Source organism: Lampetra planeri, chromosome 78 (genome assembly GCF_965212315.1).
Source record: "Lampetra planeri chromosome 78, kcLamPlan1.2.h2, whole genome shotgun sequence".
Taxonomy (NCBI): Eukaryota; Metazoa; Chordata; class Hyperoartia; order Petromyzontiformes; family Petromyzontidae; genus Lampetra; species Lampetra planeri.
Window position 1 is genome coordinate 2022785 of NC_136183.1, and position 288358 is coordinate 2311142.

At 48.5% G+C, this 288358-nt stretch overlaps 6 protein-coding genes, 2 long non-coding RNA genes, 2 other non-coding genes and 1 pseudogene across 17 annotated transcripts in view; 6 read left to right on the forward strand and 5 right to left on the reverse strand.

Moving 5' to 3' along the window:
* Window positions 1-10120: 10120 nt before the first annotated feature.
* Window positions 10121-10192, forward strand: TRNAA-UGC (transfer RNA alanine (anticodon UGC)). Its single transcript has one exon. It is a non-coding gene; the product is annotated as a tRNA-Ala (tRNA).
* Window positions 10193-12400: 2208 nt separating this feature from the next.
* On the forward strand, window positions 12401-12472 carry TRNAA-UGC (transfer RNA alanine (anticodon UGC)). The gene has a single exon. It is a non-coding gene; the product is annotated as a tRNA-Ala (tRNA).
* Window positions 12473-22707: 10235 nt separating this feature from the next.
* Window positions 22708-55136, reverse strand: LOC144738222 (uncharacterized). Its single transcript, XM_078621220.1, is given in 9 exon segments — window positions 22708-25445; window positions 25448-25952; window positions 25954-26773; window positions 26775-27394; window positions 44012-44133; window positions 44648-44696; window positions 46091-47756; window positions 47758-48664; window positions 55109-55136. Coding segments are annotated over 9 exon segments (5304 nt in total). The 3' UTR covers window positions 22708-24858.
* Window positions 55137-66814: 11678 nt separating this feature from the next.
* Window positions 66815-80641, forward strand: LOC144738161 (uncharacterized). 4 transcript variants are annotated; one of them, XM_078621133.1, is made up of 3 exons: window positions 66815-66876; window positions 69680-69763; window positions 74410-80641. In XM_078621133.1, the coding sequence occupies exon 3, from the start codon at window positions 74450-74452 to the stop codon at window positions 75752-75754; it is 1305 nt and encodes a 434-aa protein (XP_078477259.1). In that variant the 5' UTR covers window positions 66815-66876; window positions 69680-69763; window positions 74410-74449; the 3' UTR covers window positions 75755-80641. The 4 variants fall into 4 exon arrangements, with proteins under 4 accessions (XP_078477259.1, XP_078477258.1, XP_078477260.1 ...); XM_078621132.1 differs by having other exon boundaries at window positions 74440-80641; XM_078621134.1 differs by lacking the exon at window positions 69680-69763.
* A 30076-nt stretch (window positions 80642-110717) lies between these two features.
* On the reverse strand, window positions 110718-145711 carry LOC144738136 (uncharacterized). 3 transcript variants are annotated; one of them, XM_078621075.1, is made up of 2 exons: window positions 145629-145711; window positions 110718-115886 (listed from the first exon to the last, which is right to left on the reverse strand). In XM_078621075.1, exon 2 carries the CDS (start codon window positions 115844-115846, stop codon window positions 113768-113770), a length of 2079 nt encoding a protein of 692 aa, XP_078477201.1. In that variant the 5' UTR covers window positions 115847-115886; window positions 145629-145711; the 3' UTR covers window positions 110718-113767. The 3 variants fall into 3 exon arrangements, with proteins under 3 accessions (XP_078477201.1, XP_078477203.1, XP_078477202.1); XM_078621077.1 differs by having other exon boundaries at window positions 110718-115856; window positions 145629-145689; XM_078621076.1 differs by having other exon boundaries at window positions 110718-115859; window positions 145629-145683.
* A 1720-nt stretch (window positions 145712-147431) lies between these two features.
* On the forward strand, window positions 147432-171094 carry LOC144738175 (uncharacterized). The gene is made up of 2 exons (XM_078621168.1): window positions 147432-147518; window positions 165073-171094. Exon 2 carries the CDS (start codon window positions 165113-165115, stop codon window positions 166166-166168), a length of 1056 nt encoding a protein of 351 aa, XP_078477294.1. The 5' UTR covers window positions 147432-147518; window positions 165073-165112; the 3' UTR covers window positions 166169-171094.
* An 8874-nt stretch (window positions 171095-179968) lies between these two features.
* On the forward strand, window positions 179969-201002 carry LOC144738211 (uncharacterized). Its single transcript, XR_013589180.1, has 2 exons — window positions 179969-190459; window positions 199359-201002. It is a non-coding gene; the product is annotated as an uncharacterized LOC144738211 (long non-coding RNA).
* A 5313-nt stretch (window positions 201003-206315) lies between these two features.
* On the reverse strand, window positions 206316-230505 carry LOC144738158 (uncharacterized; annotated as a pseudogene). Its single transcript, XR_013589148.1, has 2 exons — window positions 230445-230505; window positions 206316-209511 (listed from the first exon to the last, which is right to left on the reverse strand). The product of XR_013589148.1 is annotated as an uncharacterized LOC144738158 (transcript).
* Window positions 230506-265533: 35028 nt separating this feature from the next.
* On the reverse strand, window positions 265534-270737 carry LOC144738135 (uncharacterized). Its single transcript, XM_078621073.1, has one exon. It carries the CDS (start codon window positions 270615-270617, stop codon window positions 268527-268529), a length of 2091 nt encoding a protein of 696 aa, XP_078477199.1. The 5' UTR covers window positions 270618-270737; the 3' UTR covers window positions 265534-268526.
* Window positions 270738-271396: 659 nt separating this feature from the next.
* On the reverse strand, window positions 271397-281974 carry LOC144738210 (uncharacterized). The gene is made up of 3 exons (XR_013589179.1): window positions 281897-281974; window positions 280666-280788; window positions 271397-271503 (listed from the first exon to the last, which is right to left on the reverse strand). It is a non-coding gene; the product is annotated as an uncharacterized LOC144738210 (long non-coding RNA).
* A 1142-nt stretch (window positions 281975-283116) lies between these two features.
* LOC144738163 (uncharacterized) overlaps window positions 283117-288358 on the forward strand; it is an 11471-nt gene continuing 6229 nt past the window's right edge. Inside the window, exons 1-2 of one of the 2 annotated variants that reach the window (XM_078621140.1) lie at window positions 283117-283179; window positions 284860-285029. The gene's annotated coding sequence lies outside the window, so the exon portion shown is untranslated. The other variant, XM_078621141.1, reaches the window with a different exon arrangement.

The window sequence follows — 288358 nt, forward strand, 5'->3', positions numbered from 1 at the left end:
ATAACACGGAATGCGGTCCAAATACGTGATGAACCACCCACAGTGATTGAGAGCGAGCAGCCCATACGCGCCACGCACGCTGAAGTTTTGTTAAACCCTGAGCTCAATGGGAAATACAAGCAGGCTGCAAGTGACAGGGCAGGCAAATACCACCACGACCGGGAAGCATCAAATGCATACGATGCGGTAAGAAACACGAGCAGTGCTCTTGTAAATGACGCGCGGATCGAATACAAGGACAGGGTTGCATTGAAGCGTGATCGGACAGTAGATAACAGACAGCAGAGACAGAGAGAGCACACAGGAAAAACAGTGCCACGCGTCGCAAAAGAGAGCGATAATGGTGCATGGAGAGGGAACACAGAGACCCACCCTGGGAAGTACAGGCGTGAGCCTCTGAATGGAAAATACCCAAATGAAACAAAAATTTACGTGGATCGGAGTGCTGAAATGGAGACGAATGTCCATGACGTATCGGGAATGGTGTTGAAATCCAACCCACTCGTACAAACCAAAAGGGCAACATTACGAGGCACGGAATTAAATCGACACGCTGACTCGGCAAATGTGCATGTAATCGCAGAGAGAGCGAATGCCATTGATAACGGAGTACAGAAGTTGGTTGTGTGCGCGAATTCTGATTATGTGCAGCACAATTTTACACCACACACTCCCACGACGCGAGAGAGTGAGAGGGGAAACTACAAAAACGAACCTGAAAACCGTGATCGAATTATCAAAGTGATAAGTGGTAAACCAGGCAACATGAGGAAGGTAACGCATAAATGCGTTCGAAACCGCTACCTAGCGTTTCCCAGGATTTAACAAAAAGAAAAAAATTAATATCCGCCGTAGTTATGATGGTTGAGAATCGATGTAACTTGTGGTGTTGATGTTTAACGTTTTGTTGTATTTTCCTTGCTTATTTCAAATGTAACCATGTTAAGATTGTGATACATATGCGCGCTTTGGAAGAAATGCGTTATGGATTAGTACCGATGTTTAACGTTGTGTTTTATTTCTTTGCTTATTTCAAAGGTAACCATGTTAAGATTGTAATACGCACGCGCGCGTTGTAAGAATAACCGCCGAGAGTGAGGGCGGCTTATGGATTCATAACACAAAAAAGGGCATTTACTTTGTTTGAAAATTCGCCAGTGGCCAAATCGACCTCTGATAATTTTCAAAAGGGCGGATTGTTGTGTATATACCCTTTTTTATTAAGACCAATTCTAAAAAAATGTTTATATATTTGTTTGTATATTATCTATATATCTTTTTTTTAATTAAACAATGAAAACAACTCACTTCTCCTCACAAGCACACCAGGAATCCATGAAACATGGAGGGCGGTTAAAATGATAAGAATTCGGTCACAGAGAGGTCATAGACATCCAGATGGACAAAAAGATGTATGGACTAGCCTCCCAAGACATCTGGAGATGTACAGATAAGGTGCAGAGTAAATAACGGTTGAAACTTCGCGTTTTCTTAACGTTTTCCTTACCGAAAAGTAGAAACTTAACAAAGATAATTAACCAACAAACAATAATATTTTTATTATTAGTATATGTTTCCTACCTACACGACCTTCCTAAAAACTAAAGAGTACGAATTCCAGAAAGCTTAAGTGGAAACATAGTTACGCTTAACCTCAGGACATTAAAATATAACTCAGAATAAAACACCAATCTCTGGAGAACTAAACTTGGCGAAGCCCCAAAATAATAATGTGATGAGGATCATTACGAATATTCATTAAACATAGACGAATGATAACCCCGATACTAAGACCGAAGGAACTCATAAAATATAATTCAATAATAAATGTAACACACAGGACCACATAAATGTATTGCAAACATCTCCTCAGCCACCTTTGTCTTCCAGCGGGGTCTGGCAAGCAAAGAGGGAGCAAAAAGGTCACAGGGGGGAATTGGTGCCTGACATTCCAAAGATATCTGTTTTTTTTATTCTGTTTGTTTTCTCTCGCAAGAGACGCGGAGAAAGGAGAGGGTGCTCGCGTTTTGGAGTTAAACACGGCCGCCTTTGTCTCCCCGCAGCACAATCAGACTACCTATGAATGCTTGGAGGGTTAGGAAAGATCGCGAGGAGGGGTTGCGGGGGTGTCTGCTTTTTCTCGCTCTGTTTGTGTTTTGTTGCCCGCTTGCAAGGAATGCGCAGAGAGAGGGGAGTCACGTTTTGAGTTAGGCACGGGCGCACACAGCGAACGAGCAGTCTGGGTTGAGTCGTGCTCAGTCTCGCAACTCGGCGTGCGACGCGGCGTTGCGACGGGGCTCGCAAGAGAGTTGGGGCAGATCGTGCCTCGAGGAGAGATGGGACGACGAGGGGTCAGAGAGTGACCGCCTGAGAGCAATCTGTCCAAGTCGCGCTCAGTCTCGCAACTCGGCTTGCGACGCAGCGTTGCGACGGGGGCTCGCAAGAGAGCTGGGGCGGTTGTGCCTCGAGAAGTGATGGAACGAGGAGGAGTCGTTCGAGTCGCAGAAGTCGGAGTTCAACCTGGGTCGGGGCTGGGTTTCAGCCGTGCTCCGGCTGGCGGAGCGTCGTGAGGAAACGAAACACCGATGCCGATAGCCGGTGTCGCTTCTCGAAGAACGAAGTTAAGTGCGAGTGAAGCTGGAAGCTGCACGAACAAGGGAAGCACGGAGCAGAGAGAGTGACGAGTGACGACAAGCAATCAACCTGTAAAAGGGCGGAGATCGCCAAGCGTCGACCAAGCGTGCAAAGCAGAGAGCGCGAAGCAGTGGAGAAAGCCTGGTCAAACGGCTGTGAGGAAGAGGACAGCGCCATCGAATGCGCCGTGTGTTTGAGGGCACACCTACCAGAGACCAGTGTAAACAGACAAGGCGTCACCGGGCGTCACCGAGCGTCGTGCCAACTCGTCATCCAGCAGTGGAGAGAGAGAGCGCAAGAGCAGCACGACTCGGACGTCACCGGGCGTCACCGAGCGTCGTGCCAACTCGTCATCCAGCAGTGGAGAGAGAGAGAGCGCACAAGCAGAGACACGCAAGAGAGAGGGAGCAGCCGGGGCTCGCGGCGGCCACGCCCAAACCAGAGAAAACTTCTGGCCGCTGTTTGTATCCTCCTACACCACACAAGCTCACGACACAATTAATATTACGAGGGGACAACGCACACACAGCACGCACACGAATAAGACTTTTTAAAAAAATTGTCTTTGCGTTTCAAAAAGGGTTGCCATTTCGAGGTGGTGCGTTCAATATCAACGGATCGTGCAAAGCAGTTGCTGCCGTCGAGTTACATGAATAAGAAATGTTTTAGTCATTCATTTTCGTTAACTGCATGATCTCGCCAATGAAGAAGTATTTTTAGTCATTCATTTTCGTTAATTGCATAATCTTGCCCATGAATTTATTGACGTATACTCGCTTTCGCATAAGAGAGCGTCATGTGCTTGTTTAGAATTAAAATTGCTTAACACCAACTGTTCGAGTGCTTCTTTCCAACTCCATGCAAAACTGTCTTATTCATAAGAGCTGTAGCCTGTGATGAGATCTGAAACTGGAGACCTAAAATAACATAAACACACTAAGATAATCGGCAAACGTTTAATCGATGATAATCGTGTTATCCTGATTGATATAACCCTGGATAAACGAAACCAAGCTGAATGATCACAACTGCACACATTAACATAATCGCAAGCATCCGTATAAATTACTACGATTATTTCCGCGGTTATCATAATTTATGCATATAATTACACACATTAACATAATTTATGCATATTAATACACACACTATCATAATTAATGCGATTTGCGCATTTTTCGGAAAATTAATAATTTTTATTATTTTTAATCAAAATTTCATAATCCCGACACATACAACATCGACCACATCAATTATATACACCCAGCCATCAGATTCACCATGGAAGTCGTAAAAGATGTCAAGCTACCCTTTTTGGATGTCCTAATTAAAAGGAGACCTGATGGTTCAATGAGTCACTCTGTCTACAGGAAAGCCACCCATACGGATGCTTACCTAAAACGGGATTTCCACCACCATCCATCCCAGAAGAATTCCCTCATCAAGACTCTACACCAGGGGTCCTCAAACTTTTTAAACAGGGGACCAGTTCACTGTCCCTCAGACCGTTGGAGGGCCGGACTATAGTTAAAAAAAAACTATGAACAAATTCCTATGCACACTGCATATATCTTATTTTGAAGTGAAGAAACAAAACGGGAACAAATACAATATTTAAAATGAAGAACAAGTAAAGTTAAATCAACAAACTTGCCAGTATTTCAATGGGAACTATGGGCCTGCTTTTGGATAATGAGATGGTCAATGTCCGGTTCCATATTTGTCACTGCTAGTCGTAACAAGTGATGCAAGTGTGCATCCGTTAGTCTAGATCTGGTTGGAGATTTCAAATGTTTCATTCTGGAAAAAGTCTGTTCACAGACATAAGTGCTGCCAAAGATGGTTGCCATTTTGAGTGCATGGTTCCTGAAATGAGGATATGTCTCAGAGGGGAGAGATGCATAGAAATTATGAAGGCTGCTTGACTTGAATGCGTCTTTCAGAGAGTCACAATTCTGCAGTTCAGCCAGTTCCATTTGGTAAATTGTATCCACATTTTCAATGTCAATAGAAAATGGGTTACGGAAAAGCTGTATGTCCTGTTCATGGAGATGAAGCTCTTTAAATCCAAATTGGAACTCCTTTTGCAATTTTTCCAGTGAATCCACACATGTTTTGTTTGGGAATGCAACCAATGGTTTTTCCGCTAACAGATTTTGAGTTGTGGGGAGATGGCAGAAGTTTTCCTCCTTCACTTGTTTGATGAGGAGGCCTAATTTTACTTCAAATGCTTTGACATGTGATTGCATATCACAGATGAGCTTCCCCTTTCCTTGAAGTTGCACATTGAAACTGTTGAGTAGCTCTGTTACATCTGTCAGAAAGGCAAGGTGCCATTTCCATTCTGCATCATTGAGCTCTGGTACTTCTTTGTTTTTTTAAAGCAGAAAAGCTGTAATCTGTGGAAGTAAGTCATAGAAACGTTTCAAAACTCTCCCTCGACTCAGCCAACGGACTTCTGTGTGATACAGAACATCTTCATAGTCAACATTTAGCTCAGACAGAAATTCCTGAAATTGTCTGTGGTTTAGTGCATGAGCTCTAATGAAGTTAACACAAGATAACACAAATTTCATAACAGAGTCCCACTTCAGTGATTTACTACACAGCGCTTGTTGGTGGATGAGGCAGTGTATGGCTATTGGATGAGAATGGTTATGTGTGTCCATCTCTTGGTTAATGCGAGCAATTACACCATGCTAGGAGCACCATCAGTTGTCACACTGGCTAGTTTAGCCCAGTTCAGCTCCAAACCATTCACAGTTTGGCAAACCTTTTCATAGATATCCTCTCTTCTTGGTTTTTTCGGTAAAGTCACGTAGAAGGGAAGTAATAAAATAATAAAAATAAAACATAATAAAATAATTCTCACGACGTTTCGGCCACAATGCAAGCAGCCGTCCTCAGGTGAAAACCAGGTCTGTCGGGTAGACAGCGTCTGAATGAAACAGCACACGAGCTTGGAGCATATATAAGCTGGGTTGGAAACGGGGGAAAGAGCGCCTTGACAAAAGAATTTGCATATCAAGAGGAATTTAGCATATTTATGGTAAATGCAGGAATGTTATTAGTACTTCATATGCAGCACGGGCATATGTAGTACTAATCACATTCCTGCATTTCCCATAAATATGCTAAATTCCTCTTGATATGCAAATTATTTTGTCAAGGCGCTCTTTCCCCCGCTTCCAACCCAGCTTATATATGCTCCAAGCTCGTGTGCTGTTTCATTCAGACGCTGTCTCCCCAACAGACCTGGTTTTCACCTGAGGACGGCTGCTTGCGTTGTGGCCGTAACGTCGTGAGAATTATTTTATTATGTTTTACTTTTATTATTTTATTACTTACCTACTACGTGACTTTACCGAAAGAACCAAGAAGATGAATACTGTTTACATTTAGGATCGTGTTTAATGGTTACATAAGCAATGATATAGTATACATGTTAACGGTGGAACATTGCCATTAGTGGCCGTCAGGTGTTGCCGTGCCTTTCTTTAATCAGTTTTTTTAACGCACTTTATTTTTTTAAGTAATTTAATACTCATATTAGGTTTTAGAAACGTTTACATTGTCAATTTAAAAACATGTAAAATGTCGGGCGTGACTGTAGCACTTGTTTTTAATTATTTTGCGTGTGATATAAATGGTCTTACCCTGACATTACTTTATTAATTTTACATGATGATGATAATGGCAGGTTTCTCTGCAAGCCCACTGTACATCCCAGATGCTGGCTGTACTAACACACGTTACATGTAGTGGTGTTTTTGATTGATCGTGCAGTGTATTTCGCCTGCATAGATTAGGCCCCACATTTGATGTGAAGTAATCAAAGACAAACTACACAATAATCAAATACAATAACAGCAGTAAGTGTTGCATGGCTGGACACGGCTTTGTAATATTTAATGTTACAACATGGACAAGTGAAGGTTCATTGAGATTCTTAATGAGCGGCCATCTTTAGTTTATTTGGGACAGGTTGAGAAGAAATGTATTACGATTAGGTCCATGGGACCAGTGTAGTTGAGCAAGGTACAATACATGAGGACGACAGAGGATCTGTTCGGGAAGTGTTTTTTCAGGTAATTGTCAGTTCTCTCCCTATGAAGGGTTCAAGATTCAACTGCGGCCGGCAGCTCTGGTTATTACTGCGGCTGGAGTTACCTTAAAAATATGCACCATCTGCTTCACAGTGGATGTTAAAGTGCCTCTGTCATTAAAAATAAATAAGCCATTCCATGCGAATGTAATTGTTAACATTTACCAAATTTTAACAAGTATCCAAAAGCTACCCACCTGAGATCAATCATCACCCCTTACTGGCAGAGGAACATCCACTTAGACCGCTACCGAGTCAACTCATGTGGCACAGGGACAGTTACACCATGGGAGTGGCCATCGACTGTTTGAGATGAGATTTGATACAAGCCACTGAGTTGCTGATGCAATTAAGCAAGCACCATATAAATACAAATATTACAGGTAGGAGCAATATTCCACACTGCCCACCAGGGATTTTTTGTCTGTCTGTCTGTCGTGCATAAATAAATATATAATGTATACAGCTCTTTGATTGGTGGAGACCTACTGCCGGGTACGAAGAGGGGAGGTGCCTAAGGGAGGAGGGTCAGGGGAGGGGCCTAAGGAAGGGGGGAGTCAGGAGTAGGGGTCGGCACGGTTTGAACCGACTCAAACTGGTTTCAAATTGAGCAAACCAAACCAAACCAGCGACGACTGAACCAAACCAAACCAAAACCAAACCAAACTAAGCTAAACCAAACCTCTTGAGTTGGCTTGAACCGAAAAGATGCGCGGCAAACAATATTCGCATTCAATACAAATATCAAGTGTATTAATCGCTAATTTCTACGCAGGCTTTCTTCATATTGAGATTCACTAGCAAGTACTGGACGACGATGTCGTCCACAGCCATCTCCTCAAGCTTTGCACGCCCAATGTCCTTGAACGCAGTGTGGTAGTTCAATGGCAGTGAAACCCCAACACTAGGCAACATCCGCGCCCACGAGCGCACACACATCTCGGCCTTGAACGTGCACTTGTGCAGGTTTGGTCGGTCGAGAAAGGAGCGCTTGGCGGCCGAGTTTGCTCTCTCGGAGGGCACGGACGACGCCGGGATAGGCAAATAGTCGAGGGCCACGCGTCGTAGGCGCGGGTACTTGCCGCCGTACAGCTTCCACCACTCGACGACGTCCATGCTCAGGTCCTGAGTCGGCTCAAGCAGGAAGCGGTCGACCTCGGAGGCGGCGCCGTCGTGAGCGTTGGGCGCGTAGACCATGTCAAAGAGGATGTTAATGCCGCCACGCGGCGCCGCCTTCGGCGCCGCGTCCGTCGTCAACGCTGGGTAGCGCTGGTTGAGAATGTCCGTCATCATGTCCTTGATATTGCTGTACTCGGTGCTCGAGGCCGCGGGCTTGGGGTGGCGCAGGTCGAGAAAGCGGGCGACGCGGCTTGGTTCGGACGAGAGAAGGTCGCTGTACTTGACCATGTAGTCGGAGATGGTCACGGCGGCCGAGCTCACGACCACATGAGGACTCGGGCGGTGGGTCATGCAGTGGCTCAAGAGAGCCTCCTGCGCCGTGATGGCGTTCGAGATGGTGCAGTACTCCTCGGCGCCCATGGCATCGGAGATGGCCGCCGGCTTCTCCAAGAACTGGCAGAGCAGCGCCGCCTGCTCCCACTGCTCGTCCGACAAGTCGGCCTGGCTCCGCGACCAGCCGGGCTCAAGGCAGATGGCGTCGATCACTTGGCGCTGCCTTAGCGACGCCGTGAGCATCACGTACGTGCTACCCCAACGTGTGACCACGTCGAGGCAAGGCGGCTGCAGCGGGCACTTGAGGTAGTGCCGCGCGAGCGACGTGTAGGCCGCCCTCTTCATCTTGCTCTTGCGGATAGCGCCGAGCGTCGCGCGGAGGCTGCGCAGCAGTGTCTTGAACGCGCCGAATGAGGCCTTGACGCCGAGGTTGACGCAGTGCGCGATGCACCGCAAGCAGCACGTCGAGCGCAGGTTGCTCCCCTCGAGGAGCGTGAGGGACTTGGCGGATGCGACGGCGTCAGAACCGCTGTCGGTGACGACGGCGAGCAGGCGCGGCCACACGCCAAAGTCGTCGAGCAGCTCGTGCAGGCGCTGCGCCATGCGCTTGCCCACGCCTTCGCCCGGGGCCACCCAAAAGAAGTCAATTATGCAGTTGCACATGGAGAACGACGCCGGGTCCATCCAGTGGAGGGTGACCGAGAAGAAGCCGGTCATGGCGTCGTTTGTCCAACCGTCGTAGGTCAAGGAGACGCAAGAGCCAAAAGTAGTAAAGTACTGTAGCACGAGTAGCTTGAGGACGACATACATCTCGAGCATGCGGCGCTTGACCGTGCGCTCAGACTTGGGCTCGTAACCCGGGGCAGCTCGTTGAAGAAGAGTCGTAAAGGGATCCGATGTTACGTGTTTATGGCCTAGACCACTCGTCGCGATGTACTCGGCGACAAAGCTGTCCATGGCCTTGCTCGCGTGCACTGACATGGGCGTGGCCATCTTGGACTGCACGAGCAAACCCTTCCCCGTCGGCGGCGACGTGACGACCGTGGGCGACTCGGGGTCGACGATCCCATGGGTCTTGAGATGCTTGATACGGGTGCCCGAGGAGGTGGAGCCCGCGTACTGGAGGGTGCAGATCTTGCAGGTCCGGCTCTGCATGTCGCCCGCGGCCTGGCTCGTCTCAAAGTACTCGTCGTGACACAGCGCTCGGGACACACGGGCCTTCTTGGGCTTGGGCTGCGTCGCGGTCTGCAGCGCTGCGGCGCCGAGGGTGCGCATGAGGCTCTGCCGCGTGTCGCCGCGCGTGGCGTCCGGGCTCTCACGTTCGCTCGCCATCGGCTCCTCGTCGCTACCGGCGTGTTTGGTCTCTTCCACGTCGTGGATGAGATACCTTGTGATGCTGGAGCCGCCGGGGATGGCGCCGTCTTGAGCCGCTCGAGCCATGGAGATGCAATTGCAAAGTGAATTCGCAGGCAAAGGCAACTACAGCATGTCCTTTCGTGTCGCCTTTACAACCAACCAAACTAGTTTGAGCCGGTTCCACCCTGTCCGAGCCAAACCGAGTCGGTTTTCGTAGCCCCAAACCAAACCGAACCAGTTCAAACAGAGCCAAACCAAACCGATTTGGTTCGGTTCAAACCGCGGTTTGGTGGTTTGAGCCAAACCGTGCCGACCCCTAGTCAGGAGAGGGGCCTCTAAGGGGGGGGGGGTCAGAGGAGGGGTCTTAGGAAGGTGGGGTCAGGGGAGAGCCCTAAGGATATGGGGGGGTGGTCAGGGGAGGGGCCTAAGGGAGGGGGGGAGGGGCCTAAGGGAATGGGGGTGGGGGGAGGGGCCTAAGGGAATGGGGGTGGGGGGAGGGGCCTAAGGGAGGGGGGGTAAGGGGAGGGGCCGATAGTTAAGGGGGTTGGCTACCTGCCTGGTTGCCAGCATGGTGGGGATGTGGCTCAGTGGGAGAGCGCACGCTTTGCATGTGTGAGGGCCTGGGTTCAATCCCCGGCATCTCCATGTTGGAAGCTTTTATTTAATTTATGTTTCCAACAAAGGTTGATTTCCAAAATTAATTGGCTGTGTCCATGTCCCTGTAATCGGGGTGCACGTGAACTCTCGTAAATATTACCCGATATGAACGATACCTTCGGATGAATTTGTCTTGATTTCCGGAACTTGCTGTTTGTATAACTACCGATGCACACAGTGATCAAATTGTTTACTTAAACATTTGGAAATGAAAACAAGTGCTCAGAAGTATCCAATACACTTTTTTATTTCCGAATAAAATTTTTCCAAGAATAAACAAATTGGGAAAGTATTTTTGTTATTTCTTTTTGTTTCAAAGAAATACATTTTGCTTGGACTCTGTGCAAACACGATGTGTACACGGCCCAGGGCCAACAGCAGAGTGAGTGGGGTGACAAGGGAGAGGAAGAAGCTGATGACGAAGTTTCACCCCGTACCGAGGTGGAACTGCACCCAGGTAGAACCAGAATGGGGATGTAGCTCAGTGGTAGAGTGCACGCTTCGCATGTGAGGCCCCCGTTTCAATCCCCGGCATCTCCACGAGGTGATGTTTTGTCAGTTGCCAATTTTACTCAAAGGAATATGCGTGGCCTGGACAAAAAACCCCTGCTTGTTTTCATTCGTTATGATTGCTGAGCACAGATCCAGAAGACCAACACGGTCAGCAATGAACAGCACTACAACCAAAGTTGTAGTCGATAACAGTTAACATATTTATGGAAATTATTATTTTATTACTTCCCTACTACGTGACTTTACTGAAAGAACCAAGAAGATGAATCCCTGCAGTCACGAAAGCTTTAAATCGAAATTTAGACTTGAAATCGTCGCATGGACTTCCAAATTCGAGCAGTGCGTGGAAGAAGCCGATAGAAAAGTGTTGTGACCTGCTGAGTGGTGGTCGAACGGAGTGGGTGAGAAGAAAATCAGTCTGGAGTCTTCATCGCTGAAGGAGAACTCAACGAGTGGAATTATATCAGGATACTTGGGAAATTTTCTTGAAAAGAGTCGAGGTAAATTATGCCTAGGTAATTGAATGGGAAATCAAATTGTGATTTGAAGAAGAAATATGATCGTTGAATTTTTAACAAAACACTAAAGACCCAGGTGGGACTCAAACCCACAATCCCCCAACTACCAGAAGCTGGTGACTTATCCATTAGGCCACTGGGCCATATTCATCTAGCCGTGTGTTTTTTGTGATGACCCCTAATGTGGATGAGATGTCACTTTCTGTTTGAAAGAACAAATTTGACCTAAGGTCTTCGCTCATTTACCAGCTTCACATTCCCTATTGCCATACAAATACTGGAGGAAGGGCCTTTGCTATTAATGCCCCCAGGGTCTGGAATGCTGTTGCCAATAAACTGCAACTTTAATCACTACCTATGAGATCTTCACTCAAAACTGCTCTAGAGGAGTTGTACACCCTTAGCTGCCACTGCAATTTAGTGGCCTAAAATACAATGTTTCGCTCCGGATGATCGTTGCAAAGTATGATCTGTGTTTTGATTTAGTGTGCTGATCTTAAAGGTGCATTGAAAAATGTTGATACTCCGACTGATGCTCCTACTGTTGTGGAGTGACTCATGCAGCCAGCTATGGCTGCAGAGTTTGGTAGTACATGTTGTTTGTCGTTTATTGTGAAAATTCTGTCACAGTTCCTATGACCACTGTTTCATTGCTTTTATGGCTTTATTTTGGTGATTTTCGAAAAGTTTTTTGGTTTGGTCATGTTTGTTTGTTGTAGTACAGAGTTAGACTGATGGCCTTAATCTAAGTTGTCTTGTGGTTGTTGTTGTTTGGCTTGCATCCCACTGGGATTTTTGCACAGTGTTGGTGTACAGTGCTTTTTCTGCAATATTTTGCTGTCTTTTCTTGGATTTTCTGTTTGCACATAGCCACTATAAGATGTATTCTTGTTCATGTTTTTGTTTTTTGTTTGTTGCGGTTGCACCCGATTCAAGAGTCGAATGGCTCACAGGGCTATACCTAATAAATTAACTTGCACTTGAACTTTCATGGTCCTCGGAAGTAGCCCAGGTAATGCTTGCTTCCAAGTGCCGCTATCACACAACCGTGAAAAGGAACAGATCTGCGAGATTTCCGAGTAGAGTCTTCAACTCAGGCCATGACCCCGATAGCCCCCTTACACAACGAGGTCACGTTACTGGGTTCAGACTGACCCAGTGTGGTGGAGATGTAGCTCAGTGGTAGAGTGCACGCTTTGCGTGTGTGAGGCCCTGGGTTCAATCCCTGGCATCTCCATGTTGGAACCTTTTAGTTAATTTGTTTCCAACAAAGGTTGATTTCCTAAATCAATTGTCTGTGTCAATGTCCCTGTAATAGGGGTGCACATTAACTTTCGTTAATATTACCCTAAATGAACGATACCTTCGGATGAATTTCTGTTGATTACAGGAACTTGCTATTTATATAACTAGCGATGAACACAGTTATTAAATAGTTTATTACAAAATTTGGAGATGAAAACAAGTGCTTAAAAGTATCCAAAACACTTTTTTTAATTTCCGAATTTAACACATTCCTGCGGAGGGAGCTGGTAGGAACGTTGGGTTGCTCGGTCAATGGCCAGGGTCAACGGCGGCGCGGTGTATTCCGCAAATATGGCCGACTGTGAGGGCGGGCACAAGCCGGCGTGAGTAGATTAAACGTTGAGTTTTATCAGGGCACCACGGGGTGACCGGCCCCTCCCCACCCGGCCCGGCCCCTCCACGCCCGGCCCGGCCCCTCCCCGCCCGGCCCGGCCCCTCCCCGCCCGGCCCGGCCCCTCCCCGCCCGGCCCGGCCCCTCCCAGCCCGGCCCGGCCCCTCCCCGCCCGGCCCGGCCCCTCCCCGCCCGGCCCGGCCTCTCCCCGCCCGGCCCGGCCCCTCCCCGCCCGGCCCGGCCCCTCCCCGCCCGGCCCCTCCCCGCCCGGCCCGGCCCGGCCCATCCCCGCCCGGCCCGGCCCCTCCCCGCCCGGCCCGGCCCCTCCCCGCCCGGCCCGGCCCCTCCCCACCCGGCCCGGCCCCTCCCCGCCCGGCCCGGCCCCTCCCCGCCCGGCCCGGCCCCTCCCCGCCCGGCCCGGCCCCTCCCCGCCCGGCCCGGCACCTCCCCGCCCGGCCCGGCCCCTCCCCGCCCGGCCCGGCCCCTCCCCGCCCAGCCCGGCCCCTCCCCGCCCGGCCCGGCCCATCCCCGCCCGGCCCAGCCCCTCCCCGCCCGGCCCGGCCCGGCCCCTCCCCGCCCGGCGCGGCCCCTCCCCGCCCGGCCCGGCCCGGACCGGCCCCTCCCCGCGCGGCCCGGCCCGGCCCGGCCCCTCCCCGCCCGGCCCGGCCCGGCCCGGACCCTCCCCGCCCGGCCCGGCCCGGCCCAGCCCCTCCCCGCCCGGCCCGGCCCGGCCCGGCCAGGCCCATCCCCGCCCGGCCCAGCCCCTCCCCGCCCGGCCCGGCCCCTCCCCGCCCGGCCCGGCCCCTCCCCGCCCGGCCCGGCCCGGCCCGGCCCGGCCCCTCCCCGCCCGGCCCAACCCGGCCCGGCCCCTCCCCGCCCGGCCCGGCCCGGCCCCTCCCCGCCCGGCCCGGCCCGGCCCCTCCCCGCCCGGCCCGGCCCGGCCCCTCCCCGCCCGGCCCGGCCCGGCCCCGCCCCGCCCGGCCCGGCCCCTCCCGGCCCGGCCCGGCCCGGCCCGGCCCCTCCCCGCCCGGCCCGGCCCGGCCCGGCCCCTCCCCGCCCGGCCCGGCCCCTCCCCGCCCGGCCCGGCCCCTCCCCGCCCGGCCCGGCCCGGCCCCTCCCCGCCCGGCCCGGCCCGGCCCCTCCCCGCCCGGCCCGGTCCGGCCCGGCCCCTCCCCGCCCGGCCCGGCCCGGCCCGGCCCCTCCCCGCCCGGCCCCTCCCCGCCCGGCCCGGCCCCTCCCCGCCCGGCCCGGCCCGGCCCGGCCCCTCCTTGCCCGGCCCGGCCCGGCCCGGCCCCTCCCCGCCCGGCCCGGCCCCTCCCCGCCTGGCCCGGCCCGGCCCGGCCCCTCCCTGCCCGGCCCGGCCCGGCCCCTCCCCGCCCAGCCCGGCCCGGCCCGGCCCCTCCCCGCCCGGCCCGGCCCGGCCCGGCCCCTCCCTGCCCGGCCCGGCCCGGCCCCTCCCCGCCCGGCCTGGCCCGGCCCCTCCCCGCCCGGCCCGGCCCGGCCCCGCCCGGCCCGGCCCGGCCCGGCCCCTCCCCGCCCGGCCCCTCCCCGCCCGGCCCGGCCCGGCCCCTCCCCGCCCGGCCCGGCCCGGCCCGGCCTCTCCTCGCCCGGCCCGGCCCGGCCCGGCCCCTCCCCGCCCGGCCCGGCCCGGCCCCTCCCCGCCCGGCCCGGCCCGGCCCGGCCCCTGCCCGCCCGGCCCGGCCCGGCCCGGCCCCTCCCCGCCCGGCCCGGCCCGGCCCGGCCCCTCCCCGCCCGGCCCGGCCCGGCCCGGCCCCTCCCCGCCCGGCCCGGCCCGGCCCCTCCCCGCCCGGCCCGGCCCCTCCCCGCCCGGCCCGGCCCCTCCCCGCCCGGCCCGGCCCCTCCCCGCCCGGCCCGGCCCCTCCCCGCCCGGCCCGGCCTCTCCCCGCCCGGCCCGGCCCCTCCCCGCCCGGCCCGGCCCCTCCCCGCCCGGCCCGGCCCCTCCCCGCCCGGCCCCTCCCCGCCCGGCCCGGCCCGGCCCATCCCCGCCCGGCCCGGCCCCTCCCCGCCCGGCCCGGCCCCTCCCCGCCCGGCCCGGCCCCTCCCCACCCGGCCCGGCCCCTCCCCGCCCGGCCCGGCCCCTCCCCGCCCGGCCCGGCCCCTCCCCGCCCGGCCCGGCCCCTCCCCGCCCGGCCCGGCACCTCCCCGCCCGGCCCGGCCCCTCCCCGCCCGGCCCGGCCCCTCCCCGCCCGGCCCGGCCCCTCCCCGCCCGGCCCGGCCCGGCCCCTCCCCGCCCGGCGCGGCCCCTCCCCCGCCCGGCCCGGCCCGGACCGGCCCCTCCCCGCGCGGCCCGGCCCGGCCCGGCCCCTCCTCGCCCGGCCCGGCCCGGCCCGGCCCCTCCCCGCCCGGCCCGGCCCGGCCCAGCCCCTCCCCGCCCGGCCCGGCCCGGCCCGGCCAGGCCCATCCCCGCCCGGCCCAGCCCCTCCCCGCCCGGCCCGGCCCGGCCCCTCCCCGCCCGGCCCGGCCCCTCCCCGCCCGGCCCGGCCCGGCCCGGCCCGGCCCGGCCCCTCCCCGCCCGGCCCGACCCGGCCCGGCCCCTCCCCGCCCGGCCCGGCCCGGCCCCTCCCCGCCCGGCCCGGCCCGGCCCGGCCCCTCCCCGCCCGGCCCGGCCCGGCCCGGCCCCTCCCCGCCCGGCCCGGCCCGGCCCCTCCCCGCCCGGCCCGGCCCGGCCCCTCCCCGCCCGGCCCAGCCCGGCCCCGCCCGGCCCGGCCCCTCCCGGCCCGGCCCGGCCCGGCCCCTCCCCGCCCGGCCCGGCCCGGCCCGGCCCCTCCCCGCCCGGCCCGGCCCCTCCCCGCCCGGCCCGGCCCCTCCCCGCCCGGCCCGGCCCGGCCCCTCCCCGCCCGGCCCGGCCCGGCCCCTCCCCGCCCGGCCCGGTCCGGCCCGGCCCCTCCCCGCCCGGCCCGGCCCGGCCCGGCCCCTCCCCGCCCGGCCCCTCCCCGCCCGGCCCGGCCCCTCCCCGCCCGGCCCGGCCCGGCCCCTCCTTGCCCGGCCCGGCCCGGCCCGGCCCCTCCCCGCCCGGCCCGGCCCCTCCCCGCCTGGCCCGGCCCGGCCCGGCCCCTCCCCGCCCGGCCCGGCCCGGCCCGGCCCGGCCCCTCCCCGCCCAGCCCGGCCCGGCCCGGCCCCTCCCCGCCCGGCCCGGCCCGGCCCGGCCCCTCCCCGCCCGGCCCGGCCCCTCCCCGCCCGGCCCGGCCCGGCCCCTCCCCGCCCGGCCCGGCCCGGCCCCGCCCGGCCCGGCCCGGCCCGGCCCCTCCCCGCCCGGCCCCTCCCCGCCCGGCCCGGCCCGGCCCCTCCCCGCCCGGCCCGGCCCGGCCCGGCCTCTCCTCGCCCGGCCCGGCCCGGCCCGGCCCCTCCCCGCCCGGCCCGGCCCGGCCCCTCCCCGCCCGGCCCGGCCCGGCCCGGCCCCTCCCCGCCCGGCCCGGCCCGGCCCGGCCCCTCCCCGCCCGGCCCGGCCCGGCCCGGCCCCTCCCCGCCCGGCCCGGCCCGGCCCCTCCCCGCCCGGCCCGGCCCGGCCCGGCCCCTCCCCGCCCGGCCCTGCCCGGCCCGGCCCGGCCCCTCCCCGCCCGGCCCGGCCCCTCCCTGCCCGGCCCGGCCCGGCCCCTCCCCGCCCGTCCCTGGCCCGGCCCGGCCCCTCCCCGCCCGGCCCGGCCCGGCCCGGCCCGGCCCCTCCCCGCCCGGCCCGGCCCGGCCCCTCCCTGCCCGGCCCCTCCCCGCCCGGCCCGGCCCGGCCCGGCCCCTCCCCGCCCGGCCCGGCCCGGCCCGGCCCCTCCCCGCCCGGCCCGGCCCAGCCCCTCCCCGCCCGGCCCGGCCCGGCCCGGCCCCTCCCCGCCCGGCCCTGCCCGGCCCGGCCCGGCCCCTCCCCGCCCGGCCCGGCCCCTCCCTGCCCGGCCCGGCCCGGCCCCTCCCCGCCCGTCCCTGGCCCGGCCCGGCCCCTCCCCGCCCGGCCCGGCCCGGCCCGGCCCGGCCCCTCCCCGCCCGGCCCGGCCCGGCCCCTCCCTGCCCGGCCCGGCCCGGCCCGGCCCCTCCCCGCCCTGCCCAGCCCGGCCCGGCCCCTCCCCGCCCGGCCCGGCCCGGCCCCTCCCCGCCCGGCCCGGCCCGGCCTGGCCCAGCCCCTCCCCGCCCGGCCCGGCCCGGCCCGGCCCCTCCCCGCCCGGCCCGGCCCGGCCCGGCCCCTCCCCGCCCGGCCCGGCCCGGCCCGGCCCCTCCCCGCCCGGCCCGGCCCGGCCCCTCCCCGCCCGGCCCGGCCCGGCCCGGCCCCTCCCCGCCCGGCCCGGCCCGGCCCGGCCCCGCCCGGCCCGGCCCGGCCCCTCCCCGCGGAACCCTTGAGGCCCGCAGCCCTTCCTACCCCGCCGCGGACACGATCGCGGGACGCCTCTGATGCTGCGCCTTCGAAAATAGGGGACCGGGACGTTGCCAGGCCTCCAATAGCGACAGACGAATTTCAGCCTGTCGCTCTTAAAACCCTGCCACGTTCCCGCTCGGCGGGAGGGCCACCGACCGTCCGGGACGGCCCGGCGACCCGCACCCGCTCGAAATCCCTCACATTTCGTTAATTATTGTGTTGTGTTCTTGTTCTTTCCGTATATTATCGTGTGTTCTGTGTCCTTTTTCGTATTCGGTCGTGTTCGCTCGCATTGCTTATTCGAGTTGTGTCAGCCGAGGTCGGCTGGATTTTCTCTACGGGGGAGGGTGGTGTAATGCGGGCGTAAACGACCTTCCGGAAGTGACGTCATGGGGGGAGGAGTTACGTCACGTGGGGGAGAGGGTAAGGGTCTATAAGGGGGGTAACCGGAAGCAGTCGGGAGTGATCGGGGACTGGGAAAAGTGAGAGGCCACGCAGGGCGAAGGGTGAGAGAGAGTGGCGAGGTCGCCACACACCCGAGCCACGAGGATCGGCACCGTCGGCCAACGGTGACCGACTCCGGGGCAGGAGGAGCAGCGAGGAGGCTGCAGAGAGCAGCGGGTCTGCAAGGGAGGAGTCGGCAGCAGGGGTCTGCACGACGTGACAGCGGCGGGGCTGCTAGGAGGAAGTTTGGGCTACGTGAGCGACAGCAGCCTGGGGCTGCAGAGTGGGGGCTACGTGAGCGACAACAGCCTGGGGCTAAAGAGTGGAGAGGTTATAGGGGAGTACCGTGAGGAAAAGAGATCGAACCCAAATAAAGGACACAGGACAGAGAGAAGCGTCCGAGTCTTTTATTACACAGTTACTAAAGAACAGTCACTACACTTTGACACAAAATAAAAAAAAATGCTTTATGCACACACACGTGGTTATCTGTACAAACATCTTGCCTCGTCTTCTCTTCGTATGTATCTCTACGTGCTGCAATTTGCTTCGTTTTTTGTTTACCGTAGTCTGTCTCCGTTTCGGTTTTTTCCCTGCGTTTCTGTTTTGTGCCCCTTTTCCCATGTGCTCCCTTAGTGTAGGTCTCCTATTGTTTTCCCACGTTTTGTTGTTTTCTCTTCGCCCCTTCCCCCCATCTCTGCAGCCTATATAATTCCCCGTATGTTATCTCTCCAGGCATCTTTCTACGTGTGTCTCCATGTGTGTGTCTCTTGGTGTGGTGTTATTCTGGTTGTCCCTCTGTGCTGCTCAAAACATATTTCCCTGTGTGTTCTTCTCTGTATATGTATCTCTGCTACCTTGTACCTCATATCTGTTCACTCTGTCTATGTTGGCATGTTCAACCCAGAAGATGAACCAGAAATTTAGCAGTTTTTTGAAATTCGTGGCCAACCAGGTTGGTGTCTGTGTTGTTGGCCGACTGGTTTTGCATCGCATTATGTTTCAAAGGTTTGTTGGGTTTCTCGTCTCCCATCTTCTTGTTGTATTTGCCTCAGCTTACCGTTCTCTATATGCAATGTGCGTGATGTCCCCCTATGTATTCCCTCGCTATGTGCTTTACCCCATTTCCACCTGATGATCGCTTGTGTTGCGTTCTAAACGTCGTGATTTATTTTAATTTAATTTTAGTTAGTTAAATTTTTATTTTATTTCTACATACGTTACTTTACCGAAAAAACAAATGAGTATACCAAGGTTTGACTGTAGCCTATTCCCACCGCGGGGCTTAGGGCGTGCTGGCTGGCAAAAAAGTTTTGATGTAAACCCCATCGTTTGTGAGCCAAATCCCTCGCAAGCGAGCGCACGGAGACTTTTATATATAAAGAACTAGCGGTCAGTACCCGGCGTTGCTTGGGCGAAAAAGGAAGATACACACATGGACTTACACACATACATTGACCCACACACATAGAAACACATCAACTTAGACGCACACACACACATATATGGTTAAATCCAGGAAAAGATCGTTAGCAGGCCAGCCTAAATGTTTCTAACTGGCGAAGATGTTCCATTAGGGGGGTGCATGTTTCGCAAGCGTAGAGAAGGGAGGGAATTACCGTGGCCGAGAAGACCTGGAGCTTCATGCGGAGCGAAAGACCAGGTAGCTTCCACACAGCATTACGCAACTGATGAAAAAATAATGCCGCTCCACTGATTTGGAGTGAGACCTCTGCTGTTTAACCGGAGCCGGTCATGAGCACACTGGGCAGGTATTGGAATCTCGGCAATCTCTCCACAACTGCCGCATCACCAATTGTGAGTTGTGGGGGTGGATTGTTCGATGGTACAAAATACGCAGGCAGGTGCTTAGTTTTGGTGGGGCTAATGGTAAGGCCCCACCTCTTATTGGCAAGCTCCAGGTTCAGCCGCAGTGAGCAGCAATCACCAGAGCATCGGCATACATAACATGGTTGAGCAGTAGGGAGGCATCCCTTGACCGCACCCGGGCATCGATCAACCTCCCATTGTATCTGTACCATATGGTAATTCCTCGGGAACAGCCATTGAAGTCTTCACGAACTACGTGGTAAAAAGATGTTAAATAATGTGGAGCCAGAGGACATTCCTTTCACACCCCAAGGTGTAGAGGGAATGGCTCTGACTGACGGCCACGTAGTTTGACGAGGGGCCGCTCACCAAAATGAAGGTCCTTAAGGATCGTGAGCAAAGTTTGAGGGACTCCGAAAGCATGAAGAACAACCCAGAGGCCAGGCCTACTGATGGTAGCATAGGCCTTGAGCAGGTCAAAAAGCACATACATTCACTTACATACACACATGGACCTACAGACACGCAAAGAAATGGACTTACACTGACTGACATGGAGCCATGCACACAAAGCGGCTAACACAGACGGCCATGGACTGACACACAGACATATCGACTCACACACACAAAGACATGGACTTACACATACACACATATGGACTCACACACGCATAGACATGCACTTCAGATACACACACATGGAGTTACAAACACATATATCGACGTACACACATACAATGACTCACACACATCGACTCACACACAGACATACGTGGACTCACAAACACATTGATGTAAACACACATGTACCCACACATATCGACTAAGACACACACACACATGGACTTACACACACTTACATAGACTGACACACACATTTCCCTACACACCCATAGACATATGGACTGTGACACACAGACATCTACTTTAGATACACACACATGGATTAACACACACACACATCGACGGACACACATAGACACACAAACGCACATTGACTTACACACTCAGATGGAGCCATGCACACACATCGACTCACACACACGCATTGACTTACACACACACCTCGAGTGAAACACATACGTATGGACTTACACACACGTGGACTAAAACACACACAGCGACAGATATGCACACAAATGGACTGACACACACACACAAACAATTGTACGTACACACACGGGGCGTTGTCCGATTGAAAAAGACACACACACATGGACTTACACACTGTCTGTCTGCTTGTATGTCTGTCTATAGTTTTCTAGTTAGATTTTTTGTTGCTATTTCTTTTATACCTGATGATGATTGCTTGTGTTGCAATCGAAACGTCGTAATATGTTATTTTAATTTATTATTTTATTTTATTTTTAGACGTGACTTAACCGAAAAGAACCAAAGAATAATTCCTGCAGTCACGAAAGCTCCTAAATTAAGATTGAACCACTTCTACGGGGAAGTTTTAAGCTTATCCTTTTTCTTTCTGACTATTTGTTCTCTCTGCCTGTGTCCTCTCTTCGGAATTTTCACACTTAAAATTCTAACTTAGCAAATTTTGAAACACGTAATCAACCAGGCTATGCGTTAATTGTGTGTTAACCGACTCTCTGTGTTGTATTACATCACATTTCGATATTTTGCTAGGTTATTAAATTTTCGTGTGCCTGTCTCCTAATTTTCAATTTTGCGTGCCCGTTCCACATTGTCATCTTACTTGCAACAGGAGTACGTGGCCGTACACTCATTGATATGCTAATTCTCTCTGCCCCCTCCCTCTCTCCGTCCCCGCCCCCCTCTCTATATTTAAGGGACCGTCACAGAAACGACCCCTCTCTTTGTGCCGATGTGTGTCATCTCGCTGTGTGCCGTTGTGATGTCTGTCTGCTTGTATGTCTGTCTATAGTTTTCTAGTTAGATTTTTTGTTGCTATTTCTTTTATACCTGATGATGATTGCTTGTGTTGCAATCGAAACGTCGTAATATGTTATTTTAATTTATTATTTTATTTTATTTTTAGACCTGACTTAACCGAAAAGAACCAAAGAATAATTCCTGCAGTCACGAAAGCTCCTAAATTAAGATTGAACCACTTATACGGGGAAGTTTTAAGCTTATCCTTTTTCTTTCTGACTATTTGTTCTCTCTGCCTGTGTCCTCTCTTCGGAATTTTCACACTTAAAATTCTAACTTAGCAAATTCTGAAACACGTAATCAACCAGGCTATGCGTTAATTGTGTGTTAACCGACTCTCTGTGTTGTATTACATCACATTTCGATATTTTGCTAGGTTATTAAATTTTCGTATGCCTGTCTCCTAATTTTCAATTTTGCGTGCCCGTTCCACATTGTCATCTTACTTGCAACAGGAGTACGTGGCCGTACACTCATTGATATGCTAATTCTCTCTGCCCCCTCCCTCTCTCCGTCCCCGCCCCCCCTCTCTATATTTAAGGGACCGTCACAGAAACGACCCCTCTCTTTGTGCCGATGTGTGTCATCTCGCTGTGTGCTGTTGTGATGTCTGTCTGCTTGTATGTCTGTCTATAGTTTTCTAGTTAGATTTTTTGTTGCTATTTCTTTTATACCTGATGATGATTGCTTGTGTTGCAATCGAAACGTCGTAATATGTCATTTTAATTTATTATTTTATTTTATTTTTAGACGTGACTTAACCGAAAAGAACCAAAGAATAATTCTTGCTAACTGTTGAGTTAGCGACTTCCGAGGTGCTGCGTTCCTTGTGTAGTAAGACCGAATTAGGTGCACACACACGCAGCTTGGAGGCAACACTATTTATTAAACGGTAAATAACATAACGCTGTACATGAGGTGGTGACCACCTTCCTCAACTCACTAACACTCTGGAACGCGACACAGACTGGACCAGGCAGGCAACGGCCTGCCTGGCCCAGGACGACGACTCGGGACTTGACGACCGATGATGTCTTCACTTCGGAGTACAGTACAACAGCCTCGCTCTGCGTTCACACCACGCTTATATCTGGTTTGGCGTGGCTGGCTCCGCCCCGGCGTGGCTGGCTCTCTTCAGGCCACGCCTCCCTTCCCAGGACACGCCTCTCTTCCCCCACCTCTGGGAAGGTCCGGATCCCTCCACCACGTGACCCCCCAGGCACCCCCTTGAGGCCCCCAGCCTTCGTACAGGCCGACACAGTAGTGACCATTCTATGTCACTACACTTGTACCGAAAATTCCTCAGGTCCCCAGCAGGGGCGCTGGGTCGGCGTGTGTGTGAACACGCGTTCTCGGCTGCTTCGTCAGTCTTTCTCCACCGCTGGGGTGGTTGCCCGAGTTGGCACGCTGGTCACGCTGTCGGCGATGCCCGTGCTGGCAGGGATGATGGGTCCGGCTACGTCTCCATAGATGTGCGCGATGATCCCGTCGCCAGACACCGCTTGCAGCTCGTCCGCTGGTTGACGCGCGTCACCCCCATTGGCACCAGACACTTTTGATCCTTGTAGACTGTGGAACGACTTGGAGAGACAGCGCCTGTCGTCTCCCCCCCCCCCCCCCCCCCCCTTTTCAAGAGTCCTCTTCCAGTTGTCTGTACGACTCGTGCTACACAGAGGACACGCTTCAGATCAAGTTATATCGTTCCGTGTCAGTCTCTGATCCGATCCTCAACTAAACTTCGTCTGTGGGTTGCGATTCAAAGGGGCACTCTCACGAATAGTGGTTGCACCAGCTTTCCCTCGAGGGGTTGACTTTGATCGGAGCACAATTGGAACAATTGTCACTATGATCGCATGTGTTAGCTGTACACAGCGACCTCACCACCGGGAATAGTAATGCTCTTCCCCACATTTGTATTATAATCCTGCGAGCACCAACCTTGGCTGGCAGCCTCTCTTAATGACGCAAAACAACTCTCCGTGATGCGTGGCTTCTGCTGATGCAGAGCTCCCTATCAACTTGCCAGTCCCGAGAGCAATCCCTGGAGCCTGCCACTCGCAGTACTTCTTATTATTTAGTATGGCATTGTGAAAAGAAATGAATGCAGAGGTTACTCATCCAGTCCAATTATGTGATTGACGCAGTGTGGATTTCAGCGATACCACCAGGATGTGCATGGATGGAGCATTCAACGGTGATGTGCTTGATGGTTCGGACTTCTCCACAGTCGCAGTTGGGCAATTATTTGAGCAGTACTGATTTCGGTTCTTGCGTTCTTGCTTATATCTGAATTTTTTCACCTCAGGCTCTTTCTTCTTATGAAGGGGCAGCTGTTTTCCTTTTGAAGTCGCTTGGGCTGTTTGTTGTCCAGATGTCTTTATTACCGCCATGTTTCTGTTCATGTTTTGGGCAGCATACCCCACGCTCCCATCACGGGTTGTGTTACATTTTTTTGCATGAGACTTGCAGTCTCTCAAAAAGGGGTGCTGTGGCCTTTGAAGTAGTGACCTATTGTGCACGGGTGTGCTTGCTGTCGCCATGTATTCCGTTCTCTCATCACGGGTTGGAAGCAAAACATTTTTTATTTTACACCTCTTATAGCTTGGAACCGTATCACTTTCCGCAGTTTTGACTCTGCAAGTGACTCCAAGTACGTTTTGAGCAGCGTTCACTGCACTCACATCGCTGTTTGGAATTCTTGCGTGGTATTTGATATATTAGGGGGAGGCGCCCCGCTGCATACATAATTTACTGCTACCATGTGCTGTTAGCTACTGGAAGCCAAAGGCGGTCGGTGAGGCTCTGATCCCGTGGAATACATATTATCTTGGTCGTGTGTGCTTGACCCATTCGCATTGTATCACCTCTGAATGACTATAGGTCTAATACTATCATAATTACTTGGTTATATATACAACTTGCTCTTCGAGTGAGAATGTTTTCCTCTTTTTTATGGCAACAAATCAGGTGTTGAGATGTTAAAACACCAAACTGAAACCTTTAAGAATGAATCATGGTCTGCATTAACCACAATACTTGGGGTCAGAATGCAAACAAAAAACACTGATAATATATGCATTGTCTTTGAAATTGATTGGTCCACACCAGAGACAGCTTTCTTTCGAGCCTAGTATCAAACCATTTTAGACAAGAGGACGCCAAAAGGCGTGCTCTTCGAGTGTTTGTGATGAGATATGATACGAAACTCCGAGTTGTTGAGGCGAATAAGCAAGCACCATATACATGTTAATATTATTATAACATAGTGAAAGCTTGGGAGCATATTGGCTCTGGCTCCTAGTTAGAAATCTACCCAACCCACAGATCCGCCAATACTGGTCGCTCTTACTCTGCAGGTTGAACTTAGGAATGGAGTGTTCAACTTCACGTTCTTTTCATTAAAGGCCTGTGACAAAGGTGAATCTATTGGAACCTCATTGTCTCAAGCTTACACATCTACAGGGTCTCCATTTGACTTTGTATTGTCTAAGAAGTCCACCCACACCTCCACTTCCACAAACTGCTGGGAGTTGCCTCGCTCTGCCTCACAGTCAGAATTCTCCTCCTGCTTCACGTTGCCTCCATTGATGTGAAGGTCTGCTTTTGGAGTTGAATGTTCATCTTCACATTTTACCATCAATTCTTCGCTCTTCATTAAATCTTCACATTTTACCTTCACTTCTTCACTCTTCACTGTCGCCTCTTCAAATTTCACCTTTAAACATTTCATAATGTCCAGGCCGGAATTCACTTCTGGTTCTTTTTTCAGGAGGGATGGGCTCATTGCAGCACTTTGACTTTCACAAGTCGATTTCAGACTACACTCCTTGGGGATCTTCTGATGCCTGTGTGTTCTCTGGTGTCGATGAAGAACTGATGACTGTGCAAATGCCTTCTCACACACACTGCACTTGAAGGGTTTCTCTCCTGTGTGTGTTCTCTGGTGGATCTGAAGACCTGATGACCATGCAAATGCCTTCTCACAGACAGTGCACTTGAAGGGTTTCTCTCCTGTGTGCATTCTCTGGTGTTTTTAAGATGTGATGAATCTGCAAAGTGCTTCTCGCACAGAGTGCACCTGAAGAGTTTCTCTCCTGTGTGTGTTCCTTGGTGTATTTTAAGAAATGATTCATCTGAAAATGCCTTCCCACAAACACTGCACTTGAAGGGTTTCTCTCCTGTGTGTGTTCTCTTGTGCCTTTGAAGATATGATGACCGTGTGAACGCCTTTGCGCACACAGTGCACTTGAAGGGTTTCTCTCCTGTGTGTGTTCTCTGGTGCCGTTTAAAATTAAATGAACCTGAAAATACGGTCCCACACAAACTGGACTTGAAACGTATCTCTCCCGTGTGTGTTCTCTGGTGGATCTGAAAACCTGATGCCCATGCAAATGCCTTTTCACAGACAGTGCACTTGAAGGGTTTCTCTCCTGTGTGTGTTCTCTGGTGGATCTGAAGACCTGTTGACCATGCAAATGCCTTCTCACAGACAGTGCACTTGAAGGGTTTCTCTCCTGTGTGCGTTCTCTGGTGTTTTTTTAAGATGTGATGAATCTGCAAAGGGCTTCCCGCACAAAGTGCACCTGAAGGGTTTCTCTCCTTTGTGTGTTCTTTGGTGTTTTTCAAGATCTGATGACTTTGCAAATGCTTTATCGCACAAAAGGCACCTGAAGGGTTTCTCTCCCATGTGTGTTCTCTGGTGCCGTTCATGAGGAGATGAACCTGAAAATACCTTCCCACGCAAACTGGACTTGCAACGTTTCTCTCCCATGTGTGTTCTCTGGTGGATCTGAAGACCTGATGACCATGCAAATGCCTTCTCACAGACAGTGCACTTGAAGGGTTTCTCTCCTGTGTGTGTTCTCTGGTGGATCTGAAGACCTGATGACCATGCAAATGCTTTCTCACAGACAGTGCACTTGAAGGGTTTCTCTCCTGTGTGTGTTCTCTGGTGGATCTGAAGATCTGATGACCATGCAAATGCCTTCTCACAGACAGTGCACTTAAAGGGTTTCTCTCCTGTGTGCATTCTCCTGTGTTTTTTAAGATGTGATGAATCTGCAAAGGGCTTCCCGCACAGAGTGCACCTGAAAGGTTTCTCTCCTGTGTGCGTTCTCTGGTGTTTTTTAAGATGTGATGAATCTGAAAAGGGCTTCCCGCACAGAGTGCACGTGAAGGGTTTCTCTCCTGTGTGTCTTATCTGGTGCCTTTTAAAACAAAATGAATTTGAAAATGTCTTCTCACACAAACTGCACTTAAAATGTTTCTCTCCCGTGTGTGCTCTCTGGTGGATCTGAAGACCTGATGACCATGCAAATGCCTTCTCACAGACAGTGCACTTGAAGGGTTTATCTCCTGTGTTTTTTCTGGTGCCTCTGAAGATTTGCTGATTGTGCAAATGCCTTCTCACACACAGTGCACTTGAAATGTTTCTCTCCTGTGTGTGTTCTATGGTGTGTTTTAAGATTCAATGACTGTGCAAATGCCTTCTCACACACACTGCACTTGAAGGGTTTCTCTCCTGTGTGTGTTCTCTGGTGGATCTGAAGAACTGATGACTCTGCAAATGCCTTCTCACAGACAGTGCACTTGAAAGGTTTCTCTCCCGTGTGTGTTCTCTGGTGTATTTTATGGGCGAATGAATCTGAAAATTCCTTCCCACACACACTACAACTGAAGGGTTTCTTCTCTCCCGTATGTGTTCTCTGGTGTTTTTTAAGAACAGATGAATATGAAAATGCCGTCCCACACACACTACACCTGAAGGGTTTCTCTCCCGTGTGTGTTCTCTGGTGTTTTTTAAGAACATATGGATCTGAAAATGCCTTCCCACACACACTACACCTGAAGGGTTTATCTCCTGTGTGTGTTCTCTGGTGTGTTTTAAGATTTGATGACACTGTAAATGCCTTCTCACACACAGTGCACTTGAAGGGTTTCTCTCCTGTGTGCGTTTTCTGGTGTTTTTTTAAGATATCTTGACACTGCAAATGCCTTCTCACACACAGTGCACTTGAAGGGTTTCTCTCCTGTGTGAGTTTTCTGGTGCTGTGTCAAATTTCCAGCACGATCTGTGCTGTATGCACACTGGTCGCATTGTTGCCTTTTTCTACCGAGCTGCGCCGAGTGCCTCTGCTCCATCAGACCAATTCTGCTGAGGAAGTGTCGGAAGAAGCGTCAGCTGCAGACAGAAAAAATATCCACACCATCTACGTCAGTATCGAGGCACAGAGGAATAAATAAATATATACATAGTCACACATAACTTACATGTCTATATTTATTCATATATTAAAGATATTCCCCAATCCATCACACGGGCTGTTAAGGCACACAATGAGAGGGCAAATGGTTATAAATATGCCTGGAGGCCCTAGTATCTTCAAAATAAATATTAACCCAAAACACCAAGCACAAAATTTCGGCTGCCTGGCGACAAAAGCAATATTTATAAAAGCACAATTCAGTTAACATAGCAACGGCTGTTGAAAATAATACTATTTGTATTCTGCAGAAATGCATAAATTAACGTCCAATCACAACTTAGAGGTGTGAAGCCAGGCTGATTTGCTTGAATGCTTGGATGAACAGATCTAACTTTAGCAGCATATATGCTGTGTTAATTTCCTGACTGATTCCATTCTTACAAAAAGTTCCAGAGGAAAACAAAAATAAGCTATTGTTTTGATTTAACCTCCGTGTTCAATAGTTAATATACTTTACTGTAAATACAAACTTGACACTGTCACACACTGGCATTATAAAAAGGTGGTGGTGTCCAGAACCATGCCTGGCCACCTTGATGTTCTCAGTATTAATGCTTCCTCACTTCACCATGTAATTAATTTAAGATCAATCAACATAGCAGAGGACCATAATAAGTCCAGCTTTCACTTATCAATTGTGTTTGCTGTCGGCGATAATCAAACTAATTGTTGAATTCATAATGCAGTGAAATAACTGCGCCACAGCTCCCCACAAAGACAAACTCTTAAATCCACATACATTTCACATGGATCATCATCTCTTACCTATACAATTATAATTTGTCTGTTTTTCTGTCCGTCTGTCTGTATACGAAACTTGTAGCAGATTTGACTCGCGAACCGTGGAGTTGACGTTTAAAAAAAGTACCCGGGTACCATGTGATAAGCCCCGTGGTGAGCCAGCGCTAATCGCATTTTGCATCCGTCAACTTTAAAGAAGTTAAATTAACAATTTAGTATAAGAATAGGTTTTCCCATTTTTTTCTGGCAACAAAACTGGTGTTAAGATGTTAAAACACCAAACTTAAACCTTTTTCAAGGAATCATTTCTGCATAAACACTATGTATATTTGTGGTCAAAATGCAAAAAAAACATGCTCTGATAGTATATGCATTGTCATAATAATAGGGTTGTTCCCCTTTTTTTCTGGAAACAAAACCAAAACCTTTTTACAATGAGTCATGTCTGCATTAACCACAATACTTGCAGTCAAAATGCAACAAAAAAACTCTGATAATATATGCATTGTCCGTGAAACTGATTGGTCCACACCAGAGACAGCTTTCTTTAGAGCCTCATCTCAATTGGTGCGAGACCAGATGACGCCAAAAGGCGTACAGCTCAAAGGCAATACACTATCAAAGTAATGAGGGCTCAGGGTAAACATCTACATCATTAGACCTCCTTTACCAGTGTAGGGGTGTTAGAGAGAGAGCCCGTTATGCATGGCAGCCTATGGTAAACAAACACAGTAGGCGGGGCTACATGTGTGCACGAGCAGGTGCCCTCTGCGACGTCCGCGCCAGACACCCTGGGGGGTCGATTCGGTCATTATGATCCCCCGGGGCCCCACCCCTCAGGGAGGGGTTGGGTATAAAAGGGGAATGTATCGAGGGGCTCGGGAGTGTTGTGTTAGCTAAGAAGAGGAGACGGAAGACGTCCTAGATAGAGCCCTGGTCTCCCCCTGGCACGCCGTCCTTATCAGGACCGCGCAGGCTCGAGCCAGTGGCGTGGTACCAGAGCCAGAGCCAGTGCTGGTCTGGACTCTGGGTACCGGGCCCGACTGACCAGTGTCGGGCCAAGATAGCCTCCCCTAGCCCATTAGAGGAGGACTCAGAGGCAGGCTAGGGTTAGCCTAGAGGTGTGTCCTCAGATAGACGGGTGAGGGGGCCGATACCCCCTCAGTGTGTATGTCACAACGTGTGGTGTTAAATAAACAAGTGTGCCTCCAACTCCGGTGTGAACGAGTCATAAGCGTTACTACATCTGGCGTCAGAAGTGAAACAAAGTACGAACATGGATACACGCCGGACGACTCGAGTCGGGGTACCAGAGGCAGAAGACACCACTGCAGTCGGAGGGCCCGAGACGGCTGAAGATGCCATCGACCAGCCGGGGCTGGGCGCATCCACGCCACAGCAGCTGGAGGAAGGGGAGCCGTCGATGGAGGGGCTGAGGGAGGCGCACGCGAAGCTGACCGAGCTGCTGTACGCCGCAGCCGCCATGCTCGACACCATCACGCAGCTGGGGGCTGCGGGACCGCCACGGGGCAACGGCAGCCGACGATCACAGCGCCTTCCCGCCATTTCCACGGAGCAACATTTTGAAACTCCCGCCATCGCCGCAGCTGCTGCTGAGGGCGTGGCCGCTCTAAGCATCGCGTCCAACGGCGGGAGTACAGTACCTGCCGCGTCACCACCAACGGGCGGAACGTCACCACGGGTGCGACCGGCGATGCCATCGCTGGTTCGTGCCGACGCTGACTTGAGTGAGGCGGACGAGGGAGTGCGTTCTTCCTCTGCAGCCGCTGCCTTACATCAGCGGCTACCTCCACTCAAGGAATTTGTGGGCGAGGATGGCGACTGGGGCGGCTTCCAGCGGCGCTTCCTCGTTTACCAGGAGATGGCACAGTGGACAGACGCCGAGGCTCTCCGCGCGCTGCCAGCACTTCTCGACAGCGACGCCCTCGCCACTCTAACATCGGCTTCGAAGGAGAGGCGCTCCACGCTGCGGAAGGCGATGCAGGTGCTGTCGGCGGTATATGGTCCACCATCGGACTGTCGCCAACTCTTTTACGATCGCCAGCGAGGGACGAAGGAGTCGCCCCTGGCGTACCGCACAAGCCTCCTGGCACTGGCGAAGGAGGCCTTTCCACGAATGGATGACGAGGGTGTCGACGCCATGGTGACAGAGAAGATACTTTTGCTGGCGGACGACTTAGACATCGTCATTGTCGCACAGGACGATGCAGAGATGTGCTCCCTCCAAGCGGCCCGTCTTCTCCACGCAAACCTGTCCTCTCAACGACGGAAGGCCAGCAAGGCGGCGAGCGGGCGTGCCGTCGCTGCAGCCACCCTCCCGGCGGAAGAGGTTTGCGCCATCGACCATCAACGGCAGCATGGAGCGGGAGTACGGGAGGACCGGGCCGGTTCAAGCCGTCTACAACATCCATCGTCGTCACCAGCGCTTCCACGCTGTTACAACTGCGGCATCCGGGGCCACGTCGCCTCGGGGTGCCGCTCTCCTGGGCAGCGCAGGACGACACCTCAACGGGACGCTGGCCCTCGTCACAAGCTCCACCATCATAATCCGGCGAGTCGCGGCACCCCTCATGCTTGGCCCACGCACACGCCCGTCACACACTCAAACACCGCAGCGAAGGGGGGGCCAATATCGCGTACCATGGCACCAACACGCACCGCTCTGGGTACTCAGATTGAACCCAGCCAGTGGTCCGTGTTGGCCCATCGGGTTGTAGCCGCGTCGTCAGGGTCGTCGGCCGTTGTGGGCCACATCGATGGGGTCGAGGTGCGCATCCTGGTCGATACAGGAGCATCGGCGACCATTATTTCGGAGTTGATTTATAACATTCTCCCTGCCCAAAGCCGTCCTTTGATGCCTGTTAACGTGCCATTCTTTGCTGCTAACGGGGGTTCACTTGGCATCATCGGACAAATTCGTGCCCAAATTTGTGTCGGGGATATTAAATTGTCTGGGCCGATTTTTGTTTCCTCCTCGCTGGCGGTTCCGTGCCTGCTGGGGACGGACTTCCTGGCCAAAATGCCGATTAGGATATTAATCGACCAGGGATGCATTGAGCTCCCATCGGGCCGACGCATGGCGTTTCTGCCATCCCCCGCTACGAGCCGGACGGCGTTCGCGACGGTGCCGGCGTTCGTAGATAGAACGGTGCGCGTTCCTCCGGGGGCGCAAATGTTGATTCCCTTGAAACTTCGGCGGCCCTTCGCTAAGGGCATTGGGGCTCAAGGGGTTCTGTTGGGACCGTCTAGGGCCGGGGTCAGTGGACCTGATTTACTCCCGGCCCAGACCATAGTGAGAGGGGAAGGAGAACCCTTCATCGCGGTCCTCAATGTGGGCTCGCAGACGGTGGTGGTCCCACAGGGGACCGTGCTTGCTCACGCAACGCCGGTGCCCTGTGAGGAACCCGTCGCGAGTCATGTCGGCGCTGTCCCTGCACCGCGACCACATTCGGACAGCGATGAAGGGTGGCTCGAGGCGCTTTGTGCGGGATCGACGGACCTGTCAAATTTAGAGCGTCAACGTCTTAAGACACTACTAAGGGAATTTTCCGACGTTTTCAGTCGGGATAAATACGATTTGGGCTGCACTAATCTGCTGCGTCACCATATTGATACGGGTGACAGCGCGCCAATACGCCAGAATCCTTTTCGGTTGAGTCCCGCCGAAAAGGACCATGTCAAATCGGCTGTTGATGACATGCTAGCCGCCGACATCATTTCTCCCTCCAACAGCCCTTGGGGAGCGCCGATCGTCCTGGTTAAGAAGCAGGACGGTTCGTTGCGGTTTTGCGTTGACTTTCGGCGCCTTAACAAAATTACGGTTGCCGACGCATACCCGCTCCCACGGATGGACGAATCGCTTGACGCCTTGGCGGGAGCGCGATTCTTCTCCACATTGGACTTACTTTCGGGATTCTGGCAGCTTCCTCTGGACGATGATTCAAAGCCTAAAACTGCTTTCCGTACTCCGCACGGCCTGTTTCAATTCAACCGGTTGCCGATGGGCTTACACTCAGCGCCGGCAACTTTCCAGCGGTTGATGGAATTGGTTTTGGCTGGATTGCAATGGGAGTCGTGCCTGATTTATTTGGATGACGTTATTGTCTTTGGCAAAACTTTTGATGAACATCTCCAGAGGTTGCGGGCGGTTTTCCTAAAGATGCGGGCTGCTAATTTGAAATTTAAGCCCCAAAAATGCCATTTGTTACGCGAGTCGGTGCGTTATTTGGGGCACATCGTGGGACGCTCAGGTATTTCTACCGATCCCGCCAAAACGCAGTGTGTAAGCTCCTGGCCGACTCCCACCTCAGTGGGAGAGGTTAGGAGTTTTATTGGGTTTGCGTCGTATTATAGACGCTTCGTCGCTAATTTTGCGACTATAGCAAAACCCCTACACGCTTTAACATCAAAAGGGGTTCGGTTCTGCTGGGGTCAGGAGGAGGAAGCTGCTTTTTGCTCCCTTCGGGACGCTTTGGTAAACGCTCCTCCCCTGATTTACCCTGATTTTTCAAAACCATTCTTGCTCGACACCGATGCGAGCAACACGGGTATTGGGGGCGTGCTCTCCCAGGTGGTTGACGGCGTGGAACGTGTGGTTGCGTACGGCAGTCGGGTGTTGTCTCCAGCGGAGCAACGATATTGTGTCACCCGTAGGGAACTGTTGGCAATTGTCCATTTCATCCAACAGTATCGCCCATATCTGTACGGTCGGCATTTCACCGTCCGCACAGATCATGCGGCACTGCAGTACGCCCTGAGGGTTCAACAGCCATCGGGACAATTGTCCCGATGGTTGGAGGTCCTCCAGGATTACGATTTCCAAACCACATACCGTAAGGGCGTTCGCCACACCAACGCGGACGCTCTGTCGCGCTTGCCAACCACCTCCGAGTGTGCATGCCTCCTGGGGTCTGGACGTTGCAGACCTCCAGGGGACACATCGGTTCCTGTCTTGGCGGCCGCCAACGACGACGATACAGTAGTTACTAATTCGATCGAACAACAGGGCAAAGATTCCCTGTTGGGGTTGCCCGTCATTGACTGGGGGCGCCTCCAGATGGAGGATGTGTCCCTCCTCGGGTGGCGACGTCGCGTTGGCGGTGCGGCGGGGGGAAAAAGAGGTGGTTCCGACGCATGGGAAATGTGCCAAGGCCTGCTGATGCATTGGGACGGGAAGTCGCGTCGACATCGGCTGGTGGTCCCTACTGGGTTGCGGGGCAGGGTGGTATGGGCCGCTCATGAGCGCCTCCTACACCTGGGGACCCAAAAGACTCTCGCCTTGCTGCAACTTGATTTTTATTGGCCTGGCATGACGAGGGATGTTGGGGATTTGTTGGGATCATGCCCTCGATGTGCACAACGCAAACCGCCGGCACGGGAGTCTAACCCGCCCTTGCAATCGATCAAAGTGTCCAGGATAAACGAGCTGGTCGCTCTGGACATTTTGGGACCATTCCCCGCCACCCCCAGGGGGAATAGATATTTGTTGACTGGTGTCGAGTATTTTACACGCTGGCCTATGGCCTGGCCTCTGGCCAACCAGTCGGCAGCAGCCATCGTGGAGGCCTTTGTTCAGGGTTATGTCCTGGACAAAGGTGCTCCGGAGAGGCTGCTGACCGACCAGGGCAGAAATTTTTCCGGTAAACTACTCAGACAAGTCTGTGATCTCCTGGGCACAAAGAAAATTCGCACCTCCCCATATCACCCACAAACTGACGGGATGGTCGAACGGTTGCATCGCACCATCACGTCCATGTTATCACAACAAGTTTCGGACTCGCAAACGGATTGGGACCTACAAATTCAGGGGGTCTTGGCGGCGTACCGGATGGCACCCCATGCAGCTACGGGGTTTTCTCCCTTTTACCTCATGTACGGCCGAGAACCAGACCCGCCTGTTCGTGCCCAGTTGCAGATCCCCGTGCCGCAGGGAAAAACTAATCTGGCTGACCACGTTAAATTTAATCTGGACAAATTGACCGAGGCACGGGATGCTGCAATGCAAAACTCTGACCTCCGTCAGAAGGCGAATGAGCGCCTCAGATTGAGTCGAGCGCACATGCTGCAGTGGAAGCCGGGGGACAAGGCATGGCTGCACTGCCCCCAGGTGCCACTGGCAACCTCCTCTAAACTGGTGCGGCCGTGGCGGGGCCCTGTGGAAGTGGTGGAGGTGTTACGACCGCAGTGCGTGCGCATCAAGTGGGGGAAGCGGCGATGGTTCGTGCACCCCTCTAGGTTAAAACCCTTCTCTGCGGTACACAATCACACTTCACACGCGCGTGGCCAAGCATGTGGGGGGTCGGCCGACTCGCTGGGTCCGTCTCCGTCGCTCTCACCTAATGCCTTGCCGGCTGTGCCACCTTCAGGTGCATCAGGAGTGACGGGCTCACGCCCAATCACCCCTCCTGCGGATACCGAGGGTCACGCGGAGTCGGATGAATGCTCACCCCAAGACGGACAATTGCCACCTGATGGTCCGCCACACGCGGTTACCCCGTGTGAGGGGCCCGCTGCAAGGACGCGCGCTAAAATGCGCAAACTGTTGTGAGGCCGGAAAATGTGTACATAGCTGTTGTGTTCATTGGATGTTGTGTGGGTGGTGTGTTCCCCACTCCTCGGATGTACATATGTTGGCTTCACCGTGTGTTGTGTGTGCGTGGTGGGTTCCCTGCTGATTGTATATAGGCTGTTTTTTTTACGGAATTCGTATTTATTCGGGGGGGGTGCGACGGGTTGTTTTCTCATCTTGCTGTTGCGTTCTTGTTCTGGTTCCTGTTATTGTTCAAAAATAGTGAGGCACACGCGCGGTCAGGGGGTGAAGGCACCTTTATTGTCAAATTTTTGTATGTTGGCAGCCGGGACGGCTGCATGCTATGCGGGGGGGAGTGATGTAGGGGTGTTAGAGAGAGAGCCCGTTATGCATGGCAGCCTATGGTAAACAAACACAGTAGGCGGGGCTACATGTGTGCACGAGCAGGTGCCCTCTGCGACGTCCGCGCCAGACACCCTGGGGGGTCGATTCGGTCATTATGATCCCCCGGGGCCCCACCCCTCAGGGAGGGGTTGGGTATAAAAGGGGAATGTATCGAGGGGCTCGGGAGTGTTGTGTTAGCTAAGAAGAGGAGACGGAAGACGTCCTAGATAGAGCCCTGGTCTCCCCCTGGCACGCCGTCCTTATCAGGACCGCGCAGGCTCGAGCCAGTGGCGTGGTACCAGAGCCAGAGCCAGTGCTGGTCTGGACTCTGGGTACCGGGCCCGACTGACCAGTGTCGGGCCAAGATAGCCTCCCCTAGCCCATTAGAGGAGGACTCAAAGGCAGGCTAGGGTTAGCCTAGAGGTGTGTCCTCAGATAGACGGGTGAGGGGGCCGATACCCCCTCAGTGTGTATGTCACAACGTGTGGTGTTAAATAAACAAGTGTGCCTCCAACTCCGGTGTGAACGAGTCATAAGCGTTACTACACCAGTACCAAACTATAATAGGTTTGATAATTGTTTATTTTACCCTTCTATCTGGCAACAAAACTGACACCTTTTTACAAGGAGTCATGTTTGCATAGACCACAATACCTGCAGTCATAATGCAAACAAAAAACAAAACTCTGATAATGTGCACTGTCCTTGAAGTTGATTGGTCCACACCCGAGACAGCTTTCCTTAGAGCCTAGTCTCACATGGGTTGGACCAGATGACGCCAAAAGGCGCACAACTCAAAGACAATGCACTATCAGAGTATGAGAGCTCGGGTGAAGCATTTACACCATTGGAACCTCATTTGCCAGTAAAAATATAATTAATTCTAGATTTGAAGCTTTCGTGACTGCAAGGATTCATATTCTTAGGTTTTTTCGGTAAAGTCACGTAGGTAAAACATCAAAATTAATGAAAATAAAATAAAATAAAACAAAAATCACGACGTTTCGGAGGCAACACAAGTCTCCGTCATCAGGTGGGACCGTCACAAGCCGAATTAGCTGCATCAAGTGAGGCAATGATTCAAGATGTAATCCCTTATAAGCAAGTTGAAGGGGGGAGGAGAGGGGGGGGGAGCTCATCAGAATGTGGTAGCCAATGAATGGAACGTATCGGGAGGGAGGGGGGGCGGGGCTCAAAGACAGCTCAAAGATAGCACTCCGTGCTGTCTTTGAGTCCCGCACCCCCTCCCTCCTGATACGTTCCATTCATTGGCTACCACATTCTGATGAGCTCCCCCCCCTCTCCTCCCCCCTTCAACTTGCTTATAAGGGATTACATCTTGAATCATTGCCTCACTTGATGCAGCTAATTCGGCTGTGACGGTCCCACCTGATGACGGAGACTTGTGTTGCCTCCGAAACGTCGTGATTTTTTTTTTTTTTTTATTTTCATTAATTTTGATGTTTTACCTACGTGACTTTACCGAAAAAACCTAAGAATATAAAACAATATAATTGTTTTTTTACCCTTCTATCTGGCAACAATGGTATGGTAGGTTTGTTCCCCTTTTTTTCTGGCAGCAAAACTGAAACCTTTTTACAAGGATTCATGTCTGCATTAACCACAATACTTGCAGTCAAAATGCAAAAAAAAAAAACCACACTGATAATATATGCATTGTCCTTGAAACTGATTGGTCTACACCAGAGACAGCTTTCTTTCGAGCCTAGTCTCAAACAGTGATAGACCAGAGGACGCCAAAAGGCGGAGGTCCCATGATATAACAATTTAGTACTATTAATTATTATATTACTATGCTGAGCGAGCGCCAAAGCACATATCTGCGCATACACGAGACCGGGGCCCCTGCATGGGACTAGGCCTTATCACAGCACTATTAAGTACTATATTCTTGGTTCTTTCGGTAAAGTCACATAGATAGAAAAATCTTAATAAAAAAAGTTAATTAAAATCGAAATAGTAAAAATAATAAAAAAAACACTAATATAGATAGGCCTGGTTCTTAATCGGAGTTAAGTGTACTGGCAGTCTATAATGTAGACTATGTTTAGGGCGAGCCTAGCTCTAATCTCAGAGAGAATAAGATTGCTCCGATTTTAACTTGATAAATTAGACAAGACTCTCTTACAATCACACTTTGCATTAACAGATCAAATGTCCACATCTGATTGGGACCATGTAGATAACATGACAGTTTCTTCAGCTACTTCAATGTCAACTAAACGTAAAGTTAACTTGATTGCTAAATTCAACCTCATGTCAAAAAAGAAGCCCAAGCCACATGTTAAAAAGTCAGATGTTAACAAGATTTTTATCAATCAGAGTAACAGCCCAATTTCCGACAGACTAAAATCGGTACTAGCTAAAGGGTTGAATTTCGCAAGTCTCCCCTAAACACATCCCAGTGTGTCATATCATTGCCCAGGTCGACATAGCCCTCAAAGGTTTGGGACACATCCCAGCAGACGTTGCAAGATTTGAAATCGCTGCTATCCTCAAAAACGCTAAGAAACCCGTTAGCAACATCAGCAAGGACGAGCGTTTTGAACTCGCTCAATTAAAAAAGAGAGATGGCATTGTCATCCTCTCAGCCGACAAAGGCAATGCCACTGTCATCCTGGATAAAACCACTTACAACAACAAAATTCAGGACCTTCTTAATGATGGCAGCTATACCAAAATCAATAAAGATCCCACCAACTGCCTAGCCACGAAAACCAACATCATCACTAATTCGACTTCTCTAATCGAACCGACCACGCAGCTCTCTCTAAAACCTTCGGCTGCGAGACCACCCAGATTTTATGGCCTTACAAAAATCCACAAAGTAGGTACCCTGCTCCGTCCTATCGTCTTCACCATTAACTCACCCACCTACAAACTGGCCCGATTTCTGTCTGAGACCCTGCTTGCTTTCACGGGCAAGAATACCTCAGCTGTACTTAATTCAGCTCACTTGGTTTCTCTAATCAAAGACATCTCACTGTCTCCCGATGATTTGCTTGTCAGTTTCAAAGTAGACTCCCTGTTCACCAAGGTACCTGTACCTGACACCATTGCAATCATTGAAGACTTGGTCCAACAGTGACTGAATCCAGATGTACCAACTTTGGAAAGGAACTGCCTTACCAACACTTACTTCACCTGGAATGGTACATTCTACAAACAAAATGAGGGTACCTCAATGGGTTCTACCTTACTACTACAGACAGGACACACTGCTTTAGAATTAGTATAGCGACTACTACAGCCAGTACACGCTGCTAAAAAGTATAGTAGCTATACAGTGAGGGAAAAAAGTATTTGATCCCCTGCTGATTTTGTACGTTTGCCCACTGTCAAAGAAATGATCAGTCTATAATTTTAATGGTAGGTTTATTTGAACAGTGAGAGACAGAATAACAACCAAAAAATCCAGAAAAACGCATGTCAAAAATGTTATAAATTGACTAGCGGTAAGTACCCGGCGTTGCTCGGGCGAAAAAGGAAGATACACACATGGACTTACACACATACATTGACCCACACACATAGAAACACATCAACTTAGACGCACACACACACATATATGGTTAAATCCACGAAAGGATCGTTAGCAGGCCTGCCTAAATGTTTCTAACTGGCGAAGATGTTCCATTAGGGGGGTGCATGTTTCGCAAGCGTAGAGAAGGGAGGGAATTACCGTGGCCGAGAAGACCTGGAGCTTCATGCGGAGCGAAAGACCAGGTAGCTTCCACACAGCATTACGCAACTGATGAAAAGATAATGCCGCTCCACTGATTTGGAGTGAGACCTCTGCTGTTAAACCGGAGCCGGTCATGAGCACACTGGGCAGGTATTGGAATCTCGGCAATCTCTCCACAACTGCCGCATCACCAATTGTGAGTTGTGGGGGTGGATTGTTCGATGGTACAAAATACGCAGGCAGGTGCTTAGTTTTGGTGGGGCTAATGGTAAGGCCCCACCTCTTAGTGGCATGCTCCAGGTTCAGCCGCAGTGAGCAGCAATCACCAGAGCATCGGCATACATAACATGGTTGAGCAATAGGGAGGCATCCCTTGACTGCACCCGGGCATCGATCAACCTCCCATTGCATCTGTACCATATGGTAATTCCTCGGGAACAGCCATTGAAGTCTTCACGAACTACGTGGTAAAAAGATATGTTAAATAATGTGGAGCCAGAGGACATTCCTGTCACACCCCAAGGTGTAGAGGGAATGGCTCTGACTGACGGCTACGTAGTTTGACGAGGGGCCGCTCACCAACATGAAGGTCCTTAAGGATCGTGAGCAAAATTTGAGGGACTCCGAAAGCATGAAGAACCCAGAGGCCAGGCCTACTGATGGTATCATAGGCCTTGAGCAGGTCAATAAAGCACATACATTCACTCACATACACACATGGACCTACAGACACGCAAAGAAATGGACTTACACTGAATGACATGGAGCCATGCACACAAAGCGACTAACACAGACGGCCATGGACTGACACACAGACATATCGACTCACACACACAAAGACATGGACTTACACACACACACATATGGACTCACACACGCATAGACATGCACTTTAGATACACACACATGGAGTTACAAACACATATATCGACGTACACACATACAGTGACTCACACACATCGACTCACACACAGACATACGTGGACTCACAAACACATTGATGTAAACACACATGTACTTCCACACACATATCGACTAAGACACACACACACACACATGGACTTACACACACTTACATAGACTGACACACACATTTCCCTACACACCCATAGACATATGGACTGTGACACACAGACATCTACTTTAGATACACACACATGGATTAACACACACACACATCGACTGACACACAGACACACAAACGCACATTGACTTACACACTCAGATGGAGCCAAGCACACACATCGACTCACACACACACATTGACTTACACACACAATCGAGTGAAACACACACGTATGGACTTACACACACGTGGACTAAAACACACACAGCGACAGATACGCACACAAATGGACTGACACACACACACAAACAATTGTACGTACACACACACACGGGGCGTTGTCCGTTTGAAAAAGACAGACACACACATGAACTTACACACAGACATGGACCCACACACGTAGAAACCCATCGACTTACACGCACACAAACACAAATGGACTCACACACACAGACATCGACTTTAGGCACACGCATGTAGATTCTGCACACGAACATTATAATAGTAATAGAGAATTAAGCAACTTATTAGTTTAATAATAGTAAAGAATGAAGCCGAGTTGTTATGTGTACACAAACATTATCATTGTAATATTTGTAAATGTATTTGTTTAATAATAGAAAGCAATAAACCTGAGTTCTTAGCGAAAGATTGAATAAAATAGTACTTTACATTGGCGTAGTAACGCCTCGTCCCGTGCAGAGCCCGCGGCCTCGCCAGATTGGCAAGCCAGAGGAGGTGAGATATTGCCAGGCTGCGGGCTGGGCCACTACCCTCGCCCCCCCCCCCCACCATCCCCCCGCCCTCGCCAGAATAATACTATGTAACCGCTTTAATAACATTAAATTAATATCTAAGGACTTTATATCAGTAACTGCACGCATTGGGGTGGCGGGGGGAAGAGGACATCACACTGTGAAGAGAAATCGGCAGCGTGATGTGTATATCTATTCCTTGTTAAACGCGTAAAATAAAATGTCCCCGTGAGCTCGAGTGAACGCGCACCACTTGACAGGGTCCCCCCCCCCCCCACGCAATTAGCGTCACTTGGTACGGTCGATGTGGCGCAATAAGTAAATAATGAATCATAGAAACGGCACAAATGTGTTAATTAAACTACTTTAAAGTTTACGGATTGGAAAACGAAATAGCCTATTCCCACCGCGGGGCTTAGGGCATGCCGCCTGTCAAATTTTTTTCTACGTTCAGCCCACCATCCGAGAGCCAAATCCCCCGCAAGCGCGAGCACGCGAAGACTTTTATATATAAGAAAGAAAAGATGAACTTAGGAAGGAGCCACTCAGACTCTTCTATGTTAAGCAACTTTAATATCTAAAAACACTCTTAATATGTGAACACACTTATGATCGGAATTGTCAACACCGTACTCCTGAAGATGTCCTACTCATTAATCTGTACCATTAACCCTCAATGGTTACGTTTGTTAAAATTGAGTAACAGAACAATCGGCTAACTCCTCCGAGTAGAGCAACCATACACAGCGATAGGAAAAATCCGTAAAAATTCACAATACTCATATGAAACGTGCTAAAGAAACATGTGCCCAACGGCAAAAGTAGACATCAATGAATTCATTGGTAAGATTATGTCATTAACGAAACGTCCTGAAACAATAGTGAGTGCTCGTGTGCCTGTTTGGCTAACAGATGCTTATAAATTGGCGAATGGGACATTAATGAATTCGCAGGCAAGATTCTGTGATCAAAAGAAAAATCTCAACACAATAGTATTCCTGTGTGTATGTTCGTAACATAGATGCTTATAAATGTTTAGTGTGTCATCAATGAATTGATAAAGTTATGCAATTAATGATAACATATGGCTAAAATACTTCTAAATGACCGTATTCATGTAACTCAAGGGACAGAACAATGCTTTTCACCTTCTTGGTTCTTTCGGTAAAGTCACGTAGAAGGGAATAAAATAATAAAAATAAAACATAATAAAATGAAATAATTCTCACGACGTTTCGGCTACAACGCAAGCAGCCGTCTTCAGGTGAAGAATGAGACACTACCAAGCTAGGAGCTTATATATAAACTGGGTTGGAGGTGGAAGAGCGCCTTAACAAAAAGAATGTGCATATGAAGAGGAATTTAGCATATTCATGGGAAATGCGTAGGAGGTGGGCGGGGGGGGGTTTCAAAGTCATATTATGCCCATGCATTATGCAGGATCAGCAGCACCAAGGGGGGGTGCAGGGAGTAGCATTAACAAAGGAAAGGAATGTTAATGATATGTAGCTGCAGTTACTAAACAACCACGTAGAAAACTAAAGTATAAACTACATAAAAAAAAACTAAAGTATAAGCTGCATAGCACCATCAGTATACTTACTATACTCTACAATAAGCTGAGTTACTAACAGCAAGTAATACATTACAATTCTACGTCGTAAAAATTATATAATATGCTTCCATCTAAACTTTATTCTCTTACATCACACGAGCATATACCGTACTATATACTGCCATAGATAAACCCAACGTTAAATTATATACTGTATTGCTATAAACCACCCTATACCTTATACATTTCAGCATAACACTATGTATTATTCTACCCACCCTAATGTGTATCGAAATGGTTTATTACGTCCTTCCAATGATTGCTAAGCCAGAATCCATCTTCTCGGTTAAAATTGTCTCTGTGTTTGTATATGTGGATCGCCTCATGAACGAATCTCTCATGATAGCCAGATGGCTTGCAGAGAACCTCTGTCTTGGAGAAGTCAATGTCATGTGAGCCCACTGAGTTGTAACAGTGATCTGCCACGGCTGAGGTGTTTGTCCTACCGTGTTTCAGGTCAGCTTTATGTTCACGGATGCGGTCCGAGACATGTCGTTTGGTTTCCCCAATGTAACTGCTACCACAGAGGCAACTTAGTTTGTAGACACCAGGGTACTCTATGTCTGGAACCACATCTTTTACAGACGGTACCAGATCACGGATTTTATGTACTGTGTTGAATCGGACCTGGATCTTGTGTTTAATCAGGATTTTGGAGATCTTTTTTGTGACCCCAGCAATGTAGGGTAAGGTGATGGTCTTGAAAGGCTCCTCAACAGGATCCTTCTTGATGGCTGGAGTGATGGCTTTGCGGATTGTGTAGTCGGAGTAACCATTAGCCTTAAGAGCTTGGCGTACGTGTTTCAGTTCACTGGAAATGTGTTCATGGTCGGAGATGCATTGGGCTCTATGATATAGAGTCTTGATGAGGGAATTCTTCTGGGATGGATGGTGGTGGGAATCCGGTTTTAGATAAGCATCCGTATGGGTGGCTTTCCTATAGACAGAGTGGCTCATTGAACCATCAGGTCTCCTTTTGATTAGGACATCCAAAAAGGGTAGCTTGCCATCATTTTCGACTTCCATGGTGAATCTGATGGCTGGGTGTATGGAATTGATGTGGTCGAGAAATTGGTCTAGAGCAGGCCGGCCATGTGGCCAGATGACAAAAGTGTCGTCTACGTACCTCTTCCATAAGGTCGGGCGTAGAGTGGCAGTCTTTTATTATGTTTAATTTTTATTATTTTATTACTTCCCTTCTACGTGACTTTACCGAAAGAACCAAGAAGATGAACCCCTGCAGTCACGAAAGCTTTAAATCGAAATGCTTTTCACATTCAACTAAGAGTTAACACACCACAAATATGTTTTTTGGAAGAATCTTATTAGTACCAATATGCGCGGATGTGTGTGGGTGTGTTGTCTTCTTGCTAACTGTTGAGTTAGCGACTTCCGAAGTGCTGCGTTCCTTGTACCGAAAATTCCTCAGGTCCGCAGCAGGGGCGCTGGGTCGGCGTGTGTGTGAACACGGCGTTCTCGGCTGCTTCGTCAGTCTTTCTCCACCGCTGGGGTGGTTGCCCGAGTTGGCACGCTGGTCACGCTGTCGGCGGTGCCCGTGCTGGCAGGGATGATGGGTCCGGCTACGTCTCCATAGGTGTGCGCGATGATCCCGTCGCCAGACACCGCTTGCAGCTCGTCCGCTGGTTGACGCGCGTCACCCCCATTGGCACCAGACACTTTTGATCCTTGTAGACTGTGGAACGACTTGGAGAGACAGCGCCTGTCGTCTCCCCCCACCCCCCCCCCCACTTTTCAAGAGTCCTCTTCCAGTTGTCTGTACGACTCGTGATACACAGAGGACACGCTTCAGATCAAGTTATATCGTTCCGTGTCAGTCTCTGATCCGATCCTCAACTAAACTTCGTCTGTGGGTTGCGATTCAAAGGGGCACTCTCACGAATAGTGGTTGCACCAGCTTTCCCTCGAAGGGTTGACTTTGATCGGAGCACAATTGGAACGATTGTCACTATGATCGCATGTGTTGGCTGTACACAGCGACCTCACCACCGGGAATAGTAATGCTACGGCACTCTTCCCCACATTTGTATTATAATCCTGCGAGCACCAACCTTGGCTGGCAGCCTCTCTCAATGACGCAAAAAAACTCTCCGTGATGCGTGGCTTCTGCTGATGCAGAGCTCCCTATCAACTTGCCAGTCCCGAGAGCAATCCCTGGAGCCTGCCACTCGCAGTACTTCTTATTCTTTAGTATGGCATTGTGAAAAGAAATTAATGCAGAGGTTACTCATCCAGTCCAATTATGTGATTGACGCAGTGTGGATTTCAGCGATACCACCAGGATGTGCATGGATGGAGCATTCAACGGTGATGTGCTTGATGGTTCGGACTTCTCCACAGTCGCAGTTGGGCAATTATTTGAGCAGTACTGATTTCGGTTCTTGCATTCTTGCTTATATCTGAATTTTTTCACCTCAGGCTCTTTCTTCTTATGAAGGGGCAGCTGTTTTCCTTTTGAAGTCGCTTAGGCTGTTTCTTGTCCAGATGTCTTTATTACCGCCATGTTTCTGTTCATGTTTTGGGCAGCATACCCCACGCTCCCATCACGGGTTGTGTTACATTTTTTTGCATGAGACTTGCAGTCTCTCAAAAAGGGGTGCTGTGGCCTTTGAAGTAGTGACCTATTGTGCACGGGTGTGCTTGCTGTCGCCATGTATTCCGTTCTCTCATCACGGGTTGGAAGCAAAACATTTTTTATTTTACACCTCTTATAGCTTGGAACCGTATCACTTTCCGCAGTTTTGACTCTGCAAGTGACTCCAAGTACGTTTTGAGCAGCGTTCACTGCACTCACATCGCTGTTTGGAATTCTTGCGTGGTATTTGATATATTAGGGGGAGGCGCCCCGCTGCATACATAATTTACTGCTACCATGTGCTGTTAGCTACTGGAAGCCAAAGGCGGTCGGTGAGGCTCTGATCCCGTGGAATACATATTATCTTGGTCGTGTGTGCTTGACCCATTCGCATTGTATCACGTCTGAATGACTATAGGTCTAATACTTTCATAATTACTTGGTTATATATACAACTTGCTCTTCGAGTGAGAATGTTTTCCTCTTTTTTATGGCAACAAATCAGGTGTTGAGATGTTAAAACACCAAACTGAAACCTTTAACAATGAATCATGGTCTGCATTAACCACAATACTTGGGGTCAGAATGCAAACAAAAAACACTGATAATATATGCATTGTCTTTGAAATTGATTGGTCCACACCAGAGACAGCTTTCTTTCGAGCCTAGAATCAAACCATTTTAGACAAGAGGACGCCAAAAGGCGTGCTCTTCGAGTGTTTGTGATGAGATATGATACGAAACTCCGAGTTGTTGAGGCGAATAAGCAAGCACCATATACATGTTAATATTATTATAACATAGTGAAAGCTTGGGAGCATATTGGCGCTGGCTCCTAGTTAGAGATCTACCCAACCCACAGATCCGCCAATACTGGCCGCTCTTACTCTGCAGGTTGAACTTAGGAATGGAGTGTTCAACTTCACGTTCTTTTCATTAAAGGCCTGTGACAAAGGTGAATCTATTGGAACCTCATTGTCTCAAGCTTACACATCTACAGGGTCTCCATTTGACTTTGTATTGTCTAAGAAGTCCACCCACACCTCCACTTCCACAAACTGCTGGGAGTTGCCTCGCTCTGCCTCACAGTCAGAATTCTCCTCCTGCTTCACGTTGCCTCCATTGATGTGAAGGTCTGATTTTGGAGTTGAATGTTCATCTTCACATTTTACCATCACTTCTTCGCTCTTCATCACATCTTCACATTTTACCTTCACTTCTTTGCTCTTCACTGTCGCCTCTTCAAATTTCACCTTTAAACATTTCATAATGTCCAGGCCGGAATTCACTTCTGGTTCTTTTTTCAGGAGGGATGGGCTCATTGGAGCACTTTGACTTTCACAAGTCGATTTCAGACTACACTCCTTGGGGATCTTCTGATGCCTGTGTGTTCTCTGGTGTCGATGAAGAACTGATGACTGTGCAAATGCCTTCTCACACACACTGCACTTGAAGGGTTTCTCTCCTGTGTGTGTTCTCTGGTGGATCTGAAGACCTGATGACCATGCAAATGCCTTCTCACAGACAGTGCACTTGAAGGGTTTCTCTCCTGTGTGCGTTCTCTGGTGTTTTTTAAGATGTGATGAATCTGCAAAGTGCTTCCCGCACAGAGTGCACCTGAAGAGTTTCTCTCCTGTGTGTGTTCCTTGGTGTATTTTAAGAAATGATTTATCTGAAAATGCCTTCCCACACACACTGCACTTGAAGGGTTTCTCTCCTGTGTGTGTTCTCTGGTGCCTTTGAAGATATGATGACCGTGTGAACGCCTTTCCGCACACACTGCACTTGAAGGGTTTCTCTCCTGTGTGTGTTCTCTGGTGCCTTTGAAGATATGATGACCGTGTGAACGCCTTTCCGCACACAGTGCACTTGAAGGGTTTCTCTCCTGTGTGTGTTCTCTGGTGCCGTTTAAGATTAAATGAACCTGAAAATACGGTCCCACACAAACTGGACTTGAAACGTATCTCTCCCGTGTGTGTTCTCTGGTGGATCTGAAAACCTGATGCCCATGCAAATGCCTTTTCACAGACAGTGCACTTGAAGGGTTTCTCTCCTGTGTGTGTTCTCTGGCAGATCTGAAGACCTGTTGACCATGCAAATGCCTTCTCACAGACAGTGCACTTGAAGGGTTTCTCTCCTGTGTGTGTTCTCTGGTGGATCTGAAGATCTGATGACCATGCAAATGCCTTCTCACACACAGTGCACTTAAAGGGTTTCTCTCCTGTGTGCGTTCTCTGGTGTTTTTTAAGATGTGATGAATCTGCAAAGGGCTTCCCACACAAAGTGCACCTGAAGGGTTTCTCTCCTTTGTGTGTTCTTTGGTGTTTTTCAAGATCTGATGACTTTGCAAATGCTTTATCGCACAAAAGGCACCTGAAGGGTTTCTCTCCCATGTGTGTTCTCTGGTGCAGTTCATGAGGAGATGAACCTGAAAATACCTTCCCACGCAAACTGGACTTGCAACGTTTCTCTCCCGTGTGTGTTCTCTGGTGGATCTGAAGACCTGATGACCATGCAAATGCCTTCTCACAGACAGTGCACTTGAAGGGTTTCTCTCCTGTGTGTGTTCTCTGGTGGATCTGAAGACCTGATGACCATGCAAATGCTTTCTCACAGACAGTGCACTTGAAGGGTTTCTCTCCTGTGTGCATTCTCCTGTTTTTTAAGATGTGATGAATCTGCAAAGGGCTTCCCGCACAGAGTGCACCTGAAAGGTTTCTCTCCTGTGTGCGTTCTCTGGTGTTTTTTAAGATGTGATGAATCTGAAAAGGGCTTCCCGCACAGAGTGCACGTGAAGGGTTTCTCTCCTGTGTGTCTTATCTGGTGCCTTTTAAAACAAAATGAACTTGAAAATGTCTTCTCACACAAACTGCACTTAAAATGTTTCTCTCCCGTGTGTGCTCTCTGGTGGATCTGAAGACCTGATGACCATGCAAATGCCTTCTCACAGACAGTGCACTTGAAGGGTTTATCTCCTGTGTGTTTTTTCTGGTGCCTCTGAAGATTTGATGATTGTGCAAATGCCTTCTCACACACAGTGCACTTGAAATGTTTCTCTCCTGTGTGTGTTCTATGGTGTGTTTTAAGATTCGATGACTGCGCAAATGCCTTCTCACACACACTGCACTTGAAGGGTTTCTCTCCTGTGTGTGTTCTCTGGTGGATCTGAAGAACTGATGACTCTGCAAATGCCTTCTCACAGACAGTGCACTTGAAAGGTTTCTCTCCCATGTGTGTTCTCTGGTGTATTTTAAGGGCGAATGAATCTGAAAATTCCTTCCCACACACACTACAACTGAAGGGTTTCTTCTCTCCCGTATGTGTTCTCTGGTGTTTTTTAAGAACAGATGAATATGAAAATGCCGTCCCACACACACTACACCTGAAGGGTTTCTCTCCCGTGTGTGTTCTCTGGTGTTTTTTAAGAACATATGGATCTGAAAATGCCTTCCCACACACACTACACCTGAAGGGTTTATCTCCTGTGTGTGTTCTCTGGTGTGTTTTAAGATTTGATGACACTGTAAATGCCTTCTCACACACAGTGCACTTGAAGGGTTTCTCTCCTGTGTGCGTTTCTGGTGTTTTTTAAGATATCTTGACACTGCAAATGCCTTCTCACACACAGTACACTTGAAGGGTTTCTCTCCTGTGTGAGTTTTCTGGTGCTGTGTCAAATTTCCAGCACGATCTGTGCTGTATGCACACTGGTCGCATTGTTGCCTTTTTCTACCGAGCTGCGCCGAGTGCCTCTGCTCCATCAGACCAATTCTGCTGAGGAAGCGTCGGAAGAAGCGTCAGCTGCAGACAGAAAAAATATCCACACCATCTACATCAGTATCGAGGCACATAGGAATAAATATATATACATAGTCACACATACCTTACATGTCTATATTTATTCATATATTAAAGATATTCCCCAATCCATCACACGGGCTGTTAAGGCACACAATGAGAGGGCAAATGGTTATAAATATGCCTGGAGGCCCTAGTATCTTCAAAATAAATATTAACCCAAAACACCAAGCACAAAATTTCGGCTGCCTGGCGACAAAAGCAATATTTATAAAAGCACAATTCAGTTAACATAGCAACGGCTGTTGAAAATAATACTATTTGTATTCTGCAGAAATGCATAAATTAACGTCCAATCACAACTTAGAGGTGTGAAGCCAGGCTGATTTGCTTGAATGCTTGGATGAACAGATCTAACTTCAGCAGCATATATGCTGTGTTAATTTCCTGACTGATTCCATTCTTACAAAAAGTTCCAGAGGAAAACAAAAATAAGCTATTGTTTTGATTTAACCTCCGTGTTCAATAGTTAATATACTTTACTGCAAATACAAACTTGACACTGTCACACACTGGCATTATAAAAAGGTGGGTGTCCAGAACCATGCCTGGCCACCTTGATCTTCTCAGAATTAATGCTTCCTCACTTCACCATGTAATTAATTTAAGATCAATCAACATAGCAGAGGACCATAATAAGTCCAGCTTTCACTTATCAATTGTTTGCTGTCGGCAATAATCAAACTAATTGTTGAATTCATAATGCAGTGAAATAACTGCGCCACAGCTCCCCACAAAGACAAACTCTTAAATCCACATACATTTCACATGGATCATCATCTCTTACCTATACAATTATTTTTTGTCTGTTTTTCTGTCCGTCTGTCTGTATACGAAACTTGTAGCAGATTTGACTCGCGAACCGTGGAGTTGACGTTTAAAAAAAGTACCCGGGTACCATGTGATAAGCCCCGTGGTGAGCCAGTGCTAATCGCATTTTGCATCCGTCAACTTTAAAGAAGTTAAATTAACAATTTAGTATAAGAATAGGTTTTCCCATTTTTTTCTGGCAACAAAACTGGTGTTAAGATGTTAAAACACCAAACTTAAACCTTTTTCAAGGAATCATTTCTGCATAAACACTATATATATTTGTGGTCAAAATGCAAAAAAAACATGCTCTGATAGTATATGCATTGTCATAATAATAGGGTTGTTCCACTTTTTCTCTGGAAACAAAACCAAAACCTTTTTACAAGGAGTCATGTCTGCATTAACCACAATACTTGCAGTCAAAATGCAACAAAAAAACTCTGATAATATATGCATTGTCCGTGAAACTGATTGGTCCACACCAGAGACAGCTTTATTTAGAGCCTCATCTCAATTGGTGCTAGACCAGATGACGCCAAAAGGCGTACAGCTCAAAGGCAATACACTATCAAAGTAATGAGGGCTCAGGGTAAACATCTACATCATTAGACCTCCTTTACCAGTACCAAAATATAATAGGTTTGATAATTGTTTATTTTACCCTTCTATCTGGCAACAAAACTGACACCTTTTTACAAGGAGTCATGTTTGCATAGACCACAATACCTGCAGTCATAATGCAAACAAAAAACATAACTCTGATAATGTGCACTGTCCTTGAAGTTGATTGGTCCACACCCGAGACAGCTTTCCTTAGAGCCTAGTCTCACATGGGTTGGACCAGATGACGCCAAAAGGCGCACAACTCAAAGACAATGCACCATCAGAGTATGAGAGCTCGGGTGAAGCATTTACACCATTGGAACCTCATTTGCCAGTAAAAATATAATTTCGATTTAAAGCTTTCGTGACTGCAGGGATTCATCTTCTTGGTTCTTTCGGTAAAGTCACGTAGAAGGGAAGTAAGAAAATAATAAAAATAAAACATAATAAAATGAAATAATTCTCACGACGTTTCGGCTACAACGCAAGCAGCCGTCTTCAGGTGAAGAATGAGACACTACCAAGCTAGGAGCTTATATATAAACTGGGTTGGAGGTGGAAGAGCGCCTTAACAAAAAGAATGTGCATATGAAGAGGAATTTAGCATATTCATGGAAAATGCGTAGGAGGTGGGCGGGGGGGTTTCAAAGTCATATTATGCCCATGCATTATGCAGGATCAGCAGCACCAAGGGGGGGTGCAGGGAGTAGCATTAACAAAGGAAAGGAATGTTAATGATATGTAGCTGCAGTTACTAAACAACCACGTAGAAAACTAAAGTATAAACTACATAAAAAACTAAAGTATAAACTGCATAGCACCATCAGTATACTTACTATACTCTACAATAAGCTGAGTTACTAACAGCAAGTAATACATTACAATTCTACGTCGTAAAAATTATATAATATGCTTCCATCTAAACTTTATTCTCTTACATCACACGAGCATATACCGTACTATATACTGCCATAGATAAACCCAACTTTAAATTATATACTGTATTGCTATAAACTACCTTATACATTTCAACATAACACTATGTATTATTCTACCCACCCTAATGTGTATCGAAATGGTTTATTACGTCCTTCCAATGATTGCTAAGCCAGAATCCATCTTCTCGGTTAAAATTATCTCTGTGTTTGTATATGTGGATCGCCTCATGAACGAATCTCTCATGATAGCCAGATGGCTTGCAGAGAACCTCTGTCTTGGAGAAGTCAATGTCATGTGAGCCCACTGATCACTGTCACAACTCAGTGGGCTCACATGACATTGACTTCTCCAAGACAGAGGTTCTCTGCAAGCCATCTGGCTATCATGAGAGATTCGTTCATGAGGCGATCCACATATACAAACACAGAGACAATTTTAACCGAGAAGATGGATTCTGGCTTAGCAATCATTGGAAGGACGTAATAAACCATTTCAATACACATTAGGGTGGGTAGAATAATACATAGTGTTATGTTGAAATGTATAAGGTATAGGGTGGTTTATAGCAATACAGTATATAATTTAAAGTTGGGTTTATCTATGGCAGTATATAGTACAGTATATGCTCGTGTGATGTAAGAGAATAAAGTTTAGATGGAAGCATATTATATAATTTTTACGACGTAGAATTGTAATGTATTACTTGCTGTTAGTAACTCAGCTTATTGTAGAGTATAGTAAGTATACTGATGGTGCTATGCAGTTTATACTTTAGTTTTTTATGTAGTTTATACTTTAGTTTTCTACGTGGTTGTTTAGTAACTGCAGCTACATATCATTAACATTCCTTTCGTTTGTTAATGCTACTCCCTGCACCCCCCCTTGGTGCTGCTGATCCTGCATAATGCATGGGCATAATATGACTTTGAAACCCCCCCGCCCACCTCCTACGCATTTTCCATGAATATGCAAAATTCCTCTTCATATGCACATTCTTTTTGTTAAGGCGCTCTTCCACCTCCAACCCAGTTTATATATAAGCTCCTAGCTTGGTAGTGTCTCATTCTTCACCTGAAGACGGCTGCTTGCGTTGTAGCCGAAACGTCATGAGAATTATTTCATTTTATTATGTTTTATTTTTATTATTTTCTTACTTCCCTTCTACGTGACTTTACCGAAAGAACCAAGAAGAAAAATATAATTGTTTTTTTACCTTTCTATCTGGCAACAATGGTATAGTAGGTTTGTTCCCCTTTTTTTCTGGCAGCAAAACTGAAACCTTTTTACAAGGATTCATGTCTGCATTAACCACAATACTTGCAGTCAAAATGCAAACAAAAAAACACACTGATAATATATGCATTGTCCTTGAAACTGATTGGTCTACACCAGAGACAGCTTTCTTTCGAGCCTAGTCTCAAACAGTGATAGACCAGAGGACGCCAAAAGGCGGAGGTCCCATGATATAACAATTTAGTACTATTAATTATTATATTACTATGCTGAGCGAGCGTCAAAGCACATATCTGCGCATGCACGAGACCGGGGCCCCTGCATGGGACTAGGCCTTATCACAGCACTGTTAAGTACTATATTCTTGGTTCTTTCAGTAAAGTCACATAGATAGAAAAATCTTAATAAAAAAAGTTAATTAAAATCGAAATAGTAAAAATAATAAAAAAAACACTAATATAGATAGGCCTGGTTCTTAATCGGAGTTAAGTGTACTGGCAGTCTATAATGTAGACTATGTTTAGGGCGAGCCTAGCTCTAATCTCAGAGAGAATAAGATTGCTCCGATTTTAACTTGATAAATTAGACAAGACTCTCTTACAATCACACTTAGCATTAACAGATCAAATGTCCACATCTGATTGGGACCATGTAGATAACATGACAGTTTCTTCAGCTACTTCAATGTCAACTAAACGTAAAGTTAACTTGATTGCTAAATTTCACCTCATGTCAAAAAAGAAGCCCAAGCCACATGTTAAAAAGTCAGATGTTAACAAGATTTTTATCAATCAGAGTAACAGCCCAATTTCCGACAAACTAAAATCGGTACTAGCTAAAGGGTTGAATTTCGCAGTCTCCCCTAAACACATCCCAGTGTGTCATATCATTGCCCAGGTCGACATAGCCCTCAAAGGTTTGGGACACATCCCAGCAGACGTTGCAAGATTTGAAATCGCTGCTATCCTCAAAAACGCTAAGAAACCCGTTAGCAACATCAGCAAGGACGAGCGTTTTGAACTCGCTCAATTAAAAAAGAGAGATGACATTGTCATCCTCTCAGCCGACAAAGGCAATGCCACTGTCATCCTGGATAAAACCACTTACAACAACAAAATTCAGGACCTTCTTAATGATGGCAGCTATACCAAAATCAAAAAAGATCCCACCAACTGCCTAGCCACGAAAACCAACAACATCATCACTAATTCGACTTCTCTAATCGAACCGACCACGCAGCTCTCTCTAAAACCTTCGGCTGCGAGACCACCCAGATTTTATGGCCTTACAAAAATCCACAAAGTAGGTTAACCTGCTCCGTCCTATCGTCTTCACCATTAACTCACCCACCTACAAACTGGCCCGATTTCTGTCTGAGACCCTGCTTGCTTTCACGGGCAAGAATACCTCAGCTGTACTTAATTCAGCTCACTTGGTTTCTCTAATCAAAGACATCTCACTGTCTCCCGATGATTTGCTTGTCAGTTTCAAAGTAGACTCCCTGTTCACCAAGGTACCTGTACCTGACACCATTGCAATCATTGAAGACTTGGTCCAACAGTGACTGAATCCAGATGTACCAACTTTGGAAAGGAACTGCCTTACCAACACTTACTTCACCTGGAATGGTACATTCTACAAACAAAATTAGGGTACCTCAATGGGTTCTACCTTACTACTACAGACAGGACACACTGCTTTAGAATTAGTATAGCGACTACTACAGCCAGTACACGCTGCTAAAAAGTATAGTAGCTATACAGTGAGGGAAAAAAGTATTTGATCCCCTGCTGATTTTGTACGTTTGCCCACTGACAAAGAAATGATCAGTCTATAATTTTAATGGTAGGTTTATTTGAACAGTGAGAGACAGAATAACAACCAAAAAATCCAGAAAAACGCATGTCAAAAATGTTATAAATTGACTAGCGGTAAGTACCCGGCGTTGCTCGGGCGAAAAAGGAAGATACACACATGGACTTACACACATACATTGACCCACACACATAGAAACACATTAACTTAAACGCACACACACACATATGGTTAAATCCAGGAAAGGATCGTTAGCAGGCCAGCCTAAATGTTTCTAACTGGCGAAGATGTTCCATCAGGGGGGTGCATGTTTCGCAAGCGTAGAGAAGGGAGGGAATTACCGTGGCCGAGAAGACCTGGAGCTTCATGTGGAGCGAAAGACCAGGTAGCTTCCACACAGCATTACGCAACTGATGAAAAGATAATGCCGCTCCACTGATTTGGAGTGAGACCTCTGCTGTTAAACCGGAGCCGGTCATGAGCACACTGGGCAGGTATTGGAATCTCGGCAATCTCTCCACAACTGCCGCATCACCAATTGTGAGTTGTGGGGGTGGATTGTTCGATGGTACAAAATACGCAGGCAGGTGCTTAGTTTTGGTGGGGCTAATGGTAAGGCCCCACCTCTTAGTGGCAAGCTCCAGGTTCAGCCGCAGTGAGCAGCAATCACCAGAGCATCGGCATACATAACATGGTTGAGCAATAGGGAGGCATCCCTTGACCGCACCCGGGCATCGATCAACCTCCCATTGTATCTGTACCATATGGTAATTCCTTGGGAACAGCCATTGAAGTCTTCACGAAGTACGTGGTAAAAAGATATGTTAAATAATGTGGAGCCAGAGGACATTCCTGTCACACCCCAAGGTGTAGAAGGAATGGCTCTGACTGACGGCCACGTAGTTTGACGCGGGGCTGCTCACCAACATGAAGGTCCTTAAGGATCGTGAGCAAAGTTTGAGGGACTCCGAAAGCATGAAGAACAACCCAGAGGCCAGGCCTACTGATGGTATCATAGGCCTTGAGCAGGTCAATAAAGCACATACATTCACTCACATACACACATGGATGTACAGACACGCAAAGAAATGGACCTACACTGACTGACATGGAGCCATGCACACAAAGCGACTAACACAGACGGCCATGGACTGACACACAGACATATCGACTCACACACACAAAGACATGGACTTACACACAAAGACATATGGACTCACACACGCATAGACATGCACTTTAGATACACACACATGGAGTTACAAACACATATATCGACGTACACACATAGTGACTCACACACATCGACTCACACACAGACATACGTGGACTCACAAACACATTGATGTAAACACACATGTACTTACACACACATATCGACTAAGACACACACACATGGACTTACACACACTTACATAGACTGACACACACATTTCCCTACACACCCATAGACATATGGACTGTGACACACAGACATCTACTTTAGATACACACACATGGATTAACACACACACACACATCGACTGACACACATAGACACACAAACGCACATTGACTTACACACTCAGATGGAGTCATGCACACACATCGACTCACACACGTATGGACTTACACACACGTGGACTAAAACACACACAGCGACAGATACGCACACAAATGGACTGACACACACACACACAAACAATTGTACGTACACACACACAGGGGCGTTGTCCGTTTGAAAAAGACAGACACACACATGGACTTACACACAGACATGGACCCACACACGTAGAAACCCATCGACTTACACGAACACAAACACAAATGGACTCACACACACAGACATCGACTTTAGGCACACGCATCTAGTTTCTGCACACGAACATTATAATAGTAATAGAGTATTAAGCAACTTATTAGTTTAATAATAGTAAAGAATGAAGCCGAGTTGTTATATGTACACAAACATTATCATTGTAATATTTGTAAATGTATTTGTTTAATAATAGAAAGCAATAAACCTGAGTACTTAGCGAAAGATTGAATAAAATAGTACTTTACATTGGCGTAGTAACGCCTCGTCCCGTGCAGAGCCCGCGGCCTCGCCAGATTGGCAAGCCAGAGGAGGTGAGATATTGCCAGGCTGCGGGCTGGGCCACTACCCTCGCCCCTCCCCACCATCCCCCCGCCCTCGCCAGAATAATACTATGTAACCGCTTTAATAACATTAAATTAATATCTAAGGACTTTATATCAGTAACTGCACGCATTGGAGTGGCGGGGGGAAGAGGACATCACACTGTGAAGAGAAATCGGCAGCGTGATGTGTATATCTATTCCTTGTTAAACGCGTAAAATAAAATGTCCCCGTGAGCTCGAGTGAACGCGCACCACTTGACAGGGTCCCCCCCCCCACGCAATTAGCGTCACTTGGTACGGTCGATGTGGCGCAATAAGTAAATAATGAATCATAGAAACGGCACAAATGTGTTAATTAAACTACTTTAAAGTTTACGGATTGGAAATCGGAATAGCCTATTCCCACCGCGGGGCTTAGGGCATGCCGCCTGTCAAATTTTTTTCTACGTTCAGCCCACCATTCGAGAGCCAAATCCCCCGCAAGCGCGAGCACGTGAAGACTTTTATATATAAGATGTGCATTTTAATGAGGGAAATAAGTATTTGACCCCCTCTCAATCAGAAAGATTTCTGGCTCCCAGGTGTCTTTTATACAGGTAACGAGCTGAGATTCGGAGCACACTCTTAAAGGGAGTGCTCCTAATCTCAGCTTGCTACCTGTATAAAAGACACCTGTTCACAGAAGCAATAAATCAATCAGATTCCAAACTCTCCACCATGGCCAAGACCAAAGAGCTCTCCAAGGATGTCAGGGACAAGACTGTAGACCTACACAAGGCTGGAATGGGCTTCAAGACCATCGCCAAGCAGCTTGGTGAGAAGGTGACAACAGTTGGTGCGATTATTCGCAAATGGAAGAAACACAAAAGAACTGTCAATCTGCCTCGGCCTGGGGCTCCATGCAAGATCTCACCTCGTGGAGTTGCAATGATCATGAGAACGGTGAGGAATCAGCCCAGAACTACACGGGAGGATCTTGTCAATGATCTCAAGGCAGCTGGGGCCATAATCACCAAGAAAACAGTTGGTAACACACTACGCCATGAAGGACTGAAATCCTGCAGCGCCCGCAAAGTCCCCCTGCTCAAGAAAGCACATATACATGCCCGTCTGAAGTTGCCAATGAACATCTGAATGATTCAGAGGACAAATGGGTGAAAGTGTTGTGGTCAGATGAGACTAAAATGGAGCTCTTTGGCATCAACTCAACTCGCCGTGTTTGGAGGAGGAGGAATGCTGCCTATGACCCCAAGAACACCATCCTCACCGTCAAACATGGAGGTGGAAACATTATGCTTTGGGGGTGTTTTTCTGCTAAGGGGACAGGACAACTTCACCGCATCAAAGGGACGATGGATGGGGCCATGTACCGTCAAATCTTGGGTGAGAACCTCCTTCCCTCAGCCAGGGCATTGAAAATGGGTCGTGGATGGGTATTCCAGCATGACAATGACCCAAAACACACAGCCCAGGCAACAAAGGAGTGGCTCAAGAAGAAGCACATTAAGGTCCTGGAGTGGCCTAGCCAGTCTCCAGACCTTAATCCCATAAATCTGTGGAGGGAGCTGAAGGTTCGAGTTGCCAAACTTCAGCCTCGAAACCGTAATGACTTGGAGAAGATCTGCAAAGAGGAGTGGGACAAAATCCCTCCTGAGATGTGTGCAAACCTGGTGGCCAACTACAAGAAACGTCTGACCTCTGTGATTGCCAACAAGGGTTTTGCCACCAAGTACTAAGTCATGTTTTGCAGAGGGGTCAAATACTTATTTCCCTCATTAAAATGCAAATCAATTTCTAACATTTTTGACATGCGGTTTTCTGGATTTTTTTGTTGTTATTCTCTCACTGTTCAAATAAACCTAGCATCAAAATTATAGACTGATCATTGCTTTGTCAGTGCGCAAACATACAAAATCAGCAGGGGATCAAATACTTTTTTCCCACACTGTACCTCACGGGCCTCCTCCACAGAGGCTCTTCTTGACACTCCTGGTACCAGTCATCTGCAGGTCCGATCACCTCAACATCCTCCAATCTCGTCTCTAGCTAATGCCATGCCTGTTCAGCCCCTAATATCTGGACAAAAAGCTGCTTGAGCATGCAGTGTCTGGGAATGCGGGATTCATGACCGAAACAATGCAGCCTCGCCTGCCAAAGAGGCTGAAGATTATATTCTATATATTGATATCTTAAGAATCTGTAAGTTCTAATTACAATATAGTCTGGTTGAATAGAGGATGAATCATAGGCAGGCCAGCCTTCATTGTATAAGCCAGCACAGATGGTCATTAAAATAATTTCACATTTTGCTTTCACAGAGTAATATCTGTGGCCAAGAAGAATCACAGCTTTGTTCGTTAGTTTCTAAAAACGCTTGTCCTGGTGAGGGTCGTGGTGGCAGCATGCTGAGTAGGATAGTCCAGGCCTCCCTTTCCCTGGCGACAGACTCTAGCTCATCCTGGGGAATTCCCAAGCGTTCCCAGGCCAGCAGAGTGACAGTACCACCAGCGTGTCCTTGGCCAGCCCAGGGGTCATCGCCCAGTGGTACAAGTCTAGTAGAGTTCCAGGGGCAGTCTATTCGGGGGCATACTTACATATATTCTATATTGATATTACCCCTAGAGCCAGGCCCAGCGGTTGTGTTCACCAACAAACGCCTCCTGGCCGTGTGACCCACGTATCTCAGTCGTGCAAGCTCGAAATGGCTAAGTGGTGCCATCCTGTGCACCCGCCATCTGCAGGATGAAGGGTGAGGGGCGGGTGCGATGCCAGTATGGCAGGGAGAGGGATGGTCTCAAGCCGGACTAGACCTTGGCGATGGACAAAGCTTTGTATGGAGCAAAAGTCCAGGCACCTTCCACACAGTGTTACACAGTCTAATGAAATAATGCTGCTCAACTAATTTGAAGTGAGACTTGGGCTGCCAAACCAGAGCCGGTAATGAACACATTAACCAGGTATGGAAGCGCCTCCAACACTTGTAGAACTGCCTTATTCATGAAGAGTTGAGGAGGTGCAGTGTTATGACATGACATTCCCAGGCAGGTGATATATTTTTGTGGAACATTTGCAAGGCCCCATTTCATGATGGAATTATCAAGGCACAGAACAAGATTCCCTAATTCCATCAAATTGAGTAGTGATTACTAAATCATCAGCAGATGTAACATGGTTGACCAGCAGGGAACGATCCTTTAACTATAACCAGGCATCGATTAGCGTATCATCATAACCGTAGCAAATGCAATGGCTTTGATATGACCATTGGAAGTTTCTCACACTACATAGTTATTTCTTGATTTAAAGCTTTCATGACTGCAGGAATTCATACTCTTTGGGTCTTTCGGTCAAGTCACGTAAATAGAAAATAGTAAATCTCGACGTTTCAATTGCAACACAAGCAATCGTCTTCAGGTGAGAGAGAAAAAGCTACTGAGGAAAGGTCTTATATAGGCCTGACATGGGTGCATCAAGGTAGGTGGGTGGAGCTAGATATGGTCCAACCACAGAGGCTGGGGCAGTGGCCTTTGTATTGAGAGATTAGCATGTCAATGGCTGAGGCAGTGGCCTTTGTATTGTGAGAGATTAGCCTGTCCTGAGATGGGTGCATCAAGGTAGGTGGGTGGCGCTAGAGATGGTCCAACCACAGAGGCTGGGACAGTGGACACCCAGTCTGTCAATACAAAGACATTCAACCTAGTAATGAAACTCAGAGTCAGTTAACATCGGTATAAAAGATGGAAACATCATAGCAAGTTAAGCCTTTACCTGGTTAATAACGTCCTTCCAATGATTACTCAATTTGTAACCATCTTCTCAGTTGAAGTTGTCTGTTTATATATCTGGATGGCTTCTAGAACAATCTTTGATGATATCTAGTGGGTTTCCAGATTACCTTCGTGTTGGAAAAATCAATATCATGTGAGCCCACAGCGTTAAAACAATGATCAGCCACGGCCGAGGTATTGGTCCTAACGTGTTGCAGTTCCGCCTTGTTTTCACGAACACGGTCCGAGACATGTCGTTTAGTTTCCCCAATGTAACTACTGCCGCAGACACAACTTAGTTTGTAGACACCGGGGAATTGCATGTCAGGAATCACATCCTTCACAGATGGGATCAGATCACAAATTTCTAGCAGCTTTCTCTCTCTCTCACCTGAAGACGATTGCTTGTGTTGCGATCGAAACGTCGTGATCGATTATTTTCTATCTATGTGACTTGACCGAAAGACCCAAATAGTACATAGTTATTGAAGATGCTATGTAATGTAATGCATGGGGCCAGAGTTAATTTCTGTCAGAAGCCAAGTTGAACAGGAAATGGCTCCGACTCCTGGTCATGCAGCTTTAGACCGTCCTGCCCAAAATCATACAAATCCTCAAATAATGTGAGCAGAGGCATAAATTTGAAAACAAACAACCCAAAGCCCCAAGCCTCTTTATGCAGAGATCTAGTTTCTGTTGAAAATCCGTACACCTCTGCTGTAGTCAATAGACATAAAATACAGCAAATCAAGAATATCGCGGAGGTTACGTTCTTGGAAATTGCCGCGCGAAAGCTAAAAGTATAATATTCAATACTTAAGCCTGATCTAAGTAATGGCGTTAGGTAAACGTCAACTAAAATTCACATCACAATTGAAGTACTGGACTGCATTCCAAATAAACAATTGAAATAAACACGGAGAAATCGTATAAAAAAATATTCCAAGACAAAAAATAGTATAAATCTATAAGTGATAAAAGGGGAAAACCTCTTCTTATAGTTTGATACTGGAAAAGGAGGTCCCATGAAGTAGTGAGCCAGATGAAGACAAATTAAACTTAAGCAGAGAATTAAAGCAAATGCAATCAGGCGAGGGTAGGAGGCAAGGCCCCGTATGGCTAGGCCCCGCGTTGTAATGTTCCAAGCTGGACATCGATTCCATACTCGCTGCTCCTCAATTGATATACCTACGAGAGACGGAGCGAGGCTCTACCTGGGTGAACAACAACAACAACCACCACAACAACAACAACCACGATGTGAACTTCTCACCACGGATCTCAGTGAGAGCGCGCGCAATGCAGCAGCTTCCAGATATATCGTGACGTCACGTGGCAGCAGGAGGTGACATGACGTCACTTGCGGGGTTCAACACAATCTCCTCCCCCGACGAGCGGGGGTGTAACTGAATAAATTATATTCTTGGTTCTTTCGCTAAAGATACGTAGAAGGGAAATAATACAACAATAATATATTATATAAAAATATTTTATTATATTATATAAATATATGATATTTTTTTTCCCTTCAACGTTACTTTACCGAAATAATCATGAATATGAATCCCTGCAGTCACAAAAGCTTTAAATCCAAAATCTAATAAATTATGTTAATGAGACGGGCTTATGTCTAGTGATGAGGCGTGGATGCTGAACCCGTCGCAATGAACTCGCGACGGTATTTATGAATAATTTTCTTAGGTTTTTTTCGGTAAAGTCACGTAGGTAAAAAATTAAAATTAATAAAAGTAAAATAAAATTAAAATAAAAAAATCACGACGTTTCGGAGGCAACACAAGCTTCCGTCTTCAGGTGGAACCGTCACAGCCACGACAGCTGTATCAAGTAAATGAGAGATTACAAGAGCTACCACTCCGTATATATAATGGTTGAGGGGGGAAGGGCCCGGAAAGGCACACTTTTTATTAATATGGTAAGGTGAGGCTTAAGACTAAAAATAGACTGCATAACAAAAGATTGAGCCTTTGTTATGGAGAGGTGCGGTTTGTGACTAACGCCTAGCCTACATAACAAAAGTGTGAAAAAAGAAAAAACTAAACCTGGTAAAACAAAACTGGCTGTCTATCTGTAACCTGTAATAGTTGTCTGTCAAATAAGATGGTCCAAATAAGTGTAGTTAAATCTTTTTTGCATGGTTAATCACATCTTTCCAATGATTACTCAGTTTGTAACCATCATCACGGTTTAAATTATGTCTGTGTTTGTATATTTGTATGGCTTCGTGTACAAACCTTTGATGATAGCCAGGAGGTTTGCAGAGCACCTTTGTCTCGGAAAAGACAATTTCATGAGAGCGCACAGAGTTGTAGCAATGATCGGCAACGGCCGAAGAATCAGTTCTACCGTGTTTCAGATCTGACGGCAGAACTGATTCTTCGGCCGTTGCCGATCATTGCTACAACTCTGTGGGCTCTCATGAAATTGTCTTTGCCGAGACCAAGGTGCTCTGCAGTCTATTCTTAGTCTTAAGCCTCACCTTACCATATTAATAAAAAGTGTGCCTTTCCGGGCCCTTCCCCCCTCAACCATTATATATACGGAGTGGTAGCTCTTGTAATCTATCATTTACTTGATACAGCTGTCGTGGCTGTGACGGTTCCACCTGAAGACGAAAGCTTGTGTTGCCTCCGAAACGTCATGATTTTTTTATTTTACTTTTATTAATTTTAATTTCAAATTTTTCCCTCTTTGACTTCACCGAAAAAACCTAAGAATATGAATCCTTGCAGTCACGAAAGCTTCAAATCTAGAATTTATGAATAAATTGTTTTCATGAACCGCCAGTGACTGGGCGTAGCTGTGCCCAAATAAGGATTTTTACTGGAACGGAAATCGACAGTGACCAACCAGACGTGACGTCACGCTAAAAAGCGCGGTGGAGAAGGGGGTTGGGAGAAGGGGTGAATACCTTGGTGACATGACGTCACTAGCGAGGTATACCTCCCTCAGGCGTCGATCACCGAATGAGGTAATGTGGAGTTGTGACGTCAGAGAGCAGGGGTTTCAGTTTTCAGTGTCAGTTTCATTTATTTGGTACGTATAGCCCTGTGAGCCATTCGGCTCTTGAATCGGGTGCAACCGCAAAAAAAACATGAACAAGAAAACATCTTAAAGTGACTATGCACAAATAGAAAAATCCAGGAAAAAACTGAAAAATCTTCGAGAAAAAGCACATTACACCAACGCTGTGTGCAAAAATCCTAGTGGGATGCAAGTCAAACAACAACAACCACAAGACAACTTAGATTAAAGCCATCAGTTTAACTCCGTACTACAACAATCAAACATGGCCAAACCAAAACACTTTTCGAAATCACCAAAATAAAGCCATAAAAGCAATGTAACAGTGTTCATAGGAATTGTGACCGAAATTTCACAATAAACGACATAAACAACATGTACCACCAAACCCTATAGCCATAGCTGGCTGCATGAGTCACTCCACAACAGCAGGAGCATCAGTATGACTATCAACATTTTTCAATGCACCTTTAAAGATCAGCACACTAAATAAAAACACAAGATCATACTTTGCAGCGGTCATCTGGAGCGAAACATTTGATTTTAGGTCACTGAATAGCAGTGGCAGCATGTGGTGTACAACTTCTCTAGAGCAGTTTTGAGTGAAGATCTCATAGGTAGTGATTCAAGTTGCAGTTTATTGGCAATAGCATTCCATACCCTGGGGGCATCAATAGCAAAGGCCCTTCCTCCAGTATTTGTACGGCAATAAGGAATGAGAAGCTGATAAATGAGTGAAGACCTTAGGTCAAATTTGTTCTTTGAAACAGAGAGGAGATCCAGCAGGTAGTCTGTCGATTTTTTTGTAAGTACGTTGTGAATAAATAAGATCTGATGCACAAGACGTCGAACATTAAGATATGTTAAGTTTGACCCAATGTCGAGATCACAGTGGTGGGTTCTATATGGGCAGTTCAATGCAAATCTTAAGGCCGAGTGATAGATTGGGTCAAGCTTCTTCAGTACAGTACTGTGGGGCTGATTTATATACGATGTCACAGTAATCAAATAGAGGCAGTATGGTAGCTTTTATCAATTCCAAACGGAACAGAGGGGAGAATCTGTGCTTGTTTGGATACATAAAACCAATTTTTTTGGTCTTTTTACCAATATGAATGAGAAGGTGTATAAATGAGTGAAGACCTTAGGTCAAATTTGTTCTTTGAAACAGAGAGGAGATCCAGCAGGTAGTCTGTCGATTTTTTTGTAAGTACGTTGTGAATAAATAAGATCTGATGCACAAGACGTCGAACATTAAGAGATGTTAAGTTTGACCCAATGTCGAGATCACAGTGGTGGGTTCTATATGGGCAGTTCAATGCAAATCTTAAGGCCGAGTGATAGATTGGGTCAAGCTTCTTCAGTACAGTACTGTGGGGCTGATTTATATACGATGTCACAGTAATCAAGTAGAGGCAGTATGGTAGCTTTTATCAATTCCAAACGGAACAGAGGGGAGAATCAGTGCTTGTTTCGATACATAAAACCAATTTTTTTGGTCTTTTTACCAATATGATCTTCAAAATTCAGTTTGGAATCAAGGATAACCTCAAGCTACTTATAGATCTTGACTTGCTCTATTTGATAAAAAAAATTTAAGGAATGTAATTGGGGGAAAATAACTTCCTGCTTTAGTCCTGGTGAAAAGCATAGCACCTTGGTTTTGGAGGTATTCAGGACTAGTTTAAGAGCAACTAGCTGATGTTGTAGTTTGTTGAAATCACCCTGGAGCTTAGCAATTACGTCATCCGGAGAGCGGCCAGCAGTAATCAGTATCGTGTCATCAGCAAAAAGATTTACCGTGGAATGAGTTTATTTTGAGTTTATTTATATTTATATTTCTTTTCCATTGCTCTCTCTCTTGAACAGAGACCCCGTGGGTGCGTGAGCTCAACAACCACGTGGACACTATTGTGTGTGTATACACATGGTATTCTATGGGTTTTTCGATAAAGCCAAGCATATGAAAAAAAAATCACGATGTTTCGATCGCTACACAAGCGATCGTCTTCAGGTGAAAAAATACAGCGAGAGAGCTTCTGAAGCAGGACGTTATATAGGCCTGAGATGGGTGCAGCCCAAGGGGCCGTCCATAAATGACGTCACGCACCTAGGGGGGGGGGTCAGACATTTGTGACAATGTGTGACGAGGGGGGGGGGGGGAAATGTGACGTCACATCAAAATGCGCAATTTTAAATAAATATAGAATTGTTATTACAACACTACTTGTGAAAACAACACTCCTACAAAATCAGAGTGCGGCCCCACATTAAATACGCACTACAATGACAATAGTTTAAAGCGATTTGAAGCATGATTTATTTTCAAAATGGAAATATGGTTTTGGGGGGGGGGGGGCAGAGCTTTGTGACGTCATATTTGAGGGGGGTTTGACTTTTTGTGACGCCATGTGACAAGGGGGGGGGGGGGGAGGATAAAAATTCGTCCAAATTCGCGTAACGTCATTTATGGACGGCCCCTAAGGGTAAGTGGCAGGGCTAGAGATGGTATTTGCATGGACAGTCATTCCTCGGTATACGACCGCTTTTGAATACGTCGAATTTGGTATACGTTGTGTTTTGACGAGAAAAAAATGTCTTGGGATACGACGTCTTGCTTGGGATACGACGTCTTGCTAGAACTTGTATGGGTCGGGATGAGTCACCGCGTACCCGCGTTTTCCCCGGAATGACTTCAGGAACATTCTTAGAAGAAGGCAAAAACAAACTTCAATGGACAGGTTTTTAGTAAAACTCAAACTTGGTGAGCCTCAACCAGGTCCAAGTCAAGAAAAAAGACTGAAAAGAGAATGAGAAAAAAACCCCAGAATGTCAGCTTCCTGAAGTTTTAATGGAAGGGGACTCTCCTCCAAAAAAATAACATCTCCTCCTCCTCCTTTTCCTCACCACCATCCTCGTAGGCTATCAACTCCTCTCAGCAAGGTAAAGTGATGTTACATTTTATTTTTATAACAATTTATTTTAATTTATTTATGTTTTTTTATTTATGTATGCATTTTAGTAATAAGTAGTGTCTAAATTATTGTATACAACCCCATTAATGTATACTATGCCATATAAAATATAATTTCTTATACTCTGGAATGGATTATTTCCTTTCCCTTTATTTCTTATGGGATAAATCGTTTGGTTTACGTCATTTTCGGTATAAGTCCTAACTTCTGGAACGAATTAACGACGGATACCGAGGTACCACTGTAAATGTAAGATCGGAGGGCGCCGTGAGGCCGTGGCTTTACCGAAAGACCCATAGAATGTATTCCTGCAGTCACGACAGCTTTATGTCAAGATTTAAATAAACTTAAACTCTAAACCCGCTCTCTGACATCACCAAGATGTTTTTTGTTCATGTTTTTGTTTTTTGTTTGTTGCGGTTGCACCCGATTCAAGAGCTGAATGGCTCACAGGGCTATACCTAATAAATGAACTTGAACTTGAACCACTGCATTGCGTAATCGGCGTCAGACGCGAGGGGTAGGTGTGCCCCGCTAGTGACGTCATGTCACTTGCTGCTGTCGCATGACGTCACGAGACACCAGGAAGCTGCTGCACCACGCGCGCTCTCACTGAGATCCGAGGTGAGAAGTTGACATCGTGGTGGTTGTTGTTGTTGTTTACCCGGGTAGAGCGTCGCACCTTCTCTCTCTCTCGTAGGGATATCAATTGAGTAGCAGCGAGTATGGAATCGATGTCCAGGTTGGAACATTACAACGCGGGGCCTTGCCATGCGGGGCCTTGCCTCCTGCCCTCGCCTGATTGCATTTGCTTTAATTCTCTGCTTAAGTTTAATTTGTCTTCATCTGGCTCACTACTTTGAAACTTTTTTCTTTTAAATATTAATACAGTTTTTGTTAACTTCACCAGGCATAGCCCACTTGAGCTATCCCGCTCTTTTTCAGAAGGAACCTGCCCACAATACAGTGGCTGAACGTGTGGAAATGTCTGTCGGTCAAATACTCTAAACGCGTGGTGATGTTGTCTTATTCTTAGGTTTTTTCGGTAAAGTCACGTAGGTAAAACATCAAAATTAATGAAAATAAAATAAAACAAAAAATCACGACGTTTCGGAGGCAACACAAGTCTCCGTCATCAGGTGGGACCGTCACAGCCGAATTAGCTGCATCAAGTGAGGCAATGATTCAAGATGTAATCCCTTATAAGCAAGTTGAAGGGGGGAGGAGAGGGGGGGGGAGCTCATCAGAATGTTAGTACAACTCATCGGGAGGGGGAGGGGGGGCCAAAAAATTGAAAGACGCCTTGGACGCGGTTGCTGCTGCACACGCCAACACAATGGACAGAGAGGGGGAGGGGAGGTCTGATACACATGATAGACAAAAGAACGAAAATGCCCATGTTTATACCAATGCTGGCTGAACAATGAAGAGGGTACTGTTAAAAAACAACTGGGGATGTTAACACTCGGTAAAGTAAAGTAAAATAGTGCCTGTCAGATAAGATGGTCCAAAAAAGTGTAATTAAGTCTTTTTTGCGTGGTTGATAACATCTTTCCAATGATTACTAAGTTTGTACCCATCATCACGGTTGAAATTATGTCTGTGTTTGTATATTTGTATGGCTTCGTGTACAAACCTTTGATGGTAGCCGGGAGGTTTGCAGAGAACCTTGGTCTCGGAAAAGACAATTTCATGAGAGCCCACCGAGTTGTAGCAATGATCGGCAACGGCAGAAGAATCAGTTCTGCCGTGTTTCAGATCTGACTTGTGCTCGCGGACACGATCAGAAACATGACGTTTCGTTTCTCCAATGTAGCAATCACCACAAATGCAACTCAATTTGTAGACTCCAGGATACTGTAAGTCAGGAACGACATCCTTCACAGATGGAATCAGATCACGGATTTTATGCACTGTACTGAATCGGACTTGGATCTTATGTTTGTTTAGAATTTTGGAGATCTTTTTGGTCACGCCTGCTATGTATGGTAACGTGATGGTTTTGGTCGGAGTTTCATGTGGCTGTTTCTGTGTGGTGGGAGAGACAGCTTGGCGGATAGTACGGTCAGAGTATCCGTTCATCCTGAGGGCCCGATGTAATGCCATGGGCTCTGTGGTATAGCGTTTTGATGAGAGAATTATTTTGAGATGGGTGGTGGTGGGAATCCGGTTTCAAGTAGGAATCTGTGTGGGTGGCTTTCCTGTAGACAGAATGTCCCAAGGATCCGTCAGGCCTCCTCTCAAACAAAATATCCAAGAATGGTAGTTTACCGTCTTTCTCCACTTCCATGGTGAATCTGATGGATGGGTGTCTAGAATTGATGTGGTCCAAGAAGTGGTTCAATGCTGGGAGGCCATGTGGCCAGATGACGAAAGTGTCATCCACATACCTCTTCCACAGGGAAGGACGCAGGGTGGATGTCTGGATGGCGTCTGATTCAAACTTTTCCATGAACATGTTGGCTATAACTGGTGACAAAGGGGAGCCCATAGGGGTACCCTCATTCTGTTTGTAGAAGGTGCCATTCCAGGTAAAATAGGTGTTGGTGAGGCAATGCCTAACCAGCGCAGGTTCATCAGAATTCAATCCATGTTGGACTAAGTCCTCAATTATTGTTAGGGTGTCCGGTACTGGGACTTTGGTAAACAAAGATACTATATCAAAGCTGACGAGGATGTCATCAGGAGATAGTACCATGTCCTTAACCATAGAGACTAATTGGGTTGAGTTGAGTACTGCCGAAGAGGTCTTGCCTGTGAAAGGGAGCAGAGTATCTGATAGAAAACGGGCTAGTTTGTACGTAGGAGAGTTTATCGTCGACACAATGGGTCATAGCGGGGTGCCTTCCTTATGGATTTTGGGAAGACCATAGAGTCTGGGAGGTCTTGCCGCCGATGGTTTTAGAGATGGACGTTTGCTTTGTTAACATCCCCAGTTGTTTTTTAACAGTACCCTCTTCATTGTTCAGCCAGCATTGGTATAAACATGGGCATTTTCGTTCTTTTGTCTATCATGTGTATCAGACCTCCCCTCCCCCTCTCTGTCCATTGTGTTGGCGTGTGCAGCAGCAACCGCGTCCAAGCCGTCTTTCAATTTTTTGGCCCCGCCCTCCCCCTCCCGATGAGTTGTACTAACATTCTGATGAGCTCCCCCCCCCCTCTCCTCCCCCCTTCAACTTGCTTATAAGGGATTACATCTTCAATCATTGCCTCACTTGATGCAGCTAATTCGGTTGTGACGGTCCCACCTGATGACGGAGACTTGTGTTGCCTCCGAAACGTCGTGATTTTTTGTTTTATTTTATTTAATTTTCATTAATTTTGATGTTTTACCTACGTGACTTTACCGAAAAAAACCTAAGAATATGATTCCTTGCAGTCACGAAAGCTTCAAATCTAGAAGTGATGTTGTCTCTTAATGTGGAAGGAAAAACCCTGAGGATCCGGAGGAAAATCCACGCGACCACGGGGAGAGAGACACGCAAATTCCAAATATACATCCTTAATACAGGTTTGTTTGGGGTAGATCGTCTTAACTATGCAAATGTGTCGTTAAACCCGCCACCACCCGACACAGCCAACTATTAAGGGTTGGTCACATAAACAGCACGTGGCCAATTCGTCACTAGTGCAGCACTACACCGGTTGTGTGTTGGAGAGCCAAGCCACAACATTTACAATCTGAGTACGACGTTTGCCAGTAATCACAACCAGCTTCATCAGGCGACAGCCAAATGTTGTGGCTTGGCTCTGTGGGAATATAAATTAGGTCGCTGGGTTTATAGCGCAGCATGCTAACCGTTGTACTATCGCTCCCCACTCATGCACAAACATTATCATCGGAAGTATAGTATTTAATCGGTAATAACTAAGTTACCCGGCTTCGCACAGGTCTCAGTAATCAAATATTAAGAGTAATGTCTTTCAATGCTGGCTTTATTGGAATTATTGAATTCTGCCAATGAAGTCTGTGAATGTGTGTATATTGTCACGGTTTCTTGGTTGTGTTATACAATCGCAGGGCTTGTTTGTTTCATAATGGCAGCTTTTAAATTCGTTGCCCATGGAGAGCTTCAGGATAGACAATGTTGGATGTTTTGCCATCTGGTGGGTTTAATCGAATGAGGCTTCAATTTTTGCATAAATGTTGACAGCAGTTAAAGCTTGACTTAAAGCTATCGTGGCTGCAGGAATTCATATTCTTTGGGTCTTTCGGTAAAGTCACGTGGATAGAAAAAATAATAACAATAAAATAATAATAATGAAAACAAAGTGAATTAAAAATAATAAAATATCACGACGTTTCCATTGCAACACAAGCAATCGTCATCTCCGGTCACGTGTCCTCCGGGGTCACCCAGAGTGCCATGGCCCCTTGCAACCCTGTTCCGTGGCTGGCACCCTAGCACTCTATCCTGTAGGGGCTGGCACTGCACGCAGAGCATGATGCCATCCATTGCTCTCAGTCAGTGCTCCCCGAGCCCTGTTAGGACCGGTACTGCATCCACCTTCAGTTGTGTCTGCGATGTCAATACATCACGCGCCATGCCTCTCCCAGGCCGGCTTCACACGGTGACATCCAACGATGTCACTACACATAGCAGCTTCAATAATTATGTAGTTTGAGAAGCTCCCAATGGTCATATAAAACCATAGCATCTGTTACGGTTACAATGATACGCTAATTGATGCCTGGTTATAGTTAAAGGATTGTTCTCTGCTGGTCAACCATGTTAGATCTTACATCATTGGACCTCCTTTGCCAGTACCAAAATATAATAATAGGTTTTTCCCCCTTTTTTCTGGCAACAAAACTGAAACCTTTTTTACAAGGATTCATGTCTGTATTAACCACAATACTTGCAGTCAAAATGCAAACAAAAAACACACTCTGATAATATATGCATTGTCCGTGAAACTGATTGGTCCACACCAGAGACAGCTTTATTTAGAGCCTCATCTCAATTGGTGCTAGACCAGATGACGCCAAAAGGCATACAGCTCAAAGACAATGCACTATCAAAGTAATGAGGGCTCGGGGTAAGCATCTAACATCATTGGACCTCCTTTGCCAGTACCAAAATATAATAATAGGGTTTTTTCCCTTTTTTCTGGCAACAAAACTGAAACCCTTTTTTACAAGGATTCTGTGGCTTGATAATTCCATCATGAAATGTGGCCTTGCAAACGTTCCACGAAAAAAAATCACCTGCCTGGGAATTTAATGTCATACAACACTGCACCTGCTCAACTCTGCATTATGAACTCAACAATTAGAGTTTGTCTTCTTGGTTCTTTCGGTAAAGTCACGTAGAAGGGAAGTAATAAAATAATAAAAATAAAACATAATAAAACAATTCTCACGACGTTTCGGCCACAACGCAAGCAGCCGTCCTCAGGCGAAGAATGAGACATTATCAAGCTAGGAGCTTATATAGGTGTAGCGAGGAGGAGCGCCTTAACAAAAGAATGTGCATATGAAGAGGAATTTAGCATACCAATGGGCAATGCGTAGGAGGTGGGCGGAGGGGTTTCAAAGTCCCATTATGCCCATGCATTATGCAGGATCAACAGCACCACGGGGGGTATAGTAAGTATCAGTTTATATTTTAGTTTTTTAGGTAGTTTTTTACTTTGGTTTTCTACATGGTTGTTTGGTAAATGCAGCTACATATCATTAACATTCCTTTCGTTTATTAACGCTGTTCCTTGCGCCCCCCCGTGGTGCTGTTGATCCTGCATAATGCATGGGCATAATGGGACTTTGAAACCCCTCCGCCCACCTCCTACGCATTGCCCATTGGTATGCTAAATTCCTCTTCATATGCACATTCTTTTGTTAAGGCGCTCCTCCTCGCTACACCTATATAAGCTCCTAGCTTGATAATGTCTCATTCTTCGCCTGAGGACGGCTGCTTGCGTTGTGGCCGAAACGTCGTGAGAATTGTTTTATTATGTTTTATTTTTATTATTTTATTACTTCCCTTCTACGTGACTTTACCGAAAGAACCAAGAAGATGAATCCCTGCAGTCACGAAAGCTTTAAATCGAAAATTAGAGTTTGATTTTCGCCGACAGCAAACACGATTGATAAGTGAAAGCTGAACTAATTGTGGGCCTCTGCTATGTTGATTGATTTTTAATTAATTACATGGTGAAGTGAGGAAGCATTAATACTGAGCAGATGAAGGCGGCCACGCATGGTTCTGGACACACCACCACCTGTTTACCATGCCAGTGTGTGACAGTGTCAAGTTTGTATTTGCAGTAAAGTATATTAACTATTGAACAATGAGGTTAAATAAAAAAGTTTATCTCTGGAACTTTTTATAAGAATGGAAACCGGTAAGGAAAATATCTCGGCACATATGCAGCTGAAGTTAGATCTATTCAAGCATTCAAGCAAATCTGAGCCTGGCTTCACACCTCGAAGTTTTTATTGAACATTATATGCATCTTTACATAATACAAATATTATTATTTTCAACAGCCTTTGCTATGTTAGCTGATTTTTTCTTAAATATTCCTTTTGTGGCTAGACAGCCAAAATTGTGCGTGTGGAGTTTTGGGTAAACATTCATTTTGAAGATGCCAGGGCTTCCGGGCATGTTTCTGACCACTTGACCTCTCGTGTGCCTTAACAGCCCATGTGATGAATTGGGGAATATCTTGAAAATATGAATAAGTATAGACGTGTAATTCATGTGTGACTGTGTATGTATTCATTCCTCTTTGGTTCTTTCGGTAAAGTCACGTAGAAAGAAAAAATAAAATAAATATTAGAACACGGCGTTTTGATTACAACACAAGCAACCGTCATCAGGTGGGAACTGTATGTAAATGCATGCTCGGAGAGCGACATATATACAGACAGACACACAGGAGAGGCACACACAGACGCACAGAGAAACAGGGCCTCTGTGATGAGGTATATATAGAGAGAGTGGGGGGCAGAGAAATTTGCATTCAATGAGAGACGAGGGGGGGATGGGATCTGCAGCAGGGGACATGTAGAGCCAAGGGGGGGATGGAATCTGCGGCAGGGGGGGATGGAATCTGCGACAGGGGGAGAGAAATTGAAAGCTTGAGAAATCAAACCTCGTAAACTTAGAAATGTAATACAATGCAACACAGAGTCGGCTAACACAACAGTTAACACTTTACCTGGTTGATTACGTTCTTCCAAAGATTGCAAAATTTGAAGTTTTTAAGTATGAGTTGTGTGGAAATCTTCCCCGTAGAGGTGGTTCAATTTTGATTTGAAGCTTTCGTGACTGCAATAATTATTCTTTGGTTCTTTCGGTAAAGTCACGTAGAAAGAAAAAATAAAATAATTAATAGACACGACATTTCGATTGCAACAAGCAACCGTCATCAGGTGAGAACTGTATGTAAATGCAAGCTGGGAGAGAGACATATATACAGGGAGAGAGGTAAACACAGGCACAGAGAGCGACACATAGAGAGAGAGACGACCAAACCTAGATTTCCACACATCTCATACTTAACTTCAAATTTAGCAATCTTTGGAAGAACGTAATCAACCAGGTAAAGTGTTAACTGTTGTGTTAGCCGACTGTGTTACATTGCATTATATTTCTAAGTTTACTAGGTTTGATTTCTCAAGCTTCCAATTTCTCTCCTCCTGCTGCAGATCCTACCCCCCCCCCCCTCCTTGGCTCTACATGCCCCTGCTGCAGATCCCACCTCCCCCCTTGTCTCTCATTGACATGCTAATTTCTCTGCCCCAACCTCCCCTCTCTCGAAATATAATACCTCGTCACAGAGGCGTTGTTTCTCTGTGTGTCTCTATATGTGTCTCTCCTGTGTGTCTCTCTCTCTTTGGTTGTCTCTCTGTGTTTGTCTCTATATCTGTGTATGTCTCTCTCCATGTTTGTTTGTCTTTCTCTCTGTATATGTCTCTTTTCGAGCTTGCATTTACATACAGTTCTCACCTGATGATGGTTGCTTATGTTGCAATCGAAACGTCGTGTTATATTATATTATTTATTTTATTTATTATTTTATTTCTACGTGCCTTTACTGAAATAACCAAAGAGTAATTCCTGCAGTCACGAAATCTTGAAATCAAAGATTGTATTAATTCCTCTGTCTCGATACTGACGTAGATGGTATGGAATGTTTTTCTGTCTGCAGCTGATGCTTCTTCTGACGCTTCCTCTGCAGAATTGGTCTGATGGAGCGAAGGCACTCAGCGCAGCTCGGTACAAAAAGGACACATTGCGACCAGTATCCAAACAGCACGGATCGTACTGGAAAGTTGACACAGCACCAGAGAACTCACTCAGAAGAGAAACCCTTCAGGTGTAGTGTGTGTGGGAAGGAATTTTCTGATTCATCGACTCTTAAAAAACACCAGAGAACACACACAAGAGGAAAACCTTTCAAATGCACTGTGTGTGAGAAGGCATTTGCATGGGCAGCAGGTCTCCAGATCCACCAGAGAAAACACACAGGAGAGAAACCCTTCAGGTGTAGTGTGTGTGGGAAGGAATTTTCAGATTCACCGACTCTTAAAAAACACCAGAGAACACACACAGGAGAGAAACCTTTCAAATGCACTGTCTGTGAGAAGGCATTTGCATGGGCAGCAGATCTTCAGATCCACCAGAGAACACACACAGGAGAGAAACCCTTCAAGTGCAGTGTGTGTGAGAAGGCATTTTCACATTCATCAAATCTTAAAACACACCATAGAACGCACACAGGAGAGAAACCAAACAAGTGCAGTGTGTGTGGGAAGGCATTTTCAAGTTCATTTTATTTTAAAATACACCAGAGAATTCACGCAGGAGATAACCCCTTCAAGTGCAGTGTGTGTGAGAAGGAATTTTCACAGTCATCAAATCTTAAAATACACCAGGGAACGCACACAGAGAAACCAAACAAGTGCAGTGTGTGTGGGAAGGCATTTTCAAGTTCATTTTATTTTAAAAGACACCAGAGAATACACACAGGAGATAACCCCTTCAAGTGCAGTGTGTGTGAGAAGGAATTTTCACAGTCATCACATCTTAAAAGACACCAGAGAACACACACAGGAGAGAAACCCTTCAGGTGCACTCCGTGCGGGAAGGCATTTGTCCAGTCATCAGATCTTCATATACACCAGAGAACACGCAGGCATCAGAAGATCCTCAAGGAGTGTAGTCTGAAATCGACTTGTGAAAGTAAAAGTGCTGCAATGAGTCCATCCCTCCTGAAAAAAGAACCAGAAGTACATTCCAGCTTGGACACTATGAAATGTATCAAGGTGAAATTTGAAGAGGTGACAATGAAGCGCGAAGAAGTGAAGGTGAAATGTGAAGATGAAGATTCAACTCCAAAATCGGACCTTCACTTCGATGGAGGCAACGGGAAGCAGGAGGAGACTTCTGACTGTGAGGCAGAGCGAGGCAACTCCCAGCAGTTTGTGGACGTTGAGGTGTGGGTGGACTTCTTAGACAAAACAAAGTCAAATGGAGACACGGTAGATGTGTAAGCTTGAGACAATGAAGCCCCTGTAGATTGACCTTTGTCACAGGCCTTTAATGAAATAATGTGAAGTTGAACACTCAGTTCTTAGGTTCAACCTGCAGAGTAAGGGCAGCCAGTAATTGCGGACCTGTGGGTTGGGTAGATCTCTAACCAGGAGCCAGAGCCAATACGCTCCCAAGCATTCACTATGTTATAATATTAGCATTATAATGATGCTTGCTTCATCGCCTCAGCAGCTCGGAGTTTTGTATCATATTTCATCACAAACACTCGAAGAGCATGTTCTGCATATGCCTTTTCCAAAAATTTATATTAAGTAATTCTGCCTTTTTTGGTAATAATTTTGATCGGGATGTAGCGCTTGGGGCACGGAAAGGGTGAGTCGCCCTCCCCCCCGGCCTCCTGCCTTGCCACACAAAAGACAGCTGGAGGATAATTACTCACAAGCCTGCTTGGAAAGTCATAAAATGTAATAATAAAAACGGCAATCCCCAGTATACTTGAGAAGGCTGCCATAAAGGAAACAACCCACAATAAAGCAAACATAAGACAGAAACAGCAGGGGTCACGAACCTCCCTTGGACAGCGAAATCCACTCAAGAGCAGTTAATCATCATGAGCTGACTGGGGTTTTTTAAATACAACAGTAAAGTTCGAAGCTTAGCTACATCTTTAACCTCAGGATATCAAAATATAACTTGAGAATAAGAAGCACAGATCCCTGGCGATACAGACGGAACAAAGTTTAATAAAACCCTCGGAATATCCTCAGTAACAACTACGGTGTAGCATATCTTGGTTAAACATGAACCAAATAATAATTATGAAAGTATTAGATCTAGGTTTCGATTTAAAGCTTTCGTGACTGCAGGGATTCATCTTCTTGGTTCTTTCGGTAAAGTCACGTAGAAGGGAAGTAATAAAATAATAAAAATAAAACATAATAAAATAAAATAATTCTCACGACGTTTCGGCTACAACGCAAGCAGCCGTCTTCAGGTGAAGAATGAGACACTGCCGAGCTAGGAGCTTATATATAAGCTGGGTAGGAGGTGGAAGAAGAGCGCCTTAACAAAAAGAATGTGCATATCAAGAGGAATTTAGCATATTCATGGGAAATGCGTAGGAGGTGGGCGGGGGGGTTTCAAAGTCATATTATGCCCATGCATTATGCAGGATCAGCAGCACCAAGGGAGGGTGCAGGGAGTAGCATTAACAAAGGAAAGGAATGTTAATAGTATGTAGCTGCAGTTACTAAACAACCACGTAGAAAACTAAAGTATAAACTACATAAAAAAACTAAAGTATAAACTGCATAGCATCATCAGTATACTTACTATACTCTACAATAAGCTGAGTTACTAACAGCAAGTAATACATTACAATTCTACGTCGTAAAAATTATATAATATGCTTCCATCTAAACTTTATTCTCTTACATCACACGAGCATACACCGTACTATATACTGCCATAGACAAACCCAACATAAATTATATACTGTATTGCTATAAACCACCCTGTATTCTCCGCAGGGAATGGATTCTTTGCTCCGCTGCAAGTTTTCCCACCACGACTCACCCATTGACACGACGGTCAATGGTACAGTGTATAATAACAAATAGTATAACATTTATATGCTTAATACAACGTACAAAGTAATATATAGTATCGTAATTGTATAGTAAACATATAGCAGTGTGATACACATTAGGGTGGGTAGAATAATACATAGTGTTATATTAAAATATATAAGGTTTAGGGTGGTTTATAGCAATGCAGTGTCTCATTCTTCACATGAAGACGGCTGCTTGTGTTGTAGCCGAAACGTCATGAGAATTATTTTATTATGTTTTATTTTTATTATTTTATTACTTCCCTTCTACGTGACTTTACCTATTAGATCTAGGGTCATTCAGAAGAGATACAATGCGAAATATGCTAATCATACACGATCAAGATAATATGTATTCCACGGGCTCAGAGCCTCACCATCTGTCTTTGTCTTCCAGTAGCTAAGAGCACATGGTAGCAGTAAATTATGTATGCAGGGGGGCGTCTCCGCCTAATATAACAAATACCACGGAATAATTCCAAACCGCGACGTGAGTGCTGTGAACGCTGCTCAAAACGTATTTTTGAGTCGATTGGAGTCAAAACTGCGAAAAGTGGTACAGTACGAAGCTATAAGAGTTATAAAATATATGTTTTACTAACCCGTGATGAGAGGACCGAAAACATGGCGACAGCAAGCACACCCGTGCACAATAGGTCACGACTTCAAAGTCAGTGCCCCTTTTTGAGAGAGACTGCAAGTCTGATGCAAAAAATGTAACACTTCCAGCCCATGGTGGGAGTGTGGGGAACGCTGCCCAGAATGTGAACAGAAACATGGCGGTAGTAAAGACATCTGGACAACGAACAGCCCAAGCGACTTCAAAAGGAAAACAGCTGCCCCTTTATGAGAAGAAAAAGCCTGAGGTGGAAAAATTCAGATATAAGCAAGAACGCAAGAACAGAAAATCAGTACTGCTCAAAGAATCGCCCAACTGACCGTGGAGATATCCAAACCATCAAGCACATCACCGATGAATGCTCCATCCATGCACATCCTGGCGGTATCGCTGAAATCCACACTGCGTCAACCACATAATTGAACTGGATGAGGAACATTTGCATTCATTTAAGGTGATCATTAAAGATAAAAACTGTTGCTTTTCACAATGCCATACGAAATAAGTAATGTGAGCGATCATTAAAAAGAAAAACTGTTTCTTTTCACAATGCCATACGAAAGAAGAAGTTCTGCGAGTGGTAGGCTCTGGGGATTGCCCTCGTGACTGGCAAATTAATAGGGAGCTCTGCATCGACAGAAGCCAGGTTTTTATTTTTTTGCCTCATTGAGAGAAGCTGCCAGCCAAGGAAGAGTGCCGTAACATCACTATTCCCGGTTACGAGGTCGCTGTGTACAGTCAACACCATCAAAGAGTGACAATCGTTCCGATTGTGCTCCGATCAAAGTCAACCCTTGGAGGGAAAGCTGGTGCAACCACTATTTGTGAGAGTGCCCCTTTAAATCGCAACCCACAGGCGAAGTTTAATTGAGGGTCAAATCAGAGACTGACACGGAACGATATAACTTGATCTGTAGCGTGTCCTCTGTGCAGCATGAGTCGTACAGATAACTGGAAGAGGACTCTCTTGATGAGGGGGGGGGGGGAAATGACAGGCACTGTCTCTCTAAGTCGCTCCACAGTCTACCAGGATCAACAGTGTCTGGTGGCAAGGGGTGTGATGCGTGGCAACCAGCGGACGAGCTGCGAGCGCTGTCTGGCGACGGGATGATCGCGCACATCGACGCAGATGGAGCCGGACCCATCATCCCTGCCAGCACGGGCACCGCCGAAAGCGTGACCAGCGTGCTGACTCGGCAACCACCCCAGCGATGGAGAGAGACTGACGAAGCAGCCGAGAGCACCGTGTGTTCGACACATGCAGACCCAGCGCCCCTCCTGGGGACCTGAGGTGTTTTCGGTACAAGTGCAATGATTGTAGCATCACTACTGTGTCCACACACACACGTGTGACTTCACTATGCGGGGGAGCGTCACTACCACGCGGGTCTACACACACATGACGTCATCCCGGCTGGAAGCGGGAATGACGGCAGGGCTGGTTCTGGACTCGGGAGGCCACGTGGGTGGTGTGAGATTGTGGCACTCTGTGATCCCGGCTGGACACGTGACCGGATCCCAGTGAGGGCCGGGGGCACCTCGGGGGGCACGTGGACAGCAGGGGGGCTTTGAGAGGGTTCTCGAAGGGAGGCGTGGCCGGGGTGGGGCCCGGGCACGCCGAGACCCATATAAGCAGCCTCCTCACGAGGTTTGAGGCTGCCCGTATCAAGAATGAAGATGCATAGTGAAGACGCCAAGAAGAGTCGAGCCTCCAGTCAGCGGACTTGCTAGTAGCCCATCTGGCTGGGTCATGCTAGAGTATCTGAGAGAGAAGTGTGTGTTAGCTAGAGTAGGCTGGTGGTCACCACCCTATGTGTAATGTAAGAGTTAACTGTTGTGTTCAGTAATAAATAGTGTTGCCTCCCAATTAGTTGTGTGCGCCTAAATTCGAACCCATTACACAAGGAACGCTGCACCTCGGAAGCTGCTAACTCAACAGTTAGCAAGAAGACAACACACCCACACATACAACGCGCATATTAGAACGAATAAGATTGTTCCAAAAAGTTATCTTTGTGTTTTTACGAAAAGGGTTGCCATCCCAAGGTGGTGCGTTAACAATTAGTTGATCGTGGCAAGCATTGTTCTGTCCCTTGAGTTACATGAATACGGTCGTTTCGAAGTATTTTAGTCAATTGTTTTTGTTTATTGCATAACCTTACCAATGAATTCATTTACACACTAAAGATTGATCAGCATCTATGTTATCAATCTACACACACAGGAATACTATTGTGTTGAGATTTTTCTTTTTGATCACAGAATCTTGCCCGCGAATTCATTGATGTCCCATTAGCCAATTGATAAGCATCTGTTAGCCAAACAGGCACACGAGTACTCTCACTTGTTTCAGGACATTTCGCTAATTGCATAATCTTCCTAATGAATTCATTGATGTCTACTTTTGCCATTGGGCACATGTTTCTTTAGCACGTTTCATTTTTTTAAGGACTTTTCCTATCGCCGTGTATGGTCGCTGTATTCGGAGGAGTTAGCCGATTGTTCTGTTACTCAGTTTTAACAAACGTAACCATTGAGGGTTAATTGTACGGATCAATGAGTAGGACATCTTCAGGAGTATGGTTTTGACAATTCTGATCATAAGTGTGTTCGCATATTAGAGTGTTTTTAGATATTAAAGTTTTTTAACATAGAAAAGTCTGAGTGGTTCCTTCCTAAGTTCATGCATAATAATCTTAATTATGAGAACTGTATCCTGTGGTGAGGTCTGAATTCTGAGACCTGATAAAATGACACTAAAACATCAGTAAAATGAAAGCGAGAATCATTGTATTATCACGATTGGTAATGCACCCTTGGCAACGAAGCTGAGTATAATTTGCATACGTGCATACATTTACATAATTGCATATATTTGCATACTACCAACACGTGTTAACTGCCCCTTAACAGGATAACAACCTATGGTGTTGGACCACCAGGCTAACTGCACTCATTACACAGTAACTGTCTACACTGGACCGGACCCCATCTTGGGTCCCGGACCACGTGTTGGAGACTGGGACGGAGAACGTAGGTTTCAGGATTACAACAGCGCCGGTCCCTCTAGGGGACCCGGCTTATATGCTCTGCAGCATGGCCGGCTCTGCCCTTGGCCACGCCCACCCTCCAGACTCTTCGAGCAAGATCTCGACCACCCCTAGCCCCCACTTGGGGCCCCTGTGTAGGCTCAACCGGTCACGTGTCTTCTGGGGTCAACCAGAGTGCCATGGCCCAAAGTAACCCCATTCTTGTGGCCGGCACTCTCACACCCCATCCTATAGGGGTCGGCACTGTACGCCACGCGTGGTGCCATCCAGCGCTCACCGAGCCCCTCTAGGGCCGGTACTACACAGACAGTGACATCTGTGATGTCACTACATCACCCCCCCCCCCCCCCCCTTCGTAGCACTCGGCCGTCCTGGCTGTCAACTCCCCCTTAAACAATTGAACAAGCCCTTCGCGTGCCTCAACAAATAAATACCCAAACCAATCTATAACACGCAAACGCTCGGAACCCCCTCCATCACCAACATCTCCCACCCTCACAGTGTAACAATACCCTCAAGCATAAAGGCCAGGTTCAGCCAATAACCGATACGGCCTGCCGAGTGCTACAACCAACCGACGGTGTGGGAATGCGCGTGCATATGGATCATGAAAACCGAAGAGTTTTTGATAGAGTCCTTGTGGCCGGGCCCCCAGGGGAGGTGGACTCACTCTCCCTGGAGGTCCCGGGGGGAACATGGAAATGTCCCGTTGAACCCGGCTCCTCACGAAGAGCAGTCGACCGGGCGGACGGGCTGTCCTCTCTCGAATCCAGTGGAGACGGCGCAGGTGGTGGCTCGGGGGACGTTAAACACGCGGCACCTGAGGACGGGATCACATGACTCCGCAGAGGACCAACCTCAGCGGGTACACACCTCAGCTCGCTGGACACATCTGACACGCAGCGCCTGCGGTGTGGAGAAGGAACGAACTCACATGGAGTGATGAAAGGTTTGAGGCTTGAGGGTTGTACAAACCAACCCAGCCGACCCAAGCGATCTGAACCCACTGTGGTCGAATGACCCGAATCACATCAACCAGCCCCCTCCAGGGTTTAAACAATTTGGGCGACGTACCCACCGGTACCTGTGGACAGTACAACCAGGCTCTGTCCCCTGGCACCCACTCATGTGCGGAAGTACGGGAACCCCTCAGCCGTTCAATTGCCAATTGGCATGAATTGGAATTTACTCTGGAAGCCTCCCGTGCTTCAGAAAGCTTTTGAAGGGTAAAGCACACGGAGTTAGACATTTTTTATTTAGCCTTGTTTGGAGCGGCCGACGGACCTCAACAACCTCGAACGGCCCCTGCCAGGGATGGTACAGTTTTGGGGATGTGCCTCGGGGCACCTGAGGGCAGTGTAACCACGCCCTGTCACCATTTTGCCAAGGAACCCCTGGCACCACCGACCCCTTCTTGAAAGGGCGCAAGCCCAACTGGACCTGTACCGGGGGTTTGGGCTCTCTCCTGTACATTAAAAAAGAATGGTGAGTAGCCAGTGGATGCGTGAGGAGCCATCCTATATGCAGCCAGGACTCCAGGAATATGCAAATCCCAGTCTAGTTGGGACTCGCTGACCTGATGGCTCAACGTGGAGGTCAGAGTCCTGTGCAGCCGCTCAACTATGCCATCCGTCTGCGGGTGGTATGGTGACGTGCGTACTTTCTTTGTTCCCAACAAATCGTACACCTCGCACAGCAATTTTAAATAAAATGTCTTGCCTTGATCGGTCAAAAGACGTTCGGGGAGCACCCTTGTCCATTACGTAGCCATTGAGGAATGCCTTAGTGATCGTCGCCGCCGACTGGTTGGGGAGCGGCCAGGCCCCCGGCCATCATGACTCCCACTAGCAAATACTTATTCCCATGACGAGTAGTGGGATATGGACCAAGGATGTTCAGAGCAACCAGTTCATATACGCAGGAGACCTGAATTGATTGCAACGGTAGACAACAGGGTTTCGACGGCAGTTTTAGCCACGTGCAACTGTATATACCCTTTCAACAAATTAGCGACACCTTCCGCCATGCCAGGCCAGAAGAAGTCCAGCTTAAGTGTGGCCAACTTCTTATGCACACCCAGGTGCAACAATCGTTTGTGTACCACCCAAATGACCTTACCCCGCAGGTCTGTGGGCACAACAATGTTATAACGGCGCAACCCTCTGTCCCAATGCATGAGCAATCCGCTTCTGAGAATGACAGAGGCAACACCCCCTCGACCATCTCAGGTTCCAACCTTGGCCGGCGCTGCAAGAGGATGGGGTGAATGCTCGTTGGGCGGCTTACAGCACCCAGAGCCCGAAAAACACGTGCACCCATCGCTCATTGGTAATCGCGACAGGGCGTCCGCGTTCGTATGTCGGGAGCCTTTGCAATAAGTAACATGAAAGGAATAGTCCTGGAGGACCTCCAACCAACGTGAAAGTTGGCCAGATGGCTGTTCAATATGCAGTGCGTACTGTAGCGATGCATTGTGAGAGCGCACCTCAAAGCATCTACCATACAAATAAGGGCGATACTATTGCACGAAAAACACGAGCTAACAGTTCCTGGCGTGTGACACAGTACCCTTGTTCGGCCGGAGACAGCACTCTGCTTCTATATGCGACAACACTCTCGACACCATTGACAACTTGAGACAGAACAGCTATTCCGGTGTTACTAGCGTCTGTATCAAGGACGAACTGCAAGGAAAAATCAGGGTAGTGGAGGGGAGGGGCGTTCACCAAGCCATCCCGGAGCGCAACAAATGCGGCTTCCTCCTCCCCCCAATGGAATTTCTTACCCTTTTCCGTCAAGGCGTGGAGATGTTTAGCAATGGAAGTGAACCTGGCGACAAAACAGCGGTAATAGGATGCGAATATTATGAAACTGTGCACCTCCCCCACTGACGTGGGGGTCGGCCAAGTAAGAACACACGTGCTTTTGTCCAGGTCAGTCGCAATACCAGATTTACTTACTACGTGGCAACGATACCGAACCAATTTCTGGAGGTGACACTTCTAAGGTTTAAAATTTAGGTTGGCCACACGCATTTTAAGAAAGACAGCACGTAACTGTTCAAGGTGTTCGTCAAATGTGCAGCTGAAGAAGATAACATCGTCGAGATATATCAGGCATGAGTCCCACTGAAAACCAGCTATAACCAGTTCCATCAATCGCTACAACATAGCCGGCGCAGTATGAAGACCCATCGGAAGCCGATTTAATTTGAACAAGCATTGTGGTGTAAGAAAGGCTGTTTTGGGCTTCGAGGCATCGTCTAGTGGCAACTGCCAGAATCCGGATAGAAGGTCACGAGTGGAAAAGAACTGTGCTCCTACTAGAGCATTCAGGGAGTCGTCCATCTGAGGTAGAGGGTACGCGTCAGCAACAGAGATCTTATTGAGCTTACGGAAGTCAACACAGAAGCGCAAGCTACCACCCTGCTTTTTAACAAGGACAATAGGGGCTTCCCACGGGCTGGTGGACAGTGAAATAATATATGCCGGATGGGAGCGGCGTCACCCGTATCGATGTGATGACTCAGAAGCGTAGTGCTGCCGATGTCAAATTTGCTGAAAACATCCGAGAATTCGCGCAAAAGCGCCCTCAACTTCCCCCTCTGGACCTCAGACAATTTCGCATTTTCCAAACAAAAACGCATCCATCTACCCCTCACCAGGACTTTTGTGTGGCCGCATATTGGATGTGGCCCCACTGCAAACGATGCTTCCAGCACGAAGCGCTGGCGACGCATGAGCTAGCATGGTACCCTCCTGAATGACCGACGTTTTTAACCCTGCGTTAAGGGCCTGAATGAAGGGTTCCTGATCATTGTATACCAAAGTCTGGGCCCCAACTAACGTTAACCCACGAACGGCTTCATTAGAAGGGCTCAAGAGTATTCCTCCTGCCATCGCTTCTGGTCTAGCGGCTTCCGCAATCGCAAGGGGACCAACATTTGTGCGCCAGGGGGAATCTTAACTGTTTTACGTGCAAGTGCGTGTATGGTAGCGTTGACTGTGCACAAGCGAGTGGTAGAAGGCAGAAATGCCATTTGATAGCCCGATGGTAATTCAAGGCACCCTTGGTCGATCAAAAATTTCAGGGGCATCCTTCCCAAAAAGCCGTTCCCAAGAAAGCAAGGAATAGCAAGGGACGTCGATACAAGAGCTGGTCCCTTCAATTTGACATCCGCAATGCACATTTCCGCTGTTATTCTCCCAATGATGCCCAATGCAGCAAAGCACAGAGCTTCGACAGGGCATAAGGTTTTACGAGGCAAGATGTTATAGATCAACTCTTAAATGATAGTTACTGATACACCAGTGTCAACGAGCATCCTGATTACAATCCCCTCTGTCAACCCAATAATGGCGGACGAACCTGCGGTCGCGGCAAGCACTCTATGGTCCAGCTCTGACCACTGACCCGGTCGGAGCGGCCGGTCGGCCCGATCAAAGTCCGAACCCTCTCGCACCGACGCACGACCGGAACGGAACCCGAACCAATGAGATGGGTGAGGTGGAATCAGGGGCCGAGTGTGTGATGTGTCGCGACTCGCTTTTGGGTGTAATGGAGAGGAAGACGGTCGGGCAGATGATGGTGGTGGTCCAGGGGGGCGTCGTTGCGGCACGCGGCAGCCCGACGAGACGTGTCCCAGCAGGCTGCAGTTGTAGCACAACGCAAGCCCGCTCCCAGGACGAGGAGATGTCTTTCGCCATCGTTATTCCACCCGTCGCACCATGCCATCCCCTCACCAGCCTCCGTCCTTGGTCGATGCGCAGGCTGGGACGGGCTTCACGTCTTCAGGTGTATCACACGCCTCATGAGGTACGATACATGTCGCCAACCCCTTATGCCGTTGCAAGAGCTGTTGCACCTGGATGCATCTTGCAACCTTGACGGACGATAGATTGTCGTCGTCGACAGCCGGCAGGACAATGTTGAGGTTCCTAGCCAAAGCCAGCAATTTCTCAAGGACCAGCGAGTCGACTCTTGTCATGGTCCATCTTCAGAAAGGCAGCCTTCGCTAGCGCCAAAAGTGCACCACGGAAGGCAAGGGGCGTCTCGTCAAAGGCTTGATTCAGCGTGGCCCTCTGACGGCGGGTTGGTGAGAAATGCCGCCAAGGCGTCGTCATCAAGAGCGGCGGGCAGTGTTCTCAAGGCCTCTGCCTCCGTCCACCTTGCCAAGTCGGCGTTCGTCAGGAACCGCTGCTTGAAGGCCACCCAGTCGCCTCTGGCGGCTACAATTCTTTTTTACGAAAGGCAGTCGTCGCCGGAGAGATGGTACGTCCACAGGTGAACTCGACACAGCTTCAAATTTGGCGGGCTCCGCGCTCTGCTCCTCCATCAAAATGGCAGCTGTAAGCGTGGGCTGCGCCATGGAGGTTCCTGGTTGGCAGGAAATGGCGGCGGGATCCACATTCCCGCTCAGCTCCATTGCTCTCCCCTCCACCGCTGGCTGTAGAACTCCGCGACGATGGACACCGCGCCTTGGAGGAGCTCTGTGAGGCTGGACTGTGCGGAACGGCGTTCCCTCTCCGACGGCGGTGAGCTGTCGCGTGCCCGTTCGTACGAGCTGCTCTGCCGACGGCGCCTCGCCTCCCTTTTCCATGGACGCCATCCCCTGAGCTGTTTGAGGGATGAGGTCTTCGTCCTCGTCATCTGACGTCCTGGTACATGGTCTGCTTTGAGTAAACAGAACCTAAGACGGTGGGCCACATAAGACATCGACTACCGCTATGGGACCGGCAGTTTCTCGTCGTCTCCATCATCCTCCGGCTTCAACACCTCTTCCCGCAGTACACAGGCAGGTCCGGACGCATCAGACACACTGCCGCTTTTGTCCCATCACTCATCTAGCTTAGGACGGGTGCGGATTCATCCTGTAAAAATTCATCCCGTCGCATCTCATACACAGAGTGCGGGGTTCCTGAACAATCATGGGGTTCATGCAGGGGATCCAGGTTCATCTGCTGGTAGACACAGGAGCCTCAGGGACCATGGTTTCCGAGGCTGTGTTTCACATGTTACCTTCGTCATCCAGTCATCTTGCCCCCGTAGAGAGTGCTTGTGTGGCGGCTAACGGGGAGAGCCTGGGCATAATGGGTCAGATGTTGGCCTCCGTGTAAATTTGGGAAATCACTTTGGAAGGACAGGTATTGGTTTCATGGACATTGGCCTTGCCCTGTTTGCTGGTCACCAATTTTTTATGCAGGATGCCTTTGAAAATTCTCGTCGACCAGGGGTGCGTTGAAATGCCATTGGGACAGCGATTGCTGTTTTTGAACTCCCCCAGCCGGGAGCCATCGCAGAACGCTGTCATTCAAGCGATGGCTAGCCAAACTGTTAAAGTTCCTCCGTGTGCCGAGATGCTCGTTCCGCTGCGATTGCACAAGGAATTGCCAATGATGGGCCCTGAGGAGGGTGTCCTGCTAACCCTTTCAAACGCCGTGGCGCGATTTCCTTTCCTGGCGGGGGCTATGACTTGTATCCGCCGAGCGGGTGCTGTTCCTACAAGTGCTTTATACAGGGCATCCACCGGTTGTAATTCAGGTGGGCACTGTTCTGGCGCACGCCACGGCCACCCAGTGTTTTTACTACGGAGTCAGCTACTGGTTTCGCGGGAAGCATTGAAAAGATTAACGAGCCGGACTCTGCATGGTTGGAAACTCTGTGCTCCGAGAACCCCGGATTGATGGAGGTTCAGCGAGCTCAGCTGCGCCGGCTCTTAGGCGATTTTTCCTAAGTCTTTAGTGCCAGAAAATTTGATATTGGTCGCACTCCTCTCCTGCAGCATCATATCGACACGGGCGACTTGCCCCCCCCCCCCCCCCCCATTCAGTTAAATTCACAGACAGCCCCGCGGAGAAGAAACAGGTACGCATTGCTGTGGATGAGATGCTGGCAGCTGATATTATTTTCCTGTCCAACAGCCCGTGGGGGCGCCCATAGTCCTAGTGAAAAAACGCGATGGTAACTTGCGATTTTGCGTTGATTTCCGCAAATTAAATAAGATCGGTGGCAGATGCATATCCCCTCCCTCATATGGACGACTCTCTAGATGCGTGAGCAGGCGCGCAAATTTTTTTTAACCTCGATTTGCTGCCCAGGTTTTGGCAATTGCCCCTCGATGATGAATCTATACCAAAAAACGCTTTTCGCACACCCCAGGGGCTCGACCAATTCAATTGCCTTCCGATGGGACTTTATTCGGCGCCAGCCACCTTTCAGCGATTAATGGAATTGGTCCTAGCAGGGTTTCAATGGGATTCTTGCCTAATTTATTTGGACGACATCATCGGTTTTAGCTGTATCTTTGACGAAAATCTGCAGCAGTTGCATTCAGTCTTTGAGAGACTGAACACATCCATGCGGCTAAAATGTAACTTATTTCAGACATCAGTGAAATATTTGGGCCATATTGTCAGTTGTTTATATAGGCCTTTTTCCAAAATTTATATTAAGAATTATTCTACCAATTTTTTTGTAATAATCAATCGGGGTGAGCATGGGGCAGGGAAGGGTGAGGCACACCCCCATCCCTAATACCCCAGCTGCCTTGCCATATTATAGTAACTGGAGATAGGAGGTCATACCGAGCCATTAAATAATAAACCCCAGGGCAAATGGAGGTTAATGACAATCTGGGAAATCTCTAGATTGTCAAAGGACCATATGACATGACCACAGACGTTTTGGAGAGTTTCACAAACAAATCTCAAGACTCCCTGGCGCGGGAGGAACAGCCTGGTTTCAAATCGAAATTTGCTGACACAGTCGTTATACCACCCCATTCAGATCTCCACGGATGCAGAGCAGGGGCAATTGGACATTACAACTGTTTTTTTTTACAACGATAAAGTTCGAAACTTAGCGACAAGAATACATCTACATAGGCTGCCATTACACTCTCAGATTAAGAACCAGACTGCAGTCTACATTAGTGGTTGTTATTATTACTTTATTTTACTCTTATTCACCGCATGTTGTTTTTTTATTGCATCTTTATATTACATGACTTTACCGAAATAACCAAAGAACATGAATTCCGGCAGTCACGAAAGCTTAAGTAAAAACTTAGTTACATCTCCAACCTCAGGATATCAAAATATAACTCGAGAATATAAAGCACGGATCCCTGGATACAGGCAGGGAACAAATGTTAATAAAACCCTTGGAATACCTGTAGTAACAACTATGGTCGATCCCAAATCTTGGTTAAACATAAACCAAATAATTATGAAGTATTAGACCGAGGGTCATCAAGAAGAAATACAATGCGAAACAGGTCAATCACACGACCAAGATAATATGTATTCTATAGAATCAGAGCCTCCCAACCGCCTTTGTCTTCCAACAGTAAATCGTGATGCAGGGAGACGCCTCCCCTTAATATATCAAATACAACGCTGTAAACATTGCCCAAAACACTACGCAAAACGTACTTTGAGTCACTTGCAGAGTCAAAACTGCGGAAAGTGGTACGGTACCAAGCTATAAGAGGTAAATCATATGTTTAACTTCCAACTGGTGCACGAGAGAACACGACTTCAAAGGCCACAGCGCCCCTCTTTGTGAGAGACAAGAAAATGTAACACCTACAACCGTGAGGGAAGAGGGGGAGGAACGCAACTGGACAAAAGGAACCCCCCCCCCTCCAGATTAATTGTTGCAGAAAGTAGAAACACTAGAAAAACACACTTAGGGGCAATTGAAAGCATCTGTTTCCATAGATGGCGAGATGGCTTGAGGAAGGGGAAAGGAACCAGGCCTTGATGAGACTTAACAGATTACTTACTTCAATAAAATTAGAACATATACACCAGACAAACAGCTGTTCCCACAGGCTGAGAGCAAAATCAAAGGAATTCCGGTCTTTTGTGAGAAGGCGAACCGAGGTGGGAGAATTTCAGATATAAGCAAGAATACAGCACACACAATTCAGTCTTGCTGCGGCAAGCTCCGGGGGTAGGCCCCGCAATCAACCATGGATGTCGAGTCTTGCAGAGAAGAAGGGCGATGTGTTGCTTGGTGCTGAGTTTGGCGCTGACTGACAGAGTATCGATGAAAGTTATGTTGTACATTTATCCTGATGTTTTGAGTCGCTTGCAGAGTCAAGGATTTCGATAAGTTGTATTGCACGAAGCGATAAGAGTTGGGATAATCTAAGAGGTGTGCAAATACAAATTATGAGTTCTGAGAGTAAGTGAGGAGCTACGACGAGCAGCTCACCGCAGGAGCCCTTAAGGAAGGGCTGGAAAGGCACCACAGGGGGCCCGCGCAAAGTTGGCAGTTGCCGCCGAGGGAGAGAGGATGGAGCAGCGAAAAAGAGCCTGAATAGCGTAGCCAAGAGGTAGAGTGTCAGCGCTAGCGAGAACACCGAGGGTTCGACTCACACACACCGACAAGCACCAGCTGGGAACCAAGACAAGAGTGAGGAACGGCGACCAGCGGACGAGCTGCGAGCACATTCATGCACCGCCGAAGGAGAGGACAGAGAAGGAGAGAGAGCGCATGACCGGCGAAACTGAGGAAAGTGTCGGCGCTGGCGAGCAGTGGACGAGCTGCGAGCGCAATCGGGCACCTTCAAAGACGAGCATCATGCCTGCAACAGAGTGGCCTGCAGCTGCCACCAAGAGAGCGAGAGAGAGCCTTGTGTATGACACACACGACCCACCACTCCTCGCCTAGCAGGGAATCCCCTTACAAAAATAGGTGGAGCATTTTTTTTAATTATGATTATTTTTCAAGACCGAATATATACAACACAGTGCAGCCGGAGTTGCCACAGATCCCGAAAAAACGCGTGCGTGCACACGTGGCAGGTGCGTCATATTACCGGCGTTTTGTCAGAGATTTTGCCACCATTGCTAAACCGTTCCACGCCCTCATGGCCAAGGGCCAGAAATTCCACTGGGAAAAGGCTGAGGATTCCTTCCTCGCTCTCTCGGCTGCCTTTGCCGATGCCCCTCCGCTCGTATATCCCGATTTCACCAGGCCCTTCATATTGGATATGGACGCCAGCAATACGAGCATTGAGGCGGTCCTTTCCCAGCTCGTCCAGGGCACAGAGAGGGTCGTGTCTTACGGCAATCGAGTCTTGTCTCCTGCTCAACAGCGCTATTGCATTACGCGCAGGGAGTTACTGGTCATGGTCCATTTATCCAGCTCTATTGTCCATACTTTTACGGGCAGCACTTTGTCAAACGCACGGATCATGCGGCCCTCCAGTACTCCCTGCGCATTGAACAGCCATCCGGGCAGCTGTCCCGATGGCTTGAAATCCTCCAGGGATTCTCATTTACTGTTGTGTACAGGAAGGGCACCCGGCACATCAACGCTGACGCAATGTCCCGCTTGCCGCTCCATATCGCATGCACGTGTGCATCGGGTGCATCGCGATGCAAACTCTCGCAAAAGGGTACACCCATGGTGCTTGCGGCGGCCGGGACAACGCGAATTGAGGGCACTCAGATGCCACGCGATTCTGTCTTGAATCTTGACCACGATGCGTGGGCCAAGCTACAGGTTGATGATGCCTCACTCCTGAGATTGCGCCGTCGTGCTTCTCGTGGGCCGGGCCCCGCGGGTCGGCCATCTATTGTGCTCCGCGAGGGACTCCTCATGCGGTGGGAAGGGGAGTCCGAGCGTTATTCCTTGGTTGTACCCATGGTCCTTAGAGGAAAACTTACCAAAGCCATACGTATGCACCTGGGCGTTCATAAAACGTTAGCGACGCTAAAAAAGGACTTTTACTGGCCCGGTATGGAAAACGATTTACTCCTCCTGATAAAAAGCTGTGCCGATTGTGCACGTCGTAAATCTCCTGCACAGCAACCACAGCTCCTGCTACAGTCCATTGTTGTGTCAGGAGTGAATTAATTGGTGGCATTTGATATTTTGGGGCCCTTTCCGGTCTCCCAGAGAGGACACAAATACCTCCTCATGGGGGTCGAATACTTGACCAATTGGCCTATGGCCTGGCCTTTGGTTGACCAATCGGCCGCGTCCATCCATAGCCAACGCCTTTTTATATGGCTACATTCTTGATAAGGGGGTCCCCCTGAGCAGCTCCTCACGGATCAGGGCAGGAATTTCTCTTCTAAGTTGCTTCAGGAGGTGTGTGACATTCTGGGTACACTCTCTGGGTACACAGGACCCTCACGACCATGCTATGCCAGCAGGTGACCACGCGCCAGTCGGACTGGGATCTTCACATTACAGGTGTTCTCGCTGTCGACAGGCTAGCTCCTCACGCCTCGACGGGGTTCTCACCATTTTACTTAATGTACATGAGAGAGCCCAAACCCCCAGTACAGGTCCAGTTGGGCTTGCACCTTTTCAAGAAGGGGTCGGTGGTGCCGGGGGTTCCTTGGCAAAATGGTGACAGGGCGTAATTACACTGCCCTCAGGTGCCCCGAGGCACGTCCCCTAAACTGTACCGTCCCTGGCAGCGGCCGTTCGAGGTTGTTGAGGTCCGGCGGCCGCAGTGTGTACGTATTCGTTTCGGCCAGCGGCAATGCTTTGTGCATCTGTCGCGGCTAAAAAGATATGTTTCGCCTAGTCCTGTTGATTCATCCCCATATCCTATGCGACCAATGTCTGATGTGTCTGGCGAGCCAACCGCCACGCCTTGGGAAATAGGACGTGAGGTGGATTGTTCTGTTCCGCCTACAGGACTAGAGTGCCTATCGTCTAAGGACGGGGCAGCAGGGACTCCCAAGGTGGACCACCCGGGGGGTGGTCGAACTGTTTACCCTGTCGTGGGGCAGAGGCCTTGCTCTACTGACCCATCAGACCATTCCTCAAACCCGGGCGATACCAGCTCTGCCTGCGGTGACGGACCTGCCGCAGTAGGTTTGTTTACCAAAGTTCCTGTGCCTGACACCATTGCTATAATTAAAGATTTGGGAAGTGGCAGGGCTTAATTCTATCAGGAAATTAACCAATGGAACGTGCCAAACAAGTTAGCATAATGATTGGTTGTCTGTTCGGGGAGCAAAGGCAAGCGATTGCAAGCAAGACTGGTATAGCAATTTGGGGACTCCCACCATACCTTCCCGTATGGGGAGAGCCTCGATGAGTCACAAGACTCCCTACGGTAAGTGGAAATGTTATGAAATGTAATCCCAATTGAGTAATATCTAGGTTATTATTTCAGACTGTGAGTGTATTATTGAGTTTCTGTGTGCATGTAAGAGTGTAATGTTGGGAGTAGTGGTGCAGTAGTTAACACAGTCTGCTACTAACTCCATGGGCAGCGTTTAATTCCCTCTCACGGCTATCAACAGTGGCAGTAAACATCTGAACCGTTCCTGTGCCCCACTGTATGATTACGTTTTGCAGTGTGAAAACATGCATCAAGATTATTTCGATTATTTTGCTGTGATAAATTTCCATATAAGCCACTTCGTTAAGCTATCATTTGTGGTCAGATCGCTTCTTAAAAAGAAACTTAGCTTAGTGAGTCGTTCCTGGTAAGAAAATTATCATTCAGTTTTTTTGGTATATGTATTTTTTAAGTGGTTTGTTTACCTTTGCTACACTTTTCAATGTGGGTTGTAATGTTCTCATCACTGGACATCTGTGAAAACAAGCTTTATAGCATGTCGGATTCTTCCAGTATAAATACATATTCTGATTCTGATAAGCCGGGCTTGGAGCTGTGTGGGGGCTGACGCCCACCTCCTCTTCCCCCTCCTCCTCGGCCACTTCTCGCCGGGCCCCTGCCGATCGGGTGATCGGCCCCCCCGCACCAGCGCCCTCTTTGAAGGACATGGCTAGTGGCTGGCTCACTACCGCATGGAGTTATCCCACACACTCCCAATGTACATGCGGAGGTGGCTGCGTGCACGTTGCGTGTCCGTCAGGCGCACGTCGCTCACCACGGCTCGTGCTAAAAATAGCCGTATGAATATGCACGCGCCCCTCCCCCCTCCTGTGGGTCGGCCTTAATCCGCTGTGCAAACACACGCGAGCGCAAGCACGCGACCACAATGACGGCCGTATTGATGATAATATACGCGCGCCTCTTACACCAACCGCGCGCTGAATTCCGTGCGTAAAACACGCAGCATAACGCCGGCGAATGGGTTTTAACTCATCCCTCCTTCGCCCTATTAATCGCGCGGCGCCGCTGTACGGATGCGGGAGCCGTTAATGAATTACTACCCGCGTGCCTCCCACACACACGCTCGAATTACGCACCACGCCGACTCTCTCCCCACACACACAAATCACGCTTGCGCCAGTACTCTGTGCTGAAGTTTATTAATGGCGCGCTTGAAGAAGAATCCTGTTCGGCCCAGAGTAAATATTCAGCGAGCAGCGCCTAGCCTATCCCTATTGAATCCCTGGGTGCGCCCTCACTCTACTTTTTACCTCGCAGCTGTACTCACGGAGTCGTACGGATGCGGTGGGAGTCGGAGGGACGAGGGTACGAGAGGTCTCTGCCTGGGGTCAAGTCGTAGCAGCACTCCCCGGCGTCCCTTAAACGCTGCGAGTGGCTGGGAGTCGGACCGAGCAGCTGAACGGCTCGGGGAGAACTGCCCCAACGTTTTTCCCCTCCCTCCTTTAATGCCCTCGGAATCTAAACAGCCAGGGTTACGTGGTGTTATCTGGCGCGGCCAATCGGGCGCTGTAACATGATACAATCAATCTGCGACAGAATGAATGAGTTTATATATTTTGAATACCTGGTGTGTCTGTGTATTAAAATGTCGTAGCTTGATTTATGCTCGACCACGTACACACAGGTATTCAAAATATCCGATCAAGCATGGATCAGGCTGTGATATTTTCAATGTCTGTTCGACCATAGATCAAGCAGTGTGCAAGCTTTGTATCATTAAATTGGTCGATTCACGTTTAATCGAGAATTGGATCGTTAAAAAATTAAAGTCCTGTTCCAGTATTGCTTATATAGACAAAGCCACGCTCAATTACTGCATATATGGTCCTAAAGATTAACACAATTTATCATTCACTCCATCGCAGCTTCATTATATCCGGCTATAGCGCCCTCTAGACGATTGCTTCAGAACCAGTAACGCGTGTGGAGTGTACACGTTGAGGCAGTGTGTTCATTGTCATGTGTTTGTGTATAATGCTGCAGTGGTAAGATTTTCACTACCGCGCCTGTATATTAGGAGTTTGCATGTTCTCCATGTGGTCACACTGATTTTTCTCCGGGTCCTCCAGTTTTCCCCTTCACATTTAGAAATATGTGGCAGCTATAAATGTCCACGTAATGAGTTACTTAGTTGCACTATAATTTGTGGTCAGGTTGCTTTTGAAAAATAGCTATATAGCTCGGTGGACCTTAACTGGTAAAAGAAAAATTGTGTGCTGAAAGGATTTTCCAGTTTAATGTCTTATTTAGCTGCAAGGTGTCCAACATTTATTTTTCAGGAGGGTCCTGTATTGGACTATTTGGCGAACACAAACTATATTTCATGAGTATAGTCTTAATTTTGGAGCTTTCGTGACTGCAGGAATTATTATTTGGTTCTTTCGGTAAAGTCACGTATAAAGATAAAATAATAAATTAAATAATAGCATACGACGTTTCGATTGCAACACAAGCAATCATCATCAGGTATAATGAAATAGCGACACAAAATCTAACCAGAAAACCACAGACAGACATATATGCAGACAGATATCACCAAGATACACAGAGAGGGCAACACAGGTACAGAGAGGGGTGATCGTCTCTGTGGGGTGGCCTTAAATAGACAGAGGGGGGGGGCGGAGGCAGAGAGAGGGAGGGGTTAGAGGAAAAAATTTACATGTCAATGAGTACGAAGAGACGTGTAATAAAGTACGCAGGCTTAGAGGGAGAAAGAACACACTAAATTAAACAACCTAGCAAAGTATCGAAATGTTATGTAAAACGACACAGAGAGTCGGTCAACACACAATTAACGCATAGCCTGGTCGATTACGTATTTCAAAGATTGCTAAGTTAGAATTTAAGTGTGAAAATTCCAAAGAAAGACAAAACATAAAAACAAGAGGAACGGAGACACACAGACAGAGCAGAACACAAGAACGACAAAAAACGAGTGTAGACAGAAAAAATCACACCAAATATACAGGCAGAGAGAGAGAACAAAAACCCCAGAGAGAGAGAAAAAGGCAAACTCAGAACTTCCCCGTAGAAGTGGTTCAATCTTAATTTTGGAGCTTTCGTGACTGCAGGAATTATTCTTTGGTTCTTTCGGTAAAGAAACGGATGCGGCCAACTGGTCAGGCAGAGGCCGAGCCATCGGCCACCGGCAAAGATATTCCACCCCGACCAGGATAAATGTATTTCCCCTCTGAGTAGCGGTGAACGGCCCGAGAATATCCAGTGCCACTAGCCCGTTAATTCGAGACACCGTGATTGAATTGTAACGGAGGCTGGGACTGCCTCGATGGTGATTTGCGGCGTGCGCAGTCGGCGCATCCTTAACCAGGTGGTATAAGTCGCCCATCATACCCAGGCGAATAGAAGTTCCGCTTCAGCGTCAACAGCATTTTACGGACTCCAAGGTGCATTAGCTTCTCATGTACCAACCCGTGTCAGTTTACCCCGCAGGGTGGTGGGAACCACCGTACAATACATTTTGACTTGAAACTTTTGTGACTTCAGGAATTCACATTCTTTGGTTCTTTTCGGTAAAGTCACATAGATCGAAAAAAAAACAAGTTTCGATCACAACACAAGCGATCGTCATCAGGATGAAAAAGGGGCTTTTTCCATTTTTATTTTTACCCTTTTTCCTTTTCCTCCTGATGATGATCGCTTGTGTTGTGATGGAAACGTCTTAGTTTTTATTTTTATTGTATTTCTTTTATGTTTTTTATCTACGTGACTTTACTGAAAGAACCAAAGAACACCATACTATAGCGCTGCAGCTCCTCATCCCATCGCATCAAGAGCCGTTGCGAAGGACTACAAGGGAGACCCCTGACGGAACAGCTCTACTGCCCCTCTTTCCTATGCGGTGCCGCAATTTCATCAAGGAAATGTCCTCCATCTGCAGTCATCCCCACTCTGCACGCGTGAAGCTCAGCGCACCATCACTGGGCTCAGCCACCACAACTGGCGCTGCATCCCCGGACGCTGCCACCACCTGGGGCAGGCCAGGCAGTCAAGGTCTACACCGGCCCGCACCCATAAAACATGCGCACTGGTTATTTGGTGGCAGGCGAGAGAGAGTGCATTTGCGTTGCAGTGCCGTATGCCTTTCCTGTAAACGACAGTGAATGTGTATTCCTGCAGTACTTTGAGCCAGGAGGACAGCTGCCCGGAAGGCTGGTCAATGTGCAGGGAGTATTGAAGGGCCGCGTGGTCCTTGCGCACCACAAAGTCCCGTCCATAAAGGTAGGGCCGAAACTGTTGGACAAACTAAGAAATGGCCAACAGCTCCCTGAGCATTACGCAGTAGCGCTGTTCTGCGGGAGATAACACCCGATTACCATAGGCTATGACCCTCTCTGCACCGTTTACGACCTGCGACAGTATCGCTGGCGTCCGTGTCCAAAATAAAGGGCAGAGAGAAATCGCAGTAGCTGACAGATTGGCGAGGCCCTCACGTAGCGCAACAAAATCTCTGGCCTTTAGCGGCCAACGTGTGGAGCAGTTTGGCGATCGTTGCGAACCCCGGAACGAACTGGCGATAGTAGGACGCAAACCCGACGAAACTGCGAACTTCACCCACCGACTTGGGGGTTGGCCAAGTGCGCACGCACGCAGTTTTGTCGGGATCCGTGGCTAGCCAGGACGCACTAACAATATGGCCCAGATACCGCACCGATGTTTGTAAAAGGTGACATTTTTGTGGTTTGAATGAGATTGGCCGCCCGCACTCTAACACCGACTGCAATCGATGCAGATGTTCCTCAAAAGTACGTCTGAACACAATGACGTCATCCAAGTAAATGAGGCACGAGTCCCATTGGAGATCTGCCAAGACCAACTCCATTAGCCGCTGAAACGTTGCTGGGGTCGAGTGCAGCCTCATGGGGAGACAGTTAAATTGGAAGAACCCCTGGGGCATTCGGAACGCGGTCTTAAGCCTGGAATTCTCATCTAGGGGCAGCTGCCAGAACCTTGACAGCATGTCAAGGGTTGAGAAGAACCGTCTGCTTGACAACACGTCGAATGAGTCGTCCATCCGCGGAAGGGGATAAGCGTCAGCCACCGAAACCTTATTCAGTTTCCGGAAATCTAGGCAGAAATGCAGACTGCCGTCCTGCTTTTTAATCAAAACGATGGGCTGGTGGAGGGAGAGATGATGTCTGCGGCCAACATCTCGTCAACTGCCTGGCGAACATGGTCCTTCTCCCTAGGACTCTGTCTTCCAGGAGCCGAATTTCCCGTGTCGATGCGGTGCTGCAACAACGAAGTGCGGCCAATATCAAATTTACCCTGACTGAAGATGTCCACAAAATCCCGTAACAGGGAGCGCAGTTCCTTTTGCTGTTCCTGAGACAAGTCGGGATTTCCCGAGTATAAATTTTCAATCCACGCGTCATCCGACTCGCCTTTCTGTTCCACCATGCCAACAACCTCCTCGGCAGCAGCGTCATCCTCCGTGCAGCCAAAACCGTGCCGGCTTACACTATGGCGGGTCCCAGCTCCACATTAAGCACCTGTAAGAAGGGCTCCTGGTCCACCGTCTACTGTTGTCTGAGCACCCACCAACGTGAGACGCCGAGTGACTGTATTAGAGGGGTTAAAAAGATCCCCTCATCGGGACTCGCCAATTCCAGGTGCTTCCTAAAGCGTAAGGGCACCAGCATTTGCACACCTGTTGGGACTGTGACCAGATCCCTCACCAGGGCCTGAACCGTAGCGTTAGCCGCCTTCAGCCGAGTAGGAAGGGCAACCGCTGCCCCGACGGCATTTCTATACAGCCCCAATCCACTAGGGTCTTGAGCGCCATTTTCCCCATAAAGTTCGTGCCCAGAAGACAGGGCATCAGCAGTCAGCGTTATTACACTACACATATGCACTTTTAGGGAGTCAACTCTTCAGGAGCCCCGTGCACATGTCTAATGCACTGAAATATCACTTCTAAAATATGTTCAGCAGAATAGCACAATTACCCTAATGCCTGAGTGGAATTGTCAACAAGGCTGAGCAGGTGGCTTTGGTTATACTTGTGGTGTGTGCCCATTGGCCAGTTGATCCCATGGCCAGCACATGTGAAAAGGTGTCTAGGCAGATTTGTAACCAGGAGTGTAAGACAATGCGGTTGCATAGCATTCGCCTTATTCACAGGCTTCACTCATCCAATCAGAGATGAGCTTGCTGTATATATGACGTAATTGAGTGCAGAAGTTAAATAGTTGAAATGCAAAGTATTCTGGTGCCTTTTGAAAATATACATTTAGGATCGTGTTTTCATGGTTATGTGTAGTGGGCTCAACGGAGACTCAGTCGTTCGCTTTGGAGGCAACACATTTATTTTCACAAACATTTTAACACAAAGGGGTAACTGCCCCTTCATCAGAAAATAGGCTATGGTGGTGGACCACCAGGCTATCTCCACTAATTGCACGTAACTAGCGACAACGGACTGGACCCCAGCTCGGGTCCTGGTCCACGTGTTGGACTCTCACAGGACGTAGAACGTAGCACACCGGTTTCTTCAGGATGACGACAGCCCCCAGTCCCACTAGGGGCCCGGCTTATATCTTATGTGGTGGGGCTCGCTTCGCCCCTAGCCACGACCACCTTCTCGAATCCTCGAGGAGGATCCCCAACTGGACACGTGATCAGCCAGCCCCCTTTTGGGGGTCTCCGGGTAGACACCTCCAGTCACGTGTCCTCCGAGGTCAACCAGAGTGCCCTGGCCCCTTGAAACCCCGTTCCGAGGCCGGCACTCCCCGCACCCAATCTTGTAAGTGCTGGCACTGCACGCAGCGCGTGGTGCCATCTATTGCTCTAAGTCCGTGCTCCCCGAGGCCCGCTAGGGCCGGTACTGCATCCATCTTCAGTGACATCCAACGATGTCACTCAATATGCAATCTTATATATAAAAGTCTTCGCGTGCTCGCGCTTGCGGGGGATTTGGCTCTCGGATGGTGGGCTGAATGTAGAAAAGAATTTGACAGGCGGCATGCCCTAAGCCCCGCGGTGGGAATAGGCTATTCCGTTTTCCAATCCGTAAACTTTAAAGTAGTTTAATTAACACATTTGTGCCGTTTCTATGATTCATTATTTACTTATTGCGCCACATCGACCGTACCAAGTGACGCTAATTGCGTGGGGGGGGGGGGACCCTGTCAAGTGGTGCGCGTTCACTCGAGCTCACTGGGACATTTTATTTTACGCGTTTAACAAGGAATAGATATACACATCACGCTGCCGATTTCTCTTCACAGTGTGATGTCCTCTTCCCCCCGCCACCCCAATGCGTGCAGTTACTGATATAAAGTCCTTAGATATTAATTTAATGTTATTAAAGCGGTTACATAGTATTATTCTGGCGAGGGCGGGGGGATGGTGGGGGGGGCGAGGGTAGTGGCCCAGCCCACAGCCTGGCAATATCTCACCTCCTCTGGCTTGCCAATCTGGCGAGGCCGCGGGCTCTGCACGGGACGAGGCGTTACTACGCCAATGTAAAGTACTATTTTATTCAATCTTTCGCTAAGAACTCAGGTTTATTGCTTTCTATTATTAAACAAATACATTTACAAATATTACAATGATAATGTTTGTGTACACATAACAACTCGGCTTCATTCTTTACTATTATTAAACTAATAAGTTGCTTAAAACTCTATTACTATTATAATGTTCGTGTGCAGAAACTACATGTGTGTGCCTAAAGTCGATGTCTGTGTGTGTGAGTCCATTTGTGTTTGTGTGCGTGTAAGTCGATGGGTTTCTACGTGTGTCTGTCCATGTCTGTGTGTAAGTCCATGTGTGTGTCTGTCTTTTTCAAACGGACAACGCCCCGTGTGTGTACGTACAATTGTTTGTGTGTGTGTGTGTGTCAGTCCATTTGTGTGCATATCTGTCGCTGTGTGTGTTTTAGTCCACGTGTGTGTAAGTCCATACGTGTGTGTTTCACTCGATGTGTGTGTGTAAGTCAATGCGTGTGTGTGAGTCGATGTGTGTGCATGGCTCCATCTGAGTGTGTAAGTCAATGTGCGTTTGTGTGTCTATGTGTGTCAGTCGATGTGTGTGTGTGTTAATCCATGTGTGTGTATCTAAAGTAGATGTCTGTGTGTCACAGTCCATATGTCTATGGGTGTGTAGGGAAATGTGTGTGTCAGTCTATGTAAGTGTGTGTAAGTCCATGTGTGTGTGTGTCTTAGTCGATATGTGTGTGTAAGTACATGTGTGTTTACATCAATGTGTTTGTGAGTCCACGTATGTCTGTGTGTGAGTCGATGTGTGTGAGTCATTGTATGTGTGTACGTCGATATATGTGTTTGTAACTCCATGTGTGTGTATCTGAAGTGCATGTCTATGCGTGTGTGAGTCCATATGTGTGTGTGTGTAAGTCCATGTCTTTGTGTGTGTGAGTCGATATGTCTGTGTGTCAGTCCATGGCCGTCTGTGTTAGTCGCTTTGTGTGCATGGCTCCATGTCAGTCAGTGTACGTCCATTTCTTTGCGTGTCTGTAGGTCCATGTATGTATGTGAGTGAATGTATGTGCTTTATTGACCTGCTCAAGGCCTATGATACCATCAGTAGGCCTGGCCTCTGGGTTGTTCTTCATGCTTTCGGAGTCCCTCAAACTTTGCTCACAATCCTTAAGGACCTTCATGTTGGTGAGCGGCCCCTCGTCAAACTACGTGGCCGTCAGTCAGAGCCATTCCCTCTACACCTTGGGGTGTGACAGGAATGTCCTCTGGCTCCACATTATTTAACATATCTTTTTACCACGTAGTTCGTGAAGACTTCAATGGCTGTTCCCGAGGAATTACCATATGGTACAGATACAATGGGAGGTTTATCGATGCCCGGGTGCAGTCAAGGGATGCCTCCCTATTGCTCAACCATGTTATGTATGCCGATGCTCTGGTGATTGCTGCTCACTGCGGCTGAACCTGGAGCATGCCACTAAGAGGTGGGGCCTTACCATTAGCCCCACCAAAACTAAGCACCTGCCTGCGTATTTTGTACCATCGAACAATCCACCCCCACAACTCACAATTGGTGATGCGGCAGTTGTGGAGAGATTGCCGAGATTCCAATACCTGCCCAGTGTGCTCATGACCGGCTCCGGTTTAACAGCAGAGGTCTCATTCCAAATCAGTGGAGCGGCATTATCTTTTCATCAGTTGCGTAATGCTGTGTGGAAGCTACCTGGTCTTTCGCTCCGCATGAAGCTCCAGGTCTTCTCGGCCACGGTAATTCCCTCTCTTCTCTACGCTTGCGAAACATGCACCCCCCTAATGGAACATCTTCGCCAGTTAGAAACATTTAGGCAGGCCTGCTAACGATCCTTTCCTGGATTTAACCATATATGTGTGTGTGTGCGTCTAAGTTGATGTGTTTCTATGTGTGTGGGTCAATGTATGTGTGTAAGTCCATGTGTGTATCTTCCTTTTTCGCCCGAGCAACGCCGGGTACTTACCGCTAGTGGTAGAGTATAACTGTTGAACATTACTAGTAGTGGTCGTCAGGTGTGGCCGTGCCTTTCTGTATGCTCCCAAGGTGTTTTTATCATTGTTTTTTTAACGCTTTATTTTTAAAAAGCAATTTTATACTTATATTATGGTTTATAAACTTTTACATTTTCAGAATTTAAAAACATGTAATGTCGGGCGTGATTGTTGCACTTGTTTGTTTTTAGTTCATTTGCGTATGATATAATTGGTCTTACCCTGACATTACTTTATACATTTCACATGATGATAATATTGGCAGGTTTCTCTGCAAGCCGACTGTACATCCCAGCTTCTGGCTGTACTAACACACATTACACGTAGTGTTTTTTTTTATTGATTATTGATAATTTCGCCTGCGTAGCTTAGGCCCCACATTTGATGTGAAGTAATGAGACAAAGACAAACTACACGAGAATCAAATACAATAACAGCAGTAAGTGTTGCAGACCAGTCCTGCATGGCTGGATGCCGCTTTGTAATATTTAAATGTTACAACCTGGACATGAAGGTTTATTGAGATTCTTAGTGAGCAGCCATTTTTGTTTATTTGGGACAGGTTGAGAAGAAATGTATTATGATTAGGTCCATGTAATCAGTGTAGTTGAGCAAAGTACAATACATGAGGATGACAGAGGATCTATTCGGGCTGTGTTTTTTCAGGTAATTGTCAGTTCTCTCCCTTTGAAGGGTTCAATATTCAAATGCGGCCGGCAGCTCTGGTTATTACTGCGACTGCAGTAACCTGAAAAAATATGCACCATCTGCTTCACAGTGGATGTTAAAATGCCTCAGATGTCATTCAAAAGAAATAAGCCATTCCATGCGAATGTAATTGTTAACATTTACCAAATTTTAACAAGTATCCAAAAGCTACCCATTTGAGATCAATCATCGCAGACGAAAGTCCACTTAGACCGCTGCTGAGTCAGCTCATGCGGCACAAGGACAGTTACACTATGGGAGTGACCGTCGACTGTTTGAGATGAGATTTGACACAAGCCACTTTAAATTGTTGAAGCAATTAAGCAAACGCCATATAAATACTTTTATTAGCATCCAAAGGTGCATGCTATTGAGCTTCCGTGCCTCAGCCTCCTGGTTATAGGATCTACCCAACACGTATAGCCACATATACTGGCTGCTCCTACTCTACATTATTAAAAAAAATTCCACCCAAACATACACATCGACAATCGGCTGGGATTTGTCCCAGGCTCCCTCACAGTCCAACCTCTCCTCCCGCTTTCAGCTGCCTTCATCGACGACCTTGAGCTCAAACCCTGGAGTCGTCATGTCACCTTTCCTCTTGTCCATGTATCCAAGCTAGAATTGTCTAATGGTTCTTGCACTTGGAATTTCACACCTCGAATGCAGGCTCCGTATTGATCTGCTTACGCGTATTTCAGATTCAAAACACTTCAAAGGCCTTCAAACACAGTATACTTGACAGGGTTTTTAATGTGTGTCCTCTGGCAGTTGTGAAAATTTGATGACCGTGCAAACGTCTTACCACACAAAGTGCACCTGATGGGCTCCTCTTGTGTGCGTGTTTTCTGTTGTTGGTCAAGATTTGATGACCGTGCAAATGAATTCCAAGACTCAGTGCACAGTCGTCACGTCCCGTGGACGAAGGGAGTGCTGCTCTTGGTGAGGTCACAAACCAGATAGGGAGGCAGGAGGCGCTGACATCACCCACTCGTGACTTTGAGGTGATGTCTCCAGAGGAGGCTTTGACATATCTAAGTAAGCAGCGGGATATCGATGGACATGGTTATTTAATTGTTATTTAAACATATTATAATCCAATAAAACCGAGGCTAGAATACAAATCTGTAACAAAAATCCATGATGTGCTTTTAAAATGTGCTTTTAAAATTATCTCAATGCAATGAAACAGATCAGCAGACACAACATCTCTTTCATTTATCGGTCTCTCCACGAAGCAAATAAATGTTTTACACAAACTATAAATAGCACAGCCTTCTGGGAGTGCATCATTTATTCAGTGCAAGCCACATGTGGACCGGTATTGGTGGACACTGTCTCAACAGGAGTCAGGCTGGCTTCAACCGATGGTAACGAACATCCAGATGTTAAACAGCAAGGAGCATTTCTAGTCCTAGTTCGACAAAATCTATAAAACACGTAATACAAAATTATAATTCGTGTTGTGGAGAATGTATCCGCTATACGTAACTTTTAAGTGGCATGCCTTGTAACTGGTGAATGATGCGAATGTTGCTTATTTAAAAGACAATGACTTGTTCCAGAGGCAGATGCTTCCTGAATCACGAAAAATACCAGTTGACCCGTATCACAAGAACAACAGCTCTCACTTGAGCTATCTGTACAGGTTACTTCCAAAACACACACTCCTAACAATCACGTATTCCATGTTTGACCCTTATAGACAAAATGTTTAATGTCCACACAAAATCAGACAAGTATTGATTCAATTATAATTCTAAATTATCGATAGGCATATTGACAAAATGCAATTACTGCACTGAAATATACTTCATCATGTTATATCGTATTTACAAGAAGTTTATATCTGTCGGATGAGGCCTACACCTACAGCACTCAGATTGAGGGAAGCCAAGTGGTCGTGCATTCTCTTTTTGTTGCAGAGGTTCAAGGTTCAAATCCGACAGGCATCCCTGGTTAGTCCAGGAACATTAATTATATATATGCACCGTCTTTTTAATATCTGATTCTAAAAATACTATATTGTCATTCAAAACGTGTATGCGATTGCATGCTGGCGTTGTGGTTAAAATTTGAAACACTACCCACAAATTACACAACTGAGATTACACATCAAGCATCGCCCCCTACGAACACTCATGCCCACATGCAGGCTGGTGCAGGACCACCTTATACCACAGGGGCAGCTGCCACTTGGGGGTGCTTGTTGTATCGTCTTGCGAAGAAAAAATTGTATTCAATTATGCTAGTTTAAATTAGGCTTGGCTTCGTTATCTAGGGGTGTATTAACAATCGTGATAATACAATGTAAAATGTGTAATTTTATGAAATTCTGTAAATGTATGCAATTACACCAATTAGGCTCAGCTTCGTTCTCTAGGGCGTATTACCAATCGTGATCATACAATTGAAAATGCGTAATTGTATACAATTATGCAAATTTATGGAATTATGTACATGCAATTATGCAATTTAGGCTGAGCTTCGTTGTCTAGGGCAGGGGTCCCCAACCCTCGGGCCACGGACCGATACCAGTCTGTGGCCTGTTAGGTACCGGGCCGCACAGAAGGTGGGCGAGCAAGCGAAGCTTCATCATCTGTATTTACAGCCACTCCCCATCGCATTGCCGTCTGAGCTCCGCCTCCTGTCAGATCAGTGGCGGCATTAGATTCTCATAGGAGCGCGAACCCTACTGTAAACTGCGCATGCGAGGGATCTAGCTTGCGCGCTCCTTATGAGAAGTCAGAATCCGACACTTATTTTAGTCCGCACGTGGCCCGCCCATTATTTTATTATTTACCACTTCCGTCCGCGCCTCTTTCCCGCACTGCGCACTTGTCTCAGTCACAGTTTTGGTAAGCCCACAAGCTAACCCTCGCCAAAATGAGTAAAAAACAAACATCGCTGGAGAGCTTCTTTGAAAAGGGGGAAAGACCCAATGAGACAGCAGAAGACTAAGACTGCCAACACGAACAGAAGCAATTATTCAAGGCGGCCACTTTATAAAATGCATCTGTACTGAGAGCATCATTCGTAGTGGCTAACCGCATTGCTAAAGCTAAGAAGCCCTTTACTATTGGTGAAGAGTTGATCCTGCCTGCTGCTAAAGACATTTGCCGTGAACTTTTAGGAGAGGCTGCAGTTCAAAAGGTGGCACGTGTTCCTCTTTCGGCTAGCACCATAACTAGACGAATTGATGAAATAGCAGAGGATATTGAGGCACAATTGTTAGAGAGGATTAATTAGTCACCGTGGAATGCAATCCAGGTTGACAAGTCTACCGATGTTGACAAGGCAACAATGCTTGTTTTTGTGAGATATATTTTTCAGGAGGATGTGCATGAAGATATGTTATGTGCACTTTTGTTGCCAACCAACACCACAGCTGCAGAACTTTGAATGACTACATATCAGGAAAACGGAATTGGTCATTTTGTGTCGGTATATGCACGGAGGGAGCGCCTGTCATGACTGGACGGCTTTCTGGTTTCACTACTCTTAAGTCAAGGAGGTCGCTTCTGAATGTGAGTCTACGCACTGTGTCATCCATAGAGAAATGCTGGCTAGCAGAAAAATGTCACCTGAACTTAACATTTTGCAGGATGTGATTAAAATTATCAACACATTAAAGTACATGCCCTTAACTCACGTCTGTTCGCGCAGCTGTGAGATGGACGCAGAGCACACAGATCATCTCTTATACAAAGAAGTGAGATGGCTTTCGAAAGGTAGATCACTGGCCAGAGTTTTTGAGTTACGAGAGCCACTCCAGAGATATCTTATAGAAAAACAGTCACCACTGGCAGCACATTTCAATGACAGAATGGGTCGCAAAACTTGCTCACTTGTGTGACATTCAGCCTGCTCAACGAACTCAATCTGCCATTTCAGGGGAGATCGACAACTGTGTTCAAGTCGGCAGATAAAGTGGCTGCATTCAAAGGCAAACTGGAATTATGGGGGCGACGAGTGAACATTGGGACTTTTGACATGTTTCAAACACTAGCAGAAATTTTGAAAGCGACTGAGCCAGGGCCTTCTTTCTCCCAGCTGGTGCATGATCACCTATCTCAGCTTTTACAAAGAGTTTGAGCATTACTTCCCGACCACTAAAGACCCCCGAACTGGGAAGGAATGGATCTGCAACCCATTTGTGAATAAGCCAGGTGAATCGACTTTGTCCGTGCTAAAAGAGAATCAACTGCTTGAGATCGCAAATGATGGTGGCCTTAAAGTATGTTTGAGACAAATTCAAATCTCCATATGTTCTGGATTAAAGTGAAGGCGGAATATGCACGGAGGGAGCGGCTGTCATGACTGGACGGCTTTCTGGTTTCACTACTCAAGTCAAGGAGGTCGCTTCTGAATGTGAGTCTACGCACTGTTATCCATATAGAAATGCTGGCTAGCCGAAAAGCACTGAAAAGCCTGCTTCCATTTCCAACATCCTATCTTTGTGAAGCAGGGTTTTCTGCAGTGACAGCAACCAAAACGAGATTATGGAGTATACTGGACATAAGCAACACACTTCGGGTGTCACTGTCTCCCATCACCCCCAGATGGGACCATCTAGTTACAGGAAAACAAGCTCAGGGCTCCCAATGATTCTGCATTATGGTGAGTTTTATAATTATTTCATTATATTACAATGTAATAATAATATAAATAAAGTGCACAATCAATGTAATGTGATTGAATCATCATGAACCCCCCCTCCCACCCCGGTTCGTGAAAACAATTCAATTGTCTTCCACGAAACCGGTCCCTGGTGCCAAAAAGGTTGGGGACCGCTAGTCTAGGGTGTATTACCAATCGTGATAATACAATGATTCTCGCTTTCACTTTTACGAATTATGTTTTAGGGTAATTCTATCAGGTCTCAGAATTCAGATCTCACCGAAGGATACAGTTCTTATAATTAAGATTATTATGCATGAACTTAAGAAGGAACCACTCGGACTCTTCTATGTTAAGCAACTTTAATATCTAAAAACACTCTAATATGCGAACACACCTATGATCGGAATCGTCAACACCGTACTCCTGAAGATCCGTACAATTAACCATCAATGGTTACGTTTGTTAAAACTGAGTAACAGAACAATTGGCAAACTCCTCCGAGGAGCGTGACCATACATGGCGATAGGAAAAGTCCTTAGAAAATTACAATATTCATACCAAACATGCTAAACAAACATGTGCCCAATGGCAAAAGTAGACATCAATGAATTAATTTGTAAGATTAAGCAATTCACGAAATGTCCTGAAACAATAGTGTGAGTACTAGTGTGCCTGTTAGCTAACAGATGCTCATCAATTGGCTAATCAGACATCAATAAATTTGCGGCAAGATTATGCGATCAAAAGAAAAAGCCTCAACACAATAGTATTCCTGTGTGTAGATTCGTAACATAGATGCTTATAAATGTTTAGTGTGTCATCAATGAATTAATTGATAAGGTTATGCAATTAATGAAAACATGACTAAAATACTTCTAAATAACCGTATTCATGTAACTCAAGGGACATAACAATGCTTTTCACGATCAACTAATAGTTAACGCACCACCTTTGGAAGGCAACCCTTTTCAAAACACAAAGATAACTTTTTGGAACAATCTTATTAGTACCAATATGGGCTTTATGTGTGTGGGTGTGTGTTGTCTTCTTGCTAACTGTTGACTTAGCGGCTTCTGAGGTGCTGCGTTCCTTGTACCGAAAATTCCTCAGGTCCCCAGCTTGGGCGCCGGGGTGGAGTGTGTGTGAACACATGGCGCTCTCGGCTGCTTTGTCAGTCTCTCTCCACCGCTGCGGAGGTTGCCGAGTCGGCACGATGGTCACGCTGTCGGCGGTGCCCGTGCTGGCAGGGATGATGGGTCCGGCTCCGCCTGCTTTGATGTACGCAATGATCTCGTCACTAGACACCGCTCGCAGCTCATCCGCTGGTTGACGCAAGTCACCCCCCTTGGCACCAGACACTTTTGATCCTTGTATACTGTGAAGCGACTTGGAGAGACAGCGCCTGTCGTCTCCCCCCCCCCCCTTTTCAAAAGTCCTCTTCCAGTTATCTGTACGACTCGTGCTGCACAGAGGACACGCTACAGATCAAGTTATATCGCTCCGTGTCAGTCTCTGATCCGATCCTCAACTAAACTTCGCCTTCTTGGTTCTTTCGGTAAAGTCACGTAGAAGGGAAGTAATAAAATAATAAAAATAAAACATAATAAAATAATTCTCACGACGTTTCGGCCACAACGCAAGCAGCCGTCCTCAGGTGAAAACCAGGTCTGTCGAGGCGACAGCGTCTTAATGAAACAGCACACGAGCTTGGAGCATATATATAAGCTGGGTTGGAAGGGGGGGAAAGGGCGCCTTGACAAAATAATTTACATATCAAGAGGAATTTTGCATATTTCTGGGAAATGCAGGTATGTGATTAGTACTACATATGCCCGTGCATTATGCAGGATTGATTGCTTAGCAATCATTGGAAGGACGTAATACACCATTTCGGATCTAAACTGATTGTGTTCACGTTTACGGTGACTTTCAGACCGCGTTCCACTCACTGGCATTGTAATCTCCGCAGGGAATGGATTCTTTGCTTCACTACTCTCCCATTGACATACTTCGTTGCTTCCTCTTAGTATCTTTTACACGACGGTCAATGGTACAGTGTATACTAACAAATAGTATAACATTTATATGCTTAATACAATGTACAAAGTAATATATAGTATCGTAATTGTATAGTGAATATACAGCAGTGTGATATACATTAGGGTGGGTAGAATAATACAGTGTAATATTACAATGTATAAGGTATAGAGTGGTTTATAGCAATACAGTATGTAATTTAATGTTGGGTTTGTCTATGGCAGTATATAGTACGGTGTAGACTCGTGTGATGTAAGAGAATAAAGTTTAGATGGAAGCATATTATATATTTTTTACGACGTAGAATTGTAATGTATTACTTACTGTTAGTAACTCAGCTTATTGTAGAGTATATTTAGTATACTGATGATACTATGTAGTTTATACTTTAGTTGTTTACGTGTTGGTTTTAGTTACTGCAGCTACATACTATTAACACTCCTTCCCTTTATTAATGCTACCCCTATCCCCTCCCTTTGATGCTGCTAATCCTGCATAATGCACGGGCATAAGTAGTACTAATCACATACCTGCATTTCCCATAAATATGCTAAATTCCTCTTGATATGCAAATTAATTTGTCAAGGCGCCCTTTCCCCCCCTTCCAACCCAGCTTATATATATATGCTCCAAGCTCGTGTGCTGTTTCATTCAGACGCTGTCGCCTCAACAGACCTGGTTTTAACCTGAGGACGGCTGCTTGCGTTGTGGCCGAAACGTCGTGAGAATTATTTTATTATGTTTTATTTTTATTATTTTATTACTTCCCTTCTATGTGACTTTACCGAAAGAACCAAGAAGATGAATCCCTGCAGTCACGAAAGCTTTAAATCGAAATTTAAACTTCGCCTGTGGGTTGCGATTTAAAGGGGCACACTCACGAATAGTGGTTGCACCAGTTTTCCCTCAAAGGGTTGACTTTGATCGGAGCACAATTGGAACGATTGTCACTATGATCGTATGTTTTGGCTGGACACAGCAACCTCGCCACCGGGAATAGTATTGCTACAGCACTCCTCCCCATGTTTGTATTGTAATACTGCGAGCACCAACCTTGGCTGGCAGCCTCTCTCAATGACGCAAAAAAAACTCTCCGTGATGCGTGGCTTCTGCCGATGACGAGCTCCCTATTAATTTGCTAGTCACGAGGGCGATCCCTGGAGCCTGCCACTCGCAGTACTTCTTTCGTATGGCATTATGAAAAGCAACAGTTTTTATTTGTAATGATCGTCATAAATTAATGCAAAGGTTCCTCATCCAGTCCAATGATGTGGTTGAAGCAGTGTGGATTTCAGCGATACTGCCAGGATGTGCATGGCGCATTCAACGGTGATGTGCTTGATGGTTCGGACTTCTCCACAGTCGCAGTTGGGCAATTCTTTGAGCAGTACTGATTTCTGTTTTGCATTTTTGTTTATATCTGAATTTTTCCACCTCAGGCTCTTTCTTCTCATAAAGGGTCAGCTGTTTTCCTTTTGAAGTCGCTTGGGCTGTTTGTTGTCCAGATGTCTTTATTACCGCCATGTTTCTGTTCACGTTTTGGCAGCGTTCCCCACGCTCCCATCACGGGTTGGAAGTATTACATTTTTTTCGCATCTGACTTGCAGTCTCTCTCAAAGGGCGCTGTGGCCTTTGAAGTAGTGACCTATTGTGCAAGGGTGCGCTTGCTGTCGCCATATATTCCATTCTCTCATCAGGCTTGGAAGCAAAACATTTTTTATTTTACACCTCTTATAGCTTGGTACTGTATCACTTTCCACAGTTTTGACTCTGCAAGTGACTCCAAGTACGTTTTGAGCAGCGTTCACTGCACTCATGTCACGGTTTGGAATTCTTGCATGGTATTTGATATATTAGGAGGCGCCCCGCTGCATACATAATTTACTGCTACCATGTGCTGTTAGCTACTGGAGGCCAAAGGCTGTTGATGAGGCTCTGATCCCGTGGAATACATATTATCTTGGTCGTGTGTGATTGACCCATTTCGTATTGTATCACTTCGGAATGACTCTAGGTCTAATACTTTCACAATTACTTGATTCATGCTTAACCAAGTGTTGTGGTATAACATTGTTGTTACCAAGGATATTCCAAGGGTTTTATTAACCTGTGTTCCCCGTCTGTATCGCCAGGGATCCGTGCTTAATCTCAAGTTATATTTTGATATCCTGAGGTTGAAGATATAGCTAAGCTTTGAACTTTACTGTTGTATATAAAAAAAAAGTCAGCTCATAATTATTAACTGCCCTTGGGTGGATTTTGCTGTCCATCTTTGTTTTATTGTGGGTTGTTTCCTTTATGGTGGCCTCTTAAAGTCAACTGGGGATTTCCCGCAGAATCTCATTAGCCCCTTCTTGGGTTTGCCGTTTTTTATTATATTTTATGACTTCCCAAACAGGCTTGTGAGTAATTATCCTTCAGCTGTCTTGTGTGGCAAGGCAGGAGGCAGGGGGGGGACTCACCCTTTCCCATGCCCTAGCACGACATCCCGATCAAAATTATTACAAAAAAATAGGCAGAATCACTCTTAATAAAAAAAATTGGAAAAGGCATACAGTAAAACCTTGGATTGTGAGTAACTTGGTCTGCGAGTGTTTTGCAAGACGAGCACATTTTTAAAGTAAATATGAATTTGATAAACGAGCAAGGTCTTGCAATACAAGTACTGTAGTACGTACAGTATACGCTTTGTCTGCCGAGCGTCACGTGATCACAACAGAGCCGATGGTTCTTCTACCTCGCTGCGGGATTGTGGGTAATCGTCTCCCATGCCCGGTCTGTCGGTGTGCCTCGTATAGTCAACATTCGTGTGAGCGTACAGTATACTGTTTACTATAGTGTTGTGATCACGAGTGTGTGCGTAAAGCATTTTTTATTGTGTTCAAGTGTAGTGACTATTCTTTAGTAACTGTACTGCAAGAGAAAGTCGTCCTACACAATAACCCTCCTCCTCTCCTATCTCTCGTCTCCCTCACACCAGCCACGATTAAATGTAACTAATAAATTCGATTACTTTATATTAAATTTAAATAATACAAATATAAAAATGTATTTTGTATTAATCATTTTTATATGAATACAGTATTTTTGGGTTGTGGAACGAATGATCTGAGTTTCCATTATTTCTTATGGGGAAATTTGCTTTCATATACCAGTGTTTTGGATTACGAACACGTTTCCGGAACGAAATATGCTCGCAATCCAAGGTTTTACTGTATATACACCATGCTCTTCAAGTGAGAATAGGTTTTCCCCTTTTTTCTGGCAAGATAACAGGTGTTGAGATGTTAAAACACCAAACTGAAACCTTTTACAAGGAATCATGTCTGCATTAACCACGATACTTTGGGGTCAGAATGCAAACAAAAAACATACTCTGATAATATATGCATTATCTTTGAAACTGATTGGTCCACACCAGAGACAGCTTTCTTTCGAGCCTAGTATCAAACCGTGTTAGACCAGAGGACGCCAAAAGGCGTGCTCTTCGAGTGTTTGTGATGAGATATGATACAAAACTCCGAGTTGCTGAGGCGAATAAGCAAGCACCATATACATGCTAATATTATTATTATAACATAGTAAAAGCTTGGGAGCATATTGGCTCTGGCTCCTAGTTAGAGATCTACCCAACCCACAGGTCGAAAATACTGGCCGCTCTTACTCTGCAGGTTGAACTTAGGAATGGAGTGTTCAACTTCACGTTCTATTCATTAAAGGCCTGTGACAAAGGTGAATCTATTGGAGCTTCATTGTCTCAAGCTTACACATCTACAGGGTCTCCGTTTGACTTTGTATTGTCTAAGAAGTCCACCCACACCTCCACTTCCACAAACTGCTGGGAGTTGCTTTGCTCTGCCTCACAGTCAGAATTCTCCTCCTGCTTCACGTTGCCTCCATCGATGTGAAGGTCCAATTTTAGAGTTGAATCTTCATCTTCACATTTCACCTTCACTTCTTCGCTCTTCACTGTTGCCTCTTCACATTTCACCTTCGCCTCTTCAAATTTCACCTTGATACATTTCATAGTGTCCAAGCTGGAATTCACTTCTGGTTCTTTTTTCAGGAGGGATGGGCTCATTGCAGCACTTTGACTTTCACAAGTCGATTTCAGACTACACTCCTTGGGGATCTTCTGATGCCTGTGTGTTCTCTGGTGTTGATGAAGAACTGATGACTGTGCAAATGCCTTCTCACACACGCTGCACTTGAAGGGTTTCTCTCCTGTGTGTGTTCTCTGGTGCCTTTGAAGATATGATGACCGTGTGAACGCCTTTCCGCACACAGTGCATTTGAAGGGTTTCTCTCCTGTGTGTGTTCTTTGGTGTTTTTGAAGATCTGATGTCTTTGCAAACGCTTTATCGCACAAAAGGCAGCTGAAGGGTTTCTCTCCCATGTGTGTTCTCTGGTGGATCTGAAGACCTGATGACCATGCAAATGCCTTCTCACAGACAGTGCACTTGAAGGGTTTCTCTCCTGTGTGTGTTCTCTGGTGGATCTGAAGACCTGATGACCAAGCAAATGCCTTCTCACAGACAGTGCACTTGAAGGGTTTCTCTCCTGTGTGTGTTCTCTGGTGGATCTGAAGATCTGATGACCATGCGAATGCCTTCTCACAGACAGTGCACTTGAAAGGTTTCTCTCCTGTGTGCGTTCTCTGGTGTTTTTTAAGATGTGATGAATCTGCAAAGTGCATCCTGCACAGAGTGCACTTGAAGGGTTTCTCTCCTGTGTGCGTTCTCTGGTGTTTTTTAAGATGTGATGAATTTGCAAAGGGCTTCCCGCACAGAGTGCACCTGAAGGGTTTCTCTCCTGTGTGTCTTCTCTGGTGCATTTTTAAACAAAATGAACTTGAAAATGTCTTCTCACATGAACTGCACTTGAAATGTTTTTCTCCCGTGTGTGTTCTCTGGTGGATCTGAAGATCTGATGGCCATGCAAATGCCTTCTCACAGACAGTGCACTTGAAGGGTTTCTCTCCTGTGTGTGTTCTCTGGTGCCTCTGAAGATTTGATGACTGTGCAAATGCCTTCTCACACAAAGTGCACTTGAAATGTTTCTCTCCTGTGTGTGTTCTCTGGTGTTTTCTAAGATTTGATGAATCTGCAAAGGGCTTCTCGCACAGAGTGCACCTGAAGGGTTTCTCTCCTGTGTGTCTTCTCTGGTGAATTTTTAAACAAAATGAACTTGAAAATGTCTTCTCACACAAACTGCACTTGAAATGTTTTTCTCCCGTGTGTGTTCTCTGGTGGACGTGAAGACCTGATGACCATGCATATGCCTTCTCACAGACAGTGCACTTGAAAGGTTTCTCTCCCGTGTGTGTTTTCTGGTGTGATTTAAGGGCGAATGAATCTGAAAAGTCCTTCCCACACACACTACACCTGAAGGGTTTCTCTCCCGTGTGTGTTCTCTGGTGTTTTTTAAGAACAGATGAATCTGAAAATGCCGTCCCACACACACTACACCTGAAGGGTTTCTCTCCCGTGTGTGTTTTCTGGTGTTTTCTAAGAACAGATGAATCTGAAAATGCCTTCCCACACACACAACACCTGAAGGGTTTCTCTCCCGTGTGTGTTCTCCGGTGTTTTTGAAGAACTGATGACTCTGTAAATGCCTTCTCACACACAGTGCACTTAAAGGGTTTCTCTCCTGTGTGCGTCCTCTGGTGTTTTTTAAGATATGATACTGTAAATGTCTTCTCACACACAGTGCACTTGAAGGGTTTCTCTCCTGTTTGAGTTCTCTGGTGCCGTGTCACGCTTCCAGCATAATCCATGCTGTTTGCATCCTGGCCCCATTGTCGTTTTGTTCCAGACTGCGCTGAGTGCCTTTGCTCCATCAGACCAATTCTGCTGAGGAAGCGTCGGAAGAAGCGTCAGCTGCAGGCAGAAAAAATATCCATACCATCTACGTCAGTATCGAGGCACAGAGGAATATATATATATATACATAGTCACATGACTTACACGTCTATATTTATTCATATATTCAAGATATTCCCCAATCCATCACACGGGCTGTTAAGGCACACAATGAGAGGGCAAATGGTTATAAATATGCCTGGAGGCCCTAGTATCTTCAAAATAAATATTAACCCAAAACACTGTTGTGTCTATACCCCTTTTTTATTAATATTAAGAATAATTCTGCCAACATATATAATATTTTTTTAATAGACACGGGGCAACTTGGGAGCAAACAAAGACGAGCGGAAAACCCGTTCCCCCACTTCCACAGATGCGTGCACACCTCGCTTCAAAGGCCAGAAGGCAAGAAAGGGACAGCCATCAAATGTCATAAATTCCACAGGAAGAAAAGGGGAGGGGGGGGGGAATTGCAAGCGGGTGTTAGGATAACACACATTCTTCAAAAGCCCCTTTTTACAATACAAAAAAACCAGGCGCCACGAAGAATATATATAATTATACTCTTAACAAAAAATAGCATTGACAACAAGAAAGCACAGACGGGATTTGAACATATTAGTTAAACGAAGTTACCAACTTAACCATGAAGATTAAGCAAACATTATCTATCCTCGCTCCAATTGGAAACCAGACTACAGTCTGCACCAGGGTCGCGATTCATCATTTGTTAATTTAATACGGACATTATTTACCCTTAATAATTTCTACGCGGCCGGGCCGAAGCATCAAAGAATAATTATGGCAGTCAGGGTCGCTCCTAAGCAAAAAACAAAAAACAAATTCCCTAGCCCCGGGATATCAGATAAAATAATAACAGGAAGTCAAACAATAAGTACGAAATTAGAGTGGATCTCCTAGGAAAGTTAAGGGCGGAGAAGTCTATCATGATTAACCAACATGCAACACTCCAGGGGAAGCAAGCAGCTCACAGCCGTCTTTGTCTTCCCGAGAGAAACGGCCAGAGCACACAAAGCGCCGGGAAATGGCCCTCATAAAGTTTGTGGCGAGCGGGCGACGGCTTGAGAAAGGGAAGCAGATGCTCTTAAAAAAAATAAACACACGCGCAGGGTGCTCCAATGACGGAGCACAGCCGTCTTTGTCTCCCCACAGCACGGACAGCAAGATTTGCGCACGCGAGCAAATAACATTTCCCCATAGGGAGATCAAACCACGATGAAATACCGTGAACATGGCTACGGCATGCATTGAGTCACTTACCGTCAAATCACAATACTACTAAGCAGCAAAAGTTAGTCATTTTAACTTCCAAACCAAACGAAGCGATGAGAGACAAAGGATAAACGCCCAGAGCGAGGGAAGGGATTATAAGACTGGCTTAACGCGTAGGCTTTCGCGACCAATATTATTCATAATCAAAAACGTGGATTAGCTGCACGAACAAAGGAAAGCACGGAGAAGAGAGAGTGACGAGGACAACAAGCAATCAACCTGTAGAAAGGGCGGAGATCGACAAACGACCAAGCGAGCAAAGCAAAGAGCACAAAGCAGTGGAGAAAGCCTGATCGAACGGCCGTGAGGAAGAGGACAGCGCCAGCGCATGCGTCGTGTGTTCAATACGCACACACAGATCAACCAGCACCAACGAGAACCGACTCGTCATCCAACAGTGGAGAGAGAGAGTCAGAGCTGCAGAGAACGCCACCGCGTCGCCAGCTGCAGAGAACGGCACCGCGCCGTCAGAATCACACAGTACGGGTGCCTGCGCCAAGCAACACCCAGCGGGCAAGCCTCTCCGCGAACGGCAGCGGACCGACGCCGTTCATCATCTCCCTGCGGAGAAAGTCGCGGCTGCAACCCGCACGGGCGAGAGGAATCTCTGAACCAGGGTCGTATCACCTCCCCCACTCACAACCTCCAGGAGAGAGAGAATATCTTGTCAAACCTGTTTCTTTGTCATAGAGTCTCGCCGAAGAATTAATTAAGGCAGAGCCAAACACACGCCCTCAACCACCAGTCTCAAACATTTCATTAACAGATATAATCTTGCCAACGAATCGATTGACGTATGCTTCACCTTCGGGGTACAATAAGTGCTTTTATTGCCGTCATATGAATATCGTCGCATGCTTGTTTTAAAACTCGGCCGGTCGCCGGTGATGCTCGATACATGGGGAACTAATGAGATGTCTGGTGGAAAAGTAGAAATTACGATTGTTAGAAGAATGTTAGCCTTCAGTTTCGTTAATTGCATAATCTCGCCAAATAATCTATTGACGTATACCTTGCCTTTGCATGTTAAGAGTATCACATGTTTGTTTAGAATAAAATTGTTAACCCAGAAGTATCTCGAGTGTTTCTTTCCAAATCCATGCAAAACTGTCTTATTCATAAGAACTGTTACCTGCGAGGAGAAAGAATTTGGAGACCTAACATAACATAAACACACTAAGATAATCAGTAAATGTTCAATCAAAGATAATCGTTTTATCCCGATTGATACAACTCTGGATAACGAAGCTAAGCCTAATTATCATAACTGCACACATTAACATAATCACAAGCATCTGCAAAAATTACTACGATTATCTCCATGATTATCATATTTTATGCATATAATTACACACATTAACATAATTTATGCGATTTGCGCATTTTTCGGAACTTACATTAATTTTTATTATTTTTATCTAAATTTCATAATCCGGCATATACAACAACACCAAGCACACAATTTCAGCTGCCTGGCTACAAAAGCAATATTTATAAAAGCAAAATTCAGCTAACATAGCAAAGGCTGTTGAAAATAATACTATTTGTATTATGCAGAAATGCATACATTAATGTTCAATTGCAACTTAGAGGTGTGAAGCCAGGCTCAGATTTGCTTGAATGCTTGGATGAACAGATCTAACTTCAGCAGCATATATGCTGTGTTAATTTCCTGACTGTTTCCATTCTTACAAAAAGTTCCAAAGGAAAACTAAAATAAGCTATTGTTTTGATTTAACCTCCATGTTCAATAGTTAATATACGTTACTGCAAATACAAACTTGACACTGTCACACACCCGCATGGTACAAAGGTGATGGTGTGTCCAGAACCATGCCTGGCCACCTTCATCTGCTCAGTATTAACGCTTCCTCACTTAACCATGTAATTTATTTAAGGTCAATCAACATAGCACAGGACCACAATAAGTTCAGCATTCACTTATCAATTGTTTGCTGTCGGCAATAATCAAACTAATTGTTGAATTCATAATGCAGTGAAATAACTGCGCCAAAGCTCCCCACAAAGATAAACTCTTAAATCCACATACATTTCACATGGATCATTACATCTTACCTATACAAGTCATTTTTGTCTGTTTTTCTGTCCGTCTGTCTGTATACGAAACTTCTGACGGATTTGACTCACGAACCGTGGGGTTGATGTTTAAAAAAGTACCCGGGTACCATTCAATAAGCCCCATGGTGAGCCAGCGTTAATCGTATTTTGCGTCCGTCAACTTTAAAGTAGTTAAAGTAACAATTTAGTATAAGAATAGGTTTTTCCATTTCTTTCTGGCAACAAAACGGGTGTTAAGATATTAAAATACCAAACTGAAACCTTTTGCAAGGAATCATGTCTGCATTAACCACATATACTTGTTGTCAAAATGCAAAAAAAAACATGCTCTGATAGTATATGCATAGTCATAATAATAGGGTTGTTCCCCTTTTTTCAGGCAACAAAATTGAAACCTTTTTACAAGGAGTCATGTTTGCATTAACCACAATACTTGCAGCCAAAATGCAAAAAAAATCACTGATACTATATGCATTGTCCTTGAAACTGATTGGTCCACACCAGACAGCTTTCTTTCGAGCCTAGTCTCAAACAGTGTTAGACCAGAGGAAGGGAGAATTTTTAATTCGCGTTCAAAATGAAAATAAGAATACACAGGACTGAGGTAAAATTTTCACACTGTGATGTCCCCCCCCCATCCCAAGGGGATGGTGGGAGAAGGGGGGACGGGGTAGCAGCCCAGCCCCACCCTGCCAAGGTGCCACCTCGGCCGGCTGGGAAATCTAGGTGAGGCCGGAGCCCCTGCATGGGACTAGGCCTTACCACGGCACTGTTAAGTCAGTACTATATTCTTGGTTCTTTCGGTAAAGTCACGTAGATAGAAAAATATTAATAAAATAAGTTAATTAAAATAGAAATAGTAAAAAATAATTTAAAAAGCACTAATGTAGATAGGCCTGGTTCTTAATCGGAGTTAAGTGTACTGGCAGTCTATAATGTACACTATGTTTAGGGCCAGCCTAGCTCTAATCTCAGAGAGAATAAGATTGCTCAGATTGTAACTTGATCATTTAGACAAGACTCTTTATAATCACACTTAGCATTAACAGATAAAATACCCACATCTGATTGGGACCATGTAGATAACATGACAGTTTCTTCAGCTACTTCAATGTCAACTAAATGTAAAGTTAACTTGATTGCTAAATTCAACCTCCTGTCAAAAAAGAAGCCCAAGCCACACGTTAAAAAGTCAGATGTTAACAAGATTTTAATCAATCAGAGTAACAGCCCAATCTCCGACAGCATAAAATCGGTACTAGCTAAAGGGTTTAATTGCACAGTCTCCCCTAAACACATCCCAGTGTGTGATATCATTGCCAAGGTCGACATAGCCCTCAAAAGGTTTGCGACACATCCCGGCAGGCGTTGCAAGTAGGCCGCTGTACGTGAGCTGTATCGTTCAGTTTCGTTCCGACAAACGGGGCACTACTTTTTCTTTTGCTCAATATGTTCAACGTTAATAAAAGGTATCCAAGCAAAAAGTTCTCCACGCATTATCCTGCAGTTAATGAGAAAAGTGTAATTTATTGGCGCACTATATTGACTGCGTATTGAGACATATAAAACTATTGAGCTAGATTTTCAACCAATCAGCATCGAAAAGTAAGTAGGTCAGAGCCAAAATCAAGCCAATATCACTACGCACATGTAAACATGGAGGAGGACTTAAGCAGCGCAGCTTCATCTGATAGCGGCGATCAAGCTCGATTAACACAGGTATGTTTACTCACTTGAATTGAATGTTATGCAAGTTAATATATTGCCAACTGGGTTTATAATGTATTCTTCATATCTTTAATATAGGACTTTTTCGTTAGGCAGCTCAAATGAAATCAGAGAGCATTCTGACACACATTCGTCGGAAAGACTGCATTGCAATCGAGGTCCGATACCACAAATCCTGCTATCGAGATTACACAAGATTTCTCAGCAAAACTGAAAAACATATAGGTAGGTACAAAAAAATGTTTGTTCACAAATCTGTGGGGTCACTCCAATTACATTTACATATTGCGTGTGAATGCAATGTAATTCCATAATCAAATTATTTCTCTATAGAAGGTAGGGCTTTAAATATACATGTCCTATCTAATGCTCTGACTGGAACCTTCACTTAGCAACAGTGAGACGTATGCTGGCATGGTATTTTGCATATGACCGCCAAAATTATGCAAGGTACCTATCAGCATATTGTGTCGAGATGATCAATCTTCCAAAGACTCATCCACACTGCTATGAAGAAGTTACTGCAAAAGGAAACTGGACAGTACAGCGTAAGGATGCTAACAGGTTCTCATCCATAGCTTGTGACCAAGCAATAGAACAAACCTGCAACCGTGATTCAAAGACCAAAGGCGGCATAACTGGGATAACATTGAACAGAGGTGCCGTCCAGCGATGGATACTGTCTCATCCTGAACGTTCTGCAATCACAAGGCAGTATGAAATGATGGCTGGAATGCAACATGAAGAGAGGGGTCATAAAGAGTTGGATGCAACAAGAATTGCAAAAGACAATGCTGCTGTTATATCTTTGGTTTCAGCGGTTGAGTCTATGATCAATCCCTTGCTGCCTCGTGAAGATCTTGTATGTATTAGCTCTGGTGTTGTTGCTACAAAGACTGTCAGAGATGACATACATCGTGCTTGTGATAAAGGTGAAACAGCTCTGAAAATTTTCATCCAAGATCGAGTCCAGTCATCAAAAACAGACGTCTTCTCTCCAATAAAGTCCTTGAAGCTCACTACGTTTGGGGATCAAATGAAGAAATCATCCAAGACAAAAGATGGAAATCAAGTCATTCTAAAAAATGACAGGAGACTCTTTGCACGACTGTTAGTGATAAGTCAATCCCTGTCTGTAAACTTGAAAGAGATTCTGACATATTCACTTGGCAATATCTCATCCCCACTAGCAAGCACTGATGGTTCATTAGCCAAAACAAATAAGGCTGCTTTTCTAGCTTGTTTAGAATCAAAGAACAAGGACTGTCATGTGAACAAGACTGTTGGTGATAATGGTGCCCTACTGATAGATGGCATGGCATTGATCAGGAGTTTCAAGAATATACCAGACACATTCGGTAAGCTTGCTGATGATCTTCTTCAACTTATGATTAAGATGGGTAGAAAGTTCAGTTGTCCAAGGGTCGATTTTGTCATTGATCGCTACTCGGCAGTGAGCATCAAAAATGCTGAACGATCAAGACGTGCTGTTGCTGGACAACAATTACTGCAAATATACAGCATCAAGCAGAAGACTCCAAGTCAGTGGACCAAGTTTCTAGCCAGTGGTGAAAATTAAAAAGCCTTGACAGACTTTCTCTTTGAGACATGGAGAACTGTGCCTTTACAAGCAGCTGGAAAAGACATAGCTATCTTTGTGGCACACAGAAATGTATGTCATCAACTCACTCTTAAAGATGGCATTATGTCTGTCAAAGAGGTAGAATCTTTGACTTGTGACCATGAAGAAGCTGACACGAAGCTCCTACTTCATGCAAAACATGCCTGGAGTGAACTTTATAATAAGATAATCATCCAGAGTCCTGACACTGATGTTGCTATCATTTCACTTTCAATAATGGCTAAGCTTCCCTCAGCAAAGATGTATTTTCTGACAGGAACAAAAGACAGGCAAAGAATGTTAGATCTCCAGGCTATTGGTTCTGCTTTGGGTCCTTCACTAACAGAGGCACTGATAGGACTACACACATTCACTGGCTGTGACTCAACTAGTTCCTTTTATGGGAAAGGAAAAGAGAAACCACTAAATATAGTCTGGAAATGCAGAGTACATCCGTGCATTTGTTGCTCTTGGAAGGCAATTTGAAATGGACAGCACCACATTTGTGACCATAGAACGTTTTGTGTGTGAGCTGTATAGAGAAAAGGTATCAGATGTTAATTTGGCCAGATACAATAGGTTCTGTGTCCAGGCCTCTTCCGAACAGGCATTACCTCCAACAAAAGATGCACTTACAGAGCACTTCAAGCGTGCTAACTACCTAGCTGCAATCCACAGGAGAGCATTGGATCATTTTATGAATGCTCCCAGTCCAGACGGCTTTGGATGGATTGTCAAGGATGGTGATCTCATCATATCATGGATGACTAAAGATCCAGCTTCTCAACAGATTTTGGGGTCACTCCACTGTGGGTGTAAGTCTGGTACTTGTACAGGTGGAAGGTGCTCATGCCACAAGGCTGACCTGGCCTGCACTGACCTATGTAAATGTGTTCATTGTGACAATGTGAGATTAACTGAGGATATTGTTTCATGTGAATCTGATAGTGAGGACAGTGATCTTGATATTTAGTGATGTGTATATGATAATAAAATTAATATAGGATATATATATCTTATATATAAAAGTCTCCGCGTGCTCGCGCTTGCAGGGGATTTGGCTCTCGGACGGTGGCCTTCACGTAGAAAAAAATTTGCCAGGCGACACGCCCTAAGCCCCGCGGTGGGAATAGGCTATTCCGTTTTCCCATCCGCAAACTTTAAAGTAGTTTAATTAACACATATGTGCCGTTTCTATTTTTTATTATTTACTTATTGCAAGACGTCGACCGTACCAACTCACGACAATTTCTTGGGGGGGGGGGGAAGGACCCTGCCAAGTCATGCGCGTTCGGTCGAGCTCACGGGGGACATTTTCTTTTACGCGTTTTACAGCCAACACATACATCACGCTGCGGATATTTCTTCAGTGTGATGTCCTCTTCACCCCCCCTTCCCAACACGATGTGTCCAGTTTATACTACAGACTTCGTAGCTAATAATATTTTACTGCTTACATAGCATTCTTCTTGCATGGCCGAGGGATGCTGGGGGGGTGTGGGGGTCGCGGCCTAGCCTGGCAATGTGCCAACTCCGCCGCCTTGCCAATGTAGGCCAGGACGGAGGCTACGCATGGCACAAGGGCTCAACACGCCTATGGGAAGTACACATTTCCTAGCTTCTTACGCTAACAACTCAAGTCCATTGTTTACTATTGTTAAACACATTAGTTGACAAAAATTACAATCATAATGTTTGTGTGCTGATAAAAAAATACGCTTCATTGCTTACTATTATGAAACATACGTTGCCAGACATTACAATATTTATCTTTGTCTGCACATACCAACTCTGCTTCATTGTTTACTATTATTAAAGTAATCAGTTGGCAAATCTTACTATTATGTTTGTGTCCACATAACTCGCGTTCATTGCTTACTATTATGAAACAAGTAAGTTTGCAGATATTACAATAATTATGTTTGTACAGATAACAACTCAGGTATCAGTGCATTGCCAACCTATCATCTACACTGCTAATTTTCATTTTCACCATTTACAGTGTATGCCAGTCTATAATCTATTGCCTGCTTCACCTCACTCGGTGTACTGCCAGCCTTTCATGTCGACTGTAGCAATGCTCATGTCATTGAGTCGGCGTACTGGCAGTCTATAATCTCGACTGTAGCCTGCTTCTCAACTTACTTGTGCGTACCGCTGCTCTTTCATTTACGCTTATTTCTGCTTATTTCTTCAATACATTTCTATTGTTTCCATCGCTCACGTCACGCTATTTACTCATACGTAGTACTGCGATACTGATAGCTGTGCCATCATCGGGGATTGCTGTGCCCATCGATGTGTGTGCGTGAGTCGATGTGTGTGTCTTTTAGTCCATATGTGTGTGCGTGTAGAGCCATGCGTGTCTTTAAGTCCATGTGTGTGTCTGTCTTTTTTGAACGGACAAAGCCCCATGTGTGTGTGTCAGTCCAAGTGTGCGTGTCAGTCCATTTGTCTGCGTATCAGTCACTGTGTGTGTGTGTGTGTTAGTCCAAGTGTATGTGTCAGTCCATTTGTCTGCGTATCAGTCACTGTGTGTGTGTTAGTCCATGTGTGTGTGTTAGTCCATGTGTGTGCATGGCTTCATCTGAGTGTAAGTCAATGTGCGCTTGTTTGTCTATGTGTGCGTGTACGTCGATGTGTATGTGTGTGTCAGTCCATATGTGTGTCAGTCCATATGTGTGTGTTAGTCCACATGTGTGTATAAGTCTACACATGTGTGTGTCACTCTGTGTGTAAGTCAATGCGTGTGTGTGAGTCGATATGTGTGTGCTAATCCATGTCTGTGTATCTAAAGTAGACGTCTGTGTGTCACAGTCCATATGTGTGTGTAGGGCTATGTGTGTCAGTCGATGTATGTGTGTCTAAGTCCGTGTGTGTGTCTTAGTACATGTGTGTGTGTGTGTAAGTACATATGTGTGTTTACGTCAATGTGTGTGTGAGTCCACGTATGTCTGTGTGAGTCGGTGTGCGAGTCGCTGTATGTGTGTACGTCGATATGTGTGTGTAACTCCATGTGTGTGTATCTCAAGTGAATGTCTACGTGTGTGCGAGTCCATATGTGTGTGTAAGTCGATGTGTTTGTGAGTCGATATGTGTGTGTGTATCAGTCCATGTGCTTGTGTGTTAGTCGCTGTGTGTGCATGCCTCCATGTTAGTCAGTGTAAGTCCATTTCTTTGCATGTCTGTAGGTCCATGTGTGTGTCTTAGTCCATGTGTGTGCTTTATTGACCTGATTAAGGCCTATCATACCATCAGTAGGCCTGGCCTCAGGGTTGTTCTTCGTGCTTTCCGAGTCCCTCACCCACTGCCCATCCTTAAGGACCTTCATGATGGTGAGCGGCCATGCGTCAAACTATGTGGCTGTGAGTCAGAGCCATTCCCTGTACACCTTGGGTGCAACAATGATGTCCTCTGGCTCCCACATTATTTTACATATATTTTGACCACGTCGTTTGTGAAGCCTTCAATGGCTGTACCGGAAGATTTCTCATCTGGTACAGATACAATGGGAGGCTGATCGATGCCCAGGTTCGGTCAAGGGATGGCTCCCTATTGCTCAACCACGGTATGTATGCCCATGATCTGCTAATTGCTGCTCACTCGGAGGAGTTCGAGGTGCCGCTGCTGAACCTGGAGCTTGCCACCAAGAGGTGGGGCCTTACCATCAGCCCCACCAAAACTAAGCACCTGCCTGGGTATTTTGTACCACCGGACACTCCACCCCCACAACTCCCAATTGGTGATGGGGCAATTGTGGAGACAGTGGAGAGTTTCCCATACCTTGCCAGTGTGCTAATGACCAGCTCCGGTTTAACAGCAGAGGTCTCACTCCGAATCAGTCGAGCCGCATTATATTTTCATTGGTTGTGTAACGCTGTGTGGAAGCTACCTGCTCTATCACTATGCACGAAGCTTCAGGTCTTCTCGGCCACGGTCATTCCCTCCCTTCTCTACGCTTGCGAAACTTGGACCCTCCTAATGGAACATCTTCGCCAGTTAGAAACATTTGGGATGGCGGCCTACCTACGATCCATCCTGGGTTTAACCAGGCTGCATTGTGTGAGGAGCTCACAAATCGTTAAAAGATGTGGACAAAGTCCCATCGGTGAGCTCCTCCGGCAGGCAAGGAGGCGTTGCCTGAGTCATGTAGCCCGCATGGCCAGCCACCGCATGCCTAAACAGCTTTTGTTCGGCCGGATCGAAGGGGCTAAACGGGCGCGGCACGGGCTAGAGATGACATGGAGTGATGTGGTACAGGAGGACGTGGAGCTGAGTCGACTTGCCGATGACTGGTACCAGCCATGTCAAGATCGCCCTTTGTGGAGGAGGCTCCTGAAGGACGCTACTGGGGAGTTGGAGGCAGTCGCCCTCCAACAACAACGGAGGGCGGAGGAGCGATGCTCACAACAACGAGCGGAGCGCCGGGTGGCTAAAGCACAACAAGTTGCCACAGTAGGGGGCACAGGTGCTGCATCAGCCAGTCGTCTCAGTCGACCTGTGCCATCTGGGTCTGCCCCGTGACCTCCTGCCAGCGGGCGTTCGACACTTCACGTGGCCTCAAGGTGCACATAGCCTGGCACAAGCGTTGTGGTGACGTCACCGCCACTTTCTGGCGAATGGTGGTTGTTGTTGTTCAGTCTATGTATGTATGTGTGAGTCCATATGTGTGTGTAACTCTATGTGTGTGTGTGTGAATCGATTTGTGTGTGTAACTACGTGTGTGTCTGCCTTTTTTGCCCGGGCAACGCCAGGTACTTACCGCTAGTTTAATATAAATCAATCAAAATTCAATCTTGTTTACAATAATCATTGCTGTGAATATGTACATGTAGTTCAGTTGCTGCTGATGTATGCGAATTGACAATTAACCATTAAATGTCTTATTTTGAAAAGTGCTTTTTTATATATTAAATTTTGTCTTAATTCTATTTGTTATTCAGATTTTACCTAAAATATTACCTTTCAATTGGAACAACATAATGAGAAGTAATTGGGATGTTAATGCTACAGCAGAAGTTTTCTTGATAATCTTATCATGTTTACTGTGCATAGATAGCAACTTCAGGTATATCACACATTTCAAACTGGTTTATTTTGTACTTCAAGTGGTAATTCTGCATTTTTGGGTTTATATGATAAACAGGTTTAAAAGTGCAAAATTCCCTATGGTTTCCCTTTTTTCAAAATGGGCACCTTTAGCATCATTTTTCTCAAAAACTGCAAGGTTGTGTGCGGAGAACTTTTTCCTAAGGAATCTCTATATATTTCTGATGTTAAATATTAAAAAAGTAGGTAGTGCTCCACTTGGTGGAACGAAACCCTATTTCTAGGCCTCTTTTAGGCTACCGACAGCGGCCTAAAGATCCGAGATCTTAAATCGCTGCTATCCTCAAAAACGCTAAGAAACCCATTAGCATCAGCAAGGACGAGCGTTTTGAACTCGCTCAATTAAAAAAGAGAGATGACATTGTCATCCTCTCAGCCGACAAAGGCAATGCCACTGTCATCATGGATAAAACCACTTACAACAAAATTCAGGACCATCTTAATCATGGCAGCTATACCAAAATCAAGAGATCCCACCAACTGCCTAGCCACGAAAACCAACAACATCATCACTAATTTGACTTCTCTAATCGAACCGACCAAGCAGCTCTCTCTAACACCTTCGGCTGCTAGACCACCCAGATTTTATGGCCTTACAAAAATCCACAAAGTAGGTACCCCAAATACTGCGACAGTCAGTAGATACTACTATACAGTCCATATATACTACTATGATCAGTAGATACTACTATAGAGTCAGTAGATACTCCTGTATAGTAAGTAGATACTACTGTCAGTAGATACTACTACAGTCAGTAAATACTACTAGTCAGTAGATACCAGAGGTGTGGACTCGAGTCATGTGACTTGGACTCGAGTCAGACTCGAGTCATGAATTTGATGACTTGCGACTCGACTTGGACTTGCATAACAATGACTTTGTCCCACCTATGAGATGTGGACTCGAGTCATGTGACTTGGACTCGAGTCAGACTCGAGTCATGAATTTGATGACTTGCGACTCGACTTGGACTTGCATAACAATGACTTTGTCCCACCTCTGGTAGATACTACTATAAAGTCAGTAGATACTACTGTAGAGTTAGTAGTTACTACTATAGTCAGGATATACTATAGTCGGTAGATACTACTATAGAGTCGGTAGATAGTACCGTAGAGTCAGTAGATACCACACTAGTCAATATACTGCTATAGTTTACAGATACTACCACACAATCTGTAGTTACTGCTATAGAGTTAGTAGTTACTACTACAGATTCAGTAGATACTTTCTTCATATTCTTTTGGTCTTTCGGTAAAGCCACGTAGATAGAAAAATAATAAAAAATAATCTCAATATCACGACGTTTCGATCGCAACATAAGCAATCGTCATTAGGTGAGAGTTGCTGAAGCAGGAAAAAATATATGTCGGGAACACTGCTAAGACAGGGAGTTATAAAATTTTAAGATGGGTGTAGCCCAAAGGTCAGTGGGTGGGGCTAGAGATGAAATTTGCATGTAGATGTAAGATAGGAAAAATCTTGATAAATGAAGCTGTGGGGGTGGCCATTGTATTGTGAGAGATTAGCATGTCAATGTAAGAAATTTGCTTGTAAATGTAATCTAGAGAGAGCTCCGATAGTAACATCGCCACATGGAGGTGGAAAAGGATGGCAAGCCGCCATTTACTAATACAGCTAACGGTGGCTGTGTTAGTGAATGTATCTCGAGAGTGGAAAATAACTGCTAACATAGGTAGGTAAGAAGGGAACAACACAGCCAGTTATGACCTAAACAAGTTAATAACGTCTATAGAGTCAGCAGATACTACTATAGAGTCAGCAGATACTACTTTCCAGTTAGTAGTTACTACAATAGACTCTGTAGATACTATTGTTGAGTCAGTAGATACTACTGGAGAGCCAGCTACTATTGTAGAGCCAGATACTATTATAGATTCACTCGATACAACTCACTCTATTGTATGTAGGGTGTGTAGGTTTTTATGCCTACAGCGGGGTAAACATCTTTTTGGAGGTTGACAATTTTCAGGAACCTTTTAAATCAACTATTTACCTGCCACTTTCTATTAGTTTTGGATTCAGGACTTCTTCAATGCTCTGATAATTTTGTTGATGGACAAATGGACAGACAAACGGAACACCGGGCACTGTCCCAGAGGGAAAAAGTTTTTGATCCCCTGCTGATTTTGTACGTTTGCCCTCTGACAAAGAAATTATCAGTCTATAATTTTAATGGTAGGTTTATTTGAACAGTGAGAGACAGAATAACAACAAAATACAGAAAAACGCATGTCAAAAATTGTATATGTTTGATTTGCATTTAATGAGGGAAATAAGTATTTGACCCCTCTGCAAAACATGACTTAGTACTTGGTGGCAAAACCCTTGTTGGCAATCACAAAGGTCAGACGTTTCTTGTAGTTGGCCACCAGGTTTGCACACATCTCAGGAGGGATTTTGTCCCACTCCTCTTTGCAGATCTTCTCCAAGTCATTAAGGTTTCGAGGCTGACGTTTGGAAACTCGAACCTTCAGCTCCCTCCACAGATTTTCTATGGGATTAAGGTCTGGAGACTGGCTCGGCCACTCCAGGAACTTAATGTGCTTCTTCTTGAGCCACTCCTTTGTTGCCTTGGCCGTGTGTTTTGGGTCATTGTCATGCAGGAATACCCACCCACGACCCATTTTCAATGCTCTGGCTGAGGAAAGGAGGTTCTCACCCAAGATTTGACGGTACATCGCCCCGTCCATCGTCCCTTTGATGCGGTGAAGTTGTCCTGTCCACTTAGCAGAAAAATACCCCCAAAGCATAATGTTTCCACCTCCATGTTTGACGGTGGGGATGGTGTTCTTGGGGTCATAGGCAGCATTCCTCCTCCTCCAAACACGGCGAGTTGAGTTGATGCCAAAGAGCTCCATTTTGGTCTCATCTGACCACAACACTTTCACCCAGTTGTCCTCTGAATCATTCAGATGTTCATTGGCAAACTTCAGACGGGCATGTATATGTGCTTTCTTGAGCAGGGGGACCTCGCGGGCGCTGCATGATTTCAGTCCTTCACGGTGTAGTGTTACCAACTGTTTTCTTGGTGACTATGGTCCCAGCTGCCTTGAGATCATTGACAGGATCCTCCCGTGTAGTACTGGGCTGATTCCTCACCGTTCTCATGATCATTGCAACTCCACGAGGTGAGATCTTGCATGGAGCCCCAGGCCGAGGGAGATTGACAGTTTTTTTGTGTTTCTTCCATTTGCGAATAATCGCACCAACTGTTGTCACCTTCTCACCAAGCTGCTTGGCGATGGTCTTGTAGCCCATTCCAGCCTTGTGTAGGTCTACAATCTTGTCCCTGACATCCTTGGAGAGCTCTTTGGTCTTGGCCATGGTGGAGTTTGGAATCTGATTGATTGATTGCTTCTGTGAACAGGTGTCTTTTATACAGGTAACAAGCTGAGATTAGGAGCACTCCCTTTAAGAGTGTGCACCTAATCTCAGCTCATTACCTGTATAAAAGACACCTGGGAGCCAGACATCTTTCTGATTGAAAGGGGGCCAAATATTAATTTCCCTCATTAAAATGCAAATCAATTTATAAAATTTATGACATGCGTTTTTCTGTATTTTGTTGTTATTCTGTCTCTCACTGTTCAAATAAACCTACCATTAAAATTATAGACTGATCATTTCTTCGTCAGTGGGCAAACGTACAAAATCAGCAGGGGATCAAATACTTGTTTCCCTCACTAGCTCATCCTGGGGAATTCCCAAGCGTTCCCAGGCCAGCCGAGCGACATAGTCCCGCCAGCGTGTTCTGGGCCAGCCCTGGGGTCATCGCCCAATGGGACGTGTCTGGTAGAGTTCCAAGGGGAGTCTATTCCGGGTGCATCCTTACATATATTCTATATTGATATCACCCCTCGAGCCAGACCCAGGGGTTGTGTTCGCCAACAAGCGCCTCGTGGCTGCGTAACCCACGTAACTCGTCAGGCCAGCTCGAAATGGCTAAGTGGTGCCATCCTTTGCTTCAGAAATCCGCAGGATTAAGGGTGAGGGGCGGGTGCGATGCCAGTATGGCAGGGAGAGGGATGGTCTCAGATGGACTAGACCTTGGCGATGGACACTCAAAGCTTTATATAGAGCAAAAGTCCAGGCACCTTCCACACAGTGTTATACAGTCTAATTAAAGAATGCTGCTCGACTAATTTTAAGTGAGACTTTGGCTGCCAAACCAGAGCTAGTCGTGAACACATTAACCAGTTATGGGAGCTCCTCCAACACTTGTAGAACTGCCTGATTATTCATGGAGAGTTGACCAGGTGCAGTGTTGTATGACATGACATTCCCAGGCAGGTGATTTATTTTTGTGGAACATTTGCAAGGCCCCATTTCTTGATGGAGTAGCCATTACCAAATCATCAGCAGATGTAACATGGTTGACTAGCAGATAATAATCCTTTAACTATAACCAGGCATCGATTAGCATATCATTGTAACTGTAACGAATGCAATGGTTTTTATATGACCATTGGGTGCTTCTCAAACTACATAGTTATTTTAGATGCTATGTAATGTTATGCATGGGGCCAGAGTGAATTTTTGTCACAGACCAAGTTGAACAAAAAATGGCGACACCTGGTCACGCAGCTTAAGACCGTCCTGCCCAAAATCATACAAATCCTCAAATAATGTGAGCAGAGGCATAGCTTTGAAAACAAATAACAACCCAAAGACCCAAGCCTCTTTATGTTACTACTAGCGGTAAGTACCCGGCGTTGCTCGGGCGAAAAAGGAAGATACACACATGGACTTACACACATACATTGACCCACACACATAGAAACACATCAACTTAGACGCACACACACACATATATGGTTAAATCCACGAAAGGATCGTTAGCAGGCCTGCCTAAATGTTTCGAACTGGCGAAGATGTTCCATTAGGGGGGGTGCATGTTTCGCAAGCGTAGAGAAGGGAGGGAATTACCGTGGCCGAGAAGACCTGGAGCTTCATGCGGAGCGAAAGACCAGGTAGCTTCCACACAGCATTACGCAACTGATGAAAAGATAATGCCGCTCCACTGATTTGGAGTGAGACCTCTGCTGTTAAACCGGAGCCGGTCATGAGCACACTGGGCAGGTATTGAAATCTCGGCAATCTCTCCACAACTGCCGCATCACCAATTGTGAGTTGTGGGGGTGGATTGTTCGATGGTACAAAATACGCAGGCAGGTGCTTAGTTTTGGTGGGGCTAATGGTAAGGCCCCACCTCTTAGTGGCATGCTCCAGGTTCAGCCGCAGTGAGCAGCAATCACCAGAGCATCGGCATACATAACATGGTTGAGCAATAGGGAGGCATCCCTTGACTGCACGCGGGCATCGATCAACCTCCCATTGCATGTGTACCATATGGTAATTCCTCGGGAACAGCCATTGAAGTCTTCACGAACTACGTGGTAAAAAGATATGTTAAATAATGTGGAGCCAGAGGACATTCCTGTCACACCCCAAGGTGTAGAGGGAATGGCTCTGACTGACGGCCACATAGTTTGACGAGGGGCCGCTCACCAAAATGAAGGTCCTTAAGGATCGTGAGCAAAGTTTGAGGGACTCCGAAAGCATGAAGAACCCAGAGGCCAGGCCTACTGATGGTATCATAGGCCTTGAGCAGGTCAATAAAGCACATACATTCACTCACATACACACATGGACCTACAGACACGCAAAGAAATGGACTTACACTGACTGACATGGAGCCATGCACACAAAGCGACTAACACAGACGGCCATGGACTGACACACAGACATATCGACTCACACACCCAAAGACATGGACTTACACACACACACATATGGACTCACACACGCATAGACATGCACTTCAGATACACACACATGGAGTTACAAACACATATATCGACGTACACACATACAATGACTCACACACATCGACTCACACACCGACATACATGGACTCACAAACACATTGATGTAAACACACATGTACTTACACATATCGACTAAGACACACACACACATGGACTTACACACACTTACATAGACTGACACACACACATTTCCCTACACACCCATAGACATATGGACTGTGACACACAGACATCTACTTTAGATACACACACATGGATTAACACACACACACATCGACTGACACACATAGACACACAAACGCACATTGACTTACACACTCAGATGGAGCCATGCACACACATCGATTCACACACACGCATTGACTTACACACACACATCGAGTGAAACACACACGTATGGACTTACACACACGTGGACTAAAACACACACAGCGACAGATATGCACACAAATGGACTGACACACACACATAAACAATTGTACGTACACACACGGGGCGTTGTCCGATTGAAAAAGACACACACACATGGACTTACACACAGACATGGACCCACACACGTAGAAACCCATCGACTTACACGCACACAAACACAAATGCGCTCACACACACAGACATCGACTTTAGGCACACGCATGTAGATTCTGCACACGAACATTATAATAGTAATAGAGTATTAAGCAACTTATTAGTTTAATAATAGTAAAGAATGAAGCCGAGTTGTTATGTGTACACAAACATTATCATTGTAATATTTGTAAATGTATTTGTTTAATAATAGAAAGCAATAAACCTGAGTTCTTAGCGAAAGATTGAATAAAATAGTACTTTACATTGGCGTAGTAACGCCTCGTCCCGTGCAGAGCCCGCGGCCTCGCCAGATTGGCAAGCCAGAGGAGGTGAGATATTGCCAGGCTGCGGGCTGGGCCACTACCCTCGCCCCCCCCCACCATCCCCCCGCCCTTGCCAGAATAATACTATGTAACCGCTTTAATAACATTAAATTAATATCTAAGGACTTTATATCAGTAACTGCACGCATTGGGGTGGCGGGGGGAAGAGGACATCACACTGTGAAGAGAAATCGGCAGCGTGATGTGTATATCTATTCCTTGTTAAACGCGTAAAATAAAATGTCCCCGTGAGCTCGAGTGAACGCGCACCACTTGACAGGGTCCCCCCCCCCCCCCACGCAATTAGCGTCACTTGGTACGGTCGATGTGGCGCAATAAGTAAATAATGAATCATAGAAACGGCACAAATGTGTTCATTAAACTACTTTAAAGTTTACGGATTGGAAAACGGAATAGCCTATTCCCACCGCGGGGCTTAGGGCATGCCGCCTGTCAAATTTTTTTCTACGTTCAGCCCACCGTCCGAGAGCCAAATCCCCCGCAAGCGCGAGCACGCGAAGACTTTTATATATAAGATAGGCCTTTATTAAATAAAGAATGCAGAGATGTAGTTTCTGTTGAAAATCCGTATGCCTCTGCTGTAATTAATAGACACAAATTACAGCAGCCCCTTGCATATCGCGGAGTTATGTTCTTGGAAATTGCCATGCGAATGCTAAAAGTGTCATATTAAATACTTAAGCCTTACCTAAGTAATGGCGTTAGGTAAACGTAAACTAAAATTGACAACATTAAAATTGAAATAAGTACTGTACTGTATTCCAAATAAACTAAACTATTGAAACAAACACGGATAAACTGTATACAAAAATATTCCAAGATAAAAAATAGTATATATCTATGAAGATAAAGCAGACTTTGTGCTTGTGTAGATTTTTTGTGAACAAAATTGCACCAACACAACCCAAACTTTCCACGCGTACTCACGGATGACTTAGTGTGTTTTTCTCACTACTTTTATCTCACCTGCTCACCTTCCAACACCTGTACCACCTGCACCCACCCTGCTCCTCACCTCGCCCCTCTCTTTCTCTTGCCATGTGTTAAAGCCCAAGGCATTCTCACTACTTCCGGTTTGCCACACATGCAAACACATTATGACATTTCATATGTAGAGGTGTAATTGTGTATGGGAGCGGATGGCAAACAAACACAAGGGGCGTGGTTAGGGCCGTACACATAGGAGGTGGCCACACCGACGTCCGCACCTGCATCCCCCACGGGCCCCTCCCGGGGGGGCCGCGGACTATAAGAGGGGGTGAGCCGGAGGGCTCGAGGTCGAGGTATCAGCTTTAACCAGCGAAGACGGAAGACCAGCTAGAATAGGCCCCGGAGCTCCCCTGGCTCGCTGTCCTTATCAGGGCCGACCAGGGCAAGCCGGTGGCGTGGCCCCGAGAGCCCAGACTGACGAGCAGGTCTGGGAACTCAGGGGGTCGGATCCCAGCTTGACCAGGGCTGGGACAGGTAGCCTCCCCTAGCTCCCTAGTGGAGGACTTGGGCTTAGGTTAGCGGGGCTTAGATGTTGTGTCTCCCTGTTAGCCGAGTAAGGGGACGTTACCCCTTAGGTCCTGTGTATACTCGCTAACTGTATACAAGTTGTGTTAATAAATAAGTGTGCCTCCGATCCCGTCGTCAAGCCTCCTGAGTAATTACTACATCTGGTGTCAGAAGTAAAACGTCCAAAGATGGACACACGAGGGACGACACGTACCAGGGAGTCGGAGAGGGAGGACACCGCGGCCGAATCACCACCAGAGATGGCCGAGGTCGGATCGGAGCAGCCGGGGCCGAGTACACCCGCGCCGCTACGACAGGAGGGGGGGGATGCGTCGGCCGAGGGACTTCGGCTGGCTCACTCCCGCCTGGCGGAGCTGCTCTACGCCGCGGCCGCCGTGTTGGAGGAGATCACGCGGCTGGGAGCTGGAGGGGCTGCGCGGGAAGACGGCAGCAGCCGACGCACGCCGGCATTTCCCGCCACCCCGACGCGGCTCGCGGTTAAATTTCCCGCCATCACTACAGTGCGAGCAGAGGGCGGGGCCGGCCTGCGTCAGGTGACTGCTGAGGGCCAAGCACGAGCCGTGACATCATCAACGCCGGCCAGCGCGTCAACAACGGAGCGACCGGCGATGCCATGCTCACAGCCCGCCCACACTGTAACGTCGGCTGGGAACGAGGGAGCGAGATCCGCAGCCACGGACGTCGCCTTACAACAGCGACTGCCGCCTCTCAAGGAGTTCGTGGGAGCGGCTGGAGATTGGGGCGGCTTCAAAAGGCGGTTCATCGCTCATCAAGAGATGGCGAACTGGACGGACGCCGAGGCACTATGCGCGCTGCCGGCGATGCTGGACGACGACGCCCTGGCTACCCTCACCTCGGCGCCTAAGGAAAAGCGCGCCACGCTGCACCTGGCGCTGCAGCTGCTGTCAGCCGTCTATGGGCCGCCTTCGGACTGCAGGCAGCTGTTCCACGATCGGCATCGGGGCGCCAACGAATCGCCCCTGGCCTTCCGAACGGCTCTCCTGGCCCTGGCAAAGGCAGCTTTCCCGCGGATGGACGAGGAGGGAGTGGACGCCATGGTGGCTGAAAAGCTGCTGCTACTCGCCGATGAGCTGGACATCGCCGTCTTGGCTCAAGACGACGGAGAGATGTCGTCCCTGCTGGTCGCGCGCCACATCCACGGGGGCTTGCGGTCCCTGCGTCGCAAGGCTGCCAAGGGGGTGGCCGGCCATGCCATGGCGGCCACCGCCCTCCCATCAGAGGAGGTCTGCGGGGTGGAGCGGCGGGGGGAATGGAGATCGGCGGCACCGCAGGCTCGGAATGGACCGAGCCGCCAGGAGCAGCCCAGGCCATCTGGGGCGCTCACACGCTGCTACAACTGTGGCCTGCAAGGCCACGTTGCGTCAGGATGCCGGGCTCCCCGTCAGAGCGGAGCGACACCTCGTCAGGACGCCACGCCGTCTCCACCCAAGCTCCAGCAGAGAAATACGGCGAGTCGTGGCACCTCACACGTTTGGCCCATGCACACATCCGACACACACTCACGCGCTCAACTGAACAGGGTTCGAAAATCGCCGCCCATCGCGCGCGATTGTTCTGAAATGCGGCGAGCGCTCCAACCGGGTCAGTGGTCGGAGCTCGCCCATCGTGTCGTTGCTGCGTCGGCGGGATCATCGGTTGTGGTCGGTCATATTGATGGGGTAGAGGTGCGGATTTTAATTGACACAGGGGCATCGGCGACCATTATATCTGATTTGATTTATAACATCCTTCCCGTTCAAAGTCGTCCCTTGCTCCCTGTTGACGTGCCATGCTATGCTGCTAACGGGGGCTCGCTGGGCATTATTGGGCAAATCCGCGCCAAAATTTGCATTGGAGACATTAAATTATCCGGGCCTGTTTTGGTTTCCTCCTCACTCGCGGTTCCGTGCCTGTTGGGGACGGATTTCTTGGCCAAAATGCCCATCCGTATCTTGATTGACCAGGGGTGCATCGAGCTCCCATCGGGCCGACGTGTTACATTTTTGTCTTCCCCCACCACGGAGCGTCGGGCGTTTGCCACCGTGCAGGCGCTCGTGACAAAAACTGTGCGCGTACCCCCGGGGGCTCAGATGCTCGTCCCTCTTAGGTTGCGTCGGCCGTTTGCTAAAGGGGTTGCGGATCGGGGGGTCTTGTTGGGACCATCTCGGGCCGGGGTCAATGGACCCGATTTGCTAGCGGCTCAGACCATGGTGAAAGGGGATGGGGACCCCTTCATTGCAGTCCTTAATGTAGGATCGCGAACGGCCGTGGTTCCTCAAGGGACCGTGCTTGCACACGCAACGCCGGCGCCCTATGAGGAACCACTCGTGGGTCAGGTAACCACCGATCCTCCGTCGCGACCGCATTCGGACTGTGATGACGGATGGCTGGATGCACTTTGCGCGGGATCTGTGGATCTGTCCGACACGCAGCGTGCGCAGCTGCGAGTTCTCCTGAAAGAATTTGCCGACGTTTTTAGTAAACACAAATTTGATATTGGTTGTACTAAATTGCTGCGACACCATATTGACACGGGTGACAGCGCGCCAATCCGCCAAAATCCCTTTCGGCTCAGTCCCGCCGAAAAGGATCATGTCAAATCGGCTGTTGATGACATGCTAGCCGCCGATATCATTTCCCCTTCCAACAGCCCGTGGGGCGCACCGATCGTTTTGGTGAAAAAACACGACGGCTCACTGCGGTTTTGTGTCGACTTTCGGCGATTGAACAAAATTTCTGTGGCAGATGCGTACCCGCTTCCTCGAATGGATGAGTCGCTCGATGCCTTGGCGGGGGCGCGATTCTTTTCCACCCTCGATTTACTATCTGGATTCTGGCAGCTTCCTCTGGATGACGAATCAAAACCTAAAACTGCTTTTCGGACACCGCAAGGTCTCTTCCAATTTAACCGCTTGCCGATGGGCTTACATTCTGCGCCGGCAACTTTTCAGCGGTTAATGGAACTGGTCTTGGCAGGCTTGCAATGGGATTCGTGTTTAATTTACTTGGACGATGTCATCGTCTTTAGCAAATCCTTCGAGGAACACCTCCAGAGGCTGCGTGCTGTTTTTCTCAAAATGCGGGCTGCCAATTTAAAATTTAAACCGCAGAAGTGCCATTTGCTCCGCGAATCGGTGCGGTATTTGGGTCACATTGTTGGGCGCTCGGGGATATCCACTGATCCCGCCAAAACGGAATGCGTCAGCTCCTGGCCGACTCCCACCTCGGTGGGAGAGGTCAGGAGTTTCATTGGGTTCGCGTCGTACTATCGACGGTTTGTGGCTGACTTCGCTACGATCGCGAAACCATTGCATGCCTTGACGTCCAAGGGAGTCAGGTTTCATTGGGGGCTGGAGGAGGAGGCTGCTTTTCACGCCCTCCGGAATGCCCTGGTGGGGGCTCCGCCGTTGAATTACCCCGACTTCTCACAACCCTTCTTGCTCGATACAGATGCAAGTAACACGGGCATCGGGGGCGTGCTGTCCCAACTCATTGGGGGCGTAGAGCATGTGGTGGCTTACGGTAGTCGGGTACTGTCTCCAGCGGAACAACGGTACTGCGTTACCCGTCGGGAATTATTGGCAATTGTTTATTTCATTCAGCAGTACCGCCCATATCTGTACGGTCGGCGTTTCACCGTCCGTACAGATCATGCGGCCCTACAGTACGCTCTGCGGGTTCAACAACCATCGGGCCAGTTGTCTCGATGGTTGGAGATTCTCCAGGACTACGACTTTGTCACCACATATCGTAAGGGCGTCCGCCACACGAACGCTGACGCCCTGTCACGGTTGCCACCCACTTCGGAGTGCGCTTGCCTCCTGGGTTCGAGGCGTTGTAGGCCCCCGAACGTCACCACCGATTCGGTCCTCGTGGCCGCCGCCGATGCGCCTTTGGCTTCGGGTCCTATCGAGCAAGAAGGGAGGGATTCGTTGCTGGGGTTGTCGGTCGCGGAATGGGGACGCCTCCAAATGGAGGACACCTCCCTCCTCGCTCTGCGCCGTCGCGCAGGGGGGGTTGGGCAGGGGGTGGCGAACATTGACTCGTGGGGGTTGTTCCAGGGTCTTTTAATGCACTGGGACGAAAAAACCCGCCGCCAGCAGCTCGTGGTGCCTGCAGCATTGAGGGGTAAGGTGGTATGGGCTGTTCATGAGCGGCTTCTGCACTTGGGGGTTCACAAGACCTTTGCCACGCTCCAGCTCGATTTCTTCTGGCCGGGCATGGCAAAGGACGTGGGGGATCTCCTGGGGTCGTGCACGCAATGCGCGCAGCGAAAGCCACCAGCTAGGGGGTCCAACCCTCCGCTGCAGTCCATAAAGGTTTCCCGGGTTAACGAGCTCGTTGCGCTAGACATACTCGGGCCATTTCCCGCTACACCCAGGGGGAATAGGTATTTATTGACAGGGGTCGAATACTTCACGAGATGGCCTATGGCCTGGCCCCTGGCCAACCAGTCGGCAGCAGCCATCGCGGAGGCCTTTGGCCAGGGCTATGTCCTCGACAAAGGTGCTCCGGAACGGCTGCTTACTGACCAGGGTAAGAATTTTTCGGGAAAACTCCTCCGCGAGGTGTGCGACCTCTTGGGTACGGAGAAAATTCGGACCTCCCCGTATCACCCTCAAACTGACGGGATGGTGGAACGGCTACATCGGACCATCACGTCTATGCTGTCCCAACAGGTGTCCGAATCCCAGACAGATTGGGACCTTCGCATAGCCGGTGTGTTGCAGGCCTACAGGATGGCTCCCCATGCGGCCACCGGATTTTCCCCTTTCTTTTTAATGTATGGCCGCGAGGCTAACCCCCCTGTGACGACCCAGCTGAAGCTCTCGGCGCCTCAGGCGAAGTCTACCTTGTCCGAACACGTTAAATTTAACATCAGCAAATTGTCTGAGGCGCGGGAAGCGGCCGTGCAAAATTCTGAACTCCGCCAGAAGGCGAACGAGAGGCTTCGGCTGGGGCGGGTACATGTGTTCAAATGGAAACCAGGGGACAGGGCATGGTTGCACTGTCCCCAGGTGCCACTGGCAACCTCGTCAAAGTTGGTACGGCCGTGGCGGGGGCCAGTGGAGGTCGTACAGGTCTTACGGCCGCAATGTGTTCGCGTCAAATGGGGGAGGCGTCGGTGGTACGTGCACCCCTCAAGGTTGAAACCGTTCATTGCGCCGGCCCGTGGTTCACACACACACACGCATGGCCAAACGTGTGAGGGGTCCGCCGACTCCCCGACGTCGCTGCTCTCGCCTAACATGACATCAACTGTTCCATCTCCAGGTGCAACAGGAGTGACGGGTCCACGCCCGCCAACCCCTCCCGGAGGGGTCGGGGGTCACTCGGCAGCGACGCCAGACTCTCTTGCACCCGGACCGTCACCAACCACCACTGAGCGTGCCGGGTCGAGCCCTTGTGACGGGCCCGCCGCGAGAACGCGCGCCAAAACGCGCAGACTATTGTGAGGTCGGCCGTTGGGGGGCCCTTGCGGACAGTGGGGGAGGGGCATCCGGAGCGCGTGTATATATGTTGGGTTTGCGGAATGGGGTATTTATTCGGGAGGGTGCGCCGGGTTATTTTTTTCTCTTTCTTCTTCTACCTGTTCCTGTTGTCGTTGTTATGACTGTTATCGTTCTTGTTAAATTTACGCGAGGCACACACGGTTTTGGGGAGGCATGCACCTTTATTCTGGTTTTGTTGCAGCCGGGGACGGCTGCGAGCTGTACAAGGGGGGGTGATGTAGAGGTGTAATTGTGTATGGGAGCGGATGGCAAACAAACACAAGGGGCGTGGTTAGGGCCGTACACATAGGAGGTGGCCACACCGACGTCCGCACCTGCATCCCCCACGGGCCCCTCCCGGGGGGGCCGCGGACTATAAGAGGGGGTGAGCCGGAGGGCTCAAGGTCGAGGTATCAGCTTTAACCAGCGAAGACGGAAGACCAGCTAGAATAGGCCCCGGAGCTCCCCTGGCTCGCTGTCCTTATCAGGGCCGACCAGGGCAAGCCGGTGGCGTGGCCCCGAGAGCCCAGACTGACGAGCAGGTCTGGGAACTCAGGGGGTCGGATCCCAGCTTGACCAGGGCTGGGACAGGTAGCCTCCCCTAGCTCCCTAGTGGAGGACTTGGGCTTAGGTTAGCGGGGCTTAGATGTTGTGTCTCCCTGTTAGCCGAGTAAGGGGACGTTACCCCTTAGGTCCTGTGTATACTCGCTAACTGTATACAAGTTGTGTTAATAAATAAGTGTGCCTCCGATCCCGTCGTCAAGCCTCCTGAGTAATTACTACACATATACTGTACTATCATTCTACGCACTCCCCATAACAAGGTGTCTTCACTGCACGACAATATTTGTTCTCATATTTACCACGTTATCCTTCTCTATTATCAGTCCTGCGCTTTTGCCACCAAATTCATCCATTTCCGGCTTCTTACTATCCTCTCTGCACGTGCACGGCTCACCTCCAACACACACTGCAATATGTATTTTAAAAACATGTCCTATTCTAAAATATTTACATCTACGTATCAACACTACCGACCTCCTTCTACATAACATAGATAGCTATGACTAAAAAACATCAAGTCTATATCACCTGGTAAGGAATAAAAAGCATGCAAATACACGCACTGGCATTAAAATAAATATATATATATAAACACACCACCACACACATACTATTAATAGCCACATCAAGCACTACAAACAATTACTTCGTTCCTTTGCGGCTTATGTCTCCACATTCCTACAACGATTACACATTCAACTATAATTTCCCTAACAATCTCTAAATAGCATTCACTCAGACACTCACTATTTACTCTTTTTTTTATGCTTATTACCTTTGACCTCCACCTATAATGTTCCTCGCAGAAAACGTGCACTTCTCTTCACCAAAGCCGATTACAATAATTGATGCGATTCGCACAAGTGTTGCAATGGCTGCACCTAGAGCTAATGAAACTCATACTTTTGGTTTTTCGGTAAAGTCACGTAGGTTAAAAGAAAACAAATAAATTAAATCACGACGTTTCGGAGGCAACACAAGCTTCCGTCTTCAGGTGAAACACTTGATACAGCAATTTTGCTGTGACGGTTTCCCCTTAAGACGAAAGCTTGTGTTGCCTCCGAATCGTCGTGATTTAATTTATTTGTTTTCTTTTAACCTACGTGACTTTACCGAAAAAACCAAAGAGTATGAATCCTTGCAGTCACGAAAGCTTCAAATCTAGAGCTAATGAAACTCCTTAACACAAAGTTAGACAGCATGCTGCCTGAGCTGCACCTACAGCTAATGAATCTCCTGAACACTAAGAAGCAAGAGCATGTTGCCAGGGCTGTGATGGCTGCAAGCAAGAGCATGTTGCCAGGGCTGTGATGGCTGCACATATTGATAATCACACTCCTGAACACCAAGAAGCAAGACGGCATGCTGCCAGTGCTGCTATGCCTGCACCAACAGCGAATGCAACTCCTCAACAGCAATGAGCTTCACAAAAAACCAACACAACACAAATGGCTGCTGCCACAGCTAATCAAACTCCAGTCAACCAACAAGCAAGGCAGCTTGCAAACAGCACAACAATGGCTGCAACCCTGCTGCCAAAAGGAAAAGTCTTTCCTTTCCTCACATTCCTCACTTCATTTACACTTCTGATTCAGTAGTTGCCATTGGTTCCATGTCTACTTCTTGCAGCTACTGCCATGCAATGACATGAAAAGGAGACCATCCAGGGCTATGCTGTAACTGTACCAATTAATGACCATCCCAAACCAATTCATGTATTGATACCTGGAAACACTACCTATGCAAGCCAATTCCGAAACAACAACATAAGATAAAACTCATGCTTCCAAATTACATGTTTTAGGTACAAACCAATTCATCCCGACATCTGGCTACATGCCCACATTTAAAGTGCAGGGCCAGGTACATAATCGCATTAGCAGTCTGCTGCCACTACCTAATGACCTACCTACATTACCACAGATCTACCTGCATGTCTGACAGTTCTAGACAGGCTCACCAGCATCGCTAAAATGTCATCAACACCAAGATGCAAGTCGTATTGCTGTGGCAAAACATGATCCATAAGGAAAACTCTGATGTTCACAATCTTAAGGTGACAGTTTCAAGTTTGCCATGGAAAAGATGACTTCAGAGTACAATGTTGTCATTCATGCCGAGTAAACGCCACATGGTCAACATGAGTGCCGCTTAAATGCACTCACAACATCTGAAGTCGCTGTCATTCTGACAGCTGAACAACATGTCACTCGAGGCATCGTCTTGCAACTGCGGAGCAATACCCTACACAGAAATGAAACACACCGATCCAATAATGCTCTTCAATGTCTACTGATTTTTTGGCAAGGTGATGATGGCTACAATTTCCTACTTCGCCAAACTAACCCAGCAACAGGCTTGGCAACACAAAATACGATTTCCGCCATGGACTTCTTTGCCTTCAGGATCATGGTGCGAAACGGCAGCTTTAATCTCTTCTTGAGATGCAAAGAGCTCTTCCACCAATTTGCTATCGATTAGCATGCGAAAATTGAAGCTTTATTCGATGAAACCTACCAGATGGCAAAACATCCAACATTGTCTATCCCTGAAGCTCTCCAAGGGCAACGAATTTAAAAGCTGTCCTCATTATGAAACAAATAAAAGGCCTGCAATTGTATAACACAACCAAAAAAACATGACAATATACACACTCTTTGGTTATTTCTGTAAATTCACGTAGGTAGAAAAATAAAAGTGATCTATTCTTTTTCTACCTACGTGACTACTGAAAGAACCAAAGAGTATGGATTCCTGAGATTCATGAAAGCTTAAAATCAAGAAACAATATACACACATTTACAGACTTCATTGGCAGAACTAAATAATTATAATAAAGCCAGCATAGCAATACATTACTCTTAATGTTTGATTATTGAGACCCTATGCAAAGCCAGGTAACTTAGCTAGTATTGAATAAATACTATACTTTCGATGTTTGTGCATGAATGGGGAGTGGTAGTGCAACGGTTAGCATGCTGAGCTATAATCCCAGTGAGCCGATTTATCTTCCCACAGAGCCAAGGCACAAACGTCGTACTCAGATTGTAAATGTTGTGGCTTGGCTCTCCAACACACAACCGGCGTAGTGCTGCACTAGTGACGAATTGGCCACGTGCTGTTTACGTGACAAACCCTTACTAATTGGCTGTCGGGTTTACCGACACATTTAGAGTCAACATCACCACGCGTTTAGAGTATTTGACCGACAGACATTTACCCACGTTGATAAGCCACTTTGTTGTGGGCTGGTCGCTTCTGAAAAATAGAAGTATAGCAGCTGAAGTGGGCTTGGCCTGGTAAGATAAAAAAAAAACTGTAGAAACATTTAAAAGAAACAAAGTTTAAAGGTAGTGAGCCAGGTGAAAACAAATTAAACTTAAGCAGAGAATTAAAGCAAATGCAATCAGGCGAGGGCAGGAGGCAAGGCCCCGCATGGCTAGGCCCCGCGTTGTAATGTTCCAACCTGGACATCGATTCCGTACTCGCTGCTCGTCAATTGATATCCCTACGAGAGAGAAGGAGCGAGGCTCTACCTGGGTAAACAACTACAACCACCACAACAACAACCACGATGTGAGCTTCTCACCTCGGATCTCAGTGAGCGCGCGCGCAGATCGGCACCTTCCTGGTGTCTCGTTACGTCACGCAACAGCAGGAGGTGACATGACGTCACTAGCGGGCCACAGCTACCCCTCGCGTCTGACGCCGATGACGCAATGCAGTGGTGACGTCAGAGAGCGGGTTTAGAGTTTAAATTCATATATAAATCTTGACTTAAAGCTGTCGTGACAGCAGGAATACATTATATGGGTCTTTTGATAAAGCCACGGCCTCAGGGCGCCCTCCGATATTACATTTACATGCAAATGCCGTCTCTAGCCCCGCCCACTTACCCTTGGGCTGCACCCATCTCAGGCCTATTTCACGTCCTGCTTCAGAAGCTCTCTCGCTGTATTTTTTTACATCTGAAGACGATCGCTTGTGTTGCCATCGAAACGTCGTGATAATTTTTAAATTATTTTTTAAAATTATTTTTCTATCTGCTTGGCTTTACCGAAAGACCCATAGAATGCCACGTGTAGACACACACACAATAGTGTTCATGTGGTTGTTGAGCTCACGCACCCAAGCAAGGGGTCTCTATTCAGGAGAGAGGGAGCAATGGAAAAGGAATCTAAATAAACTCAAACAACCGCTCTCTGACGTCACAACTCCGCATTACCTCATCGGTGTGAGACGCAGACGCCCGGGGGAGGTGGACCTCGCTAGTGACGTCATGTCGCCAAGGTATTCACCCTCCCCTCCAACCCCCCTCCCCTCCAACTCCCCTCCAACCCCCCTCCCCTCCAACCCCCCTCCCCTCCAACCCCCCTCCCCTCCAACCCCCCTCCCCTCCAACCCCCCTCCCCTCCAACCCCCCTCCCCTCCAACCCCCCTCCACCGCGAGTTCACTCACATATGGGCCTAGGTCATTAACATCATTTATTAAGTTAAGACCGCCGCACATTGGGTAGGGAGTGTGTTGTACTCGTTTTTTTCGGTAAAGTCACGTAGATAAAAAAAATGAAAACTAAACTAAATCATGACGTTTCAGGCGCAACACAAGCGTCCTTCATCAGGTGGGAAAGCATGGCCTGCTGCTGATGCAGACTGTTTTATTTTAATTTAATTTAGTTGTTTTCATTTGTTTTATTTCTTACCTACGGGACTTTACCGGAAAAACCAAAGAGTATGAATCCTTGCAGTCACGAAAGCTTCAAATCTATTGTGGAGTTGTACACCCCGAGCTGCCAGTGCTATTCAGGGGCCTCAAATCAAATGTTTCGCTCCGGATAATCGCTGCAAAGTATGACCTGTGTTTTGATTTAGTGTGCTGATCTTAAAGGTGCATTGAAAAATTATAATACTCCGATTGATGCTCCTGCTGTTGTGGAGTGACTCATGCAGCCAGCTATGGCTGCAGGGTTTTGGTAGTACATGTTGTTTATGTCATATTGTGAAAATTCCGTCACAGTTCCTATGATCACTGTTTCATTGCTTTCATGGCTTTATTTTGGTGATTTCGAAAAGTTTATTGGTTTAGCCATGTTTGTTTGTTGGAGTACAGAGTAAGACTAATGGCCTTAATCTAAGTTGTCTTGTGGTTGTTGTTGTTTGACTTGTATCCCACTGGAATTTTTGCACACAGCGTTGGTGTACGGTGATTTCTTTTTTCTGCAATATTTAGCTGTCTTTTCTTGGATTTTCTGTTTGCACTTAGTCACATATTTACTTTAAGATGTTTTCTTGTTCCTGTTTTTTTTTTGTTGCGGTTGCACCCGATTCAAGAGCCGAATGGCTCACAGGGTTATACCTAATACATGAACTTAAACTTGTGTTGTACCCCGCTAGTGACGTCATGTCATCTCCTGCTGCCGCGTGACGTCACGGATACCAGGAAGCTGCCGATCCGCGCGCGCTCTCACTGAGATCCGAGGTGAGAAGTTCACATCGTGGTTGTTGTTGTTGTTGTTTACTCAGGTAGAGCCTCGCTCCTCTCTCGTAGGGATATCAATTGAGTAGCAGCGAGTATGGAATCGATTTCCAGGTTGGGACATTACAACGCGGGGCCTTGCCTCCTGCCCTCGCCTGGTTGCATTTGCTTTAATTCTCTGCTTAAGTTTAATTTGTCTTCACCTGGCTCACTACTTTGAAACTTTGTTTCTTTTAAATATTTCTACAGTTTTTTTATCTTACCAAGGCCAAGCCCACTTCAGCTGCTATACCGCTCTTGTTTTCAGAAGCGACCTGCTCACAGCAAAGTGGCTTATCAACGTGTGGAAATGTCTGTCGGTCAAATCTTCTTATATATAAAAGTCTTCGCGTGCTCGCGCTTGCGGGGGATTTGGCTCTCGGACGGTGGGCTGAACGGAGAAAAATATTTGACAGGCGGCATGCCCTAAGCCCCGCGGTGGGAATAGGCTATTCCGTTTTCCATTCCGTAAACTTTAAAGTAGTTTAATTAACACATTTGTGCCGTTTCTATGATTCATTATTTACTTATTGCGCCACATCGATCGTACCAAGTGACGCTAATTGCGTGGGGGGGGGACCCTGTCAAGTGGTGCGCGTTCACTCGAGCTCATGGGGACATTTTATTTTACGTGTTTAACAAGGAATAGATATACACATCACGCTGCCGATTTCTCTTCACAGTGTGATGTCCTCTTCCCCCCGCCACCCCAATGCGTGCAGTTACTGATATAAAGTCCTTAGATATTAATTTAATGTTATTAAAGCGGTTACATAGTATTATTCTGGCGAGGGCAGGGGGATGGTGGGGGGGGGGGCGAGGGTAGTGGCCCAGCCCGCAGCCTGGCAATATCTCACCTCCTCTGGCTTGCCAATCTGGCGAGGCCGCGAGCTCTGCACGGGACGAGGCGTTACTACGCCAATGTAAAGTACTATTTTATTCAATCTTTCGCTAAGAACTCAGGTTTATTGCTTTCTATTATTAAACAAATACATTTAGAAATATTACAATGATAATGTTTGTGTACACATAACAACTCGGCTTCATTCTTTACTATTATTAAACTAATAAGTTGCTTAATACTCTATTACTATTATAATGTTCGTGTGCAGAAACTACATGCGTGTGCCTAAAGTCGATGTCTGTGTGTGTGAGTCCATTTGTGTTTGTGTGCGTGTAAGTCGATGGGTTTCTACGTGTGTGGGTCCATGTCTGTGTGTAAGTTCATGTGTGTGTCTGTCTTTTTCAAACGGACAACGCCCCGTGTGTGTGTGTACGTACAATTGTTTGTGTGTGTGTGTCAGTCCATTTGTGTGCGTATCTGTCGCTGTGTGTGTTTTAGTCCACGTGTGTGTAAGTCCATACGTGTGTGTTTCACTCGATTGTGTGTGTAAGTCAATGTGTGTGTGTGAGTCGATGTGTGTGCTTGGCTCCATCTGAGTGTGTAAGTCAATGTGCGTTTGTGTGTCTGTGTGTCAGTCGATGTGTGTGTTGATCCATGTGTGTGTATCTAAAGTAGATGTCTGTGTGTCACAGTCCATATGTCTATGGGTGTGTAGGGAAATGTGTGTGTCAGTCTATGTAAGTGTGTAAGTCCATGTGTGTGTGTGTCTTAGTCGATATGTGTGTGGAAGTACATGTGTGTTTACATCAATGTGTTTGTGAGTCCACGTATGTCTGTGTGTGAGTCGATGTGTGTGAGTCACTGTATGTGTGTACGTCGATATATGTGTTTGTAACTCCATGTGTGTGTATCTAAAGTGCATGTCTATGCGTGTGTGAGTCCATATGTGTGTGTGTGTAAGTCCATGTCTTTGTGTGTGTGAGTCGATATGTCTGTGTGTCAGTCCATGGCCGTCTGTGTTAGTCGCTTTGTGTGCATGGCTCCATGTCATTCAGTGTAAGTCCATTTCTTTGCATGTCTGTAGGTCCATGTGTGTATGTGAGTGAATGTATGTGCTTTATTGACCTGCTCAAGGCCTATGATACCATCAGTAGGCCTGGCCTCTGGGTTGTTCTTCATGCTTTCGGAGTCCCTCAAATTTTGCTCACGATCCTTAAGGACCTTCATGTTGGTGAGCGGCCCCTCGTCAAACTACGTAGCCGTCAGTCAGAGCCATTCCCTCTACACCTTGGGGTGTGACAGGAATGTCCTCTGGCTCCACATTATTTAACATATCTTTTTACCACGTAGTTCGTGAAGACTTCAATGGCTGTTCCCGAGGAATTACCATATGGTACAGATACAATGGGAGGTTGATCGATGCCCGGGTGCAGTCAAGGGATGCCTCCCTATTGCTCAACCATGTTATGTATGCCGATGCTCTGGTGATTGCTGCTCACTGCGGCTGAACCTGGAGCATGCCACTAAGAGGTGGGGCCTTACCATTAGCCCCACCAAAACTAAGCACCTGCCTGCGTATTTTGTACCATCGAACAATCCACCCCCACAACTCACAATTGGTGATGCGGCAGTTGTGGAGAGATTGCCGAGATTCCAATACCTGCCCAGTGTGCTCATGACCGGCTCCGGTTTAACAGCAGAGGTCTCACTCCAAATCAGTGGAGCGGCATTATCTTTTCATCAGTTGCGTAATGCTGTGTGGAAGCTACCTGGTCTTTCGCTCCGCATGAAGCTCCAGGTCTTCTCGGCCACGGTAATTCCCTCCCTTCTCTACGCTTGCGAAACATGCACCCCCCTAATGGAACATCTTTGCCAGTTAGAAACATTTAGGCAGGCCTGCTAACGATCCTTTCGTGGATTTAACCATATATGTGTGTGTGTGCGTCTAAGTTGATGTGTTTCTACGTGTGTGGGTCAATGTATGTGTGTAAGTCCATGTGTGTATCTTCCTTTTTCGCCCGAGCAACGCCGGGTACTTACCGCTAGTACTCTAAACGCGTGGTGATGTTGACTCTAAATGTGGAGGGGAAAACCCTGAGGATCCGGAGGAAAATCCACGCGACCACGGGGAGAGAGACACGCAAATTCCAAATACACATCCTTAATACAGGTTTGTTTGGGTTAGATCGCGTAAATATATAAATGTGTCGGTAAACCCGACACAGGCAACTAGTAAGGTCACGTAAACAGAATATGGCCAATTCGTCATTAGTACAGCACTACACCGGTTGTGTGTTACAGAGCCAAGCAACAACATTTACAATCTGAGTAGGACGTTTGGCAGTAATTACAACCAGCTTCATCAGGCGACAGCCAAATGTTGTGGCTTGGCTCTGTGGGAAGTTAAATCGGGTCGTTGGGTTTATGGCGCAGCACGCTAACCATTGCACTACCGCTCCCCACTCATGAACAAACATCATCGAAATTACAGTATTTATTCAATACTTGCTAAGTTACCTGGCTTTGCATAGGGTCTCAGTAATCAATCATTAAGAGTAATGTCTTGCCATGCTGGCTTTATTAGAATTATTGAATTCTGCCAATGAAGTTTGTAAATGTGTGTATATTGTCACGTTTTTTTAGTTGTGATATATAAACGCAGGGCCTATTTGTTTCATAAATGACATCTTTTAAATTCGTTGCCCTTGGAGAGCTTAAGGATAGACAATGATGGATGTTTTGCCATCTGGTGGGTTTAATCGAATGAAGCTTCAATTTTGGCATTGGTGTCGACAGCAAATTGGTGGATGAGCTCTTTGCATCTCAAGAAGAGATTGAAACTGCCGTTTCGCACCATGATCCTGAAGGCAAAGAAGTCCCTGGTGGAAATATTTTTTTGTGTTGGCAAGCCTGTTGCTGGGTCAGTTTGGCGAAGTAGGAAATTGTAGCCATCATCACCTTGCCAGAAAATCAGTACACATTGAAGAGCATCATTGGATCGGTGTGTTTCGTTTCTGTGTAGGGTATTGCTCCTCAGTTGCAAGACGATGCCTCGAGTGACATGTTGTTCAGCTGTCAGAATGACAGCGACTTGAGATGTTGTGAGTGCATTTAAGCAGCAGTCATGTTGACCATGTGGAGTTTAGTGGGCATGAATGACAACATTGTACTCTGAAGTAATCTTCTCCATGGCGCACTTGAAACTGTAAACATAAGAGTGTTACTTGTAGAGCATCTCTTGCCACAGCAATAGGACTTGCGTCTTGGTGTTGATGACATATTAGCAATGCTGGTGAGCCTGTCTAGTACTGTCAAACATGCAAGTAGATCTGTGGTAATGTAGGTAGGTTATTCGGTAGTGGCAGCAGACTGCTAATGCGATTGTGTACCTGGCCCTGCACTTTAAATGTGGGTATGTAGCCAGATGTCGGGATTACCGTATTTTCCCGCATATACAGTGAGGGAAAAAAGTATTAGATCCCCTGCTGATTTTGTACGTTTGCCCACTGACAAATAAAGTCTATAATTTTAATGGTAGGTTTATTTGAACAGTGAGAGACAGAATAACAACAACAAAATCCAGAAAAACGCATGTCAAAAATGTTATATATTGATTTGCATTTGAATGACTGGTGCCAGGAGTGTAGATCGGCCTCTGTGGAGGAGGCCCATGAGGTATGCTGCAGGGCAGTTAATAGATATTTGCTCTGCAACAACAATGAGGTTGGAAGAGTGACGCCCACATAAATAGGTGGAACGCTGGGTTCCTAAAACCCAGCCAGACGGTGGGGAGCACAGCTGGTTCATCTGTCAGTCATCCCTTGACACCTGCATCATTCCCATTACCTGCTGAGGAATCCACACTTTAATGGCCTTAAATGGCACCGATCATGGCATGGGCAATGTGATAAGATTACTTGCAATTCATCATGAATGGTGGATGTTTTGTTCATATAATATTAGCGGGAAGTACCTGACGTTGCCCGGGGATAAAATCTATTTCAAAACTTCTCTTAAAAACATAACATATACATACACAAGTACTAAGCTGTTGTGAAAGCCCGGTGTTCTGTTTGTCCATTTGTCCATCAACAAAATTATGAAAGGCTTGAAGTCCTGAATCCAAAAGTAATAGAAAAGTGGCAGGTAAATAGTTGATCTATAAGGTTACTGAAAATTGTCGACCTCAAAAAATATGTTTACCCCTCCGTAGGCATAGAAACCTACACACCCTACATACAATAGAGTGAGTAGTATCGAGTGACTCTATAGTAGTGAAGTACTGGTGAAGACGCTGGACACCCAGGTTGAGGCACACGTATATTTATTTCAGCTTGTCGGTACAGGACAACACTAGAGGGGGTAGCGGCCCCCTCACCCGGATAACTGGGGATACCCCCTAGCTAACCTCACCTATCCCCAAGTCCTCCACTAACGGGCTAGGGGAGGCTAACTGGCCCGACACTGGTGAGTCGGGCTACGGTCTCCGGAGTCCCAGGGTCTAACCCTGGTTCACGGAACCACGCCTCTGGCTCGATCCTCTGCAGCCCTGACAAGGGCGGCGTCGAGGGGAGTCCAGGGCTCTAGCTAGAGGATCTTCACTCTTCCTCCTTCGTTCCCAGACTGAGCCCCGAGCTCTCTCTGTCCTCCCCCTTTATACCCCTCACCAGGATCCCAACCCCCCAGGCTGCCTGACGCGGACGTCGTTGCGGGCACCCCCCCCCCGTGTACTCCCGTAACTCCGCCCACTGTGTTTGTTACCCATTGGATCGTATGCACTTACAGCCCTCCCGTAACAGCCCTACATCACCCCCCCCATTACAGCTCGCAGCCGTCCCGGCTGCAACAATTCCAAATAAAGGAACATTTACCCCTCGACCCCGTGTGTGCCTCATTTTTTTTTTCAACAAAATGCAAATTGAAGAACAACAACAAGAACAACAACCATACCCCCGAAAGGAATGTCCGACGCACCCCCCCCCCCCCGCATAAATACGAAATCCGTAAAAGCACGTATATACAACTAGCCAGGAACTCCCCCCAGCACACACAGCACACCCACGACACACAACGCACCCACAACACACACACCGCGCCCACACAACACAGCACACACAGTGTGCAAGGAGCACACCACCGACGCAGCATACAGTAACCATGACACGTGAAGGAAAATAAATAAAAAAAAGTTTTTTTTTTTTTTCTTCTTTTTCTTCCTGCTGTATATTATAAGAGTCTGCGCATTTTAGCGCGCGTCCTTGCCGCAGGCCCGTCACACGGGGCAACCCCGGACGGCGGACCATCCGGTGGCGGCTGTCCCATTCGAGGTGAGGTCGCGATTGAAGTCGCGCGACTGTCGGCATCACCTGTGTGGGTTCCAGGGCGTGAGCCCGTCATTCCCGGTGCACCTGTGGGTGGGACAGCCGGCAACACATCAGGCGAGAGCAGCGACGGACCCTCCGAGTCGGTCGACCCCCCACATGCTTGGCCTCGCGTGCGTGGCGTGGGCCCCCGCACCGCAACAAACGGCTTCAGCCTAGAGGGGTGTACAAACCACCGGCGCCTCCCCCATTGGATTCGAACGCACTGAGGCCTCAAAACCTCAACAACCTCGACGGGGCCCCGCCACGGGCGTACGAGTTTAGAGGAGGTCGCGAGTGGTACCTGGGGACAGTGCAGCCATGCCCTGTCCCCCGGCTTCCACTGCAGCACGTGCGCGCGAGCCAGTCTGAGGCGCTCGTTCGCCTTCTGACGCCTGTCAGAATTTAGCCTCGCCGCATCCCGCGCCTCAGTCAGTTTGTCAAGGTTAAATTTAACGTGATCGTCCAATTTAGATTTGCCCAGCGGCACGTGGATCTGCAGCTGTGCCCGAACAGGTGGGTCGGGTTCGCGGCCATACATAAGAAAGAAAGGTGAAAACCCCGTCGCAGCATGGGGAGCCAATCTGTATGCCGCTAGAACCCCTTGAATTTGTAAGTCCCAATCAGCCTGTGAGTCCGAAACTTGCTGCGACAACATAGACGTGATGGTGCGATGCAGACGCTCGACCATCCCGTCCGTTTGCGGGTGATAGGGAGAGGTTCGAATTTTTTTCGTTCCTAGGAGATCACAGACTTGTTTTAGGAGTTTCCCCGAAAAATTTCTACCCTGGTCGGTCAACAACCGCTCCGGGGCACCTTTGTCCATGACATAACCTTGGACAAAGGCGTCGACGATGGCTGCTGCCGACTGATTCGCCAGGGGCCAGGCCATAGGCCAGCGCGTAAAATATTCGACCCCAGTAAGCAAATATTTATTTCCCCTGGGGGTGGCGGGGAATGGCCCCAGAATGTCCAGTGCGACCAGTTCATTTATTCTGGAGACCTGGATGGATTGCAAGGGCGGGTTCGACTCCCGTGCCGGTGGTTTGCGCTGCGCACACTGAGGGCATGCCGCCAACAGATCAGCGACATCCCTTGTCATACCCGGCCAAAAAAAATTCAGCTGGAGCAAGGCGAGTGTTTTCTGGGTACCTAGGTGGAGGAGGCGCTCATGAGCAGCCCACACCACCTTACCCCGTAGGCCAGAAGGGACCACCAGCCGGTGACGCTGGGATTTCCCGTCCCAATGCATAAGCAAGCCCGCATGGGTTTCCCATGCGTCGGCATGACCCGTCACACGCCCCCTCTCCCCGGCGCGACGACGCAACGCGAGGAGGGAGGCATCCTCCAACTGGAGGCGCCCCCATTCATCAACGGGCAATCCAAGCAGGGAATCTCTCCCCTGTTCGGCGATATCAATGGGGACTACCGTTTCATCGTCGGCGGCCGCCGCCAGGACCGGAACCATCATGTCCCCTACTGGCTTGCAACGCCCCGACCCCAGGAGGCATGCGCATTCGGAGGCGGTTGGCATCCGCGACAGAGCGTCAGCGTTGGTGTGGCGAACGCCCTTACGATAAGTGGTTTCAAAACTGAAATCCTGGAGGACCTCCAACCATCGGGACAATTGTCCCGATGGCTGTTGAACCTTCAGGGCGTACTGCAGTGCCGCATGATCTGTGCGGACGGTGAAATGCCGACCGTACAGATATGGGCGATACTGTTGGATGAAATAGACGATTGCCAACAGTTCCCTACGGGTGACACAATATCTTTGCTCCGTTGGAGACAACACCCGACTGCCGTACGCGACCACCCGTTCCACGCCGTCAACCACCTGGGAAAGCACGCCTCCAATACCTGTGTTGCTCGCGTCGGTGTCGAGCAAAAACGGCCTCGAAAAATCTGGGTAAATCAAGGGAGGAGCCTTCACCAGCGCGTCCCGAAGGGAGCAGAAAGCGGCTTCCTCATCCTGACCCCAGTGGAACCGGACCCCTTTAGATGTTAACGCGTGTAGGGGTTTTGCAATCGTTGCAAAATTAGCGACGAAGCGTCGGTAATATGATGCGAAGCCAATAAAACTCCTGACCTCTCCCACCGTGGTGGGAGTCGGCCAGGAGCTGACACACTGCGTTTTGGCGGGATCGGTAGCAATACCCGAGCGCCCTACGATGTGCCCCAGATAACGCACCGACTCGCGTAACAAATGGCATTTCTGGGGCTTAAATTTCAAATTAGCAGCCCGCATCTTTAGGAAAACCGCCCGCAACCTCTGGAGATGTTCGTCAAAAGTTTTACCAAAGACAATAACGTCATCCAAATAAATCAGGCACGACTCCCATTGCAATCCAGCCAAAACCAATTCCATCAATCGCTGGAAAGTTGCCGGCGCTGAGTGTAAGCCCATCGGCAACCGGTTGAATTGGAACAGGCCGTGCGGTGTACGGAAAGCAGTTTTAGGCTTAGAATCATCGTCCAGAGGAAGCTGCCAGAATCCCGAAAGTAAATCTAGTGTGGAGAAGAATCGCGCTCCCGCCAAGGCGTCCAGCGATTCGTCCATCCGTGGGAGCGGGTATGCGTCGGCAACCGAAATTTTATTAAGGCGCCGAAAATCCACGCAAAACCGCAACGAGCCGTCCTGTTTTTTAACCAGGACGATCGGCGCTCCCCAAGGGCTGGTGGAGGGAGAAATGATGTCGGCGGCTAACATGTCATCAACAGCCGATTTGACATGGTCCTTTTCGGCGGGACTTAACCGAAACGGATTTTGGCGAATTGGCGGGCTGTCACCCGTGTCAATATGGTGACGCAGCAGGTGAGTGCAACCCAAATCATATTTATCTCGACTGAAAACGTCGGAAAATTCCCTCAGTAGCGTTCTAAGCTGTTGGCGCTCTGAATTTGTCAGGTCCGTCGATCCCGCACAAAGCGCGTCGATCCACCCTTCATCGCTGTCTGAATGTGGGAGCATCCGGGAAGCAGTGCCAACGTGGTTCGCGACAGGTTCCTCGCAGGGCACTGGCGTCGCGTGAGCGAGCACCGTCCCTTGAGGAACCACCACCGTCTGCGATCCCACATTGAGGACCGCGATGAAAGGGTCCCCGTCCCCTCTTACGACGGTCTGGGCCGGAATCAAATGAGGCCCATTAACCCCGGCCCTAGACGGTCCCAGCAAAACACCCTGATCCCCTATGCCCTTAGCGAAGGGCTTACGAAGTTTCAGAGGCACTAGCATTTGAGCTCCCGGCGGCACACGAACAGTTTTAACGACGAACGCCGGTACCGTCGCGAACGCCGACCGAGCCGCCGCAGGGGATGGCAGGAACGCCATGCGCCACCCCGATGGAAGCTCAATGCATCCTTGGTCGATCAAAATACGAATGGGCATTTTACCTAAGAAATCCGTCCCCAGCAGGCACGGAACCGCCAGCGAGGAGGAAACGAAAATCGGCCCCGACAATTTGATGTCCCCAATAGAAATTTGCGCTCGAATCTGTCCCATGATGCCGAGAGAGCCCCCGTTAGCGGCATAGAATGGGACGTTAACCGGCAGTAAAGGCCGGCTTTGTACGGGCAGAATATTGTAAATTAATTCCGAAATGATTGTCGCCGATGCCCCCGTATCGACCAAGATGCGTACTTCTACCCCGTCAATGTGTCCGACCACGGCCGACGACCCTGACGACGCGGCTACCACGCGATGGGCCAACACGGACCACTGTTTGGGCTCGATTTGAGTCCCCGCAGTGATCCGCGTTGGCCCCTCGCAACGCGACATCGGCCCCCCGTTTGTTGTGGTGCGAGAGCGTGCAACGGGTAGGTGCTTTGGCCAAACATGTGTGGTGCCGCGACTCGCCGGGTCATGTTGCTGGAGCTTGGGAGGAGGAGGCCCGGCGTCCCGTCGAGGCGTCGTCCCGCGCTGTCGAGGAGAGCGGCACCCCGAGGCGACGTGGCCCCGGACGCCGCAGTTGAAACACCGCGGGAGCCCCGGTGGAGACGACGGGCGGTTGAAACGGCTTGACCCGTCCCGGGCCGACCGTACTTCTTGCGCCTGTTGCCGTCGATGGTCGACGGCGAAGAGCTCCTCCGTCGGAAGGGTGGCTGCAGCCACCGCACGCCCTGCCGATGCCCTGCTGGCTTTCCGCCGCAGGGACAGAAGGTTGGCGTGAAGGAGGCGCGCCGCCTGAAGAGAGGTCATCTCGGCGTCCTCCTGTGCGACGACAGCGATGTCCAGGTCGTCTGCCAGGAGGAGTATTTTCTCCGTGACCATCGCGTCCACGCCATCGTCGTCCATACGGGGAAAAGCCGTCTTAGCCAGCGCTAGGAGGCTCGTCCTGTATGCCAGGGGCGACTCCTTCTCACCCCGCTTGCGCTCGTAGAACTGCTCTCTGCATTCCGCTGAAGGTCCATAGACCCCGGCCAGCAGTTGTAGTGCCTTCGGCAGAGTAGACCGCTTCTCTTTCGGCGCCGATGTGAGGGCGGCGAGCGCGTCTGCGTCGAGGAGCGCCGGCAGCGCGCAGAGGGCTTCATCGTCGGACCACCTTGCCATTTCTTGGTGGGCGATGAAGCGTCGCTGGAAGCCGCCCCAGTCGCCCTCTGCACCAACAAATTCTTTCAGCGGAGGAAGCCGTTGTTGCAGCGCAGCGTTCGCCTTGGAAGTCTGTAGGCTGCTATCCCCGGGACTCGGCTGTGCGTCGGCGCGAATGGCAGATGGAATCGCCTGTCGCGGATGTGATGACGCTCCCTCCGCTGGAGATGACGCAGCTGTCCCAGCGAGAGCGGTGTCGGACCCAAGGTTGAGCCCGGCCACGCCCTCCGCAGCTGCCGTAACGATGGCGGGAAATTCAAAGTTGGAGTCTTCAGAAATGGCGGGAAGGCGCTCAGGTCGACGACTCCCCTCGCCCCGTGGTGGACCACCAGCCCCCAGCCGCGTGATGTTTTCCAGCGTGGCGGCAGCGGCGTACAGTAGCTCCGCCAGTCTCTCGTGAGCCAGCCGTAGCGCGTCTGGCTGCGGCCCCTCTTCATGCCGATGCCCCGGTAGGAACGCGTCGGCCCCCGGCTGCGCCATGTCTTGGTGAGCCGCCTCGGGCTCAACGACTTCAGCAGTGTCCTCCTCCGGTACTCTGGCTCGAGCTGTCTGACGTGTTTCCATGTCCGTAGTACTTCTGACACCAGATGAAGTACCGGTGAAGACGCTGGACACCCAGGTTGAGGCACACGTATATTTATTTCAGCTTGTCGGTACAGGACAACACTAGAGGGGGTAGCGGCCCCCTCACCCGGATAACTGGGGATACCCCCTAGCTAACCTCACCTATCCCCAAGTCCTCCACTAACGGGCTAGGGGAGGCTAACTGGCCCGACACTGGTGAGTCGGGCTACGGTCTCCGGAGTCCCAGGGTCTAACCCTGGTTCACGGAACCACGCCTCTGGCTCGATCCTCTGCAGCCCTGACAAGGGCGGCGTCGAGGGGAGTCGAGGGCTCTAGCTAGAGGATCTTCACTCTTCCTCCTTCGTTCCCAGACTGAGCCCCGAGCTCTCTCTGTCCTCCCCCTTTATACCCCTCACCAGGATCCCAACCCCCCAGGCTGCCTGACGCGGACGTCGTTGCGGGCACCCCCCCCCCCCGTGTACTCCCGTAACTCCGCCCACTGTGTTTGTTACCCATTGGATCGTATGCACTTACAGCCCTCCCGTAACAGCCCTACAGTAGTATCTGGCTCTACAATAGTAGCTGGCTCTACAGTAGTATCTACTGACTGTATAGTCGTATCTTTTGACCCTACAGTAGTATCTACTGACTCTACAGTAGTATCTACTGACTCAACAGTAGTATCTACCGAGTCTATAGTTGTAACTACTAACTGTATAGTAGTATTTGTCGACTTTATAGTAGTAAAGAATGACTCTACAGCATTATTTAATGATGATAGTATACCATAGAGCTCTATACCATAGAGCTTGTTGTTTTTCAGATCATCACCACCTAGCCAGTGAACTGGAACACGTACACCAAGCCAAGATGAATGGATATTCAGACTACACAATCCGTAAAGCTATCACCCCAACCGTTGGGAAAGAACCATCTCAGGACAAAATCAAAACCATCACCTTGCCATATATAGCAGGGGTCACCAATTTTGTTTCCAAAATCATGAGCAAACACAAGCTCCATGTTCGATTTAACACAGTACATAACATTTGTGATCTGATCCCATCTGTGGGATCAGATCTAAAATACCCCGGCGGCTACAAACTAAGCTGTGCCTGCGGCAGCAGTTGCATTGGGGAAACTAAGCGACATGTCTCGGACCGGGTTCGTGAACATAAGGCAGATCTGAAACACGATAGGAGCAATACCTCAGCTGTGGCTGATCATTATTTTAACGCTGTGGGCATACACTAAATAGATTTTGCCAAGACGACGGTACTCTGCAAACCCACTGGCTATCAGCAAAGATTTGTCCATGAAGCCATCCAGATATATAAAAACAGACACAATTTCAAACGAGAAGATGGGTACAAACTGAGTAATCACTGGAAGGACATTATTAACCAGTGTAGGTCATAACTGGCGGTGTTGTTCCCTTCCTACCTACCTATGTTAGCAGTTATTTTCGACTCTCTGAGGTACATTCACGACCACAGCCACCATTAGCCGTGTTAGTAAATTCCGGCTTGCCATCCTTTTCCACCTCCATGTGGTGATGATCCTTTCCGAGCTCTCTTTAGCTTGCATTTACAAGCAAATATCTCACAATACAATGGCCACCCCCACAGCTTAGTTTATCAAGATTTTTCCTATCTTACATTTACATGCAAATTTCATCTCTAGCCCCGCCCACTGACCCTTGGGCTACACCCATCTCAAACCTTTATAACTCCCTGCCTTAGCAGCGCTCCCGCTATATATTTTTTCCTGCTTCAGCAGCTCTCATCTGATGATGAATGCTTGTGTTGCGATCGAAACGTCATGAAATTGTGATTATTTTTTTATTATTTTCCTATCTATGTGGCTTTACCGAAAGACCCAAAGAATATGACTAGTAGTATCTACTGAATCTATACTCGTATGTATTGACTGTATAGTAGTACAGTGATACCTTGGTTCACGAACTTAATTCGTGAACTGACTCTGGTCGCGAACCGAATTCGTCGTGAACCGAGGCGCATTTTCCCATAGGGTTCAATGTAAATCCGGTTAATCCGTTCTGACCTTTTTTTTTTGGTTTTTGAAGCACAAAAATATGAAACAAATTACAATACACATTAGTACTGTACAGTATAGTAATGTATAAAGAGAGAACACTAACCTTGCTTGAGATGACTTCAGTAAGCACTCAAACGGGTGAACTGTACAATACAGTAAGTACAGTATTGTACAGTACAGTAGTACAGTACTGTATGTGCTAAAAAGCACACCAAAAAGCAAAAAGTCACTCAAAGTGTCTTCACAGTACTCACAGTACTTCTTTCTGTGTCTCTTCTTCTCTCCACGATCTTCCTACAGGAAGTCACGACCATGTGACAGCCTGGAAATAGCATTAAAATGGCCACGGCTCCTGTTCGTGAACCGAAGCGGAGTTCGTGAACCGGAGAATATTTTTATGAACTTTTCTGTTCGTGAACCGAGTTGTTTGTGAACAGAAGCGTTCGTGAACCGAGGTATCACTGTAACTACTGCATCTATAGTCATATCTATTGACTCTATAGTAGTATCCACTGACTATAGTAGTAACTAATAACTCGACAGTAGTATCTGCTTACTCTATAACAGTAGCTTCTATCGACTTTGCAGCAGTATCTACCAACTCTACAGTAGTATCTACCAACTCTATAGTAACTACTGACGTAGTATATAGTAATTCTACAGTAGTTTCTAATGACTGCAGTAGCATCTCCCGACTCGATAGCACTACTATCACTACAGTAGTATGTACTGGCTGTAGCAGTAGCTACTATCACTACAGTAGTATGTGCTGTCTGTAGTGGTAGCTACTATCACTACAGTAGTATGCCCTGGCTGTAGTAATAGCTATACTGACTATAGCAGTACGTATTGGCTGTAGTAGTAGCTATATTAACTCTATAGCAGTGTCTACTGGATGTAGTAGTAGCTATACTAACTTTATAGCAGTGTGTACTGGCAATAGTAGTAGTGTAACTAACTCTATAATAGTAATCTTTGCTTCTTTCGATTAAGTCATGTAGATAGAAAATAATAATAAAAATTAAGTGAATAATAACGTAAATAAAAAAAATAACCGTTAATGTTAACTGTAGCCTGCTTATAAAATTTTGTGAGTGTACTGGCAGTCTATAACGTAGACTGTAGAAATGGTTATTAAGAACCAATAATAAGTCTACATTATAGACTGCCAGTACACTCACCCAGCTTAATAACCATTGCTACAGTCTACATTATACACTGCCAGTACACTCACCCAGCTTAATAACCATTGCTACAGTCTACATTATAGACTGCCAGTACACTCACCCAGCTTAATAACCATTGCTACAGTCAACATTATAGACTGCCAGTACACTCACCAAACTTAATAAGCAAGCTACAGTCTACATTATAGACTGCCAGTACACTCACCGAGGTTAAGAACCATGCTACAGTCTACATTATAGACTGCCAGTACAATCACCCAACTGAATAATCATTGCTACAGTCTACGTTATAGACTGCCAGTACGCTCACCGAGGTTAAGAACCATTGCTATAGTTTACATTATAGACTGCCTGTACACTTACTCCGATTAAGAACCAGGGTAGTCTACATTAGTGTTTTTTGGTTTTTATATTTTTACTATTTCTATTTTCATTCACATTTTTTTATTTTTCTATTTACGTGACTTTAACTAAAGAACCAATAATATAGTACTTAACAGTGCCGTGGTGAGGCCTAGCCCCCAGCCTCGCCGAGATTTCCCAGCCGTCTGAGGTGAAACCTTGGCAGGCTGGGGCTGGGCTGTTACCCCACCTCCCCCTCTCCCGCCATCCCCCTGCCCGCGCTACAGTAGTTATCTATGGACTATAGTAATATCATCTACCGATTCTATAGTAGTAACTGCACACATTGGGGTGGCGGGGGACATCACAGTGTGAAAATTTTACCTCAGTCCTGTGTATTTATTTTCATTTTGAACGCCAATGAAAAATGCCCCCCTCCACCGTTAGCGTGTGTGCATTGCTAGGGGCAACCACGGGTCAGCTGTCTTGCGCATGCGCAGATGTGTGCTTTGGTGCGTGCTCAGCGTAGTAATATAATAATTCACCTTCTTGGTTCTTTCGGTAAAGTCACGTAGAACGTGACGGTAAAGTCACGTAGAACGTGACTTTACCGAAAGAACCAAGAAGATGAATCCCTGCAGTCACGAAAGCTTTAAATCGAAATTTAATATAATAATTAATAGTACTACTACATTTTTATATCATGGGACCTCCTTCGCCTTTTGACGTCCTCTGGTCTAACACTGTTTGAGACTAGGCTCGAAAGAAAGCTGTCTCTGGTGTGGACCAATCAGCTTCAAAGACAATGCATATACTATCAGAGCATGTTTTTTTTGCATTTTGACCACAAGTTTACGTGGTTAATGCAGACGTGATTCCTTGCAAAAGGTTTCAGCTTGGTGTTTTAACATCTTAACACCCGTTTTGTTGCCAGAAAAAAGGGGAAAACCTTTTCTCATACTAAATTGTTAATTTAACTACTTTCAAGTTGACGGACGCAAAATACGAATAGCGCTGGCTCACCACGGGGCGTGGTTCCCAGGTACTTTTTAAAACGTTCACCCCACGGTTCGTGAGTCAAATGATCCATGTGAAATGTATGTGTATTTGAGAGTTTATCTTGGGGATCTGTGGCACTGTTATTTTACTGCATTATGAACTCAACAATTAGTTTGATTATCGCTGACAGCAAACATGATTGATAAGTGAAAGCTGAACTTATTGTGGGCCTCTGCTATGTTGATTGATCTTAAAATAATTACATGGTGAAGTGAGGAAGCATTAATACTGAGCAGATGAAGGTGGCCCGGCATGGTTCTGGACACACCACATCTTTTTACCATGCCAGTGTGTGACAGTGTCAAGTTTGTATTAGCAGTGAAGTATATTAACTATTGAACACGGAGGTTAAATCAAAACAATAGTTTATTTTAGTTTTCCTCTGGAACTTTTTGTAAGAATGGAAACAGTCAAGAAATTAACACAGCATTTTTGCTGCTGAAGTTTGATCTGTTCATTCAAGCAAATCTGAGCCTGGCTTCACACCTCTAAGTTGCGATTGAACATTAATTTATGCATTTCTGCAGAATACAAATAGTATTATTTTAAACAGCCTTTGCTATGTTAGCTGAATTTTACTTTTATAAATATGTAGTGACTGTGATTGTCACTGTGGTGCCGGGCTTACGAAGCCACGGCGGATAATGTGTTTACATTATGTGTAGCCCGCTTACGGTGCGTAGTTCCAGCCCTAGCGGGGCTCGGAGGAGCGCTAATCAGTGCGGAGGCACCGCGAGCAGTGTGCGGTGCGGGCTCCCGGTGAGGGAGCGAGAGGGAGTGTCAGCCAGCCAGGGTTACGTTGGGGCATGATAAGTTGGTTGACCTGCTGACACGTGACCGTATGATAGTGGAGGGGGGGCACTGGTGGACGGGGGCCGCTGGGCAGTCACATGGTCTAAAAGAGCTCTCGGGAGCCTTCGAGAAAGAGCCGGAGAGATCTGGAAGGTGGGCGGGGCAAAGGGCGGAGCCAGCCCCAGCCCAGGGGGATATAACGGGGCCCCGTGAGGGGCTCGTGGTTCTTCGTGTGCTGGTGTGAAGAAGATCCACGTCGTGGAGAAGAAGCCTCGAGCCACGCGTTCCGGGACCCAGCTTTTGGTCCGGGCCGGGATAGCGAACCGTGTCTAGTTCTGTCATAGCGTGGCTAGATGGGCATTCAATACCCGAGTGTAGGTTGTGTGATGTTATGTTTAAGTTGCTGGAATAAATAGTGTTGCTCCCAAGAAAACTTCTGCAACTCATTTGGACTCACTACAAATATTCCTTTTGTAGCCAGGCTGCCGAAATTGTGTTTGGTGTTTTGGGTTAACATTTATTTTGAAGATACTAGTGCCTCCAGGCATATTTATAACCATTTGCCCTCTCATTGTGTGCCCTAATAGCCCGTGTGATGAATTGGGGAATATCTTGAATATATGAATAAATACAGATGTGTAAGTCATGTGTGACGGTATATATATTCATTCCTTTGTGCCTTGATACTGACGTAGATGGTGTGGATATTTTTTTCTGTCTGCAGCTGACGCTTCTTCTGACGCTTCCTCAGCAGAATTGGTCTGATGGAGCAAAGGCACTCAGCGCAACTTGGTACAAAAAGACAACAATGGGACCATTATGCAAACATCATGGATTGTGCTGGAAGTGTGATATGGCACCAGAGAACTCAAAGAGGAGAGAAACCCTTCAAGTGCACTGTGTGTAAGAAGGCATTTTCATGGTCATCAGTTCTTCAAAAACACCGGAGAACACACACGGGCGAGAAACCCTTCAGGTGTAGTGTGTGTGGGAAGGCATATTCAGATTCATCTGTTCTTAAAAGACACCAGAGAACACACACAGGAGAGAAACCCTTCAGGTGTAGTGTGTGTGGCAAGACATTTTCATATTCATCTGCCCTTAAAAGACACCAGAGAACACACACGGGAGAGAAACCCTTCAGGTGCACTCTGTGCGGAAAGCCCTTTGCAGAGTCATCACATCTTAAAGAACACCAGAGAACACACACAGGAGAGAAACCTTTCAAGTGCACTGTTTGTGAGAAGGCATTTGCACAGTCATCACATCTTAACATACATCAGAGAACACACACCGAAAATAAACATTTCAAGTGCACTGTGTGTGAGAAGGCATTTGCTCAATCATCAGGTCTTCAGATCCACCAGAGAACACACACAGGAGAGAAACCCTTCAAGTGCAGTGTATGTGGGAAGGCATTTGCACAGTCACCACATCTTCATAGACACCAGAGAACACACAGGCATCAGAAGATCCCCAAGGAGTGTAGTCTGAAATCGACTTGTGAAAGTCAAAGTACTGCAATGAACCCATCCCTCCTGAAAAAAGAACCAGAAGTGAATTCCAGCTTGGAGACTATGAAATGTATCAAGGTGGATTTTGAAGAGGCGACAGTGAAGAGCGAAGAAGTGAAGGTGAAATGTGAAGATGAAGATTCAACTCTAAAATCGGACCTTCACATCGATGGAGGCAACGTGAAGCAGGAGGAGAATTCTGACTGTGAGGCAGAGCGAAGCAACTCCCAGCAGTTTGTGGAAGTGGAGGTGTGGGTAGACTTCTTAGACAATACAAAGCCAAATAGAGACCCTGTAGATGTGTAAGCCTGAGACAACGAAGCTCCATTAGATTTGCCTTTGTCACAGGCCTTTAATGAAAGAATGTGGAGTTGAACACCCAATTCCTAGGTTCAACCTGCAGAGTAAGAGCTGCCAGTATTTGCGGACCTGTGGGTTGGGTAGATCTGTAACTAGGAGCGAGAGCCAAAAAGCTCCCAACCATTCACTATTTTATAATAATATTAGCATTCATATGGTGCTTGCTTAATCGCCTCAGCAACTCGGAGTTTTGTATCATATCTCATCACAAACACTCGAAGAGCACGCCTTTTGGCATCCTCTGGTCTAACACGGTTTGATACTAGTATCGAAAGAAAGCTGTCTGGTGTGGACCAATCAGTTTCAAAGACAATGCATATATTATCAGAGTGTTTTTTGTTTGCATTCTGACCCCAAGTATTGTGGTTGATGCAGACAAGATTCCTTGTAAAAGGTTCAGTTTGGTGTTTTAACATCTCAACACCTGATTTGTTGCCATAAAAAGGGGACAACCTATTCTCACTCGAAGAGCATGTTGTATATATGCCTTGTGTATTGTTAGGGGCAACCACGGGTCAGCTGTATCGCGCATGTGCAGATGTGTGCTTTGGCGCGCGCTCAGCGTAGTAATATAATAATTAATAGTACTAAATTGTTATATCATGGGACCTCCTTCGCCTTTTGGCGTCCTCTGGTCTAACACTGAGACTAGGCTCGAAAGAAAGCTGTCTCTGGTGTGGACCAATCAGTTTCATTATCAGAGTATGTTTTTTGTTTGCATTCTGACCACAAGTATTGTGGTTAATGCAGACATGATTCCTCAAAAGATTTCAGTTTGGTGTTTTAACATCTCAACACCTGTTTCCAGAAAAAAGGAGAAAACCTATTCTCACTCAAAGAGCATGTTGTGTCTATGCCTTTTCCAAAAATGTATATTAAGAGTGATTCGGCCTATTTTTTTGTAATAATTTTGATCGGGATGTAGCGCTGGGGCATGGAAAGGGTGAGTCCCCCCCACCCCTGCTGCCTCCTGCCTTGCCACACAAAAGACAGCTGGAGGATAATTACTCACAAGCCCGTTTGGGAAGTCATAAAATGTAATAAAAAACGGCAAACCCAAGGGGGGGCTAATGAGATTCTGCTGGAAATCCCCAGTTGACTTCAAGAGAAGGCTGCCATAAAGGAAACAATGGACAATAAAACAAACATAAGACGGAAACAGCAGGGGTCACCAACCTCCCTTGGACAGCAAAATCCACCCAAGGGCAGTTAATCATTATGAGCTGTTGGGTTTTAAAAATACAACAGTAAAGTTCGAAGCTTAGCTCTACCTTTAACCTCAGGATATAAAAATATAATTTGAGAATAATAAGCACGGTTCTCTGGTGATACAGACTGGGAAAAGTTTAATAAAATCCTCGGAAAATCTTTGGTAACAACTATGGTTGTCCACAAATCTTGGTGACACATGAACCAAATAGTAATTATGAACGTATTAGACCTAGAGTCATTCAGAAGAGATACAATGCGAAATATGTCAATCACACACAACCAAGATAATATGTATTCCAAGGGATGAGAGCCTCACCAACCGCCTTTGTCTTCCAGTAGCTAATAGCACATGTTAGCAGTAAATTATGTATGCAGGGGGGCGCCTCCCCCTAATATATCAAATACCACGCCAGAATTCCAAACCGCGACGTGAGTGCTGTGAACGCTGCTCAAAACGTGCTTCGAGTCACTTGCAGAGTCAAAACTGCGGAAAGTGGTACGGTACCAATCTGTAAGAGGTGTAAAATATGTTTTGTTTACTTCCAACCCTTGATGAGAGGACGGAATACATGGCGACAGCAAGCACACTCGTGCACAATAGGTCACGACTTCAAACGCCACAGCGCCCCTTTTTGAGAGAGACTGCAAGTCTGATGCGAAAAAAAATTTACACTTCCAACCTGTGGTGGGACCGTGGGGAACGCTGCCCAAAACTTGCACAGAAACATGGCGGTAATGAAGACATCCAGACAACAAACAGCTCAAGCGACTTCAAAAGGAAAACAGCTGCCCCTTTGTGAGAAGAAAAAGCCCGAGGTGGAAAAATGCAGATATTAGCAAGAACAGAAATCAGTACTTCTCAAAGAATCGGCCAACTGCAACTGTGGAGAAGTCCAAACCATCAAGCACATCACCTATGAATGCTCCATCCATGCACATCTTGGCGGTCTGGATGAGGAACCTTTGTGTAGTGACATCGGGGATGTCACTGTGCGATGTCCTTACATCGCGGACAGCACTGGGAGGGTTTGCTGTGTGATGCCAGGTCTCGCACAGCACTGCGTGCGATGCACCGTCATCGCGTACACCCCGTAGGCGGGTGTAGTACCAGCCCTAATGGGGCTTGGTGTGCGCTGGGATAGCGCGGGCACCACGCAGAGCGTGTAGTGCGGGTCCCCAGAAGGGGGAGTGGGAGAGTGTCAGCCCAGGGGCAGGGTTGCCCTGGGCCATGGCACTCTGGTTGACCCCGTAGGCACGTGATCCGATGTGTCCATAGAGAGGCCCCCAGGTGGGGGGGGCTAGGGGGTGATCACGTGTCTGGGGAGTGCTCTCGAGGGGGATCGATAGGGCACTAGAACGCTCGAGAAGGCAGGCGAGGCCGAGGATGGAGCTGGCCCCGACCCGGGAGGATATAAGGTGGGTCCCTGAGAGGGACCTGGGTCGCTGCATTCTACATGCAGCAACATCCACGTCCTACAAGCTGGAAGCTCTACGTGGTCGGGACCCGAGTGAGGGTCAGACCCTTTGTAGCTGTAACTCCTGCATATAGGGTAGTTAGCTGGGTGGTCACCACCCGAGGTGTATCTGGTAAAGGGGCAGTTACCCCTTTTGTGTTACGTGTTGATGTTACAATAAATGTGTTGCCTCTAAAGAACAACATCTGCGACTCAGTTGGACTCACTAGATTTGCATTCCTTTATGACGATCATTAAAAATAAAAACTTGCTTTTCACAATGCCACACAAAAGAAGAAGTACTGTGAGTCAGGCTCCAGGGATTGCCCTCATGACTGGCAAATTGATAGGGAGCTCTGCATCAGCAGAAGCTGCGCATCACAGAGTTTTTTTTTATTGAGAGAGACTGCCAGCCAAGGCTGGTGCTCGCAGTATTACAATACAAATGTGGGGAAGAGTGCCGTAGCATTACTATTCCCGGTGACGAGGTCGCTGTGGACGGCCAACACGATCATAGAGTGACAATCGTTCCGATTGTGCTCTGATCAAAGTCAAACCTTAGAGGGAAAACTGGTGGAACCACTATTCGTGAGAGTGCCCCTTTAAATCGCAACCCACAGGCGAAGTTTAATTGAGGGTTGGATCAGAGACTGACATGGAACGATAGAACTCGATCTGTAGCGTGTCTTCTCTGCAACGCGAGTCATACAGACAACTGGTTACAAACGCCATGAGGGGAAAGGCCAATCTAAATTGGCCCTCCCCCCCACGGCACTGCCTACCACAGCATTGCCAGCACCACGAGGAGGTAGGGGGTTGTTTTTTCGCAAGAAGATGACAACACACCCACAACACGCATATTGGTACTAATAAGATTGTTCCAAAAAGTTATCTTTGTTTCAAAAAGGGTTGCGCTTAACTATTAGTTGATCGTGAAAAGCATTGTTCTGTCCCTTGAGATACACGAATACGGTCGTTTAGAAATATTTTAGTCACATGTTTTCATTCATTGCATAACCTTGGCAATGAAACACTAAACATTTATAAGCATCTTCTTGGTTCTTTCGGTAAAGTCACGTATCTTTCCGACAGCCCTGTTCTTCACCTGAGGACGGCTGTTTGCGTTGTGGCCGAAACGTCGTGAGAATTGTATTTTATTATGTTTTATTTGTATTATTTTATTATTTCCCTTCTACGTGACTTTACCGAAAGAACCAAGAAGATTAATCCCTGCAGTCACGAAAGCTTTAAATCGAAATTTACAAGCATCTTTGTTACGAATCTACACACTTGTATATGTCAGGTCTTAAAAATTAATAAAAATTTAAATAGAATGAAAATTGGGAAATATGTAATTATCCAAATGTATTTAATTGTGCACATAATTTATGCTAATTATTGATGTGTAATTGTATTGAACTATGAAAATGTATGCGATTATGCTAATGTGTGCAGTTATGATAATTAGGCTGTCTTGTTGTCTAGGGTCGGGAGCTGGCACTCAGTGTAGAATAACTTTGAGGGATACTTTTTCTGTCAGCGCCGGACTCGTACTCGGTGACGTATTTTATGGCTACCATGTGTTGTCAAATTGTTGGAAGACAAAGGCGGCCGGGGAGGCTCTGATTCCGTGGAATACATATTATCTGGTCTTGTGTATTTTACCTATTTTTCTTGTAGTCCTTATGAGTTACCCCCGGTCTAATATCTCGTGGTTATTATTTAGTTTATGTTTAACCAAAATTCGTAATACCCCTCGTTACCACCACTATTCCGACGGTTTTGCTAAGCTGTGTTCTCAGTCCGTGTCACCAGGTATCGGTGTTTTATTCTAGAGTTATATTTCGATATCCGGATAGCTTAGTTTAGACTTAAGCTTTCGTGATTGCCGGAATTCATATTCCCTGGTTCTCTTGGTAAAGTCACGTAGATAGAAAGATACAATCTTTTTTCTTTCTTTCTTCTTTTCTTTCTTCTTATACATAAAAGTATCCACGCGCGCGCTTGCGAGGGATTTGGCTCTCGGACGGTGGGCTTCACGTCGAAAAAAAATTGCCGGTCACGTCCGTCACCTTTAAATTTGTTAAATTAGCGAGTTTGTGGGGTTTCGACATATTTATTTTTTGCACGACATTGACCGTACCAACTCACGCTAATTGCGTGGGGGGGGGGGGGGGCAGACCCTCATGCAATCAATATACACAACGCTGCGGCTAATTCTTCACAGTGTGATGTCCTCTTCGCCCCCCCCCCCCCCCCCCCCAACACGATGCGTGCAGTTACTGCTATAAAGTCCTTAGATATTAATATTATTACAGTGCTTACATTGTATTAAAAGGCTCGATTTAGTTATTTATTGCGCGACATCGGCCGTACCAACTCACACCAATTGGGTGGGGGGCCGACCCTGCCAAGTCATGCGCGTTCGGTCGAGCTCACTGTACTGCCAGCCTTTCATGTCGATTGTATTCTGCTTTTTCAGCTGCTGCCTGTATTGCCAGATTTTTATATCCACTGGAGCAATGCTTACGTCATTGAGTCGGCATACTTGCAGTGTATAATCTAGACTAGCCTGCTTCTCAACTTACCTGTGCGTAATGCTGCTATTTCATGTACACTTATTTCATATTTTTTTCTTCTATGCATTTCTATTATTTCGATTGTTCACGTCCCGCAGTGTACTGATAAGTAGTACTGCGATGCTGATAGCTGTGCCACCATCGGGGATTGCTGTGCACGTCGATCTGTGTGTGTGTGTGAGTCGATGTGCGTGTTTGAGTCCATATGTGTGTGCGTGTAGGTCCATGCATCTATGTGTAAGTCCATGCGTGTGTCTTTTTAGAACGGACAACGCCCGATGTGTCTGTGTTTACGTCGATGTGTTTGTGTGTGTCAGTCCAAGTGTGCGTCTCGGTCCATGTGTGTGTATCAGTCGCTGTGTGTGTAAGTCGACGTCCGGCAAAACAACCCCCTACCTCCTCGTGGTTCTGGACGGGCAATTCTGTCGTAGACAGTGCTGTGGGGGGAGGGCCAATGTCGATTGGCCTCTCCCCTCATGGCGTCTGTGACTACCACAGTGGCTAAACGGGGGCTCTGGACGGGTGCGAGGGGCTGGTAACCCCTCCACCTTCAATGAATTACCACGAAACCAGAAATTAAATATGTAACTGATAAGCTTGTGCCGGATGCCTCGGGGGGACAGGCGTCTATGATGTCTCCTGGCCAACCCCCAATTGGCAGAGCCAGGAGATTGAATCTTTACCCTCGGGGCTCCTCCAGAAACAACGAAAAACCACTTCGTGTGGCCACGTGGAATGTTCGAACGCTCACTGCGGAGGAGAGGCTGCCACTCCTCTGTCGGGAGCTGGACCGGTACCGCCTGGATCTCTGTGGCATTCAGGACGTCCGGTGGACCGGTTCTGGCTCCTGCCACCATGAGAGGTGGACAGTCCTCTACTCGGGGCAGGAGACTGCTAAACAACAGGGTGTGGCTCTTCTTCTGAACAAAATAATGAAGGGGGCATGGGAGCGTGGCGGTGAGGTATGGGAAGTTGTAAGCCCCAGGCTACTTTGGGCTCGCCTTCCCATCAACCGGAGGCGAGGAGTGGTGGTCGTGGTTACTTATGCCCCCACCGAAGACGAACATCCGTGGAGGGATGCAGGCAAAGCCGATGAGTCAGATGCCTTCTATGACCTGTCATAGGTGCTGGCTAAAGTGGCCACTCGGGATAGAGTAATCTTGTTGGGTGACTTCAATGCCCGAGTTGGTCATGCTACTGGCACCTGGTCTGGAGTGATTGGAGGGCATGGGCCAGATCAGCTCAATAACAACTGGAAGGAGGCTGCTAGATTTTTGTGCAGCCCATGGGCTTGTAATTAACTACACGCTCTTCCAGCATCGGCGCATCCACACAACATCATGGATGCATGCCGGGTCCAAGCAACAACATCTGCTGGACTACATAGTGATGGACCAGCGGATGCGAGCCCATGTCCTTGACACCAGGACCTACCGTGGAGCTGATCTGCCCTCTGACCATCGACTAGTCATTTGTAAGATACGCCTGCCATTCTTCCACTCCGGTGGTGGGTGTACACCCAGGACCCCATTCCAACCAAAATTGGCCTGGTCTCAGCTGATGAAAGTTGCAAGCGAGAATTTCATCATCGCTTGCGGCTGGGGTTGGCAACGTCCCCCACTCCTGATGTCGAGGGTAAATAGGCGAGGCTTAGGACTGTGACTCGTGCAGCTGCAATGGCTGCTTTGGGTACGCGGTCCAGACCTCCCTAGAGACCCTGTCTGACAGAGGAAGTGTTCAGGATAGTTTAGAAAAAGCGACAGGCCCACTCTCATTGGCTACAGCATCCCACGTCAGAGAATGAGGAGGCTTACCGCAGCCTTCACTCGGAGGTTCGGAGAGCCATAAGTGACTGCAAGGATGGGTGGTGGTCGCGGGTTGCTGAGGAGATGGAGTCTGCCTCAGTGGCCCACGATCACAAATCACTTTTTAACTCCATAAAAAAAGTAACCTGCAGCGCCACACCGATTACTATCATTAGGGGAAAAAACGGTGATCCAATCTCCGACCCCCAGGAACAGGTTTTCAGATTTGATGAGCATTTCTTTGAGGTCCTGGGGAAGGGGAAATCCCTCAGCCAGGAAAACATCATGGCACAAAGTGGGGATGACCCTGCTGAGGCTGCGGTGACTCAAATATTGGAAGTCACCCCCTGTGAGTGGCTGGCTGAGGTTCCATCTATTGAGGAAGGCGATCCAGAGTCTGAGACCAGGAAAGGCACCGGGCAGAGATGATCTCCCAAGCGAAATGCTGAGGGAGGGTGGCGTTTGTGCACAGACTGCCCTATATGACATCATAACAGCAGTCTGGACCACTGGACGGGTTCAGCAGGATTGGAAAGATGCCCTGGTGGTCCCCCTCTTTAAGAAGGGGGACCGCACAGACCATAACAACTACAGGGGCATCTCACTCCTCAGTGTGCCGGGAGAGGTCCTGTCAAGGGTTATTCAACATCGCCTTGCTAGGCACGCTGAGGAGAGGCGTGCGGAGCCCCAATGCGGTTTCAGGAAAGGGCGGTCCTGCACAGATGCCATATTTTGTGTTTGTCTGCTACAGCAGAGGTCTAGAGAATTCCAACAAGACCTACATCTCTGCTTTATTGACCTGGTCAAGGCCTATGATACCATCAGTAGGTCTGGGCTCTGGGTTGTTCTTCGTGCTTTCGGAGTCCCTAACCCTCGGCTCATGATCATTAATGACCTTCATGATGGTGAGCGGGCCCGGATAAAACTACGTGGCCGGGAGTCAGAGCCATTCCTTGTACACCTTGGGGTGCGACAGGGATGTCCTCTGGCTCCCACATTATTTAACATCTATTTTGACCACGTAGTTCGTGAAGCCTTCAATAGCTGTACCGGGGGAATTTCCATTTGGTACAGATATAATGGAAGGCTGATCGATGCCCAGGTGCGGTCAAGGGATGCCTCCCTATTGCTCAACAACGTTATGTATGCCAATGCTCTGGTGATTGCTGCTCACGCAGAGGAGGAGTTGGAGGCACTGCTGCTGAGACTGGAGCGTGCCACTAAGAGGTGGGGCCTTATCATCAGCCCCACCAAAAACTAAGCACCTGCCTGCGTATTTTGTACCATCGGACACTCCACCCACACAACTCCCAATTGGTGATGGAGCAGTTGTGGAGAGAGTGGAGAGTTTCCCATACCTGGGCAGTGTGCTTATGACCGGCTCCAGTTTAACAGGATAGGTCTCGCTCCAAATCAGTCAAGCGCCATTATCTTTTCATCGGTTGCGTTACGCTGTGTGGAAGCTACCTGGTCTGTCGCTCCGCACGAAGCTTCAGGTCTTCTCGGCCACAGTCATTCCCTCCCTTCTCTACGCTTGCGAAACGTGGACCCCCCTAATGGAGCATCTTCGCCGGTTAGAAACATTTAGGCTGGCCTGCCTACGATCCGTCCTGGGTTTAACCAGGCTGGATTGTGTGAAAAGCTCACAAATCCTTGAAAGATCTGGGCAAAGTCCCATCGGTGAGCTCCTCTGGCAGGCAAGGCTGCGTTGGCTGGGTCATGTCGCCTGCATGCTCAGCCACCGCATGCCTAAACAGCTTTTGTTCGGCTGGATCGAGGGGGCTAAACGGGCGCGGCACGGGCTAGAGAAGAGATGGAGTGATGTGGTACAGGAGGACGTGGAGTTGAGTGGACTTGCCGTTGACTGGTGCCAGCGGTATCAAGATCGGCCTCTGTGGAGGAGGCTCGTGAAGGACGCTACTGGGCAGTTGGAGGCAGTAGCCCTCCAACAACAACGGAGGGCGGAGGAGCGACGCTCACAACAACGAGCGGAGCGCCGGGTGGCTAAAGCACAGCAAGTTGGCACAGTAGGGGGCACAGTAGGGGGCACAGGTGGTGCATCAGCCAGTCATCTTGGTTATCTCAGTCGACCCGTGGCACCTGGGTCTGCCCCGTGACCTCCCGCCAGCGAGCGTTGAACACTTCACATGGCCTCAAGGTGCACATGGCCTGGCACAAGCGTTGTGGTGACGTCACCGCCACTTAGTGGCGAATGGCGATTGTTGTTCAGTCTATGTATGTATGTGTGAGTCGATATGTGTGTGTGTAACTCTGTGTGTTTCAGTCGATTTGTATAACTACATGTGTCTCAAGTCGATGTCTGTGTGTGAATCCATATGTGTGTGTGTGCGTGTAAGTCCATGTGTTTTTATGTGTGTAGGTCCATGTCTGTGTGTAAGTCCATGTGTGTGTCTGCCTTTTTCGCCCGGGCAATGCCGGGTACTTACCGCTAGTTTTTTTAATATATAAAAGTCTCTGCGCGTGCGCGCTTGCGAGGGATTTGGCTCTCGGACGGTGAGGTATACTTGGAAAAAAATTAGCACACCCTAAGCACCGTGGTGGGAATAGGCTATTCCTTTCTCACGTCCGTCACCTTTAAATTACTTAAATGATCGATTTTGTGGGATTTAGATGCATTTATTTATTGCGCGGCATCGACCGTACCAACTCACGCCTATTGGGAGGGGGGGCGGACCCTGCCAAGTGATGCGCGTTCGATTGAGCTCACGGGCGACATTTTCTTTTACGCGTTTCACATGCAATAAATCTACACACAACGCTGCGACTATTTCTTCACAGTGTGATGCAGTTACTGCTATAAAGTCCGTAGATATTAATATTATTATAGTGCTTAGATATCATTTTTGTAGTATTATTGTTTACTATTATTAAACAAATACGTTGGCAGATATTACAATAATGTTTGTGTGCACAAAATTAATTTTTAATTATTAGGTTGCTAAATATTCCCTTTTTTAGCTGTGCTTTTATGACGGTCAGTGCTGTGGACTGCTGCCTGCTGATTAATTAACGTCAGTGCACTGCCACTATTATCTACACTATCTATAAAATCTTGCCTGCTTCTTTACCTCACTCGGTGTACTGCCAGCTTTTCATGTCGACTGTATCCTGCTTCTTGGTTCTTTCGGTAAAGTCATGTAGAAGGGAAATAATAAAAATAAAACATAATAAAATAAAATTCTCACGACGTTCCGGCCACAACACAAGCAGCCGTCCTCAGGTGACAGAGCTGTCTGAAAGACAGCGCTCCAATGAACACTGCTAAGCTTGGCAGCGTATTTTTGTTCTTCTGTTGATATTAAACTCCTTTGTCAAGGCGTTCTTCTCCTCCCACCCAACTTAAAATAGTACTTGGTGGCAAAACCCTTGTTGGCAATCACAGAGGTCAGACGTTTCTTGTAGTTGGCCACCAGGTTTGCACACATCTCAGGAGGGATTTTGTCCCACTCCTCTTTGCAGATCTTCTCCAAGTCATTAAGGTTTCGAGGCTGACGTTTGGCAACTCGAACCTTCAGCTCCCTCCACAGATTTTCTATGGGATTAAGGTCTGGAGACTGGCTAGGCCACTCCAGGACCTTAATGTGCTTCTTCTTGAGCCACTCCTTTGTTGCCTTGGCCGTGTGTTTTGGGTCATTGTCATGCTGGAATACCCATCCACGACCCATTTTCAATGCCCTGGCTGAGGGAAGGAGGTTCTCACCCAATATTTGATGGTACATGGCCCCGTCCATCGTCCCTTTGATGCGGTGAAGTTGTCCTGTCTCCTTAGCAGAATAACACCCCCAAAGCATAATGTTTCCACCTCCATGTTTGACGGTGGGGATGGTGTTCTTGGGGTCATAGGCAGCATTCCTCCTCCAAACACGGCGAGTTGAGTTGATGCCAAAGAGCTCCATTTTGGTTTATCTGACCACAACACTTTCACCCAGTTGTCCTCTGAATCATTCAGATGTTCATTGGCAAACTTCAGACGGGCATGTATATGTGCTTTCTTGAGCAGGGGGACCTTGCGGGCGCTGCAGGATTTCAGTCCTTCACGGCGTAGTGTGTTACCAACTGTTTTCTTGGTGACTATGGTCCCAGCTGCCTTGAGATCATTGACAAGTTCCTCCCGCGTAGTTCTGGACTGATTCCTCACCGTTCTCATGATCATTGCAACTCCACGAGGTGAGATCTTGCATGGAGCCCCAAGCCGAGGGAGATTGACAGTTCTTTTGTGTTTTTTTCCATTTGCGAATAATCGCACCAACTGTTGTCACCTTCTCACCAAGCTGCTTGGCGATGGTCTTGTAGCCCATTCGAGCCTTGTGTAGGTCTACAATATTGCCCCTGACATCCTTGGAGAGCTCTTTGGTCTCGGCCAAGGTGGAGAGTTTGGAATCTGATTGATTGCTTCTGTGAACAGGTGTCTTTTATACAGGTAACAAGCTGAGATTAGGAGCACCCCCTTTAAGAGCGTGCTCCTAATCTCAGCTCATTACCTGTATAAAAGACACCTGGGAGCTAGAAATCTTTCTGATTGAGTGGGGGTCAAATACTTATTTCCCTCATTAAAATGCAAATCATATTCTTAGGTTTTTTCGGTAAAGTCACGTAATTAAAACATCAAAATTAATCAAAATAAAATAAAGATCACGACATTTCGGAGGCAACACAAGTCTCCGTCATCAGGTGGGACCGTCACAGCCAGATTAGCTGCATCAAGTGAGGCAATGATTCAAGATGTAATCCCTTAAAAGCAAGTTGAGGGGAGAGGAGAGGGGGGGGGGGCTCATCAGAATGTGGTAGCCAATGAATATATACAATTTTTGACATGCGTTTTTCTGTATTTTGTTGTTGTTATTCTCTCTCACTGTTCAAATAAACCTGCCATTACAATTATAGACTGAACATTTCTTTGTCATTGGGCAAACGTACAAAATCAGCAGGGGATCAAATACTTTTTTCCCTCTGTAGCTACTACTACAGCCAGTACACACTGCTATAAAGTTAGCATAGCTACTACTACAGTCAGTACACACTGCTATAGAGTTAGTATAGCTACTATTACACCCAGTACACACTGCTATAAAGTTATCATAGCTATTATTACAGCCAGTACACGCTGCTATCTTGAAGAGGCAGCAGCGCAAATCTACCAAGGAAGGACTTGTGGCTGCACCTCAGAGCTCTACATCCTCCCTGACCTGTCCAGTGTGCCACAGAGAATTCCGGGCACGGATTGGCCTGTTCAGCCATCTGCACACTCATCAAAACCCAACAAAATGACAAACGTGCCATGGTCATCATCAACTATGATGGACGAACAAGAGAGAGAGACACGCTGCTATAGAGTTAGTATAGCTACTATTACAGCCAGAACACACTGCTATAGAGTTAGTATAGCTACGACGGCCAGTACACACTGCTACAGAGTTAGTATAGCTACTATTACAGTCAGTACACACTGCTATACAGTTAGTATAGCTACTACTACAGCCAGTAGACACTGCTATAAAGTTAGTATAGCTACTACTACAGCCAGTACACACTGCTATAGAGTTAGTATATCTACTACAGCCAGTACACACTGCTATAGAGTTAGTATATCTACTACGGCCAGTATACACTACTACAGAGTTAGTATAGCTACTACGGCCAGTACACACTGTTATAGAGTTAGTATAGCTACTATTACAGCCAGTACACACTGCTATAGAGTTAGTATAGCTACTATTACAGCCAGTACACACAGCTATAAAGTTATCATAGCTATTACCACGGCCAGTACACACTGATATACAGATAGTATAGCTACTACTACGGCCAGCACACACTGCTATAGAGTTAGTATAGCTACTGCAGCCAGTATACACCGCTATAGAGTTAGTACAGCTACTGTGGTGCGACAACAACGGACCAACTCCGCCGGCGCTGCCATCCCCTCGCACCCCTCCACACTAACGCACGCACACCCCCACTAAACACACACACGCGCCCACGTAGGGTATCGTGGAGGGGGTCACCTGGTACCATGGGTTTTTACCCAAGGGGCCCCAAGCGGGGATGTCCCACGGTTTCCCAGTGAGAAGGGGCCAGGGGGGAGTAAATGTTACGCGGGCAGCACAGAGTCTCAGGGTTTCCACCCACAAATGGCTTGGCTTCACTGCCCCCAGGTGCCCTTGTCTACGTCGCCAAAACTTTTGAAACCCTGGAGGGAGCCCGTCGATATCGTTAAGGTCGTTCACCCTCAATGTGTGAAGGTCCGCCATGGGAAGCGCTGCTGGTTTGTGCACCCATCGTGCCTGAAACCCTTCCTTACCTCACTACATCTACTCCACGCGGGGGCCAAGGGCGTGACGTGTCCGACGAGCCGAGTCGTGCGATCGCCGGGCCTAACCTTCAGCCCAGCCGTGTGCTTGCACCCTCAGACACCTCGGGAGTAGCGCCTCCACGGCGCACTGCTCCGGCCACGGGGAGTGCCTCATACTCGGCTGCCGCGTCTCCTCAAAGCCGCCATCCTCCACTTCATGCGACACCAAGGCCACGTCTTCCACCCGCTGCTTATGATGGACCGTCGACCAGGACCCGGTCGAACTCTATACCTTTTCATGAACGTTTCCATGCTCGTCCGTCATCCGCTTTCTCGGCCGGTTTGAGTGGCTCGCGTCCGCGGGGGGGGGGGGGAGAGGTGTGTTGTCTAGGGTGTATTACCAATCGTGATAATCCATTGATTCTCACTTTGACTTTTACTGATTATGTTTTAGTGTGTTTGTCATGTCACAAAATTCAGATCTCTCCGCAGGATACAGTTCCTATAATTAATATTATGCATGAACTTAGGAAGGCATCACTCAGATTCTTCTGTGTTAAGCAACTTTAATCTAAAAAAAAAACATAACATTATAATATGCAAACTCTTATGCTAGGAATGTCAACGCAGTACTCCTGAAGATGTCCTCGGTGATCCGTACATTAAACCCTCAATAGTTGGGTTTGTTAAACTGGGTAACAGAACAATCTGCTAATTCCTCAGAGTAAATCGACCGTACACGGCGACAGGAAAAAAGTCCTTAAAAATGAATGTGACAATATTCATACGAATGGTAATAAAGGAAAATGTGCCTAAGACAAAGGTAGACCTCAATGAATTCACTGGTAAGATTATGCAATTAACGAAATGTCTTGGAACAATGTTTATCAATTGGCTAAGGGCTCTAATACATTCGCGGGCAAGATTATGTGATCAAAGGATATATTTTAACACAATAGTATCCCTGTGTGTGTGGAGATTCGTAACATAGATGTTTATAAATGTTTAGTTTCAGCAATGAATTCATTGGTACAGATTATGCAATTAACAAGTGTTACTCAAATACTTTTAAGCGACCGTATCTACGTAACTCAATGAGCAGCAATGCTCTATGGGAACCTCATTTGCCAGTAAAAATATGATAATTGGTTCTTTACCCTTCTATCTGGCAAAGGTGTCAGTTTTGTTGCCAGATAGAAGGGTAAAGAACCAATTATCAGCAGCAATGCTATCCACGATCAGATAATAGTTGACGGACCCACTTTGGATGACGACCCTTTTTGAAATACAAGGAGAACTTTCGGAGCAATCTTATTAGTCTCGATATGCGCGTTGTGTGTGTGAGTGTTGTTTCCCTGCTCCACCTTTTTTTGTAAGGGGATTCCCTGCTAGGCGAGGAGTGGTGGGTCGTGTGTGTGTGTCATACACACGGATCTCTCTCTTGCTCTCTTGGTGGCAGCTGCAGGCCTCTCTGTTGCAGGCATGATGCTCGTCTTTGAAGGTGCACGATTGTGCTCGCAGTTTGCACGCCAGCACCGACACTTTTACTCGGTTGCGCTGGTTATACGCTCTCTCTCCTTCTCCGTCCTCTCCTTCAACGGTGCACGATTGTGCTCGCAGCTCGTCCGCTGGTCGCTGTTCCTCACTCTTGTCTTGGTTCCCAGCTGGTGCTCGGTCTGTGTGTGTGTGGGTCGAACCCTCGGTGCTCTCGTAAGCGCTGACACTCTACCTCATGGCTACGCTATTCAGGCTCTTTTTCGCTGCTCTGTGCTCTCTACCTCGGCGGCAGCTGCCAGCTTTGCACGGGGGCCCCCTGTGGTGTCTCTCCCGCCCTTCCTTCATTGGCTGCGCTGGTTCAGGCTCTTTCCACTGCTTCGTGCTCTCTCCTTTGGCGTGCAGCTGCCAGCTTCACGCGGGCACCGAGTGATGCTTCTCCCGCCCTTCCTTCAGGGCTCATGCTGTGAGCTGCTCGTCATAGCTCCTCACTTACTCTCAGAACTCATAAATTGTATTTGCACACCTCTTAGCTTCTCGCAACTCTTATCGCTTAGTGCAATACAACTTTTCGAAATCCTTGACTCTGCAAGCGACTCAAAACATCAGGATAAATGTAGAATAAAACTTCCAGCGATACTCTGTCGGTCAGCGCCGAACTCAGCACCTAGCAACACATCGCCCCTCTCCTCTGCAAGACTCGACATCCATGGTTGATTGCAGGGCCCACCGCCGGAGCTTGCCACAGCAAGACTGAATTGTGTGTACTGTATTCATACTCTTAGTTCTTTCGGTAAAGTCACGTAGGTAAAAAATGAAATTAAAATAAAACAATAAAAATCACGACGTTTCGGAGGCAACACAAGTCTCCGTCATCAGGTGGGACCGTCACAGCCAGATTAGCTGCATCAAGTGAGGGAGGGATTCAAGATGTAAGCTCTTAAGTACCAGTTAAGGGAGGAGGGGGGGAGGGGCTCATCAGAATGTGGTAGCCACAAAGGACATTTCCTTTGATTTTGCTCTCAGCCTGCGGGAACAGCTGTTTGTCTGGTGTATGTGTGTGTGTTCTAATTTTATTGAAGTAAGTAATCTGTTAAGTCTCATCAACGCCTGGTTCCTGTCCGCTTCCCCAAGCCATCTCGCCATCTATGGAAACAGATGCTTTCAATTGCCCCTAAGTGTGTCTTTCAACTTTCTTGCAATAATTAATCTGGAAGGAAGGGGGAGGGGGTTCCTTTTGTCCGATTGCGTTCTTCCCCCTCTTCCCTCACGTTTTGGAGCGTTACATTTTCTTGTCTCTCATAAAGAGGGGCGCTGTGGCCTTTCAAGTCGTGTTCTCTCATGCACCAGTTGGAAGTTAAAAATATTATTTACCTCCTATAGCTTGATACTGTACCACTTTCCGCAGTTTTTACTCTGCAAGTGACTCAAAGTACGTTTTGCGTAGTGTTTTGGGCAATGTTTACAGCGTTGTATTTTATATATTAAGGGGAGGCGTCCCCCTGCATCACGATTTACTGTTGGAAGACAAAGGCGGTTGGAAAAACATTATCTTGGTTGTGTGTGATTGACCTGTTTCGCATTGTATTTCTTCTGGATGACCCTCGGTCTAATACTTCATAATTATTATTTAACCAAGATTTGTGATCTACCATAGTTATTACCACAGGTATTCCGAGGGTTTTATTAACCTTTTCCCCCGCCTGTAGCCAGGGATCCATGCTTTTTATTCTAGAGTTATATTTTGATATCCTGAGGTTGGAGATTTAACTAAGTTTTTACTTCAGCTTTCGTGACTGCCGGAATTCATGTTCTTTGGTTATTTCAGTAAAGTCACTTAGATAGAAAGATACAATAAAAAAAAATATATGCAGAGAATAAGAGTAAATAAAGTAATAATAAAAGCCACTAATGTAGACTACAGTCTGGATCTTAATCTGAGAGTGTACTGGCAGCCTATAATGTCGATGTATTCTTGTCGCTAAGTTTCTAACCTTACCGTTGTAAAAAAAAACAGTTGTAATGTCCGATTGCCCCATTTCTGCATCCGTGGAGATCTGAATGGGGTGGTGCAACGACCCCGTGTCAGCAAATTTCATTTGAAACCAGGCTGTTCCTCCCGTGCCAGCAAGTCTTGAGATTTGTTTGTGAAACTGTCCAAAACGTCCGTGGTCGTGTCATTTGGTCCTTTGACAATCTGGAGATTTCCCAGATTGTCATTAACCTCCATTTGCCCCGGGGTTTATTATTTAATGGCTATTCATGACCTTCTCCCTCCAGTTGCTATGATGTAGCAAGGCGGCTGGGGTGTGAGGGGTGGGGGTGTGCCTCACCCTTTCATGCTCCATGCTCACCCCGATCGATTATTACAAAAAATAGGCAGAATCATTATTAATATACATTTTGGGAAAAGGCCTATATATACAACTGACAATATGGCCCAAATATTTCACCAATGTCTGAAGTAAATTACATTTTAGCCGCACGGATGCGTTCAGTCTCTCAAAGACCGAACGCAACTGCTGCAAGATGTTCGTCAAAGATACAGCTAAAACCGATGACGTCGTCCAAATAAATTAGGCAAGAATCCCATTGAAATCCTGCTAGGACCAACCGCTTGGTCGAGCCCCTGGGGTGTGCGAAAAGCGTTTTTTGGTATAGATTCATCATCGAGGGGCAATTGCCAAAACCCGGGCAGCAAATCGAGGGTTGAAAAAAATTGCGCGCCTGCTCACGCATCTAAGGAGTCGTCCATATGAGGGAGGGGATATGCATCTGCCACCGATATCTTATTTAATTTGCGGAAATCAACGCAAAATCGCTAGTTACCATCGCGTTTCTTCACTAGGAGTATGGGCGCCCCCCACGGGCTGTTGGACGAGGAAATAATATCAGCTGCCAGCATCTCATCCACAGCCCGTGTCGATATGATGCTGCAGAAGAGTGCGACCAATATCAAATTTGCTGGCGCTAAAAACATAGGAAAAATCGTGTAAGAGCCGGCGCAGCTGAGCTTGCTGAACCTCTGTCAATCCAGGGTTCTCGGAGCATAGAGTTTCCAACCATGCGGAATCTGGCACGTTAATATTTTCAATGCTTCCCGCATTGAAAATATTGGGAGCTGACTCCGTATTGTCAAAACACTGGGTGGCTGTGGCGTGCACCAGGACAGTGCCCGCCTGAATCACAACCGGTGCATGCCCCGTATTAAGCACTTGTAGGAACGGCACCCACTCGGCGGATACAATAGTCATAGCCCCCACCAGGAAAGGGGATCGTGCCATAGCGTTTGAAAGGGTTAGCAGGATACCGTCCTCAGGGCCTATGAATGGCAATTCCTTGTGCAATCACAGCGGAACGAGCATCTGGGCACACGGAGGAACTTTAACAGTTTGGCTAGCTATCGCTTGAATGACAGCGTTCTGCGATGGCTCCCGGCTGGGGGAGTTCAGAAACAGAAATCGCTGTCCCGATGGCATTTCAATGCACCCCTGGTCGGCGAGAATTTTCAAAGGCATCCTGCATAAAAAAAATCGGTGCCCAGCAAACAGGGCAAGGCCAATGTCCATGAAACCAACGCCGGTCCTTCTGACCCATTATGCCCAGACTCCCCCCGTTAGCCGCCACACAAGCACTCTCTACGGGGGGCAAGATGACTGGACGACGAAGGTAACATTTGAAACAGCCTCGGAAACCATGGTCGCTGAGGCTCCTGTGTCTACCAGCAGACGAATCTGGATCCCTTGAATGAACCCCATGATTGTTCAGGAACCCACTACAGCGCCTACTACGCGATGAGCCAGTGCGTTCCACTGCTCAGCGCCGTGCGGCCAACACTCTACCGACCCCGCACTCTGTAATTGAGATGTGATGGGATGAGTTTTTACAGGATGAATCCGCACCCGACCTAAGCTAAATGAGTAATGGGACAAAGCAGCAGTGTGTCTGATGCGTCCGGACTCGCCTGTGCACTGCGGGAAGAGGTGTTGAAGCCAGAGGATGATGGAGACGACGAGAAACTGCCGGTCCCATAGTGGCAGTCGACGGCGATGTGGCCCGGCTAGCTGCACCTATAGCAGGTCCGGCTGGCCAAGTTTGGAGCACCACTCCAGTGACGGTGGACGTAGCCCAGCGCTCCTTCCCTCTGGCCGCCGAGCGAAGGAGGCATACGCTCGTTCATCCACGGCCGGCTCCGTTACGCTGGCCGCTACCGCCGGCCAGTCCTTGAGGTTGAGGTGTGCTTGGATGCTGCGGGCCACCCTCAGAGAGGTCAGGTCATCTTCCTCCGACACCGAGAAGGCAACCACCAACTCATGAGCCAAGGAGAGAAGCTGCTCCACGGCGAGGGAATCAAGGGCAACCCTGTCTATGCGAGGGTAGGCTGCGTGCCCCAAGGCAAGAAGTGCACTGCGATAAGCCAGCAGCGTCTCGTTCTCTCCCCGTCGCCTCAGCATGAATCTTCTTTGAACATTAGAAAGTGGATAAAAAACAACGGCAATCTCGGCGCAGGCGCGCTCGAGGGTCGCTCTATCCGACTCGGGGATGGCCAAAAAAGCGGCCAAAGAGTCGTCATCGAGGGCCGTGGGAAGAGCTTGGAGCGCCTCATGGGATGTCCATCCCACAGAGGTGAGGCAGCCTCGAATCGACGACGAAAAGCTATCCAATCTCCTCCTGCAGCGGTGAACTGGCGAACCAGTGGCAGTCGCCGAGACTTGGAAGTGCCCAGCAAGAGTGATAAGGTGGCTTCAACCTTAGATGTCGGCAGCTGCTGCTGCGGGGAGGAGATGGCGGCTGGCTGCTGCGGTGCGGGCGGATCACTCGAAACGGCGGACGAGCAGAGCGTGGCTGCGGCCACAGAAATGGCGGGAAGGTCCAGCGCCCATCACCTCGGCCGCGACAGCAGCGGGAATTGCGTCTTGATGTCCCGCGGATGTTGCAGCGGTCATTCGCTCGAAGAGATGAGCGGCGGCTTAAGCAATTTTCCAAGGTGACCGGCGATGTCCAGCCAGCTTTGCGGAGGTGGCTGGGCTGGGGCCACCACGCACTTTTGGGCAGATGGCAGCGCGTCGTCGGAACGGGTGATCAGGGCCCCGGCACCGGAGCTGTTGGAAGAACGACGTCTTGCTCGGCATCGTCGGAAGATGCAACAGATGGTTTTCTGCAATTTACCGCTGCCTTGGACATGACGGCGAAGGATCTTCAGCACTTCTGACACCAAATGTAGTGTATGTGTAGTGACATCGTGGATGTCACTGTGTAATACCGGCCCTAGAGAGGCACAGCGTGTGATGTTTTGACATCGCGGACACCACGCATATGTGGGTGCAGTACCGGTCCGAGAGGGGCTCGGTGAGTGCTGACTGACAGTGCTAGATGGCATCACGTTCTGCGTGCAGTGCCGACCCCTAGAGGATAGGGGGTGAGAGTGCCGGCCACAGGAATGGGGTTACTATAGGCTGTGGCACTCTCATTGACCCCAGAGGACACGTGGCCGGTTAAGTCTACACAGAGCCCCCAAGTGGGGCTAGGGCGGGTCACGTGTCAGGGTCGAGATCATGCTCGAGGATTCTAGAAGGTGGTCATGGCTAAGGGCAGAGCCAGCCACGCCACAGAGGATATAAGCTGGGTTCCTGAGAGGGACCGGCTGCTGTTGTTCATCCTGAAGAATCTACGTTCTACGTCCTACAGAATTACCAACCTGTGGACCTGGACCCAAGCTCTGGTCCGGTCCGTTGTAGCTAGTTATGGTGTAATTAGTGCAGTTAGCCTGGTGGTCTACCACCATAGGTTATCTTAAGGGGCAGTTACCCGATGTGTTGGCCGAGGCTCGTGAAGGGATTGCATGGTGCGACGGGTGAAAGAACGATGGCAAAAGACATCTCCTCCGACCGGGTCAATTGTCGGAGCTGGCCCATAGAGTGGATGCCGCGACCGCAGGTTTGTCCGCCGTTATTGGGTTGATAGGATTTAAATCAGGATGCTCGTTGAAATTGGTGCATCAGCGACTATCATTTCAGAGTTTATTTATAACATCTTGCCTCGTAAATGTCGTACCTTATGTCCTGTCGAAGCTCTATGCTTCGCCGCAAAACGGTGGCTCATTGGGCATCATTGGGAGAATAACAGCGGGGGTGTGCATTGCGGATGTCAAATTGAAGGGACCAGCTCTTGTATCGACGTCCCCTGCTATTCCTTCTTGCCCGGGAACGACTTTTTGGGAAGGATGCCCCTGAAATATTTGATCGACCAAGGGAGCCTTGAATTACCATCGGGCCATCAAATGGCATTTTTGCCTTCTCCCACTCGCTTGTGCACAGCCAACGCTACCATGCAAGCACTTGCACACAAAACAGTTAAGATTCCCCTTGGCGCACAAATGTTGGTCGCCTTGCGATTGTGGAAGCCGCTCGACCAGGAGACGATGGCAGGAGGAATTCTCTTGGGACCCTCTAATAAAGCTGTTTGTGGGTTAACATTAGTTGGGGCCCAGACTTTGGTATACAATGATCAGGAACCCCCTTCATTCAGGCTCTAAATGCAGGGTTAAAAACGTCGGTCATTCAGGAGGGTACCTTGCTAGCTCATGCGTCGCCAGCGCTTCGTGCAGAAAGCATCGTTGGTAGTGTCCAATATGCGGCCACACAAAAGTCCTGGTGAGGGGTAGATGGATGCGCTTTGTTCGGAAAATGTCCAGAGGGGGAAGTTGAGGGCGCTTTTGCACAAATTCTCGGATTTTTTCAGTAAATTTGACATCGGCCGCACTACGCTTCTGAGTCATCACATCGATACGGGTGACGCCGCTCCCATCCGGCATATATTATTTCACTGTCCACCAGCCCGTGGGAAGCCCCTATTGTCCTTGTTAAAAAGCAGGATGGTAGCTTGCGCTTCTGTGTTGACTTCCGTAAGCTCAATAAGATCTCTGTTGCTGATGCGTACCCTCTACCTCGGATGGACGACTCCCTGGATGCTCTTTTCCACTCTTGACCTCCTATCCGGATTCTGGCAGTTGCCACTAGACGATGCCTATAAGCCCAAAGCAGCCTTTCTTACACCACAAGGCTTTTTCAAGTTCAATCGGCTTCTGATGGGTCGTCATTCTGCGCCGGCTACGTTCCAGCGATTGATGGAACTGGTTCTAGCTGGTTTCCAGTGGGACTCATGCCTGATATATCTCGACGATGTTATCGTCTTCAGCCGTACGTTTGACGAACACCTTGAACGGTTACGTGCTGTTTTTCTTAAAATACGTGTGGCCAACCTAAAATTTTAACCTCAGAAGTGTCACCTTCTCCAGAAATTGGTTCGGTATATTGGCCACGTAGTAAGTAAATCGGGTATTGCGACTGACCCGGACAAAAGCAGTGTGTTCTTACTTGGCCGACCCCCGTGTCAGTAGGGGAGGTGCACAGTTTCATAATATTCGCGTCCTATTACCGCCGTTTTGTCGCCGGGTTCGCTTCCATCGATAAACCTCTACACGCCTTGAAGGAAAAGGGTAAAAAATTCCATTGGGGGGAGGAGGCCGCATTTGTTGCGGTCCGGGATGGCTTGGTGAACGCCCCTCCCCTCCGCTACCCACATTTTTCCTTGCCGTTTGTCCTTGATACAGACGCTAGTTGTCAATGGCATCGAGAGTGTTGTCACATATGGAAGCAGAGTGCTGTCTCCGGCCGAACGGTACTGTGTTGCACGCCAGGAACTGTTAGCTCTTGTGTTTTTCGTGCAACAGTATCGCCCCTATTTGTATGGTAGACGCTTTGAGGTGCGCTCTGACCATGCAGCGCTATAGTACGCACTGCATATTGAACAGCCATCTGGCCAACTTTCACGTTGGTTGGAGGTCCTCCAGGACTATTCCTTTCATGTTACTTATCGCAAAGGCTCCCAACACACGAACGCGGACGCCCTGTCGCGATTACCAACGAGCGATGGGTGCGCATGTTTTTCGCGCACCCATGAAAAATGGGGGCACCTCCAGGCTGAGGACGCTTCCCTGCTTAAATTACGACGCCGTGTTGGGGAGGCTGATGGGGGCGTGGATCGACGGGGTGTTGCCTCTGTCATTCTCAGAGGCGGATTGCTCATAAATTGGGATGGAGGGTTGTGCTGTTATAACATTGTTGTGCTCACTGCCCAGCGGGGTAAGGTTATTTGGGCGGTACACGAACGATTGTTGCACCTGGGTGTGCATAAGACGTTGGCCACACTTAAGTTGGACTTCTTTTGGCCTGGCATGTTGGAAGGTGTCGCTAATTTGTTGAAAGGGTGTGTACAGTGAGCGTGGCTGAAACCGCCATCAAAACCCTGTTGTCTACCGTTGCAATCGATTCAGGTCTCCCGCGTAAATGAACTGGTTGCTCTGGACATCCTTGGTCCATATCCCACTACTCGTCATGGGAATAGGTATTTGCTAGTGGGAGTCATGATGGCCGGGGGCCTGGCCACTCCCCAACCAGTCAACGGTGACGATCATTGAGGTATTCCTCAATTGCTGCGTAATGGACAAGGGTGCTCCCGAACGTCTTTTGACCGATCAGGGCAACATTTTTTTCCGAAATTGCTGTGCGAGGTGTGCGATTTGTTAGGTATGCACGTGACCATACCACCCACAGACGGATGGCATGGTTGAGCGGCTGCACAGGACTCTGACCTCCACGTTGAGCCATCAGGTCAGCGAGTACCAACTAGATTGGGATTTGCATATTCCTGGAGTCCTGGATGCATATAGGATGGCTGCTCACGCATTCACTGGCTACTCACCGTTTTTTTTTATGTACAGGAGAGAACACTACCCCCCGATTGATGTCAAATTACAAGCCGCTCCAAGCAAGGCTAAATAAAAACATTCTGACTCCGTGCGCTTTACCCGTCAGAAGCTTTCCGAAGCACGGGAGGCTTCCAGAGTAAATTCCAATTCACGCCAATTGGCAATTGAGCGGCTGAAGGGTTCCCGTACTTCCGCACATGAGTGGGTGCCATGAGACAGAGCCTAGTTGCACTGTCCACAGGTACCGGTGAGTACGTCGCCCAAATTGTTTAAACCCTGGAAGGGGCTGGTTGATGTGATTCGAGTTGGTTTCTACATCCCTCACGCCTCAAGCCTTTCATCACTCCGCGTGAGTTTGTTCCATCTCCACACCACAGGGGCTGTGTGTCAGATGTGTCCGGTGAGCTGACGTGTGTACCCGCTGAGGTTGGTCCTCTGCGAAGTCGTGTGATCCCGTCCTCAGGTGCCGCGCGTTTAACGTCCCCCGAGCCACCTGCGCTGTCTCAACTGGATTCGGGAGAAGACAGCCCGTCTGCCCGGCCGACTGCTCTTCGTGAGGAGCCGGGTTCGACGGGACATTTCCATGTTCCCCCCGGGACCTCCAGGGAGAGTGAGTCCTGGGGACCCGGCCACGCACACTCCCACATCGTCGGTTGGTTGTCGCACTCGGCAGGCTGTATCAGTTATTGGCTGAACCTGGCCTTTGTTGTGCTTGTGGGTGTTGTTACACGGTGAGGATGGGAGATATTGCTCACTTGATAATTAACGAGTTCTATCTACCAATGGCTCCCGCCACCTTGGAGGTCCAGTTCGTATCCCTTACTACTAACAACGAGTGCTTTTCCATCATTTCCATCTATCGCCCTCCAGATGGCAGCATCAACACCTTCTTAAATGAGCTTTCGGAATTCCTTTATCTGATTCCTAACCCATCTCACAGGCTCGTGCTTACAGGTGACTTTAATTGCCCCGGCAATACCCCAGCCTCCATCGATAGTCACCTTGAGTCAACTTTGGCCTGCCATAACCTGGTCATCACAAACTCAGGCCCCACCAGAGCTTCGTCAACAAATGTTGAGAGCATGCTTGACCTGGTTCTGGAACCTGACCAGCACCGATGCATCATCGCACTGGGAGTTTTCCAAACTGGTTACTCTGACCACCGCCTCATACTTTTTTCCCTCCAATTTCCCAAGCCAATAACCATGAAATTCACCCGCAACTTGCGTAATTTTAAGGGTATCGAATTTTCTGCTTTTCGTCACCTTGCAAATTCGCTTTCAATGTTATCCCCATCATCGGATCCAACCATCTGCGCTCTCCAACTAGAAGCTGACATGAGGGCGGCGTTGGACAAACTAGCTCCATTAAAATCACGAACCGCTAGGCAGTCTTCTCACGACACTCACTGGCTCTCAAGAGATGCCATCATTGCTAAGCGAACCAGGAGGCGCCTTGAAAGTATCGCATCCCGCAGTGGTCTACCTGCTGATCGACTTGCTTACAGAGTCGCCTGCAGGGAAACTAACAAACTGATCCTAGTCTCACGTTCCTCCTACATTGAGGAACGCATCAAAAAAGCAACCCGAAAACCGCGCATTCTATGGAAAACCCTCAAAGATCTTCTACATCCTGGTAGCACCATGGTCCCTCACCTTAGCGATCCCCTTGCCTCACTGAAACTTGCCACCTCTTTTAATACTTACTTCACCAAGCTAATCACCATCGCAAACTCGTGCACGTTTACCGACACATCACATCATTGTACCCCGCTCATGGTACCTAAAATTGTAAACACTAACCCAGACACTCTTCTAATTACGCTAAAGCCGGTGTCTACAAAAGACGTTTTCTCTTTAATTGAATCACTTCATTTGAAGTCATCTCCACTCGACGTGCTCCCAGGTTCCTTGTTCAAGCAATGTGCTCCGGAACTCGCCATCATGATCAGGAACATCGCAAATGCCTCCTTCACTTCGGGGTGTTTTCCGTCCAACCTCAAACCTGGCCTGGTTTCTCCCTTGTTAAAGAAACCAAGTCTAGATCCGGATGACCCATCTAGTTATCGTCCCATCACTAACCTCTCGAACCTCTCTAAACTCCTTGAACGACTAGCCCTCGCCCAGCTAAAACCACACATCACCTCCTCCGCAAACTACTGCTGCTTCCAGTCAGCTTACCGTCAAAACTATTCCACAGAAACAGCACTCACTAGAGTGCTCGATGACATTTTAACGATCATTGATTCCAGCTCAACTGTTGCATTTGTAAGTCTGGACATTTCGTCAGCCTTCGACACCATCAACCAATCGCTCCTTACTTCCCTCCTGAAATCCGACTTCGGTATATGCGGCTCAGCACTCAAGTGGATAGTTTCGTACCTTTCTCACCGGCAATCTTCAGTCAGGGTGGGCATGTCCACATCGCCTGAAACAACAGCATTATGCGGAGTTCCCCAGGGCTCTGTTCTAGGTCCCCTGCTCTTCACAGCCTACACTTCCCCGATCGGCCAGCTCATTGCAAGCTTCGGTGTTAAGCATCACTCATATGCGGATGACACGATTCTATTCACCGCCATCGATTCTAGCAATGCATCTGGATTCGAGAAGCTCTCGGAATGTACCACTGCCGTGCAACAATGGTTCACTGCACACAACCTAGCCCTTAATCCGAAAAAGTCAGTGGCCATCATGTTAGGTACCAAGCAACGTCTCAATTCAGCAGCACTCCCCACACACATACACATCTTCGGTCACAGCATCAAGTTCACCGACCACTTCAGCTACCTCGGTGTCATCCTAGATTCAACTTTATCCTTCGACCGTCAAACCAACCATATCATCAGCTCATGTAACTTTCACCTGAAGGCTCTTAGACACATACGTCCTCTCATCTCTACTGAAATTGCCAACACATTGGCATGTTGCATAGTTGGGTCTCGCCTTGACTATTGTAACTCCGTCCTAGTCCGGACCTCCGCTGGCAACCTAAAGAAACTTCAAAGACTACAAAATAACCTAGCACGCGTCATTGCCCACACTCATCCCCGTCTCGACTCACTAGCTTGTCTCCGTGCTCTCAACTGGCTACCCATCGCCAGGAGGGTCACATACAAGACCGCCTGCCTCTGCCACAATGCCTTCATATCCGCCTGCCCGCCGTACCTTTCTTCATTATTGACAACTTGCAGCTCAGCACACGGCAGATGCCTGCGTAGCGCGACTCACGACCTCCTCTTGATACCAAGATCCAGGATGGTCATGTCTATGTGCCGCTTCTCGGTGGCAGCCCCAACAGTCTGGAACGATATCCCTCTGCACATTCGCAGCATCACCTCAATCGCCTCCTTCAAGAGACACTTAAAAACTCACCTCTACAATCATGCTTTTGAGCGACTCTGAGCTTGGCTCCGCGCCTCTGAGTTGCGGCCACTACGTCTGCAAATTTGCGCGCGTTACAAATTGAACTATTATTATTATGGAGGGGGTTCCGAGCGTTTGCGTGTTACTGCGTTTTGTTTGATTTCTCTCTCTTACCCTGTTGCATATTCTGTAATTTCGTCCCCTTTCCCCGTTAGTTACTATATAATTGTATATAGAGCACATATTGTATAGATTGGCTTGGATATTTATTTGTTGAGGCAGGCTAAGGCTTTGTTCAATTGTTCATTGTTTAAGGGGGAGTTGACAGCCAGGACGGCCGAGTGCTACGAAGGGGGGGGGGGGGGTGATGTAGTGACATCACAGATGTCACTGTGTAGTACCGGCCCTAGAGGGGCTCGGTGAGCGCTGGATGGCACCACGCGTGGTGTGCAGCGCCGAACCCTATAGGATGGGGTGTGAGAGTGCCGGCCACGAGAATGGGGTTACTTTGGGCCGTGGCACTGTGGTTGACCCCAGAAAACACGTGACCGGTTAAGTCTACACAGGGGCCCCAAGTGGGGGCTAGGGGTGGTCGAGATCTTGCTCGAAGAGTCTGCAGGGTGGGCGTGGCCAAGGGTGCAGCTGGCCATGCCGCAGAGCATATAAGCCGGGTCCCCCAGAGGGACCGGCGCTGTTGTCATCCTGAAATCGACGTTCTATGTCCAACGTCCTAGAAAGTCTCCAACACGTGGTCCGGGACCCAAGCTGGGGTCCGGTCCAGTGTAGCCAGTTACCATGTAATGAGTGCAGTTAGCCTGGTGGTCCAACACCATAGGTTGTTATCCTGTTAAGAGGCAGTTACCACGTGTTGGTATTATGCAAATTTATGGAATTATGTACATGTATGCACTTATGAAAATTAGGCTCAGCTTCCTTGTCTAGGGTGCATTACCAATCGTAATAATACAATGATTCTCACTTTAAATTTTACTGATTATGTTTTAGTGTAATTCTATCAGGTCTCAGAATTTAGATCTCACCGCAGGATACAGTTCTTATGATTAAGATTATTATGCATGAACTTAGGAAGGAACCACTCAGACTTTTCTATGTTAAAAACACTTTAATATCTAAAAGCACTCTAATATTCTAATGTAATGCGGGTGTAAACGGCTGCGCGGATATGACGTCATGGGGGGGAGGAGTTAGGTCACGTGTGAGAGAGGGGTGAGGTCTTAAGGGAGAGATACCGGAAGAGACGGGAGAGTGTGGGAGATAGAGTTAGAGTGAGGCCACGCATGGCGGAGGTCGAGGAGTGGCGAGATCGCCACACACACGGAGAATAAGACTTGGCACCGTCGGCCAGCGGTGACCAAGCACGGAGGAACGATGGGCAGCGGTGGAGCTGCAGTGAGGGCAGCGGTGGAGCTGCAGTGAGGGCAGCCGGAGGACTGCACAGGGGATCTGCAGCGGAGCTGCAGAGGTGTGGAGGCTACGGGAGCGAGGGCAGCTATGGAGCTGCCAAGGGGAGAGCTCTGAGCGAGGGCCGTGTGGGAAAAGTGTAAGAACCCGAATAAAGGACAACGGAGACAGACCCAGGATCGAGTCCTTTATTACACTGGTGTCAGAAGTTAAACGGCATGTCAAAACAGCTCAGAAGAAAGAATATTCCTGCGCCATCATCTGCTACATCATCCGACGACGACGACCTTCCTCGGGCGGTCGACCTGCCTGCGATGGAGGAGGAGATCCGTGCGGGAACAAGTGCGGGTCCGGGAGTCCAAGATGTCGCCGCGTCGGTGGACCCGTCTGCACCAGAGGACGCGGATTGGCGATGGACGCAGATGGCGGCGCAGCTGGAGACACTGAAAATCGTGCTCGCGCAATTGTGCGAGCTCGTCACGCCGAGGACGGCGTTGGGGAGAGCCGATGGAGGTCCGCAGGTCGCTGCCTTGCCTCCGCTGTCGGCGCCATTGGCCACGCGGCAAGAAGACGCCATCTTGGGCGTGGCAGGAGAAGAACGGCGGGAAGCCGCCATCTTGCGCTCTCCGCGGCGAGAGGCCGCCATCTTGAACACGTTGCGATGCGACGCCATTTTGAATATGCCGCCTGGTGACTCATCGGCTGAGGACGGTGCAACAAGGAGTCGCAGTCGTCATCTCACGACCATCAAAGAATTCTCCATCGGGGGTGATTGGAGTGCTTTTGCCTGCAGATTTCTGGCGGCGGTACGCTCAGCAAGATGGACGGACGCTGAGGCATTGGAGGTTTTACCGACTCTTCTCGATGACGAGTCGGTGAGATTCTTCCGCTCTACAAAGGCCGAGAAGAAGAAAACATTGAGAGGAGTTTTCGACGAGATGGCAGATGCATATGAGCCACCGGATGATGCTCATCGCCGGTTTGTTCAACGTCAGCGAGCACCCGAGGAGTCGCCGGTGGCATACAGGGGTGCAGTATTGGAGTTGGCCATGGCTGCATACCCGGAGACGGAGCCTGACCTGCTCGAACCTCTCATCTTGGGTAAGATGCTCGAGCTGTCCCAGGGGTGGACGTACGTGTGTTAGTGGATTCCGGGGCGTCCGTGACCATTATATCGGATGTCATTTTCCATCTGTTGAACATCCCACCTGAGGCCATGCGTCCGGTTTACGATTCCTGTGTCGCTGCCAACGGGGGTAGCATGGGCATTGTGGGCCAGGTGGACGCTACAATATCTATCGGGGGAGTGTCGGCCTCGGGAATTGTGTTAATTTCGAGGTCCCTCGCGGTTCCTTGCTTGTTGGGTACTGACTTCCTGGCCAAGATGCCCATTCTAATTCGAATTAATCAAAACTGCATTGAATTACCGGGTGGGCGAAAAATTACATTTCTACCGTCGCCCTGGGGGCGACCTCCTCCGGTCGCCCAGGTGCAGGCGCTGTCCGAGGTATCTGTTGATATTCCACCTGGCTCACAGATGCTTATCCCCTTGCGATATCGGAAGCCTGTACCTGGTCGTCAGGGTGCAATTGGGATTTTGTTGTCGCCGTCCGCCACTATAACGGGCGGAGCGGCGCTCGTTGGGGCGCAAACTATTGTCCGGCATGACCAGCAGCCGTTTCTGCAGGTGCTTAATGCAAGTACCGAAAATGTGTGTGTGCCGGCTGGTACGGTTGTGGCACATGCCACTACGGCGTTTACGGCACAAGATCATCTGGGCAGCCAGGTCGTGGTTTGTGGTGTTTCAGGTCCTGCTGCCGCTGATAATCGCTGGATCGCCGAATTGTGTGGGGAAAATTCTTCCCTTTCCGGTGAACAACGTTGTGCGCTTCGTAAATTATTATTGAGTTATTCTGATGTGTTTAGCTCCGACGATTTGGACTTGGGACGCACCTCCTTGCTTTACCATCATATTGACACAGGGGACGCTGCCCCTATTCGGTTGAACTCGCATCGGATGAGTCCGGCGGAGCGAGATCAGGTTCGAGGGGCAGTGGATGACATGTTGGCTGCGGACATAATATCTCCATCTAACAGCCCATGGGGCGCGCCTGTTGTTTTGGTTAAAAATAAGGATGGCAAATTGCGATTTTGTGTCGACTTTCGAAAATTGAATAAAGTGTCTGTGGCAGATGCGTACCCCCTGCCGCGTATGGACGAATCCCTCGATGCCTTGTCGGGGGCGAAGTTCTTTTCAACGCTAGATCTCTCTTCGGGATTCTGGCAGCTTCCCCTTGACGAGCCCTCGCGGGAGAAGACTGCTTTCCGTACGCCGCAGGGGTTATTCCAATTTAATTGTCTTCCGATGGGGCTGAATGCTGCCCCTGCCACATTTCAAAGGTTGATGGAGTTGGTGTTAACGGGGTTGCAGTGGGAGACATGTCTGATATATGTAGATGATATTATCGTCTTCAGCCGCACATTTGATGAGCATTTACTGCGGTTGGAGGCGGTGTTCGCCAGGATGCGTTCCGCAAATTTGAAATTTAAGCCTAAGAAATGTCACCTACTGCAACGGTCCGTGCGCTATTTGGGGCATATCGTAAGTGCGGATGGGGTGGCCATGGATCCGGACAAGACAGCATGCGTCCGTGACTGGCCAACCCCGGCCACGGTGGGGGATGTACGTCGCTTTTTGGGGTTTGCCTCATACTATCGGAGGTTTGTTCCGGATTTCGCGACGATCGCGAGGCCCTTGCACATCCTTACGGGTAAAGGAAGGAAATTTGCTTGGGGACCGCCGGAAGAGGCGGCGTTTCAGGGCCTGCGCGATCGACTGGCTACGGCACCGACGTTAGATTATTCTGATTTCGATCACCCCTTCATTCTGGATACGGATGCGAGTGACACGGGCATTGGGGCCGTGTTGTCTCAATCAAAAGGTGGTGTGGAACGCGTGGTGGCGTATGGTAGCCGGGTTTTGTCTCCCGCAGAAACTCGCTACTGCGTCACACACAGGGAACTTTTGGCTATTGTTTTCTTTCTCCGCCAATTTCGACCGTATCTCTACGGTCGTTCGTTTATTGTTCGCACGGATCATGCGGCCTTGCAGTATGCTCTTAAGATGGACCAGCCATCCGGCCAGTTGGCGCGGTGGTTGGACACGCTGCAAGAATTTTCCTTCCAAATTCACCATCGGAAGGGGGTGCGTCACGCGAATGCGGACGCGCTTTCTAGGTTGCCGCAGCGATCCCCTTGCGCGTGCGCGTCGGGGACGCATAGATGTGCGCCGATTCAGCAACCCCCTCAGCCTGTTGCGTTGGCGGTCGACGTGCCTGAAGCTCCAAAGGAGCCGGGACCGGCTGATGGGATTCTGAATCTTCCAAGGGCTGTGTGGATTCGGGAACAAATGTTGGATGGTTCATTGGTCTCGTTACGGAATCGGACTGTGAAGAAGAGTGGGGGACTGGGTACGGGGTGTATGCCAGAAACCGCTCTCCGCGATGGTCTGCCAGAAACCGCTCTCCGCGATGGTCTGCTGATGTGGAGGGAAGGGTTACAGGAACGCTGGCGTCTGGTTGTACCGGCATCCTTGCGGTACGAGTTAATTAGGACTCTGCATGGGGACACGCTTTTACATCTGGGGGTGCAGAAGACCCTATTGACGCTGCAGCGAGACTATTTTTGGCACGGCATGACAACGGATGTCGTCAGTCACGTTCGCGCGTGTCCCGATTGTGCCCGGCGAAAACCAGCTAAACAACCATATGTGCCGCCCATACAGTCTATTCAGGTGTCTAGAGTTAACGAATTGGTGGCGTTGGACATTTTGGGACCCTTCCCGCCATCCGCTAAGGGAAATAAATACTTGCTAGTTGGGGTGGAGTACCTCTCCCGCTGGCCGATGGCCTGGCCTTTGCCTGACCAGTCAGCGGCGTCTATCACAGACGCCTTTCTATTCGGGTACGTTATGTACAAGGGGGCGCCGGAGAGGCTCCTCACAATTGTTGGGGGAGGTGTGCGCGGCTCTTGGAACTAAAAAGATACGGACATCTCCCTACCATCCGCAAACGGATGGTATGGTCGAACGGCTAAATCGGACATTGTCCGCCATGTTGTGTCACACCGTGAGTGAAAAACAATCGGATTGGGATTTGCATATCCCTGGGGTACTTTCGGCATACCGAATGACGCCGCATGCGGCTACAGGATATTCGCCGTTTTTCCTTATGTACGGTCGCGAGAATGTGCCGCCAATGGATGTGCAGTTGGGAACTGGAGTGAGGGGACCTGCTAAGCCTCTTCCTGATTACATTCGGGATACCGTTCGCCGGGTTACTGAGGCACGGGAGGGGGCCCGCATGGCTACTGCCAAAGCCCAGGCCCGGAACGAGCGGTGTGCTCGACGCTCGAAGGGGGAGTGCCCCTGGAAGGTGGGGGACATGGCCTGGCTCCATTGCCCGCAGGTGCGGCCAGGTACCTCTCCTAAATTACACAAACCATGGCAAGGGCCGGTCCGCCTCATCGAGGTTCCCAACCCACAGTCTGCGCGTGTTCGGTTTGGATCTCGGCGTTGGTTCGTTCACAAGTCGCGCTTGAAACCATATGTGGCCCCTCGAGACGATGCGTCATCTCCCGATGTTGCCTTGCCGGGGTCTGTGGCTGCCGACTCATCCTTGCCTGTGCCTGTTGACCTTGCAAGAGCGCCTGTCGTGCCTTTTACAGACAAGCCGGCCGTGACATTGCTGGAGACAGGAGACTCTGCTCGGGGTGTGCCTACCACGGCTGCGGGGACTCCGAGCCCCGCCGCCCTTCCGACCCCGTCGCAGACACGATCGCGACGCACTCCTGATGCTGGGTCTTCAGGGACACGGGACCGGGATGTTGACGGGCCTCCAATAGCGACAGGAGGACTTCATCCTGTCGCTCCTAAAACCCCGTCACGTTCCCGGTCTGCTGGAGGGCCGCCGCCCGTCCGGGACGGACCGGCGACCCGAACGCGCTCAAAGTCCCTTACATTTCGTAGATTTTTACTGTTGTGTTTTGTTGTTGTTATATTTATTGTATGCTTCGTTGTCCTTGAATGTGTGATGGTTGTGTTCGCTCGCATTACTTGTCTCGTTATTGTTCAGCCGAGGTCGGCTGGATTTTCTCTACAGGGGAGGGTGGTGTAATGCGGGCGTAAACGGCTTCGCGGATATGACGTCATGGGGGGGAGGAGTTAGGTCACGTGTGAGAGAGGGGTGAGGTCTTAAGGGAGAGATACCGGAAGAGACGGGAGAGTGTGGGAGATAGAGTTAGAGTGAGGCCACGCAGGGCGGAGGTCGAGGAGTGGTGAGATCGCCACACACACGGAGAATAAGACTTGGCACCGTCGGCCAGCGGTGACCAAGCACGGAGGAACGACGGGCAGCGGTGGAGCTGCAGTGAGGGCAGCGGTGGAGCTGCAGTGAGGGCAGCCGGAGGACTGCACAGGGGATCTGCAGCGGAGCTGCAGAGGTGTGGAGGCTACGGGAGCGAGGGCAGCTATGGAGCTGCCAAGGGGAGAGCTCTGAGCGAGGGCCGTGTGGGAAAAGTGTAAGAACCCGAATAAAGGACAACGGAGACAGACCCAGGATCGAGTCCTTTATTACACTAACATACTTATGATCGGAATTGTCAACACCGTACTCCTGAAGATGTCCTACTCATTGATACGTACAATTAACCCTCAATGGTTACGTTTGTTAAAACTGAGTAAGAGAAAAATCGGCTAACTCCTGCGAGTAGAACGACCATACACGGCGATAGGAAAAGTTATTTAAAAAATGACAATATTCACATGAAACGTGCTAAAGAAACATGTGCCCAATGGCAAAAGTAGACATCAGTGATTTCATTGAGAAGATTATGCAATTAACGAAATGTCCTGAAACAATAGTGTGAGTACTAATGTGCCTGTTTGGCAAACAGATGCTTATCAATTGGATAATGGCACATCAATGAATGTACAGGCAAGATTCTGTAATCAAAAGAAAAAATCTCAACACACTAGTATTCCTGTGAGTGTAGATTGATAACAAACGCTTATCAATGTTTAGTGTGTAAATTAATTCATTGGTAAGGTTATGCAATAAACAAAAACAATTGACTAAAATACTTCGAAACGACCGTATTCATGTAACTCAAGGGAAAGAACAATGCTTTTCACGATCAACTAATAGTTAACGCACCACCTTGGGATGGCAACCCTTTTCGAAAAACACGAAGATAACTTTTTGGAACAATCTTATTCGTTCTGTGCGTTGTGTGTGGGTGTGTCGTCTTCTTGCTAACTGTTGAGTTAGCAGCTTCCGAAGTGCAGCGTTCCTTGTACCGAAAACACCTCAGGTCCCCAGGAAGGGCGCTGGATCTGCGTGTGTCGAACACACGGTGCCCTCGGCTGCTTCCTCAGTCTCTCTCCATCGCTGGGGTGGTTGCCGAGTCAGCACGCTGGTCACGCTGTGGGCGGTGCCCGTGCTGGCAAGGATGATTGGTCCGACTCCGTCTGCGTCGATGTGCGCGATCATCCCGTCGGCAGACAGCGCTTGCAGCTCGTCCGCTGTTTGCCACGCGTCACCTCCCTTGGCACCAGACACTGTTGATCCTTGTAGACTGTGGAGCGACTTGGAGAGACAGCACCTGTCGTCTCCCCCCCCCCGCCCTCTTCAAGAGAGTCCTCTTCCAGTTGTCTCTACGACTCGTGCTGCACAGAGGACACGCTACAGATCAAGTTATATCGTTCCGTGTCAGTCTCTGATCTGACCCTCAACTAAACTTCGCCTGTGGGTTGCGATTTAAAGGGGCACTCTCACGAATAGTGGTTGCACCAGCTTTCCCTCGAAGGGTTGACTTTGATCGGAGCACAATAGGAACGATTGTCACTCTATGATCGTGTTGGCTGTACACAGCGAACTCGTATCCAGGAATAGTAATGTGTAAAGTAGTAACTCGGCGGGAGACGACTTCACGGGTAGCACACTCTTTATTTCACCAACTTCGTTCCACAGGTGACTAACACCCACTGTAGTATCTCGGGTGACAAACACCCACTGTAGTATCTCGGGTGACAACCACCCACTCAGCTACTCGGGTGACCAACACCCACTTAGCTACTCTGGCGACTAACGCCCACTGAGCTACTCGGGTGACCAACACCCACTTAGCTACTCTGGCGACTAACGCCCACTGAGCTACTCGGGTGACCAACACCCACTTAGCTACTCTGGCGACTAACGCCCACTGAGCTACTCGGGTGACCAACACCCACTTAGCTACTCTGGCGACTAACGCCCACTGAGCTACTCTGGTGACCAACACCCACTTAGCTACTCTGGCGACTAACGCCCACTGAGCTACTCGGGACACACCCTGCCGGGGTGTCCGTCTCGACTGTGGGTCCCCCAGTCCCAACCCACGTGGGCGTCGGACCACGGGTCCCACAGTCTCGCCTCCGAGCCACACAGGGCCCCGGTCCCTTCAAGGACAGCGGGACTAGGGGTCTCGGGGCACTATGTCTTCAACTCCGTCTTCGATCTTCAACTGGTTAACAACCCCGAGTGCTCTCGCGCGTCCCCCTTTATACCCCACCTGCGGACGTCGCTGAGAGCACCCATCCTATTTGACCAATCACTGGGCGCTGGCTACGATCCTGTTTTCCCACATCTCAGCGTGCCTCACCACCCACGCCGCGCCGCCCCGTCATCCGTCACTCCCGGCGCGCGCGTCCATACCACGCCCACAACGCGTGCCCAACCCCGCACCCCGTGCCGCCCCGTGATCCATCACTGTCACAGTCGGCGCGCGTCAACACCACCACTACATCACCCCCTACCACATAGCTCGCAGCCGACCCGGCTGCTATAAAAATATACAACACCCCCTCCCCCCTGTGTGCCCCGTAACACAACAACAAGAACAACAACCAACGTAACAACACAACACAACGCGAACACTGCCATCCGCAACCATCAACCAATGCCACTACAACAACAGAACAATATATACAATGCGGCGAGTGACAATACCAAATGTGTATGCAGAAAAGAAAAATAAAAAAATTAAAAAAAATTTCCATTTTATTTTTTTTCTTCTCTTCCGACTCATGCAGCGTCCCATTCTTTCCGAGCGTCCCTAGAACGGGACATTACCCCGGCAGAGGGGGAACACCGGGCGAGCTCGGTGTTGAAAAATGTCTTCATGAAAAGTGTTGTGCCCTAGCCCGAGTCCGCCTTGCCGGTCCGTCGTACGGCACCAGACGCGGTTGACCGTCCAGTGGTGCCGGCAGTTCAGGAAGACATTGGCCAGGCATCGGGGACCCGCGCGTGCCGCGGGGTTCCGGTTCCCGACGGTCAGCAGCCGTCAGGCCCGAGACACCTGGGGGTGGGTCAGGTGGAGACACGTGAGGATCAGCCTGCGACACATCCCTCCCCGAGTCGACGGTCACATCACACGCCCGGTCGTTACGGCACAGAATGGGGTCACACGGTGCCGCATAGGGCTTCAGTCGGGAGGGGTGCACGTACCAACGGCGTTTTCCCCATTTAATCTGTATACTCTGGGGTCGTGCAACCCGCACAATTTCCACCGGTCCCCTCCAAGGTCTCAACAATTTGGGGGACGTAGCCAACGGTGCATGTGGACAATGCAGCCAGGCCTTATCGCCTGGTTTCCAATCGTGCGTATGCACCCTCCGTCCATGCAATCTCTCGTTCGCGATTTGCCGAGACCGCGAATTCAATCTCGCCGCCTCCCGCGCTTCAGCCAATTTGGCGATATTAAATTTGATGTGGTCTGCCAATTTTGATTTTGCACGTGGCTGGGAAATCCCCAGTTGGACGTCCATGGCCGGATCGGCCTCCCGCCCATACATAAGAAAAAATGGGGAAAACCCCGTCGCCGCATGAGGGGCCATTCGATAGGCCGCGAGTACCCCCGGCACCTGTAAGTCCCAATCAACCTGATCGTCGCAGACCTGTTGGCACAGCATAGACGTAATCGTCCTGTTCAGACGCTCAACCATCCCGTCAGTCTGCGGGTGGTACGGGGAAGTACGCACTTTCTTTGTACCCAACAGGTCGCACACCTCGCGCAACAAAACGCTCGAAAAATTATTTCCTTGATCCGTCAGCAAGCGTTCGGGGGCGCCCTTGTCCAAAACATAACCCTGGACGAAGGCGTCCGCCACCGCTGCAGCCGACTGGTTGGCGAGTGGCCATGCCATGGGCCATCGGGTGAAGTACTCTACGCCAACCAGCAGGAACCTATTTCCCCTCGGTGTAGCAGGAAAGGGCCCCAAGATGTCTAACGCAACCAATTCGTTTGTGCGCGAAACTTGAATGGATTGCAGCGGTGGATTAGCCGCCAATGGTGGCGGTTTTCTTTGGGCGCACCCTACGCATCCCTTAAGAATGTTCGCCACGTCGTTACCCATCCCCGGCCAATAATAGTCTCGCTGGATTAGGGCGAGCGTTTTGTGAAAACCCAGATGCATGAGTCGTTCATGAGCAGCCAGAACGACCCTACCCCGCATAGCAACAGGCACAACGAGCACGTGACGCCGGGACATGTTGTCCCACTTCATCAAGAGGCCCTGTCTGCACACCCAGGAACCGACCCGCGCATCCCCTACCTCGGGAGCGTCAACTTTTCGACGTAGCGTAAGTAGGGAGCTGTCGGACATTTGGAGACGACCCCACTTCTGACACCAGTTGTAAAGTAGTAACTCGGCGGGAGACGACTTCACGGGTAGCACACTCTTTATTTCACCAACTTCGTTCCACAGGTGACTAACACCCACTGTAGTATCTCAGGTGACAAACACCCACTGTAGTATCTCGGGTGACAACCACCCACTCAGCTACTCGGGTGACCAACACCCACTTAGCTACTCTGGCGACTAACGCCCACTGAGCTACTCGGGTGACCAACACCCACTTAGCTACTCTGGCGACTAACGCCCACTGAGCTACTCGGGTGACCAACACCCACTTAGCTACTCTGGCGACTAACGCCCACTGAGCTACTCGGGTGACCAACACCCACTTAGCTACTCTGGCAACTAACGCCCACTGAGCTACTCGGGACACACCCTGCCGGGGTGTCCGTCTCGACTGTGGGTCCCCCAGTCCCGACCCACGTGGGCGTCGGACCACGGGTCCCACAGTCTCGCCTCCGAGCCACACAGGGCCCCGGTCCCTACAAGGACAGCGGGACTAGGGGTCTCGGGGCACTATGTCTTCAACTCCGTCTTCGATCTTCAACTGGTTAACAACCCCGAGTGCTCTCGCGCGTCCCCCTTTATACCCCACCTGCGGACGTCGCTGAGAGCACCCATCCTATTTGACCAATCACTGGGCGCTGGCTACGATCCTGTTTTCCCACATCTCAGCGTGCCTCACCACCCACGCCGCGCCGCCCCGTCATCCGTCACTCCCGGCGCACGCGTCCATACCACGCCCACAACGCGTGCCCAACCCCGCACCCCGTGCCGCCCCGTGATCCATCACTGTCACAGTCGGCGCGCGTCAACACCACCACTACAAATGTTACGGCACTCTTTCCCACGTTTGTATTGTACTACTGCAAGTACCAGCCTTGGCTGGCAGCCTCTCAATGACGCTAAAAAATTAAAACCTCTACGTGATGTGTGGCTTCTGCCGATGCAGAGCTCCCTATTAATTTTCCAGGCACGAGGGCAAACCCCGGAGCCTACCACTCGCAGTACTTCTTCTTTCGTATGGTATTGTGAAAAGCAACAGTTTTTATTTTTAATGATCACCGTAAATGAATGCAAAGGTTCCTCATCCAGTTCAATGATGTGGTTGACGCAGTGTGGATTTCAGCGATACCGCCAGGATATGCATGGATGGAGCAATCATCGGTGATGTGCTTGATGGTTTGGATTTGTCAGTTGGGCGATTCTTTGAGCAGTACTGATTTGTGTTCTTGCATTCTTGCTTATATCTAAATTTTTCCACCTCAGGCTTTCTTCTCATAAAGGGGCAGCTGTTTTCCTTTTCAAGTCGCTTGGGCTGTTTGTTGTCCAGGTGTTTTTATTACAGCCATGTTTCTGTTCAAATTTTGGGCAGTGTTCCCCACACTCCCATCACGGGTTGGAATTGTTACATTTTTTTCGCATCAGACTTGCAGTCTCTCTCAAAAAGGGGCGCTGTGGCCTTTGCAGTCGTGACCTATTGTGCACGGGTGTGCTTGCTGTCGCCATGTTTTCCGTCCTCTCATCACGGGTTGGGAATTTTTTTTTTTACAACTCATAGCTTGGTACCATACCACTTTCGGCAGTTTTGACTCCAATCGACTCAAAAGTACATATTTTTGCAGCGTTCACAGCACTCACGTCGCAGTTTGGAATTATTGCGTGGTATTTGATATATTAGGGGGAGACGCCCCCCCCCCTGCATACATCATTTACTGCTACCATGTGCTGTTAGCTACTGGAAGACGAAGGTTGTTGGTGAGGCTCTGATCCCGTGGAATACATATTATCTTGGTCGTGTGTGATTAACATATTTCGCATTGTATCTCTTCTGAATGACCCTAGATCTAATACTTTAATAATTATTATTTGGTTCATGTTTAACCAAGATATGCTACACCGTAGTTGTTTCCAAGGATATTCCGAGGGTTTTATTAATCTTTGTTCCACGTCTGTATCGCCAGGGATCTGTGCTTATCAAGTTATATTTTGATCTCCTGAGGTTGAAGATGTAGCTAAGCTTCGAACTTTACTGTTGTATTATAAAAAACTCCAGTCAGCTCATTAACTGCCCTTGGGTGGATTTCAAAGTCCAAGGAAGGTTCGTGACCCCTGCTGTTTATGTCTGCTTTATTGTGGGTTGTTTCCTTTATTGCAGCCTTGTCTTGAAGTCAACTGGGGATTACCCGCAGAATCTCGTTAGCCGCCCCCCCTTGGGTTTGCCATTTTTAAAATTACATTTTATGACTTCCCAAGCAGGCTTGTAATTATCCTCCAGCTGTCTGCGTGGCAAAGTAGGAGGCAGGGGGGGGACTCACCCTTTCCGTGCCCCAGCGCTACATCCCGATCAAATGTATTACCAAAAAAGGCAGAATCACCTAATACATTTTTTTGGAAAAGGCATATGCACAACATGCTCTGAGTGTTTGTGATGAGATATGATACGAAACTCCGAGCTGCTGAGGCGATGAAGCATCATTATAATGCTGATATTAGATTTCAAGTTTTCGTGACTGCAGGGATCCATACTCTTTGGTTCTTTCGGTAAAGTCACGTAGGTATAAAATAAAACAAGTTAAATTAAATCACGACGTTTTGGGCGCAACACAAGTGCCCGTCATCAGGTGGAACAACCACAACAATAAACAATTGCTGAAGTGGGCAAGAGGAGGCTGCTTGTAACAAGAGGCTATATATAAGTAAGAGAGGGGGGGGGGGGGAGGAGCCAGGGAGGAGAGATAGAGAGGGTGGGGGTGTGGGGTAGGGGGAGTGCAAGCTCCGACACGAGTGCGACAAAATGCCGGGGCTGGGAAGTGAGCGGGGCTGGGGGGTAGGTGGCTGAAGAAACTGGAGATGCGGATATGAAGGAAAACTATAAAGCAGTTAAGGTTTTACCTGGTTAATAACATCCTTCCAATGATTGCTCAATTTGTATCCATCTTCTCGGTTTAAGTTATGTCTATGTTTATATATCTGGATGGCTTCATGAACAAACCTTTGATAGTAGCCCGAAGGTTTGCAGAGCCCCTTGGTCTCAAAAAAACAATATCATGAGAGCCCACAGCGTTATAGCAATGGTCAGCCACGGCGGAGGTATTAGTCTTGCCGTGTTTCAGATCTGCCTTGTGCTCGCGAACACGGTCCGACACATGCCGTTTTGTTTCCCCAATGTAACAATCACCATAGGAGCAACTTAGTTTGTAGACTCCCAGATATTGCATGTCATGATCTGCAAACCTTGCCCACTTCAGCAAGTTTATTGTTGTGGTTGTTCCACCTGATGATGGGCACTTGTGTTGCGCCCCGAAACGTTATGATTTCATTTATTTTATTTTATACCTACGTGACTTTACCGAAAGAACCAAAGAGTATGAATGCTAATATTATTGTAACATTATGAATGCTTGGGAGCATATTGGCTCTAGCTCCTGGTTATAGATCTACCCAACCCACAGGTCTGCAAATACTGACCTCTCTACTCTGCAGGTTGAACCAAAGAATTGAGTGTTCAACTTCACATTCTTTCATTAAAGGCCTGTGACAAAGGTGAATCTACTGGGGCTTCATTGTCTCAAGCTTACACATCTACCGGGTCTCCATTTGACTTTGTTTTGTCTAAGAAGTCCACCCATACCTCCACTTCCACAAACTGCTGGGAGTTGCCTCGCTCTGCCTCACAGTCAGAATTTTCCTCCTGCTTCACGTTGCCTCCATCGAAGTGAAGGTCCGATTTTGGAGTTGAATCTTCATCTTCACATTTCACCTTCACTTCTTCACGCTTCATTGTCGCCTCTTCAAATTTCACCTTGATACATTTCATAGTATCCAAGCTGGAATGTACTTCTGGTTCTTTTTTCAGGAGGGATGGGCTCATTGCAGCACTTTGACTTTCACAAGTCGATTTCAGACTACACTCCTTGGGGATCTTCTGATGCATGTGTGTCCTCTGTTGTCTATGAAGATCTGATAACTGTGCAAATGCCTTCCCGCACAGAGTGCACTTGAAGGGTTTCTCTCCTGTGTGTGTTCTCTGGTGTCTATGAAGATCTGATGACTGTGCAAATGCCTTCCCGCACAGAGTGCACTTGAAGGGTTTCACTCCTGTGTGTGTTCTCTGGTGTTTTTTAAGATACGATGACTGTGAAAATTCCTTCTCACACACACTGCACTTGAAGGTGTTATCTCCTGTGTGTATTCTCTGGTGTCTTTTAAAAGAAAATGAACTTGAAAATGCCTTCCCACACACACTGCACTTGTTTGGTTTCTCTCCTGTGTGTGTTCTCTGGTGGATCTGAAGACCTGATGCCCATACAAATGCCTTCTCACAGACAGTGCATTTGAAAGGGTTATCTCCTGTGTGTATTCTCTGGTGTCTTTTAAACGAAAATGAACTTGAAAATGCCTTCCCACACACATTGCACTTGTTTGGTTTCTCTCCTGTGTGTGTTCTCTGGTGTAGCTGAAGAACCGATGCCCATGCAAATGCCTTCTCACAGACAGTGCATTTGAAAGGGTTATCTCATGTGTGTATTCTGTGGTGTATTTTAAAATAAAATGAACCTGAAAATGCCTTCCCACACACACTGCACTTGTTTGGTTTCTCTCCTTTGTGCGTTCTTTGGTGTATTTTAAGAGTTGATGACTGTGAAAATGCCTTCTCACACACACTGCACTTGAAGGGTTTCTCTCCTGTGTGTTCTCTGGTGGATCTGAAGACCTGCTGCCCATGCAAATGCCTTCGCACAGAGAGTGCATTTGAAAGGTTTCTCTCCTGTGTGTGTTCTCTGGTGTTTTTTAAGAGTTGGTGAATTTGAAAATTCCTTCCCACACACACTACACCTGAAGGGTATCTCTCCTGTGTGTGTTCTCTGGTGGATCTGAAGACCTGCTGCCCATGCAAATGCCTTCTCATAGACAGTGCATTTGAAAGGCTTCCCTCTTGTGTGTATTCTCTGGTGTTTTTTAAGAGTCGATGAATCTGAAAATTCCTTCCCACACACACTACACCTGAAGGGTTTCTCTCCTGTGTGAGTTCTCTGGTGCTGTGTCAAATTTCCAGTACGATCCGTGCTGTATGTACACTGGTCGCAATGTTTCCTTTTTGTTCCGAGCTGCGCTGAGTGCCTTTGCGCCTTCAGACCAATTCTGCAGAGGAAGCATCAGAGGAAGCGTCAACTGCAGACAGAAACACATATTCGATACCATCTACGTCAGTATCGAGACATGAATGAATACAATCTTTGATTTCAAGATTTTGCGACTGCAGGAATTACTCTTTGGTTATTTCGGTAAAAGTCACGTAGATATCAAATAAAAAATAAAATAAATAATGGAACACAACGTTTCGATTGCAACACAAGCAACCATCATCCGGTAAGAACTGTATGTAAATGCAAGCTCGGAGAGACACATAAATAAACTCTTACACGCACATACATTTCACATGGATCATTAACATCTAACCTATAAAAGTCATTTTTTGTCTGTCCGTCTGTCTGCGTATGCGCGCTTGCAAGGAATTTGGCTCTTGAACAGTGGGGTTAACGTCGAACAAAATAATTGACAGGCAGCACACCCTAAGCGTCGCAGTGGGAATAGGCTATTCCATTTTTCAATCTATCAACTTTAAAGTAGTTTAATAAACGATTTAGTGCGATTTATATGTATTTCAGTATTTCCCAGCCCCGCGAGCGACACAGCACGCATTTGCGCATGCGCGAAACTGACAGGAGTTGCCCCTGGCAACACACACACGACATCCTGGAGAGTGGGGGGGATTTTTCATTCGCGTTCAAAAGGCAAAACAATGTACACGCAACGCTGAGATAAATTTATCAAAGTGTCATGTCCTCTTCTCTGCCCCCCTCCACCCTGTGTGCACTTACTATTATAGGGGCGGTAGATACTAAAATTACAATGCTTAGACAGTGTTATTGTAGAGGGGGGGCGGGGTAGCGGCCCAGCCCCCAGCCTCACCCGGCTGGGCAATCTAGGGGAGGCCCGGAGCTCTGCACAGGACTAGGCCTCACCACGGCACTCTGTCAGGTGAGTATTTTGTGATATAGAGTCGAAATATACTGCCACTAGCGGGAAGTACCTGGCGTTGCCCAGGGGAAAAATATATTTAAAAACTTCTCAAAACTTAAAAACATAACTTATACAAATGAAAAGAAAAACTTTGATCATTACCTCACCGATTAAAAATAAAATAAAATCCAACGCGCGGTGAAAAAACAAGAACTAACGCTCGCGTGCCATGATTCAATTCTTTAAATCGCACAAAGGAATCGAAGGTTGTAGATTTCTTTAGAATCGGCCTATTCCCGTTTAATCAATACCACAAACGCTCACCAGATATTGATTCTCGCTAGTTCTGTATGCGGGTCGACGATACACACTTCATGGTCATTTCCCCCCGCCCCCCCCCCCCCAAAATACAAAAGTCTATTTTTATACGTTTTACATTGTGTACAGTCTGGAAGCTACCCAAATGCCAAATTTCAAGTTTTTTGCATGTTGGGAAGTATGCTAAACATTTCGAACAAACACACATTCACAAATGTCCCTTATATATATATACAATGAGGGAAAAAAGTATTTGATCCCCTGCTGATTTTGTACGTTTGCCCACTGACAAAGAAATGATCAGTCTATAATTTTAATGGTAGGTTTATTTGAACAGTGAGAGACAGAATAACAATAACAAAATCCAGAAAAACGCATTTTAAAAATATAAATTGATTTGCATTTTAATGAGGGAAATAAGTATTTGACCCCTCTGCAAAACATGACTTAGTACTTGGTGGCAAAACCCTTGTTGGCAATCACAGAGGCCAGACGTTTCTTGTAGTTGCCACCAGGTTTGCACACATCTCAGGAGGGATTTTGTCCCACTCCTCTTTGCAGATCTTCTCCAAGTCATTAAGGTTTCGAGGCTGACGTTTGGCAACTCGAACCTTCAGCTACCTCCACAGATTTTCTATGGGATTAAGGTCTGGAGACTGGCTAGGCCACTCCAGGACCTTAATGTGCTTCTTCTTGAGCCACTCCTTTGTTGCCTTGGCCGTGTGTTTTGGGTCATTGTCATGCTGGAATACCCATCCACGACCCATTTTCAATGCCCTGGCTGAAGGAAGGAGTTTCTCACCCAAGATTTGACGGTACATGGCCCCGTCCATCGTCCCTTTGATGCGGTGAAGTTGTCCTGTCCCCTTAGCAGAAAAACACCCCCAAAGCATGTTTCCACCTCCATGTTTGATGGTGGGGATGGTGTTCTTGGGGTCATAGGCAGCATCCCTCCTCCTCCAAACACGGCGAGTTGAGTTTATGCCAAAAAGCTCCATTTTGGTCTCATCTGACCACAACACTTTCACCCAGTTGTCCTCTGAATCATTCAGATGTTCATTGGCAAACTTCAGCCGGGCATGTATATGTGCTTTCTTGAGCAGGGGGACCTTGCGGGCGCTGCAGGATTTCAGTACTTCACGGTGTAGTGTGTTACCAACTGTTTTCTTGGTGACTATGGTCCCAGCTGCCTTGAGATCATTGACAAGATCATCTCGTGTAGTTCTGGGCTGATTCCTCACCGTTCTCATGATCATTGCAACTCCACGAAGTGAGATCTTGCATGGAGCCCTAGGCCGAGGGAGATAACAGTTCTTTTGTGTTTCTTCCATTTGCGAATAATTGCACCAACTGTTGTCACCTTCTCACCAAGCTGCTTGGTGATGGTCTTGTAGCCCATTCCACCCTTGTGTAGGTCTACAATATTGTCCTTGACATTCTTGGAGAGCTCTTTGGTCTTGGCCATGGTGGAGAGTTTGGAACAAGCTGAAATTAGGAGCACTCCCTTTAAGAGTGTGCTCCTAATCTTAGCTCGTTACCTGTATAAAAGACACCTGGGAGCCAGAAATCTTTCTGATTGAGAGGGGGTCAAATACTTATTTCCCTCATTAAAATGCAAATCAATTTATACAAATTTTGACATGCGTTTTTCTGGATTTTTTTGTTGTTATTCTGTCTCTCACTGTTCAAATAAACCTACCATTAAAAGTATAGACTGATCATTTATTTGTCAGTGGGCAAACGTACAAAATCAGCAGGGGATCAAATACTTTTTTCCCTCACTGTATGTAGATATCCATTATTGCGCCCCCCCTCCAAGAATATATAGAAAAGTATGTTTTTATACTTTTTGCATTGTGTACAGTCTGGAAGCACCCCACATTCCAAATTTCAAGTTTGTTGCATGTCAGGAAGTATGTAAAACAATTCGAACAGACACACATTCACAAATTTCCCTTTAATATATAACATAGAAGATAGAGTCAGCATGTGTAGTGACATAAGAAGGGAGGGGCTGCTGGGGGCTCTGGGTTCCCGGGCGGGTCCAGACGCTTAAGCCTCTGGGCGCCAGGCGTTGGGTTCCCAGGAGGTCCAGACGCTTAAGCCTCTGGACGCCAGGCGTTGGGTTCACAGGCGCTTAAGCCTTTTGGCGCCGCCAACGGGGGGGGGGGCTGTGTGTGCTCTGTGGCATGTCTGGTGGCGCACACGGCCCCACCTCTCCTTGGACTAGGCATAAAAAGGGGAGCTCCATAGACGATCGGGGCCAGTTGCAACTCAAGACCCAAGACCCACAACCAGCCATCTGAAGACCCTGGGATGTTGTGAGAGCGAGTGGTGGGACTCTGGAACTCCCGACTCGACGACCTTGTGAGGGCGAGTTTCAGAGCGTAGCCAGAGTAGAGTATCTAGGCTGTGTACCTAGGCTGTGTACCTAGGCTGTAACAGAGTATCAGGACTGTTGGAGTGTTGTGTTGTAATAAAGAAGTTACCTCTACAAGTGTCTCCGGAACCCGTTACACATGTACTACTGTAGTGATAGCAGGTACCACCACAGTCGGCATGTATTGCTGTAATCATACAGGTACCACCACAGTCAGTGTGCACTGCTTTAGTCAGTGCAGGATACCACCACAGTTAGTATGCACTGCTGTAATAATAGCAGTGACCACCACAGTATGCACTGCTGTAGTGAAAGCAGGTACCACCACAGTCGGCATGTACTGCTGTAATCATACAGGTACCACCACAGTCAGTGTGCACTGCTGTAGTCATTGCAGGTACCACCACAGTCAGTATCCACTTCTGTAATCATAGCAGGTACCACCACAGTCAGTATGCACTGCTGTAATCATACAGGTACCACCACAGTCAGTGTGCAATGCTGTAGTCATTGCAGGATACCACCACAGTCAGTATGCACTGCTGTAATAATAGCAGTGACCACAGTATGCAATGCTGTAGTTAAAGCAGGTACCACCACAGTCGGTATGCACTGCTGTGGTGAAAGCAGGTACCACCACAGTCAGTATGCGCTGCTGTAGTGATAGCAGGTAACACCAGTCGGTATGCACTGCTGTAGTGAAAGCATGTGTAATAAAGCTCGTTGAGGCGACTTCTGTAATCCGGTCTTTTATTCAACTTTGCATTACAGCTTTCCTTCACGCTGCTAACAGGCAGCGTGAGAGGGACAGATAGAGAGACACACTGCCACGTGGCAACCCGGAGCCCCGCTCCCGCGTGGCCCCCTTCCTCTGTTCATTCCCGTTCTGACCCCGTGTCGTCCGTCTCCACCCATATTTAATACCCGGGTCACGTGGTACATTTACACCAATCCTGGTTAGCCTCTATGGAATATTCCAGAGGCTCCCGGGACCACGCCCCTGACCCGTCTCCCCATTGGCTGTGGCTAAAGCCAGCAGAACCAATCCTCTACAACCAGCTGTCACCTTTCCATTATGTCAGGGCCACGCCCATAGGCTTCCCCCCATTGGCTATGAACCAGTACCAGCAGAGCCAATCGTCGTGACGAGTTGTAATCCGTCAACGACCCGGATATAACCTCACATTACACATGTACCACAACAGTATGCACTGCTGGTATCATAGGTACCACCAGTCAGTATGCACTGCTGGTATCATAGCAGGTACCACCACAGTCAGTATCCACTGCTGTAATCATAGCAGGTACCACCAGTCAGTATGCACTGCTGTAATCATAGCACGTACCACCACAGTCAATATGCACTGCTGCAGTGATAGCAGGTGTCACCAGTCAGTAAGCACTGCTGTAGTGATAGCAGGTGTCACCAGTCAGTAAGCACTGCTGTAGTGATAGCAGGAACCATCAGGCAGTATGCACTGCTGTAGTGATAGGTGCCACCAGTCAGTAGGCACTGCTGTAGTGAAAGCAGGTACCACCACAGTCGGCATGTACTGCTGTAATCATACAGGTACCACCACAGTCAGTGTGCACTGCTGTAGTCATTGCAGGATACCACCGCAGTCGGTATGCACTGCTGTAGTGAAAGCATGTACCACCACAGTATGCACTGCTGTAATCATAGCAGGTACCACCAGTCAGTATCCACTTCTGTAATCATAGCAGGTACCACCACAGTCAGTATGCACTGCTGTAATCATACAGGTACCACCACAGTCAGTGTGCAATGCTGTAGTCATTGCAGGATACCACCACAGTCGGTATGCACTGCTGTGGTGAAAGCAGGTACCACCACAGTCAGTATGCGCTGCTGTAGTGATAGCAGGTAACACCAGTCGGTATGCACTGCTGTAGTGAAAGCATGTGTAATAAAGCTCGTTGAGGCGACTTCTGTAATCTGGTCTTTTATTCAACTTTGCATTACAGCTTTCCTTCACGCTGCTGACAGGCAGCGTGAGAGGGGACAGATAGAGAGAGAGACATACTGCCACGTGGCAACCCGGAGCCCCGCTCCCGCGTGGCCCCCTTCCTCTGTTCATTCCCGTTCTGACCCCGTGTCGTCCGTCTCCACCCCTATTTAATACCCGGGTCACGTGGTACATTTCCACCAATCCTGGTTAACCTCTATGGAATATTCCAGAGGCTCCCGGGACCACGCCCCTGACCCGTCTCCCCATTGGCCGTGGCGAAAGCCAGCAGAACCAATCCTCTACAACCAGCTGTCACCTTTCCATTATGTCAGGGCCACGCCCCTAGGCTTCCCCCCATTGGCTATGAACCAGTACCAGCAGAGCCAATCGTCGTGACGAGTTGTAATCCGTCAACGACCCGGATATAACCTCACATTACACATGTACCACCACAGTATGCACTGCTGGTATCATAGGTACCACCAGTCAGTATGCACTGCTGGTATCATAGCAGGTACCACCACAGTCAGTATCCACTGCTGTAATCATAGCAGGTACCACCAGTCAGTATGCACTGCTGTAATCATAGCACGTACCACCACAGTCAATATGCACTGCTGCAGTGATAGCAGGTGTCACCAGGCAGTAAGCACTGCTGTAGTGATAGCAGGTGTCACCAGTCAGTAAGCACTGCTGTAGTGATAGCAGGAACCATCAGGCAGTATGCACTGCTGTAGTGAAAGCAGGTACCACCACAGTCGGCATGTACTGCTGTAATCATACAGGTACCACCACAGTCAGTGTGCACTGCTGTAGTCATTGCAGGATACCACCGCAGTCGGTATGCACTGCTGTAGTGAAAGCATGTACCACCACAGTATGCACTGCTGTAATCATAGCAGGTACCACCAGTCAGTATCCACTTCTGTAATCATAGCAGGTACCACCACAGTCAGTATGCACTGCTGTAATCATACAGGTACCACCACAGTCAGTGTGCAATGCTGTAGTCATTGCAGGATACCACCACAGTCGGTATGCACTGCTGTGGTGAAAGCAGGTACCACCACAGTCAGTATGCGCTGCTGTAGTGATAGCAGGTAACACCAGTCGGTATGCACTGCTGTAGTGAAAGCATGTGTAATAAAGCTCGTTGAGGCGACTTCTGTAATCCGGTCTTTTATTCAACTTTGCATTACAGCTTTCCTTCACGCTGCTGACAGGCAGTGTGAGAGGGACAGATAGAGAGAGAGACACACTGCCACGTGGCAACCCGGAGCCCCGCTCCCGCGTGGCCCCCTTCCTCTGTTCATTCCCGTTCTGACCCCGTGTCGTCCGTCTCCACCCCTATTTAATACCCGGGTCACGTGGTACATTTCCACCAATCCTGGTTAACCTCTATGGAATATTCCAGAGGCTCCCGGGACCACGCCCCTGACCCGTCTCCCCATTGGCCGTGGCGAAAGCCAGCAGAACCAATCCTCTACAACCAGCTGTCACCTTTCCATTATGTCAGGGCCACGCCCCTAGGCTTCCCCCCATTGGCTATGAACCAGTACCAGCAGAGCCAATCGTCGTGACGAGTTGTAATCCGTCAACGACCCGGATATAACCTCACATTACACATGTACCACCACAGTATGCACTGCTGGTATCATAGGTACCACCAGTCAGTATGCACTGCTGGTATCATAGCAGGTACCACCACAGTCAGTATCCACTGCTGTAATCATAGCAGGTACCACCAGTCAGTATGCACTGCTGTAATCATAGCACGTACCACCACAGTCAATATGCACTGCTGCAGTGATAGCAGGTGTCACCAGGCAGTAAGCACTGCTGTAGTGATAGCAGGTGTCACCAGTCAGTAAGCACTGCTGTAGTGATAGCAGGAACCATCAGGCAGTATGCACTGCTGTAGTGAAAGCAGGTACCACCACAGTCGGCATGTACTGCTGTAATCATACAGGTACCACCACAGTCAGTGTGCACTGCTGTAGTCATTGCAGGATACCACCGCAGTCGGTATGCACTGCTGTAGTGAAAGCATGTACCACCACAGTATGCACTGCTGTAATCATAGCAGGTACCACCAGTCAGTATCCACTTCTGTAATCATAGCAGGTACCACCACAGTCAGTATGCACTGCTGTAATCATACAGGTACCACCACAGTCAGTGTGCAATGCTGTAGTCATTGCAGGATACCACCACAGTCGGTATGCACTGCTGTGGTGAAAGCAGGTACCACCACAGTCAGTATGCGCTGCTGTAGTGATAGCAGGTAACACCAGTCGGTATGCACTGCTGTAGTGAAAGCATGTGTAATAAAGCTCGTTGAGGCGACTTCTGTAATCCGGTCTTTTATTCAACTTTGCATTACAGCTTTCCTTCACGCTGCTGACAGGCAGTGTGAGAGGGACAGATAGAGAGAGAGACACACTGCCACGTGGCAACCCGGAGCCCCGCTCCCGCGTGGCCCCCTTCCTCTGTTCATTCCCGTTCTGACCCCGTGTCGTCCGTCTCCACCCCTATTTAATACCCGGGTCACGTGGTACATTTCCACCAATCCTGGTTAACCTCTATGGAATATTCCAGAGGCTCCCGGGACCACGCCCCTGACCCGTCTCCCCATTGGCCGTGGCTAAAGCCAGCAGAACCAATCCTCTACAACCAGCTGTCACCTTTCCATTATGTCAGGGCCACGCCCCTAGGCTTCCCCCCATTGGCTATGAACCAGTACCAGCAGAGCCAATCGTCGTGACGAGTTGTAATCCGTCAACGACCCGGATATAACCTCACATTACACATGTACCACCACAGTATGCACTGCTGGTATCATAGGTACCACCAGTCAGTATGCACTGCTGGTATCATAGCAGGTACCACCAGTCAGTATGCACTGCTGTAATCATAGCACGTACCACCACAGTCAATATGCACTGCTGCAGTGATAGCAGGTGTCACCAGTCAGTAAGCACTGCTGTAGTGATAGCAGGTGTCACCAGTCAGTAAGCACTGCTGTAGTGATAGCAGGAACCATCAGGCAGTATGCACTGCTGTAGTGATAGGTGCCACCAGTCAGTAGGCACTGCTGTAGTGAAAGCAGGTACCACCACAGTCGGCATGTACTGCTGTAATCATACAGGTACCACCACAGTCAGTGTGCACTGCTGTAGTCATTGCAGGATACCACCGCAGTCGGTATGCACTGCTGTAATCATAGCACGTACCACCACAGTCAATATGCACTGCTGCAGTGATAACAGGTGTCACCACAGTCAGTAAGCACTGCTGTAGTGATAGCAGGAACCATCAGGCAGTAGGCACTGCTGTAGTGATAGCAGGAACGATCACAGTCGGCATGCACTGCTGTTATCATGGCAGGTACCACCACAGTCAGTATGCACTGCTGTAATCATACAGGTACCACCACAGTCAGTGTGCAATGCTGTAGTCATTGCAGGATACCACCACAGTCAGTATGCACTGCTGTAATAATAGCAGTGAGCACAGTATGCAATGCTGTAGTTAAAGCAGGTACCACCACAGTCGGTATGCACTGCTGTGGTGAAAGCAGGTACCACCACAGTCAGTATGCGCGGCTGTAGTGATAGCAGGTAACACCAGTCGGTATGCACTGCTGTAGTGATATTAGATACTGCTATCGAGTTGGTAGATACTGCTATATAGAATAAGTGGATACTAAAACACTCAGTATATACCACTACAGTCAGTAAATACTGCTACAGTCAGTAGATACTACTATACAGTCAGTAGATACTACTACAGTCAGTAGCTATTAGAGACAGTAGATAGTACTATATATTAGACTAGCGGAAGTACCCGGCGTTGCCCGGGTGAAAAATATATTTCTTAAAAACCTTTCATATATATACACAGATACTAAGGTATTGTCAAAGCCCGGTGGGCTGTTTGTACATTTCTCCACCAACAAATATATAAGAGGCTTTCACAAGTCCAAAAAGTTGTAGAAAGTGTGGGGTAAATAGTTGATGTCAAAAGGTTTCCGAAAATTGCGGTCTCCCCCCCCCCCCCCCCCTCAAAAAATATCTTTACCCCTCGTAAGTATATATACTAACAACACCTTACATACAACAGAGGAAGTGGTATCTATTGACTCTGTAGTAGTATCTACTGACTGTACCGTAGTATCTACTGAGCCAGTAGTAGCTACTGACTGTGTAGTAGTATTTAGTGACTGTATTAACTACTGACCATAGTAGTATTTACTGGGCCTACAGTAGTATCTACCGACTATATACTCGTAACGACTAACTGTATAGTATCTGCTGACTCTATAGTTGTATCCACTGACTATAGTAGTAACTACAAAATCTATAGCAGTATCTACTCACTCTATAATAGTATCTACTGACTCTAGTAGCTACTCACCATGGAAGTATGTACTGACTGTATAGTAGTATATACTGACTGTAGCAGTATTGACTGACTGTAGCGGTATATACTGACTGTTTTAGTATTTACTATAGCGGTATCTACCAACTCGATAGTAGTATCTACTATCGCTACAGCAGTGTATACCGACTGAGGTCGTACCTGCTATCACTACAGCAGTGCATACTGCTGTGTTGGTACCTGTTATGATGACAGCAGTGCATATTGTGGTGGAACCTGCTATGATTACAGCAGTGCATACTGCTGTGGTGGTATCTGCTATGATGAGAGGAGTACATATTGTGGTGGTGGTACCTGGTATGATAACAGCAGTGCATATTGACTGTACTCATCATTCACCCTCACCATTCACCACTCACAACTCACCCTTACCACTCATCCTCACCACTCACCACTCCCACTCACTATTCACCATTCACCCTCACAACTCACCACTCACCAACCTCCCTCACCAATCTCCCTCACCACTCACCCTCACCACTCACCCTCACCACTCACCCTCACCACTCACCAATCACCACTCACCCTCACCACTCACTCTCACCACTAACCCTCACCACTAACCCTCACCACTAACCCTCACCACTCTCCCTCACCACTCACTCTCACCATTCACCCTCACCATTCAGCCTCACCACTCACCCTCACCACTCACCCTCACCACTCACCGTCACAACCACCACTCACCCTCACCACTCAACTTCACCCTCACTACTCACCATTCATCCTCACAAATCACCACTGACCAATCACCACTCACCACTCTCCACTAACCCTCACCACTCAACCTCACCACTCACCCTCAAAACTAACCACTCTCTCACCACTCAGCACTCGCCCTCACCACTCACCCTCACCACTCACCCCTCACCACTCACCCATCACCACTCACAACCGCCACTCACCCTCACCACTCATCCTCACCACTCACCCTCACAACAACCACTCACCCTCACCACTCACCCTGACCACTCACCACTCATCCTCACCAATCACACCCTCACCAATCACCACTCACCCACACTGCTCACCCTCACCACTCACGCTCACCCTCACCACTCACTAATCACCACTCATAACCGCCACTCACCCTCACTACTCACCACTCATCCTCACCAATCACACCCTCAACAATCACCACTCACCCTCACAACTCACCCTCACCACTCACTCTCACCACTCACCACTCACCCTCACAACAACCACTCACCCTCACCACTCATCACTCACCCTCACTACTCACCACTAATCCTCACCAATCACACCCTCACCAATCACCACTCACCCTCACCACTTGCCACTCACCCTCACCACTCACCCTCACCATTCACCCTCACTACTCTCCCTCACCACTCACCAGTCACGCTCACCACTCACCCTCACCTCTCACCACTCACCCTCACCACTCACCCTCACCACTCACCCTGACCACTCACCACTCATCCTCACCAATCACACCCTAAACAATCACCACTCACCCTCACCACTCACGCTCAACACTCACCCTCACCACTCATGCTCACCACTAACCCTCACCACTCACCCTCACCACTCACTAATCACCTCTCACAACCGTCACTCACCCTCACCACTCACTCTTACCACTCATCCTCATCACTCACGCTCACCACTCACCCTCACAACAACCACTCACCCTCACTACTCATCCTCACCAATCGCACCCTCACCAATCACCACTCACCCTCACTGCTCACCCTCACCGCTCACCACTCAACCTCACCCTCACCACTCACGCTCACCCTCACCACTCACCTCTCACTAATCACCACTCACAACTGCCACTCACCCTCCCCACTCACCCTCACCACTCACCCTCACCCCTCACCCTCACCACTCACCCTCACCAATCACCACTCACCCTCACCCTCACCATTCACCCTCACCACTCACCCTCACCATTCACCCTCACCACTTTCCCTCACCACTCTCCCTCACCACTCACCCTCACCACTCACCAGTCACGCTCACCACTCACCCTCACTACTCACCACTCACCCTCAACACTCACCCTCACCGCTCACCACTCACCCTCAACACTCACCCTCACCACTCACCCTGACCACTCACCACTCATCCTCACCAATCACATCCTCACCAATCACATCCTCACCAATCACCACTCACCCTCACTGCTCACCCTCACCACTCACGCTCACCCTCACCACTCACCCCTCACTAATCACCACTCACAACCGCCACTCACCCTCACCACTAACCCTCACCACTCACCCTCACCACTCACCCTCACCACTCACTAATCACCTCTCACAACCGTCACTCACCCTCACCACTCACTCTTACCACTCACCCTCACCACGCACCCTCACAACAACCACTCACCCTCACAACAACCACTCACCCTCACTACTCACCCTCACCACTCATCCTCACCAATCACACCCTCGCCAATCACCACTCACCCTCACTGCTCACCACTCAACCTCACCAATCACGCTCATCCTCACCACTCACCCCTCACTAATCACCACTAACAACCGCCACTCACCCTCCCCACTCACCCTCCCCACTCACCAATCACCACTCACCCTCACCACTCACTACTCACCGTCACCACTCTCCCTCACCACTCTCCCTCACCACTATCCCTCACCACTCTCCCTCACCACTTTCCCTCACCACTCTCCCTCACCACTCTCCCTCACCAGTCACGCTCACCACTCACCACTCACGCTCACCACTCACCCTCACTACTCACCCTAACCACTCACCACTCACCCTCAACACTCACCCTCACCGCTCACCACTCACCCTCACCACTCACCCTGACCACTCACCACTCATCTTCACCAATCACACCCTCACCCTCACTGCTCATCCTCACTGCTCACCCTCACCTCTCACCCTAACCACTCACGCTCACCCTCACCACTCACCCCTCACTAATCACCACTCACAACCGCCACTCACCCTCACCACTCACCCTCACCACTCACCCTCACTACTCACCACTCATCCTCACCAATCACACCCTCAACAATCACCACTCACTCTCACCACTCACGCTCAACACTCACCCTCACCACTCATGCTCACCACTAACCCTCACCACTCACCCCTCACTAATCACCACTAACAACCGCCACTCACCCTCCCCACTCACCCTCACCCTCACCAATCACCACTCACCCTCACCAATCACCACTCACCCTCACCAATCACCACTCACCCTCACCACTCAACCTCACCCTCACCACTCAACCTCACCCTCACCACTCACCCACACCCTCACCACTCACCCACACCCTCACCACTCAACCTCACCCTCACCACTCACCCACACCCTCACCACTCACCCACACCCTCACCACTCACCCACACCCTCACCACTCACCCACACCACTCACCCACACCCTCACCACTCACCCACACCCTCACCACTCACCCACACCCTCACCACTCACCCACACCCTCACCACTCACCCACACCCTCACCACTCACCCACACCCTCACCACTCACCCACACCCTCACCACTCACCCACACCCTCACCACTCACCCACACCCTCACCACTCACCCACACCCTCACCACTCACCCACACCCTCACCACTCACCCACACCCTCACCACTCACCCACACCCTCACCACTCACCCACACCCTCACCACTCACCCACACCCTCACCACTCACCCACACCCTCACCACTCACCCACACCCTCACCACTCACCCACACCCTCACCACTCACCCACACCCTCACCACTCACCCACACCCTCACCACTCACCCACACCCTCACCACTCACCCACACCCTCACCACTCACCCACACCCTCACCACTCACCCACACCCTCACCACTCACCCACACCCTCACCACTCACCCACACCCTCACCACTCACCCACACCCTCACCACTCACCCACACCCTTACCACTCACCCACACCCTCACCACTCACCCACACCCTCACCACTCACCCACACCCTCACCACTCACCCACACACTCACCACTCACCCACACCCTCACCACTCACCCACACCCTCACCACTCACCCACACCCTCACCACTCACCCACACCCTCACCACTCACCCACACCCTCACCACTCACCCACACCCTCACCACTCACCCACACCCTCACCACTCACCCACACCCTCACCACTCACCCACACCCTCACCACTCACCCACACCCTCACCACTCACCCAAACCCTCACCACTCACCCAAACCCTCACCACTCACCCACACCCTCACCACTCACCCACACCCTCACCACTCACCCACACCCTCACCACTCACCCACACCCTCACCACTCACCCACACCCTCACCACTCACCCACACCCTCACCACTCACCCACACCCTCACCACTCACCCACACCCTAACCACTCACCCACACCCTCACCACTCACCCACACCCTCACCACTCACCCACACCCTCACCACTCACCACTCACCCACACCCTCACCACTCACCCACACCCTCACCACTCACCCACACCCTCACCACTCACCCACACCCTCACCACTCACCCACACCCTCACCACTCACCCACACCCTCACCACTCTCCCCCTCACCACTCTCCCCCTCACCACTCTCCCCCTCACCACTCTCCCCCTCACCACTCTCCCCCTCACCACTCTCCCCCTCACCACATGTTAAGGGCGATCCTAAAGGAATCTACAACCTTCTATGATTCCTTTGCGCGATTCAAAGAATCGATTCCTGGCGCATAGGAGGTTTCCATTTTTAATTACAGAGTTTTATTTTCATTGTTATGTTATGTTTTAAAGTTTTCAGGAGTTTTTAATTATATTTTAGCCCCGGTCAACGCCGGATATTTCCCATTCGTAGCAGTTTATATCAACTCTATAACCAACTAATATTAAACGGAAATAAGGCGATTCTAAATGAATCTACAACCTTCAATTCCTTTTCGCGATTCAGAGAATCGATTCTTGGCGCGGTCGGGTTTAGAGTTTTAATTACACAGTTGTATTTTCATTGGGATGTTATGTTTTAAAGTTTTCAGATACTGCTATAGAATTAGTAGTTACTACTATAGCAGAGGTCGCAATTTGGTACCCGATACCCGTACCCTACCCGATACCCGGCTACCCGTACCCGGCTGGGTACGGGTACCCGTTTGCGACCCTGGTGCGGCCGGGTACTGGTACGGGTAGGCCGTGAGTCACTGGTGAGTAACCGTTTGTCACTCATTTCCCAACGTCTTGTCTCTTCTCACAATTCAAGTTCCTAGAATCAACGCACCCGCGCCTACAACATGGCTTCATCCCAGAGGTCGCAATCGGGTACCCGATACCCGTACCCTACCCGATACCTGGCTACCCGTACCCAGCCGGGTATCGGGTACGGGTACCCGTACCCTACCCGGCCGGGTACGTGTACTCGTTTGCGACCCTGATGCGGTCGGGTACGGGTACGGGTAAGGAATCAAAACCAGTTTGCGACCTCTGTACTATAGTCAGTGGATACTACTAAAGAGTCAGCAGATACTACTATACAGTTAGTCGTTACTACTATAGTCGGTAGATACTACTGTAGGGCCAGTAAATACTACGGTCAGTCGTTACTGCTACAGTCAGTAGATAGTACTATAGGGCCAGTAGATACTACTTTGGTCAGTATTTACCACAGTCAGTAAATACTATTAAACAGTCAGTAGCTACTACTGGCTCAGTAGATACTACTGTACAGTCAGTAGCTACAACTACAGTCAATAGATACTACTTACTCTGTTGTATGTAGGGTGTGTAGGTTTCTATACCTATGCAGGGGTAAATACATTTTTTGAGGGGGGGGGGGGTCGACTATTTTTAGTAAGCTTTTAGATCAACTATTTACTCCCCACTTTCTATAACTTTTTAAACTTCTGCAAGCCTCTTATCATTTTGTTGGTGAAGAAATGGACAAACGGCCCACTTGGCTTTCACAATACCTTAGTATCTGTGTATGTATATGTAAGGTTTGTTAGAGAAGTTTTGAAACGTATTTTTCGCCCGGGCAACGCCGGGTACTTCCCGCTAGTATATAAACAAAACATCCACCATTCATGACAAATTGAAAGCAACCTTATCACAGTGCTAATGCCATGATAGGTGCAATTTAAGGCCATATAAGTGGCCTTAAATTGGTCTGATATGGACTAGACCTTGGCGATTGACACTCACAGCTTTGTATGGAGAAAATGTCCAGGCAGCTTCCACAGTGGTACACAGTCTAATGAAAGAATGCTGCTCGACTAATTTTAAGTGAGACTTTGGCTGCCAAACCAGAGCTGGTCGTAAAACATGAACCCGGTATGGAAGCTCCTCCACCACTTGTACAACTGTCTGATTATTCATGGAGTGTTGAGTAGGTGCAGGGCTGGATGACATTACATTCCTAGGCAGGTGATTTCTTTTTGTGGAACATTTGCAAGGCCCCATTTCATGATGGAATTATCCCTAATTCCATCTCATTGAGTAGCCATTACCAAATCATCAGCAGATGTAACATGGTTGACCAGCAGGGAACAATCCTTTAACTATAACAAGGCATCGATTAGCGTATCATTGTAACCGTAACAAATGCTATGGTTTTATATGACCATTAGGAGCTTCTCAAACTACATCATTATTGAAACTGCTATGTGTAGTGACATCGTTGGATGTCACTCTATGAAGCTGGCCTGGGAGAGGCACGGCACGCCATGTATTAAAATCGCAGACACCACTAAAGTGGATGCAGTACCGGCCCTAACGGGGCTCGGGGAGCACTGACTGAGAGCAATGGATGGCACCACGCTCTGCGTGCAGTGCCAGCCCCTACAGCAGGCATGTCCAAAGTCCGGCCCGCGGGCCAATCACGGCCCGCGGTCAGATTTCATACGGCCCGCAGCTTCGGTCTTATAATGTGCTATTTATGGCTCGCTAGCTCTGTCAGAATAAATAAATCATAAAATTCCTCCTTTCACCACACGGTGGCAGCAATATTATAATGCCATCTGGCTCTGCATCCGTGCCGCGAACCCTTCTCGAATAATTTCTGCCATGGCGACTGCAAAAAAAAAGAGAAAAGTTGACAGTGAGGGCCGCCGCTTTCAGGAGCGGTGGGAATTACAATACTTCTTCACTGAAAATCAAGGCAATTGTGTTTGTCTAATTTGTAAAAAGACGGTTGCCTTGTTTAAGGATTTCAACATAAAGAAACACTACGTGACTAAACATGCTACAACATACGACAAGCTAACAGGGAGTGACCGCGCTGAAAAAGTGAAGCAACTCCAAGCTGCTCTGGCATCGCAACAGTGATTCTTCACGCGGGCCTGTGAGTAAAAGGAAAACATCACCAAAGCCAGCTACGAAGTGGCCATGTTAATAGCTAAACATGGCAAACCTTTTACTGAAGGTGCGTTTATCAAAGACTGTGTCATGAAAATGGTGGAGAACATTTGCCCTGAGAAGAAGCAATAATTTATTAATGTTTGCCTGGCACGCAACACTGTGGCACGGAGAGTTGAGGACATATCGTCAGATATTCAGAGACAACTGGGGGACAGGGGAGTGGCTTTTGATTATTTCTCATTAGCCTGCGATGAAAGCACCGTATGCATCTGACACTGCACAACTACTTATTTTTTTAAGAGGAGTTGATGACAACATGAACGTGACAGAGGAGCTGCTTGACCTCAAAATCCTTAAAGGGCAAACCAGAGGAACAGATGTATTCGTTTCTGTTTGTGAAGCTGTTGATGATATGAAACTACCATGGAGTAAAGTTTCTGGGATCATTACCGATGGTGCGCCTGCCATGGCTGGTGAGCGAAGTGGATTGTCCACACTGATCTGCAATAAAGTCAGCGAAGAAGCAGGTAACGCTATTAAACTTCACTGTATCATTCACCAGCAGGCTCTCTGCGCCAAACATCTAACATTTGACGATGTTATGAAACCAGTGGCAAAGGCAATCAATTCTATTCGCTTGCGTGACATCCAGGCTGAATACGGTGACGTAATATATCACAACGATGTGAGGTGGCTAAGTCGGGGGTCCGCACTGCAGCGATTTTTCTCTGTCAAAGAGGAAATTGGACATTTTTTGGGTGAGAAGGGACAACCAATGGAAGAACTGTCCGATCCTGTATGGCTGTCAAATCTGTCTTTTTTGGTTGACATAATGAAGCATCTGAATGCGTTGAATGGTAATCTTCAAGGTAAAGATGCAGTGGTGAGCCAGCTATACACTCACATCAAGGCCTTTGGAACCAAACTGCAACTTTTCCAAAGACACTTGTCCCAAACAGAGCCCTGCACCGCGCACTTCTCAGCTTTGAAAGAGGTCATTGAAAGATTCCCACAGACAACATCGGTGCGCAAATGAAGAGTTATGCAACAGCTATCGCATCTCTTTCTGTGGAATTTAACAAACGCTTTCGGGACTTTGCAGTTATTGAAAAGGACATGTTGCTTTTCTCTTCTCCCTTCTCCGTGGACCCTGATGATGCTCCTCCACAGCTGCAGCTCATTGAGCTGCAGTGTGACGATGAGTGCCGCGGAAAACACCAGCAGTGTTCTCTTGTTGACTTTTACCGGCCATTCGCTGAGCTTATTCGGCTCCACATATTTGTGTGAGCAAACATTCTCAGTCATGAACTTAAACAAGAACCGATTGAGTGACTCCCACTTGCGTGACATTTTACGCATCTCAACCACTGCCCTCAAGCCAGACCTGGTCTCTTTACTGAAATCTAGATCTCAGTATCACCCTTCTCATTAGTGTCAGCAAGTTATCTGTTCCTTGATCAATCTGAAATTGAGTGTTTTAAACGGTAACATCACTATTTACAGTGAAAAGCCTAAAGCACACTAATGCACTTGGACTTATGGCACTTGTTTTATTAAACTCTTGAATAAGATTTGGTTATAACTGTTGATGTTATGTACCTGTAGATGTGACACAAACTATTGCTTTCTGAAAGATCTTGTAAAAGACAAGGGCAACATTCACTTGTTTTAAAGTTTAATGATAACAGACCACTTTGCATTACTTATAACTCCTGTTTAAAATGTTCATGAGGCAAAGATATTTAACTCATGGAAATTTAAGGTATTCTATACAGTTTGTTCAATGTTATCTGACTGAATGAAAGGCAGAATTGTGTTTTTAGAGTTGTTCACGTCTGCCTGAGTGGCTTATATTTGGTTACATTGTCATTTGAAAAATATAGATAATTGTGACAATGAAAATTGTTTTCTAACAGTGTGTATTTTCATGTAACTTTAGTGGTTAAAAAAATGTCAGAAGGAACTATTGGCCCCCGAGCATCTTCACTTTATCAAATTTGGCCCTCTTTGCAAAAAGTTTGGACACCCCTGCCCTACAGGATAGAGTGCAAGGGTGCCAACCACGGAACGGGGTTGCAAGGGGCCATGGCACTCTGGTTGACCCTAGAAGACATGTGACCGGAGATGACGATTGCTTGTGTTGCGATGGAAATGTCGTGATATTTTTTTATCCACTTTATTTTCATTTATTATTATTTATTTTTCTATCCACGTGACTTTACCGCAAGACCCAAAGAATATTAAATCCTGCAGCCTCAAAAGCTTTAAGTCAAGCTTTAACTGCTGTCGACATTTATGCCAAAATTGAAGCTTCATTCGATTAAACCCACCAGATGGCAAAACATCCAACATTGTCTATCCTGAAGCTCTCCAAGGGCAACGAATTTAAAAGCTGTCCTAATTATGAAACAAACAAGCCCTGCGATTGTATAAAACAACAAAGAAACCGTGACAATATACACACATTCACAGACTTCATTGGCAGAATTTAATAATTCCAATAAAGCCAGCATTACAAGACATTACTCTTAATATTTGAGTACTGAGACTTGTGTGAAGCCGGGTAACTTAGTTATTACCGAATAAATACTATACTTCCGATGAAAATACTTGTGCATGAGTGCGGAGCGGTAGTTCAATGGTTAGCGTGCTGCGCTATAAACCCAGCGACCTGATTTATATTCCCACAGAGCCAAGCCACAACATTTGGCTGTCGACCTGATGAAGCTGGTTGTAATAACTGGCTAACGTCGTACTCAGATTGTAAATGTTGTGGCTTGGCTCTCCAACACACAACCTGTGTCGTGCTGCACTAGTGACGAATTGGCCACGTTCTGTTTCCGTGACAAACCCTTCCTAATTGGCTGTGTCAGGTGATGGCGGGTTTACCGACATATTTTTACGCGATCTAATCCAAACAAACCTGTATTATGGTTGTATATTTGGAATTTGCGTGTCTCTCTCCCCGTGGTCGCGTGGCTTTTCCTCTGGATCCTCAGGGTTTTTCTCTCCACATTTAGAGTCAACATCACCACGCGTTTAGAGTATTTGACCGACAGACATTTACATACGTTATATTCTTGGATCTTTCGGTAAAGTCACGTAGCAGGGAAATAATAGAATAATAATAAAACATTAAATTCTCACGACGTTTCGGCCACAACACAAGCAGCCATCCTCAGGTGAAGAACAGAGCTGTCGGAAAGACAGCGTCTGAATATGAATCCCTGCAGTCACGAAAGCTTTAAGTCGAAATTTACACACGTTGATAAGCCACTTTGTTGTCGGCAGGTCGCTTCTGAAAAATAGCGGTATAGCAGCTCAAGTGGGCTTGGCCTGGTAAGATGAAAAAAGAACTGTAGAAATATTTAAAAGAAACAAAGTTTCAAAGTAGTAAGCAAGGTGAAGACAAATTAAACTAAAGCAGAGAATTAAAGCAAATGCAATCAGGCGAGGGCAGGTGGCAAGGCCCCGCGTTGTAATGTTCAAACCTGGACATCGATTCCATACTCGCTGCTACTCAATAGATATCCCTACGAGAGAGGAGCGAGGCTCTACCTGGGTAAACAACAACAACCACCACGATAACAACAACCACGATGTGAACTTCTCACCTCGAAACTCGGTGAACGCAGGCGCGCGGATCGGCAGCTTCCTGGTATTCGTGACGTCACGCGACAGAAGCAGGTGACATGACGTCACTAGCGGGGTACAACAATAGATTTGAAGCTTTCGTGACTGCAAGGATTCATACTCTTCGGTTTTTCCGGTAAAGTTACGTAGGTAAGAAATAAAATAAATGAAAACAACTAAATTAAATCACGACGTACTGTTAAAATAAAACAGTCTGCATCAGCAGCAGGCCATGCTTTCCCACCTGATGAAGGACGCTTGTGTTGTGCCCGAAATGTCGTGATTTAATTTAGTTGTTTCCATTTATTTTTATTATCTACGTGACTTTACCGAAAAAACCAAAGAGTACAACACACTCCCCTACCCAATGTGCGGCGGTGTAACTTAATAAATTATGTTAATGACCTAGGCCCATATGTGAGTGAACTCGCGGTGGAGGGGGGTTGGAGGGGAGGGGGGTTGGAGGGGAGGGGGGTTGGAGGGGAGGGGGGTTGGAGGGGAGGGGGGTTGGAGCGGAGGGGGGTTGGAGGGGAGGGGGGTTGGAGGGGAGGGGGGTTGGAGGGGAGGGGGGTTGGAGGGGAGGGGGGTTGGAGGGGAGGGGGGTTGGAGGGGAGGGGGGTTGGAGGGGAGGGGGGTGAATACCTTGGCGACATGACGTCACTAGCGGGTTACACCTCCCCCTCGCGTCTTACGCCGATGAGGTTAAAATTATGTCTGTGTTTGTATATTTGTATGGCTCTCTGCAAACCTCCTGGCTACCATCAAAGGTTTGTACACGAAGCCATACAAATATACAAACACAGACATAATTTCAACCGTGATGATGGGTACAAACTTAGTAATCATTGGAAAGATGTTATCAACCACGCAAAAAAGACTTAATTACACTTTTTTGGACCATCTTATCTGACAGGCACTATTTTACTTTACTTTACCGAGTGTTAACATCCCCAGTGTTTAACAGTACTCTCTTCATTGTTCAGCCAGCATTGGTATAAACATGGGCATTTTCGTTCTTTTCTATTATGTGTATCTGGCCTCCCCTCCCCCTCTCTGTCCAATGCGTTGGCGTGTGCAGCAGTAGTTGCTTGCGCACAATCGCGTCCACGCTGTCGTCCATCCTTTTGGCCCCGCCCCCCTCCCCCTCCCGATGCGTTGTACGTGGCACTGCGTGCCGTCTTTGAGCCCCGCCCCCCTCCCTCCCGATACGTTCCATTCATTGGCTACCACATTCTGATGAGCCCCCCCCCTCTCCTCCCCCCTCAACTTGCTTTTAAGGGATTACATCTTGAATCATTGCCTCACTTGATGCAGCTAATCTGGCTGTGACGGTCCCACCTGATGACGGAGACTTGTGTTGCCTCCGAAACGTCGAGATTTTTATTTTATTTTTATTAATTTTGATGTTTTACCTACGTGACTTTACCGAAAAAACCTAAGAATATGTGTAGACTTATACACACATGTGGACTAACACACACATACACATCGACGTACACGCACACATAGACAAACAAACGCACGTTGACTTACACTCAGATGAAGCCATGCACACACATGGACTAACACACACACATGGACTAACACACACACAGTGACTGATACGCAGACAAATGGACTGACACATACACTTGGACTGACACACACACACACACACAGTGACTGATACGCAGACAAATGGACTGACACGCATACTTGGACTGACACACACACATGGGGCGTTGTCCGTTCAAAAAAGACAGACACACACATGGACTTAAAGACACGCATGGCTCTACACGCACACACGTATGGACTAAAAGACACACACATCGACTCACGCACACACATCGATGGGCACAGCAATCCCCGATGATGGCACAGCTATCAGTATCGCAGTACTACGTATGAGTAAATAGCGTGACGTGAGGGATGGAAACAATAGAAATGTATTGAAAAAATAAGCAGAAATAAGCGTAAATGAAAGAGCAGCGGTACGCACAAGTAAGTTGAGAAGCAGGCTACAGTAGAGATTATAGACTGCCAGTACGCCGACTCAATGACATAAGCATTGCTACAGTCGACATGAAAGGCTGGCAGTACACCGAGTGAGGTGAAGCAGGCAATAGATTATAGACTGGCATACACTGTAAATGGTGAAAATGAAAATTAGCAGTGTAGATGATAGGTTGGCAATGCACTGATACCTGAGTTGTTATCTGTACAAACATAATTATTGTAATATCGGCAAACTTACTTGTTTCATAATAGTAAGCAATGAACGCGAGTTATTATGTGGACACAAACATTATAATAGTGTAATGCGGGCGTAAGCGACCTTCCGGATGTGACGTCACGGGGGGTGGAGTCATGTGACGTGGGTGGAAGGTTCGGGTCCTTAAGTGGGTAAACCGGAAGGGGAAGTCAGTCGGGGTGTGAGCAGAAAAGAGTGAGGCCACGCGGGCGAGTGAGAAGAGGGGGGGCACCGACGGCCATCGGGAGCCAACCCCGAAGACAAGAGGAAGCTGCGGAGTGGTGTGCAGCTGCAGAGGAGACAGCCAGAAGGGCTGCGTGTTAGAGGCAGCGGTGTGGCTGCCAGGTGGAGCTGCGGAGAGAGAGAGAGAGACAGCACGAGGCTGTCAGAGCTGCGGAGGGAGAGAGGGAGACAGCACGAGGCTGTCAGAGCTGCGGAGAGAGAGAGAGGAGTTGCAGCGAGTACAGCCAAGGGGGGCTGTGTGAGAGAAACAGCAGTGGGGCTGCTGTTGTGAATCGGGCCGACATTGGAGTCAGCACCGTGGAGAAGCTACAGAGTAAAGACAGCCGTGTGGGTGTACAGCACGAACCGAATAAAGGACACTGAGCCAGACATCGTGGTCCAGTCGTTTATTACACTGGTGTCGGAAGTGCAACGGCATGTCGAAACAAGTGAGGAAGAAAGTTAATCCGGCGCCTGCATCGGCTTCTTCGTCCGACGACGACAAACTCCCTCCAACCACGGATCCTGTTGGGGTGGTGGAGGAGAGCCCGGCTGAGGCGACCACGGGAACGGGAGTGGAGGATGTTGGCGCGGTGGCGGGTCCGTCGACATCATCAGACGCGGATCAACGATGGCAAGCGATGGCGGTACAACTGGAGGCACTTAAGGACGTCCTGGCGCATCTATGCCATCTCGTCGCGCCAGGGACGATGGAGGACGCAGTTGGTGCTCCGCGGGCCTCCACGTTGCCTGTCCTGCCGCCGCCATTGCCCACGCGGCAAGAGGCCGCCATTTTGCGCGCTCCGCGGCGCCAAACCGCCATCTTGGCCACGCCGCGGGCCGACGCCATTTTGAATTTGCCACCACAACCACCACCATTGGAAGACGGCGGAAAGAGGAGTCGGAGTCGCCACCTTACCACGGTTAAAGAATTTTCCGTCGGTGGGGACTGGAGCGCGTTCGCCTGCCGCTTCTTGGCGGCGGTACGCACAGCAAGATGGACCGATGCGGAGGCTTTGGAGGTGTTGCCGACTCTCCTGGACGACGAATCTGTCCGATTCTTCCGTTCCATAACGACCGATAAGAAGGCAACTTTGTGGTGTTTTTCAAGAAATGGCCGATGCTTATGAGCCACCAGATGATGCGCATCGGCGATTCGCTCAACGACAACGAGCACCAGAGGAGTCGCCCGTGGCGTTCAGGGGTGCGGTGCTGGAGCTGGCCATGGCAGCTTATCCTGAGACGCCACAGGACCTGCTCGAGCCTCTCATATTAGGGAAAATGTTGGAGCTGTCTCGGGATCTAGGGATCCCCATGCCTGTGTGTGGGCATGAGAAGCTAACTTCCCGGACGGCTGCTAAGTGTCTCGATGCGCAATTCAACATCCGTCGCTGGAAACAAGTGACGGCGTGGACGGGGGGGCCCGTCAAAGAAGGGGATGCGCTGGGGTGGAACCCTGCGCAGGCTGTCTATGTTCCGGATGACCGGGGCCCTCAACAGCTGACGGCCGCCTCCGCTCCATGGACGGGACGCGGCGGGCCGAGACCGCGCGCGGCGCTACCAGAACGGGGCCGTCGGGAGGCAAGGCCTGCGCTTCGGCGCAACGAGGCTGAATGTTTCCGCTGCGGGCGTAGGGGCCACTACGCCAGAGACTGCTGGGCCCGCTTCCCGGCTCCGCCGCAGCAGGAGGCCTCGGCACCGGACAAGTCGGCTAAAGATCCTCCGAAACAGGCATGTCGGCACGCACCAGACACTCGGCAAGGCTTTACACCTCACCCATCACCATCGTTGCGCCATCCTAACGTTGTGGTTAAAGCATGCCCTTCGACGGGGCCTTGTCGCTCGGTCACGCAGTGGCGCAAGTTGGCACGGAGAGTCGTCGCGGCTGCTACGGGCTCGTCCACTGTACCGGGGTCTATACAAGGGGTGGACGTACGCATTTTGGTCGACTCCGGCGCGTCTGCGACTATTATTTCGGATGTCATTTTCCATCTGTTGGGCATCCCGCCGGGGGCTGTGCGTCCGGTTTATGGGTCGTGCGTCGCTGCGAACGGGGGTAGCATGGGTATCGTGGGTCAGGTGGATGCTAAGATATCTATTGGGGATGTGTCGGCCTCGGGTGTTGTGTTGATATCGAGATCTTTGGCGGTTCCTTGTTTGTTAGGCACCGATTTTTTGGCTAAGATGCCCATTTTGATCAAAATCAATGAAAATTGTATTGAACTGCCGGGGGGCCGTCAAATCTCGTTTCTGCCGTCGCCCTGGGGGCGACCTGCTTCAGCCGTACAAGTGCAGGCGCTGTCCGTCGCATCTGTGGACATCCCACCTGGTACACAGATGCTTATACCTTTGCGGTATCGGAAGCCCCTGCCTGATCGGCTAGGAGCAGTAGGGGTCTTGTTGTCACCGTCCGCCACGATAACAACCGGGTTGGCGTTAGTGGGGGTACAGACCATCGTCCGGCCGGATCAATTACCGTTTTTACAGGTGCTTAATGCGGGGGGAGAAAACGTCCGTGTCCCGGCCGGTACGGTTGTGGCACATGCCACTACGGCGTTTGCGACCCATGATTGTCCGCATAGCCGGGGAGTTGTTGCTGGGGTTTCCGAGCCAAGGAGTTCGGATGATCGTTGGGTTGCTGATTTATGTGACGGAAATTCTTCCCTGTCCATGGAGCAACGTGGTGCGCTGCATAAATTGTTGTTGACATATTCCGATGTGTTCAGCTCCGATGATTTGGATTTGGGACGCACTTCGTTGCTTTACCATCACATTGAGACGGGCGATGCTGCCCCTATTCGATTAAATTCGCATCGGATGAGTCCTGTGGAGCGAGAACATGTACGGGGGGCAGTGGAAGACATGTTGGCTGCGGACATTATATCGCCATCAAACAGCCCATGGGGCGCTCCGGTCGTCTTGGTTAAGAAGAAGGATGGCAAATTGCGATTTTGTGTTGATTTCCGCAAATTGAATAAGATATCGGTGGCAGATGCGTACCCCCTGCCGCGTATGGATGACTCCCTCGACGCATTGTCGGGGGCTAAGTTCTTTTCCACACTGGACTTCTCTTCGGGATTTTGGCAGCTTCCCCTTGACGAGTCCTCACGGGAGAAAACCGCATTCCGTACGCCGCAGGGGTTATTTCAATTCAACTGTCTCCCGATGGGATTGAATGCGGCCCCTGCTACATTTCAAAGATTGATGGAGCTCGTTTTGACGGGGTTGCAGTGGGAGACGTGTCTTATATATTTGGACGATATTATTGTCTTCAGCCGCACATTTGATGAACATTTGACGCGGCTGGAGACAGTGTTCACGAGGATGCGTTCTGCCAAATTGAAATTCAAACCAAAGAAATGTCACCTACTGCAACGGTCCGTCCGCTATTTGGGGCACATTGTGAGTGCTGAAGGAGTGTCCACGGATCTGGAAAAGACGGCGTGCGTCCGGGATTGGCCGACTCCGGCCACCGTGGGGGATGTTCGGCGGTTTTTGGGATTTGCCTCGTATTACCGAAGATTTGTGCCGGGTTTTGCGACGATTGCGAGGCCCTTGCATCTCCTTACGGGTAAAGGACGGAAGTTTGTTTGGGGACAGCCGGAGGAGGCGGCCTTTCGGAGTCTGCGTGATCTATTGGCCACGGCCCCAACATTGGATTATCCCGATTTCGATCACCCATTCATTCTTGATACGGATGCGAGTGACACAGGTATTGGGGCGGTATTATCACAGTCTAAAAGGGGTGTAGAGCGTGTCGTGGCGTATGGTAGCCGAGTCTTGTCTCCTGCGGAAACCCGCTACTGTGTCACTCGCAGAGAACTATTGGCGGTTGTTTTTTTCCTACGGCAATTTCGACCATACCTCTATGGTCGTTCTTTTATTGTGCGTACGGATCATGCGGCCTTGCAATATGCCCTTAAAATTGACCAGCCATCCGGACAGTTGGCACGTTGGTTGGACACGCTACAGGAATTTTCCTTCCAAACTCAACATCGGAAGGGAGTGCGCCATGCGAACGCTGACGCACTTTCCAGATTACCGCGGCGCGCCCCTTGTAAATGTGAGTCGGGGACGCATAGGTGTTCGCCGATTCCAAACCCCCCTCAGCCGCTTGCGTTGGCCGTCGAGAAGTCGGACACTCCGATGGAACCGGGACCGGCTGACGGGGTTTTGAATCTGCCGCGGTCTGTCTGGATCCGGGAACAGATGATGGATGAGTCGTTGGTGTCCTTGCGGAAGCGGTCTGCTAGGGACAATGGGAGTCCGAGTACGGCTATGGGGCCGCAAACCGCTCTCCGAGATGGTCTGCTTATGTGGCGGGAGGGGTTCCAGGAACGTTGGCGCCTGGTAGTACCAACGTCCTTGCGATTCGAGTTGATTAGAACCCTCCATTGTGACACTCTCTTACATTTAGGGGTGCAGAAGACCTTGTTGACGTTGCAACGTCATTATTTTTGGCACGGCATGGCGACAGATGTCGTAGGGCACGTGCGCGCGTGCCCTGCGTGTGCACGACGTAAGCCGCCGAAACATCCTTACGTGCCGCCTCTCCAGTCGATTCAGGTGTCTCGAGTCAATGAATTGGTGGCACTGGACATATTGGGACCTTTTCCACCATCGGCGAGGGGTAATAAATATTTGCTGGTAGGGGTTGAGTACCTCTCCCGTTGGCCGATGGCCTGGCCGTTGCCCGATCAGTCGGCCGCGGCCATTACCGACGCCTTTTTGTTTGGGTATATTATGGATAAGGGGGCGCCTGAGAGACTCCTCACGGACCAGGGCAGGAATTTCTCTTCTAAATTATTGGCGGAAGTGTGCGCGGGCCTTGGGACTAAGAATGTACGGACATCCCCATACCATCCGCAGACGAATGGTATGGTTGAACGGCTGAACAGGACATTGTCTGCCATGCTTTGCCATACCGTGAGTGAACAACAATCAGATTGGGATCTGCACATCCCCGGGGTGCTTTCGGCGTACAGGATGATGCCTCATGCGGCTACAGGATATTCGCCGTTTTACCTTATGTATGGTCGGGAAAACGTGCCGCCGGTGGATGTGCAATTGGGAACTGGGGTGAAGGGACCTCGTAAACCACTTCCTGAATACATTCAGGACACGGTTCGCCGAGTCACGGAGGCGCGGGAGAATGCCCGCGTGGCTACGGCCAAAGCCCAGGCCCGGAACGAGCGATATGCGCGACGGTCCGAGGGGGAGTGCCCTTGGAAGGTTGGGGACCTAGCCTGGCTTCATTGTCCACAGGTACGTCCGGGAACCTCGCCGAAATTGCACAAACCCTGGCATGGTCCCGTACGCCTCATTGCGGTTCCCAACCCACAGTCAGCACGCGTCCAAATTGGGTCTCGTCGCTGGGTTGTGCATACGTCGCGCTTGAAACCATATGTTGCTCCCTTACATGATGCGTCATCCCCCAATGTTGCCTTGCCGGGGTCTGTTGCTGCTGACTCTCCCCTGCCTGCGTCCATTGATCTTGCTAGAGCGCCTGTCGTACCTGTTCCAGACAGGCCGGCCGTGACATTGCGGGGGACGAGGGGCCCTGCTCGGAGGACGCCTGCCAGGTCTGCGGGACCTTCGAGCCCTGCAGCCCTTCCGACCCAGCTGCGGGCACGGTCACAGGACAAGCCCAAGACTGACTCTTTAGGGACACGGGACGTCGGTGGACTTCCAGCTGCGACAGGGGGATTACCCCCTGTCATTCCTCGACTTTCATCGCATTCCCGTTCTGCGAGTGGGCCGCCGACCGTCCGGGACGGGCCGGCGACCCGCACACGTTCCAAATCGCTTACGTTTCGTTGATTGTTGCTGTGTTGTTATTTTTTTTTTTCTTACAGTTGTATTTATTGCATGCTTTTTGTACGTTCGTTGATGTTAATTGCGTTGTTGTTGTTGTTGTTCTTGCTGTTACATTGTATGCTTAGTGTCCTTTAGGGGGGGAAGCTCGGTTCGCCGCATTACGATTTGCTATTGGTCAGCCGAGGTCGGCTGGGATTTTTCTACGGGGGAGGGTGGTGTAATGCTGGCGTAAGCGACCTTCCGGATGTGACGTCACGGGGGGTGGAGTCATGTGACGTGGGTGGAAGGTTCGGGTCCTTAAGCGGGTAAACCGGAAGGGGAAGTCAGTCGGGGTGTGAGCGGAAAAGAGTGAGGCCACGCGGGCGAGTGAGAAGAGGGGGGGCACCGACGGCCATCGGGAGCCAACCCCGAAGACAAGAGGAAGCTGCGGAGTGGTGTGCAGCTGCAGAGGAGACAGCCAGAAGGGCTGCGTGTTAGAGGCAGCGGTGTGGCTGCCAGGTGGAGCTGCGGAGAGAGAGAGAGAGACAGCACGAGGCTGTCAGAGCTGCGGAGGGAGAGAGGGAGACAGCACGAGGCTGTCAGAGCTGCGGAGAGAGAGAGGAGTTGCAGCGAGTACAGCCAAGGGGGGCTGTGTGAGAGAAACAGCAGCGGGGCTGCTGTTGTGAATCGGGCCGACATTGGAGTCAGCACCGTGGAGAAGCTACAGAGTAAAGACAGCCGTGTGGGTGTACAGCACGAACCGAATAAAGGACACTGAGCCAGACATCGTGGTCCAGTCGTTTATTACAATAGTAAGATTTGCCAACTGATTACTTTAATAATAGTAAACAATGAAGCAGAGTTGGTATGTGCAGACAAAGATAAATATTGTAATGTCTGGCAACGTATGTTTCATAATAGTAAGCAATGAAGCGTATTTTTTTATCAGCACACAAACATTATGATTGTAATGTTTGTCAACTAATGTGTTTAACAATAGTAAACAATGGACTTGAGTTGTTAGCGTAAGCTAGGAAATTTGTACTTCCCATAGGCGTGTTGAGGCCTTGTGCCATGCGTAGCCCCCGTCCTGGCCTACATTGGTAAGGCGGCGGAGTTGGCACATTGCTAGGCTAGACCGCGACCCCCACACCCCCCCCAGCATCCCTCGGCCGTGCAAGAAGAATGCTATGTAAGCAGTAAAATATTATTAGCTACGAAGTCTGTAGTATAAACTGGACACATCGTGTTGGGAAGGGGGGGTGAAGAGGACATCACACTGAAGAAATATCCGCAGCGTGATGTATGTGTTGGCTGTAAAACGCGTAAAAGAAAATGTCCCCCGTGAGCTCGACCGAACGCGCATGACTTGGCAGGGTCCTTCCCCCCCCCCCCCACGCAATTGTCGTGAGTTGGTACGGTCGACGTCTTGCAATAAGTAAATAATAAAAAATAGAAACCGCACAGATGTGTTAATTAAACTACTTTAAAGTTTGCGGATGGGAAAACGGAATAGCCTATTCCCACCGCGGGGCTTAGGGCGTGTCGCCTGGCAAATTTTTGCTACGTGAAGGCCACCGTCCGAGAGCCAAATCCTCCGCAAGCGCGAGCACGCGGAGACTTTTATATATAAGAAAGTCTTCACGCGCTCGCGCTTGCGGGGGATTTGGCTCTCGGACGGTGGGCTGAACATAGAAAAAAAATTGACAGGCGGCACGCCCTAAGCCCCGCGGTGGGAATAGGCTATTCCGTTTTCCAATCCGTAAACTTTAAAGTAGTTTAATTAACACATTTGTGCCGTTTCTATGATTAATTATTTATTTATTGCACCACATCGACCGTACCAAGCGACGCTAATTGCGTGGGGGAGGGGGGACCCTGCCAAGTGGTACGCGTTCACTCGAGCTCACGGGGACATTTTATTTGACGCGTTTAACAAGGAATAGATATACACATCACGCTGCCGATTTCTCTTCACAGTGTGATGTCCTCTTCCCCCCGCCACCCCAATGCGTGCAGTTACTGATATAAAGTCCTTAGATTTTAATTTAATATTATTAAAGCGGTTACATAGTATTATTCTGGCGAGGGCGGGGGGATGGTGGGGGGGGGCGAGGGTAGTGGCCCAGCCCGCAGCCTGGCAATATCTCACCTCCTCCGGCTTGCCAATCTGGCGAGGCCGCGGGCTCTGCACGGGACAAGGCATTACCACGCCAATGTAAAGTACTATTTTATTCAATCTTTCGCTAAGAACTCAGGTTTATTGCTTTCTATTATTAAACAAATACATTTACACATATTACAATGATAATGTTTGTGTACACATAACAACTCTGCTTCATTCTTTACTATTATGAAACTAATAAGTTGCTTAATACTCTATTACTATTATAATGTTCATGTGCATGAACTACATGCGTGTGCCTAAAGTCGATGTCTGTGTGTGTGAGTCCATTTGTGTTTGTGTGCGTGTAAGTCGATGGGTTTCTACGTGTGTGGGTCCATGTCTGTGTGTAAGTCCATGTGTGTGTGTCTGTCTTTTTCAAACGGACAACGCCCCGTGTGTGTGTACGTACAATTGTTTGTGTGTGTGTGTGTGTGTCAGTCCATTTGTGTGCGTATCTGTCGCTGTATGTGTTTTAGTCCACATGTGTAAGTCCATACGTGTGTGTTTCACTCGATGTGTGTGTGTGTAAGTCAATGCGTGTGTGTGAGTCGATGTGTGTGCATGGCTCCATCTGAGTGTGTTTGTCAATGTGCGTTTGTGTGTCTATGTGTGTCAGTCGATATGTTTGTGTTAATCCATGTGTGTGTATCTAAAGTGCATGTCTATGCGTGTGTGAGTCCATATGTGTGTGTGTGTCAGTCCATGTCTTTGTGTGTGTGAGTCGATATGTCTGTGTGTCAGTCCATGGCCGTCTGTGTCAGTCGCTTTGTGTGCATGGCTCCACGTCAGTCAGTGTAAGTCCATTTCTTTGCGTGTCTGTAGGTCCATGTGTGTATGTGAGTGTATTTGCTTTATTGACCTGCTCAAGGCCTATGATACCATCAGTAGGCCTGGCCTCTGGGTTGTTCTTCATGCTTTCGGAGTCCCTCAAACTTTGCTCACGATCCTTAAGGACCTTCATGTTGGCGAGCGGCCCCGCGTCAAACTACGTGGCCATCAGTCAGAGCCATTCCCTCTACACCTTGGGGTGTGACAGGAATGTCCTCTGGCTCCACATTATTTAACATATCTTTTTACCACGTAGTTCGTGATGCCTTCAATGGCTGTTCCCGAGGAATTACCATATGGAACAGATACAATGGGAGGTTGATCGATGCCCGGGAGCAGTCAAGGAATGCCTCCCTATTGCTCAACCTTGTTATGTATGCCGATGCTCTGGTGATTGCTGCTCACTGCGGCTGAACCTGGAGCTTGCCACTAAGAGGTGGGACCTTACCATCAGCCCCACCAAAACTAAGCACCTGCCTGGGTATTTTGTACCATCGAACAATCCACCCCCACAACTCACAATTGGTGATGCGGCAGTTGTGGAGAGATTGCCGAGATTCCAATACCTGCCCAGTGTGCTCATGACCGGCTCCGGTTTAACAGCAGAGGTCTCATTCCAAATCAGTCGAGCGACATTATCTTTTCATCAGTTGCGTAATGCTGTGTGGAAGCTACCTGGTCTTTCACTCCGCATGAAGCTCCAGGTCCTCTCGGCCACGGTAATTCCCTCCCTTCTCTACGCTTGTGAAACATGCACCCCCCCTAATGGAACATATCTCGGCCTCGCCGTGCGCTGCGTTGCACCGCTAGTCGAGTAGATAATCATGTGTTCAATACACCCTCGGAGCCAGGATGACCGTCCAACTCTGATCGTCATTTATTGATTGTAACAGGTAAAACTGGTGAGAAAACACAGATACAGCATCTGTTATAATTCGGAAACACCCACACAATGAACACCACAGCATCAGAACATTGTCTCAGATAACAATAGATCCTGGAAGAACCAGGCCCCCACATTTCCCCTGAACAACTAGACAAAGGCACAAGCTGGTGCGTTGCATACAGGCACATAGTGTAGTCATCCCACTGCACCCCAAATGTACAGCATTACACTTAACACTAAACTGTGGATGAGATACTTCGTCATCACTCTCAGGATCGCAACATAGGCACAAGTCTGACTCGACCTACTAAATCACAAGTAACATCCATAATAAGGAACGTCACAGGCTTCGTTACTAACTAGGCCTCGTATTTACTACAACAACTTAACGGCACCATAAAGGCATTTACATTGCTATAACGGTCATTCCAACATTACAACAGCATTTCCAATATTATAGGAATATAAACAACTTACAGATAATGCTTCTTAAGCTCCCACAATGGACAAGTGCAGCTGTGATCTCACTGAGATGCGATGCGTGCCGCCATCTTGACTTATCTGTGTAATGGCTGACGCCCGCGTGGTACAGTGGAAATCTAACATCGTCACTTCCTGGTCACGTGACCAACATTAGCATAAAAAAACAGGAACTTCCTGTGAACACATGCTCCACATCTGCCGTGAGGCAAGACACTCCCCGTCTGGTATCTAGGAGATACCACCATTTATTTTCTATCTCATAAACAAGTGTATAACAACTTCAACGGGTCGACTTATTTGTCCATATCTTTGCGAGAGAGAAGTAGTACTATCTCGACTATGGGCCTGATGAAAGTTCTTGCGACACCTTGCTTCGCAATCATAACCTCGACCTTTCGAACTTTTCCATCGGCACTTGGAATCGACTTGAGGATGCGGCCCATTGGCCACTCATTCCGTTTGGCTTGGTTGTCCTTCAGTAGGACGAGGTCGCCTTCTTGGATGTCTGGTCTATTAGACTGCCACTTGTTGCGCACTTGGAGTGTCGTAAGGTACTCGTTTTTCCAGCGACGCCAGAACGTGTTCGCGAAGCTCTGCACTTGTCTCCATTGACGTCTGTAGAGGTCTGCAGTGCTGGCCTCCTCGGTAGGTGCTGTGAGCACATCTGTCTTCTGGGTAAGAAGTGTAGCAGGAGTCAAGATGAATGGTGACTCCGGGTCGGTTGAGACGGGGATCAGGGGTCTTGAGTTAATTATGGCTGAGACCTCGGCCATGAGAGTGGGCAAGACCTCGTGAGAGAGTGGACCCGACATCACATAGCATGGAGTCGAGAATGCGTCGAGCAATCCCGATCATGCGTTCCCAGGCTCCACCCATGTGCGAAGAGTGGGGAGGATTGAAGATCCATGTGCAGCCTTGGTCACCAAGGTATTTCCTGACAGAATAATCTTCGACATTCTCCGTATTGATCTTAAGCTCTTTACATGCTCCTATGAAATTGGTTCCACAATCAGAACGGAGTTGCTTGGCTGGCCCTCTGATGGCGAAGAACCTCCGGAGTGCATTTATAAAGCTCGAAGAGTCCATGGACTCGATGACTTCTATGTGCACTGCTCGTGTACTCATACAGGTGAACAGCACTGCCCAACGTTTGCTGTTCGCGAGCCCTCCTCTGGTGCGGCGGGAGATGACTGTCCACGGTCCGAACACGTCAATCCCTACAGAGAGGTGAAGGGAGGTTCCACACTGAGTCGATCGGCTGGGAGGTCTGCCATTTTCTGTTCTTCCTGTTTTCCACGTAGCTTGCGACACCGGATACACTTGTGGATTGTGCTGGCGATGCACCTCTTTGCTCCAACGATCCACAGCCCTGCAGATCGGATTGCTCCTTCTGTGAAGTGCCGACCTTGGTGCTTGACCTTCTCGTGGTAGTGGCGCACGAGTAAGATTGCGATGTGGCTCTGGCTTGGGATTATGAGGGGGTTTCGTTCATTCTCATCTAATTTTGCATTCCCTAGCCGACCACCGATCCTGAGCAAGTCGTCTTTGTCCATCCCGGGGTTTAGCTTCCTGAGGGTGCTGACCCTAGGAAGGTCTTCTCCCTTGTTAATGGCCTTGATCTCACTTGCATAAGCTGCCTATTGCACACAGCAGAAGATTGATTTCCTTGCTCTGGAAAGCTCGTCTTCAGTGCGTGGCACTGTGCAGTAATGCCATCCATTGCAGCTACCAGTGGTGCCTCTCATCGGGCGATGGAAGCAGTCTGCGATATGCGTTAAATGTGCTATCGCTCACACGAGCGTCGTCCATTTCGAGAAATGTTCAAAATGGTGTGGACTCAGTGGACTTCTTGGTCGCACATTTGTTACGAAAGTTGTCACTAGAGGACGAATCTCCTTGTCGGACTCGGGCTCTAAGAGTCCAAAGGTCTCCTTGGTAGTACATGGGCCAACGTCACGTCGTAACAGGAACGCTGGACCCGTCAGCCAGATGGTTTGATTCAGCAGAGATGCAGGGACGGACCTAGTTGCGAGATCTGCTGGATTCTGGTCAGTTGGAACGTAATTCCATTGCTCTGGCTGCGTCGATCTCCTGATGCGCTCCACCCGGTTGCTGATGTAGGTGTAGAACCTTCTGGTTTGGTTGTTTATGTAGCCTAGTACGACCTTACTGTCCGTGTAGAACTTGACCGCGTCCAGTTTGACGTCAAATTCGTCTAAGATCAGTTCCGCCACCTCTGTAGCAAGAATGGCTCCACACAGCTCGAGCCTTGAGATGGTATGTTCCGGTTGTGGGGCCTTGCCGTGGAACTCCTTCCAGAATTCCCACTCGGACGATAGCTCTGAGTCGAGGAACGGAGAGGCCACGGTCACAGCGACCACCACCACGACCACCAGCAGAGCGACGAGCAGCGGCTTCACCTTAGTCTTCTTCCCGTCAGTCAGGACTGGCTTGGAGAAACGTGGAGGAACAAACTCCAACGAAGACGGTGGATGCACAAGCGAAGTCATGGTGGTTTCTTCGTAAGTCTGCACGGTACAGCCTTGACTTCTCTCGCCGAGTTCCTTTTTCAGCGTGAAGTGGTTGGGGCACGGTTTGAAGAGCGACGTGCGTCCATTCGTGAGCACACTCGTTCTGAATGTGCTAATGTGGTCTGGTTTGTGTATTCCCTTCAGACAAACTTCACCTACGATGACCCATCCTAGGTCGAGTCTCTGGGCATAGGGAGCGTCGTGAGGCCCATTGCGTTGGTTATGAACCTTGTGGACTCTCAGCATGTCCCTGCCGAGCAGAAGTAAAATCTGTGCCGCGTGATCCAATGGCGGGATGAACTCTGCTATGGGTTTCAGGTGTGGGTGGTGACGTGCAACTTCGGGCGTGGGAATCTCACTCCTGTCGTCCGGTATCTCGTTGCACTCTGTCACCGTAGGAAGGGCTAGCTTCATGGTGCTATCTATGGTTTCCACCATGAGGCCGCTCGCTCTTCTTCCCGCTGTCTCCATCAGTCCTGAGCATGTTTTGAGCGTGTATGGAAAGGAATTCCCACCTACACTTAGCTGATCAAAGAACTCTGACCTTGCCAAAGACCTGTTGCTCTGGTCGTCCATTATGGCGTACATCCTTACTGCCGTTTCAGGATGTCCTTTGGGATAGACTCGGACGAGGCATATCTTTGAGCAAGATCTTCCTTTGAAGCCTTCTCCACAGACTTCTGTGCATTTGGTTGTGATTGACGAAGTGAGTGCGGCGGTCTCGCCTTGCTCCCCGCCGTGCTCTGCTTCGGGATCGGAAGCCTTAGTGCTTCTGGGTTTCGAGTAAAATGTGTGCAGAGCAGTTGCGTGTTTGTCGCTGCCACATTCCTCGCACTTGATATCTGCCTTGCAATTCCTTGCAAGGTGGTTTGTAGAAGCACATCATTTGAAGCACACTTCAAATTCTTACAGCATGTTCTTCCGCTCTTCCAATGGCTTCCTCCTGAACTCACGGCATTTCTGGAGGGAGTGAGGTTTATCATGCAATGGGCATTGCTTCTCTGGATCTTCTATCTTTTTCTTTGTGGTGGTTGCCTGGACGGAGTTTGCAAATGTCGCAGGAGAGACCTCAGTCTTGTGTACGGAAATTGGCACTCTCGCTGTTCCTCGTTTCGCCGTTGTCCTTTCCATTTTTGGGAGATCTGGACTGGAAATCCCCGTGGTGCCAAACATGAAACTCGGGTCATTTCTAGTCTTAGCCAGGTTGCGGATAAACTTTGAGAAAAAAGAGAATGGGGGGAATGCAACCTGATGCTCTGACTTGTATCTTGAACCCGCTGTTCTCCATTTTTCCTGCACGTCAAATGGCAATTTCTCTACGATGGGGTTCACGCCATGGTAGGTATTCAAGAAAATGAGACCTGGTAAGTAGGGATCAGCCTGGGCTGATTCAAGCTCCATCAAAAGATCTCCAAGCTCCCGTAACCTTTTATTGTCTCGACCAGAGATTTTTGGAAAGTTCTGCAACTTCTTGAAGAGAGCCTTCTCAATGATTTCTGGGCTACCATAGCACTCCTCGAGCCTCTCCCACACCACATGCAGGCTTGAGGCGGGGTCGTCAATGTTTGCTGACCGGATCCTCTTTGCGTACTCTGCAGATTCATTTCCTAACCATTTCACCAACAGGTCGAGTTCTTCACTTGCAGAGATGTCTGCATTTCGGATTGCATTCCTGAAGGTAGATCTCCAGGCTCGATAGTTCTCAGAGTGGTCATCAAACTTAACGAGTCCTGTGTTGATTAGTTCGCGGTGAGCCAGGTACCTAGCAAAGTCTCCTAGTCCTGCTGATCCAGGGTGTGTCCATACTGGCGCTTGTGAGGTGCTATTATTTGCTGCATTGCCTTGCATGCCGTCATCTGCGATGGCGTTGGACTGTGGGCCCAAAGGGTTTCGATCACGTTGGTTGGATCCCCTTATGTGACTGTCTGGAATGTGGGTGTGACTTGGTGCATCCACGTCTGACCCCACGTGCGCGACGCTGAGTTGGCGACTAACTGCCAGGGCAGGATCTGCATTTCCACCATTCTTGTAGACAGCATTCATGTTCATTCGGTGTGGAGATGGCGATGCCTGAACGTCCACCCTTTGTTCAGTATCGTTTGGTGGAGAAGCATTGATGCATTGTTCAGACCAGTCCAAAATATTTTTTCTGGTGAGTTGATCACGGTCCTTGACAGGTATCTGCGTGCCAAACTCACTCCAATTCTCTTCCTTATCCAGGTTGGCTGCTGCTTCGAGCACCTCTGCCTGGGCCATTGCAGCAGCTGCTTCCTTTTTGAGTTGTAGGGTGCTTAACTTAGCATCCAGCTCAATTTTCTTCCGTGTGGCAGTAGCCACTAATGTACTCTCTTGCTCTTCAAGCTCTGCTTTTTCTTGCTCTGCTTTCTTCCGTGCGGCAGCAGTTGCTAAGCTTGCTTCTTCTTGTATGCGAGCCTTTTCAATTAGCATGGCTTCCTCTTCAGCCATGTAGGCGATACGGGCGTTTGCTGCTTCTGCTGCGGCGCATGCCTGAGCTGCTGCCATACCAGTAGATGATATATGTGAGTGTGCTGAGGCTTTAGATCTTGTGGTGGACCTGGATGAGACAGAGTGCTGAGATCGTGTCTCTCTTAAGCCCTCCACACGGTCCATTGCATCTTGTATCACTGCCTGCACATTATCATCGAGCAGTTCGAGGAAGTGCTCTTGTCTGCGCACTCCCTCAATGCCCTCATCTGTTTTCACCTTCATCAGGAGCGAGATGTATTTATTTGCCAGGAGCTTGTAGCTTGAGCTGCTCACATTCACTCGCTGGATGGCCCGCTGAATTGAGGCCACTGTGTCTGAGGCGTTTGAAGCTTCAGATAAATCTGCTTCAACCCGGTTCCATGCCCGTTGTATCCTGGCATCCAGGTCCTGTTTGTCAGCCTCATAGCTTTCCAAGGCCCGTTGCGTCAACCTGACCTCCCTCTGGGGCCTTGAACTCCCTTGGTTCTCTTGAGGCAGGATGGGAGATCCTGAATTGCTTGGTTCACCTTCTTCAGCATCTCTCCCTGCTGAACTGTGGCTTTCCATGCTGCGATGCTTGCAGCACGATTTTAATGTAGACTCGTTGCAGGGCTCCTTGCTTGTTGCAGGCTGACTGCAGGGCTGGCTGCAGAGCTGGCTGCAGAGTTGACTGCAGGGCTGGCTGCAGAGCTGGCTGCAGGGCTGGCTGCAGAGCTGGCTGCAGGGCTGGCTGCAGAGATGGCTGCAGGGCTGGCTGCAGGGCTGGCTGCAGAGCTGGCTGCAGGGCTGGCTGCAGAGCTGGCTGCAGAGCTGACTGCAGAGCTGACTGCAGGGCTGACTGAAGAGCTGGCTGCAGAGCTGACTGCAGAGCTGACTGCAGAGCTGGCTGAAGAGCTGGCTGCAGGGCTGGCTGCAGGGCTGGCTGCAGGACTTCTTGGGAGCTTTAAGAAGTGTATCTTTTTACTGCTGCAGGGCTGGCTGCAGCACTTCTTGGGAGCTTTAAGAAGACTATCTTTTTACTATCTCGGCCTCGCCGTGCGCTGCGTTGCACCGCTAGTCGAGTAGATAACCATGTGTTCAATAAACCCTCGGAGCCAGGATGACCGTCCAACTCCGATCGTCATTTATTGATTGTAACAGGTAAAACTGGTGAGAAAACACAGATACAGCATCTGTTATAATTCGGAAACACCCACACAATGAACACCACAGCATCAGAACATTGTCTCAGATAACAATAGATCCTGGAAGGACCAGGCCCCCACATTACCCCTGAACAACTAGACAAAGGCACAAGCTGGTGCGTTGCATACAGGCACATAGTGTAGTCATCCCACTGCACCCCAAATGTACAGCATTACACTTAACACTAAACTGTGGATGAGATACTTCGTCATCACTCTCAGGATCGCAACATAGGCACAAGTCTGACTCGACCTACTAAATCACAAGTAACATCCACAATAAGGAACGTCACAGGCTTCGTTACTAACTAGGCCTCGTATTTACTACAACAACTTAACGGCACCATAAAGGCATTTACATTGCTATAACGGTCATTCCAACATTACAACAGCATTTCCAATATTATAGGAATATAAACAACTTACAGATAATGCTTCTTAAGCTCCCACAATGGACAAGTGCAGCTGTGATCTCACTGAGATGTGATGCGTGCCGCCATCTTGACTTATCTGTGTAATGGCTGACGCCCGCGTGGTACAGTGGAAATCTAACATCGTCACTTCCTGGTCACGTGACCAACATTAGCATCAAAAAACAGGAACTTCCTGTGAACACACGCTCCACATCTGCCGTGAGGCAAGACAGAACATCTTCGCCAGTTAGAAACATTTAGGCTGGCCTGCTAACGATCCTTTCCTGGATTTAACCATATATGCGTGTGTGTGCATCTAAGCTGATGTGTTTATATGTGTGTGGGTCAATGTATGTGTGTAAGTCCATGTGTGTATCTTACTTTTTCGCCTGAGCAACGCCGGGTACTTACCGCTAGTAACATATAAAAAATAATGTTTAAAAACATATATTTTTTATGATAGGATATAGTATTGTCATCAGTATGGCCTAAGTATACAAAGTTTGCAGTCGATACCACATTAGGAAGTGGGTAAAAATTGAGTTTCAAGATTTGAGGATACAACAACAATAACGACAACAGAGTGAGTTAAAATAAAGCGTGTAAAATTGGAATAATCGAGAGTATTCTTTATGATTAATAAAGCGCTCTACCTCGCATTTACCGTTATAAACCTTGTTCATGTGTAGTAGTTCCCTAGTAATTACCCTGTAATCGGGTAATTTGTATGTGGTAAGGGTAAAGGGTAGGGTAAAGGTAAGCTCGTTGCTTTTTACCTTTTACCTTACCTGCTAAAGGGTAAAAGGTAGGGTAGAGTGATTGTATTGTGGTAAGGTAAAAGGTAGGGTAAAGGTAGGCTCGTTGTTTTTACCTTTTAACTGTTACCTTACCTTGCCGAGGCCTACGGACACACTGTGTAAAGCGTGCTGTGTAAACACCCGCACATTCGCAAGCACCGGGCACAACGGCGAACTATTGATGAGGATATTCGCGCGCTAATCCCCTGTGCAAACACAATCGCAAGCTCAAGCCCGCGGCACCGATGCGCACACGCTCGAATTACACACCACGCCGACCCCCTTAAGGCGATCGTCGCTAATGCACAAAACGCGCTAGGTAAATACGCACGCGATCGCACGCACATGAACGTCAACAATCGTTTTAGGACTGATTACCCGCGCGCTTCACACCGTATGCACGTCCTCACACCACCCCTACGCTCTCTCCACACACAAAAATTACGCGGCGTCGTCGCTCTGCGCTAAAGTTTAATAATGTGGTACCTGAAGAAAAGCCCTGCGTGGCCCGGAGAAAAACCATCTAGCGAGCTGTCCCACCTAGCTGTACCCAAACCCTCCACCTATCTCTAACCAAACCCTCTTGGAGCCCTCGCGCTATCCCTCACCCCTCTTACGTACTCACGGATTCTCATGGACGTGCTGGGAGTTGAAGGGACGAGGGTCTGGGAGGTCTCTGCCTGGGTCGAGTCGTAGCTGCACTCGCTAGCGTCACTCGGACACTCGAGCAGCTGGGAGTCCGACTAGGTCGCTCGCTGACTGGAGGAGAACCGACTTAACCGTTTCTCTCCCTCTCTTTTCGCCTCCCTATTCCAAAAATCTCTGGCCAAGTTCTGTTACCCTCTCCGGCCAATCAGGTGCCTACCCATGCCCCCCATCATTGCCCCTAATCCGCGCAGCCAATCGGGCGCTTACCCCCCCACCCCTGCATGGAGAGCCACTGTCCCTGCTGCTGCCGCTTTGCTCCCGAACCCATTGTCAACGTATCCGTCCCTTTTTTTGACTTGCTCTCGCGTTGCCGTTTTTTAGCTTTAGCCAGCTTGCCAGGTGTTTTGCTCTCCCCACGGCCCGATTCCCCTGTGTTCGATGTGTGCTCATCGCGGCTGCTCAGTGAGCTCGCCGTGGCCATACAATTTTAAATTAATCCACGGGGCCGCAATGCAAGTCGGCCTGGGGCGGGGGTCAGCCAATCTCCTGGCACTGGGAAACCGTGGGACATACCCACGGGGGATTCTCAGGTAACAACCCAGGGTACCACATGCCCCCCCCCCCCCACGAAGCCCTACGTGGGGGTACGTGTTCGTGTGCGGGGTTGCGAGGGGATAGCAGCGCCGGCAGAGTTGCTCCGTTGCTGCGGCACTACAGAGCCACTCAGACTCTTCTACGTTAAGCAACTTTAATATCTAAAAACACTCTAATATGTGAACACACTTATGATCAGAATTGTAAACACCGTACTCCTGAAGATGTCATACTAATTGATCCGTACAATTAACCGTCAATGGTTACGTTTGTTGAAACTGAGTAACAGAAAAATCGGCTAACTCCCCCGAGGAGCGCGACCATACACGATAGGAAAGATCAGTAAAAAAATTACAATATTCATACGAAACATGCCAAAGAAACATGTGCCCAATGGCAAAAGTAGACATCAATGAATTCATTGGTAAGATTATGCAATTAACGAAATGTCCTGAAGCAATAGTGTGAGTGTTCTTAGGTTTTTTCGGTAAAGTCACGTAGGTAAAACATCAAAATTAATAAAAATAAAATAAAACAAAAATCACGACGTTTCGGAGGCAACACAAGTCTCCGTCATCCGTCGATTTTTGTTTTATTTTATTTTTATTAATTTTGATGTTTTACCTACGTGACTTTACCGAAAAAACCTAAGAATATGAATCCTTGCAGTCACGAAAGCTTCAAATCTAGAATAGTGTGAGTGTTTGTGTGTCTGTTTGGCTAACAGATGCTTATCAATTGGCGAATGGGACATCAACGAATTCGCGGGCAAGATTCTGTGATCAAAAGAAAAATCTCAACACAATAGTATTCCTGTGAGTGTGTAGATTCGTAACATAGATGCTTATAAATGTGTCATCAATTAATCCATTGCGAAGGTTATGCAATGATTGAAAACATATGACTAAAATACTTCTAAATGACCGTATTCATGTAATTCAAGGGACAGATCAATCCTTTTCACGATCAACTAATAGTTAACGCACCACCTTGGTATGGCAACCCTTTTCTAAACACAAATATAACTTTTTGGAACAATCTTACGAGTACCAATGTGTGTTATGTGTGTGGGTGTGTGTTGCCTTCTTGCTAACTGTTGAGTTAGTGGCTTCCGAGGTGCTGTGTTCATTGTGAAGTATCGGAAATGACGGCAGGAAACTTCTTGACGGGTAACACACTTTTTATTAAATCTTGACTTGTCACAATACAACGTGTGGTCTCTATTCTTCCGACGACACACTTTACTTAACTCGTGTAGACTCTCTGCCTCTGGCTACACTCTTTACTTAACTCGTGTAGACTCTAGGCCTCTGGCTACACACATCACTCGTCTCGTGTAGACCCTATGCCTCTGGCTACACACTCCACTCGTCTCGTGTAGACTCTAGCTCTCTGGCTACACACGTCACTCGTCTCGTGTAGACTCTAGCTCTCTGGCTACACACATCACTCGTCTCGTGTAGACTCTAGCTCTCTGGCTACACACGTCACTCGTCTCGTGTAGACTCTAGCTCTCTGGCTACACACATCACTCGTCTCGTGTAGACTCTAGCTCTCTGGCTACACACTCCGCATGCTGACACTGCATGCTCCCCCTAATCTCCCCTCTGGGTTACACCGAGTCCGGGTCCTCACAGGACAGCGGGACTGGGTACCGCAGGGCCCTGTCTCTTCCTCTCCGTCTTCAGTCTTCGCTGGTTACACTCTCCCCGTGCGCCTGTGCGCATCACCTTATATAGTCCCTCCTCCCGGGAGACGGAGCGGATGCGGACCTCGATGTGAGCATCGCTCCTTAGTGAACCAATCACGACGCACTATCTCTACGATCCGCTTTCCCCCAGCGTGTGTTTCCACTCATCACCCAATCACGCCGCGCTGCCACCCGATCACTCCCACACCAGCGCGTCACCGGCACCCAGCCAATCAGCACCACACAACACACGATCCCGCGCTGACCCCTGATCCCTCACCGTCAGCGCGCATCACCACACACACATCCAATCCCGACGCGCTGGCACCTGATCGCTACCCCAGCGCGTATCGCCACTACAATTGTACCGAACATTTCTCAGGTCCCCAGCAGGGGCGCTGGGTCGACGTGTGTGTGAACACAGCGCTCTCGGCTGCTTTGTCAGTCTCTCTCCACCGCTGGGGTGGTTGCCGAGTTGGCACGCTAGTCACGCTGTCGGCGGCAGAGGCGTAGCTAGGGGGGGGCAGGGGGTACATATGTCCCCGGGCGCCAAGGTAAAGGGGCGCCAAAATGAGGCTTACAATCTTACATTATAACTTATTGCGGCGGGCGCGGCAGCCTGAAACTACTGCACAAATCTACACCTAAACCTAAAAGTTATATATCCCGCCACACACAGCCTAATTGTCATGTAATTACATTTTAGTACGCGCGCCTATTAAGAACTTACATAGAAGAACGTCCCAAACAACAGACAGGCGCAGTTTTTCAACCTTAGTCAGTGGCATGTTTTTTGGTGGCGGAAACTACGACGTGATGATGAATTTGTTGACAGTAACGGGGAAGATGAGATAGAAGAATCTTCTGATAGAGAAGCTGAAAATACTCATTATGATGCTGTTCCTGCTGTACTAAGGTTTCACGACGTTGGCTACTTAGAATATGATAAAACGACAAAGCTATCGAAAATATCACAGCCTCTTCGCAATGAAATGATTACTCTCGGATCCTTGCCTTTTCAGCACAGAGACAATCTATCATGAGTATCCAGAGAACGTCCAATTACATCAGCATGGTATAAACGCCGACTAGCGAATGGAGAGGAAGTGAATCGTTCGTGGCTATTATATTCACCAATCAATAAAGCTGCTTACTGTTTCTGTTGTCTATTATTTACATCATCGAGTTCAAACTCACGAGCTTCGTTTGAGTTAACAAACGGTTTCAACAAGTGGAGAAAGCCAGAAAAACTAAATTCTCATGAAAACAATCCAAGCCACCGCACAGCTTTTACTACATGGAAGGAAGCCGAACGAAGGATAATTGATGGTACTGGCATTGACGCAGTGGTTCAAGCTCAGATTCATTTGGAAAAACAACGGCGAGATATATTGCAAAGAATACTCACCTGTATTAAGTTTCTGGTTTCACAAAATTTGGCACTACGTGGCCATGAGGAAATTTTGAATGCGGATGAGGATAAAAATGTTGGAAACTTTCTCGCGCTGATCAAACTCGTTGCTCAGTATGACCTATTGTTAGCAAAACACGTACAGCACGCAGGAGAAAATCCGGGATCAGTTTCTTATTTGTCACTGGAAATCCAGAATGAATTTATCCACATACTTGCGTCGACTGTAAAGAACCAATTGTTGAGTGATATCAGGAAAAACAAGTACTACGGTATCTTACTTGACTCAACTCCTGATCTAGGACATCGGGAACAGCTTTCTCAGGTCATAAGATTTGTGGATGTGGATTTTCAAACTAAATAAGTAACTATCGAAGAATCATTTTTAGGTTATATCGAGATACATGCAAAAGATGCAGCAAGCCTAGAAAGAGTCATCGTCGAGAGATTGAAATCTGACAACATACTTCTAGCCGACTGTCGGGCACAATGTTATGACAATGCTGCTGTGATGACTGGGCATATATCCGGCCTTCAACAACGAATATGTGACAACAATCACAGAGCATTGTTTGTCAACTGTGACAACCACAGCTTAAACTTAGCAGGAGCACACTCAGCTAAACAGGATCCACTTGTCACATTTTTTGGAACAGTTGAAAGTATATATTTGTTTTTCTCTCGTTCAACAATTCGTTGGGAAGAGTTAAAAAAAAGCTGTGCCCATCATAGTAAATCGGGAGTCTGAAACACGCTGGAGTGCACGATCAGAAGCTGTTAAAGCTATCTATGAAGGACTGGATGAACTAGTATGGCTGCTAGACAAATTATCGGAGGACGTAACTATGACGCCTGAAACCAGAAGTGATGCAGAACAGTTACAGGCATGCGTATTACGTTTTAACTTCATAGTTTTATTACATTTCTGGAATGTCATTCTTGGAAAAATGTATCGTGTTCAGAAGCGCTTACAGGATCCTACTATGAATTTCAAGGAAGCAGCAACTGATCTTGAATCTTTGGAGCATGAATTTGTCAAGCGTCGTGATTATTTGAGCCAAGTAGCTGTAGAAAACGCCAAAACAAGATGCATAGCCTGGGGGATAGATGTGGACAGAAGAATTAGGCGACGTCGGAAGATGCCAGGAGAACTGGTAAGAGATGCAGGACTTTCAGCAGAAGAAATTGTGCGCGTTATGAAGAGCGTATTTGATCGACTTCAACAGGAGATGTCAACACGGTTTTTACGACTAAAAGACCTGAACACAAAATTTCGATTTCTCCTGGACGTCAAAACTCTTCTATCCGACACACATGTCGATGCAATTCGTCGAAATTGCACAGATTTTGGTAATTTCTATGACACCGACATCAATGGCCACGAACTTTTCACAGAAATTGGAGATTGCAAAATGCTGCTCAGTAACCGGAATGAAGTTCTACCAGAAACTCCTTTGGATCTTCTTGGTTTTATTGTGTTTTATGGAGACGACATATTTCCGAATTTGCGAATTTCACTGCAAATTTTATTAACAATAGCAGTTTCAATTGCAAGCTGTGAGCGGTCTTTCAGCAAATTGAAACTTATTCTGTCGTATTTGCGTGCTTCAATGGGACAAGATCGTCTCAGCGATCTTGCTCTTCTTAGCGTTGAAAGAGAAACATTGGAAAAAACTGATTTTGATTACGTGATTGACCAGTTTGCGACAGTGAAATCAAGAAAAATGTATCTTTTGTAGACTATGTCAACCAGTCTACGACAGTGACTGAGTGAGCCATGTAATATAATTTATATAAATTTGCTTCTTCAAATACAATGCTTCATTAAAATTTAAATTGTTATTCCTTATTCGATGTAATAGGAAAATGTGATTAAACGGGGTGGGGGGGGAAATTTTATAGTTCGTCCCCGGGTGCAAAATATCCTAGCTATGCCTCTGGTCGGCGGTGCCCGTACTAGCAGGGATGATGGGTCCGGCTCCGTCTCCGTAGATGTGCACGATGATCCCGTCGCCAGACAGCTCGTCCGCTGGTTGCCTCGCGTCACCCGCCTTGGCACCAGACACTTTTGATACTTGTAGACTGTGGAGAGACTTGGAGAAACAGCGTCTGTCGTCTCCCCCCCCCCCACCTCTTCAAGAGAGTCCTCTTCCAGTTGTCTGTACAACTCGTACAGCACAGAGGACGCGCTAGAGATCAAGTTATATCGTTCCGTGTCAGTCTCTGATCTGCCTCTCAACTAAACTTCGCCTGTAGGTTGCGATTTAAAGGGCCACTCTCACGAATAGTGGTTAAACCAGCTTTCCATCGAAGGGTTGACTTTAATCGGAGCACAATCGGAACGATTGTCACTATGGTCGTACGTATTGGCTGTACACTGCGACCTCGCCACCGGGAATAGTAATGCTAGGCACTCTTCCCCACGTTTCTATTGTAATACAAGCACCAGTCTTGGCTGGCAGCCTCTCAATGACGCAGAAAATAACTCTCTATGATGCGTGGCTTCTGCCGATGCAGAGCTCCCTATCAATTTGCCAGTCACGAGGGCAATCCCCGGAGCCTACCACATGTCATTTAAAAAAGCAACAGTTTTTATTTTTAATGATCGTCATAAATGAATGCAAAGGTTACTCATCCAATCCAATGATGTGGTTGACGCATTGTGGATTTTAGCGATACCGCCAGGATGTGCATGGATGGAGCATTCATCCGTAATGTGCCTGATGGTTTGGACTTCTCCAGTCGCAGTTAGGCGATTCTTTGAGCAGTGCTGATTTCTGTTCTTGCTTTTATCTGAATTTTTCCACCTCAGGCTCTTTCTTCTCATAAAGGGGCAGCTGGTTTCCTTTTGAAATCAATTGAGCTGTTTGTTGTCCGGATGTCTTTATTACCACCATGTTTCTGTTCACGTTTTGGGCAGCGTCCCCCACGCTCCCATCACGGGTTGGAAGTGTAAAACATTTTTTGCATCAGACTTGCAGTCTCTCTCAAAAAGGGGCGCTGTGGCCTTTGAAGTCGTGACCTGCAAGGGTGTGCTTTCTGTCGCCATGTATTCCGTCCTCTCATCACGGGTGGGAAGTACATTTTTTTTATTATTCACCTCTTATAGCTTGGTACCGTACCACTTTCCAGTTTTGACTTTGCAAGTGACTCGAAGTACGTTTTGAGCAGCGTTCACAGTGTAATAAACGACTGGACCACGATGTCTGGCTCAGTGTCCTTTATTCGGTTCGTGCTGTACTCCCACACGGCTGTCTCTACTCTGTAGCTTCTCCACGGTGCTGACTCCGATGTCGGCCCGATCCACAACAGCAGCCCCGCTGCTGTTTCTCTCACACAGCCCCCCTTGGCTGTACTCGCTGCAACTCCTCTCTCTCCGCAGCTCTGACAGCCTCGTGCTGTCTCCCTCTCTCCCTCCGCAGCTCTGACAGCCTCGTGCTGTCTCTCTCTCTCTCTCTCTCCGCAGCTCCACCTGGCAGCCACACCGCTGCCTCTAACACGCAGCTCTTCTGGCTGTCTCCTCTGCAGCTGCACACCACTCCGCAGCTTCCTCTTGTCTTCGGGGTTGGCTCCCGATGGCCGTCGGTGCCCCCCCTCTTCTCACTCGCCCGCGTGGCCTCACTCTTTTCCGCTCACACCCCGACTGACTTCCCCTTCCGGTTTACCCGCTTAAGGACCCGAACCTTCCACCCACGTCACATGACTCCACCCCCCGTGACGTCACATCCGGAAGGTCGCTTACGCCCGCATTACACCACCCTCCCCCGTAGAAAAATCCCAGCCGACCTCGGCTGACCAATAGCAAATCGTAATGCAGCGAACCGAGCTTCCCCCCCTAAAGGACACTAAGCATACAATGTAACAGCAAGAACAACAACAACAACGCAATTAACATCAACGAACGTACAAAAAGCATGCAATAAATACAACTGTAAGAAAAAGATAACAACACAGCAACAATCAACCAAACGTAAGCGATTTGGAACGTGTGCGGGTCGCCGGCCCGTCCCGGACGGTCGGCAGCCCACTCGCAGAACGGGAACGCGATGAAAGTCGAGGAATGACAGGGGGTAATCCCACTGTCGCAGCTGGAAGTCCACCGACGTCCCGTGTCCCTAAAGAGTTAGTCTTGGGCTTGTCCTGTGACCGTGCCCGCAGCTGGGTCGGAAGGGCTGCAGGGCTCGAAGGTCCCGCAGACCTGGCAGGCGTCCTCCGAGCAGGGCCCCTCGTCCCCCGCAATGTCACGGCCGGCCTGTCTGGAACAGGTACGACAGGCGCTCTAGCAAGATCAATGGACGCAGGCAGGGGAGAGTCAGCAGCAACAGACCCCGGCAAGGCAACATTGGGGGATGACGCATCATGTAAGGGAGCAACATATGGTTTCAAGCGCGACGTATGCACAACCCAGCGACGAGACCCAATCTGGACGCGTGCTGACTGTGGGTTGGGAACCGCAATGAGGCGTACGGGACCATGCCAGGGTTTGTGCAATTTCGGCGAGGTTCCCGGACGTACCTGTGGACAATGAAGCCAGGCTAGGTCCCCAACCTTCCAAGGGCACTCCCCCTCGGACCGTCGCGCATAGCGCTCGTTCCGGGCCTGGGCTTTGGCCGTAGCCACACGGGCATTCTCCCGCGCCTCCGTGACGCGGCAAACCGTGTCCTGAATGTATTCAGGAAGTGGTTTACGAGGTCCCTTCACCCCAGTTCCCAATTGCACATCCACCGGCGGCACGTTTTCCCGACCATACATAAGGTAAAACGGCGAATACCCTGTAGCCGCATGAGGCGTCATCTTATACGCCGAAAGCACCCCGGGGATGTGCAGATCCCAATCTGATTGTTGTTCACTCACGGTATGGCAAAGCATGGCAGACAATGTCCTGTTCAGCCGTTCAACCATACCATCCGTCTGCGGATGGTATGGGGATGTCCGTACTTTCTTAGTCCCAAGGCCCGCGCACACTTCCGACAATAATTTAGAAGAGAAATTCCTGCCCTGGTCCGTGAGGAGTCTCTCAGGCGCCCCCTTATCCATAATATACCCAAACAAAAAGGCGTCGGTAATGGCCGCGGCCGACTGATCGGGCAACGGCCAGGCCATCGGCCAACGGGAGAGGTACTCAACCCCTACCAGCAAATATTTATTACCCCTCGCCGATAGTGGAAAAGGTCCCAATATGTCCAGTGCCACCAATTCATTGACTCGAGACACCTGAATCGACTGGAGAGGCGGCACGTAAGGATGTTTCGGCGGCTTACATCGTGCACACGCAGGGCACGCGCGCACGTGCCCTACGACATCTGTCGCCATGCCGTGCCAAAAATAATGACGTTGCAACGTCAACAAGGTCTTCTGCACCCCTAAATGTAAGAGAGTGTCACAATGGAGGGTTCTAATCAACTCGAATCGCAAGGACGTTGGTACCACCAGGCGCCAACGTTCCTGGAACCCCTCCCGCCACATAAGCAGACCATCTCGGAGAGCGGTTTGCGGCCCCATAGCCGTACTCGGACTCCCATTGTCCCTAGCAGACCGCTTCCGCAAGGACACCAACGACTCATCCATCATCTGTTCCCGGATCCAGACAGACCGCGGCAGATTCAAAACCCCGTCAGCCGGTCCCGGTTCCATCGGAGTGTCCGACTTCTCGACGGCCAACGTAAGCGGCTGAGGGGGGTTTGGAATCGGCGAACACCTATGCGTCCCCGACTCACATTTACAAGGGGCGCGCCGCGGTAATCTGGAAAGTGCGTCAGCGTTCGCATGGCGCACTCCCTTCCGATGTTGAATTTGGAAGGAAAATTCCTGTAGCGTGTCCAACCAACGTGCCAACTGTCCGGATGGCTGGTCAATTTTAAGGGCATATTGCAAGGCCGCATGATCCGTACGCACAATAAAAGAACGACCGTAGAGGTATGGTCGAAATTGCCGTAGGAAAAAAACAACCGCCAATAGTTCTCTGCGAGTGACACAGTAGCGGGTTTCCGCAGGAGACAAGACTCGGCTACCATACGCCATGACACGCTCTACACCCCCTTTAGACTGTGATAATACCGCCCCAATACCTGTGTCACTCGTGTCCGTATCAAGAATGAATGGGTCATCGAAATCGGGATAATCCAATGTTGGGGCCGTGGCCAATAGATCACGCAGACTCCGAAAGGCCGCCTCCTCCGGCTGTCCCCAAACAAACTTCCGTCCTTTACCCGTAAGGAGATGCAAGGGCCTCGCAATCGTCGCAAAACCCGGCACAAATCTTCGGTAATACGAGGCAAATCCCATAAACCGCCGAACATCCCCCACCGTGGCCGGAGTCGGCCAATCCCGGACGCATCCGTGGACACTCCCTCAGCACTCACAATGTGCCCCAAATAGCGGACGGACCGTTGCAGTAGGTGACATTTCTTTGGTTTGAATTTCAATTTGGCAGAACGCATCCTCGTGAACACTGTCTCCAGCCGCGTCAAATGTTCATCAAATGTGCGGCTGAAGACAATAATATCGTCCAAATATATAAGACACGTCTCCCACTGCAACCCCGTCAAAACGAGCTCCATCAATCTTTGAAATGTAGCAGGGGCCGCATTCAATCCCATCGGGAGACAGTTGAATTGAAATAACCCCTGCGGCGTACGGAATGCGGTTTTCTCCCGTGAGGACTCGTCAAGGGGAAGCTGCCAAAATCCCGAAGAGAGGTCCAGTGTGGAAAAGAACTTAGCCCCCGACAATGCGTCGAGGGAGTCATCCATACGCGGCAGGGGGTACGCATCTGCCACCGATATCTTATTCAATTTGCGGAAATCAACACAAAATCGCAATTTGCCATCCTTCTTCTTAACCAAGACGACCGGAGCGCCCCATGGGCTGTTAGATGGCGATATAATGTCCGCAGCCAACATGTCTTCCACTGCCCCCCGTACGTGTTCTCGCTCCGTAGGACTCATCCGATGCGAATTTAATCGAATAGGGGCAGCATCGCCCGTCTCAATGTGATGGTAAAGCAACGAAGTGCGGCCCAAATCCAAATCATCGGAGCTGAACACATCGGAATATGTCAACAACAATTTACGCAGCGCACCACGTTGCTCCATGGACAGGGAAGAATTTCCGTCACATAAATCAGCAACCCAACGATCATCCGAACTCCTTGGCTCGGAAACCCCAGCAACAACTCCCCGGCTATGCGGACAATCATGGGTCGCAAACGCCGTAGTGGCATGTGCCACAACCGTACCGGCCGGGACACGGACGTTTTCTCCCCCCGCATTAAGCACCTGTAAAAACGGTAATTGATCCGGCCGGACGATGGTCTGTGCCCCCACTAACGCCAACCCGGTTGTTATCGTGGCGGACGGTGACAACAAGACCCCTACTGCTCCTAGCCGATCAGGCAGGGGCTTCCGATACCACAAGGGTATAAGCATCTGTGCACCAGGTGGGATGTCCACAGATGCGACGGACAGCGCCTGCACTTGTACGGCCGAAGCAGGTCGCCCCCAGGGCGACGGCAGAAACGAGATTTGACGGCCCCCCGGCAGTTCAATACAATTCTCATTGATTTTGATCAAAATGGGCATCTTAGCCAAAAAATCGGTGCCTAACAAACAAGGAACCGCCAAAGATCTCGATATCAACACAACACCCGAGGCCGACACATCCCCAATAGATATCTTAGCATCCACCTGACCCACGATACCCATGCTACCCCCGTTCGCAGCGACGCACGACCCATAAACCGGACGCACAGCCCCCGGCGGGATGCCCAACAGATGGAAAATGACATCCGAAATAATAGTCGCAGACGCGCCGGAGTCGACCAAAATGCGTACGTCCACCCCTTGTATAGACCCCGGTACAGTGGACGAGCCCGAAGCGGCCGCGACGACTCTCCGTGCCAACTTGCGCCACTGCGTGACCGAGCGACAAGGCCCCGTCGAAGGGCATGCTTTAACCACAACGTTAGGATGGCGCAACGACGGTGATGGGTGAGGTGTAAAGCCTTGCCGAGTGTCTGGTGCGTGCCGACATGCCTGTTTCGGAGGATCTTTAGCCGACTTGTCCGGTGCCGAGGCCTCCTGCTGCGGCGGAGCCGGGAAGTGGGCCCAGCAGTCTCTGGCGTAGTGGCCCCTACGCCCGCAGCGGAACCATTCGGCCTCGTTGCGCCGAAGCGCAGGCCTTACCTCCTGACGGCCCCGTTCTGGTAGCGCCGCGCGCGGTCTCGGCCCGCCGCGTCCCGTCCATGGAGCGGAGGCGGCCGTCAGCTGTTGAGGGCCCCGGTCATCCGGAACATAGACAGCCTGCGCAGGGTTCCACCCCAGCGCATCCCCTTCTTTGACGGGCCCCCCCGTCCACGCCGTCACTTGTTTCCAGCGACGGAGGTTGAATTGCGCATCGAGACACTTAGCAGCCGTCCGGGAAGTTAGCTTCTCATGCCCACACACAGGCCTGAGGATCCCTAGATCCCGAGACAGCTCCAACATTTTCCCTAATATGAGAGGCTCGAGCAGGTCCTGTGGGGTCTCAGGATAAGCTGCCATGGCCAGCTCCAGCACCGCACCCCTGAACGCCACGGGCGACTCTTCTGGTGCTCGTTGTCATTGAGCGAATCGCCGATGCGCATCATCTGGTGGCTCATAAGCATCGGCCATTTCTTGAAAAACACCACATAAAGTTGCCTTCTTATCGGTCGTTATGGAACGGAAGAATCGGACAGATTCGTCGTCCAGGAGAGTCGGCAACACCTCCAAAGCCTCCGCATCGGTCCATCTTGCTGTGCGTACCGCCGCCAAGAAGCGGCAGGCGAACGCGCTCCAGTCCCCACCGACAGAAAATTCTTTAACCGTGGTAAGGTGGCGACTCCGACTCCTCTTCCCGCCGTCTTCCAATGGTGGTGGTTGTGGTGGCAAATTCAAAATGGCGTCGGCCCACGGCGTGGCCAAGATGGCGGTTTGGCGCCGCGGAGCGCGCAAAATGGCGGCCTCTTGCCGCGTGGGCAATGGCGGCGGCAGGACAGGCAACGTGGCGGCCCGCGGAGCACCAACTGCGTCCTCCATCGTCCCTGGCGCGACGAGATGGCATAGATGCGCCAGGACGTCCTTAAGTGCCTCCAGTTGTACCGCCATCGCTTGCCATCGTTGATCCGCGTCTGATGATGTCGACGGACCCGCCACCGCGCCAACATCCTCCACTCCCGTTCCCGTGGTCGCCTCAGCCGGGCTCTCCTCCACCACCCCAACAGGATCCGTGGTTGGAGGGAGTTCGTCGTCGTCGGACGAAGAAGCCGATGCAGGCGCCGGATTAACTTTCTTCCTCACTTGTTTCGACATGCCGTTGCACTTCCGACACCAGTGTAATAAACGACTGGACCACGATGTCTGGCTCAGTGTCCTTTATTCGGTTCGTGCTGTACTCCCACACGGCTGTCTCTACTCTGTAGCTTCTCCACGGTGCTGACTCCGATGTCGGCCCGATCCACAACAGCAGCCCCGCTGCTGTTTCTCTCACACAGCCCCCCTTGGCTGTACTCGCTGCAACTCCTCTCTCTCTCCGCAGCTCTGACAGCCTCGTGCTGTCTCCCTCTCTCCCTCCGCAGCTCTGACAGCCTCGTGCTGTCTCTCTCTCTCTCTCCGCAGCTCCACCTGGCAGCCACACCGCTGCCTCTAACACGCAGCCCTTCTGGCTGTCTCCTCTGCAGCTGCACACCACTCCGCAGCTTCCTCTTGTCTTCGGGGTTGGCTCCCGATGGCCGTCGGTGCCCCCCCTCTTCTCACTCGCCCGCGTGGCCTCACTCTTTTCCGCTCACACCCCGACTGACTTCCCCTTCCGGTTTACCCGCTTAAGGACCCGAACCTTCCACCCACGTCACATGACTCCACCCCCCGTGACGTCACATCCGGAAGGTCGCTTACGCCCGCATTACAACAGCACTCGCGTCGTGGTTTTGAATTCTTGGGTGGTATTTCATATATTAGGGGGAGGCACCCCCCTGCATACATAATTTACTGCTACCATGTGCTATTAGCTACTGGAAGACGAAGGTTGTTGGTGAGGCTCTGATTCCGTGGAATACATATTATCTTGGTCGTGTGTGATTGACATATTTCGCATTGTATATCTTATGAATGACCCTCGGTCTAATACTTCAATAATTATTATTTGGTTCATGCTTAACCGAGATTTGTGGTATACCATAGTTGTTACCAAAGATATTCCGAGGGTTTTATTAAACTTTGTTCCCCGTCTGTATTACCAGAGATCCGTGCTTCTTATTCACAAGTTATATTTTGATATCCTGAGGTTGAAGATACAGCTAAGGTTCAAACTTTACTGCTGTATCTTAAAAACCCATCAGTTCATAATGATTAACTGCCCTTGGGTGGATTTTGCTGTCCAAGGGAGGTTCGTGACCCCTGCTGTTTCCGTCTTATGTTTGTTTTATTGTTGGTTGTTTCCTTTATGGTAGCCTTCTCTTGAAGTCAACTGGGGATTTCCTGCAGAATCTCATTAGCCCCCCCTTGGGTTTGCAGTTTTTTTTATATTATATTGTATGACTTCCCAAACAGACTTGTGAGTACTTATCTTCTAGCTTTCTTTTGTGTGGCAAGGCAGGAGGCAGCGGGGGGGGGGGGGGGGGGGGGGGGGACTCACCCTTACCATGCTCCAGCGCTAAATCCCGATCAAAATTATTACAAAATAAATAGGCAGAATCACTTTTAATATAATTTTTAGGAAAAGGCATATATGCAACATGCTCTTAGAGTGAGAATAGGTTTTCTCCTTTTTAAATCCTTTATATTAAGTTCGCTTGCTTGCTTGCGTGCTTGCTTGCTTGCGTGCTTGCTTGCTTGCGTGCTTGCTTGCTTACGACCGTGCAAATCTTTCGGTCGTTTTTTAACCCACTTCCCGTGATCCAATGGAGCTGACATTTTCCACACAGACTCGTTGTGCGAGACAATTAATGTTCGAGAAAAATAATTCCCAAAATTTTACACTTTTTAGGCAAAAAAAATATATTTTACATATATTAAAATAGAACTCATTCATGGCTTTGGCTGAACGTCACAGTATAAGAGCCCAGAGCGTAACCCCTCCACAGGCCGTGGCGGAGTAGCGCAGTTGGTAGCGCCCTCGCTTCCCATGCCAAAGGTCGCGGGATCGATCCCCGCGTCCTCCACAGGCGAATATATTTTTAAATCCTTTATATTAAGTTCGCTGCCACGCATATAAAGGATTTATAGTGAAAAACTTTGTTTTTACGGGTTATACTTATTTAAAATCATTTATATTAAGTTCACTTGCTTGCTTACGACCGTGCAAATCTTTCGGTCGTTTTTTAACCCACTTCCCGTGATCCAATCGAGCTGACATTTTCCACACAGACTCGTTGTGCGTGACAATTAATGTTCGTGAAATGTTTTTTCAAAAATTTTACACTTTTTAGGACAAAAATATTATATTTAATTACCAATGGCTTAATGGTGCCATGCAATCATCTGACCCATAGGTGGCAGCCATCTCAAGCCAGAGGACGAGAGGACTCGAGCCGCCACGCATATAAAGGATTTATAGTGAAAAACTTTGTTTTTACGGGTTATACTTGTTTCTTGACTTGGACCTGGTTGAGGCTCACCAAGATTGAGTTTTACTAAAAACCTGTCAATTGAAGTTTGTTTTTGCCTTCTTCTAAGAATGTTCCTGAAGTCATTCCAGACAATACTGTTACGAGCGGCGCTTTGTTTCAGTCGTGAACGGGGAAAACGCGGGTACGCGGTGACTCATGCCGACCCATACAAGTTCTAGCAAGACGTCGTATTCCAAGCAAGACGTCGTATCCCAAGACATTTTTTTCTCGTCAAAACACGTATACCAAATTCGACGTATTCAAAAGCGGTCGTATACCGAGGAATGACTGTCCATGCAAATACCATCTCTAGCCCTGCCCACTTACCCTTAGGGGCCGTCCATAAATAACGTTACGCGAATTTGGACGATTTTTTATCCCCCCCCCCCCCCTTGTCACATGGCGTAACAAAAAGTCAAACCCCCCTCAAATATGACGTGACAAAGCTCTGCCCCCCCCCAAAACCATATTTCCATTTTGAAAATAAATCATGCTTCAAATCGCTTTAAGCTATTGTCATTGTAGTGCGTATTTAATGTGGGGCTGCACTCTGATTTTGTAGGAGTGTTGTTTTCACAAGTAGTGTTGTAATAACAATTCTATATTTATTTAAAATTGCGCATTTTGATGTGACGTCACATTTCTCACCCCCCCCCCCTCGTCACACATTGTCACAAATGTCTGACCCCCCCCCCTAGGTGCGTGACGTCATTTATGGACGGCCCCTTGGGCTGCACCCATCTCAGGCCTATATAACGTCCTGCTTCAGAAGCTCTCTCGCTGTATTTTAAATCCTTTATATTAAGTTCGCTTGCTTGCTTGCTTAAGACCGTGTAAATCTTGCGGTCGTTTTTTTAACACACTTCCCTTGATCCAATCGCGCTGACATTTTCCACACAGACTCGTTGTGCGTGACAATTAATGTTCGTGAAATTTTTTTTCCAAAATTGTACACTTTTTAGGACAAAAATATTATATTTAATTACCAATTGCTTAATGGTGCAATGCAATCATCTGACCCATAGGTGGCAGCCATCTCAAGCCAGAGGACGAGAGGACTCTAGCTGCCACGCATATAAAGGATTTATAGTGAAAAACTTTGTTTTTACGGGTTATACTTGTTAAATCCTTTATATTAAGTTCACTTGCTTGCTTGCACGCTTACGACCGTGCAAATCTTTCAGTCGTTTTTAACCCACTTCCCGTGATACAATCGAGCTGACATTTTGCACACAGACTCGTTGTGCGTGACAATTTTTTTCCAAAATTTTACACTTTTTAGGTAATTTTTATTTTATTTTAATTACCAATTGCTTAATGGCGGCAGGCAATCATCTGACCCATAGGTGGCAGCCATCTCAAGCCAGTGGACGAGAGGACTCTAGCCGCCCGTTTCAAAGACCAATGTGGGCTGGGTTGTGGCACATTGAACACGAATATAAAGGATTTATAGTGAAAAACTTTGTTTTTATGGGTTAATTTTTTATGGAAACATGTGTCGAGATGTTAAAACACCAAACTGAAACCTTTTACAAAGAATTAAGTCTGCATTAACCACAATACTTGTGGTCAGAATGCAAACCAAAAACATACTCTGATAAGAAATGCGTTGTCTTTGGAACTGATTGGTTCACACCAGAGACAGCTTTCTTTCGAGCCTAGTCTCAAACAGTGTTAGACCAGAGGACGCCAAAAGGCGTGCTCTTCGAGTGTTTGTGATGAGATATGATACAAAACTCCGAGTTGCTGAGGTGATTAATCAAGCACCATAAAAATGCTAATATTATTATAACATAGTGAATGCTTGGGGGCTTATTGGCTCTCACTCCTAGTTAGAGATCTACCCAACCCACAGGTCCACAAATACTGACCGCTCTTACTCTGCAGGTTGAACCTAGGAATTGAGTGTTTAACTTAGCGTTATTTTCGTTAAAGGCCTGTAACAAAGGTGCATCTATTGGAGCTTCATTGTCTCAAGCTTAAACATCTACAGGGTCTCCATTTGATTTCGTATTCTCTAAGAAGTCGACCCACACCTCCACTTCCACAAACTGCTGGGAGTTGCCTCGCTCAGTCAGAATTCTCCTCCTGCTTCACGTTGCATCCATTGATGTTAAGGTCCGATTTTGGAGTTAAATCTTCATCTTCACATTTTACCTTCACTTCTTCGCTCTTCACTGTCACCTCTTCACATTTCACCTTGATACATTTCATAGTGTCAGGGCTGGAATGTACTTCTGGTTCTTTTTTCAGGAAGGATGGGCTCATTGCAGCACTTTGACTTTCACAAGTCGATTTCAGATTACACTTCTTGGGGATCTTCTGATGCCTGTGTGTTCTCTGGTGTCTATGAAGATCTGATGACCGTGCAAATGCCTTCCCACACAGAGTGCACTTGAAGGGTTTCTCTCCTGCGTGCCTTCTCTGGTGTATTTTCAGATGTGATGACCGTGTAAACGCCTTCCCGCACAAAGTGCACTTGAAGGGTTTCTCTCCTGTGTGTGTTCTCTGGTGGATCTGAAGACCTGATGACCATGCAAATGCCTTCTCACAGACAGTGCACTTGAAGGGTTTCTCTCCTGTGTGTGTTCTCTGGTGGATCTGAAGATCTGATGACCATGCAAATGCCTTCTCACAGACAGTGCACTTGAAGGGTTTCTCTCCTGTGTGCGTTTTCTGGTGTTTTTTAAGATTTGATGACCGTGAAAATGCCTTCTCACACACCCTGCACTTGAAGGGTTTCTCTCCTGTGTGTGTTCTTTGGTGGATCTGAAGAACTGATGACTCTGCAAATGCCTTCTCACACACAGTGCACTTTAAATGTTTCTCTCCCATGTGTGCTCTCTGGTGGATCTTAAGATCAGATGAACTTGAAAATTCCTTCCCACACACACTGTTCTTGAAAGGTTTCTCTCCTGTGTGTATTTTCTGATGTCTTTTAAGAGTATATGAATCTGAAAATGCCTTCTCACACACAGTGCACTTGAAATGTTTCTCTCCCGTGTGTGTTCTCTGGTGGATCTTAAGATCAGATGAACTTGAAAATTCCTTCCCACACACACTGCTCTGGAAAGGTTTCTCTCCTGTGTGTATTTTCTGAAGTCTTTTAAGAGTATATAAATCTGAAAATGCCTTCTCACACACAGTGCACTTGACATGTTTCTCTCCTGTGTGTCTTCTCTGGTGTATTTTAAGTTGTGATGACACTGCAAAGGGCTTCCCGCACAGAGCGCACCTGAAGGGTTTCTCTCCCGTGTGTGTTCTCTGGTGTATTTTAGGATGTGATGAATATGCAAACGCCTTCCTGCAAAGGGTGCACCTGAAGGCTTTCTCTCCTGTGTGTATTCTCTGAAGTCTTTTAAGAGTATATAAATCTGAAAATGCCTTCTCACACACAGTGCACTTGAAATGTTTCTCTCCTGTGTGTCTTCTCTGGTGTTGTTTAAGATGTGATGACACTGCAAAGGGCTTCCCGCACAGAGCGCACCTGAAGGGTTTCTCTCCCGTGTGTGTTCTCTGGTGTATTTTAAGATGTGATGAATATGCAAACGCCTTCCTGCAAAGGGTGCACCTGAAGGCTTTCTCTCCTGTGTGTATTCTCTGGTGTCTTTTAAGGGAATATGAATCTGAAAATGCCTTCCCGCACAGAGTGCACTTGAAGGGTTTCTCTCCTATGTGCCTTCTCTGGTGTTGTTTAAGATGTGATGACCATGTAAACGCCTTCCCGCACACAGTGCACTTGAAGGGTTTCTCTCCTGTGTGCGTTCTCTGGTGTTTTTTCAGATTTGATGACTGTGAAAATGCCTTCTCACACACACTGCACTTGAAGGGTTTCTCTCCTGTGTGTGTTCTCTGGTGGATCTGAAGAACTGATGACTCTGCAAATGCCTTCTCACACACAGTGCACTTTAAATGTTTCTCTCCCGTGTGTGTTCTCTGGTGGATCTTACGATCAGATGAACTTGAAAATTCCTTCCCACACACACTGCTCTTGAAAGGTTTCTCTCCTGTGTGTGTTCTCTGGTTTACTTTAAGTTGTGATGACACTGCAAAGGGCTTCCCGCACAGAGCGCACCTGAAGGGGTTCTCTCCCGTGTGTGTTCTCTGGTGTATTTTAAGATGTGATGAATATTCAAACGCCTTCCTGCAAAGGGTGCACATGAGGGCTTTCTCTCCTGTGTGTATTCTCTGGTGTCTTTTAAGGCATATGAATCTGAAAATGCCTTCTCACACACAGTGCACTTGAAGGGTTTCTCTCCTATGTGTGTTCTCTGGTGTATTGCAAGATATGATGACTGTGGAAATGCCTTCTCGCACACAGTGCACTTGAAGCGTTTCTCTCCTCTGTGCGTTCTCTGGTGTATTTTCAGATGTGATGACTGTGTAAACGCCTTCCCGCACAAAGTGCACTTGAAGGGTTTCTCTCCTGTGTGTGTTCTCTGGTGGATCTGAAGACCTGATGACCATGCAAATGCATTCTCACAGACAGTGCACTTGAAGGGTTTCTCTCCTGTGTGCGTTCTCTGGTGTTTTTTTAAGATTTGATGACCGTGAAAATGCCTTCTCACACACAGTGCACTTTAAATGTTTCTCTCCCGTGTGTGTTCTCTGGTGGATCTTAAGATCAGATGAACTTGAAAATTCCTTCCCACACACACTGCTCTGGAAAGGTTTCTCTCCTGTGTGTGTTTTCTGATGTCTTTTAAGAGTATATGAATCTGAAAATGCCTTCTCACACACAGTGCACTTGAAATGTTTCTCTCACGTGTGTGTTTTCTGGTGGATCTTAAGATCAGATGAACTTGAAAATTCCTTCCCACACACACTGCTCTGGAAAGGTTTCTCTCCTGTGTGTATTTTCTGATGTCTTTTAAGAGTATATGAATCTGAAAATGCCTTCTCACACACAGTGCACTTGAAGGGTTTCTCTCCTGTGTAAGTTTTCGGGTGCTGTGTCAAATTTCCAGGACAATCCATGATGTATGCACACTGGTCCTATTCTTTTTGTACCGAGCTGCGCTGAGTGACTTGCTCCATCAGACCAATTCTGCAGAGGAAGCATCAGAACAAGCGTCAGCTGCAGACAGAAAAACATATGCACACCATCTATGTCAGTATAGAGACAGAGGAATGAATATCTTAAACAACTACGCTGGTTTGGTCGTCTGCGTGCGTATCTGGACGTTAATTTATTTACGGACCCGCCCAAACAGCTAGCTGTGATTCGTCGATAACAATTAATAAAACAGCCGGCAAAAAGCCACAGCTCACTTTCATTCGACAAATATAAATAAATAAACCTGCCGCACAACAGCGTCTCTTCGGTCAACAATTGCACCTACTTTCACGCAACACCATATTAACAGTGATGGTCGCAACGCAAAATCTACTGTAGGTACAGTGTTGCTGTTGCACCCGCCGAACACTGCGTCCTGGTGGCAATATCTCCCCAACGAAGAACGTCCGCGGCTGCAACCAAGAACCCTCCACTAATCAGATAGCCACATACATTTTCAATTCCAGAACTTTCAATAAAATCTGTTCATTATTGGTGGGGTTCGGTTCGACGGCCCAGTGGACAAAACTGACCACTCTTTCGTACGCAGCTCCATCAATATTGCGCCCATTCCCTTGAAACCACTGTGCTTAATCTTTCATTGAGCCGAAACAAGTGTGTGCAAAGTGGCCCTGCACAGTTCCCCGCCCTACATATCAAACCAGCGCTCGAGAAATTCTGTAGGTGTTGCCTACAATCTCATTGGACTAATTAATTATCCTTTACATTTCATTGCCTCAAAGTGGCCTGCGTGCTTTGTGGCGGCAGCACGCGTCAGTCAGTCAGTCGTCCATTTCCAAACAAGCAGAAGCACACAGAAGGTAAGCGCTGTGTGATAGCATAGGTCTGCTAAGGTCTGCGCCGCAGTGGTGCAGTGCACTGTGGGCGCACATCCTGCGCTGTGTGAGTGTGGTGTGTATGCAAGTGTGCGAATGGTAGTTACGGTAATATTACGTATATTTACGTAACAAAATGGGTGCTGCGTGCTGCCATTAATGGAGTCCCCAAACAACTTTACCTTACGAGTAGGCAGGGGTCGCTATACAGTGAGTCTTAGCGGACTGAGCTGGCAGCTTCACCTGCCGGGACCACGGCCAGTTGCGTAGCGCCCCCTACAGTTTCGGGAGTTCCGCCCATGGGTCAATACCCCCATGGGGCAACCGAGCTGACTGTTTGATGGGTACAATGGTTACTTTTCGCTTCATCCGGCTTATTACCATTTGGATGTATTGACGTTGATCACGTCTCCATGGACGGCATAACACCGACAAATAACATTTTCGAAATAAAAAAAACAGCTGGCCCCATAGCGGATCTGTGTGTGTACATACAGACGGAGGATGCAGGGGCCAACCTGTGTGCGACCGGAACGGTGCCATTGCTGACCAATGTCACTGTGGCTGGCGCACACCCTCACGCACACCGGAGCTGTGTCTTTGCAATGCAAGGGCATGGTGGATGGTGGAGCGCATATCGATGCTGCGTTACAAATTAAATCAAAAATAACAAACCGCTGCATCTGTAAGTGTGCCAGTGTGCGCTTATGGTGGATAGTGGTGCGTGCGGAAGTGAGGCTCATGTTTGGGTAAAAAAAACACTCTGAACGCGCAAGAACATAGCTGGCGGTCGCCTAAAGACTTGGTAGCGAACAGGGTAGAGGCACTGCGTGTATTATATCTGTCGTCACAACGTTTGTGCGTCAGTCGGGGAGACTTTATCTGCCAGTACCCGTGCGCAACAGTACAGCGAGATATATATTCTACAGTGCTTCAGATGTCACAGACTGAGAGGCAACGCGGTTTACATAGGCTTTCTGTATAACGCGTCACGTTTGTGTACGCAGACTTCCAGATATCTGACGACAGCCAACACAATGACTACAAGCCCTGGTCGTGGAACACGGAAAGGGTGCGTAAGCTGCTCAACTATTTCATAGTCAACGTCACCTATTATAATTACTCATCCCTATCCCTATAGCAAGCGAAAGAGAGAGACACGAGAGGAGCTCGAGGACGCTTTGCACAAAAACGAAATCGTAAAAGCAACTCCTGCCACGGCCGAGCCGAAGGAGGTCAAAGATCGTCGCCGCAATCGCCGCCGAGTGGAGCGATTTCGGTTGAATAAGGCCATGCGAGAGCTTCACTTGGGGAATGTTATCGATGAAGGGCGCATAGAAACCAACGCTGGCAACGACGCAATGGATCAACCAAGTGATATGCAGGATGTCCTCATGGACGTACACGATCATGTCATTTCTCCCGGCGACTTCCACGTGGATCTTGAGGAAGGTAAGCAAGAACAAGACGACCCTGCCTTTGTCATTGCTCGAGCCGCTGCGCGGGAGGATCCACAACTCACACTAGGCCTTCAGGAGTTGCGTCGCCTAAAGCGACGTGCTGAGCAATCTCCGTTTCAACAAGATGCTGAGCGAGCGCATCGCGCTGTGCTGGAGGCCCAGCGTCGTTCGAGAATGACTGCCGAGCGACTACTGGATGAACGATATCGTCGCATTAACTCGGAAGCTGAGCGGCGCCGAAGGTTGACGGAAGAGCAGCAAGACAAAGAACGACGTCGCCACAGTGTGCTGGAAGCAGAGCGCCGCGGGAGGTTGACGGAAGAACAGCAGGAGGAAGCGCGTCGACGCCATGCTGAGCTGGAAGCTGAACGTCTCGCCAGGATGACGGAAGAACTAGAGGAGATGCGACAGCGCCAGTCCCAACGGAAAATGGAGAGGACAGAAAACGAAGTCGAGGAGACGCTGGAACAGCGACGCGTTCAACGGCGAACCAAGCGCTACAAGGACGCCCTCGCCAACCAAGACGAGTTTGAAGTCTCGAGAGTTTCGGGGAAGAATGTCATCGCAGGAAGACACAAACTACCAGAGCCAACTTCGGTTTGCTCGAAGTGTCGAGCATGGAAGTGGCCAGGCGAGTCTTCCATCACATGCTGCATTGGCGGCAAGGTCGCTCTTCCGCCACTCCAGCCTGCACCGGCCATTCTACGCAAGTGGTACCAAGATGAAGAGTTTCGGAAGCAGATACGCATGTACAATCAAGTGTTTGCATTTACGTCGCTTGGTGCGTCTTTCAGCAATCGCCGCTTCGACCCAGTAGCAGAAGATCAAAGTGTTCGAGGGCAGAGAGGCGTGTATACATACCGTATCCAAGGAGCGATGGGCCATTTCTTGGGATCTTTGTTACCATATATGGATCAGGCCGGTTAGACAACGAAGCCCAAGTTTGCGCAGATTTACGTGTACGATCCAGATATCGAAGCACGAGTGGCTCGCCGACAGGGTATTTTTTGTGGCCTGAACAGAGTCGCACTGTTGGACTTGGAGCACATGATGGAGACGAGCAACCCGTTTGCGCGCGAGTTCCTTACGATGGGTCAGCGGATGAGAAGCATGATCGAAGCCGGCGAGAACCCCGTCAACGTTGTGTTTCGCCTGCGTGCCAACAACTATGCGGGACCTCGCACGCACAATCTCCCCACGGCCACGGAGGTTGCTGCTGTGTTGGTTGATGACGGCAACGCGGCGAACAACTGAGACTTGCTTCTCTTCCCACGGTCAGGTGGGCTTTTGCGACTGTTCAAAACCCATTCCATATACGATTCACTTCAATGTCCTCTCTTGCTCCCTCTCGGGGAACTGGGTTGGACGTACACGGATGAGTACACGAACGGCGCTACGTATCGGAACAAGACGCGAATGGCGCTTCGCGAACATGTTGCGTACCGACTCTACCAGAAGGAAAACGAACAGTCGGTTCTCCACCAAGGCAGGCGACTGTTCCAGCAGTGGGTGGTCGACCAACGTGCCAAGTGTGAACATGAGAATCTGCGCTGGGTCGCGGCAAACCAGAAGACACTTCGAGCGGATATTTACAAGGGAGTTCTGGATGCGTACCTGCATGAGGGCGTGGTTGCATTAGGCGAAAACCAAGGCTTAGTGTCGGAATATGATCGTCACACAGGCATGTTAGTGCATCCAGAGCCAAGCCGCCGCCGTCACTTCCTTGATCGAGTCGGACAAAGCGTCGTACTTCCAGCGTCGTTCACGGGTGGTGAGAGATACATGTACTCGCAGTATCAGGACTCCATGGCGATGGTGCGCGAGTTTGGCAAGCCGGATTTGTTCATGACTGTGACGTGCAACCCTCAATGGGATGAAATCACAAAGACAATAGACAGAAACGGACCACACCGAACTGCTCAAGATATGCCAGATATTGTCACATGTGTGTGGCAACAAAAGCTCAACGCAGCGTTGAAGGATCTCGATGATGGGGTGTTTGGGCAGCAAATCGCGCTAATCTATGTGGTCGAGTTTCAGAAGCGTGGACTGCCGCACGCTCACATACTCATTCTTCTCGCCCATGAAGACAAACCCAGGACTCGCCAGGACTTTGACAAGTTTGTGTCCGCGGAACTTCCAGATGCCATGAAGAACAGTGATCTGTACAACACGGTTTTGACCAGCATGATGCACGGCCCGTGTGGAGCCCTAAACCCCAGCTCTCCGTGTATAAAGGACGGTGAGTGCACCAAGGGTTTCCCGAAGGCACTGTCCGAGGTGACACAAACCAACCAGAATGGCTTTCCTGTCTACAGAAGATGCCTGCGAACGGACGGCGTGCTCAAGTTCAAGGCCAATAAATATGACAATGCGACATTCAATCAATGGGTTGTTGTGTACAATGCATTCTTCTCTCACAAATACGATTGCCACATCAACGTTGAGGTGTGCTCGAGCATCACGGCGATCAAGTACCTGTACAAGTACGTCTACAAAGGCGCTGATATGACGGAAATCAGTGCGCGGGCATTTGGAGATGACGTGAGGGAGTCTGAACACCCTCGATTGAGCGTCTCATAAAAATACATATAACCTCACAAAAATAAACATAAAACAATCACCAAAACATGTATATTGTGTCCAGCCCCTTTCAACTCCCCACCAACCAAGTATATACACACCGCCCGCGAAGCGGGCGGCGACTGCTAGTATATACAGTCACACATGACTTACACGTCTATATTTATTTATATATTCAAGATATTCCCCAATTCATCACACGGACTGTGAAGGCACACAATGAGAGGGCAAATGTTTATAAATGCCTGGAGGCACTAGTAGCTTCAAAATAAAAATGGCTGCAAAAGGAATATTTATAAAAGCAAAATTGAGCTAACATAGCAAAGGCTGTTGAAAATAACATGATTTGTCTTATGTAGAAATGAATAAATAAATTTTCAATCGCAACTTATAGGTGTGAAGCCTGTCTTAGATTTTCTTGAATGCTTGGATGAACAGATCTAACTTGAGCTGCATATATGCTGTGTTAAATTCCTGTTTCCATTCTTACAAAAAGTTCCAGAGGAAAACTAAAATAAACTTCTTCTTCTTCTTCCTAGCGTTGTTCCCGCTGTGGCGCAGGGTCCGCTTTTCGGCATTGTCTTCTCCATTTGGCTCGGTCCAGGGCATCTTCAGGGGATGCGTTGACCGTCTTCATGTCTTCCTTTATTCGGTCCATCCATCGCTTCTTCGGACGCCCGCGTGGACGGCGGCCCTCTGGCTCAATACGCAAGGCAGTCTTGGCCACTGATGACTCTTCACTTCGCATCACGTGGCCGTACCACCGAAGCCTTGCCTCAAGCATCTTGTCCGCAATGGGGGCCACACCAAGTCGCTTCCGAACGTCTTCGTTCCTGACACGATCCCATCGAGTGAGCCCGAGGCTCCATCTGAGCATCCTCATCTCCATGGTGTGGAGAGCTTGTTCGTGTACAGTTGTGGCTGGCCAGCACTCGGATCCATAGAGTGCCACCGGTCGGACGATGGTCTTGTATATTTTTCCCTTCAGCCTATCCGGAATTTTACGATCACAGAGGACTCCGGTGACTTACCTCCATTTCATCCACGCCGCATTGACTCGTGACCTCACATCAGTCGTGATGCTACCATCTGAGCTGATGGTGGAGCCCAGGTACTTAAAGTCCGTCACTTTCTTCAGATCTTCTCCGTCAACACTGATGGTGCCGTCGGTTTGGGGGCCACACTCCATATACTCCGTCTTTTTGATGTTGAACCTCATCCCGTTTTCGTCCAAACGTTCCTTCCACAGGCGCGTTTGTCTTTCCACTTATCCTCTCTCTTCATCTGAGAGGAGGACGTCATCCGCGTAGAGAATTGACCATGGAAGGGGCGTGTGCAGGTCGGCAGTGATCGTGTCCATGCACAGGATAAACAGGAGTGGTGACAGGGCCGATCCTTGGTGCACTCCAACGCTGATGGGAAATGGCGGTGAAATGCCCACTGCACACCTGACTGCACTGGTGACGTTCTTGTATAGGAGTTGCACCCAATGCACGTAGGTTTCAGGGACTCCATGGGATCGAAGCGAGTGCCAGATGAGGTCGTGGGGGACCCTGTCAAATGCCTTTTCAAGGTCGAGGAACGACACGTGCACAGCTTGGTTCTTCTCTCTGTGCCTCTCCAGCAGGAGCCTCGCCGCGAATATGGCGTCCGTAGTGCCACATCCTTTGATGAAGCCGCATTGGTTGGGTGATAGGGTGATGATGTTTCTAATCCTCGTGTCCAAAACTCGCTCAAAGATCTTCATCGCATGACACAGGAGCCGGATTGGCCTGTAATTCGAGCATTCTGCCACGTCCCCTTTACCCTTCCAAATTGGAACCGTCGTGCTGGTCGACCAGGCTTCTGGGACCTCACTGGTGCTCGTGATGGTGTTGAAGAGCTGGGTAAGGAGGGCAGCACCCTGCCTGCCAAGGATCTTCCAGGCCTCAGCAGGGATATCGTCCGGGCCAGTCGCTTTCCCATTCTTCATTCTCCTGATAGCTTGTTCCACTTCGGTGATGGTGATAGGTGAAACCGGACCGAGGACGTGTTCAGCGCTAATAATCGGTGGGTGGGGAAATTCCTGGTTGCAGATTCCAGAGAAGTAGTCGCTCCAGCGTTGAAGGATGGCGGGCGGGTCTCTGAGAGCGCTGTGATTCTCATCCTTTATGCATTTGACCTGACCAATATCCTGAGTCGAACGATGGCGTGCCTCTGCCAGTCGATAGATCTTATTGGCACCTTCTGGGATGTCCAGTTCGACATACAGTTGGTCGTATTGAGCTAATTTCACCGCTGCAACTACTCGCTTCGCTGCCGATTTGCAGTTTCTGTATTGTTGGTAATCCAGATCTGCGAGCGTTTGGCGCCACTTCTTGAAAGCTAGCTTCTTCTCTTTCACTGCTAGCTGAACTTCTTCGTTCCACCACCATATTTGCTTGTCAATGAAGTGTTTTCCCGGCTTAGTTAGCCCCAGTGCTTCCATTGCTGCTGTGCACAGTTGGCCGGCGAGATCTTCCCAAATTGCATTCGCTGGTCGGTTGGTGTTCACGTCAATCTGATTAAAGGCGACTCTCAGCTGATCCTTGCATTCCTTCATCCACCACCACTTAATTCGCTGCTGTCCAGTTGTTGGTGGGCGATGTCGCTGGCCAATGTCCATTTTTATGTCCATGACCAGGATGCGATGTTGTGGGGCGATGTTGTCCGATGGTATGACTTTAGTGTTTGTCACCGTTTTCAGCTTATCCCGCTTGACAAGCCAGTAATCAATTTGAGTTGATCTCCCACCACTGGCGTACGTAATGAGATGGGACGGTCTCTTCTTGAAGAAGGTGTTGGCGAGGACAAGATCATGGGCTTCCGCAAAGTCCAGGGCTCGGTTTCCCTCATCGTTCCGGGTACCATATCCTTGGCCACCATGGTTTCGAGGGTATCCATCCCGGGCGCTTCCAACGTGTCCATTTAGGTCTCCACCAATTACTAACTGCTCTTCTCCATTTATCGATTGCATGTGTCCATCAAATTGTTCCCAAAATTCCTCCTTGGTATCTGCTGGGCAGCCGGGCTGCGGCGCATAACAAGATACCACCCGGAGGCGTAGGTCGTTTGAGTCGATTTCGATGGACATGAGGCGGTCGGAAACACGGTGGACGGCCACGACGCTGTCTCGTAGATTTTGGCTGACTGCGATTCCAACGCCGTTCTTGGTGTTTCTTTCACCGTTGTAGAACAGTTTGTATCCTTCTCCAATCTCCCTGGCCTTTGCTCCACTCCACTTCGTTTCTTGGATGCATACGATGTCGATACGATGGGCCTTTAGGGCAGCTGACAATTCTCGACTTCTCCCTGTCAATGTTCCGATGTTGAGTGTTCCCAGCCGTAGTCGGACTAACTTCTTTAGCCTGCCCCATCCATGAGTAGGTAGCCCTCGTCCACTTCTCGCGTCGTTTGGGCGAGGACGGCGCGCGTTTCCCCCGAGGGGTGCCCTAGCTTGTTCCAAGTTGATTTGACGTTGCCATAGATGCGACACAGAAATACTTTGGCCGGTGGGTCGCTCCATCTGACGCCAAAGACCCTCACCGTTGGTTGGAATCCAGCCGGCACCGCGTGGAGGTGGTGATGGGATTTTGCCGGCCGAAAACTAAAATAAACTATTGTTTTGATTTAACCTCCATGTTCAATAGTTAATATACTTTACTACAAATACAAACTTGACACTGTTACACACTGGTATGGTAAAAAGGTGGTGGCGTGTCCAGAACCATGCCTGGCCACCTTCATCTGCTCAGTATTAATGCTTCCTCACTTCACCATGTAATTAATTTAAGATCAATCAACATAGCAGAGGCCCACAATACGTTCAGCTTTCACTTATCAATTATGTTTGCTGTCAGCGATAATCAAACTAATTGTTGAGTTCATAATGCAGTGAAATAACTGCACCACAGCTCCCCATAAAGACAAACTCTTAAATACACATGCATTTAACATAGATCATTAACATATTATATAAATAAAACATCCACCATTCATGACAAAATGCAAGTAACCTTATCCCAGTGCTAATGCCATGATAGGTGCAATTTTAGGCCATGTAAGTGTGGATTCCTTGTCAGCAGATAATGGGAATGATCCAGGTGTCAAAAGATGACTGATAGATGAACCAGCTGTGCTCCCCACTGTCTTGCTGGGTTTTAGGAACCCAGCGTTCCACCCATTAATGTGGGCATCGCTCTTCCAACCTCATCGTTGTCACAGAGCAAATATCTCTTAACTGCCCTGCAGCATACCTCACAGGCCTCCTCCACAGAGGCCGATCTTCACTCCTGGCACAAGTCATCGGCAGGTCCGATCACCTCCACATCCTCCAATCTCTTCTCTAGCCAATGCCATGCCTGTTCAGCCCCTAATATCTGGACAAACAAAAGCTGCTTGAGCATGCAGTGTCTGGTAATGCAGGATTCATGACCGAACCAATGCAGCCTCGCCTGCCAAAGATATTGGCAGGCGAGGCTGCATTGTAAGCTTCGAATAGAATATAGTCTGGTTGAATAGAGGATGAATCAAAATTCCTTGCAAAAGGTTTCAGTTTGATGTTTTAACATCTTAAGACCTGTTTTGTTGCCAAGAAAAGGGGAAAACCTCTTCTTATATTTTGATACTGGCAAAGGAGGTTCCATGAAGTAGTGAGCCAGATGAAGACAAATTAAACTTAAGCAGAGAATTAAAGCAAATGCATTAAGGCGAGGGCAGGAGGAAAGGCCCCGCATGGCTAGGCCCAGCGTTGTAATGTTCCAACCGGGTCATCGATTCCATACTCGGTGCTACTAATTTGATATTCCTATGAGAGAGAGACGGAACGAGGCTCTACCTGGGTAAACAACAACAACCACCACGACAACAACCACAATGTGAACTTAATTCTAGATTTGAAGCTTTCGTGACTGCAAGGATTCATATTCTTAGGTTTTTTCGCTAAAGTCACGTAGGTAAAACATCAAAATTAATAAAAATAAAATAAAATAAAAAATCACGACGTTTCGGAGGCAACACAAGTCTCCGTCATCAGGTGGGACCGTCACAGCCGGATTAGCTGCACAAGTGAGGCAATGATTCAAGATGTAATCCCTTAAAAGCAAGTTGAGGGGGGAGGAGCAGCAGAAACCGCGTCCAAGCCGCCGTCCATCCTTTTGGCCCCGCCCCCCTCCCCCTCCGGAGGCGTTGTACGTGGCACTCAGTGCCGTCTTTGAGCCCCGCCCCCCTCCCTCCCGATACGTTCCATTCACTGGCTACCACATTCTGATGAGCTCCCCCCCCCCCCTCAACTTGCTTTTAAGGGATTACATCTTGAATCATTGCCGCACTTGATGCAGCTAATCCGGCTGTGACGGTCCCACCTGATGACGGAGACTTGTGTTGCCTCCGAAACGTCGCGATTTATTTATTTATTTTTATTAAGTTTGATGTTTTACCTACGTGACTTTACCGAAAAAACCTAATAATACGATGTGAACTTCTCACCTCGGATCTCAGTGAGAGCGCGCGCGGTGCAGCAGCTTCCTGGTATATCGTGACGTCACGCGGCAGCAGGAGGTGACATGACGTCACTTGCGGGGTTCAACACAATCTCCTTCCCGAACGAGCGGCGGTGTAACTGAATAAAATATGTGCGCCTTTTGGCGTCATCTGGTCCAACCCATATGAGACTAGGCTCTAAGGAAAGCTGTCTCGGGTGTGGACCAATCAACTTCAAGGACAGTGCACATTATCAGAGTTATGTTCTTTTGTTTGTATTATGACTGCAGGTATTGCGGTCTATGCAAACATGACTCCTTGTAAAAAGGTGTCAGTTTTGTTGCCAGATAGAAGGGTAAAGAACCAATTATGAATAAAATATGTTAATGAGACGGGCTCATGTCCAGTGATGAGGCGTGGATGCTAAACCCGTCGCAATGAACTCGCGACGGTATTTGTGAATAAATTATGTTAATGACCCGCAAGTGACTGGGCGTAGCTGTGCCCAAATAAAGATTTTTACTGGAACGGAAATCGACAGTGACCAACCAGACGTGACGTCACGCTCAAAAGCGAGGTGGAGGGGGGGTTTGGGGGAGGGGGTGAATATCTTGGCGACATGACGTCACTAGCGAGGTACACCGCCCCCAGGCGTCTCACATCGATGAGGTAATGCGGAGCTGTGACGTCAGAGAGCGGGGGGTTTGAATTTATTTAGATTCCTTTTCCATTGCTCTTGAACAGAGACCCATTGGGTGCGTGAACTCAACAACCACATGAACACTATTGTGTGTGTGTCTACACATGGCATTCTATGGGTCTTTCGGTAAAGCCAAGCAGATACAAAAATAATTTTAAAAATAAATTATAAAAATATCACGACGTTTCGATGGCAACACAAGCGATCGTCTTCAGATGTAAAAAATACAGCGAGTGAACTTCTGAAGTAGGACGTGAAATAGGCCTGAGATGGGTGTAGCCCAAGGGTAAGTGGGCGGGGCTAGAGACGGTATTTGCATGTAAATGTAAGATCGGAGGGCGCCCTGAGGCCGTGGCTTTACCGAAAGACCCATAGAATGTATTCCTGCAGTCACGACAGCTTTAAGTCAAGATTTATATAAACTCTAACCTCGCTCTCTGACGTCACCACTGCATTGCGTCATCGGCGTGAAACGCGAGGGGGAGGTGTGGCCCGCCAGTGACGTCATGTCACCTCCGGCTGCCGCGTGACGTCACGAGACACCAGGAAGCTGCCGATCCGCGCACGCGCGCGCTCACTGAGATCTGAGGTGAGAAGTTCACATCGTGGTGGTTGGTGTTGTTGTTGTGGTGGTTGTTGTTGTTTACCCAGGAAGAGCCCCGCTCCTTCTCTCTCGTAGAGATATCAATTGAGTAGCAGCGAGTATGGAATCGATGTCCAGGTTGGAACATTACAACGCGGGGCCTAGCCACGCGGGACCTTGCCTCCTGCCCTCGCCTGATTGCATTTGGTTTAATTCTCTGCTTAAGTTTAATTTGTCTTCATCTGGCTCACTACTTTGAAACTTTGCTTCTTTTAAATATTACTACAGTTTTTAATCTTACCAAGGGCAAGCCCACTTCAGCTGCTATACCGCTCTTTTTCAGAAGCGACCTGCCCACAACAAAGTGGCTTATCAACGTGTGGAAATGTCTGTCGGTCAAATACTCTAAACGCGTGGTGATGTTGACTCTAAATGTGGAGGGGAAAACCCTGAGGATCCGGAGGAAAATCCACGCGACCACGGGGAGAGAGAGAGACACGCAAACTCCAAATATACAGGAGGGGTCGGGATCGAACCCACCACCTCCTGTAATTCAGGAGAGATAGTTAACATCTCCCAGCCACCATGGTGCACACTCGAGTACATTACCACAATGAGTCTCAGCACTCTAATTCAGGAGCGTTCTGCCGAGTTGGTTTTGCTGATGCACCCTTTAGACCGATGAGCAACTATTTTTATATTACCAACCAAGGCTCACAGAGCTGTTAGATATTTTTCAGAAGCCACCTGGCCATAGATGATAGCTCAACGAAATGGCTTTAAACGTGGAAGATTATAGCAGCCAAATAATCTAAATGCATGTTTCTAAATGTGGAGGGAAAAATCGAAGGACCCGGAGAAAAAATACTCTGAGTGAGTCAGTGTACTCCTTTGTGTGAGTGCACTCTGCGTGTGTGAGTATACTGCGTGTGTGAGTATACTGCGTCTGTGAGTATACTCCGTGAGTGTGATTATACTCCGTGAGTGTACTCCGTGACGGTACTCTGCGTGTGTGTGTGTCATCTACGTGTGCGAGTGTCATCTGCGTGTGTGAGTATACTCCATGTGTGTGCGAGTATTCCGTATGTGTAATGTGGGGAGCGATCGTGTCGCGTGGTGACGTCACCCTCAGAGTCGGCGCCTCCCCCTGTCTGGCGGGTGACGTCACCAAGAGCAGACCGGAGAGAGGAGTTGGGGACAGCAGCGAGAGGTGCGCTTTTGGCGAGTGCTTGCGAGTGAGTCACGCGTGCAGAGTGTACAGAGAGAGGGAGTGAATGTGTTCATTGTAATGTGTGTGTGTGATATATTGTGCTGTCACATGGTATGCAGAATGTCGTGGGTTCGATTCCAACCCTGACGCATTTATAATTGGAGTTTACATTTTTTTTTCTTCTCTCTCTCCCCGTAGTGGCATTGATTTTTCTCCACATTTAGAAACATGCATTTTGAGAATTTGGCTGCAATACATTTCCATATTATAAGCCACTCAGTTGAGCTATCATTTGTGTCCAGGTCGATTCTGAAAAAAGAACTATGCAGCTCAGTGGGCCTCACCTGGTAAAATAAAAATAGTGTACTGTGTTTGAGGGTTTTCCAATTTAATTTGTTATTTAACAATAAAGATTATTTTTCAGGAGGGTCCTGCATTGGACTGTTTGACCACCACCAAATATATTTTGAGTTTAGGTTTGGGAGAAAAACGGAAACCCATTGGAACACCAATACCGACGGTGACGGCCGACGCCAGGATAGCGGCCACGGGCTCTTCTCTCAAGAAAGGAATCCGCTCCCCGCTGCCCATCCACGGTGGCGCATCGCTGGCGGGGCTGCACGCCGAGCCCCAAATTTTCCAGGAGGTCGGTACCTGCAATACATTTGTGACATAACACGCTCGACACGTATAACTCCTGGTTACACACCTGGTGTCCGAGGCGACCCTTAAGGGTGACCCTCCCCAGCAGTCCCATCTCACTTCCACTTGCAGTGTGCAGCACACGATCCGGGGCCTGTAGGCAGCCCACGTCAACCCCGACCACGCTGCAGTGTGTTGCACTCACGAGTGACGTTACCGCCCCCGTGTCCAGCAGAATCCGGGTACGCCGCCTGTTCACCTGCCTTTCCATGAGCGACATGGACCCCATTATTCCTGCCACCAGCTCCCGCAGCCAGTCACCCGCAGTCGCCGCATTCTGGGGTGTTGTTGTCGGCATCTGCGTGGGGGTCACTCGCTCACCATTATCATGACAGTTTATTTGTGTTGGGGCCACGTCAATTGCACCCCTCCGTGGTCCCCTCTTTAGGGAGGTCTTGGTGTTTAACCCTGATGCTTCTCTCGCGTGGGCGATCTGGCGACTGTCTCTCACGAGATGCCCCCATTGGTCGCATAGATAGCATGCACGGGGAAGGGCGGTGGCTCCATAAGAGGCCCCTTGCCCACTCCCCCTTCCCCTCCCAGTGCGCATTTGTTCCAGTTCTGCCTCTTATTGAGACACTCGCCCGGTTAGCCCCCCGACCATGGAGTATAGCCCTCTCAACTCGGACTGGACCATCTCCGCTGTGGACTGCAGCTTGGTCACATTCCCGTTTACTTGGGTCACCTTCCCGCATACTTGGGTTACCTCCTCACGTACTTGGGTCACATGGTCTGTGATATCTCCTATGCCGGTCTGTATCCCTGCCACCCATCCTTGGGTTGTCTCACGGGGTCCCGGAGGCTCCTTTGTCCCCCATCCCTCACCGTCCTGGCGAGCTTTTCCTCCTCTGGAAGAAGACTTGCGATGGTGTGCTCCTGTCCCAGCCGTTGGAACTGCGCACTCTCGCGAGCAAATCTCTCACACGCACGCGCGCGCGCTCGACAAGGGTTTTAAATGGGGGATATGGGCAGTTCGCATCTGGCTGCCACCACGTTGTGCTTGTCAGATACTGTTGAACTTTCTCGGCGGCGAGGTCATCGATGATCTCGGCAGTGTATCTCAGGCATGCGCTCTGCATTAGCCAGAATGATTTATTTTAGTGCGCACTCACTGAGATCCGAAGTGAGAAGTTCACATCGTGGTGGTTGTTGTTGTGGTGGTAGTTGTTGTTTACCCAGGTAAAGCCTCGCTCCTTCTCTCTCTCGTAGGGATATCAATTGAGTAGCAGCGAGTATGGAATCGATGTCCAGGTTGGAACATTACAATGCGGGGCCTAGCCATGCGGGGCCTTGCCTCCTGCCCTCGCCTCATTGCATTTGGTTTAATTCTCTGCTTAACTTTAATTTGTCTTCACCTGGCTCACTACTTTGAAACTTTTTTTCTTTTAAATATTTTTGCAGTTTTTTTATTTTACCAGGCCAAGCACACATGATGCCTTGTAAAAGGTTTCAGTTTGGTGTTTGAACATCTTAACACCTGTTTTGTTGCCAGGAAAAAAGGGGAAAACCTATTCTCAATTTTGTACTGGCAAAGGAGGTCCTATGATGTCGCTGCTCACCCCGAGCTCTCATTACTCTGATGGTGCTTGTCTTTGTGCTGTACGCCTTTTGGCGTCCTCTGGTCGAACACCGTTTGAGACTATGCTTGAACGAAAAATATCTCTGGTGTGAACCAATCAGTTTCGAAGACAATGCATATTTATTTGTATTCTTTTATATAAAAGTCTCCACGCGCTCGCGCTTGTGGGGGATTTGGCTTTCGGACGGTGGGTTTAAGATGGAAATAATTTGCCAGCCGGCACACCCTGGTGGGAAAAGGCTATTGCGTTTTCACGTCCGTAAATTTTTAAGTCGTTTAATTAACAAATTAGTGGCATTCTTATTTTAATTATTTACTTATTGCGCCAGATCGACCGTACCAACTCACGCCAATTGTTCTTCTTGGTTTTTTCGGTAAAGTCACGTAGAAGGGAAGTAATAAAATAATAAAAATAAAACATAATAAAATGAAACAATTCTCACGACGTTTCGGCCACAACGCAAGCAGCCGTCCTCAGGTGAAGAATGAGACAATCCAAGCTAGGAGCTTACATATAAGCTGGGTTGGGGGTGGGAGAAGAGCGCCTTAACAAAAAGAATGTGCATATCAAGAGTAATTTAGCATATACATGGGAAATGCGCGGGGGCGGGGGGGCTTCAAAGTCATACCATGCCCACGCACTATGCAGGATCAAGAGCACCAAGGGGGGTGCAGGGATTAGCATTAACAAAGGAAAGGAATGCCAATGATATGTAGCTGCAGTTACTAAACAACACCGTAGAAAACGAAAGTATAAACTACATACAAAAAACTAAAATATAAACTGCATAGCACCATCAGTATACTTACTATACTCTACAATAAGCTGAGTTACTAACAGCAAGTAATACATTACAATTCTACGTCGTAAAAGTTATATAATATGCTTCCATCTAAACTTTATTCTCTTACATCAACCGAGCATATACCGTACTATATACTGCCATAGATAAACCCAACATTAAATTATATACTGTATTGCAATAAACCACATTTCAACATAACACTATGTATTATTCTACCTACCCTAATGTGTATCAAAATGGTTTATTACGTCCTTCCAATGATTGCTAAGCCAGAATCCATCTTCTCGATTAAAATTGTCTCTGTGTTTGTATATGTGGATCGCCTCATGAACGAATGTCTCATGATAGCCAGGTGGCTTGCAGAGAACCTCTGTCTTGGAGAAGTCAATGTCATGTGAGCCCACTGAGTTGTAACAGTGATCTGCCACGGCTGAGGTGTTTGTCCTACCGTGTTTCAGGTCAGCTTTATGTTCACGGATGCGGTCCGAGACATGTCGTTTGGTTTGTCCAATGTAACTGCTACCACAGAGGCAACTTAGTTTGTAGACACCAGGGTGCTGTATGTCTGGAACCACATCTTTTACAGACGGTACCAGATCACGGATTTTATGTACTGTGTTGAATCGGACCTGGATCTTGTGTTTAATCAGGATTTTGGAGATCTTTTTTGTGACCCCAGCAATGTAGGGTAAGGTGATGGTCTTGAAAGGCTCCTCAACAGGATCCTTCTTGATGGTTGGAGAGATGGCTTTGCGGATTGTGTAGTCGGAGTAACCATTAGCCTTAAGAGCTTGGCGTACGTGTTTGAGTTCACTGGAAATGTGTTCATGGTCGGATATGCATTGGGCTCTATGATATAAAGTTTAGATGGAAGCATATTATATAACT

Bases quoted from the DNA above. Each gene is read 5' to 3' on its own strand.
- LOC144738161 (XM_078621133.1), top strand. From the start codon at position 74,450: ATGGAGCGAAGGCACTCAGCGCAGCTCGGTACAAAAAGGACACATTGC.
- LOC144738136 (XM_078621075.1), bottom strand. From the start codon at position 115,846: ATGGAGCAAAGGCACTCAGCGCAGTCTGGAACAAAACGACAATGGGGC.
- LOC144738175 (XM_078621168.1), top strand. From the start codon at position 165,113: ATGGAGCAAAGGCACTCAGCGCAACTTGGTACAAAAAGACAACAATGG.
- LOC144738135 (XM_078621073.1), bottom strand. From the start codon at position 270,617: ATGTGCACCCTTTGCAGGAAGGCGTTTGAATATTCATCACATCTTAAA.